Below are 286,169 nucleotides of genomic sequence, written 5' to 3'. Positions count from 1 at the left end.
TTTTTGGGTTAGACACAAATATTAATAGAATGACAATTGGAACATAACAAATATAGCATTACTATGCCAGGCGTCTCTTAGGGGAGCTGGCTAGCTGGCCCCAGCAGAGCTGTCGGAAAAGCATGTGGCAGCATCCATCCCAGCCTCCCAGGCCAAGCACACCCGATGGGAAGGGACGACTTCTCTCCCGACACAGCCTGCACAAAAGCCAAGCAGCAGAGTCTGCTGAAGGTGTGGCTGTGTGGCTCCAGGAGGAGACTCGGAGTAGGGTGACATTTTGAAAGATCAATTGCTCAATTGAAAACAGTTGAAACCATCCTCAATTTCTAGACTAGGCTAAGCTGAGAATCAGCTAGGTACCAAAGATGCTTCGAATCCTCATCGAATCCAGACACCGTGGGGCCAAACGCCACCCTCCCTCCCCACAATGAGAATACCCAACTCAAGATAAAAAGCTCCAGGGAGGAAACTTCTACCTCCCTCCCCTTTCTTTCCGTGTTTGCCTTTCTCAGCTGCTTCTTCCCCCTCTTCTTCCTCTCCCCTTCCTTCTTCCCCTTCCGTCTCCCCAGTATCCACGGTGCCCCCATCCCATTTCCCCATTTCCTTTTCCTGGTGGCCCCTACCTGTTGACCTGAGCCTTCACATCCACACTCACTGAAAAGCATTTCTCCCAACTCAGAAGAAAGACCTGCAAATCTGGGGGGGCGACACCATGAGCACCAGGATACAGCCAAGGGTCGCTTTTCTCAGCCTCCCTGGGGGAGAGGACTCTATCTCTACCCTGTTCAGAAGGCTGCAAGGTACAGTGTGAAGGACACAGGTTCTAAGTCAGAGAGACTCTAGTTTGAATCCCGACTCTCACAGTTACTAGCTGTGTGATCCTGAGCAAGTTACTCCACACCTCTCTGGGCCTCAGCTTCCTTATCTGTAAGACCAGGAATAATGACCCCTATCTCAGAGTGGTTGTAAAGATTCAGAGAGCATCTGGCCCATGACTGGTGACCAATAGAGTGGGTCTATTCCTTTTTCTTCCCTCTCCTCTCCGTAAGTCAGGAGTGTGACTCCCTGGTTATCTGTGGCTTCCTTGGAGAAATAGCCCAGGATACTGTGTCAGGATCCATCCTTACTCCACCTCACTCCCTGCCCAGATCATAGAACATCTTACAGGGTGTTCTGTCTTCAATCAGGCCTCTTCTAGGCCAGGTCAGAAGACCAAAGTTAAGACTCAAGTGGGATCAGACTCCGGGAGTAGCTGCATGAGAAGGGAACAGAATTCTAGGTGGTTCACATAGTAACCAAGGTCTCCCAGGGCCTGTGGACAATTGATTCAATTTCATCTCCCTTTTTTAGCCCTGGAGTACTTGGCCCTAGAGCAGCTGATGCTCGGACAACTGGCCTCAGTCCCCCAGGCCCACAGGATGACCCTGTGCTGGCTGCTGCTGCCCAGAATCTATCCGGAGATTGGCTTGGTCCTCCAATCATGAGAGTCCATCAGGGATCCCCTTCCTGAAAGGACTCTCGCCCCTGGCACCAGGCATGCACACCTCCATGCAGTTAGACCACGGGATATTTTCTAAGGGTCTGCCCTGGTCCCTTTTCCATCGTTCAGAAAATGCAGGGACCATAGAGCCTGCGAAAAATCTACAGCTGTGCATTCAGAAGGTTTTTAGAATAAAAGTGATGACAATGATCAGTAACATTAGAATAACACTTTGAAGTTTCTGCAAAACCTTTATCCATTTAAACGCTGTCAAAGTAAGCTAACTGCTATAACGAATGGCCCCAAAATTTCAGCGCCTTATCACGATGAAAGGATTTCTTGTTCTCGTCACATTTCGATGCAGACAGGCTGAGAAGAGGGGACATGTAGACACTGGGGACCCAGGCTATCTTCATCTTGTGGCATTGCCATCCCCTAGGACAGTGATGGCGAAGCTATGACACGCGTGTCAGAGGTGACACACAAACTCATTTTTTTGGTTGCTTCTTCTTTGTTAAATGGCATTTAAATATATAAAATAAATATCAAAAATATGTCTTTGTTTTACTATGGTTGCAAATATCAAAAAATTTCTATATGTGACACGGCACCAGAGTTAAGTTAGGGTTTTTCAAAATGCTGACACGCCGAGCTCGAAAGGTTCGCCATCACTGCCCTAGGACCTCCAGGTCCTTCCCTTCCAGAGCCCGGACAGGGAAAGATAGAACATGGAAGAGCCTGGGGAGGTTTCTATGGGCCGGGCCTGGAAGTAAGGAACATCAATGCTACCTACAGTCATTGGGCAGAACTCAGCTGCACAGCCCATCTAATTCCAAGGGGGGACCAGATGCCAGGAGGAAAGGACAGGAACTGGTAAACAGCACACTATCTTTGCTACAAAACCATCAGACAAGAATTTTTCCCCCAAAGCATGAAACTAAGGCTCACAATGGCTGACATGCCCAATACCACTGTCAGTAAATAAATAGAAGCAAGACCCGAGCCCAAGCCTTCTAGCTCCAGTCCATTCTTTCTCTCATAAAGAATCTCTCCCTCTTGTGGATGCATGTCACTGAGCACGTTAGAGTCTTAAGGATGAATTGGGGGTTTCCAATTGTTTTTTTGGGTCCCTAAAGCCAATGTCCGCCCGTTATTTCTCTTTGGATCCCCCGTATACAGTGCAATGCCTCCAAGGAGCCCAATAAATCCTCGTTGAATGATTTATTGATGAACTGAGAGACTGGAAGTTGTACCCACCAAAAAGCTGATGCCTCTAAACTTATTAAGGCCAGTGTTCTTAATCTTTTCTTGGTTCCTTCATTTCAAAGTAAAATTTATTTTAAGAAAAAAAATCCCATCTCTCCTGGTGGAACCACAGCGAGAAGGATTTGTCCATCCCTATGTGCATGGGTAGTGGTAAGAGCAAGATCAAGAGGATAGAGATGAAGATGCTGTGTGAAAGACATTGTCAACACTCATGCAAAAACTCTTAAAAGAAACTGAATCAAGAGTGTGCAACTAAGCCTCAGGCTATAGAAAGTCTAAGGGTCATTCAACACACAGGCACCAAGAAACCAGTCTGAGAGTGGAAGCAAGCCAAAAACCAGACAGCAGATCCAGGAAGATCTGGCACCAAGCTGCTAAGTGCCCCTGAAAATTCATCACAGGGAATGAGTGCAGCCATCAACCCTGTGGGTTGACCCCAGGGTGTCCTAAGGGTAGCACAGATAGAGTGGGAGACCAGTTGCGTCTGGGATCACTCACAAACTCTTTTAGCTGGTGCTCCAAAGGAAGCCACTTTCCATGTCTATCCCCTGCCAAACCAGAGAGAGACCCAGGGGCTTTGAGAGTTTGATGACCTGAGGAAGTTCAGAAGGACATAAGCACTATCTGGGCAAACAGGGGACGCACTAGTCCCACGTAATTAATTAATACAAATCTGTTCTGTTTGCAGGAATAAACATCTTCCTCACCAGAGGACTCCACAACACGTTTAGCGAGCACTTTCTTTCTACACAGTAGACACACTGGATAGGACAATGTATTAATGAGCGAGGCTACATTTTGGTAACCAACCCCCAGTGTTCAGTGATTGAAGACACAAGAGGCTGGCTTCTGCCTCGTGTGGCAGCCCAGGGAGGATATGCAGGTCCTCCACCACTGTTCCGGGGCCCAGGCTGCCAGCTTCCAGGGTGGCATCATCATGCCTTTAGGTCTTGTCGGTAGCAAGTGGCAAAGGAGAAAGGAGACACTCTCTGGTCCTGGAGTGGCACCTTCCAGCAAGAGAGATGGCCTCTCCTAACTGCAGAGGCCGCGGGGAGCAGGGAGCCAGCGCCCTCTCCAGACGTCCTCACCCTCAGTCAGCTCCGCTGATTACACGCACAGTTGCCACATTCTGGTGGTGAGGTGCAGGCCAGCTCTCCAAGCTGGTCCCTGGGCTCAGCCCTCCCCCTCACCACAGTTCCCACAGCTCCTGCAAAGGTGGATTCATCACCCACCTTCAAATCACTCCCTTATTCCTTCAGTCAACATATAGTTATTGATTTTGTCTGTATGCCAAGCATGGGGACACGGCGACATATAAGCCACATGTGGTCAGTGGCTCCCTGGAACTCACATTATGTGTGCAGGAAAATAGAGGTCAACTGATTATTAAACATGTGATTTCCTAAAGCAGTAAGAATTTTAAAGGAAATAAAATAGAGCCTTTTTATGAATGAAAGGTAGAGAGCTACTTTGGACAAAGAGGTCAGAGAAACCCTCTGAGACCAAAGAGGAGAGAAGGAGCAGTCACATGGGGTGCAGGGAGGCCTGCACCAGATGGTCAGTCTCAAGGCGTTGGGGCAGGAATGGCCTGAAGACAGGAACACCAGTGTGGCTGGTGCCCCAAAGGATGGGATCAGAGAGGTCTATATGGTGAAAGGCCATTGATCACTCAACACATGTTTATTGCGCACCAACAATGAGCCCAGAGACTGAAGATACCACTGTGAAGACATAAATCCCTGCCCCCATGGAGCTTGCATGCGCTGGGGGACATACAGCCAACACAATGAGTAAACAGCCTCGCATCAGGAAGAGGTGAGAGGTCTGAAGGAGATGATAGGAGAGCAGGGTGATGGGGCTGCTGTTGCAGAAAGGCAAGGCCTCTGCTGAGGAGAGGGGAGACCTGGGGAAGAGAGGAGACAGCCACTCGAGAATCTGAGGGAGCAGCGTACAGAGAGCTTGTGGGGTTGCCTGGCAAAGCACAGGATACCCGGTTACATTTGAAATTCAGATAAGCAAATCCTGCACGGGCATACTTATATGAAAACGTATTCATCGTTTACCCAAAATTAAATGTAACTGGGCACCCAGTACTTTTGCTAAATCTGGCGACCGCAAGAGAGAGCGAACAGAAGGTATGAACTCCCTCAGGAGGGTCATGCTTGGCGAGGTCCAAGCACAGCACTGCGGTTCCTGTGGGACGAGTCGTGGGAGGTGAGGCAGAAGGTGGCGACAGAGGCCAGAGCACAGGGGCCACAGGAGCCGCAGCAAGCATTTTGGACTTTATTCTAAGTGGAATGGAAGACCAGGGAGGATTCTGAGCAGTATGTGCAGGACAGAAACAGAAGGCACAGAGCTGCATCCCCTCTCCAGGAGGGTCAAATGGAGGAGGTCGAATATCAAGCTTATTCGGAGTCCTGCTGTACTACTCCTGCCACCATGGAGCCATAGAGATGGGAAGTAGGGAGTTAGGGGACCACCAGCTCATAGGGGACCACCGTTCCACAGGCAGATACCCTCTCCCACTCCCACATCTCTCATCTTCTCCAGGCCTCCAATCGGAGCGTCCAGAGCTCAGGCTGTCACTACCTCCTCGTCCTCCAGGGAGGAATCTGCATTAGACAAATGCCTCTCTTCCTCTCTGGCCCCGACTGCTCTTCTTTTGAGTTTGGGGTCACGACAGTGGGAGAGAAGGAGTTGGGTTTATTTGGGTCCAGCTCCTACTGTGGATTCTTTCCCCGTCACCAACAGCGCTGTGCCTACAGACTGGGCTCCTGGTGCTCCAGCTGTCGGCTTTTATCAACAGCAAGAGTAAATACAGGCAGATGCTGGCTGTTCCCAGGATGCTTCACAAAGCTTCTCACACTCAGCTTGAAAAAGAACATTTTCTGGGATTGATTCTGTAAGAATCCAGATTCCAGCTGAGAGGGGACAAGGAAAGAGCTGGGGCAAGGGATCCGTCCCTTAAAGATGAGAGGGAAGGAGGTTTCTTTCTGACCTCTTAAGAAGCTCCGGGCCTCAGTTTCCAATAGAGGCATTCAATTCGTTTCAGTGGATGAAGGATCTTCTAGAAAGAGTATTGACTCAGGAATTGGTGTGAGTCATGGATCTGCCTAGAAGGCATTCCCCAGTGATCCGTCTCTGTCTTTGACTCTGTACTATACAGCACCTACTTCAACAGCTTGAATAAAAGCATGCCATTTAAGTTTAAGGATGACTGCAAACAAAGGGGTAGTGTGATATGGGGGGGGGGGGATGCAGAGTCAGTGGGTAACCTTGGGCAACCTGCTTAACCACTCACTCTGAGCTGCAGTTTCTGCATCTGTAAAATAGATAACAAATCCTGCCTCTCTAGATTGTTCTGAAGATTAACTGAGATGCCCTGTGAGAAGCACCTAACCCAATGTCTGGCACAAAGGACACACTCAATAGGTAGTAGTTGTTTCCCTCAGTTTTGTCATCTGTAAAATGGGGACAATAAATGTATAAATGTGATTAGAACCTGAGACCCAATTGACTCTGGGAAGGAAGATAGTTGTTGGATAACTACCATGAACTAGAATAACAGACCAGAATCAAGAAAGTACACATTAATTATTCACAGTGGCCAAGACATGGAAACAACCAAAGTGACTGTCAATAGATGATTGGATAAAGATGTGTACATATATACAATGGAATATCACTCAGTCATAGATGAAATACTGCTGTGTTCAACAACATGGACAGCTCTTGAGAATATCATCCTAAGTGAAATAAGTCAAGAATCATATTATTTTATTCATATGTAGAATATAAAACTGAAAACAACAAACAAAAACTCATAGACACAGACAATAGTATGGTGATTACAAGAGGGTTGGGGGAAGGTGGTAGAGGGTAAAGGAGGCCAAACATATGGTGACAGGAGACTTGACTTTGGGTAATGAATACACAATGCAATATACAGATGTCATGCCAATAAATTCAATAAAATTTTAAAAAGAAAATGCCCATTAATAAGCCATGCAATTAAAAATTAATAACAGCACAGAGAATACAAGCTTGATACCAATTCCAGTGAAAAAGACCCAAGAGTTTTCATTAGCCACGAGCTCAGCTTGAAGCAAGAGTGGGACACATTTACCACGAGGAACTTATGCAATCGTAGATTACATAATAATAATTAGTATATATTAAATATTTGCTATGTCCCAAGTGATACTCCAAGTATTGTACTTTACTCATTTAATGCCCCCAACAACCCTACAAGCTGCTACTTCTTTCACTGGTTTACTGATGACAAAACCGAAGCAGAAAGAAGTAAATTGCCTGGTCACAGAGCTTGTTAACAGCAACAGCCGAGCTGTGAACACTTCAGCCATATCTGGAGCTGCTGGGTCAGTTCTGAGTACCACATCTGATACAGCCACGTTGTCCCTACCCTGATGTCACCCCAGCCTTCAACTCTTCTATGCCAACAGGTCAGGAGGGGGAGGCTAAGGATTCCATGGTTAGAATTAAGCCGCCCACTCAGGCCCAGGCCCTATAGGCCAAGCCATGACATCACGACATCCACAGTGTCCTTCCGGTCATCTCACTGCCCATAGGACAGACATTCTGCCTCACAGAAGGGCCCTGGGTGCCCTATTTGCCCCTGAACTGTCACACCTCCTCCCTCTCTCCTCTCCCACAGCCCATTCAACTGGTTCCCCTGAGTTAAGGCTACCTGCCATTTAAAATAACCGTACAGCCCTGGCCAATGTGTTCTCAGTTAGTTGAGTGTCATCCCATACACTGAAAGACTTCGGTTCAATTCCCAGTCAGGGCACATGCCCAAGTTGTGGGCTCAATCCCCAGTTGGGGTGTGTGTGGAGGCAGCTGATCGATGTTTCTTTCTCTCTCTCTCTCTCTCTCTCTCTCTCTCTCTCTCTCTCTCTCTCCCCCCTCCTCTCCCCTCTCCCTCTCCCTCTCCCTTCTGCTCTCTCTATAATCAATAAAAATGTATTTTTTAAAAATAAAATGAGGGTACAGAAGAATGAGGCAGGCTGGACAGTTCTTTGAAATCTCTTGTCTTCTCTTAAAAGTTCTTGCAAGAGGGAAGGAAGGGGAAGAGGGTGGAGGGGAAACAATAATAAGCAAAAGAACAACTTGTATAGCACTCAGTATGTGCCCGGCGTGGTTTTAAACATTTTAAGAATGCTAACTCATTAAGCCATCACAACAGTCCTATAAAGTTTGTGTTATTAGCATCCCCATCTTACATCACAGAAACCAAGGTTCAGAGAGGCTGTGCTACTTGCCAAGTTCCCACAGCAACAGTTGTCAGAGTCAGGTTTGAATCGAGGAAATATGGTTCCAGAGGTGTGACCTTGACCACTTCACTCTTCTACCTTCCTGGGTAGTAGGAAGGGTGCCAGCCAGGTGCATAGATCATTTAACTTAATTTCACTGTTAAAGGTAGTTACTATTGCTCCTATTTTCAGAGGAGGAAAACAGAGGCTGAAGATAGAGAGGCATCCCCAATGTCAAACTACTGGTAGGGAACTGAGGTAAGACAGTAACACCGTCTGTCAGCTCTCCCAACCACACCTGGTCCTCTGATTAATAGGCACCAGGACTCAGGACCCACCAGAGGATGCTGGGTACCAGCTTAGAGCAGCAGGACCAATTGATTCCATCTGCCATGTCCAGAGGCTATGAGCCAAAGGTATCCTGGCCTGTCTTGGGCTGAGTGGGCTGAAGAGATGGATGGTTGGTCAGATCTCAGGGTCATGGTAGGGTGTCAGTGCCCTGCCAGGAACAATGTCCCCAAGACAGCAGTTCCCTCCCCAACCTGCCACTTCTCCCCCACAAATGCAACCATGCCTGGGCTCGGTGTCACAGTGATAAATTCCAGTCTGATGGCAAAACTCTCGGGCCCCATCCCTGTCTGCCTATTAAGCTGCAAGACCTTTCCCTGGCTCGCCAGAGAAAAGATTGGAGGAAAAGGAAAAAGACTGAGTTTCCAGAACATTAACCTTCCATTGCCACTACTGCCCGCCAATCTCCCTGCTAATCGCTTGAAGGAGAGAAAGCCAACACTTCGGACAGAGCCTGGGGTGGGGGCTGCTCATTGCAGCTCTGCCTGCTCACAGCCCTTGTCCTTTCAGCAGGAAGGGGCCTGGGAAAGTCAACTCATCTTCTTCTGCCTGGGCCCCTACTCACTTCACACAGAGAAAGAAACCTGGCCCCGCCAAAGGGACCATTCTCCCTCCATATTTGGTGACTAAAATATCAACCAGAGTTTATTCAAGAGACAGCAAATATTTAGTGAGCACTTTCCACGTGTCAGACACTCCAACCCTCTGTCTCCAAAGTTTATAATCAGGGGCTTAAGCAATAAGGACCAGGGAAAGGAGGGGTCCTCTGATTTAAGGATGTAAACACTGAAAATCTTTCTCCCAGACCCCAACTCCACCACCTACACCCACAACCTGCAAAGCACATTCTTTGTGCCTCCTTTTCCAGCTGGATGGGACTGGGAAAGAGTTTCATGTATGGAGCAGGCTGACCCAACACAAAGGTTCGATGGAATCCACCCAGCAGTGGAAAGCAGTGAGGTCACACAACTGAACATGCATTTAGGAGACCGGGTCCCAGTGTGAACCTGCACAAGTCACCCAACCTCAGTGATTCTGTTTCATTATCTATAAAATAGGGTTAATAATACCATCAACTTCATAAATTGCTCATCCCATTCAAGTCTCTTTAAATAAGTGCTCACCGTGCTGCCATATACAAGAGCACATTTTAGAAAAGGCTCAACAGAAGGAACGGCCACTTTTACGCATTGCTGATAGAAGTAGAACTTGGTGCACCCTTTTGGGGGTTGGAGAGAGGTTGGCAATATCTTTATTTCTATTGTATTCTAGGTCATTCTTCAGAGAAACTTCCTGATCACCAATTCTCTCTTCATCTGTGTCTAATTTATTAGCACATCCATTGAGTCATTAATTTCAATGATTATACTTTTTTATTTTCTAAAAGTTGTATTTGTTTCTTTTGTACCTTACTAGGTTGTTTTGATAGTATTTTGTTCTATCATTATACTTCCAATATTCTCTTTTAGTTCATATACAAATTAGATACATTTCTTTTATGTTCTATTTGGATATAAGTACAGGTCATTATAGTCTTTGAGGAATTTGTTGGTTTTGTGTGTGTGTTTTATTGATTTTGAGAGAGAGAGAGAGAGAGAGAGAGAGAGAGAGAGAGAGAGAAACATCAATTTGTTGTCCCACTTATTTATGCATTCATTGGTTGATTCTTATATGGGTCCTTACCAAGGCCAGGGATCGAACTCGCAACCTCGGAGTATTGGAACGACACTCCAACCAACTGAGCTATTATTACTGAGTCTCATTCAGGGTAATTTATTTCCTCATGTGTTTGTTGAATTTTGGTTGTGAGATCCATGTCCCTTGAATTTCTCTGTGGTAATTCTCTGAAGCTAAGGTTTAAAGTATATTTTATCAAAAAGGATTTGTTTGTTTTCAAGCACTGGGGGTCTCACCAATCCAGGACACTTCAAATTTTCAAAATGAAGTTTTAGGTAAATTCAGATTTAAGATTAGGAATTCTCCAACAAAATATTTTCCTTTATATTTTTTTCTTCGAGTCCATCAAAAGTCAAGGATGACAAACAAGTATCTTCACCAACTTTCTCTTTACGTTGAAATTTTTTCTACTTCTTCTACTGCGAGTTTTTTCCTTCAGGGATCCCAGTTTTGTGTGAGAATTCAGCCTGCTTGGGCCCTGGGCTCTATCTCCCATCTGTCCTGTACACGGCCCGTACTACCTATTAAGCCCAATTAGGCTCCAAGACAAACACTAGCTCCACAGCTCACTAATTCTTTTTAATTGATGTTTCCTTGTTTTGTTTTCTTGTCTCTAAGAAATTCCCTTTATTTTGTGCCAACTCAACCATGCACTCATGCATTTTATAAAGGGGGCAGGAACATATATGTATTCCATCATTTAGAAGCATACTGTCCCTAGAGGAGTTTCATGGAACATCTAGTTCACTATATTTGATGAAATGATAAGTGTGATATTTATTGGCAAGGGAAAATGTCAACATAAGGGGTGGATATAAAAAATTAGGTTATATAACAGTGTTCTCTCCGGATCATGGGTTGTTGGATGATGCTTGTTTTGCCTTTGTGCTTTTTCCATGTTGTTTTAATTTACTTGCAATGGGAATTTATTACTTTAACAAAAACAGTTTTCTGGACTCTATTCACACTATTATGCAGATATAGAAAACAGTTGTGGCTTTTTTATTTCTCTGTAACATGCTCAGTCTCATCTAGTTACTTACCCTTTACTTTATCTACTGTGCCATGTTGAGGGGACTATAAGGTTGGAGATGCTAAGCCTCATGTTCTTGAGTTCCTTCACATCATGTGAGTATTTCTACAGTGTCCGTGGTTTGGCCCATGGGAGTGGAAAGCAAGGAAACTGCATTCTGACTCTATTGTCCTCCCATCTTCTCGTTCTTCCTCCATTCCCCTCAGGTGAGCAGGGGTGAGCTTCCCAGGCGACTTCCATCACATCACAGTCTGAATTATCTCTACCCTACTGTCTATAAGGAAAGTCTATGATCATAGTATTAGGGAGGTAATAAATTCAGAAATATTTTTCCTTTCTTCATAAAACCTTCCTCTAAACCAGCGGTTCTCAACCTGTGGGTCTCGACCCCTTTGGGGGTCGAACGACCCTTCCACAGGGGTCGCCTAAGACCATCGGAAAACACATATATAATTACATATTGTTTTTGTGATTAATCACTATGCTTTAATTATGTTCAATTTGTAACAATGAAAATACATCCTGCATATCAGATATTTACATGACGACTCATAATAGTAGCAAAATTACAGTTATGAAGTAACAACGAAAATAACTTTATGGTTGGGGGTCACCACAACATGAGGAACTGTATTAAAGGGTCACGGCATTAGGAAGGTTGAGAACCACTGCTCTAAAGGCTCTTTTGTCCTAATGGACTCAAAAACAAGAGGCTGCCTTTGACATTTAAAGCTAAACAATGACCTCTTTGTTCTACGTGGTCCCTGCCCTTCCTGAAACACTGAGCTCTCTGCTCTCCTGGGTGGAAGGCTCCAGGAAAACCAGATTGACAGGATGCGGATATTCTTCCAAATACACTCTGAATACGTTATCTATTCCCTTTAGGCAATTAAAGTATTTCCTCAAGAAATACCATCATTGGCCCTGCTGGCGTGGCTCAGTGGTTGAGCATCTACCTATAAACCAGGAGGTCATAGTCTGATTCCCTGTTAGGCACATGCCTGGGTTGTGGGCTTGATCCCCAGTGTGGGGTGTGCAGGAGGCAGCCGATCAATGATTCTCTCTCATCACTGATGTTTCTATCTCTCTCTCCCTCTCCTTTCCTCTCTGAAATCAAATGTATGTATGTATGTGTGTGTGTGTGTGTGTGTGTATATATATATATATGTATATATATAATTTATATTTATATTTTAATACCATCATTGGGGGAGAGAGGGGCTGGGTGGAAAAGGTGAAGGGATTGAGAAGTACAGACTGGCAATTACAAAACAGTTATGGGGATGTAAAGCACGGTACAGGGAATACAATCAATAACTTTGTAATAACTGTGCATGGTGCCAGGTGGGTACTGGAAATATCAGAGGGAAGACTTTGTCAAGCATATGATTGTCTAACCACTATGCTGTACACCTAAAAATAATGCAAAATAATACTAAATGTAAACGAAAATGTAATTGACATTTTTAAAATTTCTTTTTTAAATACCATCATTGTCATTGACTCATTGTTGAGTTCACCTCCAGTTTGCCTATTAAGAATAGGCCTCATTCTTCCTCCAGGTCTCAGTCCCAAATACTCAATCTTCAATCTTTACAGACAGCTCACTTTAAACCCATTTTTCTAGTATTGAACTTGGCAGTACTTCCAGGGCGTGAGTTTCTGCACATCCCTCATGACAGAGGGAAAGACAGAGTTCTCTCCGACCCATTCCCTCTGCCCATGTCAGGACAGAGCATCACACACGGATGCTGTAAGACATGCAAATGTATCTGAAGTCACTTTGCAAACTGTACAAATATCAAGTGCAATCTCAAGAAAGACACCTTCTCAAACAGCTGAGAAGGGTACTTCTTAACGCTGCCTCTCTAGGTACTTGTCCAAGGGGCCAGGGAGGGTAACATCAGTATTGGGAGGTCGGCTTCTTTAAGTCACTGAAGAAAAAGGATGGAGCAAGAGGGGCACCTGTGCATAGTCATTTTTAGGTGCATTTCATCTGCCTAGACTACCACTGGCTTCAGGCATTAGTGGCTAGAGCAGAATTGGAGGACCCCGTTTAGGAAATGCACCCAGAAATGTCCAAGTCCCAATGTGGAGATGGTGGCGAACCCGAACCCCAGGACCTTCAGGCAGCAGCACACTTTGTGGCCATGGGCAGAGATCCACCAGGCCGCTGTCCAAGTTCATTCTGCTGGGTAGAAGAGGAGTTGATTTATGTCTCCAGCAGGTATGCCAGAGAAAATTCCAATTGATCAAAAATTAAATATTCATAGGACATTATTCATTAAGATTCATCTCACCGAGTGGATGAAATGAGGCAAGGGAAGAAATTAGCTTGCTTGAGAGTGTCAAAGTGATTATGTGATTAAATTGCAATTTATAACTTCTCTTTCAAAAAAAAGCATTACTTCTTGATTTCTCCTCCTCACTGTGCCCCCTTGTTGTCTAGGCCTGAGACAAGGGCACTCGGGGTTCCTCGGATGGGAAGGCGCCAAACAGTGCCCGGGCTCTCTCCCTCCATCCTACCCACACCACCACCACCACCGACTCTAAGAGAGGCCCTTCTACCCGCCTCTGGCCTCTGCTCCTAACACTGAAAGCAGGGCCTGCAAAAGCAAGGGCAACCTCCTCAGAGGAAACCAGACAGATCACAGTGCTGACCGGCTGGGTGGTTTCTAGCCTCAGTCACTGCCTCGCCTTCCCCTGCAAGAAAAGAAGTATACAAAGTGCACTTTCCCGGTAGATCCCTAGTACTCCCTACAGGGCATCCCTGGATGGTCGCTGGGTAAGTCCCCTCTGGCCACCATCCAATCTTCAGAGAAGGGAGATGTCCTTCTTGTAAACTTGGTCCCCCTTCTGGGCTTCATGTGAAGTTATACGAAGCACAGTCCAGGTCAGCTGAGGACTCACAAAGCTCACCCCCAGAGACTCCGTCACTGAAGGTCATCAAGTCATTTCCAAGGTCCTTCAACAAAGTCCCAGGAAAGGAGAACATCAGAGTGTAAGAGCCCAACAGGTTTGGGAGGAGAGAGCAGGTGAACCCTTCGTCAATGCACCTCCTTCACCAACTACCACACTCCCCCTTCTGGTGACTCCCAACAAAGGCTAAGCCTGAATCCAGCGGGAAGCCAGGGACCCTCCAAAGCCCTGTCACTCCTAGGCCAGGCAGCCTCGCTCTCCAGCCCCGAGGACTCCGCAGCCCTGGAGAGAAGGGAGCGCCCGCAAGGAGCAAAAAGCTCCAACGGCAGCACCCCACTTTCATCTGTGTTACATGCAATGCTTCTGTGGGCGATTTCCTATCTAGAAAGGGCTTTGCTGCTAAAAATAATTTTACAGCCAATGAACTAGATGACCTCTTGCCAGCCCCTTTCAGTCCAGAAGCTTCTGATTCTCTGACCTGAGTGGTCTACCAGTAGAAACAAAATGTACTCTGAGCTAGACAAAGGCTCCTCTTACCTCTCACTGCAAGACATGCAATCTGTCTGTCTCTCTAGGACCCAGAGTCTAGCTAAGAGGATGCAGATGGACATGGAGACAGATGGATAACTGTATTTATCTTGCTCTGTCTGTCTCCGTCCATCTTGGCCTCTCGCTGTCTCTATGACTCTGTGTCTCTCCCTTGCTGCTGCCCAGGAAAGATGTAGAGGCCAGGGCCAGCAGCTGAGAAGGGTGGTATTAATTCCAAGCTTGTTTCCAAACACCACGGAGGCCTGCCCAGGTTAATTAGCTGTGCAGGCTTCTCTTCAAGTGAGCGAGACGGCTGGGTTTTACAGCTCTGTCACTGCAGCTGTTTGTTTGGTTTCTGTTTCATTTGGAAATACATTTACCCGACAATAAATAACATCTACTTGGACAGGCAGTGAGTGGGCCCTCCTGGGGTCTGGGGGTCAGAAGGCTTCAAGGCCTGGTCCCCCTATCCCGAGAGACACTTCCAGGCCTTGGGAGAAGCTGGGAGGATGTGGGAGAGGCCAGCGAGAGGGCCAGAGGAAGAGACAGGACCAAGGGCATGGGCAAGGCTGGAAGTGAAGAACAGCAATACCCACCAGTGAGCAGAGCCCACAGCAAGGGGACAGGAGTCTGAGGGTCTCGGGGGAAGGGCACCAAGGAGGAACATGCAGCATAACAGAGCGGAGGCAGAAAGTGTGTTTCCAGGTCCCAGTCCCCGGGCCTATGAGCTATGTGACCTCAGGCAAGTCTCCAGCCTCTGTGTCTAGGAGACAATGCAGGAGACGTACTAGACAAACCATAGAGATTTTATCTGCAGATAAAATTGCACAGGTGGACCATCCGTGAATATGTGGCCAGGACTCTAGGCCTCCCAGGGAAATAACTGAACCTAACCATGACAGAGGAGGGATTTGGTGAGGCACCTCAGCCTTCTGTCCAGAGGGTCTATGCTGATGACTTCAACATGGTCACCAAGTTTGGCCCAAACTTGACCACAAGCTCAGCACGGCTAGTTCAGCTCTTGCACAAGCCCCCACTGGGCAGACTCTGTTCGTACAAAGAAAAGCTGTTATGGGAAGTAATTCACACTGACCTGCAATTACTTACTTATGGCATGAAGGGTGATAGAGGGGGACAGATGACAGAAAGGGACAACTGTATGAAACCAAGTAGGAAGAACAGAATATTGGTAGAAGCTGTGACCTTAGGATTCAGGCTGCCTGTTTATATCACTTTCTGGCTATAAACTTTGGAAAAGCTATTTAACATTTTATCTCCATTTAGTTTTCTGATCTGTTTAATGGGCACAATAATGGCACCGAGCTCCTTGGATTGTGGTGTGAGGACTGAATGAGATGAAGTACTTGATGTAGTTAGGATATCAGTAGATGGCATGTGGCAAGAGTTCAATAAACACTAGCCATGCTTCTAGCACATAGAAACTAGTCAAGACACATAAATAAACATTCATACTCACATGAACTTACTACCAACGGAGAGCCAGAGCACTGAGGGAGTGCACAGTAAGGCAGAATTTTGGTCTGATGGGAGTTAATCAAGAAATCCTTCCAGGAGGAAGATCAACTTCAACAGTTTTGTTTAATATTTTTATTGATTTCAGGGAGGAAGGGAGAAGGAGAGGGAGATAGAAACATCAATTATGAGAATCATTGATTGGCTGTTTCCTACACGCCCTCCCCCCGCCCCCCGCCCTCCACACACACACACTGGGGATAGAGTCCGAAACCTGAGCATGTGCCTTGACTGGTAATCAAACCCGGACTGTGATTCAACACAGTTTCAATGAGAAGAGACAGGATGTTCTTGTATACTGCTGGGTAAATCGTCCTGTGTTTCCCCATTATACTAGAATTAAGGTCTAAAAAGCAGGACAGGAGGTGCCAAGTAACCCCAGAAAGCTCCCAGCAGGCCACCAGCAGATGGAGCCAACCACCTCCACCCAGAGCCAATGGAGGCACCAGAATCATCTTAGTCCGGATAGGAAAGGGTCTGAGAAAGGAAAGGAGACTTGGCAGGCCTGTGGGGCGAGGCTCAGCCTTCCTCTCCCCTGCGGAGAAGAGACCAGTGCTTTCCTGCCCCATGCAGAGAGAAAGAGGGTGGTTGGACCCCACAATGCCTCTCAGGCATGAGCACTGTCAAGAGTCCTTGGGTCCCGGGCGCCTGGGACCACTGTGGGAAAGAAAAGCAGAGAGCTTGATGTTCATGCTCTGAGGTCTAGGATGGCACGAGAATGTAGAGACTGGTACCCACTTCAGGCCAGGAAACTGAAAATCAGGAGGCCCACTGCAGGAGCCCACCCAGCAGGGCCTGAACGACCTGGTGCAGCGTGAGAGGGAAGAAGATGGGAAGGTCTGTGTGGCCCTTGAAGGCCACAGTCATCCCAGCAGGCTCTGCGGCTCCATGCGGAAATGCACAAAAGTCAGCTCACGGCGGGAACCAAAGGCTTGCCCAGCTTGCTGATGAATTAAGAGATAGATACCTAAGCCAGAGAATAGAGTCATTGGGAGCCTGTCCCACTGGTGACGCCACAGGGAGGTGCAGCTGGGGGATGGGCTGAGAAGGGCAGAGGGTGGTACTCAGAGATGAAGAAGGTTGGGGTGGAATCTCTGGCATCTAACAATAGCAGGAAGGGGTAATCTGTCTTTTACTGAGGCCTCTCACTCCTCCATCGCTCCCCCAGCCTCAAACAGAGATGCTGAGGCCTTGAAGAGAAGGGGAAATAAGGTGCCATCAAGCTAGTCGCCACTGCCCCGCCATTGTCCCAAATGGCCATGGCCAAGCTCCGCTTGTGCTGGAGGGCAGGGAGCAAAGCTCTGAATCAAGCTTGCAATGAAAGTTTAAGAATGTAAAACACTGAGTCCTAATTACTGGAACAAGAGTGTTCTAGGAACCGAAAGGAGCTGAACAGTTATGGAACCAGACCAAGATGTCGTTAAGGGAGCTGCCTGCTCCCCTGCAGGAAAGAGATCTGGCGAGACATAGCCGGGGCAGTTACTGGAAGAAATAAAACTGTTTCATGTTTCTACTCTGAGTTGAGACTCCCCAGTAAAGTGGGCTCATTTTACATGCGCACGAGAAATAACCGCGCCTTGGAGACCTGTGTCCCTCTGGTCGGCGCACCCAGAAGAAGGATAATGACTTGCACAGAGCTCCTCTTTCCCATTCAGAGGCTATCTGACCTCCCAGGGGAGAGAGCGACCCTGAGTGAAGGAGGGGAAATCTCTCCTGAGGCTTTTAAGGAGGCACTTAGAAATGAGGAACACGCCACTTTCTTCTTACAGGAATCATCAACGGCAGGCAGCTGAAAGAGAGGGTGCACTGGCAGGCAGCTGAAAGAGAGGGTGCACTGGCAGCCAGCTGAAAGAGAGGGTGCACTGGCAGCCAGCTGAAAGAGAGGGTGCACTGGCAGCCAGCTGAAAGAGAGGGTGCACTGGCAGGCAGCTGAAAGAGAGGGTGCACTGGCAGCCAGCTGAAAGCCTGGCAGGCAGCTGAAAGAGAGGGTGCACTGGCAGCCAGCTGAAAGAGAGGGTGCACTGGCAGGCAGCTGAAAGAGAGGGTGCACTGGCAGCCAGCTGAAAGAGAGGGTGCACTGGCAGCAAGCTGAAAGAGAGGCTGTGATTGGCTTCCTTCTGGCCTTTTCCAGGAAGCATTACCCCAGCTCTACCTCACATCAGCCAGCAGTCACTGCTGGGAGGGCCATCAGCCATGGAGGCCTGTGAGTGTGCCTGAGGTACAGGTCAGGTGACACCACAGGCCAGGACACAGTGGCAGCATCGCCAGGGGCATAGGCAACTGCATAGGGGCTGATCCCCTAGTGCAGTGGTTCTCAACCTTCCTAATGCCGCGACCCTTTAATACAGTTCCTCATGTCGTGGTGACCCCCAACCATAAAATTATTTTCGTTGCTACTTCATAACTGTAATTTTGCTACTGTTATGAATCGTCATGTAAATATCTTGTATGCAGGATGTATTTTCACTGTTACAAATTGAACATAATTAAAGCATAGTGATTAATCACAAAAACAATATGTAATTATATATGTGTTTTCCAATGGTCTTAGGCGACCCCTTTGAAAGGGTTGTTCGACCCCCAAAGGGGTCGCGACCCACAGGTTGAGAACCACTGGTCTAGTGGAAAGTGAGAGGAAACAAAATTTATAAAGAACAGGGTGGAACTGGTCCTTGGAACAGGATGTTCCCTTGGCTAATGTCCATTGCGGGGAAATGGAGGGCCGTTATCAAACGCCTGTACCTGTCAGGCAGTCTTATTTAATCTTCCCACACCCAGTAAGAAGGGCCTTCTCTCCATTTTACAGGTGAGAAAACCAAGTCAGGGCAGTTGGCCTAAGGTACATGCTGCTCGAATTGGCACCTCGGTCTGTCTGGATGGATACAGGGAGGCCTACTGTTTACATTGCCCCTTCCGTAAAGGATTTGCTGCCCCGCTGCTGAGAGTGTTGGTTCTAGTTGCCCCAGCAGTTCCCTCCTGCAGGGACCCATCCCCATCGCTTTTGAGCCACACTCGTGCTTTTCTCAGGGGTGGCCTCCAGCCCGTGGCTGAGCAGATGGAGTCCATGTACCTACCCCTCTTCTCCCAGCATGGAACTCCTCTAACACGCAAGTTTGCCCCAGAGTGCTCCACTGGACTGGCGGAGGCCTTGTCAGGTCGGCGTGGCAGGCTGAGACCTCCTCCAGGCCAGTGCCACTCCCTCCCTTTCCTTTCACAGGTTTCCCTCCCCTTTTGTGCTCTGACCTCCATCTCCACCTCCATCTCCACATCTGGTTCCCAGAGAAGCCACCGGGGCTCCCAGCAGTCTGACTCCAAAACTCCTGCTCCTTCTGACACGTTATCCTCACTCTCATTCAACCTGGAGGGAACATTTTTGCAGCTCGGAGAATGGCTTCTCATTGGTAGCCGTGGCTTCACTCCTTCCAGAGGAAAGGTTGGAGCACTCCCAAACAACTAATTATCCTTGACTACAGGCACTCAATCTCAAAGGCAGCGGCTAACATTCAACCACACGTTGAAGTCTAAAATCCAAGTACAGTCACCCTCACTTTCTCCTTTTCTCCACGTCAATTTCAGCCCTTAAATTGCCATAATACGGATTTCAGATACTGAGTTTTATTATATATTGTGCTTAATGGAAATGCTTTATGATTCCTGCATTTAATTTAAAAAGCAGACGAGCACAAGCAATAAAAGAAATATATAATATATATTTCAATATATAAATCAAAATAAGAAATACGTAATATACAAATTGTACTTCATCAAAATTAAAAACTTTAAAACTGAGAGAATGCTTCTGAATTCATTCTGTGAGGCCAGCATTACCCTAATACCAAAACTAGACAAAGACATTGCAGAAAATAACTACAGAACAATACCTCTATGAACATAGATGTAAAAATCCTCGATATAATATTAGCAAATTGAATCCAACAATATGTAAAAAGAATCATACACCATGAGGATTTATCCCAGGTGTGCAAAGTCAGTTCAACATTTGAACATCAATGTAATCCATCACATCGATGGCTAAAAGAAAAAAAACAAACATGATCATATCAACAGATGCAGCAATCATTAAGGAAATACAAATCAGCCCTAACTGGTTTGGCTCAGTGGATAGAGCGTCGGCCTTGCGGACTCAAGGGTCCCAGGTTCGATCCCGGTCAAGGGCATGTACCTTGGTTGCAGGCACATCCCCAATAGGGGGTGTGCAGGAGGCAGCTGATCGATGTTTCTCTCTCATCAATGTTTCTAACTCTCTATCCCTCTCCCTTCCTCTCTGTAAAAAATCAATAAAATCTATTTTAAAATAAATAAAATAAAAAGAAAATACAAATCAAAACCATAATGATGTGCTACTTCACACACACTAGGGTGGCTAATTAAAAAAAAAAAAAAAAAGGACAATAGCAAGTGTTGGAGGGATGTGGAGAAATTGAAACTTCATGCATTACCACAACAGTATAAAATAGTACAGCCACTTCAGAAAAGAGGTTGGCAAAATTAACATATGACCCAGCACTTCTACTCCTAGGCACATATCCAAGAGAATTGAAAACATATGTCCATACAAACACTCATACACAGATGTTCATAACAGCATTCTTCAAAATAGCCAAAAAGTGGAAATGATCCAAATGTCCACCAAGTTATGAATGGATAAACCAGACGTAGTATATCCATACAATAGAATGGAATAGCATTCAGCCATAAAAAGGATTGAAATACTGACATATGCTACCAAATAGAGAAACCTTGAAAACATTGTGCTAAGTGAAGTTGTCACATACAGAAGACCATATGTTGTATAATTTCGTTTATATTAAATGTCCATAGAAGGCAAATCCATAGAGACAGCAAGTACAGTAGTGATTGCCAAGGGATGGGAGGGAGGAGAAATGGGGTGTGACTGCATCATGGGCATAGGGTTTCTTTTTGAGATGATGAAAACATTCCAGAATTAGTGGTGATTGTTGCATAACTTTGCGATATATTTAAAAACCACTGAAATGTGTACTTTTAAAAGTAAGTTTTATGGTATGTAAATTATATCTCAATGGAAAAAAATAAAATTGCAAAACTTCTAGAAAAAAGTTTTGTGGACTTTGTTAGGCAAAGATTTCTTATGTAAGACATCAAAAGCACAGCCCATAAAAGACAAAAATTGATAAACTGGAGTTCATCAAAATTAAAATTTTGTTCTATGAGAAACACTGCTAAAAGAATGAAATAATAAGCCATACACTTGGAGAAATTCTTGTAAAACACATATATGATGAAGCATTTGTGTCCAGAATATAAAACAAACTCTAAAAACTCAACAATAAGAAAGCAAACAACCAATGTTTTAAATGGGCTAAAGATTTTAACAGATTCTTCAAAAGATAATAGACAAATAAAAAATAAGTACATGAAGAAATGCTCAACATAATTAGTCATTAGGGAAATGCAAATTTAAACTCATAATGAGGAACATTTATATATCTATTGGAATGGCTAAAATTAAAAAGATGGCCATGCAAGTGTTGGCAAGGATATGGAACAACTAAAACTTCCATGGTTCAACCATTTTGGAAAACTGGCAGGTTTTTTTTTTAAGTTAAACATATTCCTACCGTACTCCAAGATATTCACCCAAAAGAAAAGATAGCATGAGTCCATAAAAGACTTGTATAAAAATGTTCATAGCAACTTTATTTGTAATAGCCAAAAAATGAAAACAGTCCACATGGCTGTTATCAGCAGAATGGAGGAACAAAACTGGTATATCCATTCAATGAGTATTACTCAGCAATAATAAGGAATGAACTATTGATACACACATCAAAATGGGTGAACCTCAAAATAAAGATGCTAAGTGAATGCCAGACGAAAAGGAGTACATATAGTATAATTCCATTTATATACAATTTTAGAAAATGCAAACTAACCTACAGCAACAGAAAGGAGATCAGTGGTTGCCTGGGGCAAGGACAGGAGGAGATAAGGGAGGGAGGAGAAGAGGGAGAACAAAGGGGACACAAGGAAACTTCTTTGAGGGGGATGGATAGGTTCACTATCTGGACTGTGGCCATGGTTTCATGGGTATATTGAAAACTTACAAAATTATAAACTTTAAATATGTGCAGTTTATTGCAAGTCAATTAAACTTCAATAAAGCTGGAGAGAGAAAGAACACTTATGAGTGAAGATAGAACTTAGTATTACAATACCTTACAGAGTAGAACAAGTCCCACTTTGATTCCACCCCAAGATTTTTAGTGTTTTGGGATGGAATGATCCCAGAAGGCCCAGGAGGCTGACCCTTCCTCAGATCCTCGGCTCAAACTTGTCCTTTATTTGAACACCCTTCCCTCACCTTTGCACCTGGTGAATGTCATCGCATCCTCCTAGCTCAGCTCAGATCTAAACTATTCCTTTCGCTCTCCTTGTCTTCTCCAGGCAGAGTTAGGGCTCAGCCTGAGCTTGCCCAGCACCTGGGACTCCAGTAGCTAACCCCTTGGCATTCTAGGGTGTCAGATTTGTGGTTTTAATGGTTCCCGAACGATCCTAAAGGTCCACAACTTGCACTGCCTTGTCATTTTACTGAGGCACAGATTTGATTCCAGCCGGCTGTGAAGTCTTACAGAGGAAGAGTGAGATCATGAGGGAGTCAAGCCCCCACCCTCCTCCAGGCCTTCATAGCGCAACCCAGCCTGTCGGCCTGTACTTGATATAAAAACTGTCTTTTCCCTTTACGAAGAACAGACTGCCCAAATGGAAGCTATCAGCCTGTGATGGAAACGATGAGTGAGTGAAACAGTCCAAGAAAGGGACGGTTCTTAGCCAGAAAATAGCTTTGTAAATTACTTTAATCATTTATTAAGAATCTGGAAGTATCACTTAAAAGCCTTAGTTGTGCTTTATAGCACCTTATGGGAATAAGTTATATACTCTGGTGGCATTAACAGGATTGCCAATTTGAAAAGGCTTTGGGCCTTGCCCCTCAATAATGTCAAAAACTCCCAGTAGCTCTAGTGAGTACCCATCTTGTTGCATTATAATTATGTGTGTAGCTGTCTCTCCTCCAGTCTGAGAAGTGCAGTTGTCTAGACTCCGGAGCTAGATTGTCTGGGTGCAAATCTCAACTCACTTCATAGCTGTGTGACCTTGAACAGGTTACTTACTCTCTGCGTGCCTCGATTGCCTCATCTTTAAAATGGCAAGTAAGCCCTGCTGGTGTGGCTCAGTGGTTGAGTGTTGACCTATGAACCAGGAGGTCACAGTTTGATTCCTGGTCAGGGCACATGCCTACGTTGTGGGCTGAATCCCCAGTAGAGGGAGTGCAGGAGGCAGCCAATCAATGATTCTCTCTCATCATTGATGTTTTTCTATCTCTTCCTTCCTCTCTGAAATCAATAAAAAGATATTTTTAAAAATAATAAATAAAAATAAAATGGCAAGTAAAATAGTACCTGCCTAATAGCGTTAATTTAAGTGATTAAATATGGCAATACATAAAAAGCACTTAAATCAGTGTCTAACCCATCAAAGGTGCTTGATAAATGTTAGTAATTAGTTTGAGAGATTTCTCTAGGGCAGAGTTCATGTATTAGGGACTTGATTAAAAATTTCCAGTTCTCCAGGGCTCACATGGTTCTTGGCCCATGGTATGTACTCAGCAAGAGTTCAAAGAATGAGTGAATAAGTTGATGAGTAATGAGTTATGACTCTGCCACTTTGCTCCTAACATTAAAACTGCTTTACTTCCAGTAGCACGAGGGCATCTGGGCTTGGCTGATCTGGTATCCAGATACCACTAATGTGGCCAACGTCCCCACCACTATGACATCCACCACCGCAATCAATTTTACAACAATTGAGAATCACGCTGCCGTGACTGGAAGGGAGCAGGAGACGCAGAGGCGATGATGGAGGGTCATAGCCTGGTCTGTGTTCCCCATCTGGCCATCACGGTGGAGACACGAAGGCTAGAATCAGAATTATCCAAGAGAGATGGAGAACTGCCTTGGGATTCAGCTAGCACCCTTGACCCTTACAGTTATTCTCAACATAGCACCTATTAAAACCTGAAGTGAATCATGTCACTCCTCTGTATATAACCCTCCAATGTCATCTCATCTTACTTGGAACAAAACCCCAAATTCTCACAGTGCCTGCTCCACCCTGTGCTGCCTCTCCCATCTCACCTCCCACCTCGCTCCTCTCTGCACACCACTCCAGCCTTCTCGCTGGATATTGAGTCTTGCAGTTCCTCAAGCACACCCAAGAGACCCTGCTTGGAGTCTTTGCACTCGCTGTTCCCTCTGCCTGGTATGCTTTTCCCCAGCAATTCATGGTTCACTCTATCACTTTACTGAGGTCTCTACTCAAATGCCACCTTATCAGCGAGGTCTTCTCCGTCCACCTAATTAAAATTCCATGAAAGCAGAGACTTTGTCTGTCTTATGCATTGCTCCATCCCCAACACCTCGCCCAGTGCCTGGCACACGTTACTCAGGAATTAATTATTGACTGAGCAGATGAGTGAAACCCCAAGAATCCACCTGCTTTCTGCTTCTGTTTCCCTCCCAGGTCTGGGTCCTCTCCAGGTAGAGACTTCTTCCCAGTAGTCAATTGTCTGTGTCCAAACATGGCTCCCACAGAAGAAGGTGGATACAACTGTATCATTGGAGCTGCTATATGAACTCTGTTGGGGGAACTCAGGGGTCTCTGGCTTGACAAAATGAACTTGCATTTTCCAGTGTTTTCAAGAAAAGGTATAAGGTGTTTAGGAGACAGTGTACTGATTACTGTCACACCTTAAACAACTGAAGTAACAGAGGGGGCACGTGGAATGAAAAGGAAGGAAAATCCTACTGACAACATTATCCCTGGGGGAGGGCTAAGAAGGGACATTTTAACAAGTTCCTTGAGTGATTCTTAAGCAACCAGTGTAAGACGGGTCCTTAGAAAGGCTCTGGAGATTGAATAAAGTATGAGGCCACACATTACAGTGGGAAAGGCATGGGCTATTACAGCCCAATGGGCCTGGGTTCAAATCCTGCCATCACTACTTGTTATCTGTTACCTTCTATTACTTGACCTCTCCGATTCTAAGGTTCCAGCTCTACTTAGAGTAGGTAATTACATCTATCCCATTGGGCTATTGTGATGATTAAATTAAGTGACACTTGTAATACCTGGAACATAGAAGATACTTAATAGATGGCAATTTACTGCTATTATTTTTATGGCCCTGTTTTCTAAGTGTTTACAACCTCCCTACAATGTTCTATGACAAACTGGTATTCTCACTTTCTGCTCTGTGACCTCACAGAGGTGAAGACAGTCAAAGGGCCAGTCTGCAAATAGGAAAATCTTCAGCCCATTCCTCCCCAGAGCTCCTCTTCCCTCCTCTAGTATCGCTCAAGGAATACATTTTTGCCCTTAACTACGCATTAATCATTAATAATAAGTCCTTGCATTTTTGGCATCTTTACTCTACCAAGGCTTTCACATACATTTCAGGACGAAGCTTGAGAAGGGAGAGGTCAAGCAGGAACCATCATCACTCAGAGAGGTCTGGCAGTGTGACCTGTGCGCGGCTAGAATGTGGGTGCACTGGCACTTGCCCACAAACCCTGGGCACTCTCCACCGGGCCACTTTCCCCATCATCCAGACCTCAGGACTCAGCTTGAGGGCAAAGAGGAAAAGGAGGCTGGGAGGATCCATCTCCTCTGGCTTCCTGCCCCTCCTACGAGGCAACAGGGCTCTGGAGTGAAGTTTGGGAAGTGAGAGGGCAGTGGGTCCCTAAGCTTGGCTGTGCTACTCCAAGGACCATCTCATCCCTCAAAGAGCCCTTCCCATCCAAGCCAGAGGGTGGCAGCTGCACAGCGTCTCTGCCTCCCGTTGGACTCTGGATGCCAGCCTTCTGCAACTCCACATCGCCCCCTGCTGGAGGCCGCCTTGTGCAGAGCCTGACTATCCACAGCCTGCACAGGGCTACTACTTTGTGAGTCCCCCACACCCCACTCTGGGGCTGCTTTGGGGGTCACAGCACAAGCTGGAATAGAGAGCAACACCCTTCTTTCTTTCTTTCTTCATCTTACTGTAAATCTTAATCTATATCATATTGGATGATTTTTTTGCTCCCTCTGAACTTCAGTTTCTCCAAGTTGTAACCAGAAGATTCATGCCTGGCTTTCCCTGCCTGCCTCTGGTGAAATGGATGGGATAACAAGACACCCACTCTGCCACATGGAAAGAACGGGGGCTTTGCAGAGGAAACTGCTATAAATTCCAGAACCAGGGGGGTAAAAGCAGCAGCATTCCCAGTAAACAAACGGAGAAACTAAGTCCCAGAGAATCGAAGTAAGCAGCTGCAGGGAACAGACTTGATTTACTCATTTATGCTCTCAGTTCAGATATACTGGTTAAGCCCTACTATGTGCCTGGTCCTGCAGCACGTGTATGAAACCCAGTCCCTTTGCTAGACCACTTGTCATCTTCCTCCCCTCCACCTCCTCCTCACTGTTTCCCTCCTGAATATTTCCCCCGTGCGCTTGCTAACCCTCATTACACTGAAAACAAATTCTACATCCACAACTCCCTCTGGGAACTTTCACTCCATCCTCCTCCTCACTGTCACTAAAACCTGGCCTGACCCCAAGGACACTGGCTCCCTTGCGGCCCTCTGCATGGAGGAGGTTCCCCTCTCACGAGTTCATTTTCCAGCCAGTCAAGGTGCACCTGGGGGTCAGCAGTCTCCCAGCTTTTCACACTATGACTGTCCCACCCTCATTTAAAGCCCTCCTCACACTGCACGGCTCATTGCCCTGTGCCTCTTGTTGCTGTCATTGACTTTGGCCCGAACCAGCCAACAATTTGTCCCCACTGACTGCTACACATTAACTCCCTCCATTGTCCTGATACAAATTGCTGAGGCCAATCCATCTGACACTCCAACCTCTCCTTGTCAGGATTCCTTCAAGTCACCTTCACTCTACTTTCAGCTGCCCTGTGCAAGGCCACAACTGGCCCATTACCTGCATGGCTCCACCTCCCAAAAATTAAACTTCAACATCCCACCTGGACCACAAGTTTCCCAACTTTATCCTGTTCCTCCCACTTCACACTCCTTGACCTGAGCTCCACCATTTAACCCTTTAATTGTCTCACAGTTTATTTTCCTTTCCCCCTCAAGTCCAGACCTCAGTCCTTTGAAACCTTAGCTAGATCTCTGGTCAGTAACTTGAATGATTTTGCACCAGCTCCACAATACCCTTTTCCTTTCACTCACAAGTCCTGAAAACCCTGTCCCAGACTCGGTTCTCCAACTGCCTGCCCTGCTCTTAAGCCTGCACCTCTGAGTCCTGGTAAAGAGAACTGTCTACTCTGGCGCAAATTGGTATTTACCACAGTTCACCAAGGGCGAGTACATATCCGCCTCCCTCTCCCCAAGCCCTTGGCAGGTAGCCTCTCCTCCTACTTCAGGAGGAAATCAAAGCCAAGAACTCACTCAGCTTCTCATCATCCTTCTCTCATGACTATATCCAGATTCCATCGCATCGCTTTCCTCACGGTCTCCAGGCTCAAGGGATGTTCTCTCCCTGTGGGGGACCAGCCTGTCCACCTGGGCCAAGATTCGTGTCTTCAAGGTCCTCCCGCGTCTCTGAAATCCCTATTCCCTTCTTTCATCAGTATATCAGTCAGAATCAACTCGGGGACAGAAACCACGCCCTAATTTGAATGTAAATAAACAATTATTTACAAAACAGGGAATTACTTTCTAAGGGGAAAGAAAGAACTCAATGAAATACACAATTGCCCCATATGAGGAGGAAAGAAATGGGGAAGAGACCCCACTCCCTAAGCCAATATCTAACCCGTGTTGGAAAGGGTGAAGCCTCTAGATAATGGAGAGGCTGACTGAGGTGCTGTGCTAAGCCACCCTCTGGGGTCCCTGGGAAAGCCAACTTCATGGGGGATCTGTGCTGAGCCCACCACACACTGCCCAGGCAGCCATCTGGGGTGTCTAGGGGCATCTCGGAGGAGGTCCTGCCCAGCAAAGTTTGCTGGGTAAACACCTGTAAGGATGGTCCACTGGGAAGCCACACTCTGGTATCCTGGGAGAAGGTGCCCACAGGGAGGGTCCTTGTGCTGCTGGCCAATGTGTGTGGCTGTTGCCAGACGGTGGCTGGCCGCCGCGTGCTGCTGGTACTCGGCTTTGAGGGCTGGCCAGGAAGAGTGCATGGGAACCAGGGGGTGGAAAGCTCTTTCCTCCCAGTGTCCCCTTAGCACCCTCTACTGACAAAGCTTAACGTTGTTCCAGCTGGCAAAAGAAATGTTTACAGTCCCGCTCCATTACCACCAAGCACGCAACAAAGGGTATTTTTGGAGAAGAGAGGCAATAAATTGATAACTAGCTTAACTGGTACCTTCAACTTCCCTTTTTTTTTAAACCAACTCCTTTTTCCCAGCAGATGAATGCAAGTATTACACACACACACACACTTCCAAGCCCTATCTATGCTCCCCACTAGTTATAGCAATACCTTTCTCATTTCTTTTTTATCCAAGCCTCTAACAATGTGGGCCTCACTTACTGTTTCCTCTCTTCCATTTCCCATGACCCCTTTTTTTCTACTTTAACTTGGCTCCAACTACCGCTAGCCACAGATATTTCTATAACCAAGCTCATCAATGAAATACAAAGGATAATTTTTATCTTTATCCTTTTTGTATCTGACATCGAAGCACTTTATACTGATAACAATTACTCTCTCTTTCCTTGGGTTCTGTTACATTCCTTTTAGTAGACTGTATTATTTGCTCAAAATTTTCTTCTCTTCCAGACCTGCCATGGTCCACTCTGAGCTGAGTATTCGTCCCTGTCCCCACTTACTTTGGGCATGGCTATGGGACTTGCATTGATCAATGACATGTGAATTGAATTGAATTGACAATGTGGTCAGTTCCAAAAAGAGACTTTCACCCTAGCTGGTTTGGCTCAGGGGCTAGAGCAGGGGTGGGCAAACTTTTTGACTCGAGGGCCACAATGGGTTCTTAAACTGGACCAGAGGGCCGGAACAAAAGCATGGATGGAGTGTTTGTGTGAACTAATATAAATTCAAAGTAAACATCATTACATAAAAGGGTACGGTCTTTTTTTTTTTTTTAGTTTTATTCATTTCAAACGGGCCGGATCCGGCCCGCGGGCCGTAGTTTGCCCACGGCTGGTAGAGTGTCGGCCAGCAGACTGAAGGGTTCCCGGTTCGATTCTGGTCAAGGTCACATACCAGGGTTGAGGGCTCCATCCCCAGTAGGGGGCATGCAGGAGGCAGCCAATCAATGATTCGCTCTCATATTGATGTTTCTATCTCTCTCTCCCTCTTCCTTCTTCTCTGAAATCAGTAAGAATATATATATATATAAGAATATAAAATATATATATATTTTAATGTTTTTAAACAAAAAGAGACTTTTCTACTGGCCCTCTGGCGCTCCTGCATTCTAGCCCTCAGTCATACGAAGCAAGTTCCCAAGGTAGCCACTTGTCCATCAGCCAAGTCCCAGAATGAGAAACTCAGGGAGCCAACCTGAGCACGGTTCATAGCCTGGAACTGAGCTATGCCACTGAGCGTGTTAGAGAAAACATGGCTGATGCAAAAGGGCTCAAATCCAACTTCCAGGGATACGTATGAAAATGTCTGAGATGAGTAACAGAATATTAGACACTGAAAAACAAAAGATTAGTGAGCCTCAAGACATAACAATAGAAACTATACAAAATGAAACACAAAAAGAAAATGACCAGAGCATTGGTGAGCTGTGAGACAACTAGGACTCTAAAGGAGAAAGGAGTGAGAGAGCTACAAAAATATTTGAAGAAATAATGACCAAAATTTTTCCAAATTTTAGAAAAATTGTAAGTCCACAGAGCAAACCCTAAACACAAGAAATAAGAAAAATCAAGACACATTGCATCAAACCATAAAGTGCTTAGGAGTATATTTGACAACATTTATGTAAAATTCATACATAGAAAACTAGAAGACATTGTTGAGAGGAATTAAAGAATACCTAAATAAATGGATGGGGAGACACAATATTGTTAAGCTGTCAACTCTTCCCAAAATGATTGATAGATTCAACATAATTCCAATAAAAACCCCAGCAGGCTTTATTTTGCAGAAATTGACAAGCTGATTTTAAAATTTATGGGGAAGTTCAAAGGACCTAGAATAATCAAACAGTTTGGAAAAAGAATAACAAAGTGGGAGGACTTATATAACTTGAAGATTTATTATAAGTTTGATAATCAATACAATGTGATATTGCTATAGGATAGGCACATATACACATGTAACTAAACAGACCAGAAATAGACTCAAAGACTGGCCAATAAGACATGACAACATATTCTATCATTAGTCATCAGATAAATGCAAATTAAATCCACAATTAGGTCCTACCACACATCTACCAGAATGACTGGAAATTAAAAATAGTAAAATGCCAAGTAAGGTGAGACTAGAGCATATGGAAGTCTCCTGTATGACAATGAGAGTATAAAATGGCATAACCATTTTGGAAAGAAGTTAAGCAATTTCTCATAAACATGCACTTAACATCTGACCAAGCAATTCCACTGCTAGGTATTTATCAATAAACATGAAAAAAATACATATACAAAAAGACTTGTACACAAGTTTTTATAGCTGCTTCATCCATTTGGTAACCCAAATGTCCATCAACAAATAAGTGGATAAACAACTGTGTTATATTCATACAGTGAAATTTTACCCCAAAATAAAAATGAACACGTTCGCCAGGCCAACATGGATCGGTGGTTGAGCGTCAACCTATGAACCAGGAGGTCACGGTATCGATTCCCAGTCAGGGCACGTGCCCAGGTTGCAGGCTTGATCCCCAGTGTAAGGCGTACAGGAGGCAGCCGATCAATGATTCTCTCTCATCACTGATGTTTTTCTAGCCCTCTTTCCCTCTCCCTCTCCCTCTCTGAAATCAATAAAAATATTTTTAAGGAACACGTTACCAACCCATGCAATAACATTGATGAAGCAAGATGCTAGAGTATATACTGTGCGATTCCATTGATATGAAACTCCAGAATAAATGGAACTATTCTATGGTAATAAACATCAGATCAGCAGTTTCCTGGGGCAGGCAGGGCAGGGGAATATATCTCAGGGAAGGGCACAATAGAACTTTCAATATGATGGAAATGTCCATTCCTTGACTGGAGTGGGGGTTCCATGAATGTATACACTTGTCAAAACTGCACCAGAACTGCCTGCTGGCAGGATCTGATGGTGGCATCTTTCTGGGGATTGTACACTCAAGATGGGCGCACTGGCTGTATGAAAACTATACAATAGGCTGATTTTTAGAAAGGACCTAGAAAAGCAATCTAACTCAATCTATCCCTGTCTCCTGATTCTCCGCCTACAACTCTGGACAAGCCTTCTCAATCTTCTTTAGAACTCTCCACTCTGTTTGCCCTTTGAAACATGGGCATTACCTGACGGCCCAGCCTCAGTGCTCTTCTCCCTCATACAACCTAGTGATTATGCCACTCATTGCTAATGGTATAACTACCATCTATTTGAAGAGCATTCTCCAGTCTGTACTTCTTGCACAGACATTTCCCCAGAGCTCCAGACAAGTATGTATATTCAAAGGCCTCATGAAAAACCTGTATCTCAAGCTCAGCATGTCTAATACTGAAATCAGTTGCTACATATAACCTCACACCTACCTTTTCTACTGGATCCTTTTTTTAAAATATGTTTTTATTGATTTCAAAGAGGGGGGGGGGAGAGAGAGAGAGAGATAGAGAGAGAAATAGAAACATCAATGATAAGAGAGAATCATTGATCGGCTGCCTCCTGCACCCCTCTACTGGGGATCAAGCCCACAACCCAAGCATGTACCCTGGGGTTTGGTATCAGATAAGAGCAGATTCAAGTCCTGCCTGTGCCCTCTCGCAGTCTGGGACCCCTTGGGAGATAACGACCTGCTGCCTTAGGCCTGCTCCCGGGTGGCAGAGGGCAGGCCCAATCCCTAGGTGCAGCCCCTGGTCAGGCTCAGAGCAGGGTCGATTGGGGAGTTGGGGCACCGCCCCCTGTCATGCACAGAGCAGGGCGATCGGGAGGTTGTGATGCCACCCTCAGTCACGCTCAGGGTAGGGCCAATTGGGGGGTTGGGGCACCGTCCCCTGTCACACTCAAGGCAGGGTCGATGGGGAGGTTGCGGTGCCACCCTGTCACGCACAGAGCAGGGCCAATCGGGGTTGGGGCGCTGCCCCCTGTCATGCACAGAGCAGGGCCCATCAGGGGGTTGGGGAGCTCCCCCCTGTCACGCACAGATCAGGGTCGATCAGGGGGTTGGGGAGCTCCCCCCTGTCACACACAGAGCAGGGCCAATCAGGGGGTTGGGGTGCCGCCACTCTCACACTCAGGGCAGGGCCAATGGGGAGGTTATGGCTCTACCCCATCACACAGAGAGTAGGGCCCGTGGGGTGGGGGTGGGGGGGCGCCGCCCCCTGTCACACACGGAGCCACAGGGCGATCAGGGGGTTGGGGAGCTCCCCCCTATCAGGCACAGAGCAGGGCCGATCAGGGGATTGGGGCGCCTTCCCCTGTCAGGAACAGAGCAGGGCTGATAGGGAGGTTGTGGCCCCATCCCGTCACACACAGAGCCGCAGGGCGATCAGGGGGTTTGGGCACTGCCCCCTGTCACGCTGATCCCAGTGCCGGGAGGCCTCGCGGCTCCACTGATCCCAGTGCTGGGAGGCATATTACCGTTTTACTATATAGAATAGAGGCCTGGTGCATGGGTGGGGGCTGGCTGGTTTGCCCTGAAGGGTGTCCTGGATCAGGGTGGGGGTCCCCACTGGGGTGCCTGGCCAGCCTGGGTGAGGGGATGATGGCTGTTTGCAGCTGGTCACACACCCTTTAGGGTGGGGGTCCCCACTGGGGTGCCTGGCCAGTCTGGGTGAGGGTCTGAGGGCTGTTTTCAGTCTGGGACTGAAGCTCCCAGCTGCTCCTTTTTTTCTTTTTTTCTTTTTTTATTTTGGGCCAGCTTTAGCTCTGAGGCTTGGCTCCAGCTCTGAGGCCTCAGCTGCTGAAAGAAGGTATCTGGTTTGTTTACGGTCTATAATCGAAACTCTGTATCAACTCCAGCTCTGAGATCCTGGCTAGCTGAAAGCTGGTTTCTGGGGTTTTGTTTAGCTTTTATATTTGTTACAATGTTCAAACTGCAGGCTCAGAGGCCGGCAAGGCAGGCGGGAAACGTTGCAGTCCTCCGTCACTGAAGCAAGCAAGCCTCATGTTCAGTTTAAGCTGCCTGGCTGCCGGCCGCCATCTTGGCTGGCAGTTAATTTGCATATCTCGCTGATTAGCCAATGGGAAGGGCAGCGGTCGTACGCCAATTACCATGTTTCTCTTTTATTAGATAGGAGATATATATATATATCTCCTATCTAATAAAAGCCTAGGTGGCGTCACGCCCTCATGCGACGTTGTCACAAAATGGCCGCCACAAGATGGCCGGCAGGGGAGGGCAGTTGTGGGTGATCGGGCCAGCAGGGGAGCAGTTAGGCGTCAATGAAGCTGGCAGGGGCCATCAGGCTGGCAGGCAGAAGCAGTTAGGGGCAATCAGGCAGGCAGGCGAACAGTTAGGAGCCAGTGGTCCCAGATTGTGAGAGGGATATCCCAGATTGGAGAGGGTGCAGGTTGGGTTGAGGGACACCCCCCTCCCCCCATGCCCCCCCCCCACGAATTTCATGCACTGGGCCTCTAGTATGTGTGTATGTGTGTGTGTGTGTGTGTGTGTGTGTGTGTATACATCGTGTGGTTCCTACTCTTTGAACTCCACTTTCCCTATCTGTGAAGTCAAAAGACTAATATCCATATCGGAAGATTGTTCTGAGTATTGAAGGAAATGTGACACTGCCTGGCCCAGGGGAAGTGTCACTGAATGTTAGTTCATCCTCTTGTTCCTCCCACACCCTTCCCTTTCCTCCCTTTCTCCTCCCACCTCTACTCACAGGCCTAAGGAGAGGGAGTGGGAATGAGTTGGTACGCGTGCACCTTCTCAGAGGTCAGTCTTCAGTATTTCCAGATAAGGAAAGATGTCCACCCTCCCCCTGCCCTCAAGGTCCCCGCCAGAGCTGTCTGCGATTGGTATTCCGGGCAGATGCAGCCAGCTGCAGAGGTGCTGTTATCTGCCGGGGCATCTGTCTAGGAAACCAGAAAAACTGTTGACAAAGTATATTTTTCCCTCCCCAGGTAGGCAGGAGAAATAATGGAATTCGAACCGGAATGACCATGAGATAAAACTCCTGCCTATGAGGTGTTTATTCCTGACTGTTTTAAGGTAATGAAAAAACACTCCCTGTTGGGGAAGCAAATAGAACCACATGTTTCTGAACCAATCAATGAGCAGACAGCAAATGCACGGGAGCAGGATCAGCACAGGCCGCCTAGCTCCCAGCGCCTCCCCACAGGCAAGGCTCCAGGACAACTGGGCCCCCCAAATCACGCCACCCACAGGAAAGCATGCAGCCTCTCACTGTCAAGCCCCCAGACTTCCAGGGGAGGCAGGAGGGCTCCCCTCTTTTCCTATAACCACAGTCCACGAATTCAACTTGAATTCCATTTCTTTCATGCTGCCCTTATGACACCGTCTCCCCAGGTCTTCCTTCTCTGTTGTCCCTAAAATTAGGATGGTGGCGTGAACTGAGTGGCAGGAAATGTGGGAGAGGGGGTGCACTGGGGAGGCAGAGCTGGGTGGGGGGAGGAAGGTCAGGATGCCGTAGAGATGTTCTATCGGAGTACAGAGCTCAGGAGAGAGGCCTGGGCAGGAGACATGGATTTATTTGGAAGTCATCGAGTTGAGGTGGTAACCGAGCCATCAAATTATGTGGTTCACCCACGAGTGTGTGTAAAGTGGGAGGAGAAAGGAAGGGCCACAAAGAAGAATGGGAAGGAGAGGCAGGAGACTGACCATGGTGTCCGCACAGCCACCAAGAGGAGGAGGAGGAAGCAGAGAACCGTGGCTAAGGTGCAGGAGCACAAGTTAGGGCCCAGACTTATCCACATGGCTTTCCAACAAGATGGCCATTGGAAATCTTAGGAGAGCCGTTGCACAGAACAGGCAGCAGGGAGACTACGAGAGGTCTTGCAGAGCTTGGGGAAGAGTGCGGGGGGAAGGGGGGTCAGCTTCTGGAACAGACCCCCGCTCCCTGCTTTCTTGCTGTGTCTCCCTTCCTACTCCTCCTCACCTGTTCTACCAGTAAATACTACAGGAGAGCAGATGGCAATAGTAGAAATAGTCAAGGAATCTCACCCAGTCCATGCTGCCATTCCCTGTTTTACATTACTAGGCCGGCAGCCATCAGGGCATGACTAGCACCTTCTCTGTTAGCTTCCACACAGGAGCCCATCTGTCTCAAGGGGATTATCTGTGTTCCCGGGAACCACCCAAATGGGTCACTGGCCCCTTTTGGACATTTCCTTATTTCCAAGATCATTTATTTGAATAACCACCAGGCCCAGGCACTGTTGTAGGCATTGAGGATTAAAAAGTGAGTAACAAGACCTTTAGGTGATTCCAATACATCCTCAAATCTGAGAACCTCTCATCTTTAAAACTGTTTAACCCTGCCCGTACCATCTCCACACACAACAGTCTTTTCCTTATAGAGCTTTGGGCAACAAAGGACAAAGAACAGCCACCTTAGAGTTCCTGACAATGACCAGCGCAAGGAAAGTCCAAGCCCTGGACTTTCTAGGCCGAGTTGAGGCAAGGTTAGAGAAGCATGTGAGCTGAACCCTCAAGTGTGTAATAAACACCAACGATTTGTTTCCCAAACACCCATCCCCACTTTTTCTGCTAATGAATGAATGAAATTTCATTTGAGGTGATAGCATTTCTCCACACGTAATCCATAGCTCCAGACAGAGCACATGACCGACACCGAGCCAATCAAAGCAACACATCTGGCCACAGCGGCTGATTCAGGGGGGAGCACCCGGTACAAGCAGAGCCCAGAAGACAGAGGGAGATTTTTCTCGGACTTCGGGGGAAGAGAGAGGTGCTCTTTGCTATTGACTATGACTGGATACAAAGCTGGAGCTACTATGCTCATGGTCAATTGAGAAAGAAAGTGTGTCTACAAACAGAACCAACACAGAAGTAGAGTTGAGAGACAAGGAGAGAGAAACCTGATCCCGGTGACATGTCTAAGAAGCCAGGTCCAGCCCCCTCTGAAGGCAGCCTACTCCTAGACTTTTTCGTGGCAGGAGCCGACAAAAACCCTTTTCACTTTGGCCAGTTTAGATGGAGTTTTCTGTCCCTTATACCTGGAGGAATCCCAATTATGACATAAGAGAGTGGGTTGAATTATTTTCTTTGGAAAGTATGGACAACAAGTTACATAAGGCTACCTCCCCTCAAGAATGAGCTCCCTGAGGTTGGACGGTGTGTTATTTCTGGTGGTCGCAATGATAGGCACTCAGGGATGGTTTCAGAAATAAAGGGAGGACAGGAGGCAGGCAAGAAAGAAAAGGGGATGAGAAATAAGCAGACTCCTCCCAAGGAAGTGGGGAACCTGAGTCGCCTGGTCCCTCCGTTCAGGGCAGATTAGACCCTGCAGGAGCCCGCCGGCCGGAGCCCAGCAGGAGTCAAGGAGCAGGAAATGAGGGCACAGAGTTTCCAGCACCAGCCTACTCCAAAGGGACACTTACCAGAAAATTACCCAGGAATGGAGGTGCAGCCACAACCGGGTCATTACTTCTCCTACAAACATTTCCCCTTTGGTGAGCGACACGGGCCCGTCCAGCCAACTGTGTGGTGCCTCTGCTGGAATAACAGGCCGGGGGGGATGTGTAATTGGCTTTCATCACATTGAAACCGCGCAGCACCGTGAGCCCGAGCTCTGCCTCCGGCTGTAGCACAGAAATTGTTTTCTGCTTAATGCCAGGCCACGTGTGGGAAAGAGAGGGGGGTGGAGAAGACAGAGAAAGAGGACCAGCCTCCGGTCAGCTTCAGCCCTTCTGACAAGGCTGCTGGGCTCAGAGCTTTGCCTGAATAGCCAGCAGGGACAGAAAGGGCATCTGCTTCCAGACTTTGGGGGAAGAAGGCACCTGGGGCAGAAGAGAAAAAGGAAGAGCGATAGAAAGGGGAAGGGTTAGAAGAGAGAGCAAGAGTTCACCTTTAATGAAGTAAGTCAACTTACATATTAAAAAAAACAGTAGCTGACTAATATCTTTTCCCACCTACTTGCCTATATAAACACTTAGAAAAACAACATAACATCAACCAGTTTATTAACTCATCATCTGGTACAGGTTTTTCCATTGTAATTTAATAATTTCAAAGATTAGAATGAAAAGGAACTTGAGACTCATCCAAAGGAACACAGAGTATTATTCCATGGACCTATGACTAATGTCTAATGTGCACTGGGGGGCGGGGGGGGGGGGTAGGAGTTTAAAATGACTCAAATCCTTGGGAACTTTCTGGGTGATTTGGAAACCACCGTTCATCTCATTACTTCCAGGAATTCTCTGTCTGGACTAGACTACACCCCACCTACCTTTCCTTTTTGCCCCTCTGTGAGCTTTGTGTTCCCCATCCTGGCCCACCAACTTCAGGGGAGCAAGCAAGTTCAGCACAGGATGAGGGAGACACAACTCAGGGTCCTCAGGGTGGTCTCCCCAAGGCCTCTAACAGCAATACTGTTGTGCACTTCTCAAGTGCTGCCTGGTTATGCATTTCTCCAAGCAGATTGTCCCCAAGATTCCGTGGACTTTGCCCTTGACTTACACATTGCCATTCTATCTCGGGATCTTATCTTTGGACCTGGAGATCCAAAAAACCTCAGGGCCCTAGTTTGCTGGTCCTGAGGAAGTCCTGCCAGGCAGCCCCAGTCATGGAAAGAACAGTGAGTCACAGAGCCCTGGGTTCAGTCCCACCTCCCGCCCACCAGTTTCATGAGGCAGTGATGGAATGGAAACAGCGTGGGATCAGAGTTGGGAGAACCTAGCTGTCTCAGCTATCCCTTGATTAAACTACCTCAATCTCAGGGAGCTCATCTTGTCGTAGCCATTTTAAAGGTTTGCTGTGAGGATCACAAGAAATGATGTGCTTAGTGTGAAGTAAGCACTAAATAATTCGTTGATATTGCTATTGCTGTTGTTGTTACTGTGTTAGCTTTGGTAAGGCATTTAACCTCTCTGAACTTGTATGGAAAACTGGAAGTAATAAGGATGGTCACAAGGCTTATATATGTAAAGGACTATAAGGATTATATATGTCAAGATGACAAGGATTACACATGTAATATCCATAAAGCACCTGGCACTGTCCCTGATACATAGCAGGCACTGAATGTTAAATTTCTTTCCCTTTCCTTCCCAGGCGTCCCCACAATCCATGATAAGCATTTCCTGGCTCCCTCATGGCCAAGCTAGGCCCAACACTTAGCTAAAACGCAGAAGTATCTGTCCCTGGAAGTGTTTTTTTTCAAACGGCTGCTCCTTGGAGCCGGCCGCTTATGCTGTCTGCCCACACCCATGAAAGAAAACCTGGCAGGTAAGAGGCCTCCGTGGAGATGGCTAGGAGGGAAGCTGACAGATGCAGGACTCCTCGATCAGCACTAGGGGGAGCAAGAAGCTTGGGAACACGATGAGGGCCACGCCCAGAAACCTCAACTCCCGGTGCCCTAAAGGCTCAGATTCAGCAGTTGGGGCTGGAAGAGATCGCTTAAGGAACGCTCAGAAAGGCCTTTGTGGAAACAAATGATGGGAGGAGAGCCCACCTTCAGCATGGTCCCCGCCGAGAGACCTCTCAGGCTTCTAGACTGTGATCCCCTGAGGGAGGAGCCCAGTGGGAGCTCTAGGAGCTGGAAGTAGGAAAGGTCACTTTTCCCAGTCACGCTAAGTCTACGTCTAGCTCACCCAGCATCTTATTAAATCTCAGTGAGTCACAGCCACAAGGAGCTTTAAAGAGCCCCAGGTTTTCAAGCTCCTGTTTAGCTGGAGGGCTGGGACCCAAGCAGGAAAGGGAGCCTGAGCAAGATCTCCCAAGTAGTTTATAGTAATCCCTCCCAGAGTTCTCCAAATATCTTCATGTCCATCGTCTCACTTGTATAGTCACAACCACCTGGGGTTGTAAGCAGAGATTATTATTCCATTTCACAAATGAGGAAACTGAAGTTCAGGTAAGTACCCAGACTCTGCTCTTCCCTATTGTTTTCATTTCTACCCACTATTCCCTCCTCTCTTGCTTTCCCTTATTTTAAAGTGGGTCCAATCTACATACTTAACCCCAGGAAGATTGCTACTCAGCTCCAAGTATTCCATAAATCAAAATTTATATATTTGTTGCAATCCCTATCTTCCTAACCACATCTAGCCTAGTGGAGAGATGATGGAGCACAGTAATTATGAAGGTGCATTTTGGGATCAGATCTGAGTCATTTTTTTTTAATTTTATTTATTTATTTGAGAGAGATTGGTTGGTTGATTTGTTGTTCCAATGCATTCATTGGTTGATTCTTGTATTACTAAAGGGAGAAATAGAATATTGGGGACCAGCTATAATTGTAAGAAATATTAATCATGCTCTGTTAACCATGAGTTTGTTCTGATTAAAGAAGGCACATTCTAACCTGGCTGGGAGTTGCACATGGGACCTAGGAGCTCACCTGGAAATGTGGCCCATGGCCCAGACTCCCCACCTGGGAGCTGCCTATTATCATTGAAAGATTAACAACCTTGTTGCAGAAACCAGAGCTGCCAGCCCTTTGAAGACCTCCATCCCTTTGCAAATCTCCAGCCTGCATTACCTGTAAACTGCCCATTTGTCATACTCTCTTGCCTACTTCCCCATGTAATCTTTGTCCTTCTACCCAATATTATCGGTGTATTGGTTAACAATGTGGATTTTTTTTCAATAGATGGAGTTACACATATGTTGATATATATGCGATTTGATATGTATGCTACTTTATTGTATTGACAACAAGCTTCAAAACTTTATATGACAAATTTTCTGAAGGTGTTAATATCATAGATATTTTTACACTTAAAAATGTTGAATTTCGTGCCAAAAAAAAAGAGCATTTGCAGGAAGTTTTAATTCATTACTTTATTTTGAAGAAAAGTGCTGCTGAATACTTCGGGAAGCTTATGGTGAACATGCTCCATCTCAAGATACTTGTGAACGCTGGTTTAAATGCTTTAAAAGTGATGATTTCAATGGGAAAGACAAAGAACGTCCAGGTCAACCGAAAAAGTTTGAAGACCAACAAATACAAGCATTACTAGATGAAGTTGCATGTCAAACTCAAAAACAACTTGCAGAAAGATTAAATGTTGCTCAGAAAACAATTTCCGATCATTTACAAGCAATGGGAAAGATTCTAAAGGAAGGAAAATGGGTGCCATATCAACTGAACGAAAGACAAATGGAAAACCTAAAAGTCATCAGTAAAATGTTGCTTCAATGGCACGAAAAGAAAGTCTTTTTTGCATCAAATTGTGACTGGTGATGAAAAGTGGATTTATTTTGAGAATCCCAAACGCATAAAATCATGGGTTGATCCAAGTCAACCATCAACATCGACTGCAAGGCCAAATTGCTTTGGAAAGAAGACATTGCTCTGCGTTTGGTGGGATCAGGAAGGTGTGGTGTATTATGAGCTTCTAAAACCAGGTGAAACCGTTAATACCGATCGCTACTGACAAATAATCAATTTTAACCATGCTTTGATTGTAAAACCACCAGAATGGGCCAGAAGACACGGCAAAGTAATTTTGCTTCATGGTAACGCACCATCACACACTTCAAAACCAGTTAAAGACATGTTAAAAGATCTTGCCTGGGAAGTAGTAACCCACCCGCCATATTCACCAGACCTTGCTCCTTCAGATGACCACTTGTTCCGATCTATGGCACACGCACTTTCTGAGCAGCACTTGAAAACGTACGAAGAAGTGGAAAATTGGGTCTCTAAATGGTTTGCCTCAAAACAAGAAAAGTTCTACTGGGACAGAATCCACAAATTACCTGAAAGATGGGGAAAATGTGTAGCTAGTGATGGACATTACTTTGAATAAAGCACTTTTGATGTTTCTCTTGAAATTATCGTGTTTTCTTTGATTACAAAATCCGCATTATTAACCAGTACACCTGGTAAGCAGCTGGCTTATGGTGGGAGGCAGAGCAGATTTGTGTGGATGGCCTGCTGCTCCCCCACACTGCTGACAGTATTGGAATAAATGCTCATATATGATTCAACCCCATCTGCTAATTGGCTCAAGTAGTGACAGGCAGCGCCGACCCATTGTCTGCTTACAGTATGTGCCCTGACTGGGGATCAAACCCACAACCTTGGCATATTGGGATGATGCTCCAACCAAATGAGCTACTTGGCCAGGGTTTTAGTAAATGTTCTATGTTCATTGCTTAAGAGGACAATGGACCTCTTTGTGCCTCTATTTCCTTATCTGTGTAATGAGAATACTCACACCTATTTCCTGGGATTCAAGAGTTAAACCAGATGTACCATAAAGCAATTTTATGGTGACTGGCATATAGTAAAGGCTTGCTAAATGGCTTCTAGCATATATAATTGTCATGTAATCATAGAACTGAAATTATCTTCTGGGATTGGCTCATTATTTTCATGCTACTTACCAGTAAACTCAAATGGAGTGAAGTGAGGATGTACTTTGACAAGGTTTGCGTATGGGTTTGAATGCTTCTCCTCCCAAAACGCAGGTCCACCTGCCATCTCAGAATGTGAACTTGTTTGGAAATAGTAACGAGTCGCAGGTGTAATGAGTTAGGATGAGGCCATACTAGATTAGTGTGAGCTCTAAATCCAATATGACTGTTGTCCATGTAAGGAGAGAAGGCCATACGGAGACATCAAGACCCAGAGGGAAGGAGGCCGCGTGAAGACAGCTAAACGCCACGGAACGCCACGGAACGCCACGGAACGCCACGGAACGCCACAGAACCACCGGAGCTGGGAGAGGGACACGGGTGGATCTTCCCGCAGAGCCCCCGAAGGAACCAGGCTGTCAACACCTTGATTTCAGATTCTAATCTCCAGTCTGAGAGGGAATATCGTTTCTGTTGTTCTAAGTCACCCGCTTGTGGTAATTTGCTAGGGCAGCCCTCGGAAACTAACAGAACTCCAGGTATTTTTAATGCTTTTCCAGTCACTCCATCGTTGCCTCCCCGAGCCAGCAATAAACACTTACGAAACACCTAGGAAGTTCACCTGTCCGGAGAAAAATTGGTACCATCTACATAATCTTCAGCATTCCCTACTAGGTTACTGCCTCACACACAGTAGGCATTTCATAAATCTTTACTGGCAGGTTGACAAAATAACAGACAGAAAAATGGTATGCTGTTATACAAATTTAAGGTACTGTGAACCCACTTTTGACTTCTGTGTATGCCTTTGTACTCTAAATGTATTTATACATTTTTTGTACTGAAGAATCACAAAACTCGGAACTATCAGGGCTGCAGCCCGAGGTCCACAGCCTCCTCATTAACGACCTGCAAAGGTTTTGAATTAGGAGGAAAGTGTTGACACCGAGAAGGAATGTACCTGTCAAAAAGGACTCCTTGTGGTCAACGGGGTCCAAATTCATAACTGAGAGTCCGGCAGCCATTGTTCGCAGAGCCTCTCCCGCACGAAGCCGCAGGCGGACGCCATGCCTTCCGGAATGCGCATTCCCGCCGTCTGCGCGGCCTCAGGAAGGAGTTCCCGAAATAGCATTTCAACCAATGGGCTGAGACGTCTCCGCCCAGTCAGATGTGCCGCTATGTCCTTATTTGTGTTCTTACCTGCCAATCAGAGAGGCTCCATAACAGCCAATCAAAACGTGCCATCTTGTTGTCAGGTGAAACTTTTTACTCCTTATTTGCATAAAAACGGACCAGTCAGAATCAGGCAGGCACTTTTAAAAAGGCAGCCTCACCTGTGTCTCAGACTGTAAATTGCATGAGGGCAGGGCTTCGGCCCCCTCGCATTTTATGCCCCGCCCCACCCCCCAGGCTGCTTCTCCCTGAGAGGCTGCATTGCATTCCCCCTGCCTTTGCTGTTTGCAAACTACCTGAATAAAGACTCCCACCCCACCTCACCCACACCCCAAATTGGGGACTCCTGCTGGCATTGGGTTGGTGGCAGAGACCTTTTGTTGAAAAAAGCAATCTAAATACCCTCCGGATTCTGAATCCTACAAGGCAAAGGGGACCTCTTTCTTACTGGGTCCTCCCACGCTCAGGAATGGTCAGGAGGGAGTCCTGGGAGTCAGGGCAGCTGCCGATTGCTTTACAGGGAGTAAGCGACAGAGCACTAGGCCTGGGAATAGGATGGGTGGTGGTGGGTTAATAGCTACAAAGGGAAGGAGAGAAGGAAGGAGGGGCTGATTCACTAGGACAACTGAGAGTGACTCAGAGGCTGTAGAAAATAGCCTGTTCTCCCACATCTACCTCATTGTCAGGCATGAGGCACTTCCTCATTGCACACCCATAGGCAGGGGGAAAGGGAGGAGGAAGAAATGGGATTTTTCTATTTCATGGGCCTATTCCAGTACCTGAACTCTGTGTTTGTAGCCGTTTCAGATATTTTGTTTCAAGTCAGGTCACTATTAATTGAGCACCTACTATGTGCCGGCCCTTCATCTTGCTTTTCAAATGTCAGTCTCCTGAACACAGGGAATGATGCCTTTCTGTACTTCCTCCTTCATTACCTGAAAGGCACTTGGGCTGCTGTTGAGCTCCTCACTACAACTGCCCTGCTCAAGCCTGCAATCAATAAGGGGAGGCAGGGATCTTTTTTCCCAGCTCTAATGCTGATTTTACAGTCACGGAGGCCCATTCTCTGGAGCTGTCCTGGTGACAGCCACCGTGAGCTGAACAGAATGTGGCACAAGTCTGGCGTTGTTGGAAGTTCTTTCTTTCCTGCTTACTAGCTCTGTTGAAGTATGGTAGCAATCATCTCAGGTAGAAACTGTAGTTTAACTTTAACCCTGCTGTTTGGCTTCTGTACTTATTTGCTTTGTTTAACAATAGAAAAGTTACTTTGATTTTCTGAATTGTATAAATCATCCCATTCGATTAAATGCCTTATGGATTGTAATGTGAATATCCCATGGGTTGTGGTCATACTGGTCTTAGAAAGCACATTTTCCTTTACCTGGGAAGGACAGCACAGTTATCCCAAGGTCAGAGGGCTCCAGTTAACATATCCTTGTTGACTCAGTGTTCCAGAGACCCAAAACTGTAACTTAGATAACATGCCTAGGTTCCTCATTCCAGACCCGAGGGCTCTAGATAATGTTTCTGTCAATTCAGTGACTCCGATACCCAAAACTATAATTAACATGCTGCTTCTGCTTCTGTAAACTGCTTTTTTGCAAACCAGGTTCCTCATTCCAAACCTTGAGATGTAATCAATACCTTTGTGATCTTTGCCTATGGGCCTTGACTTACGAGTTTAATTTGTTCTGTGATGGAGCTTGTAACTCAAATTACTCGTATGTCAAATCATTAAAGTGAATGAGTGAGACGTGATGCTGGGCTGATGTTGTGGCGTTCACTGTGACGTTCGCTGCGCCAACTAGCGGTGGGGTATCTGAAGCTGGCTCATAACCCAAATTTTAGCTCGCAACTCAAAGCAAAAAATCGGCCAAGAGATGGCTCGTGTCTCGAAAAACTCGTTAGTCGGGACACTCGTAAGTCAAGGCCCCACTGTAAGTCTGGCTTTGCCACCATCTTATCACTATGAGATTTGGGAGAGCAAAATGGCCCCTCATAGTCCCGGATTGCAATAAATGTGACTCTTTAATTCGACTTCTTGAGGCGTCCTTCTGTGATTCGCGGGGTACATTACAACACTATGACTTTACTTGTTTTCTCTAAATCTCCAACTTCTCATCTGTAAAATGGGCACAAAGATGTCTATCTTACAAGTTAGGAAATATGTTATATAGTAGTGAAGATTAAATAAGATGACATTATATAAATGTACCTGGCACAGTGATAACATAAAAACTGGTTTACTTCCTCCCAACTTCCCCATGATTGAACAGACTGACCACACCCCTCCAGAATGTAAATTGCATAAGGGCAGGGCTTCATCTGCCTAGAGGACTGTCTGCCTAGGTGAGCACTAGGCTCTAATACTGTCCTGCTTAGTAATTAAGATTAGGAATAATGTATTAAAATTAGTACATTATTTATGCATTATATTCAATAGTATTATAAGTATCTAATGGGATGCATTTTAAAATAATGTGGTTAATCATTTAACTCGTTGAATGAATCTATGAACTGTAAAAGGAATCCAGAAACCTTGACCTCATGTAGGGATGTTTCCTCTCCCCTCTCTGAGCTTTTTGGTCCTGGTAGGACTTGCTGCCACCAGCAAGATCTTCATTTCTGTGTTCACAAGAACGGACAGACATTCTTTGCATCCTCTATATTGTCCTTTGTTCCAGCTTCACTGTAAACGCCATTGCCCATCGTATAAGGGAGCCAGGGACACACACAGAGTCCCCGCACTTGGCAACCATAGCGTGAAAAACCTTGACACACAAATCTGTAATTATTCATTCGACTTCTACCTGGAAGGCAAGCTGGGCTGGGTTTATGCTCTCCTGGGTACCACCAGCGTCCCCACGCCAGGGGCTCCAGGGCTAGCATTCTCTCTCAAATGTAATGTGAAAAGATAAAGGGGGAAGGTGTCGGGTTTTTTGTTTTTTTTTTATCTTTGCTCCCTTGCTTCTAGCACCACACCCACAAGCTCGTCCAAGAAAAAAAAAAGAGCACGAAAGACACGTTACCAGATTTTCAACAACTAATTCTGAAGCAGACACCAAAGCACACTTCCAACGTTAATGGGCCAATCAGGGCACCCGCCATTCCTGAGCTTCCAGGACCAGGAGGGTAAAGCACGAAGCACTCGCCCGGGTCCTGCCCAGGAAACCGCACCGAAGGTGGAAAGTTGCAGGCGCCGGGCGGGAGAGGAGCGAGCCAGCCCGGAGCTCGGGCAGGAGCAGGGCAACGCTTCCTGCCGGAAGTGACGCGACCTCAATCCCAGTTCGTCTCTTCCCAAACAAAAGGGATCTTGGGGCCCCAGGAGGAGCCTCAATGACATTGGAGAAGCCCCGCCTCCAGCTGGCGCGGATTGGTGCAGGGGCTGGAGAGGCGAAGTGGTGATTGGCCCTAGTGAATGCCAGTTCCCGCCTGGCGGCTGAGGGGCGGGGCCTCAGTGGGCTGTGGATGCGAGCGGGTGGCAGAGGCGGCGGCGGCTGGGAGTGGACCCGAAGCGCCGGGAAAGAAAAGGTAGGAGCTGCTAGGGCTGGGGCTTGGCGGAGGTCGGGGGGCCGTGTTCCCGAGAGAAAAGCAAGGGTCGGACCTCCGAGATCCTCCCGCCAGCGTCCCAACTGCCACTCGCGCCCATCCCCGGAGGGGGCGGGGCCGTCTGTCCACCTCCCGGTATTCCCCGAGGAGGCGGCTCCTCATCCTTCGAGGGTCCTCGCAACTATTCATTGTCCCCGTCAATCCCAGCTTCGCAGAAGAGGCTCCCCTCCAGACACCCCTCATTTAAAGGCCCCCTTCGACCAGCGCCTCAACCCTGGGGGGCGGGCGCACAGGTTCCCATTCTCTAGGCTGCCGCCCCCACTCCCATTTTGTACCCCCGGGAGGCCAGACAGCCTTCCCTACACCTGCCCCTGCTCGCTAAAGTGGCACCAGAGCTGGTTTCATCCATAAGGGGGGAAAAAATCAGTGTTTTCCAAAAAAAGAGGGATGGGTCGAAGCAAAAATCACAGACTCGCCCCAGCAGCCAGCTCCATGGAGGAAGCGGCCTTCCCCTCGGTTCTTCCCATCCCCCACGCGCTGACCACCAGCCTCCCTCCCGAAGCCCCCCGGACCCGCTGTTCTCCCGGGGGGTCCAGAGCTCACCCGCTGCGGGACTTTTTTAGACTCTGGAGGAAGGAGAAATAGTAACTCTCCACCCCCACATCCCCTTTGTACCTTCCCTCTTTCTTGAGGGAGAACCCAACTTCTAAGGGTTTTTTAGGTTTGAGTTGCGTTTCATTTTTGCTTTCCAGCCTGTTTCTTCCCTGAAAACTTGGGGGAAACCACCCTGTGTGTTCACAATGAGACGGGTGGGCTGGATCTCTGCAGAGTTGGCCTCGCTGGGGAGGAGCCGGCGTGTATTGTCTGACTGTCAGTGAACAGGACCGTGCTTTCCGAGGGAGCCCTTTTGATAAGGCATCAAGCGCGCTAGGTTAGGGAAGAGTATCTCCCCAGGTCTAGAGCGGGCTGGGTTGCCGCTCAGGGAGACTGCAGTTCACCTTGAAGGTATGGTTCTGTTGAAACAAAAGGCAGGAAGTGTTTGAAGAAATTCAGGTTCAGTCGTCTAGGTTTATGATTAATCTGGTCCCGTGGCCTTTGGTTACTCCTATAGCCCCTCTTTCACGGGGTTTTTTTTTCCCTCCAGGTGAAAAACTGATAAATGATGTTATTGATTGTTTTTACAAATCCAGTATCACCTACCCAAATTTAGAGGATGAAAAGAGCACGTTTTAAGTCTCAGAGATGAGGACACATGAAAACATAGTTAACTCCGGCTATTGTCTTGCGTGTGTAACCCCCACACAGTGTCTCTCTATAGTGTGCTCATAAAGGCTTTGTCAAGATGACCTTCGTTTCAGCAGGTGCAAAATATTGAAGATTTTGGCCTAATGTGAACGCCATTGAATCCCCAGTAATCATCCATTGCTAGCACTTCCATATATTAAAATTTGCCATATTTTTAGGTTGTTTCTTCTGCTTTCATCCCCCAGTCCATCTTACTACTGCTACCTAGAGCTAAAGCTAACAGCAGTGAGATGCAAGGAGCTGGAATCGCAGAGGGTGATTAGAAAGGCTGTCTTTTACCTTCCTGATTAAACTTTCTAAACGTAGACTTCCTGAAGGTAATTACTTTTGAATAGTTAGGTTCCAAGTTTTCAGAGCCACTCTCCGTGATTGTTTCCAGATCGCCAATAAAACGGCACAAAGAAGGAACTGTGGAGGGTCTGTCTCTCCGGCAAACACAAGTGTGCTGCGCTAGGAGGGCCCCCAGCAAGAGCAGCAGGAAAAAAACTAAAGGCAGAACAGGAAATCCCAAAAAGATAGATCTTATTACATGAGCAGAGAACAGAAAATAAACTAAGGTAAGAGACTCAGGAAGCCAAAGTAGTGGTGATTGCCAGGGCCTTAATGAGCAGAGAGGAAAAAGCAAATCATGCAAGACCAGTTTGATACAGGTTTGGGTCTTGGAAATTTTCAACACTTATTTGGTCAGAGTAGATGAAGAAAAGCATTGTATGTCTAATCTATCTCATTAATTTATAAATTCTTGGAGCAGGTAGTAGTGTGTGTGTGTGTGGTCTTTGTATCTCTCACAGTGCCTGGTATATAGTTTGACTTAATGAGTGTGAAACTTAGTTTGAAGCTATCAGCTTAGGGGAGTCTAGAAAGGTCATGTACTGATAAGATATGGCACATCTTGTTAGTATAAACAATCCACTTTTTGTCTTGATTGAACTTTATTTTCCTTATCTGATGTCTTATGAAACTCCAGTATCTTAACTCTCAAATACTGAATTTCCTATTAGAAACTAGCTGCTGGTTAGATATAATTTTGCAGTGATGAAATCTGAACCAGAAATATTAATGTCCTCAGTGCTAGTCTTTTTAGGATTTGATTTCCCTAAGAATCTGACCCCAAAGGAATGAAGGGAATGTAGGGGAACACACTAGGAACTGATGGCTGATTTATATTTAAGAATGGTTTCTGAGTATTTGGTTTCTACAACTTACTGACCTACTTTGGGATTTTTTTAATGGATTTTTAGTTGATCTTATGCTTTTCCGAACTGGCACTAAGTAAGGGAACAGGGACACAAACAATATCGGGGTCCCTGAATGGAGTCATCAGACGGATCATGGTGCCTAACGCGCTCAGTCCTCAGAGGGTTTGTATTTTGGCAGACTGTTTGCAGAGCTACCAGGGAACTAGCAGAACAGGACTGGAATTCTTGCCTTGTCTGAGTGGAACAGAAAGGTGTTCCTAAGGGTTGCCATTGAATGGTGTTGGTGGCATGAGATAAGAAGCAGAGATTTCTTTCCATTGGAAATTGGTCCAGTCTGTTGGGTGACCCTAGGAATGGCTTGTTAGCCTATTTCTAAAGACCATTTTTTTTCTTTTCCTGAATGTTTGCGGCCAACAGCTTCTGTGAGATTTAAGGGCTTTTCAATGGTAATTTTGATTAAAAGTGATTTTTGCCTTTTGAAGACAACTCCCCCGGGGCCCCCAAAGTAAGAAGCAATCATTAGAACAACCAAAAAGTGTGGGAAGAAACCACATGGAGGCGATAGGAGTGGAGGTGGGGGAGGAAACCAGGACAGCAAGGAGGCATGGATGTCAAGAATGCGGTAGATGGTTCCTCCCTGCCAAGTGTTTCCCAACTGCATTTCAGGTACAAAGCCAAAGCTTCCAATATAAATGTGTCCTTTGCTGCTAAAGGAATCCTCTCTGGTTTCTGGAACCACTAAGAACGAAATCCTTAATTGTTACTATCGTTACTGAGTTTAAAGACTATAATCCTTAATTGTTATGGAGTTCAATAGAAACCAGAAAGATAGAGCACAGGATGAGGGGATTTACGACAAAAAAGACTCCTGACCCTGAACCTGAGAGCATCTGCTTAGACTGAGCCTTTGTGGAAAGCAGCTGGGGAAGGCCAAGTGTCTCTGGGCCTGCTCTCCTTAGGAGGTGAGAGCCAGGAGGAGGAGAAGAGGGGACAGGGGAAGAAATGGGGATGAATTTTCTTCTCAACAAGATATAAGAACTATCACCGAACCGGTTTGGCTCAGTGGATAGAGCATCCTCCTGCAGACTCAGGGGTCCCAGGTTCAATTCAGGTCAAAGGCATGTACCTTGGTTGCGGGCACATCCCCACTGGGGGGCGTGCAGGAGGCAGCTGATCGATCTCATCGATGTTTCTGGCTCTCTGTCCTCTCCCTTCTTCTCTGTAAAAAATCAATAAAATATCTATTTTTTAAAAAAAGATATAAGAACTATCTATATTAGCGGTTGCCAACCGGTGGTGCACGGACCACTGGTGGTCTGTGAAGTCCGAAAGATTGGTGACTGCTGATCTATATATATAAAAGACTAATATGCTAAGTGTCCGTCTGACTGGTAGCTATGACGTGCACTGACCACCAAGGGGGCAGGCGCTCAACACAGGAGCTGCCGAGCTGCAGTGACTTGTCTGCAGCAGTTCTCGGGTGATGCACCCAGAAACCAGAGAGGAGGGAGCCCGATTCCTCGTGGAGCTGCGTGATTCCACCTTTGGCTGCGGGTTATGTTGCTGCTGGGGCACTGTCAGCCCGGATCTGGTTACTGCATGCTTGCATTTGCATTCCACACCCTGTGTGACAGCAGTTTTACAGAGTGCCCTATCGCATTCTGGGACCCCTCGGGGGATGTCAAAAAGCCTGTTTCTGCCCAATGCCCTCAGGCCAGGCTGAGGGACACCCACCTGCTGGTGGGACCCCTGCTCACTCCGCAGACACCCTTCCAGCCACGGCTCCACCCCAGGTGCAGCCAGCCGGGGAGGGACCAAAGGAGGTTGGCTCCAGGGCGTGTTCGGCCCGTCTTGCCCAGACCCGCCCCACTAGCCACCTTCTAATTAATTTCCTTGCACCATGTCACTAGTAGGTTATAAAGGAGAGAGAAAAGACAGTAACTGACAAGTTAAGTTGTAGGGAAAAGAGAAGCACTAAGTGGTTTAGTGGTAGGAAGGGGGCCTTCTTGGTTTCTGCTTAGTCCTTTCTGTTGCAGCAGGTCATAGAGGAGTGAGAACAGAACCAGTCTGGTTCTTAACTGGTTTAATATTTGAGGGCACAAAAATGATCTGGTCTGTTTGGACATTGGCTTCTTCCTGTCCCTTCTGTTCTTAAGTGGAAAGCACAGACATTTTCTGAAAAGGTTCTACCCCTAAAGACTTCTCCATTTCTAAACCTTACCCTTCACCACACTGAATCTTAACTTAACACATTCCTCTTGGGGTCTGCCTACTTCTCATTCAGCATGTCTCACACCACAGTCATCATTTCCCCGCTAAAACCAGTTCCTTTTCTAACATCCCTGTTCTTGCTAATGGCATCATCATTCAGTCACCCAGTCTTCAAACCTCAGCTGACCTGGGATCATTTCCCCTCTTGCCTCCTTAAATGGAGCCAGAATCCAGTTCCTGTAAATTCTTTATAAAGTCTCTTGCATCAGTCCTTACTGCCACCGTCTTAATGCTCTCATTTTTGCCTCACGTCTCTCCTGGGGAAGTTTTCTCCCAACTGCCCCTTCTGCTTCCAGTTTGCCTTCAATCCGCTGTGGGCTGCAAGCTTTAACGTTCCTAAAACTGCTTTCGTTATGATAGTCACCTGGTTAAACATGTTGAGTCGAATCTCATTTCCTAAAAGATAAAGTCCAATTTCGATGGCTGTCATCCAAGGTACCTTCCCGTACATTCCTTCCCAGCCCGCATTTTTTGAGTACCCCCTCGAACCAGAGGCTGCTCGGTGCTAAGTGTAATCAAGTTGAATGCGACAGTGTGTGTCACGTGAGACAGAAGGCAGGTATGTAAACAGATGAGTTGATAGAATAGAATGTGACAACTGCTCCTGGGTTATGAATATAGATACATACCTATTATGTATGTGAATATAGATATGGACCTAAGCATTTGACATAATGTAAAAAAATAGCGGTGATATTTTTAGAAAACCCATTTCTCGGCCATTACAAGTTAAAATTGTGACGATTAAAAGCCATAAAAATTCAGTGAAGCAAAGGCGTGCTTTGCACCTATCTGCCAAAGTCACAGAAAGCCAGTCTTTCTCAGCTGTGTGCAGATTCTGCCAGCGGAGCAGTGTCGTGCGTGTTCCCAAGCCTCCTTCCCAGGAACTGGCCAGGCCTTCTCTTTCCTGTAGTTGTTAAATCAGAAGGAGTCCATTTCTTTTTATTTCTAAATTCGACACATGAATGACAGTAAATGAGGACGCATTGGAAAAAGGAAAAACTCATTATCTTTGGAGATGAAGCTCAGTATATGCTCTCCAGGGATGAGAAATGAGAAGACTAACCAGTCACTAACTCATGTAAACCATTTAGTATCCTGTTAGAGTATGAATTGTTATCCCCATTTTATAGACGAAGACCTTAGAGCTCAGAGGTTAAGTGGATCAAGGAACCACGAAGTGGCTGAGCAGGGATGCAAACCGACACCAAAGTCCATGCACTTTCCACCACGACACTGCCTCCCAGGAGGATTATTGTCCCCAAAGAACCTTGGAGCAAAAACAACCGCTAGGTCTGTTGTGGGTAATTTTCAACTGATACCAAATTGTTAACCTTTTTTTAAAATCAGTGACCTGGTTTAGAAGACAAAATTTAAAAAGCAAAACAGCATCATCAGTTATATTTCTGTTAGAGGCTTTTGTGAAGTTTTTTGGCAGTTCAGGGAGAGTCAGGTTAGGGCAGCCGTGGGCAAACTACGGCCCGCGGGCCGGATCCGGCCCGTTTGAAATGAATAAAACTAAAAAAAAAAAAAAGACCGTACCCTTTTATGTAATGATGTTTACTTTGAATTTATATTAGTTCACACAAACACTCCATCCATGCTTTTGTCCCGGCCCTCCGGTCCAGTTTAAGAACCCATTGTGGCCCTCGAGTCAGAAAGTTTGCCCACCCCTGGGCCAGGGGCACAGCCAGAACACAGACACCTTGATTATCCGTGGTTTGCCCTCCATGCCATACACTCTGTTTCTTCCAATTGGGAATCCTGCTGGAGTCAATGATGTCATCCTGCAATAACTTTTGAAGGGTTTTTTATATTCCAGGCTGTCTCTTGAATTGTGGCCCATGAATCATTTTACTGGAAATAAAATTAATCTACATGTTATTGTTCTCTCCTTGTGGTGCTTTACAAATCATCATGGCATTATATCAGAAAAGCAAAATTTTAGGGGAATGATGGACAAATAGATGACATAGACTGATATATTTCAATGAAATCACATGGTAATTTTATTTAAACTAAATGAAGCCAACTGACAAGTATACTTGAAATGGTTGATATTTCTGGTAATTTTCTGATGTTAAAAGACATATCTTTTTTATTTTAATGAAAAAATGTATTAACATAAAAATTACTATTCACTTTCATTAACATACATTCCAGTAGCTTACCTAATGTAGTTCTTCTGGTTTGGTCTTGTCTCAGGTGAGAATACTTGAAAGGGTGTAAACAGATATCCAGGTAGACAGACCTGTTTTTAATAGCGTCGTGCTAAATGTCCTCATTTTGGGGGAAAGATGCTTGAATGTTTGTTTATGGGCATGAGGCCACTTCCTCCTTTTCTTCAATGTACATATAAATCCTGTTGGCAACATAGGACAGTGAAAGAAGCAGATGCACACACATAGCAGGAGAGAGAGACGTCACACCCACACAGAGCTACACCAGAGATGTGCGAGTCTTAAAACAGCTAAACAGTCAAAACCCTGATCTCCATCACGGCGTCCCAGAAAGTGGGTTAGACTACCTCTTAAAAAGACATGAATGTTAACCTAGTTTTACTATTTAACTGTAATCTCCAGGAAAGTAATTTAACTCTGGCCCCGGTTTTCACCTGTGAATAGACAGTGCTGAATTCAGTTCTTTCTGAGGCCCTTCCAGCTTTGTGAATCGCATGTGGGCCCAGGTTTTTCCTCCACGCCCTTCCTGAAGGCTGATAAAATGAGCAGATCAGATGTGAACAGTGGTTACCAAGTAGCAGGGGTTAGTAAGGAAGCCTCTGGAATCAAATTACCGAGGTTCCAATCCCGTTTCCATCCTTTACCAGATGTGAAACGCTAAGCAAGTTAGTTATCCTTCATGCCTTAGGTTTCCCATCTGTAAAATGGGGGTGATGAAGAAGAATTCCTTGGTGAGTTACAGCATCTCTCTCCTAAGGTGGTTGTGAGGATTGAGTTGATACATGTCAAGTACTTAGAACACTGCCTAGAATACGTTAACGTTTATTAGCTCAATAACTGTTTATATTTTTCATTATTACTATTACTGCTTAAATTCTTAGAAAACTGTGCTATAAAACTCTGAGGTGGTGGTGATTAATGTTGATAAGCTCAATTATATCATTAGTAATTCCTATGCTAAGTATAAATCCAGAAAAGCTGGTATCCTAGAATCTGCTTTGAGAGTACAGTACTGTGTATTTGAACAGACTACTGAGAGTATTTTCAATGTTAACCTTACAGAGTATTAGCCTCATCACAGAACTGGTTTCTGGAGGCCTGCTTAACGCTATCTGTAGTGTGGGTGCAAAAAGCAGACTGAGAAGACAGAGTAAGGCCTTCTGAAAAATCTGCTATGGTATTCTCATGGTAGGAGGAAGGGTGGGATCGAGTTGCTCTAGTCGTCTTTAAAAGTTGTAAATGATTAGCATGATGTATTATTAGTTTTCTAGGGCTGCCACAGCCAAGTACCACAGACGGGGTGGCGTAAACAACAGAAATTAATTATCTCACACCTGAGACTAGAAGTCCAGAAGCAACCTGTCAGCACGATTGGTTGCTTCCGAGGTTACTCTCTTTGGCTTGTGGATAGATGTGTTCTTTCTGTCTTCACATGTTCTTTCCTTGTCTCATGTTTGTATCCAAATTTTCTCATAAAGACACCAGTCATATTAGGCCCACCCTAATGACCTCATTTTAACCTAACCAACTCTTTTAAGACCCTGTCTCCCCATGCAGTCACATTCTGAGGTCCTGGGGATTAGGACTGTAACATAGGAATTTGGGGGAGGAAGGACACAGTTCAGCCCATAACGTATGTTATAACATGTAGACACATAAAGACCCAAATAGTCCAGTAATATATTTTACTTTCGACTGAAAGAAGATTAATTTGACACTTGTAGTAAAAGCTTGCATTGCTTAGTATTGTAGAATTCAGTAAAACGCGATTCGCTTTTTTACAGTGGTTTTAGAACCTTTGTAAATAATAATAGCAAAAACAGCTCCTTTAGTAAATGTACAGAAGACCTGCTTTCTTGATCAGAGAATTAATTTTTGATAGTACTTTGACACGTTTTTGTCCCCGGGCTCACCCTAAAATGCCAAAAGTGGAATGAGAGGTACAGTTTGGAATGTTGTCATTCTTTTACCCGCAAATACATAAATAACCCTTCTGAAAAACTGGAAAGCCAGAGGGTGGGGAAACTTACATCTTTTGAGATCGTCAAGAGAGCATGTCAACACCTTCTATCCCCAGATGGTATGTTGTTTTGGATTCATTCTTTAAAATAGCGGTGCATTTTTGTCCATTTTTAGATTCAGTATTTATAAATGTGACAGGTTTTATTTTTTAAAATTTCATATAGCCCTGGCCAGTGTGGCTCAGTTGATGGAGCATCATCCTGTGCACTGAAAATTGCCAGTTAATTCCTGGTGAGAGCACACGCTCAGGTTGTAGGTTTGATCCTGGTTGGGGTGCGTGCAGGAGGTAACGGATCAATGTTTCTTTCTCTCCCTCGCTCCCTCCCTTCCTCCCTCCCTCTTCCTCTCTCAAATCAATAAAAAGAAAAATTTTTAATTCATATATCCTGGATTTCTAAGGAAGCACAGTATCCAGTGGAAAGCTGTCAGAAACACCTGTTTTGTATGTTAGTGTTGGCTCTTTGAATTTTAAGAATTAAATGGCCTCCGACATTTTGGTTTTGTGTCTATGTGTATGAAAGAGTCTTTACTTTTAGTATCTTATCACTGATACTAAAAACTTATTGAATGGCTTGAATATCAGTCAGTTGTAGCTCAAGTATAAATTTCTTAAATTTGATGTCTCAGCATATTAATAAAGAAGTGATTTTTATCCAGTTTTGCATGAGTGATCTGGGTAAAACAACTGATTTGTTTTTATACTAGCCAAGTTGATTCTATTTTTTTTCTTAAGGTATTTCTAAGATTTATTGAAAAATATTATTTTTCCTCTTTCATGTCTCATGTTACCCTCCACTTAGAAATAAATAAAGCCTTTAGTAGTTCCACGTGAAAACATACACACACCCAGATACCAGATAGACAAACATCTTACTTGTACTCCACCCTGCCCTGCCCAGCCCACTGCTTGCATAGCTATAGAAGCTGTTTAGGGTGTTTCTTTTTCTGCCACCCAGTCTCTATGTGGTAAAAAGGCAACAAAGCCTGCTGTCCCATCCAATTAATTCAGAGTTCCAGAGCAAAAGCTGGGACTTCCTCAAGAAAAAGGCACAACCAGAACCAGAATGAGTGGAGCCTTGGTGTCATCCAAAAAGGGGACAGGGTCAGAACCAAGTGAACAGAGCCCAAGCCACAGCATGCTTCCATGGCAAGGTTCCGAGGGCTTTGGGGGGCTTTCTCCATACCCTTACTCTGTGACTGTGGGCACATGAACGTTGGTATAGAAGAGACCTGCTCTCGGTTGTTGGCCCTGACTTGGTGGGAAGTAAGCAGCATGTGAATAGACCAAATGTTTGAAATCACATATTGATAACAAAAATGCTTCATACTTAGCCCATAAATAGGCTAATTTTCCAGAGTATTAAAATAGATATAACTTTATCTTTTTTATTATATATTTACATATATTTTTAATTGGGAAAACTATGAAGCTTAATATAGCTACAGCTAGCTGTGTCCCAGTGTATAATAATGTATCCAGACAACTTGTCCACAAGTGGTCTTTATTTCATATTTATCGACTGGAGCATTCCTTAGACAGAAATATCTGTGGCTAAACTCGAAGGAAAGAGAAAGTTTGGTCTTGGATTCTAATGGAAGGAATGAACTGAGTGAGCATCTGGTTGAAATGATCTTGTCTTTCAAAGTTGCTTAATGGATGATGACAGTGACAAGTAACAGCTCATTTAGAAAAACGAGTACAGAATGAGTCTGTACACTGCAACACAGCATGCCAAAAATCTGGCTCGTATTTCTGATAATGACTGCGGAATTAGAAATGGCCTTTTTCTGAAAATCCAGGGCCACATAATTTATATATTGGGCAGAAATTTGGGATGGGGCTTATTTAGTGGTTTGCCTGTATGATGGCATACTCTTGTTACTGACTGCATAACAAACACACTTCTCTCCTAAATGGAGAGATCCATAATTAAGTTAACGGCTGATTCTTGGTTAAAGACACAAGCATTTATTGCTGCGTTATTCCTCTTTCAACATTGTCCCTATTTGACTGTTACGTTTTGGCAACTCAGATAGGCTTTCAGGCGTGGTGCCTAAAAGTACAAGACCGAAATTATGTTTTATCAAGTAAAATTTTAAACCTGTCGTTTTTTTAAGTCTGCTGGGTCTAATTCACTGTTAGGACAGTAAAACACATTTTGTATATAATTTGACATTTAATATTTGAAAATGCATGGGGAAAAGTAGAAGCTTGGGATGAGTGATCAGCCTTACAAAGTCCAGATGGTGACAGGTTGGTTTATTTGTTTTTTGACTGGGCAGGAGGTGAGGGGATGAGAATTCTCCTCTCACAGATTTGGCAATTTGAAAAATTCGGTTATATTTATTTTTCTTTGTCCATTGTGCCTAAGTCATGGTGCCTCAAGCTTTTGTCCATTCAGGGAAAGAAAGTCACTCTCTTCTAGAGACATGCATAAGTTAGTCCTTGACATGGCAATGGACACCTTAAAGTAGAAAAGGTTCTGAAAGCCCTCCCTTCCCTAATTATAATTGCGTCAGGGAAGTCGGACCCCTGCTGTATCACTCAGCTTCAACGTGAAGAAGTGGCTATTTTCCTCTTTGTTCGAATCAGCCTACAGCTGTCAGGCCTCATCACCCTAATGGCACAGTTGACATTCATGAGATTTAGACACTGTTCAGAGTGTGGTCACATAGGCAATACATTTCTTATTCTCTTGCAGCGTTGGACACTTTCACCATGTTGACGGCATTTTAAATATATTTGTCAATTTTCCCAAATTTTAACTGAAGAAAACTTTCCGAGTTTCTACTTGAGGACTGAAGTGTGACTGCCAATTATCAGGTCAGTATCACCCCATCCTACCCCACCCCCACCCCCATCCTCAGCAATATCCCTGTCATCGAAAACATAAGGCAGTTTTACTAGCTTCCGTTTATATGTCGTGCAAAAATGTATTGCAATATCTTGTGTATTGAGATTATGTTCAAATGAATAGAAAAGCAAAGAACTGCTAATTTTTAATATTTATAAAGAAAGGTTATGCCCTGGCTGGTTTGGCTCAGTGGATAGAGCGTTGGCCTACGGACTGAAGGGTCCGGGTTGGATTCCAGTCAAGGGCACATGCCCAGGTTGTGGGCTCGATCCCCAGTGGGGGGCATGCAGGAGGCAGCCAATCAATGATTCTCTCTCATCATTGATGTCCATCTCTCTCTCTCTCTCTCTCTCTCTCTCTCTCTCTCTCTCTCTCTCTCTTACTTTCTCTCCCTTCCTTCCTCTCTGAAATCAAGAAAAAATATATTTTAAAAAAAATAAAGGTCATTGGAATATACAAAAACAGATCTGTGGGTTTTTGAGTTATTATACAGCCATGGCCCATTTTTTCCTTCTGTGTCATATTTGTATTGTAGTCACTTCATGCAGACACTAAGCTAAATGGGTCGGTACACATCAGCAAGATGTTCCAGATATTAACGTTTGTGTGCACGAGTGATTTACACACGTAGAGATAACAAGCCAGGTGACTCAGCTGGCAGCTTCGTCCTCGCCATTCTTCACTCGGGATGCTGGCGCCTTTTTACAAAGGGCCGAAGAAGGTATTTCTGAGGTCATTGGTCTTGGCTGCCCCTAACTGTGGTAATACTGTTCTCTGAATTGCTTTGGAAAATGAGAGAGGATAGTAGTTATTAATAATTAAACCGTTCTTCGGTTTGTATCAGGAACTTGGCATTGCATTCTACGTTTATTAACACAATCTCCACAGTAACGCTATGAGTTAGATATCATCATCCCCCTTTCACAGATAAGAAAGGTGATCATCTGAAAACTTGCCCAAAGTTACACAACCAGGAAGATGCAGGCTTGGCATCTATCTGATTGCAAAGCCACGTGTTCTTTCCAACATTCCATCTATATTAAGTTTAGCTTTATTAGGTTTATTGCTGTTTTTCAGTTCTTATTTTTAAAATAACTGCTGTGAGCCCTGGCCGGTATGGCTCAATTGGCTGGACACCATCCCATGTACTGAAAGGTTCCCGGATTGATTCCTGGTCAGGGAATATGCCTGGATTGAGGACTTGATTCTCAATAGGGGGTGTGCAGGAGGCAGCCCATTGATGTTATGCTCTCACATCCATGTTTCTCTTTCTCCCTCTCCTTTCTTCCTATTTCTCTCAAAATCAGTAAACTAGTCTTTAAAAAAATAACTGCTTTGAGATCTCTCTCTAACACTGATGTGAGAATTACTTACTAGTTGCTAAAACTCCCTCATTAGAAAGTTAGTCCTTTAAAGGTGAAGCTACATTGAACATATTTTACCATGTGGCGAAAAGATTTGCACAGCATGTCCCAAGACATAGTCTAACAACACAGTACTGAAGTAAGAGTTTTCTCCATGTTTTCCTTCACCTGAAGGCATAGCTCTGGAGGGAATCAATGCGTCTTTTGTGTGCCTCCTAAAGTTTAATGTTCTCTTAAGAGCTGGGAATTACTGGAGGGTGTGTGAACCACTCATGCCATGATTCACTCTACAGAAAACTATAGGAAAGTAGTATTTGCTCTACTTTGGAAGTTATAAAGTGTATTTTACCATAAATGCTGGTCAAAAGACCCTAAAACAACCATCTAATTTCTATGTGTGGTTTGTGAGAAATTAATCTTGTGGAAAAGATAGAATCTGTGCCATGAGATTTCCCATTTAACATATTTCAAAAGATACAATTCCTTGTAGAAATGTGAACTTAAGTGAAATACATTCAGTAGTCTGGCCAATGAAGATGTTTAAAACAATATATATACTTTTTTTTGCCGAAACCGGTTTGGCTCAGTGGATGGAGTGTCGGCCTGCGGACTGAGGGGTCCCAGGTTTGATTCCAGTCAAGGGCATGTGCCTGGGTTGCGGGCACATCTCCCACCGGTGGGAGATGTGCAGGAGGCAGCTAATCGATGTTTTGCTCTCATCGATGTTTCTAACTTTCTATCTCTCTCCCTTCCTCTCTGTAAAAAATCAATAAAATATATATTTTTAAGAAGCCATTTAAAATTACTTTTGCATATTGGTTGCATTTAAGTCTTATTTTGCTATATGAAATATAAATATTGTGATATTCTCTCTGAAAGTAGACAATTTAAAAGAAAAATCTCTCCCATATCCCCAGCGAACATTATCTTTGCTCAAATTTCATTTCAGCCAATTTCAGAGGGATGCCAGCATGTTTCATATGTGGGTTTTGAATCTGGTTATCTAAAGATGGGAAATCTTTTTATGGTATAACAATTTTTGGTGAAATACTATTAATTGTGACACAATTTTACCTGAATTTCTAGTGAACAAAATTAGTGACTAACTCATTCTGAGACCTTCTAGGATACTTGCAAATATGCTTAGAGGAAAAATGATAAAATGTATTTTTGTGAGTAGTGATGAAATCAATAAAGTGAATTTTATTTTCTCAAAGCTTTTTATACTATAATAGTTATACTTCTTGTCTGTCTCAATTTATTTTTCTTTGATCATATCAAGTTAACTCTGTCTTCAGAGATTGTCTGATTGTGTCTCTATTTTAGGCCTTCAGGATGAATCTGGAAAAACTCAGCAAACCTGAACTCCTAACACTGTTCAGTATTCTTGAAGGAGAGCTTGAAGCCAGGGACCTTGTTATAGAAGCTTTAAAGGTATGTTAATAAGGGAAAAAGGAGATGTCATCATGTTTTTCGAAAGTTGTTTCATTGGTTGTAATTTACTTAAGCAGGGTATTTCTATAGCCCTGTTGAAGTCAGAGGCCTGGGTATACTTACTGACACTTGGAGTGGCAGCCACCTGTGTGGTGATGTTTTAGGGACACCAGTGAAGCCTTTCTGTCCCCAAAATAGTTCCTTTAATCTCTCTACCTGATGTCTGGACCTTGAACTTCATTCTTTAGCTCAGTGGTCTTAGCTGTGTTTGAATGCCATCCCCTTGATAACCTGCTGAGACCTGCTTCCTTAAAAAAAATGTATATACAGCTGTGGCCGGGTGGTTTCTCTCTCTCTCTCTCTCTCTCTCTCTCTCTCTCTCTCTCTCTCCTCACTTTCTAAAATCAATTTTAAAAACATACCCTTGGACTTGGGTGAGTTTTTTTTTTTAAAAAAAAGTATATGCACCCCCCCCCCCAAAAAAAATGTATATACACCCATATACCACAATTCAGAATATAATATCTATGAGATCAAGGACCCATGAAGACCATCCATGGATTCTCTAGACCCCAGATTAAAAATTCCTAGTTTTGTTGCAGTATTTGATATCCATTAAAATGAAAAGGGGAAGGGGTGTTAACTGTACTTTCTACCCAGTTTTGTTGTAAATCTAAAACTGCTCTAAAATATATAGTCTAATATTTTTAATTCTTTTTATTTTTACTGATTTCAGAGAGCAGGGAGAAGGAGAGAGAGATAGAAACATCAGTGATGCGAGAGCATCATTGATCAGCTGCCTCCTGCATGCCCCCCACTGGGGATCAAGCCTGCAACCTGGCATGTGCCCTTGACCAGAATTGAACCTGGGACCCTTCAGTCCGCAGGCTGATGTTCTATCCACTGACCAAAACCCGCTAGGGCTATAGTCTAATTTTTTTAAAAAATAGAAGGGGTGGGAAATAACTCCTTTTAAGTGTCATAAATTTTTACACCTTAGTAAGGATGTTTTCCAATCTGTCTTTTTAAAATATATATATTTTTATTGATTTCAGAGAGGAAGGGAGAAGAAGAGAGAGAGAGAGAGAGAGAGAAATATCATTGATGATGATCATGCGCCTCCTGCGCACCCCTCACTGGGGACCAAGCCTGCAATCCGGGCATGTGCTCTGACTAGGAATCAACGCTGACCCACTGAGCCACACAGGGCAGGCCCCAATCTGTCTTGAGATAATATTTGGGGAAGGGGAGACCAGATCTTAGGGTGTCTGTGTGAGTAGTAGGACAATGACACCCCAGAAGGAGGCGGAAACAGCCAAAGAGGAGACGTGAGCGTGCTGAAGAGAGCATAGTCCCTGCCAAGTGTAACTGAGTGTCTAAATATCTAGGAAGATTTTTATAGTTAAAAATTATAGTTAGAGGTTATATTGATGTACATCCTAAAGTTCATTAGGTTTATGAAGTGCTTTACTACATTTTTTTCAAAATACCCTTGCTCTTTATATGAAATATTTTGTTAATATATCATGTGAGTTCAAATGAAACGCCTTTGTTGAAGATTTCCTTACAGCAACAAAGATCATGTTTTCTTTGCCTTTCTAGGGGACTTAGAGAATCAGTGACTTCCTAAGTAACCCACTCATTAGGGTTCATACCAAAGGCTGCATCTTTTCTGTTCCTGAGCTGTCTTTCCTCCCTCCCTGCACTGAAACAGCAAATGTGTTCCTTTACTCGATCTGGGTAGTCTTTTCTGGTATCACTCTGAAATTATAATTGTGATAAAAATGAAATCTAAACCTGTTATTTCTACATGCTGTTAAGTTTCGAGTGACATTAATTTATGTTATTTAAGGCGACTGAAAAAGACTGACATTTCTATTTAATTAAATACGCTTCAGGGCAGTCTTTCACTGAAAACTGTTGCTTGTGTGTCTTCCCTGGAGCTTTACAATGTGTGATAAGTCACTGTCAGGGTTTCATTTCTCCAGAGTGCACGAGGCACTTCCCCTACGATGTGGGGGATGGAGTCTGCCTTACTTTCCTTCCCTGCTTGCTTCAGTCTTGCATGACTTCCCTGTGATTTCTAAATAAAAATCATATGTTTATGCCTTTGACACATGCCCGGTCACATATGTTAAAGTTCCTTGCCTGAGTCTGCCTGTCATGCCAGAGCATAAATGTGTGACCTCAGTCCAGTCATTCCATCTGTCTGGAGCGAAGCTTCCTTGTCTGCAATAAGAGGTCACGGTTCGATTCCCGATTGGGGCACATGCCCGAGTTGCAGGTTCCCATCCCCAATGGGGGGCATGCAGGAGGTAGCCCATCGATGTTTCTCTCGCTCTCTCCCCTCTTCCTCTCTCAAAAATCAATAAAAACATTAAAAATAAAACAAATGATTAATAACTAATATTGATATGTAACACTACAATTCCCATGGCATTGCAAATACTCCAGCAGTGTGGGGTTCTTTTTCCCTTTATAGTCTGTCAGCACATATCATGTTCCGTATCCAAGAAACAGTCAGTGGTTGCTAATCTTTGGATTGGATGTCTCTGGATGCCCTCAACAATGCCCAATTTTTTAATGATGCCCCTGCCAACATATACTACATGTATCATTATTCACTCATTTCTGTCACATTCGCAGACCTTCTCCTTTGACACTGTTGGTGGTTCTCTTCCTTTCCCTGAACACTGTATTCTATTTCCCTTAACCCCGTCCCACTAATACCAGCAGTCCTAACCTGCTTAAACCCAGGACACCTTCCCCTTTCTTACCCCATGTTTATCTGATCAATGAGGAGAAAAGGAAAAGGAGGACTGGGGGAAATCTGAGCTGGTTCCTAACCCTCACTCCCAATGCCTGTTGTTTCTCCCATTTCCTTCCCCTGGTTCTCTGAGACCCCCTATTCTCCTCACCATAGGAGTCATCCACTTAGAACTGGCAGAGTGTCCCTCACTGCCTCGGCCGAGCCAGGAAGAACTTTGTTCATGGTGACCCCCTTTAGAACTCAGAAAACATTTTCAGGAGCAGCAATAGTATAAATAGCAATCAGAGTTTATGAAACTGCACAGTGTAGCAGGGCATTAAATAGAATCTCTGGAGGACCTACTGCTATTCATCCTGGGCCTCCAGGAAGCAGTTGCCCATAAATATCACAGTTGACCTACACGAAAACTTGTGGGCCTCAGCCCCCTCATAACTGGGGTAGGGGTTTGGGGGTGACTGCCTCTAATGCAGTGGTTCTCAACCTTCTGGCCCTTTAAATACAGTTCCTCATGTTGTGGTGACCCCCAACCATAAAATTATTTTCGTTGCTACTTCATAACTGTAATGTTGCTACTGTGATGAATCGGAATGTAAATATCTGAAATGCAGGCTGGTCTTAGGCGACCCCTGTGAAAGGGTCGTTCGACCGCCAAAGGGGTCGTGACCCACAGGTTGAGAACCGCTGCTCTAATGGAAAAACAAAATCAAAGGACGACCTTATTTTCTCTTTGCTTTTCAGCCTTAGAAACCATACAGACCTATGGAGCTTTATATGTCTGTTTTGCTAATCTTTGTGTCCTCAGCACCCAGCATAGTGGCTAGTACATAGATGCTCAATAAATGTCTGTTGAACAGAGGGCTGATTGTGCCATTGTGGTATGTTGCTTTAAAAGATTGCCATAATATTTCAAAGTGAATGTTGTGAATTACTAAATTTTACAGCCTGTTCCTATGTATGCTTTAACATACTTGCCGCCTTCTGGTTTTAATGTGAACAGATGCGTAGGTGCTTGGTGCACATGTTTCCCTAAAATATATTTTTTCTGCAGGGATCCAATTTCAGTTAGTTTAGGCAGCTTCTGACTAAGCTGCCTAAAGCTTGAGAAGCTAGAGCTATAATTAAGGGAGCATTTTGATATGAAATACCATTCAGAGTCAGGCACAAGTGTTGTCTCTAGTCAGGGCATACAGCTCAGGGTAATGAAGTTATCTTCTGGGGCTTAAGCTGTATGGTGCAGCCTCCCCAGGAGTCACACATCTTTAACAGTCTATTGTTAGATAAAGTAAGTAGCAGCTGGGCTCCAAACTGTTTCAGTCCTTTGGAAAAAAAAGCAACTGCCATAACAGATTCCTAAAAGTTAAAAGGAAACCTCATTTTATTTGTGGGATATGTTTGTTTTGTTTGTTTGTTTGTTTGTTTTGATTCTGTATCACATCAGGATTTCCTGCATTATTTCAGTAGCTCTTGCTAAACAGCACACACTTGTTAAACTTCTTGACTAATATGGCAGCTTACTCATTTTATTCCTTTTAGTACATTTTCAACCGAGGATATGTTTTTTGTGGGGTTTTTTGTTTTGTTTTGTTTTTTGTTTTTAATTGATTGAGAGAGAGAAAAACATCGATGTGAGAGAGAAACATCCATCGGTTACCTCCCGTACACCCCCAACCAGGGATCGAACCTGCAACCTATGTATGTATGCTGACTACTAGGAATCAAACCTGCAACTTTTGGTATATGGGACAGTACTCCAACCAGCTGAGCCACCTGGCCAGGGATAGTATTTTTTCTAAACTCTTGTGTAGTGAGTTGAAAAGGTTTTGGGCTGAAACGGTTTTGGCTCAGTGGATAGAGCGTCGGCCTGCGGACTGAAAGGTCCCAGGTTCGATTCCGGTCAAGGGCATGTACCTGGGTTGCGGGCACATCCCCAGTAGGAGATGTGCAGGAGGCAACTGATCGATGTTTCTCTCTCATCAATGTTTCTAACTCTCTATCTCTCTTTCTCTCTGTAAAAAATCAATAAAATATATTTAAAAAAAAAAAAAGAAAAGGTTTTGGTCTGTATCTAAATAGCTATTATGGTTTTTCCTTTTTGTTGAAGTAAAATATCTTATCTTTTTTTTTCTCTTCTTACCTTCAAAATAGATTTTTTTCCTGGACATAAAATCTAATGTCTAACCTTGCATCTCTGAACAAAACCTTATGGTTCACTGTAGCTGCTAAATAAATAGTAGGTCACATTGACAAAGGTTAGGTTTATACAGGAATATGTTATCAAGTTCCCAGAGTGTGAAAGTAGATCCTACCTATAGAGTTGTAATTATTTTTTAACTTTTTAAAATATCGCTATTTTTTAATATATATATATTAGTAATATATATATTATTGATTTCAGAGAGGAGGGGAGAGGGAAAGAGGGATAGAAACATCAATGATGACAGAATTGTTGATCAGCTGCCTCCTACATAACCTCTACTGGGGATCGAGCCCACAACGTGGGTATCAGCCCTTGACTGGAATCAAACCAGGGACCCTTCAGTCCACAGGCCCACGCTCTATCCATTGAGCCAAACCAGCTAGGGCTACAGTTGTAATTATAAGAGCTTTATTCATTTTCCAAATTTTCTGCAAAGCGCCAGGTTGCAACTATACCCTTCTAGAGCCCCCATAGTTATGTTCCTTTTTCTCCCCCAAATACAAAAGCCTCTTCATTCTTCTGTTGCAGCCAAGACACGTTTGGCATAGAACCAGGGAGGCCAATAGAAAATAATGTAATATTCAGCCTCTTCTGTATTTGAAGTATAATTGTTATACAGAGACCATTTATACTGTATTTGGACCTAATTGGACTTTATATAAAGTGATTTTCTGTTTTAGAAGTGATTACATCACAGGAAAACATTCTTTATGAAAGTCTTTCCCTCTGACCACTTTCTTTCCATGAATGAAAACACTATAGAAGTCCCCTCCACGGTGAAAGCAAATCACATTGCTGATGAACTGCCTGTCCCGGGAGGCTGGGCTGGATCACACAGTTTAGCAAGAGTGCTCAGCTCATAATTCCAGGCAGATCTAGGAAATGGCTTCCAAGCTGGTCTGACTCCTCCAGAAGACAAGGGAACCTTGATCAATAGCCATTTAGAAACTTAGAAAGTAGATTTGACTGCTAATAAAAGTTAAATCAAGCCCTAGCCGGTTTGGCTCAGTGGATAGAGCGTCAGCCTGCGGACTCCAGGGTCCCAGGTTCGATTCTGGTCAAGGGCATGTACCTTGGTTGTGGGCACATCCCCAGTGGGGAGTGTGCAGGAGGCAGCTGATCGATGTTTCTCTCTCATTGATGTTTCTAACTCTCTATCCCTCTCCCTTCCTCTCTGTAAAAAATCAATAAAATATATATTTTTTTAAAAAGTTAAATCAAATAGTTCATTTATGAATCTTCCATATTGGGTATATCTGCACATCTTAGATCAGATGCAAAGCCACACTTAACTACGACTAAGTAGAATCTCCCCCATATTTACTAGTATCATGTTATGTTAAAGCATTATTTAAATTGCTTATACAGTAATAAATGTTAAAGTATTACAACTTCCATGTAGAATTAACTTGAGGAGTCTTGAATTCCTTTCCCCTGATGTCTCCATCATAAAACAGGTATAACTTTTAAAGCTTAGAGTAGAGCTTTGTTGTTTTTGGCCAACGGCCATTGCAGAATTCCCCGAGCAAGAAGATTTATAGACAAAAACATGGTAGACAGGACAAAGTTAGAAATATATTTAGAGTATGAGACTGTAATATGTCACTCTGGTTTAACTGTTTTGAGTTTTTTAAGCAGCCAGGGGTTAAAAATTAAAAATCCAAATGTTATATATAGGTCTGTGTTGAAACAACAAATGATTTACAGTCATGTCTTGTTTTATTGTGCTTCGCTTTAGTATTGTGCTTTGCAGATACTAGTAATGCATTTTTTACAAATTGAAGGTTTGGGGCAACTGACGGCTGAGATGATGGTTAGCAATGTTAGCAATAAAGTATTTTTTTTTTAATATATTTTATTGATTTTTTACAGAGAGGAAGGGAGAGAGAGATAGAGAGTTAGAAACATCGATGAGAGAGAAACATCGATCAGCTGCCTCTTGCACATCTCAAACTGGGGATGTGCCCGCAACCCAGGTACATGCCCTTGACCGGAATCGAACCTGGGACCTTTCAGTCCGCCGGCCGACGCTCTATCCACTGAGCCAAACCGGTTTCGGCAATAAAGTATTTTTAATTAAGGTATGTACCTAGTTTTTTAGATATAATGCTATTGCACACTTAGAAGACTATAGTACAGTGTAAACATAACTTTTAAGAAAATTTTTAATATGGTTTTATTGATTTTAGAGAGAAAGGAAGGTTGAGGGAGAGAGAGAGAAACTTGGATCGGCTGCCTCCTGGGAACTGAGCCTGCAACCCGAGCACATGGAATCAAACCAGCAGCCTCTCAGTGCATGGGACAATGCTCAACCACCTGAGCTACACCAGCCAGGGCTGAGCATAACTGTGATCTGCCCTGGGCCACCAAAAAATTCATGTGACTCGCTTTATTGCGAGACTCACTTTACTGCAGTGGTCAGGAACTAAACCTGCAATATTTCTGAGGTATGCCTGTACTTTTGCTGAAAATATTCTTAAAATAATAATCTATAATAATAAAAGCATAATATGTTAATTAGACTGGACGTGCTTTCGGACGTCCTTCCTTCCAGACAAAGCCACAGCGGGGGCCACGGTGGGCAGAGGCCAGGGCCAAGGCCCTTTCGTGCATCGGGCCTCTAGTAATAATTATAAAGTGGCAAAGATATAGAACAAAACAAAAAGTATTAGGTAAGGTCTATAGCTCAACACCACAAACACAGGTTCACTGTAAGCAGAGCTGACATCTGCTGTTGGTCATGGTTTTGTGCCTATTATGGAAACAGATTATTATAAAGGCTGGGCTGAGAGGAAGAAGGTAAAATTGAATTTAGCAAGCAGCATACACTGTCCTATATTAGTAAGCCTGTCAAGAGTGTTTGCATTAAAGAAAATATCAGAATATACTGTGAATGTACTTGAATGGACTCAAAGTGGATGCATTCTTCAGCATTGATAAGCCTGGATCTAACATTATTCTTTGGCCAAAATGATCTCATTTTGATAGTTGATTTTTCAGAAGAGCTTTAAGATTGGGGTAGGTAATTTAGACCTTTGATAAAAATCACATGAATGTAAAAGCTGAAACCGAGAGAAGTTCAGTTTCTGCTTGGATAAAAGAATTGGAGAATTAGGAAGCAAACAATTTTATTTAGGAAATTGAATTATAAGATTTTAGATTTATATTCATAACCTTTACAATGAAATATGGTTTAGAAGGGAATTAATCAGTGGCCATGTTGGGCCATATTTTAATGTGTTTTTTTATAGTTGGAATGGCTGATTTTTTTTTTTAATCCTGTTCTCCCTAAGTCCATACATGAAATCCTAGCTTTTCAAAAAAGAGACATAAAATTAATTACGATGTACTCTCCAAAACCATCGGCTAGAACATTCATTTAAGTGTAGCTGTTGGGAGCATGAGCTTTCAAATCGGGCAGACCTCGGTTTGAGCTCTGCCATTAGTGGCTGTGTGTGAGCTTAGGCCAGTTTCTTACCCTGTAAGCAGCGCCTGTGCATTTGTACGGTCAGCGTGAGGATGAAATGAGAGCAAATGCTCAGCAAGGTGCTCGGACCTCATTCACTTGAGTTATTATTAGAACATAGGTTTAAAGTCCATCCATGTAGGAACAAGGCACATTCCATAAAGCACACTGTCTTCCCTAATACTGTAATATGCTGTCCTTTGTAAGAAAGATGAAGCTTTCAATCTTTGTTAATCGACGGGGCTTGCACGTTAGCTTGTTTTTCTTACAGGAATTGATGGCTTTGGGTTGATCCATCCCCACCCCCGCAACCAAAAGCATGTCTTTAGAGACAGCTGGCAGGGTGAAGGGTGCACTCTGGGGCATGAAACAGATGTTATGTTATATTCCCCTGTTTCTCTCTTTATAATGAAAACAGGAAATACAGGGACAGTGTGGAAGCTTTTTAGAATGGCTTTTTCCCATTGATTTCTTTATTTCTCTGTTTGATTTGGCATATTGTTATATTTTGTTTTTTAAACAGCTTTATTGAGGTATAACTGATATACAATAAGCTGCATATATTTAACGTGTACAGATTGATGTTTTGATATATGTATTCCCCATGAATCTGTTACTGTAATCAAGATGATGAACAAATCCGTCACTCAGCGTAATTATTCTGACATCCATCCTTGTTGTTGTATTAATACTGTAGTTCATTCCGTTCATTGCTGAGTAGTAGTCCAGTATATGGATGTATCACAGTGTGTTTTATCTGTTCATCTATCGATGAACATTTTTATTGCTTCAATTTGAAACTATTAAATATACAGCTGCTAGGGACATTCATATACCAGGCTCTGTATGGACATGTGTTTCATTTCTTATGGATAAAGACCTAGGAGTGAAATGGCTCTACTGTATGGTAGGTGCATGTTTAACTTTTTAAGAAACTGCAAACTGTTTTCCAAAGTGGATATACCCTTTCACATTCCCACTAACATGTACTAGTACAGTGGTTCTCAAACTTCTGGCCCTTTAAATACAGTTCCTCATGTTGTGACCCATTCATAAAATTATTTTCATCGCTACTTCATAACTGTAATGTTGCTACTGTTATGAATCGTAATGTAAATATCTGATATGCAGGCTGGTCTTAGGTGACCCCTGTGAAAGGGTCGTGCGACCACCAAAGGGGTTGCAACCCACAGGTTGAGAATCGCTGTACTAGTATAAGAGTTCCAGTTGCTCCACATCTTCACCAACACTGGGTATAGCCAGTCTTTTCATTTTAGCCTCTCTAATCCTATCTAATAAAAGTCTAAGCGACCGTTACAGTAAAATGATCAGAACAACCAGTCGCAATGATGTGCACTGACCACTAGGGGGCAGATGCTCGACGCAGGAGCTACCCCCTGGTGGTCAGTGTGCTCCCACAGAGGGAACGCCACTCAGCCAGAAGCCGGGTTCACAGCTGGCGAGTGCAGCAGCGGTGGTGGGAGCCTTTCCCGCCTCTGTGGCAGCACTAAGGAGCAGCAAGCCCAGCAGTCAGGAGCAGCGAGCAGGTGGGTGGTAAGAAGCAAGTGGTCCCAGACTATGAGAGGGATGTCCACCTGCTGGCTGAGGGGACCCCGCCCTCCCACCCCCCCCCCCTCCCACCCCCCCCGCCCAGTGCAGGAATTTCATGCCCCAGGCCTCTAGTCTATATATATAAAAGCCTAAACAACTATTTGACTGGTAGCTATAATGCGCACTGACTACCAGGGGCAGATGCTCCGACTGAGCTTAGCTTGCTACTAGGGTCCAGCCGATCGGGACTGGGCAAGACGGGCCGGACACGCCCTGGAGCCCTCCTGCGGATCCCCGGCCCCAATCATGCACTGGTACAAGGGACCCCACTGGTGCATGAACTCGTGCACCAGGCCTCCAGTAGTTATATAATATTTCATTGCAGCTTTAATTTGCAGTTCCCTACTAATGATGCTGAGCATCTTTTCATGTACTTCTTTGCCATCTGTGTTGTTCTTTTTGCTGAAGTGTTTGTTCAAATCTTTTGCCCATTTTTTAAATTGATTTACTTGTTTTCTCATTAAGTTTTAAGCATGTCTTCTATATCTGAGTGCACGTTCTTCATTAGATATATGCCTTTCCTCCCAGTCTGTGGCTTGTCCTTTCATTCTCAACTGTATCTTTTTGAAAAGCATAAGGTTTTCCCTTTAATGAAGTCCAATTTATCAATATTTCTTTTATGGATTTTGCTTTTAGTATCAGGTGTAAGAAATCTTTACCTAAACCAAGGTCAGAAAGGTTTTCTCCTGTTATCTTCTATAATTTTATAGCTTTTACTTTTATACTTCAGTCTATAATCAACTTCCATGAATTTTGTTACATGGTACATGTGGATTAAAATCCTCTTATTTATTTATTTATTTATTTTCTGCATATGGATATCCGATTGTTCTAGCACCATTTGTTGAAAAGACTGTCTTCCTCTATGGAACAGCCTTGGCACCCTTGGCACAATCAGTGTCTCATGTTTGTGGGTTTATTTTTGGAATCACTGTTCTGTTCCATTGATCTGTTTGTCTACCGCAATATCCTAATTACTGTGGCCTTATAGTAAGTCTTAATCAGGTAGTGTTAAGCCTCCAACTTGTGTTGTTTTAAATGTATCAATTTGAGAGAATCATTGATTTGTTGTTCTGCTTATTTATGCATTGATTGGTTGGTTCTTGTGTGTGCCCTGACTGGGGATCAGAACAGCCTGGCCTTGGTGTTTGGGGACAAGCCTCTAATAAACTGAGCTGGCCAGGGCAAGTCGTGTTGTTTTGGTTGTCCGTGGTCCTTGGTGTTTCCATATAAATTTTAGAATCAGCTTGCCAATTGCACGTTGTCTCCCTTTTTGTGTGTTTTTTCTAGAGGCCACTAGAAATAACTTCTGATTAATCCCACATCACAAGGCTAACACATGCAAGAGAGACACAATAGGAGGAAGTCAAAGGAACAGGAATAAGCTGTTTCCCTTTTCTATTTGTTTTAGTTTCGGGCTGAATGAATGCAGTGAAACCCCCCACTGCTGTCATCTTGTGAACCTTCCCCAGCTGCAGAGAGCGTTGTGTGCTCTCAGTAGGTAGCACTTTACAAGCAGAACGCCTCCTTTCTTTCCTCAAAGGCATGTCCCTTACATGAGAAATTTGCTTATTCTTCTGGCACCTTGAACCCCTAAATGTCACCATTTGTAATGTGAAAGGTGAGGTGATAAAACGGTGTATAGCAAGTAACTGATATCAGACAGTTATTGATTTCAGAGAGAAGGAGAGATAGAAGTATCAATGATGAGAACCATTGATCAGCTGCCTCCTGCACCCCCCACACTGGGGATCAAGTTAGAAACCCAGGCATTTGCCCTGACCAGGAATCAAACCGTGACCTTCTGATTCATGGGTCGATGCTCAACCACTGAGCCGCACCAGCTGAGCCACGTGGGTCCTCTTTATTCATTCGACCCCGTCTCCACATAGCCCTGCACCCTCCTCTACCCCACTAACTTCTTACTCCTGCTTACTTAATAAACTTCTCAATGTGAACACTTCTCCTCCTCAGCCAAGCTAAGGACCCTCTTCCCAGGATCTTACATTTGAGCAGCTGGTTTCCTGCCATGTGTCCTTGTAATAGCAGGCTGTGTTTGTAATGGAAGAATCTTGCTTGAAAGACGTTTGAGAGTTCAGACCCACCCCACAATTACACATCTCCTTCCTAGAATCCCCTGAAAGGGGAATGTGCTTTCCCATTTTGTTTAGTGATCTCTTCTGCAATAGTTTAATCTTGGAGTTAGTTTCTGCAGTTACCACACAGTGAGCGGAAGAGCCTGCGCACATCATTCGTGAATGAGGTTTTTCAAGGTCACAGTTACTTCCAGTATCACACACAGTTAGTCTGCAGGCTGGGTCTCTATATATACTTCAGAGCCGGGTTTTGGTTGTGTGCCCTCTCAACCTCATGGTGTTTCCTGTTATTCATTAAACTGCTGATAGTCCCATTTATCTGCCAGAACCCGCCCACTTCCAGGGCTGGCCTTTTCCTTCCTTTTCCTTGTAAGTGTAAGGTCTGAGTCTTAGAAAGTTCTGACCAAACAAACTGTACTTGGTGTTCCTTTAAACATTAATGATATTGTTTAGAAAACATTTAACAAGCAAAGGCAACTTGTTTATTTCTGCTGTTAGGTCTTAAACTTGTCTGGCAAATTGTCAGCTCCTTAAAAGCAGAGGATGTAATCTTACTTTAGTCAAATCTGTGTCCCCAGATCATCGCCTACATCATTTAGCATATTTGGTCCCCAGCAGAGTAAGTGTTCAATGAAAAAATCCAAAGCACGTGCCCTGTGAAGCACCCAAGTCCAGAAAATTCCCCGACTTCAGCAGTGCTATCTAACCCTAATAACACTGATTTTTGTTTGTTTGTTGTGTTTTGTAGATTTGATATTAGGCTGAACTTCTGGTTGGTAGACTTTTATCACATTAATTACTTTAAAATAAAATAATTATACTGATTCCTTGTTACTTTTAGTTTTTACATATTTATTATAGCTTAAGTTAAACTGTTTAAACTCATAGATTCAGGAGTCAGACTTTGGGGTTCTTCATTCTATTCTAGTGTTTTTCAAACTTATTTGACGGGGACACCATGAAAAATTGACTTTATATTGTAACCTAAGGGACACACACATACACACCAACACACACACACCCCTGTATTCTTATGCCAAAAGAAGTCCTTCTCGAAAGGTCTTTTTTCAGTGCTCTGCGATGTTTTCTATTTCATTTTTAACCTACTGATTGAGACGAACTAAATTGAAGTTCATTCCTACAGAGTCCTGGGGGGAATACCTGTCTATGTATTGCTCATTCAGCTAACATATTCAGTTATGTTAACTGAATACCATATACTTAACTATGTACCATTTACTGTTCTCCACTTAACTGACTGGCTTTGTAACCTTGGGAAAGCCACAAGTTAATGTTCAGTCTCTTCTATGACATGCAGACAGAGTGATGCCTACCTCCAGGGAATACTGTAGGTTAGGTCAGGTTAGAGGCATAGCGATCGGGTACTCTGACTGACAGGCAATGCGCGCTCCACTGTCAGTGCCCCCTGTGTTGTTTCTGCTGTTCTTATCATGACTAAAATAACTTTGGTTTGAACTTCCCATGTTTCTGGAAAATAGCTTATATTACATAGAACTTAATTTTCCCATTAGTGCTCACTATGTATTTTTATAGTTTTTAACTAGAGATATAATTTAGATAGAGCATAATGCAGCGGTCGCCAACCAGTGGTCCATGAGGTCCAAAAGATTGGCGACCGCTGGTGTAATGTACAGATCTTAGGTGGTCAGTTTAATAAACTTTGACAAATGCATACATCCATTTGACCTACACCCCTATAAAGACAAACATTCTCATCATACCAAAAAGTAATCCTGTGCCCCTTCCTAGTCAGCCTCCCTAGCCCCAGAGGCAACCACTATTCTGATTTTTTCACCATTTATTAGTTTTGCCTGTTAGGACACAATCACACAGAATGTATTCTTTTATATCTGGCTTTTTGGTTTTGTCTTGTTCGGTATAATAATTTTAAGGTTCATCATTATTGTTTTCAAGTTCATCAGTAACTCATTCCTTTTCATTGCTGAATAGTATTCTATTGTATGAATGCATCACATTTGTTCTATTGATTGATATTTAATTGTTTCCATTGGAGCTAGTATGAGTAAAGCTGCTATGGATAATTGTGTAAAAGTCTTTTTATGAATATATGTTTTCATTTCTTTGGGATAAATACTTAGAGGTGGAATTTCAGAAAGGCATTTTTCTAACTTTATGAGAAACTTCCAGATTAATTTCCAACATAGTTACACCATTTATACTCCCACCAGCACTGTGTGAGTGTTCTAGTTGTTCCATATGCTCTCCAACATTTGATGTTGTCAACCTTTAGATTTTAGCTTTTCTCGTGTCTTATTATTGTTTTAATTTATACCTCCCTGTCACCAGTGAGATGTGCTTTTTTGGCCATTTCTATTTTATCCTTAGGTCTGTGATCCATCCCTGTTTTTTGTGTATGTTTCAAGGCAGGTGTCAACTCTCATTTTAAGAGATATATGATCTCCTGAACAAGAGGGATTAGGATCTAATGTATCACTTAAAATTATACTTAAAATTCTTGATTTATGTTCAGAGCATTCATTTATTCAGGACTAGTTGAATCCCTTCACACATTTTTTCCTCACCTGAAGAAGTTGTAGACTCAGACCAGAAAGTATATATAATTTGTTTTAACCACATGTATAGGAATAGCCCCCAAAAACCTTAACACATTTATTTCCATTTTACCAGAAACTTTCATAGGACTCTGGAATTTGAATGTTGATGCAGCTACATTATGCTGTTTACCCATGTTCTTTTTCTATCAACAAGCAGCTCACCGGCTAGAAGTACCCCCCTGAGGCTATTTGTACTAAACTTCCAAAGAATTTAGTGCACTTGAGTCAAATACTAATAAATGATCATCCCTCCTTATGTAAATAATTGCTTTTATAAATATCTGTGGATGCCAGCTGACTCCAGAAGTAATCTTTGAAGCGCATTCTATCCAGAGTCAGTTTGCTGAATGTATGAATTGCTGTTACCTTAAATGATTATACAAGTAAACCATAGATTTTACTAATAGCATAATAAAATATTGACCTCACAAAAAAGATGAGAGTAAGGAGAGGCTGAGACATCAGGAAAATGACCGAAAAGTAAATATCAACTAAGTGTCTCGGGCTTCAGACATAATGCAGGATACAGGAGGAAGAAAGAGGTGTGACAAGTGCTTTTCAGGTTGCTTACAATTTAGGCAGGAAGGAAAAAAGATAAATGGGAAATGTTCAGTCAATGCAAGAGATAAATACCAATTGACCACATGGACCCAGTTGGTTCGAGTGTCATCCCAATACTCCAAGGTTGCAAATTCGATCCCCGATCAGGGCATATGCAAGAATCAACCAATGAATGCATAAGCGGAACAGCATAAATAAGTGGAACAACAAATCTCTCTCTCTCTCTCTCTCAAAATCAATAAATAATTCTTTAAAATTTTTACTTTTAAAAAAAGTAAGAGGTTAATTTCCTATAATAGTATAGATAGTATTGGGAAGGAGAGAGGAGGTGACTGCTTCATGTGTCTTTTTGAAGTTGGTCATAAAAGCTGAAGTTTTGGAGAGCAAGCATGACAGACGCTCTGGGTATTGTGTGGCTTATGTTAAGCTCTCAGTAGTGGTGTTTCATTCAGCCTGGGACAGTAAAAATAAATGAGTATAGATGACTAGTATGCTTTGTCTGCTGTAGTAATATCCTGTATAATTGAATCTGTCTAACCAGCCGATTATTTTCCTGTTGTCTGAAATTACAGAGCATTATGTTTTCTGACAATGTAGGAATTTCTGTGCAATTAAAGTGTATGTTATTGTTGAAATGAAAATAATGAAATTATAAGAAATTGATTGGTTTCAGCTGTATTACTGAATTCCTCCCCCCAAAAGGCAAATCAAGATCATTTATATATTTTTTATAAAATAGCTGAAATACCATTAAAGTATTAAACCTCAACCTTGACAGTTTTTCCTAAATTTTCACCTGAGATATAAATAGTGGTAGCATGGCCCAGCCAATGTGGCTCAGTGGAAGTCATGGTTCGATTCCCTGTTGGAGCACATGCCCAGGTTGCAGGCTCCATCCCCAGTGTGAGGCGTGCAGGAGGAAGCCAATCAATGATTCTCTCTCATCATTGAAGTTTCTATCTCCTCTCCTTTCCTCTCTGAAATCGATAAAAATATATTTAGATGATAGATAGATAGATAGATAGATAGATAGATAGATAGATAGATAGAAGCATATTGAGTCATTTAAGATTGTTATAAACGACACTGGGACTTCCATCTTGGTGTGTCTGTCTGTCTGTCTCTCACATCACTTGGGCTGTGGAAAGCAGCACATGCGAGGAACCAAGGCCTGTGCCTACAGCCATGTGAGTGAGCTTGGAAATGGACCCACCAGCCCCAGTCCACCTGATGAGGTAGTGCTGGCCAACAGCTTGACTGCAACCTCCTGAGACACAGCCAGAACCACCCAGCCCAGCCCCTCCCAGATTCCTGACCTTCAGAAACTATGAAATAAAAACAGTGTTTACTGTTTAAGCTAAGTTTTGGGGTCATTGTTATGCAGGAATAGATGACCAATACACACCTCCACTAAAGCTCCTCTTTCATTCTTCAAATCTTAACATCTATTTTTTTATTATTGTCATTGTTATTACTTGTGCTATTACTAGTAAACCTGTCATCCATACAATTCGCCTGATTGAGGCATTAAATTGATTGAAAAATACTATATTCTGTCTCCCATTTTCCAATCCAGTGTTTGGTATAATAAATATAGACCTCAAATTCACTGTTCCTATATGAGAATGTATTTAAATGAAGAGTTTTGTGACAAGGAGCCTTTTTAAAATTATTCCGCAGATTCTTTTCATTTATGTGCAAAGCCACCAATTTTGCACAACTTGTAATTACTATGCAAGTGATTACGGAATTACTGTGAAACTGCAAGAGAAAACAGACAGCTTAACAACTGTTCTCAGAAGTCTGAGGCTCACCAAACAGGCTCCTTGTCCATTACTCGTAGCTCAGTGGTGCTTATTAATTATACAGGATAATAACAGTGCGGGCTTTAAAAAGTCATATTTTTAAGGATTAGTTAACTACATACTCAAACCTGAGAGACGGCTTCTCAGCAGATCTAATGTCAAGGCCATGAGCTGTCCCCCGGCTCCTGCTCTCATCCCTCTTCTCCATGGTGTTCTGACAAGGAAAAGGTCACAAAACACGCAGGTTTACAAGGTTTCTTTGCGGGGAGGGGTTGCCCTATGAAAACAGTGTCGGTACCAGTAATCATTCCTTTGATTCCTTTGCCATCGCTAATCAGACAGAAATGGTAACCATGAATAAAAAGGGTGACGGAAAAGTGGAATTTCAACCTCTTAAAGAGTTTTTTCTCCTCTTACTTCCTTTGTCCAAGTATTTTTCTAACCATGGATTTGCCTTAGGACATGAGTAGCTGTAAATCGATACTTTCCTTGAATCCTAGGTTATCAATCTCATCTTTTTATACTTGAAAATAAAGACACAAGTGTTCTTGGTGGAAGGAAAACACTGATGAGTCCCATGTTGTTTGACTGGAACCCTGGCCAATGTGGCTCAGTTAGTTGGAGTGTCGTCCCCTACACTGAAAGGTCGCAGGGCACATACCCAGGCTGTGGGTTCGATCCCCCGTCAGGGACAGTGCAAGAAGCAACTGATAGATGTTTCTCTCTCTCATCAAAATTTCTCTCTCTCTCTCTCTCTCTCCCCCTCCCTCCCTAAAAGCAATTAAAAAATAAAACATTTTTAAAAATGTGTGCCCTTAAAATGTTTTTAAATAAAATGTAACTGAAAATTAGCTTTTTTGTTTTACTCTCACCATAATTTTGAAGTATAATAATAAAATATAAATAGGCAGTTCAGGAATTGGTCTTGTCTCTCTCCATTCTGAATGGACTAGAGCTTATTTTGAAATTTTACTGAAAATTTCCTTTTTTATTTGGAACTGGAAAAAAAATCAGGTCCCTCCCCTGTTTAATTCACATACGCATACGCATACGCACGCGCACGCACACACTGCAGAGCAAAGAAGATGGCTATCAGGATCAAATGGAGTTCCCTTTTCCTACTTCCAGTATACAGATATTATCCAGAGACTCCAATAATGTCATCTTTTTGCCAAGACAGAAGTAAAACCCAGTGCTCCTAACTGCACTGAACACCTGCCACCTGATACCAACACAAATGAGTAGCATAGGCTGTGATTCCTGGGTCTTGAACTTGAACAGTTTAAGGGAAAAGGAAGCATCAGATTTTCAGCACTGAAACATACTTCTGTGTTAAAGAAGCCCATGCTTTATTTTATTTAGGGTTTGTTTTTTGTTTGTTTGTTGTAAGCATAGCTGTTGAACTGTGAATTCCTCTTTCAAATGGGTTCCTATTTGTGGATGGTGGTTATAAGAAAATATAACCCCTGATGAAATAATTTTTTAAATTGATACATGACAGTAATTTTCTTAACTAGATTTCATTTGAAAGCTTACATTATATGGTACTTTGCTGTGGTTTTTCGAGAAAGTTTTCTCAGTGCTATATTAACACTTTTTGTAAAATGTCTTGGGAAACTTTTAATGTCTGGAGTACAGTAATTGCTAATGTCACTCTGTCTGCCGGCACATACTATATGCTGCGCCTACGCAGGACTTCAGTCCTTCCTAGCAGAGAGCAGAGAAGCGGAAGCCTGAGAATATCTTTCCACTCCCTTCCTGATCCTTAGACCTGACTGGACACCAGCCTGCATTCCCTGCTGACCTCTCATCCTCAGAGCTCACCACCCTCTAAGGGGGCGGATGGGGGTGGAAGGTAGCAGCTGAGCAGAGACTAGAAGAGGGGGTGGAATTTGGCAGCAGGTAGAAGGGATTTGTCTGCACCTCTGGTTGTAAGTGCCTCTGCCCTCTTGACCCACCAACTGAGTGAAGTTCTGTATGTAAAAATCACAGATAGTCCTAGATTATAATTCAAGAACATTTTTAGCATGCTTTACCTATCTACAGCCACCTTGATAGGTCTCCAAATATGTAAACTCACAAAATTTCATGCTTAGCATATTTTAGAAATGCAAGTGCTATAACTCAGAAAGAAAAGACCAGATACGCCTGTGGGGAATATAAGCCTCACAAGCAGAAGCCGGGAGTGTGGTGGTTAAGGACACAAACTTCAGAGCCAGGTGCGGGGGTTAAATCCCAGTCTGACCACTTGCTAGATGAGTAACCTGGACCAGGTTACCTGACCTCTCCTAATAGTTTTCTCAGCTGCAAAGTGGAGATGATGTCACTACCTAAGAGGGTTGTAAAGCTTAAATAAGTTAATGTTAATATAAATGCTTAGAACACGTCTAATACGTAGTTTAGCTCTGTAAAAGTATTTGTTCTCGTTAATATCATACTGTGCCCCCATTCTGATGTCATTTCTACATGTAGATGGCTCCATTGGATCTGTAGCCAACAGGTTCTCTTCATACTAACCCGTCACCTTTCATGTATAACTCCTAGCAAATCCCTTTCCTCAGTAATTTTAAAAAGAAAAATGCAATGTTTTCTCTTCCCAGGCACAACACAGAGATACTTTCATTGAAGAACGCTATGGAAAATATAACATCAGCGATCCTTTAATGGCTCTACAGAGAGACTTTGAAACACTGAAGGAGAAAAACGATGGCGAAAAGCAGCCGGTCTGCACAAACCCACTGTCGATTCTCAAGGTGGTGATGAAGCAGTGCAAGAACATGCAGGAGCGGATGCTGTCCCAGCTGGCCGCTGCCGAGAGCAGGCACCGCAAGGTGGGCTCCCGGGGGGCGGGCTGCGCAAGCTCTTGGGGAGACTGTGTAAACAATGCCTGACACTGCGGGTCCGCTGCCAGTTCTCACAGTAATTCAACCGCAGGTTCCCCGGGTCTCAGAAAGCCCCTTAGCTCACCGTGGAGCCAGGACGCAGGCAGGAAAGCCAGGGTGTTGCACATGCTAAGTTTAGGGAGTGTGCCAGGCACATCCACGACAGCATTCCTTCTTGCTAGGGCACTCCAAACACTTGGCATGTTTTTTCAGCTCTCGATCATTCAAACTTTGGCAACAAACTGGGGTGTGACCAAGCTTGTCGCTGAACGGAGCATTCTGTTTGCTTACTTATGTGATAAATAGAAAGATTAACAGGTATTTGGGGAATGAGCAAGCGAAAGAGAATTTACCTTACTATAAGCCATTAAATTATTTTCATTTATTTCCAGTGTTGAGTTTCATTGCATTTTATTTCTCATGAAACCATAAACAGTACCTAGGGTTGTTTACCTTAAAACTGTTCTACCCTAGTAAGAAAGTGTGTGTGCGTGTGCGTGTGTGAGTGTGAGTGTGTGAGTGTGTGTGTGTAGGCCTATAGCCCTAGTTTGGAAGGCAAACCTGTGCTTTCCTCATCTCATTGGAATTCGAGTGCTTATGATTCCCATTCTTGTCATTTACTGCTCAGATGTGGCCTGTAAAACATGCTTGGCTAGAATCTGCATTTTTTTTAACCATTGGTTTAGATTTATACCAACAGGGAGGACATCAGCACAATTAATAGGAAGCAACTTATTCTGAAAAACTGGGTTAGCAGCTGCAGCTTGCTGGACCTTAGCTTACTTTTATGGTTACCTGCATTCGGGAGCCATCTGCTTAAAACACATGACAAATTGCTTAGACTCAGGTCACGCCCATGGGTTTTCTGCCCCTTCAGAGTCCAAATAAAAGGCCAGAGTGGGGGTTCTCAACGATGGATGGGCCTCAGATGGTTCATGGTCCCCCTAAAAATACACAGAATGCCAAAAGCTTATGCCTGCTCATAGAAAATGAAAACTTCCCCATATCCTTCATGGAATTCTCAGTTGTCCAAGACCCGGGAAAGTGTAACCTCTGGTCTGCTGAAATCATCCGAAGACATTTATGCCCCAACTTAAAAGGTGTCGATGGGTCTGAGTTAGTTGCTCTAAAGCAGGGGTGGGGAACATTCGCCCGCATATAAGGCCCAAGAAATCATTTGGTCTGGCCCAGCCAAGGCAACCACAGGCAGAGCTCGAAATTCAATAAATCTAGAAGCTTTTTCATAGCAACATAAAGTTATATTAAGTGAATTATATTAAATCAATGGTATTATAAATATCCAAATGGCCTTAGCAAAAAGAAGTTTCCCTACCTCTGCTTTAAAGTGTGTGTGTGTGTGTGTGTGTGTTGGGAGGGGTGTTTAATGATACATAGTCCTCTAAGAAAACCTCACAGCATCCTTGTTTTGTGTGTGTTGTGTGTGTGTGTGTGTGTGTGTGTGTGTGTGTGTGTGTGTGTGTTGGGAGGGGTGTTTAATGATACATAGTCCTCTAAGAAAACCTCACCGCATCCTTGTTTGGAAGGCAGGCCTTTTCCCACTTCAGACAGGAAGTAACTGACGCTGAATGCCTGGCTGGCTTTCGAGCCCACAGAAGGGGTACTTAGTATAGGGGTGACTTGTGGCTCTGGGTGATTAGGGAAAGGAAGAGGTTAGAAATAATTCCAAATTCCTTAAGACTGTATTTCAGTGTAAGAGTCTTTGAATGTTATCTATTTTAAACCAATTGCCTAACTAATCTTAAGTGTTTTATCAGAGTAGAACACTGACTTTGTTGGACATCATGTAGTACCTAGAGCAGTGGTTCTCAACCTTCCTAATGCCGCGACCCTTTAATACAGTTCCTCATGTTGTGGTGACCCCCAACCATAAAATTATTTTCGTTGCTACTTCATAACTGTAGTTTTGCTACTGTTATGAATCAAAATGTAAATATCTGATATGCAGGATGTATTTTCATTGTTACAAATTGAACATAATTAAAGCATAGTGATTAATCACAAAAACAATATGTAATTATATATGTGTTTTCCGATGGTCTTAGGTGACCCCTGTGAAAGGGTCGTTCGACCCCCAAAGGGGTCATGACCCACAGGTTGAGAGCCGCTGACCTAGAGGCTTCTGATGAGGTGCTTATAGTCCCAGTTTGCCCGAGGGAGTCCATTTTCTGCCCGTCACCTTGGCACGCCCCTTTGACTCTGAGAAGCGCTGTTTGAGCAGTGAATTACATGGTTACTCTGCTTATTATGAAATAGATTCCCTAGTCCACCTCTTCCCAGTCCTGCTCCTCAACATTCAGACTGCCACTTTTTCTAATAACCACTTATTTTGGTAGGTAACTTCCATATTTCTAAATAATATACGGCTCTTTGCTTTATCAGTTTTAGACACTTCCTTACTTCCTTTTATAGATGTGGAGTTCATTATCTTACACCCCACCTCCCTTTTCTCTCCACCCTTACTTACCACCTTCCCCAGACAAACATAACCCCCTTTCCTCACCCCATTCTCCGTCACATCTGCTCTTCCCGAGCCCTGAGCCTGTCCATTCTGTGTCTCAGAGGATAGACCCTGGCTCAGGCCTAGCAGCAGATGCCTGGCTGCCAACATTCTATGTCTCAGAATAAAGGTGAGGCGCAAAGAACTGTTCTGGGAAAGACAGACTCTGAGGCAGGCCCCTTGTTTTCTGTCCGACATCACCCCTCTCCTCTGCAGTCCCCGCCCCCTCCAGGCTCCTCAGGCAAAGCAGCTTCCTCGCCATTCCAAAGCAGTTACCCTCCTCCCGCCTCTCTCTCCCACGTGTCATTCAAATTCCTTGTCTGTGACGTCAGTGTGCTCCTTGGTCGCCCTGACTGGGGCTGACTGTCTGACTCTGGACTGTCTTAGGTGCTTCACTGGATAGGCACTAGTATTCATTGTATTGTAAGTGTGATCCCTTGATATTTAGAAATGACTTTTTTTAATTCTTTAAAGGTGATCTTAGACCTTGAGGAGGAAAGGCAAAGGCACGCCCAGGACACAGCAGAGGGAGATGACGTCACCTACATGCTGGAGAAGGAGAGGGAGAGGCTGACCCAACAGGTAATTCGGTGGAGGGCTTCGCACAGCATCTGCCGGGAATAGCATTTCTCAGAGACGGTTCGGCCAGGTGTAAATTGGTGTTGCTCAAGAAAAAGGGCCTTGTAGACAAACAAGTCTGGGAATGACTGGATTAAACAAAGTTAAGCAGGTTTCTAACTTCAATTTCTCAGACCCCCTAGTATGCCAAAACACACTGAGTCTGCAGGAAAAAGACAGGGTATTCTGTGTTGAGCAAATCTGTGTTTTCTCGATATAGAAATCATATCTTTTCTTGATATAGATCACTGACTGTGAGGCTATTGTTCCCTAGAATGCACTTTGGGGAACACTAATGTCAAACACTGACTTTTTCTGACTTAGGACTCCCAATAGAAACACATTTTATGTGTGATTTTTTTTTTTTTTTTAATCCTTACCGGAGGATATTTTTTTTCCCATTGGTCTTTAGAGAGAGAGTGCAAGGAAGGGAGAAGGGGAAGAGAGAGAGAAATATCAATGTTAAAGAGACCCAGTGACTAGTTCCTCCCGCATGGGCCCCAACTGAGATCGAACCTGCAACCGAAGTACATGCCCTTGGCTGGGAATCAAACCCAAGACACTTTGGTCCATGGGTTGACACTCTAACCATTGAGCAAACTGGCCAGGGCGAAACATTTTACATCACAGCCCAGTTATATACACACAGGCCTGAAACAAAAACATCATGAAATCATACATAATCCTTAAAACACACATGGATATTTTCTCTTCTATTTTATCTTTTAAAAGTTCTGGTTATGACTTACTCAATTGGTTTCCCCATCCATGAATGGGTCTCAACATTTGACATATACTGACTAAAAGGGTTCCTGAACCTTTCCCTTTAAATAGGGTTGGGATAATGATTAAAACAGACTGCATTTGTATAAAAAGTATGATTTAAATGCAACTACTCGTATCTGCATTTAAGCCCAGAAAGAGTTACTGCTGAAGCGTTAGGTTTCTTCTCCAGCGGCTCTCATCACAGCGTCCTTCATGTGCTCTGTCCTCTGTCCTGATCCGCTGAACTCTCCGCACCTGAAACACAATGGTGGCTCAGATTCCCACCAATAACCCTGAGGCTTCCCAAGAACTAGAGGTGCCTCCTAAGTCATCCAAGAGATTAAATTGTGCCCTGACTTCAGAAATATCTGGTCTAAGCCGGCTGGTGTGGCTCAGTGGTTGAGTATCAACTATGAACCAGGAGGTCATGGTTCGATTCTCGATCGGGGCACATCCCCGGGTTGTGGGCTTGATCCCCAGTGGCAGGAGGAGTGCAGGAGGCAGCCAATCAGTGATTTTCACCATTGATGTTTCTATCTCTCCTTCTCCCTCTCTGAAATCCATAAAAATATATTATAAAAAAAGAAATATCTGGCCGAAACCGGTTTGGCTCAGTGGATGGAGCGTCGGCCTGCGGACTGAGAGGTCCCGGGTTCGATTCCGGTCAAGGGCATGTACCTGGGTTGCGGGCACATCCCCAGTGGGAGATGTGCAGGAGGCAGCTGATCGATGTTTCTCTCTCATCGATGTTTCTGACTATCTCTCTCCCTTTCTCTCTGTAAAAAATCAATAAAATATATTAAAAAAAAAAAAAAAAGAAATATCTGACCTAGGCACGTGACATGCGTGTCATCCCGTGTGTAAGAAGAGCTAGCCCGGGCACTCTAGTTTACCTGTTCAGTGTATCTCTGTGTGTTTTTACTCTAATCAAGATGTGTGGTGATCTGTCTTCCTAGTTGGAATTTGAAAAGTCCCAAGTGAAGAAGTTTGAGAAAGAGCAGAAGAAGCTGTCGGGCCAGCTGGAGGAGGAGCGCGCCCGCCACAAGCAGCTCTCGTCCATGCTGGTGCTCGAGTGCAAGAAAGCCAGCAGCAAGGCGGCCGAGGAGGGCCAGCGGGCCGGGGAGCTGAGCCTGCAGCTGGAGAAGGAGAAGGGCCGGGTGGGTGCGCTGGAGGAAGCGCTGGCGGCCGAGCGGAAGCGGGGCCTGCAGACGGAGGCCCGGGTGGAGAAGCAGCTGTCGGAGTTCGACATCGAAAGAGAACAACTGAGAGCAAAGCTGAACCGGGAAGAGAACCGGACCAAAACTCTGAAAGAAGAGATGGAAAGTTTGAAGAAGATCGTAAAGGATCTAGAAGCTTCTCACCAGCATAGTAGCTCTAACGAGCAATCAAAGAAGCCAGTGACCACGTCTAAAGGCACAGTGACCGAGCCTCCCAAGCTAGTGTCTGTATTCTGCCAGACGGAGGGTTTTCAGGCAGAAAGAATCCATGGGAGCAGCGTAGCCAAGACAACAACCACTGGGCTGCCCGGTCCCACCACTCCCAGTTACTGTTATGCAAAAGCCAATGGCCATTTTGAGCCAGAGATGCAAATGACCAAGGAGTCCGTTACAGGCAGCAGTGTGGAAAACCAGACGCCTCCACGAGAGAAGTCTGTGGGCTTGGCCCATGAGAAAGCCGTGGAGAATGGTGGGTGTGCCGGGGGAATTGAGAACCCGGTCCCGGTGCCGAGTCAGCTGCCGTCCAGCAGTAGCTCACTGTCTCCCAGCAGCACTGCGTCCTCCTCCCTCACGTCCTCGCCTTGCTCATCACCAGTGCTAACTAAGCGCCTGTTGGGGTCCTCAGCCAGCAGCCCCGGCTACCAGTCATCCTACCAAGTAGGGATCAACCAGCGGTTCCATGCAGCTCGGCACAAATTCCAGTCCCAAGCAGATCAGGACCAGCAAGCCAGTGGTCTGCAGAGCCCTCCGTCCAGGGACCTGTCCCCCACCCTCATAGACAACTCCGCCGCCAAGCAGCTGGCCCGAAACACGGTCACTCAGGTGCTCTCCAGATTCACCAGCCAACAGGGGCCCATCAAGCCCGTCTCGCCCAACAGCTCTCCCTTTGGCACAGACTACCGAAACCTGGCCAGTGCTGCCAACCCAAGGGGTGACACCAGCCACTCACCTACTCCAGGCAAAGTGTCCAGCCCTCTGAGTCCCCTGTCTCCAGGGATCAAGTCCCCCACCATCCCCAGAGCTGAGAGAGGAAACCCTCCACCCATCCCACCCAAAAAACCTGGCCTCACGCCTTCTCCCTCTGCTACCGCACCCCTGACCAAAACTCATTCCCAGGTGTCCTCTGGGACCACCGCGGAGGACCTGGCGAGCAGCTGCTCTTCCAGTGCTGCCATGGCCAACGGCAAGGACGTTGAGATACTTCTGCCTCCCGGCAGCTAGTCCCTGAGGGGTCTGCACCGTTGACATTCCATCAGATCTTGTCCAAGAGCTTGGAGTCAGACCGCTGAGTCAGATCATGTTATTTATTTTGATAGTAGCTGAAACCATCTGTATAATACATTTAGTGTATTTCACTTTTTTGTATTTTTTTAAGTAGAAACTGAGTAGCTTGGGTTTTTATGATGCACCTCTTTGTACTATAAAACTAGGAGGGCACCTCAAAGACATCCCACGCGCAGCAGTCCCCGTGGTGGTGTGATGGAGGGCGCTGAGTGAGTAGCAGGTGGTGACTTGCTGTCTATTTTAGGACTAGAATCACTCGACACTCATTTTGAATTATGCAGAAGTGGTTCATGCAGATTTTTATTCCAGATGAACATGTTTTAAAAGTGCCTGAAATAAGACTGCCATATGAATGTGATTCTGCAGCAAAAACACGAAACGGCTCGTTTAATTGCAGAAAATTAGATCTTCTGTGAATCCTGAATGTTAAAAACAAGCACTGCTTTTAATCCTCTTTTACTGTTTTTGATACTACAAGCTGCATAAGTAGAGTGGGGATCCTAAGGTGGGTGTGAACTCACCACCAACCAGAGCTTTTTGGAGCCCCTGAGAAGCCCTCCTGCATTAAGTAGTTGGGGTGTTGGTTTTCTTGTACTCTGGAAAAACTAAGTCACTCCCAGTGTCCAGCATACATTCTTGAATAGAATGAAATCACATCTCCATTCAAAAAAATGTCTTCAGGCATCTACTGTTGGTAAGGAACTTCTGATTCCGATTGCTGTTACTTGAATAGGAACTGGTCACTCATTCTGTATAAAAGTTTTGCCACAGAATGAGATCTTTATTCTATAATCAAAAAGCAATAATTTAAAATTCGCTCTTTGTAATATAAATCAAAATCATATAGGTTTTACCAAGCTGTTACTCTTATTCTCCACGCTGCCAGCACTTGGTGTCTGTCTGTGGAACCAATTACCTTTTGCCTAAATGGAAGTATCGCATATCTGTATAGACACACATCCCTTCATGCGTTTGACACATAAATATTGGTGTGATTATATCTTTGGAGTTTGCAATATCGCATAAAGGATGAGTAGAAATGCATGTTAAGATTACCTACCAAAGCAACTAGATGGGTCTGGAACCCAGTCAATCAAAGGAGCAATGGTGTCCACAGGAGGTGGGGAAATTCCACATGAAGTCAGGTCTTCAGATTCATAAAAAGGCAGAGCCAGACCTAGCTGGTTTGGCTCAGTGGATAGAGTGTCCACCTGTGGACTGAAGGGTCGCAGGTTTGATTCCAGTCAAGGGCACATGCCCGGTTGTAGGCTCAATGCCCAGTCAGGGGTGTGTAGGAGGCAGCCCATCAATGATTCTCTCCATCATTGATGTTTCTAACTCTCCTTCTCCTTTCCTCTCTGAAATCAATAAAAATATTTTTTTAAAAGATAGAGCCAAACTAACCCTAGTGGCACAAAACTGAACGGGCCGCGTAAATGAGTGCGGTGGGTCACTCAGGCCCGTGGCGGAAGAGCGGAGCAGTAGGAACCGCAGCACACTGGATGCCCCAGCCCCATTTAAAGGTCCCCACCTGGTCCGTCCAGCAGCTTGTTGCCATGCAAGATGCTGGGCCAGGGTTACCAGCTCCTCAAATTTTATAAAATCCAAATTTTCATGAGAAACATCCTCATTTTAAAATATCAAGAACTGATTCAAAAACCGTTTAAACACTTCTGCAGCTGGGTTTAGCCCACAGCTTCCGAGTTGCAATCCCCTTCTTTCTAGAAACTTAAATTATTTCCATCGTGGCAGGTATGTGAGGACAAAGCCTCCAGACTTTCCAACCTGTAGGCCAGTACAGGAAACAAAGTCCATAGAGTATAATGAACATCTCCCTCTTCCAAACAAGACTGCCCACACCCAGCTCCGACGTGGTTATCTGATTGTGTGTCCACAGGGATGGGCGTCACAGGACATGGTGTCCTCATACATTCTCGCCGACATCTGCCCAGCAGCCCCTGACCTGTCATTTAAGTCTGTTTCCTCTTAATCCAGTGTGAGTTGATGGGCAGGTGATGGAAAGTAATGTGTAACTCGCAGAGGAGCACATCGGTGTCTCCACAGCTTATGGTTTGATGAGGCCAATACTTAACAATTAAAAACAATTAATGCCCCAGAGAGTCTACCAGTGATGAAGGGAGTATCTTAACTTCCCAGAGCGGTCATGCACTGGGCTTCATTCCCCGCATAGCCAAATGATGGTGTTGATGATAAAATAGCTGAACTTTTTAAATTGAGGGGCGACAGTCCCAGAGTATTATTACCTCTCTTGCTTTAAATGGTAATCTTAAAGGTTGCATTGTGCTCTTCCTTTATTTTGGCATAGATATATAGAGAGAGATATTATGGGGAAGTTTATTTCTTAGGAAGTGCACTGAATAATGTATTTCTTTTACAGTGTAATATGGGGGTGGGGGAAATGAAAAAGAAACGTGTATTTTTGCTAGTTGCCTATCTTCTGAGATAAAAAGCACAATACTGCAATGGATCCAATAATCCTGTTAGGTATTATAGATTAGTATTTAAGTTTGCCGTAGATGGTGTGTGCTAAGTAAAAGTTCCATGACTCACAGTTTTGGTATTTAACCCATGTTGCAAAAGCTGTGTTACTGGTCAACAGATGATAATGATGTGTAACCCATAACACAGGCATTAACTAGTCACTAACATTTGTAAAGCAAATGCACCATGCAGAAATCTTCATCCATTTTTATAGCAGACTACATTAAAACAAGTTAAATCATACTGTCTGGGGGAAAATAGTCTTGTTTGTACAAAGTGAAGAATGTTGCCCAACAAGGGGCCTGTTTTGTTCCGGGAAGAAGCAAGTGGTGTAGAGAGAGCATTCGTTCACGGCTTTAAAAAGCCAAATAAAGTCAGTGACCCATCCAGTTAGACCCCAAAAGGAGCTGGAGCATTGGTTTTCTTTAGAACTAGAGTTGGAGGAAGCCTTCCCAGTATCCAGACTGTAATTGTTAAACCATTAGGAGACTCTGAACCTTTTGAGAATCTAAGAAAAGCTAGACTCTATCGCCAGAAAAAATGGATACATACAAATTTGGTTGATGATTTCACAGGATCCAGACCCTGAAACCATCCATGATTCGTGCCCTAACTTCAAAATACTGATCTTGTCCTGCCTCTTCTCACTTTACCAATGACTGATGCACCCCTTGTCTCCTTTGTTAGGAAATGCAAGTTGTAGCCAGACAAAAGCACTTGAAAGTCCCTTGATGTACAAAAGATGTTCAAACAGTGTGGATGTTTACATATCTTAAGTCTCCAGCATTTAAGCCAATTAATGATCATCTCAACAAACACTGGGCATATCTGGTTTCCCATAACAGCCTGTCAGCAATGCTGCCTGGTCAATTTGTTTGTGTGTGTGTGTGTGTGTGATTTATAAAGAGCGATTCTGGTGCTTCGTACTTGAAACAAAATTTCAAATATCTTTTGAAACACTGGATGTGGATTCTTACCCATAGTCAGAGGTAGGCAATGAGCGTTGTCCCATAGGAGTCATTTTAATGTAATTACTATAAAACTACTTGAGAACATTTGAGAACCTATATCCAGCCATCTGCTCGTCCATCAATGGCCAATTCATTGCTAAAAGCAGAGAGAAAGGGCAGTGGTTCTCAGACTTTCTTGTGCTTCAGTATAACCTGGGAGCTGCTAAATATGTGGACTCCTGGGGGTGGGCCTAGGGACCAGCTGATGTGGGTCATCTCCTGAGAAACAGTGCGTCACAGCCCTCACCAGTTCACTCGCAAAAGCTGGTTCTTGCCTTTGACCTAAGGAGACGTCCTAAGCTCCTGAGTCTGGTTTGCCAGAAGGCATGTCAGAGTTAAGAGTGTCTAGTTGGGTTCCCAGCCGTGCTGATGATTTCACACGCCCGTTGCCTTACTAACCTTGACAAGGGTGCTGTGAGGTCACTGAGGACCAGAGATTTGTACAGGCCTTAGTAAGGGACAGGGCAGCCTGGACTTCACCCCCAGGGCTTTGCTCTTTCCACCACCTGTGTTTCGCTGCTCCCAGGCCCTCTGGTGGGGGGAAGGCGAATGGGGGGGGAGGGTCGGATAGGAGGGGGTGGTTCTGACTGTAGACTAAAGTTGGGCTCTAGATAAGTGTCTGGGCAGATTCTTGGAATGGAGCAGGTTTAAACCCTGCAAGACACCACACTCGCCTCCTACTCACCCTACCCATCCCTGCCCCCCCAGGAGTGGATTATCAGACCTAACCAAGAATTCCTCAAGCAACAGATTTTCCTTTAATATTTAAGACAGAAACCAAGGTAGCTATTACGGAAAACAAGTCTTAAAGTGTTTCCTTTAAACAATCTAGTTGGGAGAAGCAAAACATTAACACAGAAACTTAACTGAGACGACTGACTAACAACGGGGTTATTGAAGGTGCCCTGGCAGAAGCACGACGGTGGAATTGAGGTGACACGGAGTACCCCGTGGCTCTGTCCACATCACTGAAGTGGTTGGTTCTGAGAAATTACTGGAAGTGTCCCAACAAGATCGGCCTTATCCCTGGGGAGTCGCCTACTTAATTTGACAAGAGCCCTATTCACTAACAGCACTGTAGACACCAGACCCCCTGGAGGAACGAAGGGCTCGTTTCCCTCGCTGTGGGGATTCTGACAGGGAGCTTCCCTCAGCCTGAGCCCCTTGTGGGAACTGCCTTAACCGAACCATCGTTCTGACCAAGGTCACATCTCCTTCCATGGGCAGTTCATGTCCAAAGACTGGCTGGTGTGGAGTATAAAGACCTGGCCCCTTGTCCCTAATCAAGGGATCTCCGAAGGGTCATCCCAGCTTCAAACCCCCCAGTAGGACGGCTGAGCCACAACTCAACTTTCTCTTCCCTTCTTTTCCTCCCCCGCCCTCCGCGTGGATCCCAAGGGTACTTAGTCCCTGGTAACCTCCTGTGCCTCAGTCTCCATCTCGACTACTCTGTTCCTTTGGTCATGATCAAGTTTAAAGGAGGGTGCACACAGTCTGGGTAAGTTATTTGGTACCAAACTCTCAACAGGTATTTTATTTATGTTACCTCAGTCAATACAAGTCCTAAGAGAGGCTAGTATTCCGACTTGGCCCCTAGAGTAAGAGAGTCTTCCCGGGCGCAGGAAATGGCCGAGGTCCTACAGCAGAGCAGGGCTGCCTCAGTGGCACCGCTGGAACTCAAACCGTCCCACTGACCTTCAAGTCCACTCCGTCCCACTGGCCATACTGTAGCCAAAACTATGGAAAAATATGTCTGGCGAGTCTAGAATGTTAGCTCCTTGTCAGCCAGACCTAAGTAAGAATCCACTCGTTAGCTAGCTTTTGAGACTTTCACCAGAAGCAGGACACTGAGGATGCGGTTCAGTGGGGAGAAAGAAGAGGGCTGGTTGGAGCAAGAAGGAAGTTTAGAGATCCTTCATTCTAGCTCCCACATTACAGATGAGAATGAGCCCAGAAAGGCCAGGTGGCTCGGCCAAGCTGACACGTCTGGCTCGTGGCAGAGCTCTGTCTGACTCCCTTGCTTCCGCTTCGGCGGCCTGCACCTCCCTGAGCTGCCCCGGGACCAGGAATTGCGACCTCAGCCCTGGCTGCTGCCTCAGGCTCTCCTCCCTCTCACCTGATTCTCTCCAACTTCTGGGCACTGATCTTGCTCACCTGAGCTGCCCCAGATTCCGACCTCTGTCCACTGGCCTAGGGCTGTATGCCGACATGTTGCCACAAAAATCCTCTCCTCATACCTCTGAACTGGTTTGACAGCTGAGGCGAGGCTGAGGGGGGATGGTGAAGTGTCTACTCCCAGGCTGTGCCTCCTCTGTCTCACAGCAGCTCTACAAAGTACTTACTCATAAGGCAATCTTTGCTGCTCAGGTGTGGATGGGGAGTCACTAAGCCATGAGCTTCTATCCCGAATCTGACCGGCCACACCTGCCTGTGTGGGAGAGACACTCCCTGTCCTGGCGCACACACGACTCTCCCCAAAGGGCTTTTCATTCTCCAAACACTCGCCCTTCTCCCTTCTCTGTAGTGCCCACCCTCCCACGCCCCTCCTCCCCAGCCCACCCAGCCCAAACCAAAGCCTTTCGGGACTGTTTGGCCTCAGAGCAGACAGGGTGTCCTCGGCGTGATGGGGTGGTTTGGGGTGGTGACCACAGCACACAGGCCCCTTCTTCATCCCCAGTGAGTTTCCCCTCCCCTGAGTCCTGGTGAGTCAACACCAGCGGGCCCCACACAAGGCTCCTATTCAGGGCTCACTTTCCTCCGGCTCTCACTCGGGTCTTGGCATCTCGCTCCCTCTCATTTTCTATGTAGGCCTTATTCTCTCCATGGGAAAGCTCTGCTCCCTGCCCCGTGCCTCCTCTCTCCCCCGTCCCCCTCCCCACGCACACACCCTCATTCCTCAGCCATACCTTCTGGAGTTTGCAGTCCCAGCTGGATACAACGTAAAGGAGGTGGAACAACATCAACTGTGAAACTGTTAAATCCTCATTCACGTCCTTTCCGCCCGCCGTCGTTTGTTGCTGCCGGCTCTGCAGACCCCTGAGCTATGTTGAGGACACCCCCACACTCCCACTTACGTGCCTGCCCATCATTCAGCCAGCATCGTTACTCATGCTACGGGGAAACTTTTAGGGGGAACAAGTTTGGCAGCTGTGACAGCTCAGGGCAGTGCTGGGCAGATGCAGCAGGTGCCCCAGATGAGTGATGGGACCCCCGAGCGCTTAGAAGTTCAGCAGAGCAGGGAGATCTGTGGGTCCAGAGAGGCCGATTTAAATACACAGGGGAGGACACTGACTTGCGTCGATAGGGGTGTGTGTACTCTCTGTACCCGGGACATGGGGATACAAAAGGGGGACAAGCAAGAAAGCAGGTCAGAACAGGAGCTTTGCCATTCTGTGGCCTTGGGCAAGTCAAGCTCTGCTGGCCTCCATTTCAGCCCCAGGAGCAGGAGGATGTGACATGAGTTGCTGCCTTTGGGGAAAGAAAGGCTCAGCGATGAGAGGGCTGCCTGTCTAGGTGAGAAGCTGTGTTCCCTTCTTCCGAAAGCTGAGTTGCTTGCGCCCCCTGGTGTTTCTGTCCCTGTAATTCTCTCTGCACCGTGGTACGGCCACACCACCTCCCACTTCAGAGCAGCTGTTGTGGGCAGAGATGTGTCCCTTCCCCAAAAGTCCCCTCCCCATGTGGAGGCTCTGCCACTCCCCCAATGGCGAAGGATGGAGCAAAGCCACAGTCCGTGCCTCACACATGGATGGGGGTCCAAACCACTGAAAGGGAAACCACAGCAACAATGGAACAGGGTTGTTGTGAGCCTTAAATGAGCAAATAGACTTCAGACTAGTGAGGGCATAAGCGAGCACTCAGCAAGTGATAGCAATTACGTACATGTCACTGACAGACACATAGTAGATGCTCATAACTCTTTGTTAAACGGGTCAGGAGGAGCCTATCAGCATTGACTTCTTTGTTTATTCATTTGCCCATTTAATTATGCTTTTAAGATGTCTTGCTCTTCCTATACTGTCTTTGCTGGAAAACAAAACCAAAACAAGACAAACCTTAACGAGTCAAGTAAGCAAGCAAAAGCCAGCACCCCCTGGGAGGAAAACAGATTTCATTCATTCAGACACCCATACAACAGCTCCTACTAGGTGCCACTCACTGACTAAGGCACTGGGGTAGAGAAATAAATAAGTTACAGCCCTTTAGGGGCTTTAGATGTGGGTGGGAGAGACAAACACAAAACATGGTGTGATGTGTCCAGTGTTGACTATAATAAACATAGGAACACGCTGTGGCATTACAGTCGGGAAAGGTGGAGTCAGGAAGGGTCTCACAGAGGAAGTGACATTTGTCCTGCTCCTGAAGGGGGTAGATCTCCCAGGTGAAGAAGAGCCGAGAGCATTCCAGGTAGTAAGAACAATATACGCCATGCACCGAGCTGCCAGTGGGTCAGGTGAGAAGTCTGGGTTGGCATGTGGGTCTGGAGAAGTAGACGGGGACAGAAAGGGCGTGGTCTGCCCGGGATGACATGGACTCTATCAGGTGGACCACTAGGAGGCATCATGAGCAGAGGCAGATGAACCATGATGTTTAAGCTTCAAGGACCATTCCTGGCACAGCCTCTCCCAACCCTGAAGGGCCCCAGCATGTGTTCATATTTTTTCTGAAGTTTCCTAAAGTAAGATGTCTTAACGGCAATCAGGTAAGACTGCTGGCTCTTTTTACTCTGACTTACCCTAAGTCACACCATGTTGGGTGGCCTTGGAGTGGCAGCCACAGCATGTAGGGAATTCAGCTAAAGGTAAGTTGAATAAGAAACTATTTTTGAGTGAAATATATTTCTGTAGTTTGCAGTCACTCCATGTATAGATGAGCTTTTGCCATTCATCCCAGTGCAGGAATGGCTCCCAGGAATGCCTTTACCTGCCATCATGCTGCCTCACTCTGCACAGTGACATGAAGAAGCAACACTAAGGTTATATTGCTATAAATATATCCGATAGGCACTAAAAGTCTTTTAATTAAAAGGTTTAAAATATATGGAGCCAGAGCTAGCTGGTCCTAGAAGATTGTTCAATAATGTATGTGTAAAATTATAAATGGGCAATTAATTTCTCATCAATGCCCAGTCAAAAGAAAATGTGTCTCTTGTCAGGAAAATATCCAGTAATTCAGTATACACAATTAAAAATGTACCATAAATATGACGATGTAATCAAGGTATATGGTGTCAAAAGAGATGGGTGTTTTTTTTTTTAATTTTAGAGAAGTCTGCCTCTGACCAAGATGACATATCAGGGGCTGGATTATTCTCACACCTAAATCAACTAAACACTGAGCAAAATATATTAAACAACCATTTTCAAGACATTGGCTCTCAGGGAAAAAAGGACAGAGATAGGAAACAAACAGTGTGAGTTCTCTGATTGCCCGGAAGTGAAGAGGAATCAAAGCATAGCCTGGCAACTCCCCAAGTTGAGGGTGAAGCTGGGAGTTGGGAGGGGAGAGGACTGGAGACAAGAGAGCTGTAATGAGACCCCCAGAGATTTTCAGGTGCTTCCTCTGGAGTCTTCAACTGAGTAGTAATCAACATATGCACGTGAGGAAACTGACCCAATGAGAGCACCACTCAAAGGAGTAGAGCAGTGGTTCTCAACCTTGGCTGCACATTAGAATCACCTGGGAATCTTTTTAAAATCCTGATTTCTGGGTCCAGAAATTCCTGGTTAAGTGCCTTACATTCAGAAATTCCTCCGGAATGAGGCCCCGAAATCAGGATTTTAAAAAGATTCCCAGGTGATTCTAATATGCAGCCAAGGTTGAGAACCACTGGAGTAGAGGGAGTAACACTTAGAGCTCACATGGGACTGGGAGTAGTGTCTGTCCTCACTAGGCAGAATGACAAATCTCACAAGTCATGGGAGATTGGGTAGAGTACTCAGAGGGTTTTGTCTCCATGATGGGCCAAAGTTAGCTCTAGACTAAATTCTTCTCTGCTCCCATCAAAAATAAATAAATAAATAAAGCAAGACTCAAGAGGATCACACTTTTTCAAATAGCTACAATCCTAGAACAAAGCTCAAGAATTTGTATAAAAAAACAAAAACATCTGTACCCGAAAAATTAAAATTCACAAAGTCTAGCACACAATCAAAAATTACCAGGCATGCAAAGAAACAGACAAATATAGTCCATAATTAGGAAAATAATCAATCAATATAAATTTAACCCAAAATGACACAATGGTATAATTAGTAAACAGTTCTATTAAAACAGCTATTATAATCATATTCCATATGTTCAGGGAGATAGAGGAAATATTGAATTAACTGCAGCCGTGGGCAAACTACGGCCCGCGGGCCGAATCCGGCCCGTTTGAAATGAATAAAACTAAAAAAAAAAAAAAGACCGTACCCTTTTATGTAATGATGTTTACTTTGAATTTATATTAGTTCACACAAACACTCCATCCATGCTTTTGTTCCGGCCCTCCGGTCCAGTTTAAGAACCCATTGTGGCCCTTGAGTCAAAAAGTTTGCCCACCCCTGAACTAGAGACATGAAGAATATAGAAAAGACCCAAATCAAACTTCTAGAGATGAAAACCACATTATCTCAAATTTTAAAAAACACACAGATTGAATGGTTTTAATAGATTACACACTATGGGAGAAAGTATTATTAAACCTGAAAAAATAGTAATAAAAATTATAATGAAAAATAGGATGTTAAAAAAAAAAGATTTTTTAACAATGAACAGAATATCAAATGACCTATATAAGTTTAATCAGAGTCACTAAAGGAAAATATTTGATCACTGATAGCCAAATTTTCCCTAATTTGAAGAAAATGACAAACCAACAGATACAAAAATGTCAATGAACCCTAAGCACGAGAAACATGAAGGAAACTACACCAAGGAAAATTATAAATTATTTAACGCCAGTGATAAAGAGAAAGCCTTCAAAACAGTCAGATGGAAAAGACCATATTATGTACAGATGAACAAGGATAAGAATAACAGCAGACTTCTCATTGGTGACATTACAATCCTGAAGACATTTGAGTTATAACCTTAGAGTACCAAGGGAAAAGCTGTCAACCTAGAATTTGATACCTTGTGAAAATACCTTTCAAAAGCAAAGGCAAAATAAAGACTTTTCTCAAACATGCACTAGCTGAAAGAACTCATCTCCAGCAGACTTGCAGCACAAGAAATGTGAAAGAAGAAACTTCAGCCAAAAGGATAATGATTCCAGAAAACTGGATCTATACAAAGGAATGAAGAGCACAAAATATGTGGATAAGTATAAAAGGTAATTCTTTTAGTCTTTAAATCTCTTTAAAAGTGCATCCAAATATACTGTGAGATTTATAACATATGAATAAATAAGATGTTTGGCAACAATAACACACAGGCTGAGAAATGGAAGTATACTATAGTAAGACTCTTATTCTATACATGAATCAGTATATTGTATGACCAAATAAGTTAACTATGTCTACTGCAATCTCTAAAGCAAGCAAACCTCCCCCACTCAAAAAAAGTCTCATAAGGCATCAAAAGATATAAAAATGGAATCACGAATAATATTCAATCAAAAACAAAGAAAAAGAAGGAAAAGGGGCGCAAAGAACAGAGGATAGAAAAATAGCAAGAATGTTGATTGAAAACTAACCATCTCAATAATGACTTAAAATGCATAAGATCTAAATAACCCAATTAAAGGCAGAGATTGTCATATTGTATAAAAAAGTAAGACCCAAATATATGCTGCCTACAATAAATCCATTTTACATACAAAGACATCAATAGGGTACTTTGTTATACAATATTCCAACCAAATGCGGGGGGGTACATAATATTTCTGAGTGCACACAGAACACTCACTGTGAGACTCACCATTAAAATTTCTAAATATTACATTTGTAAGGATTTAAATCATACAAAGGATGTCTTCTGACTACAATGGAATTTAATTAGAAGTCAATGACAGAAATGTCTCTGGAGAATCTCCAAATATTTGAAAAATAGCACAGTTTTAAATAACCCATGAGTCAATGAAGAAATAAATCAAAGGGGAAATTAGAAAATATTTTCATATGAATGAAAGCAAAAACACAACTTATCAATATTTATGGAACAAAGATAAAGCAATACTTAGGCAAACACAGGATGAAAACAGGCCATTAAATCTGGCAGTTAGAAGACATTTTGTGATGATACTGAGAACAATTCCAAATATACTTTTGAGTACTAAAACCAGATTATGGCAAATTAAGAAATAAACAGGAGTTAAGAACATTCAGATGGCTGCCTGGCTGGTGTTGCTCAGTGGTTAAGTGTCAACCTATGAACCAGGAGGTCAAGGGTCATTTCCCAGTCAGGGCACATGCCCAGGTTTCGGGCTTGATCCCTAGTGGGGGGCATGCAGGAGGCAGCTGATCAATGATTCTCTCTTATCATTGATGTTTCTCTCTCTCTCTCCCTCTCCCTTCTTCTCTGAAATAAAAATACATTATATATATATATATATGGAATTTTTTTAAAAGAACACTCAGGCCCTAGCCGGTTTGGCTCGGTGGATAGAGCGTCGGCCTGCGGACTGAAAGGCCCCAGGTTCGATTCTGGTCAAGGGCATGTACCTTGGTTGCGGGCACAGCCCCAGTAGGAGGTGTGCAGGAGGCAGCTGATCGAGTTGCTCTTTCATTGATGTTTCTAACTCTCTATCCCTCTCCCTTCCTCTCTGTAAAAAATCAATAAAATATATTAAAAAAAAAAAAAGAACACTCAGATGGAAAAATTTGGATTTCTCCTTAATAGAAAGAAAGTGTAGACTCTATTTTTTTTTAATATATTTTATTGATTTTTTTACAGAGAGGAAGGGAGAGAGATAGAGAGTTAGAAACATCGATGAGAGAGAAACATCGATCAGCTGCCTCCTGCACATCTCCTACTGGGGACGTGCCCGCAACCCAGGTACATGCCCTTGACCGGAATCGAACCTGGGACCCCTCAGTCCGCAAGCCGACGCTCTATCCACTGAGCCAAACCGGTTTCGGCTCTATTTTTAAGAAGTTTAGGTTAGGAAAGGACAAGGGAGGGTAACTAGCTTTGAAAAAGTTTTGAGATGAAGTTTGAAAAAACAGAGTTTATCTTTAGACCAGGAATAACTGGTTAATGGGCTGAGAAATGTAAAAAATTCAGAGACAGGTTGGCTCATTATATGGAAAAAAAGAAAAGCCTGGCCTTGATCCATATACAAAGTACAATCCTGTTGGAATAAAAACAGAAGTATAAAATATAAAACTATAAAGCTAACAAAAAATTTAAGGGAATATTTTTGTAATCCTTGCATGAGGAAAAGACTTCTCAAATAAAACCCCAGAAGCACAAAACCATGGGGCAAAAATTGATAAGTCTGACTATTTAAAGATTTATGGCCAATAAAGAACACAATAGATAAAATTAACAGTTTGTTTTTTAAATCCTCATTGGGGCATGTTTTCTATTGATTTTTTTAGAGAGAGAAGAAGGCAGAGGAAGAGAGAGAAACATTGTTCAGTTGTGCCCCTACCAGGGATGGAACCCACAACCTAGGTATGTGCCCTGACCAGGAATTGAATCTGCAACATTTTGGTGCACAGGATAATCTACTGAGCCACCCAGCTCAGTTGACCACTGGGGGTGCTTTCAGGTCACCCCTGGGTTCGTTGTAATTTTTTTAAAATATATTTTATTGATTATTTACAGAGAGGAAGGGAGAGAGAGAGTTAGAAACATCCATGAGAGAGAAACATGGATCAGCTGCCTCCTGCACACCCCTTACTGGGAATGTGCCCGCAACCAAGGCACATGCCCTTGACCGGAATGGACGACGCTCTATCCACTGAGCCAAACCGGTTAGGGCCGTTGTAATTTTTAATATGGGTAGACGTAACCTACATAAACAAAAGCTCTTTGGGGTCCTTGATAATTTTTACGTGTAAAGGGGTCCTGAGACCAAAAAGTTTGAGAACCCTACCTGAGCCCAGCGCCAGGTGTGGGCGTGGCTTTGCTGCAAGGAGGGGCTGTAGACAGGACCGAAGCACCCGGAGGCCACCTTCCGCGCCCATAGGGACGCACCTCTCTGGGCCACGCTCTGCTAAGGTTTCCTGGGAGTCGGACACGCGCCTCGCCCTGCCATGCCATGCCGTTCCGGAAAACGCCACTGCGGGGCGCACGGCCCACAGAGCGAGTCACCCACCAGCGAGTCGGGACCCGCCGGCATCTGGTCCCGGCCAGACCTGAGCCGGCTGGTCCTCACTCCGGGCTCCGTTGGCTTGTCCTCCTGGGCCACGTCCGCTGCAGGTGTGGTGCCCGCGGAAAAGAGCGCTCCCGCAGCCGGGGCGGGGGGTGAGGGGGGCGCACACCGAGGAGCCGGCCCGTTCCCCAGTCCCCGAGGGCGCCCCGACGTCCCCCACTTGCCTGTCCCTGCGGAAAGCAGCGGGACCGCTCCCTGCTCCGTGCCCTCCCCTCGCTGGCCCGGCCCGCTGCGCCCGGCAGACCCTTTCTTATGCAAGCGCACGACAGAGATAAATGGCTGCAGCTGGAGACCGGGCTAATTGATACAATAAGTTCTGTAATTGCCTCAAAAATAAGGTAATGATTTGGCAGAGGGAATACTTTGATCTTATCAGCCAGGAAAGACCTCTCTCTCCAAATGAAACTTCAGAGAGGGGCTGGAGGCCTCCAACTTGGAGTGTGAAGCGTAGGAACTGCCTCACCCTCCCTCCAATCTCTCCCCCCACCTCCCCGCCACCCCCTTCCCCTGCCTGACACTCCAGGCTTTCCAGGAAGGGATGGAAGGACCCTTTTCCTCTAAGGCCTGGAGAATATGCGCCTATGTGCCATGTGCTGTGTGCAGAAGGGGTGGGTTCTGGGCTGTTCAGAAACGGGGATGGCTGGAGTGATTTCTCCAGCCGATGAGAGGCTGTGGAAAAGGAGATGGGGCGCGGGGGGGGGGGGGGGGGCAGACTGGAATTATGAAAAACCTGATTTGGCTCAGGTCTGATGGGGTTTCTTAGCCAGTAAGGGCTGCTCATGTGGGCTTTTCAGGCAGGAGGGCGGAACAGAGGGAGGAAAACCTTGGTCCCGCCTTCTCCAAGAAGCTGCACACACACACACACACACACACACACTCACACACACTCACACACACACACCCGAGCTCTGCGCTGTGGGTGTCCCTGCCTGGCAGAGGCCCCAGCACAAAGAGGATTAGAGAGATGAGCTAATCTGGTTTGTATCCCAGACACGGCCCCAGAAAGGGACCTTGTCTACCCTGATGTTTAAGGCGTGAAGGAGTGAGGAGTCCTTTGGCGGCGGCTGGCTGACAGTATGAGACGCCTTCCCACTGGGGACCGTAGGATGACAGGTTCCTGACTTCGGGGACACACTTAGGGAGCAGAGGAGCAGGGTGGATGGGCTGTGCTACCAGAAGTCAGAGGGAAAGAGAGGAAGAGGCCCCCACAGAGAGAACTAGACCTGCCTTACCTGTTTCAACAGCGCGGAGGCTGAGGCCAGGAGCTGGGCAGTGAATTAAAGTCATGCAAGCTGTGCATGGCGAGCTGGGGGGGGGGGGGGGGGTCGGTGCGCAGGTTTTCTGATTCCTTTCAGCCTAGTGCTCTTTGCACTGTGTTGCCGGGACTGCAGGGGAAGGTGCAAGACAGGGGGCAAGAGAAAGAGACAGAGACAAAAGGAAACAAAGATACACACCAAGAAAAAGAGAGGAACACACACACACACACACACACACACACTGAGAAAGCCACAGTCAGAAGAGGTGAAGAGAGAGAGATGGGGAGAAGAAAGGACAAATGAGAAAGACAGACAGAGTCATACAGAGGGAGAGGTGGAGCGACAGGTACACACCAAGAGACCGGGAAGTGGCAGAGACTGAGGAGACAGATCCAGACAGGAGGAAAGGCAGGCATAGACAGAGACGAATGAAGACAGAGAGATAGGAATAGACACAGAATGCCAGGAATATGACCCAGAGCGACACAGAGAGGAGACGTGGGGAGACTGAGCGGCAGGGTGAACCGAGGAAGGCAGGGTGGGAGGGAGGCAGATAGTGGAACTGCAGATTTTGGTCCACTAGAAGCACATCTCGCTTCCAGACCATTCTGTTGCCCAGAACAGGTGGTGGGGAGAGAAAGCAAGCTCAGTGCTTAGCTTATATGACACAGGCTGATTGGGAGAGGGGGGCTGGAGGCAAAGTGGGGACCACCACCCCTGGGGGTTAGGCTGGTCAGTGACCACCCAGGATCCCTGCAGCACGCCCACTGGCCTCACACAGAACCGGGCCACCCGCCCAGGATGGCCGTCAGCCCGCCCACCGCCTGGCTCCAGTCTGATTAAGGCCAAAGTGCTAAAAGGCTCCAGACCCCCCAAGCCCCGCCCCACAGCCCCACCCCCCACGCTTCCCCTCCTCCTTCCCCTTCTCCCTCAGCTCCCTCTTTTCCTTTTGCCCAGGCCCCTTGGGGAGCAGTCTACCCCATCTGGTCACTGGCTGGGAGGAAGGGGGTCCCTGCCCTACCAAGCCCCCTTCCACGGTTTGGGACTGGATGCTTCTTCCTTCCAAAGCCCTCTTGGCCTGGCCTCTTTGAGACACGTTCCATGCCTCGCCTGGGAGCTCATAAATACCAAGGAGAGGTCGGTCAGCTATGCACAAAACATAGATCCGCACCCCACCCCTTTAAGAACCCCTGGGTTCTTTGCAAGCTCCCTTCTCTTCCCTAAACACCTGCATGGAGATGCTGAGGAAGGAGAGACAGGGCAGGGGCTGGGCACGGGAAGGGGGAACCCTGTGTGAAACTGGCCCCATTTCAAATGAGACTTGCCTTGGTTTTCAAAGAAATCTCAGGAAAGGCGGCTCAGGGCCCCTTGTGCAAGCAGCAGGCGCAGGAATTCCTTGACTCCCATCCAAACCTCCCCCCAGCCCCTTCTCAGCCTTTCTCTCTGCTCATTACCATCCACACCACCTCCCACCCACTGGGAGAGAAGGTCATCGCCAAGGGGCCCAGGGAAGGGGAGGCCTCCTGGGGAGGGCAGGCCCTGTGGAGTAAGAACTGTTTACCCACATCTGAGCTCCTAGAGCTCACCTCCACTCCCCTCCAAGGGCCAGTAGAAACTCAAAATTGTCCAGTCCCACACAATGGAAGATGAATCTTAAGTCTAAGTGGCCCCATGGGGAGCAGGTATGGTGAGAGGGCGGAGGCTGTGATGCCACCTGGAGGAAGAAGGAAGGCCTGACTCTGAAGCTGGGTGGGCGCCATCCTGCTGGAGACCCGGGGAATCCGGGAGCCTGAATCTCTTCCTGGTCTCTGCTGACAACCACAGCATGAGCGGGAACAGCTAAGCCTAGTGTGCCACCCTCAGATGGCTTTATTGTGCTTGTCAGAAAATTACCTTCACAACCTCAGTGTCATTAAGACAGAGAGATAGGAATGAAGACAGAGAGATAGGAATAGACACAGAATATTCTTACTCCAGTGTCATTTAAATGTCCTGGTCAGTGCTGGGCACACCGCAGGTGCTCCGTAAGTGCCTACACAGTTCCATGCAGGCCCCTCCAGAACAGAATGTGACTCGCAAATCAGAGGCTCCCATTACGATGGCTGGCGGAGTGGGGGTGGGGATGGGAGGGAGGAGCAGGTCAGGCGCTAGCTGAGCCTCTGGCCTTGGCCCTTGCGTGAGGAGCTGAGCTCTCCAGTAGTGTCTAAGACCTTGAGCCTGGAAGTTTATTTTGAGATTTGAAACTCCAAAGTGGCAGATCCCAGAAAACCTCTTCTCTGGCTCCGTATTTGTTCTCTAGTTAAGTGGCTGAGAGTTGCTCTTGCAGTCAGCTGGCTCCTGCAACTGGGGTTCCTCCTGGGGAGTTGAGTTGGGGGCTCGAGGGAAGGGGAAGAAGAGGAAGGAGTGAAGCCCCATCCCGGATTGTCCACTCTGGGGCAGAGGTAGCCTGTGAACCATGGGGAGGAGTCTTGTCCCCTCACCCACTTTCCTCCCTCTTGGAGTTGCTGTTTCGGGGGGCCCCTCAGCTCAGCCACATGCTTTAATAGTTGAGCATCTATGTTGTGCCAAGACACAGTCCCACTTGACTAGGAAAACAGCTGAGGCCAAGGAAAGGGCCTCCTAAGTGAGACTGGGGCCCATGTGGGTGAGTCCACCCAGGGTTAGGGCTGATGTGATCCCCACCCTGCAACCTCAGGCCCATATGTAGAAATAGACACGGGGCCAGAGTCACACCCAGGCCAAAGCACACAGCGGAGTCTGGGAGAGGCTGCTAGAGAGTGCTGACTGCTGCCCAGCATCAAGGTGGCCTTGGCTGGGAGGAGGTGAAAGGGTGGTCCAAGGGAAGGGGTGGGGCCACTCCTCTCACCTGCTCCTCTCAGGAGAGCTCAGCATAAAGTCTGCTGCTTTTTCAAGAAATAAAAGGGGCAACCAGAGCCTCCCAGACTGAGAAAAAGGACAGAAGGGCAGGGGAAGGGCCAGCTGGTTGGTCTCTGTATTCAATCCTTTCCCACTCCCACCCAACTTCCCACCTTCCCCCCAAAGGTGGGCACCTTTTACCCTGCACAGCATGGCCCACCCCTGCTCCCCACCTGAACTCCTCTTCTCCACTCTAGCCTCCTCTGCTCCAGCTGGCTGGCCCCTTCTAGCCCTGCACACCAGCCCATCCCACCTTAGGGTCTGTGCTGGCTGTTTGGGATCCTCCTTCAAGCTTCTGAATGTTACCTTAATGAGACCCACTGGATCACCCTAGTTACAATTCTATTTTTTCCTACTCATGGCTTTCCTACGTACTATACTATGTTTTACTTACGATGTTTCCTGTTTATTGTCTATCTTCTCCCAATAAACAGTAAACTCCATGAGGGCAGAAATTGTTTTGCTTTGTTCACTGATGTGTCCTTGGTGCTGAGCAGTCTGGCACGTGGTAGGAGATAAGTATTTGTTGAATGGATGAATGCACTCTGCCCCTGACACAGCGCGTGAGGGAGAGGAGCAAGAAGTGGGGAGAAGGGATAAAGGTCCCTCTGAGCCCTTCCCCCCAGCTCAGTCTGGGATGTCTGTGGCCAGCTGCGCCCTGTCTGCTCACTCAGGTGTCTCTAACACCCCCAAGAACTGACAGTGAGTTTGGGGTTGAGGGGTGAGCAATTTCCAGCGCGTTGTTTACACCAAGGTTTTATAGTTTAGATAAATCAAGGGGAGAGGCACGAAAGACACCTGGAAATGAGGCGGGAGAAACTGAGGCCTGAAAAGAGGTTGGGGCCAGATCCCAGACGAACTCCCAAAGTTGGAAGACCCTGGGTTTTAAAGGCCACTCTGCCCCCAGAGGCTCTACCTGCCGGCCTGGGAAGTGCGGGGCCAGGCGGGGTGGGAGGTGTGTGTGTGTGTGTGTGTGTGTGTGTGTGTGTGTGTGTGTGTGTAGGGGTGTGTGTGTGTGTGTGTGTGTGTGTGTGTGTGTGTCTAGGTGTAGGGGGGGAGGTGGGGGGGAGGGGTGGAAGGAGGGGGGGCAGGGGATGTGGAGAGGCCCCTTCAGCAGTCCACACCTCCCGCCCCTTCCCGATTTACCACGCCCCCAGGCAGGGTGCGAGGGGTCGGGGGAGGGAGCAGTGAGGAGGAGGAAGGGTTGGGGGGAGGAGGGAAACGGCTCCGGGCTCCCACTCTCTAGGCAGGCCCCCACCCGGCGTCTGTGCGGGGAAAGCCGCCCAGCTGTTTCTGATTCTTTCCCCCTCGCAGCCCCGCCCGAAGGGGCGGGGGCCGGAGCAGCAGGGAAGCCGGGGAGACAAGGCTCTTCTGAGCCCCGCGGTGAAGGGCGTCCGGTCCGCAGGTGTGCCCCCTCCGGTTCGGCTGTCGGTCGCCGGTCCACAGGCCGGAGGGAAGCAACCGGGCCGGGCAGGAGGGCGGAAGCCAAGTCTAAACGTTGTTTGGTGGGGTGCGCTGGGCAGGGGGTCGCAGGAACCGGGCAAGGAGCCCTAGAGAAGAGAAGCCCCTACCTGAAGCCGGCTGCCCACAGCGCCCTGTTGGCACCGCTGAAAAAGGAGTAAAGATTCTCCCGCAACTTGCCGATTCTGCCCATTTCCCAGAAGCGCCAGAACGGAGAGAGGACCCGAGAAACCGAGTGCGTCCTTTCTGCTCAGCGCCAGTGTCCAGGGGGCTAGCGGACAGCGGAAGGGTCTGCAGGCTCCTGCTCCGCTCCCGGCCGTCGCCCCCGTTACTTGGGGGTTGCCGAATGAAGGGCGCTAGGACCCGGTGGCGCGGTGTCGGCAGGGACGGGGCGCTCAGGGCTCAAAGGGGCGCCGAAGCGCCCACAGCGTCCAGCCCGAGCAGGTGGGGGCGCGGAGCGGTGCGCAGCCGGGGCGCCGCAGGCCGCCACACTTAGGGCGCAGCGAAGCGCCCGGGCTACGCGGGCGGAGCCGCCCTGAGAGCCGCGCGTGTCCCCAGCCTCGGCCCCGCCCCGCGCTGTCCAATGAGAGCCCGCGGCCAGAGGGGCTGTCCGCACACTCCACCCGCAGCCCCACTCCACGCCACCGACCCCCTGACATCGCACCCCGCGCCCCGGCTGTGCGCCCCAGTCCCCGAGCTCACTGCGCCCCTCTCTGGAACCCTGCGCCCCGGTCCGGGAATCCTGGTGCCCCTAGGTCCCCAGCCGCCGGCAAGCCTATGGCCCCCCAGGGGGGTGAGTAAGGACAGCCTGAGTACCCCCAGCCGGTGCCGCGTCCACGCCCCTCCGGGCCGCGCGGCAGGAGTCTTGGGGAGCTATGCTGAAGCTGGGTGGTGCGGAGGACGCCGCGCAGCTCCCCCCTCGGCGCGCCCGCGCTCCTGTCCCCGCGCCCGCGCCCAGACCTGCGGCCCCCGACGGCTCCCGGGCTGCGGCCCGCCTAAGCCTTGCCTGCTTGCTGCTGCTGCTGCTGACGCTGCCGGCCCGCGTAGACACGTCCTGGTGGTGAGTGTGACTCTCCGGGTTGGGAGGGTGTGGGAGGGTGAGGCTCTGGGTCGGAGAGACCGGAGGCTGGGAGGAATACACAGCCCCGGCACCCGCAGCTCAGGAGACCAGGTTGTCGGTTCCACCGAGTGAGACGGGACGTCCCGCAGGGCTGTCACTGAAGTTGCGGCGTGGCGGAGGCGGGGGCGGCAGCGGGGAGATGGAGGAGCGCCGCCGAGGAGGTGGGTGCAGAGTATTTGGAGCAAGGACGCCGGTGGTCGAGGCTTTCCAGAACCCCATATGCCGTGTCCATACTTCAGCTCAACCCTTTTAGGGCAAAAGCTACCTTCCGAATTTCGCTCAGCGTGGATTCAAGAAAGCAACCGCCTCTCTGGGGCCTTCGGTGACCGTCCAGCAGGAACCCCTGATCACCCATGGCCGCTGCCCTGGGAGGTGGAGGAAGGGGCTGCGCGCGCGCGGGTGGAGGAGCCTCTCGCTAGGCCACCCCTTCGGTCAGGTCAGCAAGGCTTCGGTGCGGCAGCGGCGGCACCCAGCGCAAGGGTTAGAAATGGAGCCCATTAACTCCCACAATTAAAACAAAACACTGGGCTTGCATCATTTAGGCACTGCCTTCAGGCTCCATTTTAAGGACGTCAGTTCGAACCTTGCTATCTCCTTCCGGGCTTCCCTCTTTTCTTCCCCACATGTCTCTCCCCTCCGAGAACTAGGCGCCTCTGGCCCCCAAATATTGAGACCCTCCCCTTAGATTTCTTGCAGGCCTTACACTCCAGACACTTCACAAGAGGGCAGATGAGCCAAAAGGCATTACAAACCGACTAGATGTCTGTTCTTTCCTGAGTCCCCTGCTCCCAGTCCCTGGATGGCACTCATCTTTCTCCTTCTGGGGGCAGGGCGGGGGGGGGGGGGGGTGGACTGAGAAAAGACTCAGTCTTCTCTTTCCTCTTCACCCCCCACCCCCAAAGTGGTCTCCTGGACTGGCTCCTGGCCCTCTCTACCCATGCAGTGCCCGCCTTCCTGTCTTCACTCTGCCCCCTCCCTAACCTTTCCTCCCTCCCCCGGCCCCCCACCTCAGTGTGGTCTCTTCTCCCCTTCCACCCTGTGGCTTTTCTCCTCAGGACTTGGAATCTTGGCTGGAAGGGTGAGGGGTACTGGCTGAGGGGCCAGCAAGCTTGGGCGGCAGATTCCTATCATTTCAAGATGCGTCTCTCACCACCACCCCCCCACCCCGTTTTCCTGTTTCAGAAAAATCTCTTTTGGATTTTTTTTTTTAAATCTCTGCAGTGTTGTGGAAGGCAAGGAGGGGGGTTCTGGATGGTGAAGGGAGGCCCATATCTTACATCTGGCTTGAAACATTCCTTTAGAAAGGGAAGAAGGGGGATGAGGAGAAAAGCCTTTCGAAGTTCAGAGTGAGCACAAAGCCATCCTTTACCTTCAGGGCTGTTGGCTGGGGACAAGCACCCTCAGCGGCCCAGCAGAGAAAGGATGAAGTGGCCACTGCACATCTTTATCCACCCAGATGGCAGTTTGCTTCTAGGGACTCGAGAGGCCTTCCTTCCAGTTTGGGACACTGTCTTGGGGACCGTGTGGTGTTTAGTGAGGAGGTGTCAAGTCAGTCTGGTAGTGTCAGCGTGCTGGAGGTGGTTCCCAAAGACCCATCTGGAGTTCTTGCTAGTCCCCATTTTGTCCCCGTGGCGACTGTCTCCGCCTTTTCCTTTCTGCCTCTACTACGTGCCCCCCACGTGGTTCATATTAAAGTTTTTGGAAAAAGTCCTGGGTGGGAAGCAGGCGGGTGAAGCAGAGGGATCCAGCAGTCCTTGTGCCGGGAGGGAGGCAGCAGCAGGCCAGGACGGGGGGTGAGTGCAGAGGGTAGTTCCACTCCTGGCCGCACACCTGCAGGTCACAGCTGCAGGGCCCTGGTGCCTGCCTCTGTGGGCATGACTTCTGGGATAAAGTGGAAAGCTGCTTTCTAAAGGCTGGTCAGACCCCCAAGGGGGTTCTCTCTCTCTCCCATAGGGAAACCCCAGCAAGACTGGTACTATGTACAACCCCCAGAGGAGATGCTGTGGGCTGTGTGCATCCCTGTCCCACTCTGGAGCAGTCATAGCTCTCACCAGCAAACAGGCTGCTCTTCCTCACAGCCCTTCCCTTCTTTTCCAACCATTGCTCCCCTCTCCTCCTCTAACTAGAGGAGGAAGAGATGGTCTCTTCAGACTCTATAACAAACAAGGAACAGGCTCCTGGCATGTGCTTCCCTGTTCCATTTTGCACGGGTTGGACATGTCATGGATTCACAAAGGGAGAGGAACAGAGTGGCATCATAACATTAGCAATATTGTTGCCACGTAATGAGCTCTTACTAAGCTCCAGACTCTGGCTAAACACTTTATGAACATCATCTTCAGTCCCCCCAATAATCCAGGTACTGTTATTATCCCCATTTCACATAAGAAGAAAGTGAGGAATAGGAGGGAATGGCATGAAACGCAAGTTCAACCCATTCTGAAGTCAGATCAGCCCACTCCTGGCTAAGCCTCCCTTGGAGTGAAGATGACCTTGGACGTTGGAGTTCACCTAGTTCTCCTGTGACTACCTCTGATGGACAGAGCTAGCTATTATCACTTACTACTCCCAGAACCTCAGTTCCTTCACTTGTTAAATGGAAATCTCTCTCTTTCTCATAGGACTGTTGTATAGAAAAATGTTTCATAAACTGTAAGGTACCATATAAATGATGTTGTATTAAGAGATTAAGGGAAGTTAATAGTTTTATCCCTGTGCTCAAAGCTGTATATGAGCTGGACTGAACCATGTGCACTAGGGACTATAAAAGAAAGAAAAAGAGAAAATAAAAAGAGGCTCCCTGACCTCATTAACAAGACACAAACAAAACATGTGCAAATATGCTGGCAATGTCCACAAGGAGTAACGCTGTAATTGACATGAAGTTTATGACTAGCTCCGGGGAGAAGAAAGTAGGGGCTATATCAGAGCAGTTAGGTTTAGTCAACAAATAGTTATTGAGTATCTACTATGTGCCACACAATGTTCTAGGCACCGGGGATAATGAAGTGAACAAAACAGACACAAATCCCTGCCTTCACGGAGCAGCGCACGCAGATCACCTGGGTGTAGGTAAGGTGCAGCCTCTGACTCAGTCGGCCTGGGCTGGGGCCTGAGGCTCTGCACTTGCAACAGATCCCCAGGTGATGTGAATACTGCTGTTCTGGGGACCACACTTGGAGTAGCAGGGGCTAGCATACAGAGTAGGATATGAGTCACTTTGTCAAAGGGAGGGATGTAAATGGGTCAAAAGCAGGTGAAGAAAACGTTCTGGGGCAGGAAGCTGGGAAGGAAGGGAACTTCTGGTTGGGTAAACAAAGCCAGAGGGTCAGGGGTATCTCACCACTAACAGCCCATGAGCCGGGGATGCCTTCAACATCTCTTTGACCCTAACAGCTGAGTGCTTGGCACATGGTTGGCATTTTGCAGGCATGTGCTGAGAAGGGGATGGGCTGGGGCTCGGGCTCAGTTTTATTGGAGGTCCCCACACCAACTACAAGGGGCTGACCGTGGTCAGCAGGCAAGCGCCTGCTCTGTAGAATCTTGAAGCAGCCACTTGGTGGAGTGAGGGGGGTAGTAGGAGAAACTTATTTATTCTTCCCATCTTAGATACTGAGCAGATGTTCCCACGTTCAGTGAGGATGTTAACAAGAAGGACCAGTGTGGGCTACAGCAGAATGGATTTAAGTCAGACCACAGGAAGGACTTTTGCCAGAGTTTGGCCTGCCTCACTCCAGACTGTCTCATGAGGGCTGGATGACTGGTCTCCCATTCCCATCCAACCCCCCTCTTCCCAAGCCCCAGTAAAAAACAAACAAACACCCATTGCATAGGGCGATACTCCGGGCTGAACTGGGGAAGCAGAATGGTGGTGAGACAGGGACGAGCTCCAACTCCAACCGTCTTGAATCTCCAAACAAAGCACCGCAGCAGTGGGTGTAACTCCGGGCTGTGCGTCAGGCGGCCCTTTCCGGCCTGGCCCAGCCCGGGGTGTTTATTTTGTTTGTTCCTGGAAGCTGTTGCCCTGATGGACAGTGCTGGGGACGCTGATTCCATGGGATTTCTCAGTGTCTGGTCAGCCCTCTCACCCCTCCCCCGGGACAGATGGGCCCCATCAGCCCTGCTGAGTTCCAGAAGAGGCATCAGCCCTCCTTGTGTTTGTTTGAGTTGGTATCACCCGTGGTGATCCAGTCTATGGGTGAGGGCGGAGTGTGTGAACTGGGGAGGGGGGCTCATAGAGCCCAGGGCAGCCCAGCTTTTCCCCTTTACCCATTGGCCACCCGCCCTTCTCCTCACCCACTTCTAGGCCCATTTGGGGGGCTTTCCCAAACCATAGGCTCATTCACAGCCCACACCAAAATCTTTTCTGTTGTAGCGGTAGAAAAGCAGGCCCCCCACCTGTTCAGAAAAGGGGAGAGAAGGCGTCCCTTGATGTGTTAAGACAGGAGAATGGTGAATTCCCAGCAAATCAAGGAAGGTGTTGGAGAGATAGAGAGTGAGGAGTGGGTGAGTGGGTAAGATCTCATTTGGTGGTCTTGTGGGGAGAAAAAGTGATGATACACTCTGGTCTTCTCTCTGGGCTGGTGGTGGAGTCCGGGCTAAGAGTGTTTGAATGAAAAGATTGCCGGGAGAAATCTGAGAATGACTCTACCAACCCACCTATCTTTTAGTAGCCAAATGATCTTCTTTTAATAGTTCATATTGGGCAAATTGGGGACTGGAATATGGGGAGTGTCACCCTCTTGCTTTACCTTGGCCTTTGGCTTCCCACAGCAACAGCCCTCTGCCCATGCAGGACACTCTGCCCTGTTAGTTGGGGAAGAGGATATTGAAAGAATCAAGACACAGAAGCTACAAAAGGCCATTGGCCTGGAGATAAAGAGTATGGGGAAGAGCTGGGAGTGGGGTCTCCTCCCCAGATCTCGGCATTGGGAATGAGGATCTTAGCTGCATGGGTCTGACTAGGGCTATAAACATTACTCAGAGCTGCCCTTGATGTCTCTTCCCACTGGCCCCTCCCTGTCTCCATCCTTCTTCCCCCAAACCATGTCTTCATGGACCAGCCATGCAGGATGTGCCTCTTACATGTGGGAGTAAGAGTGTTATCTCAGACTCTCGTTTTGTTAGTTTATTTTTCCATGAGGCTCTTAATGTTTGTTAAATAAACAGGCAATGGGTTTATGTGACATGCCCACAGCTTTCTGTGTACGTGACACATGCCTGGCCTGCATTCTGGGAGTGTGTGTCACTTTGGCCTTTGGCAGGGGAACTGGTGATGCTGGGAGACCACTCAATTACTCTCTCTGCAACTGTAGAGCTTTCTCCGGAGCTTGTGGGGACCGATTCTATCCATCAGCCTCGGGGAATGTGGGCTGGGAAAGGGGAAGGCACCATTCCAGGGTCTGAATGCCAAGCCTTCCCTTCCTTAATCCTGTCCTGATGCAGAAAAAGGGCCGAATGCTCTGACAGGGCCATCTCCACCTTGCAGGTACATCGGGGCACTGGGGGCCCGAGTGATCTGTGACAATATTCCTGGTCTGGTGAGCCGGCAGCGGCAGCTGTGCCAGCGTTACCCAGACATCATGCGCTCGGTGGGCGAGGGTGCCCGAGAATGGATCCGAGAGTGTCAGCACCAGTTCCGCCACCACCGCTGGAACTGCACCACCCTGGACCGGGACCACACTGTCTTTGGCCGTGTCATGCTCAGAAGTAGGGGCCTCTTCCACCCTGCCCGGCTCTTCCTTCCCTTCCTATGCTTGGGGTGGTGAGTGGGTAGGGAAGGCGTGATCCCCTCTCCCTCTCCTGCACACTTCTTCATCATCCGAGAAACCGTTGTAGGCAGAGCGCAGGATACAGTTGGGAACAGACCCTCATTACTTTAGATATGTAGCCAGGGGTCCTTCTAGGTCCCAGTATTCTGGGATGACGGGACAAAGGAGCGGCATTCCATCTTTCTTCCTCCCTTTCCTGTCCCTCCCCAACCCCCAGCACTGTCAGGCTGAGGACTAAGTTCTTATCACACATTCACTCCCCTCACTCCAATACTCCCAACACTACAGTAATGGGAGCAAAGATAAACAGAAAGGTGATACATAAATATTTGGAGAGTCAGCGGCTTAGCCCCAGCTCAGCAATAAAGCTAAGCAGAGCTGGACAGTAAACTAGGAGAAAGGGAATGAGATGGGAACCCAAAGGTGTCAGAAGGACAAGAGAGATGGGTCATTGATCCGGGAGAGTAGAGAGGGAAAGAAACACGCGCGGAACGTAGCCTGTCACTCCAAATGGGCTGACCCCTGGGCCGGGGTGTCCCCTGTTGGGAACTGTCCAGCAGAGTGGGCCTGAACAGGCATGGATTTTGGACCAAGACAGGCTTAGCTGCACTCAGTGGGAGGGGACGGGTCTCACCCTGCAACTTGGTCATGATGTATATCCAAGGAGTTTGGAAGGAAGCAAGAGCCCAGGTCAGCCCAAGAGGTCAGATGTACAAAAAAGTGGCTGGAAAGTCGTGAAGGCTAGGGGAGGGATCAGGGCCATTTCAGTCAAGAGGGTACAGGGGTTGCTCTAGGAAACGAGATTTCAGTCGTAGTTCTGTGGGCCTCCTTGCTGAGACACTCTCCCTTCCTCCCTCTAGGCAGCCGGGAGGCAGCGTTTGTATATGCCATCTCATCAGCAGGGGTAGTTCATGCAATCACCCGCGCCTGTAGCCAGGGGGAACTGAGTGTGTGCAGCTGTGACCCCTATACCCGTGGCCGACACCATGACCAACGTGGGGACTTTGACTGGGGTGGCTGCAGTGACAACATACACTATGGCGTTCGCTTTGCCAAGGCCTTCGTGGATGCCAAGGAGAAGAGGCTCAAGGATGCCCGGGCCCTCATGAACTTACATAACAACCGCTGTGGTCGCACGGTCAGTATTCATGTCAGCATGTGCCTTCCTCTTTGCGGGGGGCGACCCTATGTATGATCACAGGATAAATGTGAAGGAGGAAGTGCTGACGGCTCTGGGTCACTTCCAAAAGACCCGACCCCTTGGGACAGGAGCAGTAAACACAGGGAGCTTGTGAATACCGCGGTGCAGCCAGGTACACAAGGTCCTCACATAGGAGGAAAGCAGGGGGAGACGGAGAAAAGAAGGGAAGTTAACTCTTTAAGAAGGAAAAAGCTGCCTCCATAACGATTGAGGAGAAGGACTTGTTCACTGGTCTCTGAGCACCTCCTCTGTGTCTGGTCCTTGCGGAAAGTGACATGCCACAGAAGGAGAAGGCATGATACCCTGAACTCCAAAACACATGATGTGCCAGTGTCCTGTAGTCGTAAACAGAGTCCTGTGGCGCTAAAGTTCCAATGGCCTGTCATAAAAAGGAGAGCACTGCTGGTCCAGGAAGGCTTCCTGGAAGGAGAGGTTCTTGCATTTGATCAGGAAGAATGGGTGGGATGAATGGGGTAAGACTGACCAATGGCTGCACTAGCTAGCCGGGACCAGGTCCCACAGCCTGCAGAGCCCTCATGCTTTCAGTCCTCGGGGTGATTAAGGGCCCTGACTGGCTGCCTCTCCTTTCCCTGCCTCCCACCTCCCAGGCTGTACGGCGGTTTCTGAAGCTGGAGTGTAAGTGCCACGGCGTGAGCGGCTCCTGTACTCTGCGCACCTGCTGGCGTGCGCTCTCAGACTTCCGCCGCACAGGTGATTACCTGCGGCGGCGCTATGATGGGGCCGTGCAGGTGACAGCAACCCAGGATGGCGCCAACTTCACAGCAGCCCGCCAAGGCTATCGCCGTGCCACCCGGACCGACCTTGTGTACTTTGACAACTCCCCAGACTACTGTGTCTTGGACAAGGCTGCAGGTGGGTAGAGAAAGCAGATGGGGAGGTGGGGGCATGGAGACCCAGTTCTTAGTGCCAGCACCCCTGGGTAGTCACGGTTTGTTCAGCCTCAGGAGTTAGGGAGGGGAGCTGAGGGAGGAGTTAGTCTCCTCCTGATATGAAAAACCTCATAATGAGACTGGTGATTTATGCCTCGGTCGGCCAGGCCCAGTGCTGCCCCAGCAGAGAGGAGAGGTCGCTCAGCTCCTTCAGGCCTGAGGTCTGTATGGCGTACAGATGTGATAGATACTACTCAGTGAATGTGAACTAAGTCCCCTGTTCTCAGTATCTCAGTACCGCGCAATGCATGGACCACATCGAAGCATAAGATGCAGACCCAAGTCATTGGCTCTTTACAATCTAGCTAAGAAATGAGATATAACAGGTAGACAGATGCAACTGCAAAAGAGAGACAACTGGAGAAAGCAAGAGAAGCTGAGCTGCAAATGTGGAATGTAAGCTGTTTCTTGAGGTGTGGGGACTATCTGGGTGCTAGAGGGGACAGGTGACATTGTCTACACAGAGCAGAATGGTAGTGGTGCACGATCAGTTTCAGGAACAGAGAGCAGATTAATATCCCGAGTGGAGAGCTGGGGTGAAGGAGGTTAAAGGTAGAAGGACACTTGGGATCAGACCATCAGTGGCCTTGGAATGCTTATCGCATGGTTGCCATTGAACTGTCTAAAGCGGGGCTAGGAAGGCAAGGAAAGCGGAGGTTCCTGCCAGGCAAACCACTGGCAGGGAGCAGCAAACACCTGTGCCAGATATTGTGGAGGGCTTGTTGGGGTGCTGGAAAGTGAAATGGTGTTACCCCAAAAGAATGGAAGTCACCTTCTGGGCTCAGGTTTCGGGTTCAGATAGGTTAATCTAGGAACAATGCGCAATGCCACAGAACGGCTCTTCCCTGGGAACTGCCTTGGACTCCCAGGCTCTTCCCTGCAGACCCAACCATCAGACTCAGCTGAGGTGGGGTGGACTCAGAAACCTCGGCTGTCTTTGGTACTGCTTTTCACCCATCACTCTCCTTACTGGGAGTCAAGTGGCTCAGAGCAAAACTGGCATAGACATAGAGCGGGGCTGGGTATATTTCCTGCCCATGTGGTGACTGAGAGGACCACTTCCCAATGCTGAAAATCATTCCAGAATCTCTGCGGTGTAAGCCTATGCATACACCTAAACTGCACATTTGGGGAAGAATCTTTGGAGTTAGGATGAGTCATATGTATGTTGCTTTTTCTCAGAGGCATAAAATTAAGGCTCATAAAACCCAAAGTGGGTTCTGGAATTCAAAGGGTCCAAGTTATCCCAGAGGGTAGAATTCCCTCCAGGGCAGTGCTGTGCAACTGAACTTCTGTGACGATGGAAATGTTCTAGGGCTAATACACTAGCCACTTAGCTACATGTGATGACTATTTTTTTAAAATATATTTTTATTGATTTCAGAGAGGAAGGGAGAGGGAGAGAGAGAGAGAGAGAAACATCAATGATGAGAGAATCATTGATCAGCTGCCTCCTGCATGCCCTACACCGGGGATTGAGTCCACAACCCAAGCATATGCCCTGACCAGGGATTGAACCACGACCTCCTGGTTCATAGGTTGACACTCAACCACTGAGCCACACCAACTGGGCCATGTGATGACTATTTTGAAATACAGCTAGTGTGCCCGAGGAACTAAGTTTTAAAATTTATTTAATTTTAATTCTTTTAACTCTGAATGAGCACATTTGGCTAGTGGCTACTACACCAGATAACTCAGCTCCAGGGGGTAGGGGAGACTTCTGATGCCCAGGAAGAACTTAAGACCCAGCCCTTGCAGTGATGAGAGTAACATGCATAGGAGACCTAGCCAGCCCATGCCCCAAGCAGTGGTCTCTTGACATTTGGATTGTATATTCCTAGCGTATAAAAAACTTGAGCATACACCTCCAATATATGCATATTTACTTATAAACTACATCTATGTTCCACTATACTAATATGTATATTATAAATAATACAGAATCGATATTTTAAATTGATGAAGTAAAAAACAAATATAGAGGTTCTTGTATTTTCTTCTCATATCCCAGTGGAATGTCAGACTGCTGCTATAGAAATGAGTTAACTGATTCCCCTTGTTGAACCCCCAGGCTGGTCAGTTTCCCATCTCTGGGAAAGGGCTAGAGGAGATACGCCTAGGGTCCATCCCATCCAGAATTCTTTGGCTTTATGGTCTGTTGGCAGGGTCTCCTGTGTTAATATCAGTGATATTGAGGTCCTGAGCATCATCTGTGCAGAGGGAAAGCATCTCCCCTACCCTTCGAGAGTCCCCCTGTAGGGTCTTTAGGAATACCTTAGGGGTGTGCTTCCAGCCAGTCATGCCAATCAGTTCACCTCCTCCGTTGAACAGAGATTGTAGATATAACACAACAATCCACTGAGTTAGATGCTATTATTATGCCTATTGTCAGATGAGAAAAACAAAGCCCAGAGAGATTAACTAACTTGTAAATCACAAAGCTAAAAAGTGGCTGAATGGGATTTAAACCTATACACTCTGATACCAGGCCCAGCTTTTAATGGCCATACTATACTACTTCCCTGTATAGTACAACTTAATAAAATATAAACTAAGGACCAAAATACTAACGAATAGTAGCTGGATCAGAGTTGTGGCAAGACTTCTTGGAAAAGATAAATTATAGGCTGTTATTTCTTTTAACTCCTTATTATGGGAAAATTCAAACATAAAAGAGAGGGCCTTCAGCCAGCTTTAACAATGACGAGCATTTTAAGTCTAGGCTTTGAAGGGGGTCTGGAGATGTGTGCTGGCAGGGAGGGCACGGCAGGTGAAGTCAGTGGTCTTGAGGTGGCCTTGCTGGTGGGAGGAAACGAGGCTGGTGTAGAGGGCCATGAGGAGATGATCATTTTGGCTAGTGGGTATATTTTCAGGAAAAGAGATTCTTTATGGTTTCCTCAGGAGGATGTGGGTAAGGGAACCCAAAGCAGCTGAAGTAAGAGATACCTTGATTCATTCATTTTCTCTCTCCACCCCCCCCCCCCCCAATCCAGGTTCCCTAGGCACTGCAGGCCGTGTCTGCAGCAAAACATCTAAAGGGACAGACGGCTGTGAAATCATGTGCTGTGGCCGAGGGTATGACACAACTCGAGTCACCCGTGTCACCCAGTGTGAGTGCAAATTCCACTGGTGCTGCGCCGTGCGGTGCAAGGAGTGCAGAAACACTGTGGACGTCCACACCTGCAAGGCCCCCAAGAAGGCAGAGTGGCTGGACCAGACCTGAACATGTCAATACCTCACTCATCCCTCCACTTCAAACCTCCTGACTCAAAAGCACAAGATTTTTGCATGCACACCTTCCACCACCCTCAACCCTGGGCTGCTACAGCTTCTATTTAAGGACTTGGAGAGTGATCCAGAGGGACTCTGGTGTCCTGGCTGGTTCCTTAGCCCTTGGAAGGAGTTGACAGGGGACGTAAGAAACTGAGCAGCTCCGACTCCCTGCTCTGGAGGCTAGAAGGGAGAGTGGAAGAGGTGTAGGTGTGATATGAGTTGCACTAAAGCATGTGGTCGAGGCTCGTGTCTTCTTTCCCCTGCACTGGCCTACTGACACTTCTGTGTGTACAAGAGGAAAGGTACCCGGAGAGCGCTTCCTTTCGCTCCTACCTGGCTGAGGGTAGATAGGACAGAGATGACACCACTTATCTCTTCCCTAGGTCAGTTTGAGCAGACTGTCTGGTACCCTCCAAAAACCTCTTCGGCTACAACATTCTTTCATTCTTGAGAGTTAGATGAGAGTTAGCCACAGTGGACAAGGTTCCGTTCATATGCTCACGTGTTTCTAAACCGCTGTGTTTTGTTGGGGAAATATTACAGAACTATACAAACATCCATTCTCCTCCCATCTCTCTCTCCTTTTTAGCCTACATCAGACAGCACTACTCCCTGGGCTCACCTGCTGCGTGTTTAAATGAGTGGCAGGCAGTGATAGCCATGCCTAACAGATCACCAGAATACCCTGGAACATCCTGAGAAAGAGTGATTTAGTAAGCCTTGGGACTGTTTTTAAACTTCCCACGCATTGTTCTTATGGTCAGCCACGTTGAAGAAACACCGAGAAAAAGGTATAGGACTTGTGGAGGCGGGAGAGGGCAGCAGTCCTGATCTCGAGGGTCCACAATAGGCCTCCGTGTATCGTAAGCAGATCGAGATCTCCAGCTTTGGCAATTTTTAGGAGAGGATCCTAGCCTTTGACGCGGGTAGTGGGATCCATGACTACGAGGGAAGGAGAGCTGGGGCTTGGAGCCAAAGTGCTGGGCATCTTAGAAGGCAGCCTTCCCCCAGTGACTTTCTCCCCCTCAGCAAGAACTTGTCTTTACGTAGCGACTCTCCACGTCCTGGTGATGATGACTGTTACTCCTTCCATGTGTGGCTTCCGCAGGGGAGTTCCTTCTGTGCTACTACCCGCTCCCTAAATCAGCTTGCGGCAGCTGAGTCTCCAGAGGCAAGCTAGAGGGTAGGAAACGAAGTCTCCAAAACTGTGATGTCCTATTTTTATGTGATTTGAACAGTGGTTATCTCTTCCCGCTGATATCTTAAAGGAGCAGAATACTGTAGAAATTTACAGTTATGACAGACATGGGTTGGAATCACAGCTGTTTTTGATATTTTAAGCAAGAGACTCAAATTCTCTGAGCCTCTACCTTCTCATCTGTAAAATGAGGGTATAACACTATCTCAGATACTGAGCATAATTACAGCTCCAAACTCTAGACAACAGACACTCTCACCAAAGCCGCTATCTGGTCTCGCCCATCATGACTTACTTCAGAGCCTTCACCTAAGGACAGTCAAGTACTGACAGCAGGCTGTGGATTCAGGGGCCTACCCGAGGAATTCTGAGTGTAGCCTCCCCCTCTCCCAAGTTCCTCTCCAACATCCCTTGGGGTCCTCACATGTTTGTGGAACAGCTTCACTCTGCACAGGCAGCAGAAGGAGCCATAGCTCTGGGATAGGAGGGCAGATTTATTTGGATGATAGGACTAATATTTGTGTAACCTGTGGAGACCTGTGTGGGAGAGTTTGGGGTGGTTTTTCTTTTGGCAAGGGGGTTTGCTCCGATTTCACATCCATTAACACAAAACATGAGCTAGTCAGGGCCCTTGTGGTCTGCGGTGAGGGGATGCCTGTGGAGAAATGGGACTGAGTGAGTCAGGCCAGGGGAATGTCTTCCTTGAAGAGTGGAGGCAACAGGATAACTGATGAGCCAATGGTGGGATGAGGGAGGGGGCACGGGAGGGAAGAGAAGAGCTTCTGACATCTTGAGCTGGGATTAAGAGGAGGAAAGCCTCAGTGTAGTGAGAAGGTAAGAGGGTTACAGCCAGTCTGAACTCAATAATAGAGTTGAATGAATTTCTAAAAGGGTGCTGTCTTGTATGCTGGGCTGCTGGGAAGAGCCTCCAGGCCCAGTTAACCCCTGCTCTCACAGAATATCCAGGTGACCACGTAAGTGATAGCATGGACCTTCCATGGGACATCAACCTGAGTTAAATCAACTTGTCTCTATTATCTATCTGTTTTCCGTTCTTAGCCCAGGGAGGGAATGGGCCTCTTCTGACATCTAACACTGCTCTATGCTTTTCTCTGGCATCCAAATTCTGATTCATAAAGACCCACATTCTGCATTTTCTTATAATGGTTAGGCGAAGAGTGAGCTGTCCAGAGAGTGAGAGGTTTGAAAAGTGAGGCGGGTAGGGAGAGAAAAGAGGTCCACGTGAGCCCCACCACAGAGGTTATGTGGCTCCGAGAAGGAATGATGGCCAAGCCATTAATTATGCCTCTTATTCCTTAGCTTGCCTGTGCATTCCGATTGGCTTTAGACAACTGGCGTCTATTCTGTGCTATACAAACAGAAACTAATTCATTTGGAACAAGCAGCAAAATGAGAACTTTATTTGGTGTAGTCAGGGCTCCATGTCATTCTGCCACTACTTACTCCCTCGCTGCCTCCAATCTCCCCTCTTGCAGCCCTCCTATCCAATAACGGTCTGTCCCTCAGACCAGCAGTCTCACAGCCCCTCTCCACTCTTTCCTATTGGTCCTCATTTCTTTTCACTTTTAATAGTTAGGTAAAAGGCAGGCAGAAAGTGCTATTTGGACACAAAGCTAACTTAAAAGAGGTTATCTCTATCCTTTAAGGAGCTTAGAATCTTTCAGGGAAGGCATGTGACTGCAGTGCCCCCGCTGCACGCCTGTAGCCAGTTTCTCTATGGAACAGTAAGGATGCCAGCCTTCACAGTGCCTTGGAGATAAGAGCCAACCTGTATTATTGCCAACCTTGAATGACAGCTCTAATCCATACTCTTCGTCAGAGATGCTGAAAAAATTCAATCAGAGATGTTAGACTATTTAAAAGAATGAAGTCCTGCCTGACCGTGAGGGTCTGTTTGTGAACAGTCCTGTAGGTCTGACTCATGACCGCTCACTGCCTCATTTCTCTTCCTCCCTGTAGCAGAGAGTAATTTCTTCTCCTTTCTCTCACCTCCCTCAGCAAGAACACCAACGGCTAAGTCCCTGCCAAATTCTCAGGCCCACTCCGGACATCGGCTTAATACAAGAGAGATTATTAGGATTTTCCCCCCTCTGATTTTCTGAGGTTTTATTTAAATGCCCTCAGTGGTCACAGGGAGAAGCCCAAGTGAGGACACTGGGGAGAGTATGTTTCTCATCCCTGAGAGGCTCCCGCAACCCAATTACAGCACCAGAGAACAATGTGATGCATTCCTGGGCAGGTCGGTGGGACCCTGGGCGCCTGGGCCTTGTGGAGAGAGGTGCCAGACACAGAGCTCTCCGTAAGCAATCCTGCAGAGCCGCCCCCTGGGTGCAGAGATGAAATACGGGAGAGCTTCACATTACACAGAGACCCCAGCTCACACCTGGTTATTGATGGCCTTGGCGGAGGCCTCTGCCCCCACCCTCCACTTAGGGGCTGCCTGCTACTACGGGGGGCTGGGCATCTTTGAAGCAATGTTGGAAAACAAGAGATGCTTCCTTTTCACGCTTTGCCCTCCCAGTCTGCACACGACCAGGAGGATACACATACATATGAGGTGCACATATACGGGCATACATATACAGATATGAACATACACATAGCTTCTCTCATTCTAGTCATCCTCCCCTTTCCCAGAAGCAAAAAATAAAAAAGCAACTAGATTTCAATCAAATTCTCCAAAACTCATACCAACAGCAGAGGTTCAGCTATAATCAAAGAATATTAAAAAGTTACATTATCAATATGCAGGCAGCTGTTTAGTTTGGGGACCAGTTGTCACCTGGGGATGGGAGGAGAAGGAGGCAGAAAGGGATGGACAATGGACAATTAGCACCCAAGCGAGGGGTCTGAGACGTCTCAGGGCTGGTTCATGCTGGAAATAGTACAGTTCATGCTCTGTGTGCTGTGTATGGTGAGGCAGTCTGACTGCGCATGCCCCATTGTTCTTAACTCTTGTTAGGTTAGAAGCAGGAGAGCTTTGGGATCCAGAGATGATCTCCCAAGAGAGGTATTGGAGAGGAGCAAGCAGTGGCTCTACTAGGCAAATATGTCACAGTTACTGCACTGAACGGAGCTTTCCCAGAAGATATGATTCTCTTTGGGTGGTTGTCAGGTTTCAGGCAATAGCCAGTGGGGTCTCAGTAATATCCTGTCCCTGCCTCCAAAGGGATAGAAAAGAGGGAGCATTTATAAGCACATTTTCCCACTTCCCTTTCATGACTTAGAGGATCTGTAAGCATCTTTGTGGCTATTCCTCATTTACTTAAGATGTTTTAGTCATCCTGGATTTGAGAAAGCAAGGTAAGCATTATCCCCTTGGCCCCCTAACTGAACTATCTTGGCTTCAAATTTGCCTTTGCTCACTTCCATTCTGCCTGAGTCTATGAATGGGGCAGCAGGCCACACAGTTCCCTTTCTTTGACCAAAAGGAACTGAAATCTGGTGACTTTATTTCAATACCACCAGCCCCTATAAGCAGGCCTGACTGAAAAGAAAGGCTAAGCTGAGTGAAGAAAAAAATACAGTTTAATCCACAGCTGTTCTATTTGACATCTTTTTCAAGGTAAGGCTTCCCCAAGAATAAATGTGGTACTCGCCCTGGCCAGTGTGGTTCAGTTCTTTGGGTATCGTCTGGTATACTGAAAGGTTGCTGCTTTGATTCCCAGTCAAGGCACATATCCAGGTTGCGGGCTCAATCCCTGGTGGGAGGCATGCAGGAGGCAACCAATGGCTGTTTCGTGCTCACACAGATGTTTTTCTTTCTCTCCCTCTCCTTTCCTCTCTCTAAGGTAATCAATAAAAAAAAATATTTTAAAACGTGATACTCATAAAAAACATTTTTATATACAAAATGCTTTAGTACATACAGAATTCTCACACCAACCTTGTGAGGTAGAAGTTACATTCACTGTACAGGTACCATTTAGAGAGACTCAGTGATTTCTCCAAGGTCACGTGGATACTGAGTGGCTCAGCCAGAACTCAAACCTAGGGCTTTTGACTTCAAATCCTGTGTGCTCCTCAAAGACTGAGGATGCCTCGGGCTGGAGGCACCAGAGTCCCAGCCCCTCCAGAACAAATGGGTACAAAATATTCTAGGAGGGTACATCTGAGCAGAACTGACAAAAGGAACAGCCTAGGCCTTCTCTAACCTCATCAATGAATCCCCCTTTTGCCATTTCTGCCACATGATCACTAGACTAAGTGCTCCACATTTAATCGTCTCTGGCTCTTAGTTCTTTCTATTCCTTTTTACTTCTTCAGATTAACACTTAAAATTTTGTTTTAGTTTTATCTCGTTCTTTTAAAGTGATACTGAATGTAAAGAAAAGCCACGGGCTTTGGGCTTTTAAAGTATGTGTTAGAATTTCCTTTGAGACTTCACTCTTTTTTAAAATGCTGTCAACCGCTGGGCTAGGAAAGTAAAACAGGGAATGACAGTGCTAAAAAGCCATCCTATCCAGGGCTAGATGCCGCTCATAAAGGTCCTAGTTCAGTGATGGTGAACCTTTTGAGCTCGGCGTGTCAGCATTTTAAAAAACTCTAACTTAACTCTGGTGCCGTGTCACATATAGAAATTTTTGATATTTGCAACCATAGTAAAACAAAGACTTATATTTTTGATATTTATTTTATATATTTAAATGCCATTTAACAAAGAAAAATCAACCAAAAAAATGAGTTCGCCTCTCACCTCTGACACACGTGTCATAGGTTCACCATCACTGTCCTAGGACCTTTGGCTGAGACAGGTAATTTATCTACATGAAGGCAAGGAATATCTACCCTGCAGAGAAACCCCTGAAGATGAGGCAGACAACAAATTTTCACTTGATCAAAAACTTTTGTAGCTAAACCCTCCCTCCCACCCTCATTCAAAATCTGGACTTCTGTTTAAGTCCAACACCATGACACAAAACAGCTCCAAGAGACGATGTGTACAAGGGGAACCCTTTCCTGTTCAACCCCAGAATGCATTTTGTTAGAGACAGCATAAGCCAGCCGTGGGCAAACTACGGCCTGCGGGCCGGATCCGGCCCGTTTGAAATGAATAAAACTAAAAAAAAAAAAAGACCATACCCTTTTATGTAATGATGTTTACTTTGAATTTATATTAGTTCACACAAACACTCCATCCATGCTTTTGTTCCGGCCCTCCGGTCCAGTTTAAGAACCCATTGTGGCCCTCGAGTCAAAAAGTTTGCCCACCCCTGGATAAGCCCTCACATACCCTACCTATCCCACTCCTGCACCCCAACTGTGAAGCAGGAGGGAAAGCTGCAGGAACACAGTGCTCATCAATCACAGACCTGGGATGCTGCAGCTTCTTGCCCTGGCCCCCCCTGGAGCTAGAGGGAGACCACAGGAAAACAGTCTACCTATAGGCAGGATTTCTCCCAGAACAAACCTGACTTTTTGGTACATCGATCTTGGCTCTCACTGCTCTCCCTGCTTTCCACCCCCACTGCCTCCGCATGTGGGCTCAGAAGTCATCATCTAAAGAATTCCATTGCTCACCTCCTGCATAGCAGCACAGCCCCATGAGGCCACACACCAGATGGAGGGGATAAAAGTACGAGGTCATGGCTTCTAGCAAGAGGCTTTTTCTTAAACTAACCCTGACTCCTGGAAGAGAGGCAGAGCAGGAGAGTGTCGGGTGAGCTGCTGCCGACAGCAGCTTCATAGGTTGTGTGTAAAAAGGAAGGAAAGAGCTAACTTGTCTTTCAGTACAAATTTCCCCACTCCCACCTCAGACCTACTCCTGGCTTCACATCTGCTTCCAGAAGGTGTCTGAGTAGAAGACAGAGAATGTCAAACCAAAGGGTTAAATCCTCCCCAACTGTAGGGACCTCTCCAGCAGGCTGCCACACACATGCTGAGGTGGAGGCCAAGCCTGATTCTCCAGGAATGTAGCTATGAGGGAAAGGGAAGGAGAAAGGGTACGGAAAGTGGACTAAAGCTCAGGGGAACCTGAAAAGGTCGTCAGTAGGACTTCAAAATGCTTGTGTATAATAAACAACAAAAATGGGATGGAGGAGGAGCATCAGTCCCAGAATCATCATGCTGCCAGGTGGCAGTGTATTGAAGCAATAATTACAAAGAAACAGTTTAAGTAACCGACTGAGAAGTCTCAGAATACAGGCATCAGGAGAATGATCCTAATCAGGCTTTCTACAAGAGATGGCTTCTGAGTTGGATTTTTAAAAGATACGGTATGGACAGGTTGAGGGCAGTCAGAGACACATTCTAAATAGAAGGAACTGGTTTATGCTGAAACTTAGAAGAATGTGCAAGCAATATATAAGGAATTTCAAGCAAGTACATATTATATACACTGGGGAATACAGAGAAATTAGAATGCTGAGATCAGGACTTAAATAATGTGAGGTGACTGCATGTGCCTAGACTGTCAATGGTTCAGTCCCCTACAGAGACACACAGCATCTTGATCTATGTCAGTAAACACCAGGGCACCTGTGGGAAAGCACAGATGAGTCCATTTGTTACACATACAGAGACTAAAGGAGAGCTACCCTGTAAAGCCCACAAAATGTGAAGTATCATTAACTACAGCCCACTAGCATTTGAGATTCTGGGCTAAATAGATATCAAATATCCTATCCAGAATTGTGATGCATTAATGTAGGTTTACAGGCCCAGAACCTGGCATAAATCAAACCCAACTCTTAAGAAACTGAAATGTAAAAAAGGAATAATTTAATACAGAAAATACACGCTTCTTTCCCTTACTCCCAGCCTTACAACATGACAGGTCTCCTATGCCCTGGGCACACTGGACTTTCGTGGCTGACAAACTCATCTGACTTGACGCCAGTGACCCCGAGGAGGGCTCTGAAAGAACTTCAGGGACTAAAAACCAGTTCCCCAATCAGAGGGAGACAGTTCTCGTGCACTATACAGGCCACTAGAGCAGCAGCCAAAGACAAGGCAAATTCCAATTTCATGACTTTCAATTAGGTCCCTGGCTTTCTGCATTTGTTGAAGATAAAGCAGAGCTATTTATTAGGTGTCTGCAACACTTCCTAACTGAACTTCCCTAACCTCCGAGGACAAAAACCACAAGGGCAACCTGTTCTTTCACAGCCCTTTCCTGGTGCCACTTTCAGAAGCAGAATATTGAGATGTATATTTTATATTTATAAATATTAAATAAGCCAAAGGTGAGTAATAGCCCAAGTTTCTGCTTTACTAACTGGCACAATTTGGTGCTGGAAGGGAGGCAGCCACTTAACAGCAATAGCATTTGTTGGTATCATCTTAGTTTTTTTCCTCCTTTCCTAGGCAGATTATAAAAGGTGATTTCTGAAACCCTTCACAATAGAAAAGCTCAAGGGTTTACATTCAACTGTGACACGACTGAATTCATTAAGAAGCATGTTTCAGGTTGCACTATAATTTCCCTATGTAACATAAACCTATGGAATCTGACATAAGCTGATTGCTCATGCTGGTTATTTTATTTACATTTCTGAATGGAAGGGATTTCAATACTCATAAAATATCTAACTGACTTATTATTTTTCATCTGTTCTCCCCGAGCAGCTATTATAAAATAGGCATAGAGACAGAAGGCTCAACTTGTATGACTGGTTAAGTAAGCAACCAGGGAAAAGTTATTGCTCAAAAGCAATTTTTCAAAAATTCAATAAGGAGCTTGGGGCCAAACAAGAGATATGGTTATTCTCAATGCCATCTGAAAGATAAACGTTAAGTGACTATATTCGTGATCTCTGTCCAACCGAGACCTATGGGAGTAGGTGGTAGCTTCACAGAAACTCAGGGGCCCAGAGTTACTCAAGTCTTCCTCTCTAGACCTAGTACTAAAAGACATGGCCTGGTGTAAATGGGACACAGGTGAATGGGGAGAGTGGGATTCTCCTTACAACCCAGAAATATAAATGTGCTTTTATGACATTCCCCTATGAAAAGGGAGAAATGTCCAAGATGCAGAATTGACCAGCAAAATTCAGCTTGGAAGAGAGGGACAGGAGCCTTATTTTAGTGTCTTAATCCAATAGCCTTTCATTATTTCTTAAAATTAACATGATTTGTGCCTATTTTTAGAACCGGTGACTACTGGACGAATCTTTGACATTAGCAGTGGGCTCTGGGAAATTCTGAGTGGTTCTTTCCCATTCTCTCTCCTCAGGGTCATGTAATTGTAGTCTTAACTTTCGCTAGCCCATCCTGCTCACAACCTCTTCACACTGCTTCATTTTCTAAACCAGGATGGCCCTTGGCCCTCATTAACCTGTCATTATTAACAAAGAGAAGATATAAAAGAGAAAGTTGAAGATGTATGAGTATGAAGGTTTTTGCCTTATGGCAGCTACTGTGTGAATCTGAGGCAAGACCTTTCTTATTTAAATTTTGAATTGTGGAGTGTTTAATTTTTGATAAATTCTAAAATTTAGATAAATATAATGAATACCACAGTTTACAAAAAACATTGTAAAGATGAAAGTCCTCTTAAAAATATATAAAAATAAAGAGACCTCTTTCTATCTCCTCTTATTTGACTGAAAGGAATTCTAACCAAATAAATTCTTTTAAAAGGAAAAGTCTTCATGAGTCTAAATTGACTTTTTGGGTCACTAAATCTTGTGTGAGGCACGTGAAAATAACTCATTGGTCACTTCTACTCAAATGTATAAATATGCAAAGATGAACTAATCTATTGTTGTGGCAGCAGCCTCTGTCTTATACTGACTGATACATCTCCTGCCTACCTCAGACCGCCTACCACTAGACTATGAGTTACTTGTGAACTAGGATTGTATGATGTATTTCGCAAAGGTGCCCAATAATGATCTGTTCATTGAATGAATAAATGAACAAACAAATTCATTAGTATTAACATATAAATATAATGAATTCAAATGTTAGAATAATCGTCACCATATTACAGGATGTTCTAAAACAACAGTTAACATATTTTTCAATGCTGAGGCTCTTGAAAAACTAAAGTTTAAAAACAAATTAAAATAAGCTCTATTGGAGTCCTCCATTCAATAAGCCAATACTGAAAGAAGAATTTTTTCAGGGTATCCAGGATGAACTGCATGTTCTAATGCAGTTTTTGTGTGTTTTTTAAAGGAGGTATTACAATAGCTAAAGTACACAAAGAGCAAATTAATAAGAGAAGTCTACAAAGTTATGGCTTAGTTGAATTAGAGTCCCTGGACTTCCCATAAGAGCTAAATCCCAAAAGGATCAGAGTCAAGTAAATAAAAAATCCAGCTGAATTTTATCAGAGGGCAAAGTTTCAATTCTGAGTACCCCAGCAACGCAGGAGGAATTATGTGTGAGATTAGTAAAGTGCCTTCATCCACACCCCAGCCAGAGAACATTCTTCTATCTCACTGTGACTGCAGGGAAAACAGCAGTGTATTTGCCTGCCAAGAATAGCTGCAGCTATTCTCTAGCTAGGAGCTTACCAAAACGGAGAGATTAAAATTTAATTGTAAAGCTGCTGCTACCTGGGAGTAAAAGCTTGAACTCTGGCTTCAGAAATAAATTGGGACTCCAGCATAATGAGTAGATGAAAACAATAGCTGGAGTGTCACTAATAAAGAGTGTGAGAATATGCTCCCTTCCTAAATTCTTCCCCAAAGGCCTCCTTCTCTGTGTATCATATGGTAATGTGCAAGAGTGCTCAATGGGAACACAGCCCTTTGCTACACTTTGAACAGTACATATACATTTTGTTTCCAGAATGCTTGAAATTATAGGATGAGGTCAGAGGGTGGTTATGTGGTCTGAATTTCCCTGACTATCAGTTCTCTTAATTTTGTTGAGCATCATCTGAAGCCCAAATAATTTATTTTCTTGAAGTCGGCTGTCAAGATGGACCTGAGGAAATCTTAATGTTATTACAGAACTAAGAGAGGTAATTTAATTTCCCCTCAAATTCAGATAGAATGCCATTAACACCCAATCTTTTATTTAGGCCTTCTCAGCATTAAGGAACACACCTAAGTTTACCACCTATTGGTATAACTACTAGCTACTGAAAATTCCCAATTTAGCAAAAAAAGCCCAAGTTATGATATTTTAAACCAAAAGGTTTATTCTGCTCAGTTAACATCCCCCATGATCCTTCCCAAACTAACCCTTTGATTTTGAAAGAAGAGTGATATATATTTCTACTTTATATTAAAACTTTTTTGACCATTTCAGAGAGTTAATCAAACTCTCTCTGAATCATTACAAACCGATGCCTATTGCTGCTTTAGCATTACTGTACATTTTTGACAGGAGGGTGGCATTCTCGGTGTATGTGACATAAATGACCAAACAGTTCTTTAAGTGGCTTGCTAGCAAGAACAAGAATGAAATGAGAAGGAATCAGTTTGAAAGACAGAAAAGCAAATGTGCATTCTTTAAAGTACCCGAGTTCATCAAATGAGCTTATACTATGAAGAGTTCTGTAGGCAGCTTATTTGTCTACTTATGTCTCTGCCTTTGCAGTGAGCATTTTTGCACCCTGAGTGCCTTTCTACTTCCTGACAACCCAGTTAAGCCTCTTCATTTAAAACTCTTCTCCACATTAATCTCCAATAGGAAGACTTACCTCTCTATCAAAACCATTTTGCTATCCCCACTCCACCATTCTGTATCCCCATTACTGTATTTGGTTTAAAAGTTATTCTTTTTTACTTGTTAAGTTGTGAAGTGACATATTATTGAAACAAAGCATATATACCATGACTAAAGGGCTATCTATTGTGTGATTTCAAGCAAATCGCTTAACTTTAATGACTTAGACTTCCCTATAACATTGGAAGATCACAATGTGTCCAGGATGGCTCAGGTAAGAATAAATGAGAATATAAATATACTTCTTTAAGAAAAAGATAATAGCTAACTGAAGTCCAAATTATTCTTGGTTTGGAATTGAAATGCATTAAGTAGTCATACTAATGTAGTTCTTTCGAGTATTAGAAATTTGATTGGTTGGGGAAGGAGCTAAATTCCATTCAAGGAAAAAGTTAAAAACTGTCCTTCAAGGTTATTTTTTTCTGTATCCCATTATTTTCTCCATTTAGAGGACTATGCCAAGTCTCCAAAAAACAAAGATGTTTTCTAAAACAAAAATCAGTAGGTTTCCTAATGTGATTCTAATATCATTAGTGACATGGGCTTGGAATGAGTGATTTACATCATAATCTAAGCACAGCTCTTCTAAAAATGGCTATGCAGTCCATTTGCCCACATGCCAATGATTAAGCAATAAATATATTAGTAGCAGTTACTACAGGATGTCCTACACTTCGGCACTGAGACTTTTACTTCCAGGGGAAAAGATAATTAAATATACTGCCAAATAAATTCAGGGAGAGCTTTTGTGAACATCATACTTAACAGACACATGTTTACAAGGTAAGAGGGTGCTTTCCATAAACTTCAAACCTGAATTAAACCCTGGGGAAGGGATATAGACTTGCATTGAAAAGTTCATTGTCCTATCTTTTATTCTTTTTTTTTTCCTTTGAAAAGAAGAGTTCATATTTAGAAAATTTGGATGAAGAAGAACATGAGTGATTTCACTAATTTCTCACTCTGGTTCTTTTTGAAGAACAATGAGAAGGAAGCATGAGAAATAATACCCTTAGAGAAAATAGAGAACATTTTTTCTCTTGCTACAGATACGTCAGTTAATAAATAAAATCAAAAGTGGAATATACCAGACTGCCCAAATAAAGACTTCAGTGGCACTAACAATAGAACAAAAATTAAGATTCTGACCTGTCACACAGTAGATTCACTTTATTATCAGGATAGTCTTTGGGAAATGCCTCAGATATATTGCTGTGGAAACAGCATGGCTATAGAACAATATTTTACAGGACTATAAGCTTGGTAACAATTAAAGATATTTAAAAAACTGTATCAGTTCTTATGACTTAAAAAAATTTCATAGCTTTGAAAAATAATCAATTTTCAAACAAAGTGAAGAAACTTCTCTTCACTTATTGTCAGTTTAATTTCTGCATGTGGCCCTATGTATTTAATAAAGAAAAATACAACTATCATGTTTTTAATATTAATAAATGAAGGCAGATGGAGAATATAAAAATATTTTTTATATTTCATGTCACTTTTTATGACAATGGAAAATTAAGAACCTTTAAAAATAGTATTTTTTTTCTACTAGTATATATCAACATATAGTTATAATTTTCTATCAACTTCCCTAGTTATGAGGACAATCTTTGTCCTGGAAAAATGATAAAAATAGTGAACAAACCTCAAACATTTTGATCACTATGCAGTAAAAGATATTTTGGCATTTATAACTGCTTATTATCTTTTAAAATGTAATTTTGGGAGAAAAATGTTAATTATTTTTGGGCAGGGGCTGAAGAAATCCCAGTGAGACATTCTGTAGAGAGGTCTTTCGTTAGTGTAACATCTGACCTTCTATATCTTTGGAAATCATGCAACTTGGCTAATGTAGTCCTTAAAAAATTAATCAAGTAGATTGTTAGGCCCGAGTTACAGTGGAGCCAGCCAATTATGAGTTGCTCAGAAATTCATCACTGGCATGTCCAACCACATTTTCCTACATAAAGATTAGTAGAAATATGTAAAGACAGGGTCCATTCCCACCCCAGCACAGTGTTCAGTGAAACAAATTTCAACAATGTTTTCCCTTAGCAGAAACAATTTATTTGGGAATTTTCTTGATTCCTGTCTTTACTCATAACACCGTTTATGTTTTGTTTTGTTTTTGCCAACATTGCAAAGGCTGCCCTATTTAGTTAAAACTAAACCAGGGATTTTTATATGCAAACACACTTCTGAATTAAGAGCACCAAAGTCACATGCCACAAGCCTGAATTCATCACTGTTACTGAAATCCCCAAAGACCAACACTATCTTTTCACTGCTGTATAACGCCCTCCCAAGGCTTACTGAGAAGAAAGCTTGGATGCAATAGAGAAATGAAAGGAGCCAGAGTAGGTGAAGATTGGTTCTCTAAGGAGAGGACAGTGCTGCTCTTGCACAAAGAAGCTCCTTTCAGATAAGCAGAATCAGATTCCAGTCCACTTGTTTGCTGGCTACCCTTACTGTGAACTCTCATATTTAACCCAGCAGGCTTCAAAGCAGGTGAGAAAGTGACCTACCACTTAAAAGCAATTTTTCCTTTTTCAGGAATTCTGGCCTTGGAGAATATCAGCTCTAATATCAGCACATTCCACATCTCCAGGGATTTATGCAATTTTTTCATTGCTGTATGTCTAATGTCAAGTTTTATCTCAGCCAGGAAAAATAAATCAGAAAAAAAAGTCCTAACTCACAGAAAAAGAGACCTTATTCCACATTATTTTATTCTACCATCCAAAAGGAGAAAGGGAGCTAAAATCACGAACCATGCCATTGGTTCCCTTCCATTTATCAAAATCTGATGTGCAATGTGGATTATTAAAAATCATTGTTCCCTAGTGTCTTGCTTTGAAAAAAAGTAATCTTTGTTAACAAATACATTTTAACAAATTCAAACTGAATTTACTCTAGCATGTACGCTAATATAAAAAGATATTAGAAGAGGAAGAGACAATGGTGACAACTAAGGAAATTTACTTAAATTGCTTTGCCTTACTAAACAGAAAAGCAGTATGTTTCACAGAAAAGTCTTCATTCATTTCTACTATATCTGACTTAATTGAAAATCCTAACAAAGGCAGTTTGAAAACTTACCAATAGGTTTTATTCTATGAGACATTTGCCATGGCTAGAAGTTGAAACATTTTTTCCACTTTCTGTGGTCCACATATATACTTATAAGGTACCAGAAGTATATCACTAACAATATTGTTTACAGATTTATACTGTAGGAAATGCATTTTGAGTTTACTATTAGTACATAGCTCCCCCAAATGTGAAAGGGGTAGGGTCTCCTGCTATAGCTGTGCTTTGGTAATGATGATGACAATGACAGCTAACACCTAGTTTTTACTATGGGCAGACATGGTTCTAAACACTTGACATATTTTAAACACATTTAACCCTCACACACAGAAAAGACCCTGTGCGGTAGTACTATTCTCACTTGACAGCGAGGGGGAGAAAAGGTTAAGTAAAAAGTCAACGTTGCATAGCCAATAAGTGTCAGGGTCAGAATCAAAGAAAAGCAGTCTGGTTCCAGAGCCTCTGCTCATAACCACTCAGCAATCCTGCCCCTTCTCTACCTTGAAAAGGTGGTACTAACCAGGTGTTCTAAAATCCTCTTTTGGGGGGTAAAGTCGAGCAGGGCTTCTCATTTTAATATGCATATAGAATGGCCTGGGGATCTTGTTAAAATGCTGATTCAGGCAGTCTGGAGTGGTGCTTGAGATTCTGCAATTCTAACAAGCTCCTGGGTCATCAATGGTGATGCTCCCAGTGCATAGAACAAACTTTATTAAGTGGTGAAGATGTAGCATGTGAGCCTCTTGTTCTCTTTCTGGCTGGCTGGCTATTTAGTCATTTATAGGTTATGTCTATATGCTGGAGACTTTCCATACCACAATCATTTTCCATCTATTCTTAAATGGAACCTGCCCTTAAAACTGCTGCATACTGAATATTGGTTTGCAGGTAATTTCAGTAAATACTTAGCTTTTAGGAACTTAAAACATATATATGAAAACCACAGGGATTGGTTGTAAGAGTTTGCTGTTGGGCACATTTTTAACACTATATATCACCAACTATACAAATACCAGAAGATAGAAAATAAATGCCTATTCGTTGTTCATCAACCAGAATCATTGTGAATTAATATCTTTTGGCCTAAAAAAGGAGCTTCCACTTTAAAATCATAATAATTCATTCTCAGACTCTGCTAGAAGAGTGCTAAGGAGCTTGTGCTATGCAATCTTCAAGGCTCTTCTGGTACATCCGTGATCTCAATAAAGGCAGACACTACCTACTAATACCAATGGACAGAGCTGATGATGAGTACACTCCACATTAATTTTAGCCAGTGCCTCATGGAAGTACACCACTAACATCTGCCACATCTCTACTCCAGACTGTACATCTCCCTCCTTGCTCTAGTTCACCTCCTTCCCACTGCCCCGAGACAAACCCAGTATTGAAGTAGCTCTCCCATTGCTTGCCTATGGTCTCAAATGCGAGCTGCATATTTTTTCCAGTTGCTAAATGGATGGGATTCCCTTTCTAGGCCATTTTTCCCATGCTGGATTAACAGTAAGGTCATTTCAGTTTGAGATGCACTCACTCAATCAGCACCACTGCATACAACAGAGTTATGGTATAATCACTAAGCTTCCTCTTTACACCAAAAGAAAAGAGGATAGTCAGCTTCCAACCCAAATATCTATAATCCCTGAACAACAGAGAAAGTCATTCTTCTTCAAGCTTGACCCCAAATCAAGTGTGGTCTCAGACTCCTAGGCCTACAGCCAGTGGCAACTTAACACATTATACAACTGACCTTCGGGGAAAAGGGAAACCAGTGCTCTTACTACTGGTGCCAGAAGAAAACCAACTAATCTTTAAGGCACAGAACAAAATATTCTTAAGGCAGGAAAAGAAATTGTGAGGAAACAGGGAGTTCGAATGGAGGTATTTAGAGAAAAATATTGAAATCACATTACCAAGTAAGGCCTAGTGTTTCTATGGTTCTCAGTGCTCTTCTATTTGGGAATAAATGAATCGTCATTTTCTTTTTAGGTTTGAACTCTTATTACCTGGTAAAAATGCAAAGATATACAAGAAAGACACATTTTTTTAAAAGGCTTAGAGACTTAACAAGAATTCTCTTTGGTAATTTTACTTTGAGCCAGTGATAGTAATTTATAAGTTTATGTAGAAGAGTAAATAACCATGGGAGACCCTCTGTAGAATCAGTCCTCAAGTACTTCCTGGACCTGCATAAGGAAATGGGGAAGTAGTTCAAAACCAAAGGGTAAAAATAAAAATAAAGGTCTACACATGGTTCTACACTCCAGGGTGCGGAAGGTCAATAAGAACATGCAGATGCTATAACAGGGAGAACCTCTGAGTAAAGAGGCACATCTGTGCCCAGTGTGAATGTCCTAACTGTCCCATATTACTTACTTATTCTCCATCTTAGTTGCACTCTTGAATTGAAAGTTCAGCAAATACTTAGAACTAATAATTTCATTTAAATGGAAAAATCAAATGGCTTGTTTATAAAATAGGAATTTTTTTAAATTCCAAGAAAATACATTTAAAAGAACTGGATTATTCTTTAGCTAGTAACAAGTGCTATGTTTACTACCAAACGTGATCTACAAAGACCAACTTTATAATGTTATGCCATTGTTTTCTTCAAACTTTTAAGCAACAAAAATATAGCTCAAATCACCGAAAACTTGTGTTTGACATATTTATGGCAGCAAGTTTACAAATCAATTCCTGTAATTTACTATAACAAGTATCATCCACCATACAACTGGTTTAGCACAAACACATTAGAGATGGTTTTTTGTGTGTTTTACAAATGCTCTACACAAGTCCTTGAGATCATACTTACAGCTTTAGCAAAAACACCCATGATTTCAGGAAACTGGTGTGTGAGAAGAGCTATCATTGCTGTAGAAGAACACAGTCCTGCTGTGAAATAGATGAAAAAAGGAAGCTCCTTCTTTGGGTAAACAGATACTTGATGAAAGGCTGCAAGGGAGAAAAGGCAGAAGTAGATTTTATTTAAGACTAGAGTGTAAGCCAGTTTTAATATTTTCAAGCAAAATCTATTGTCTAAAACTAAAAAGAAAATTAATTAAAAAAACAAAAAAGAACAAGAAGTCTCTGGCTAAGCAAGGTAGAAAAAAGTTATCCATTATTTATTCCAGTATCCACAGGGTATCCACATAGCCAGAGGACTGTGCTGGCCACTGGGAATAGGATGGCATCGTGGGAAAGAACACTAATTGTAAAGTCATGCTGAGGTGGTTCTGAAAAAGAGCTTTGTCACTTATTAGCTGTGTGACCTTGAATAAGTTGCTAAACCCTCTATTAGTTGCTAAGGAGTTGTTATGATGAACACTGTAAGCCCTTAATAAATGTAAGTTATTATAATTCTTGCTCTTTGGGAACTCAGAGGGGAGTATAGAGATCAAGAGACAGACATGTGGTTGGAGATTTTCCAAAACCATCAGTTATTTATTTCACCCAGTTATTCTATACTAGAGGCCTGGTGCACGAATTCATGCACAGGTGGGGTCCCTCTGCCTGGCTGGCATCGGGCCGGTGGCCAGGGAGGGCTCCAGGGCATGTCTGGCCCTATCTCGCCCAGTCCCCATTGGCTGGACCCCAGCAGCAAGCTAACCTGCTGGTCGGAGCATCTGCCCCCTGGTGGTCAGTGCATGTCATAGTTACCAGTCGGTCAATCACTTGGTCAGACACTTAGCATATTAGGCTTTTATATATATAGATGTGGCATCTCATTGAGCAGTATAAAAATTGAACTAGAATACCAAAGCCCAAGGATTCTGGACATAAGTGAAAACCCATGTCTTATTTTATCACATTCAAACATTTACTCAGGTATTACTTTTCTAATAATTGGGTATTTCATTACCAATAGTATTCAAGTACTTATATTTTATTTGAAATTTGAAAATACTTGTAGAACAATGCTAAGATGAGCCTATGACAATCCTTGGCACACAGTAGGTGCTAAATAAATGTCTGTTGAACTAAAAGCTATTCTGCGACTTCATTAGTCCAGGAAGTTAACTGCTCAGAGCTGGACACAAACCCGAGGAATTCCTAATGTAATATCCTACATAAGTAAGGGATGACTAATTCAGTGCTGAATCAAGGTCAGCTATAAATTTCACTTTTTTAAACATAATGATTCACAAAGCATATTACACCTAAGTTTCCTTCAGTAGACATGATATTTTTAGGTCCTATACTATATTCAGAAAGTATAGACCCAAAACCAAAAAAAATGTCCAGGGCCTTGAGTCATGTTTAAAGTGAAAGCACAACAAATCTGACTTTTAAAAAAAATTATAAACATTAGAAGCTGTGGACAACACTATGCTTTCAGCACCCAAAAAATAGCATTCCCTTATGCCCCATCCCTCAGCCATGAGAGGCCAACCTCTTCCAGCAAACCACGAGAACCAAACCATGGTATTCTCAAAGATGGGAAAAAATACTTACCAATTGGTAAGTATACCAATGGCTACTATAATTGCTATCATTTGAGATACAGCAAAATTAATATTAATTAAACTGTACAGCATTTTATGGTTTACAAACTGCCTTTTCATTTATATTACTTTTATATCTTTTAATGTAAAAGTAATATAAATTACTAAGAAACAGACATTATTCCCACTTTATAAGGTAGGAAACTGTATAGCTTTATTAAGATAACTTCCTAAAATATGAGATTTTTATACTGTAGAAGAAACCTAATTATTTATTTTTTGATTGCTTTCTATAGATTCATTTCAGTCAATGTTTAGCTAATACATCAATATAATGGATGACTAGTACAGAAACACTCCTTTGGAAGTAAGTTCAAATTTCATCACTGGCTTGTAGAGAAAAATTTATCAGGAGGCATAAAAGACAACCAAAGAGCTATGTGAACTAGGGGAATAGTTCAAGTCTGAACTTATGAGGCTCATAGCAAATTCCAGAATGCTGTAAGTCATATCAAGGTTGAAGGAGAATTGAAAACAAAAAATATTAAGTACTCCTGAGTATTAGAACTCCACATTATTAAAAATGTGTTCATTCTACCACAGTCAGAGACAGAAAAAAATACTCTAAGAACACACAATATAATATATCCCTGGAATTTGCATATGAGTCGCACCCTAGAAATAATAAAGTGCTGCCAAGAAGCGAACTGTCTGTTCTTATAGCCTATGGCTCTGACAATACATGATAATAACCCTGGTTTTAGTCATATAATTACTATGTAAAGTTGGCCTTATATCAGGCAACCTTTGTGATGATTTGGGGGACATTATTTTAGGCTAAATGTATTAGCTTAATATAATACACTCTTAAATACTGATGCTCCATAATTAAAAATATGTTTCTTTGCCTTAAATATCTTTGTTCCTGTTAAAATGGAAAAACAGTAATAATTACTACCACCACCATCCTAGGAAAGAAAATTTCTCACCCATGACCTGCTAATTGCTAAAGTCAATGGATTCTTCTCAGTAATTACGTACCTTACTTAATCTCTCAGATACTCCTCCTCACTTGGAAATATTTTCCTCCTTTTAGTTTCTAGGATATCTGCTTCTGGCTCTGGTCCTGTCTCTCCGACCACTCCTTCACACGGAGCCTTCCAGACTCCTTATCAGTCACTCATTCCTGAGACATTTCTGTGCCCTCACGGTTCCACCCCTAGTTTACTTCTCTATAGTTTCCCTTAGTGATCTCGTTTATGCCTAGAAAATTATGACGGTGTAATAAAATATTTCATTTTAACTGAACATGTATATGTGTCTATATAGGTGAGATGTAATACGTGCAACGTACTCAAAGTCTGAATTCATTTACTCCTCCACTCCTATTCCCAACCTGCTCCTCCTGCCATATGAAGGGTTTACCATTCGAGTCTCAAGTCACCTGAGTCAGATTTAGAAATCATCCCTGACCTTGGAGACGTAGGCACCCCCATTCCAGCTTCCTAATAACCTATTCCGTACACACAGCACTCAACTCATTGTTTATCAGTCTTTCTATTAACCTGTGAGCATCTCAGGTGTTCAGAGCAGGCTAAGGAAGAAAAGGTACTAAGAGTTAACATTTCTATTGAGTACTTATAATGATCTTGGCATGTTTATAAGAATAAATTAATAAACATGACTAATTCAAGTAATATTTCTTGAAAATCAATTTTATGGTGATAGTTACAGAGATACATAGAGGGACAATAAAGAGAATCCTGGCTTTCAAGCTTAAGATCTAGAAGGGGGAGATTAAGAAGTACACAAAGTACTTTGATAGTTCAAAGAAAGAAGAGATAACTTATCTATCTCAGAGCATGGAGGAAAATAAAAAACCCTGGAAGAAAAATATCAGCACACCCAACGTCTACAATCTCTCCTAAATTGTCATTTGTCTGTTTGAACTTCTCAGCTCATTAAGTTTGAGGCTTGTGAAACGGCAATTTTCCTCCTTAGACTTCAATTCTAATGGCTCCAGAATTGTAAAAACTGTGGCACAGGTTTAAATCATGTAAGGAAACATGGTACTAGTGTTTACTAACCTTCAGGTTTACTGGTTAAATCATAAAAAGAAAAGTTTAATAGAAATTTATCAGTTCACAGAGAAAAACAGTGAGTGGATGATACGGACTGAGACAAAAAATATAGACTATTCTTTTGAGAGTCCAGCCTCCTGAGAGCAAGAACGAGACAGAAATGCTCTCAGCATTATAACCCTACACAGTTCAGGTTCTTCTCCTAACTTTTCGACTGCTCTTTTTAAAATTGGGAAGTGTAGTCAATCCAACTTCATTTTTCTTTGTAAAGACTGCTTTGCCTCTTCTGGGTCCTTTACTTTTCCCTACAAATGCTGGGATCAGCTTGTCAATTTTTGCAAAATCCCTGCTGGGATTCTGATAAGGATCGTATTAAATCTACAGATCAATTTGGAAGAACTGACATATAAATAATGTCGGGTCTTCCATTCCGTAAGCATGGAATGCCTCTCCATTTACTCAGGTGCTCTTGAGCTTCTCTCAGCAGTGTCTTGCAGTTTCGGCGTACAGATCTTACACATCTTTTGTTAAATTTATTCCTGAGTTGTTTATTCTTTTTTATGCTACTGTGATTAGAACTGATTTGACATTTTATTTTCGGATGTTCGTTACTATATATAAATATGTAATTGAATTCTGTATGCAAACTTGCTGAGCTTGTTTATTAGTTCTAATAGTATTTCCATGGAGTGCTTAGAATTTCCTACATGGAAAATCATGTCATCTGCGAATAAAGACAGTTTCACTTCTTCCTTTCCAACATGAATGCCTTTTATTTCTTTTTCTTGCTTGAAATAAAGTCTAGGGAGGAAAGTTGCAGATCTCCAAATTGATCTATAGGTTTAATATAATCCTTATCAAAATCCCATTAGGGATTTTGCACTGACCAGACCCTCCAGGACAATGGTGAATAGAATGGTGAGAGTATATATCCTTGCCTTGTTTCCTGATCTTAGAGAAAGCATTCATTCAGTCTTCCACCATCAAGTATGGTGTTAGCTGTGGGTTTTTTGTAGATGCTCTTTATCGGATTAAGAAAGTTCCCTTTTATGCCTACTTTGTTCAGAATTTTATTTTATTTTTTTAAAAAGCTGGATTTGTGTCAAATATTTTTTAAAATCTATTGCTCTTTATTCTATTAATGTGGTGCATTAAATTTTCAGATGCCAACCAACCTTGCATTTGTGAGGACAATCCCACTGTCATGGTCATGGAGTGTAATCCTTTTTATATGTTACTGGATTAAATTTGCTAATTTTGGTTGAAGATGTTTATGTCTATATTCATGAAGAATATTGTTCTATAGTTTTCTTTTCTTATAATGTCTTTGTGTGGATTTGGTATCACAAAATGAGTTGGGAAGTGTTCTTTTTTCCTTTATTTTCTGAAAAAGATTTTGTGAAATATTGATATTTCTTAAATGTTTATAACATGCCCTCTCTTTTTAATATATTTAATCTTTGTGTCCTTCACTGCATCTAGCACAGGGTTCTATTCAAAAAATATTTGGGAATGAATTGTATTATGCAAGTACATCCAAGAAATGGCTAAAATAGTATTTAAACAGTATCCTGAAGTTCAACCAGAGGTACTTTGAAAATGGGGTAATACTATGAAAAGCAATCTCACAACTACTTTTTAAAAATCTTTTTTAAAAAGCTATTTATTTATTTATTTATTTGAGAGAGAGGAAAGGAGAGGGAGAGAAACACATCAATCTTGGTTGTCTCCCATATGCACCCCTACCGGGGATTGAACCCACAACTTGGGTATGTGCCCTGACTAGGAATCAAACCAGTGACCTTTCAGTGCATGGGATGATGCTCAACCAACTGAGCCACACCAGCCTGGCCTCACAACTACTTTTAAGTTTAAGAAAACTAGAATATTTACTTACTAGGCAATAGCTCCTTATCAGCAGTCTCTGTGCAGCTGGGATAAGGGTGAAATAGATGGCCTTTCTCTAATGGATATGGAATCATTCTAAAAGCTGAGGAAAAAACAAAACAAAAACATGTTGGCGTTCAATTCAGACTCATTTTCATCTTAATTACCTATCAAAGCTATTTTTAAGACATTTTACAGATTTTTTCACATAACATTTTCTTTTCTTTTTTAGAGACATATTCTGCTTTTCCTAAATGTGGCACCAATATAAGTACATTAAACATCTGTTCTACCAACAAACCAAATTAATATCACTGAGTTCAATCTGAACAACAAATCCTATGGAAACTCAGACAATCTCACTTAAAAAGGCTGCCTGTGAATGCAGTGAATAGTCAGAGAGATCAGGGTAACATTTGGAAAAGAATACTTACTGCCTTCCCATGTACACTGTAACAGATTAAGAGCACCTTCTATTCGCTTCCAGTGCTGAAGATGAAAGAAAGCATAGGCAACTGCTTCACTATCACCCCGTTTCTGAATGTGTTCTGGAGGTAAAATTAGACTTTTCATCTCTAGTAAGTACTAGAAAAATAACACACACACACGTAGACACACCACAGAAAAAAGAAAAAATTATGTTAAATTCAAACATCCACAAAAATGTAAATTCTAATTTTATAAAGTCAGTTTTACTTAAAAACAATCCATTATTAAGCTAGTTGAAATGACATTAAGGTCCTACTGATAAATGTGTATAAAATGCTTTGTAAGCAAATTCCAATGACATTATTCCTACAGGTAAAAATAAGGTGATAAATGGCTTATATATGACCTTGCTAAATATAAAATGGAAACTTCAAATGAAGAAATATTAACTTCAAGTGAAGAGCAAATATTTACTTTTTTCAAATACTAATTAAGTGTAAAAAATAGAAACTACAGTTTGGGCACAAGACTTTGTGGCAACATTTAATTATTTTTTTCTCATTCTCATTTTACAGGTGAAGGAACTTAATTATGAAGAAGTTCAATTGAATTTATATTCACTGAGAGCAAAGCACTTGCTTGTTAGGGAATAATAAAAAAACACTCTATTTTTTGGAACTTCCTAATGCAATGTGAAAGACAGATTTCTTTTTTTTTTTTTTTTTTTTTTGAAAGACAGATTTCTTAAGTTAATAATTACGACCAGACTGTGCTAAATGTTTTATTAGAGGTATAAACAGTGTTTACAGGAATATGGATAGGAGGTATTAATTTTTAAATTTAGTTTTTATAACTGCTTTATTGAGATATAATTTACATACTTTATAATTCATCCATTTAAAATACACAATTCAATGGCATTTAGAATATTCACAGATATGTGCAACCATCACCTCAAAAGGAAACCCTTGTACTCTTTAGTTACTACCTTCAACTCCACCATTCCCGCTAAGCCCTGAGCAACCATGAATCTCCTTTCTGTCTCTATAGATTGTATAGGCAAATCTATACAAACAAAATCACATAATATATGGTCTTTTGTAACTGGTTTCTTTCACTTAGCAGAATGTTTTCAAGGTGTATACATGTTACAGCGTGTATCAGTCCCTCATTCCTTTTTGTGATTGAATAATATTCCATTGTATGCATATAATATGTTAGTTTATCCATTCATCATTTGATGGAGATTTGGCAGCTTTCACCTTTAGGCTATTTGAATAATACTCCCCAAAACATCCACGTACCAGTTTTTATGTGAGCATCTGTTTTTATCTCTCTTGGGTATACACCTAGGAGTGGAATTGCTGGGTCATATGGTAATTCTAGGTTTAGGAGGTATTGATTCTGCTTAAGGGGCTGAAAATAAACCTCTTGATGGAATTTGGGATTGGAGCTGATAATATATAACGTTGGATGGACTGTGGATGGGCGGATTGGGGGTGGGATGAAGAGAAGAACAGGAGGACATAGTCAAAGTACAGGACCAACTGGAGCAAAGGCACTGAGCCAAGAGAACAAGATGCACTGGAGGGATTAGTGAGTATGCTTGTTAAAGAAGTTAGAGCCTGTGAGTTCTTATTCATAGATGAAACTAAATCCCACCTTAAATTCTTGAAAAAAAAGTTTGCCTTAATATTATAATCCATAACAAAAGCAGTATAATCACAGTTATCACACTAATAAACTTTTTATACTAATTACATGAAGATACAAAATTAATCACTTGTACATAAAGTGGTTATTTATATAAATTGGTCAACTGAAAACAAACTCTTTTAGTTAGCTAAATACTTTCTGCAAACACTTTTCCTACTAAAACAGGTTTGAAATCACCTCTTTAGTTTTAAATAACTTGATACTAAGTTATGTGTATAAGGTCCAAACCACATTAACTTCTGTTATAAAATAAAGAGAAACATGCCAGAGGTGTCTCAAAATATATATTCTCACATTTCAAAATCTAAATTCATCAGACTGTTACACAAACTAATGAGAAAAACAACATAAATTAAATAGTTGAATTTGTGAAACTCACTTTGTAAAAGTGCTACAAGCAGGAAGAATCTTAAAAACAAAAAAGTGCAGTTGTTTCAAAATTTAAGCCTTAAGTTATTAATCAATATATATGTATACATAATATTAATATATCTAAATAATTTTCTTATATTGTGTTTCTTATAATGTGTTTTCCAGCACTTACTGAGCTTAATGCCTATCTTTAATGACTCTTACTCCTATATCTCAATACAGCTGAAACTTTAAAGAAAGAATAATTACTCTTAGTCTTGATGTAGCTGGCCCACTCCTCAAAGTGTAAGAATGCAATTTGCTCATCAATTTACTTTAGCAGATGTCACAAGCTATGAGATTATTTACTAATCCAGTTTGGGGACTTAACATTTCCCATTCAGTTTCTTAAAGGAATGCAGCAGAGGTTGTGTCCTGGTCAAGCAAAGCCCATTTGCTGCCTGGTTGGGTTTTCTCCCCTTAGAGCCCTGTGCCTATATTCAAGAGGGTACTATTCTTCCTAATCCTCTCTAATCCTTGCCCATTTTTTTAAAACACAGTAAAAGATCACTCGCACCAGGCAGCTGTGGGAAAATGGACTAAATAGCTGACCTCTGACATGACTGCTTATGCTCTTTGTAAGTGCACAGGGAGCTTCTTCAGTAGGAAGCAAAGAAAATGCGGCAACCACAGTGACGTCTCCATCATAAAAGAGAGTATCTCATTTTCAGAAGAAAATTGCTTAATACTTAAACCAACTTATTTCTATTAAAATTCTGCCTCATTTTACAGATAGAGACAAAATATACCAAATTATTTTCACTGAGTTTTAGAATCCTGAAGTTTGAAACTAACTGTCTTTATAGCCACTTAGCAAGAAAATACTTTTTGAACAGCAACTATAATGTATATTTTCACTGTTTAATAATCTAAGTGACAATTTGGATAGTAATCAAACACATATGGCATGCTTACTAGAAAATGATACTTCAGGAGTTTATATTTTAAAATCTTTGTCATTAAAAAGTCTTCCTTATGCTATCTTATTTTTTTATTATGATGTCTTGCCTACTACCAAATGTCCTTTCCAATTTGACTTTAAAACAAAGCAAACCTTACTTTTCAGTTTCCAATAAGGCACTAAAATAAAACTTCACCCTCAAAATATAAGGAAAATTTCTGGTTCAAGGAAAATATATTTAAAGAAGGAAATTATAGGATTATGACTTATTTTATCTTCTTCACAAACTGCTACTCAGGAATTTCTGCTAAGGGGGAGACATACAGATGAAAAGAAAAGGTATGATTATGGTACTAAAAGAACAGAGAGGAGAGAGCCATTATCTCTGCTTGGGAAAAATGAGAAAGATGCTTTTATAAAGGAGGCCACAGATATGCAGGGTTTTGAAGAATAAGAAACCTGATGATAGAGAAGAGATGGAGCATATGTACAAAGGTAGGGCGATATGATAAGACATGACCAATCCAGGAAGTAGTGATGCTGGAGATAAGGAACAAGGCAGATGTGGCAAGGAGTAAGGCTGGAGATAGACAATGGGCCCAGACTGTGAAGGGCTTCTGTATGCAATATTTAAGGGATTGGTCCTTATCTTATAGGGGGTGATGGGGAACAAGCAGAGCTCTTTAGCAGAGTAAGATCTGCTGTTTAAGTAGATAACTTTGGCAATAACCAGAGTGGAGAGGGGTTGATGGCAGGGAGACCAGTGAGGAATCTGGTTTTTTTGTTGTTGTTGTTAATCCTCACCCAAGGATATGTTTTCCAATGATTTTTAGAAAGAGTGGAAGGGAGGGAGGAGGAGAGAGAAACATTTTTGCGAGTAGTCAGGGAACAAATCTGCAACCCAGGTTCGTGCTCTTGACTGGGAATCAAACCTGCAACTCTTGGGTGTGCAGGCCAATGCTCTACCATTGAGCAACATTGGCCAGGGTGAAGAATCTAAGAGTCTAAGCAAAAGACGGTAAATAGCCCTGACCAGTTTGGCTCAGTGGATAGAGCGTTGGCCTGCAGACTGAAGGGTCCAGGGTTCGATTCTGATCAAGGGCATGTACCTTGGTTGTGGGCACATCCCCAGTAGGGAGTGTGCAGGAGGCAGCTGATCGATTTTTCTCTCTCATTGATGTTTCTAACTCTCTATCCCTCTCCTTTCCTCTCTGTGAAAAAATCAATAAAATATATTTTTTAAAAAGACAGTAAATATCTATAATAATAAAAGCATAACATGCTAATTAGACTTGCATGAATTTCGTGCATCAGGCCTCTAGTATCTATGTATTTAGAAATGCTTAGAAAATATCTGGCAATAAATAAACCAAACAGAAACTGTGGTTACTTAAGAGAAGTAGAATTGGGAAGGAAAAACAGGAGAAATTTTACTTTACAAACTTTTGATTTTTTTTTGTAAAATGTGCTCATTATTTTATAATAATAATAATAATAATAATAATAATAATTTTTTAAAGAATAGGCAGTGAGGGTGCAAGATGGTGACCATGGGGGTGGAGTAGATGGCTAAATCTAAAAGACATTTCAAAGGTTACAATACAAGTTGGTAATTTGGAAAGGGTAGAAGTAAAGTTTAATGAAGAGAAAAGGATAATGAAGTATTAAATTAGAATATTTAACTAAGAAAGGACAGGTAAGATGAAGAAGAGACAAATTTTTAAAAATTCAGTTGCAGACACATTGAAGTATCTGAAATACCTATTAGATATCCAGTTAAAATTTTTCATAACTAGACAGAAATGCAAGTCTATAGATGGGGAAGCCAGAGTTAAAAGATACAGATTTGGAAATTATCAATAAATAAAATAGAGTTGGGGACATAATCCAAGGGTGGTATCTAGTATGTGCTACAGGACCTTACGTATTACCTCCAAATCACCTTATGGTTATATATGGAATAAATCAGAAACTGCTTGGAACAATTTTAACTAGTATTAAACTACGGACAAGGTAATATACTCAAATAACTACTCATGCCTCTTGCTCTTCACTAAAAATATAAAAAATTAAGGCTACCTTGGAAGCTATAAAAAACACATAACGATGTACGGTCTGATGGTTTCTCTTATAACTCTAAAACCATGCCTTTGCTTATACTCAAATTCACTTTAATTTTGAATTGCTTTGATCTTTATAATTTATCTTTAGATTACTTTGTTTCTACTACTTTGTAAATCTTACAACAGCTTTTGACCAAAAGCAATATAATTCTGACCTGAAGTAATGATAATGCTTTATAATCTTCCTTTTAAAAGCAGGTTAAAGAAAAATCTCTCTGAAGGCATCTGAAATTAAGGTACTTTGGCCTTGATCAGTCATGCACACCGAGAACCAATTTATCTCTGCAATTAGTTTTCTCAGTGCACATTCTATGAGATTGGACAGGCAGGCCGAATGCAAAAAGTCCACATGGGTGTGTATTACGGGGGAGACTAGGGACGGTTCCCATAAAGAAAGTAAACAAATTCTCTATGAATAAACTGAAAATAGAATACTACCTAACAGCCTCAGGAGCAAAGGGAAGTGATCTTTTACTGAAAGGAGATGGAAGGGAGGCTAGAGAGGACATTAGCCACAGGAAAACTCCTTTCCACATGGTCCTACAGAGCAGCATCTCAGCGGGTGAGCATTTCACTTCTCAACTCTTTCACCTAGGCCACAGTATGGCCTCCCCGTTTTCTAACTTTGGGTCCTAGACTTCAACACCACTTCCCCATTTCTCCTTTTACTACTGCTATGCCAATCAGAATCTCAATAAGGTGCCTGATTCCCTCTTATCTTTTAAATATGCTGCTATAATATAGGTAGTTTGGCCAATGAAATGTAAGCCTGCTACTAAAGAGGTAGTATCTTCTATGATGAATGGGACAAGTGTCATCCTACAGCAGTGATGGCGAACCTATGACACGCATGTCAGAGGTGACACGCAAACTCATTTTTTTGGTTGATTTTTCTTTGTTAAATGGCATTTAAATATGTAAAATAAATATCAAAAATATAAGTCTTTATTTTACTATGGTTGCAAATATCAAAAAATTTCTATATGTGACACGGCACCAGAGTTAAGTTAGGGTTTTTCAAAATGCTGACACGCCGAGCTCAAAAGGTTCGCCATCACTGTCCTACAGGCTTCAATTTCTGATCAACCAGACACATGGAGTGTGATACTAAGAACAATTACATTGAAGAGTAGCTCACTAACATTCATGGATTTAATGTTTTCAGTTTCAACCATCTGGCTATCTCTAAACATCCATGATTTACAAAGCCAACATTTTGCTAGGGCACAAATTTGAATCACGAGGCTTGTGTACACGTGTGAGTAACTTACCTAATGAATAGCCCTCGCTGGCTCTCCAGCATCCACATCTCAGCAAGTTCCTGACCCAGCCTCATGTTTACATTTCATGGGTGAAATTGCATGATGTGATTGTATTTTTAACTATGGAGATTCACAATGGTTTTAGACCATACTAAGCAAGAACCTCGATGGCCTACTGTAATAAAAATGCTAAAGAATACCTTCTATATTAAAAAACAAATTTTAAAAAATGTACAAAGGACCTGAATAGACATTTATGCAAAAAAGATACACAAATGGACAATAAGCACATTAAAAAAGATGTTCAAGGGGGGGGAGGTGCTAAAAAAAATTTAAATAGTAAAAAAAGAAAAAGATGTTCAACATCATTAATCATTAAAGAAACGCAAACCAAAACCACAATGAGATACCACTTCACACCTCCTAGGATAACTATAATAAAAGGACAGACAATAACAAGTGTTGACACAAATGCACAAAAATTAGAGCCTCCCTCACACATTGCTGGTGGGAAGGTAAAACAGCACAACCAGTTTGGAAAACAGTTTGGCCATCTTTCAAAAAGTTAAACGTATAATTACCATATGATCTGTCAATTCCGCTCCTAGGTATGTATACGAGAGAAGTGAAACCATATGTTCGTGTAAAAACTTGCACCTGAATATTCATAGCAGCATTATTCATAATAGCCAAATAGTGGAACCAACCCAATTGTCCATCAATTGATAAATGGAAAAATAAAATGTGGTATATTCATACAATGGAATATTATTCAGACATAAAAAGAAATGGAGTATTGATACATGGCACGCTATATTGTGCTAAGTGGAAGTCAGACACGGAAGGCCAAATATTGTATGATTCCAAATCCATAGAGACAGAAAGTAGTTTAGTGGTTGCCAATGATTGGAGGAGGGAGGAATTGGGAGTAACTGATAATAGGTTCAGGGTTTCTTTTTGGAGTAGTGAAAATGATCTAGAATTAGATAGTGGCAATAATCATACAACCTTGTGAAGATAGTAAAAACCACTGAAATATGTACTTTAAATAGGTGAGTTTTGTCATATGTGAATTATCTCAATTAAAAGAACACTTTTTATAAAAGTCCTTGATGGTGGGATAATACAGAATATGAGACATTAGAATGACTGAAATAGAATGCTGTGAAATCATTGAAAGATATGAAAGATTTTCTATTGTAAAATAAAAAATCTGACCATTTCTATAGTTGCTTAAAGATAAACAATCCTTTTTTTGTTTGGTGACTAAAAAAGAAAATGTTTGCTGAACCAAAGCCATAGTTAGTTCATGAAGAACAAGTCAAAAACCATGAAAATATACTGTTCTAATTTTTAACTATTACTATTATAGTTACTGTACACTGAAATTCATTCAGTAGATTAAAAAAATCTGTACAGGCAATCAATATTAATGAAATATCTAAAGCAAATTCATAGCCTGAAGAGATTTATGTGATCTTTCTCTATTGCACATCTAATAGTTTCCAGCTTTAACAAATTGCATAGCTCTAGACCTATAGCCTTTCTGTTGTAGTTATGTGGAAAGTTGCCAAAAAATGTTTCCTGCTAAAATAGCTTTATCCTTTGTCATTTTACTGGTAAGATTCATATAACATTTGACAAATTTGCATAATAAATTTGTAAGATTAAAAGATTTAATATATATATTTAAATATCACTGTTTGTTAAGTTAAATAAATTATGACCCACAGTTGAAGTATGAAGATAAAGCCCATAAAGCCTTTATGTTTGCTTGGCTGTAGCTGAGAGTTAGGAATAGAGACCATAAGGGGGGTTGGGGGCGGGGAGAGAACCTTTACATACTTCATCACTTGTAAAATCCTAACAAACACAGACAGCCACAAATTCCAGAGCTCTCCCAGTTCATATAACACTAGTGTTATTTAAGTGGGATATTATCCTGTTTGATAACAGCCTGCTTAAAATGTCTATCCACAAACAATAATGTAAGGTGATACTTAGCTGTATATTTTAATAGAGTTGAACTGTCAACTGGCTGTGACATCAAGTTGGGGGGGAAATAGGTAAATTTCTACCTATAAATAAAAATGATTTTAAATTATATACACATTATATATTTGTATATATGTGTACATATATATTTAACAGTTTTATTGAGGTATATTTCACATATAACAAGATCACCATGTAAGTATAGTATATATAGTTCAATGATTTTTAGTAATTTATACAGTTGTGTAACCATCACCACAAAAAGTTCCCTTGTTCCTGTTTGCAATCAATCCCCACACCCACCGCCAGTCCCAGGGAACCACTGATCTGCTTTTTTGTTTCTACATTTTCACCTGTTCTAGAAATTGCATATAATAGAATCATACAATATGTTGTGTCTGATTTCCTTTATTTGAGGCTCATCTATATTGTTGTATGTATTTATATTTTGTTCCTTTTCAATGCTAAGAAGTGTTCCATTTTATGGATATATCACAATTCATTTATTTATTCACCTGTGTGGATTATTTCAAATTTTTGGATCTTGTGAACAATACTGCTATGAACAATTGCATACAAGTCTTTGTATAAAAATATGTGTTCATTGCTCTTGTGTAGATACCTAGGAATGAAATGATAAGTCATACAGTAAGTACATATGTTTAGCTGCAAAACTGTTTTCCAAAGTAGTCATGCTATTTTACATGTACAGCAGCAATGTATGAAGTTTCTCCACATTCCTGCCAACAGCTAGTATTGCCAGTCTTTGATAATATGGGCATTCTAGTGGGTATCAAGTATATCATACTGTGGTTTTAATTTGTATTTCTCGATGGTCAATAATGCCGAGTATCTTTAATGTGCCTATTAGCTATTCATGTGTTTTCTTCAGTAAAATGACTATTTATATCATTTGCCAAAAATATTTTTTTAAATATATTTTTATTGATTTTCAGAGAAGAAAGGAAAGAGGGAGAGAGAGAAACATCAGCGATGAGAGAGAATCACTGATCGGCTGCCTCCGCATGCCCCCTACTGGGAATTAAGCCTGCAACCCAGGCATGTGCCCTTGATCAGAATTGAACCCAGGAGCCTTCAGTCCACAGGCCAATGCTCTATGCACTGAGCCAAACTGGCTAAGGCCCAGAAAAATTTTTTAATACTGCTTGTATCAGCCAAGGAAATGCTCCAAAACACAATTGAGATCTGTTGCACTGGGGAACTTATTTTCTACCCCCATTATTGACTCCTGGCTTCCATCAGCCAAGCTTACCTTGGCATGGTTTGGATTCAAGAGCTAATTAATTCTGTGCTGGTAGCAAAGAGTTCATATTGAGATGATTTTTAAAAATACTTTTTTATTGATTTCAGAGAGGAAGAGAGGCAGAGAGAAACATCAATGATGAGAGAGAATCATTGATTGGCTGTCTCCTGCATGCCTCACATTGGGGATTGAGCCCGCAACCCGGACGTGGACCCGGAGGGGGAATCAAACCACTGTGACCTCCTAGTTCATAGGTCAACACTCAACCACTGAGCCACGCCAGCTGGGCTTGAGATGATTTTTAATACCCAGCAGATTATTTTTCTTAATGATGTATCTCTTATATTGCATGTTACTTTTGGTATCAGCTTTATTCTTTGCCCAGTATACTGGTATGATAGTTTTGCTGATGTTTCATTGTTTATTGGTAAACATAACTTCATTAAGAGTTTTTGGAAAACGTGTCAAACTCAAATGAATAAGTCTTCTTCATAACCCATTTGGAATTATTCTTAATAAAGTGCTAATATATGTAAAAAATATTTTGAACTAAATTATGCAAAAATATTACATAGTAAGCAGTTAAACTGTGCTTTGAAAGAGGTTTACAGACTTAAATAAAATATATTAGTAACAACAAATGCTGACTATTAATGAATTAAAAATAATAAAATAGGGCCAAAGAAAGTTGAAGGAGGTCATAAAGAGTAGAAATGAATGAGCCAGAAACAAATAGTAGAGAGAAACAACAAAGCCAGAGCTCAGTTCTTCGCTCCTAATAAAATGGATAGATCCCTGGAGAATCTGATCGAGGAAAAAAATAGGTAACTAGTGTTAAGAGTAAAAGTGGATATTATAACTAATCCCACAAATATTAACAAGGTAATAAAAGGGTTTTATGAAAATTCATGCCAATGAATTTAAAAATTTTGATGAGGTAAATTTCTAGAAAAATACAACTCACCAAAACCAACACAAAAAAGAAACAAGAAATTTAAATAGTTATAGAATGGTTGAAGAAACTGAATTTGTAATTAAACTATTAAATTAAATAAATAAAATTTATAATAAAAATCCTTCTCAATCAAGTGGTTTTATCAGCTAATTCTACCAGTTGTTTAAGGCAGAAATAATTTTAATTTTACATGAATTATTCCACAGGATAAAAAGAAGAGGGACCATTCCTTGTTTTATACAGCCAACAACAACAACAACAAAAAGTATAAACCAAAAATATAAGAAAAGAAGGAAATGAACACAACTGAAGTCAGAATAATGGGTAGCGTTAGGTAAGAGCGAAGGAGTAATTTGGAAGGGCAGTCAGGTAGGCTTCTGGGGCCTGGCAGTGTTGTTTCTTAACGTAAGTGGTAGTTTCCACTAATTTGCTTTATAACAAATCAATAAGATGCACATTTCTGTGCATAAACTTTGCTGTATGTGTATTATAATTCATAATAAAAATTTTATTTAAATGTATGGGACCAATATCAGTTAGTAAGAGAATGATATAAATATTTGACGACTCTCATTCTTAGATTTCAGTAGTTTTCTTGACTCTATCTTTACTCACTCTAACAGATTTACAACTTTCATTTCTTGGAGATAATTTTTTAGAGATTAATCTCTTTAATGTTTATTAGCCTCCAAATTCTATCAACATACATTATACTGAAATAAATCATTATAATTCACATTTTCTCATAAATACATCTATTGAATATTCTATACTGCCTAACATGGGACATTGTTTTTAAAACCCAAAATTTAAGTATGGGTGATAGCACACAGAGATTAACCAATAATCTGTATGTCTACAAGGTGCATATTATAAAGACAAATGAGATGGGACCAAATAAACATCAACTCAGCAGTTTTTCTGGGGACTTGTACAATCTATTTCCTATCATTGATCACTTTAATCTATTTGTTTTCAGTCTGTCTGTTCAGCCATAGTTCAAAACCCAGGCATCTGTTTAGATGTAAAAAGCTCTCACAGTAATAGGAAATTTGATTTAATGATCTAAAAAATGAATGATCTTTAAGACCAAGCCATTTTACTTCTTTAAAACTATACTAGAAGGAACAGCTAAGTGAATTTCAAATTCTATTTTGACAGCAATTACAAAGCCTATAGTGAACTACTGTTCCTACTCGCCTTTCTAAACAACTTTTAACATCTCCTTTAAGGTGAATAATAAGCATCAAAATATAGTGGACTAAAATAATTCCAACTCAAATTATGGAGACGAAAAACCAAAACTTTGGTCTGTACACTGTCCTGAGTTTGATAAACTTAAATAAAAGTAATATTTTTATCATAAAGTTTCTCACTTTTGGAACATGAGGATTAAATTCCACAGCTCTATGAATTGCTTCCACAGCATTAATTTCCGCTGTGCTTAAACCTCGTCTGGAGGCTGCTTCTGGAGAGAATCTGTAAGAAAACCACAAAATTAAGAAATGAATATTTAAAAAAATATGGATTTAGATCATAATCTAATCAGAGTTTCTGGTGATGATCAAAGACAAAACCAAATAACTACTAAACATCAAATTAAAGCCTTGGTCCAACATATAATAAAGGCAGCATAAGAAATGGAAACCACCGAAGCTGGTTTGGCTCAGTGGATAGAGCGTCGGCCTGGGGACTGGAAGGTCCCAGGTTTGATTCCGGTCAAGGGCATGCACCTGGGTTGCGGACACATCCCCAGTAAGAGATGTGCAGGAGGCAACTGATCGATGTTTCTAACTCTCTATCTCTCTCCCTTCCTCTCTGTAAAAAATCAATAAAATATATTTTAAAAAAAAAGAAAGAAAGAAATGGAAACCTTCAAATTTAGGTAACGAAAGACTTCAGAATAAGATCATTTAAGGCACACTTTTATTTTGAGAATAAAATATGAAAGGCTACATGGGGATATCCAGAGAATCTCCCAAAACAGAAGTACATTCTTATCAAATTTTCACGAAAAGGAAACAGACTGTGAATACTCCATTTTAATTCATGTAAATAGTAATCTAGAGTAACCAACCTTTTGGTTGGTTTCTGAATATCTTATTTGTGGAATAAAGTGAAATTCGTTAAAGGCAGCCACAAATGCAAGGAATACAGAACAATTCAGAATTATAATCTCAGAACAGATAGTATGAAATTGTTTCCCCTATCACACATCTTATCATTATCATCATAGCTACTGTGTACTATACTAGTATGTACTCTCTGTCTAGCATTGTTTTAGTCATTTAGCACACGTAATCCTCACAGAACCACCCTACAGTACTATTATCCTTATTTTACAGATGAGGAAGAGACTCAAACTGATTAACTTGCCCAAAGATCCACACCTGGTATATGGTAGACTTGAATATGAGCCCAGGTTTACTTCAGCTCTAAAAAAAGTTTACTTTGCTCTTTCTACTACACATAGTCCGAAGTCTCAGAGTCTCCTAAGATCAAGGTTATTCAGAAGGAAGTAGAGAGGAAAGTGAACATTGCTCGAAGTCAGTGGATGGCAAACATAATACTGAGTTCAGCAGTCTTTCTAAATTATTGTGGTTCCCATAACTACTTACTTATCTGAAACAGTCCTTGTCTTCAACAGTGCTGCTGTATAACAGATTGCTGCTGACTTTGGAAGGCTTATATCTGTAATAATAATTTTCAGTTTAGGTAAGAATTACCAAAAATATCTGAAGACAATTTTTAATAAAAGTAATTCATACGACAAATTCAACAGCTATAATATACTAGTAGTACTAGAAGCATGTGGACATGTAAGTTGGAAGACCTGAGTTCGAATCTTGATTCTACTATTTACTAGCTATGCATCCTTGAACCAGCAATTTTTTATTTTAGTGTTGCTGTCACACTTTAATTCAGAAGTCAGTATAAAAGTTTAATACATGTAGCGAATTGCAGTGAGACAGGAGTAGGTTTTGTTTGTCTATAAGCAACTTCTTTAACCTCAGTTTAGAAAAATGGTACTTTTCTGGAAGAAATTAAATTAACTTATGTCTGTGAAAGCCCTCAGCATAATGGTAAAAAGTACTCGACAAATGTTTATAATAATCTGCTTTCAAAATATACTATTCAGGGGGAAAGGCATAGTATAGCTGAAACTACTATGTAAAAACTCTACCTATTCAGAGAGAAAAACTAAGATTCAAAAAACAATAGAAATATTTAAATCCAGGTAATACAACCATGGGTGATTTTAATTTTTTCTTCTCCCCATGATTTTACATTTTCTACATTTTCTTAAATGATAATTTGCTATAAAATAAAAGATTAATTTGGAACTATAATAAAATTAATTATATAAATATTTCCTAAAGAATGCACAAAATAGAAAAATCAATTGTGATACACTTCATAAACAAAACAAAGGATAAAAAATTCATTTGATAAACAATGAAATAAAATAAAACACAAATTCATTTGATGATATCAACAGATGTAGAAAAAGCATTGAAAAGATTCAACATCTATTTATGATAAAAACTCTCAGCAAAGTGGGGATAAAGGGAACATACCTTCAAACATTAAGGCTATATATGAAAACTACAGCTAACATCATAATAACGAAGCATTGGAAGCTTTTTCTTCCTCTAAGATTGAGAATAAGACAAAGATGTCCACTTTCACTACACGTATCTATAATAATAAAAGCATAATATGCTAATTAGACAGGACGGCCGAACGACCTTTCAGACATCCTTCTGGACGACCTTCTGGATGAAGCCGGGGCTGCAAGGGCCAAGGCAAGCCTCTGTGGCTGTGAGGGCTGGGCCCCTTGCACAAATTTCGTGCATCAGGTCTCTAGTTCAACATAATTCAACATAATATTGGAAGTTCTAGTCACAGCAATCAGACAGAAAGAGAAATAAAAAGAAAATTGGAAAGAAAAATGTAAAAATGTCACTATTTGCAAACGACATGATACCCTAAAGATTCCACCAAAAATACATTAAAACTAATAAATGAAGTCAGTAAAATCTGAGAATACAAAATTAATACTCAGAAATATATTGCATTTTTACACACTAGTAACAAACTATCAGAAAGAGAAATTAAGAACACAACCCTAATTATAATTGCATCAAAAAGAATAAAATACTGCCTGGCCGGTATGGCTCAGTGGTTGAGCATTGACCCATAAACCAGGAGGTCATGATTCGATTCCCGGTTAGAGCACATGCCTGGGTTGTAGGCTTGATCCCCAGTGGGGGCATGTAGAAGGCAGCCGATCGATGATGTTTCTCTCTCATCGATGTTTTTAACTTTCTATCCCTTTCCCTTTCTCTTTCTCTAAAAATCAATAAAAACACATTTTTTAAAAAAAACAGAATAAAATACATAGTAATAAATTTAACCAAAGAGATAAAAGATCTCTGCTATTAAAACTATAAGACATTGATGAAAGAAATTGAAGAAGACACAAATAAATGGAAGGATATACCATGCTCATGGATTGGAAGAATTAATATTGTCAAAATCCATATCACCCAAAGCAATCTATGGATTTAATGCAATCCCTATCAAAATACCAATGGCATTTTTCATAGAACTAGAACAAATAATCCTAAAATTTATGTGGAACCGTACAAAAAACACATAGCCAAAGCAATCTTGAGGAAAAAAAAAAAACAGAGTTGGAGGTATTATGCTACCTAAATTCAAATTATATTACAAAGCTATAATAATCAAAACAGTATGGTCTTGGGTGGCACAAAACAGATCAATGGAGCAGAATAGAGAGCCCAGAAGTAAACCCAAGCTTATATGGTCAAATTAATCTATGACAAAGGAGGCAAGAATATACAATGGGGTAAAGACAATAGTATTGGAAAAACTAGGTAGATACATGCAATAAAATGAAACCAGACTACTTTCTTATACCATATACAAAAATAAACTCAAAATTGATTAAAGACCTAAAACCATAAAACTCCTAGAAGGAAACATAGCCAATAAACTCTTTGACAATGGACTTACCAATATTTTTTTAAATATATCTCTGAGGGCAAAGATAATAAAAGCAAAAGTAGACAAATGAGACTACATCAAACTAAAAGGCTTTTGTACCACAAAGGAAACCATCTACAAAACAAAATAGCAAACTAGTGACTGAGAGATCTTTAAAAAAGATACCTCTGATAAAGGATTAATATCCAAAATATATAAAGAACTCATACAACTCAACATCAAAAAAACAATTCGATTAAAAAATGGGAAGAGGGCTTAAGTAGACATTTCTCCAAAGAAGACATACTGATGGCCAACAAACACATGAAAAGATGCTCAACATCACTAATAATCAGCAAAATGCAAATCAAACCACAATGATATATCACTTCACATCTGTCAGAATGGCTATTACCAAAAAGACAACACAGAATACATGTTGGAGAGAAGGTGGAAAAAAAGAAGCCGAGGGACTGTAAACTGATAGAGCCACTATGGAAAACAGTATGGATGTTCCTCAAAAAATTAAAAATAGAACTACAATATGACCCAGCAATCCAACTTCTGGGTATTTATTCAAAGAAATCCAAAACACTAATTCAAAAAGATATGCACCCCTATGTTCACTGCAGCATTATTTACAAGAGCCAAGATATGGAAGCAACCTAAGTGTCCACTAATAGACAAATGGATAAAGATGTCATACAGAGTAATCTACACTAATAAAAGAGAAATATGCAAATTAGTGTCACTCTCCTATACCCACCAGCCAATCAGGATGAGTATGCAAATTAACCCAACAAAGATAGCAATTAATTTGCATACACAGGCGCTAAGTGAAGACTGAAGACGACTGAAGATGGCAGTGGCCATGGAGCTGGAGCGAGCAGGAGGCCTGGGTTGCTCCCAGCGACGGAGGAAGCCAAGCTTCCAGCCCACCCTGGACTCTGCTCAAGGAGTGGCCCTTGGCGACCCAGGCTTCCAGCCAGCCCTCACCTCCGCTTGAGGAGCTGGACAAAAAAAAAAAGGAGGGCCTGGGAGCAGCCAGAGCAGAGAAGCCAAGCCTCACTGCTGCGGCTGGACCAAAGGCCTGGGTTGGGTGCTGGAGGAAAACCAGTGCTGGCAGCCAGGGGAAGGAAGGCCTATTGTGCGAATCTTTGTGCAATGGGCCACTAGTATACAATAAAATATTATTTGGCCATAAAAAAAGAAAGAAATTTTGCCATTTGCTACAACATGGATGGACCTAGAGTACTATCCTAAGTGAAATAAGGCATAGTGAGAAAGACAAATACTATATGATTTCACTTATATGTGAAATCTAAAAAACAAAGTAAATGAACCAACAAAAACACAGAAATAACCAGATAGATACAGAGAACAAACTAATGGTTGCCAGATGGGAGGGGGTTAGGGAAAATGAGAGGAAAAGGTGAAGGGGATTAACAAGTATCAACTGCCAGTTATAAAATTAGTCTTTGAGATGTAAAGTACAGCATAGGAAATATCCATATATATATATATAAAAGCCAAGCGACCAGAACGACAGAATGACGAGTCGCTATGACGTGCACTGTGACGGCCAACCAGCCCAATCGGCCCCAATCAGCAACCCCGCAATCACCTGCAGCCCCTCCCCCTAGCCGGTCCTGCCCCCGATCCCCCCCAACCCAATTGGGGGCGGGGCCAGCCGACCTACCTCCTGCATCCCCTCACCCCCAGTGGCCCCCACCCATGCATGAATTCGTACACCAGGCCTCTAGTAGTCAATAATATTATAATAATTATATATGAAGTCAGATGGGTACTAGGCTTATCTGCTGATTACCTCATAGGTATATAAATGCCTAATCAATGTTATATACCTGAACTTAATTTAATATTGTATGTCAACTAAAATAAAAAATAATGCCTAAAATAATATTATTAGGAGTAAGGCCACAGAATTCCTTTGAAGTTTTCGATTTTATAGATGTTCCGGCAAATGAAGAACTAAAGAACTAAATTGCTTTTAACTTTACAAGTCTAGAATGGTAAAAACTGGGGACTCATAAAAATAACTGAAAACACAGAAGCATATCTAAGTTGTGAGTTTTATTTTAGATTTAATGAATCAGGTCCTATCTGCTGTTTTATATTTGGTTCCTAAGCTTGTTCATCATAAGCATCATAAGCAGGCCATGCATCTGATCAGTTACATATGGAAAGAATTTCTCATAAATTTCTCCATGAGCCCACAGTATTCTGAAGCACTTCGTAAGAATTCCAGATGTTTAAAAGAAATAAACTTCTCTTTCCAAGTGTAACACATTTCAAACCTGCCAAGTCATAAGGATTCCCAAGCTAATGGGTAGGAACTTACAAATGGACAAGTGTGAATAAAACTAGTATGTCCTCTTAGAGTGAAAGATATGATCAGAAGCATTGTGCTAGTTAGGATATATGCAGCTTGGGTTTAAAAGCTGATGACTCACTCAGAATGAGGAGAAACGCTATGCCTTGTAAAATTCTCCCAACTCCATTTGTGTTAAATTTGCACTGTTATAGTATAACTAAAGGCCCGAAATTCATGCATGGGTAGGGTCCCTTGGCCTGGCTGGCGATCAGAGCCGATCTGTAGGGTGAGGGCGATTGGGGGGCCCCTGCTGGCACTTGCCTTGGCCGGCCTGGCGCCACCCACTAGTCGGCCCCGCCCTCCCACCACCACCGCTGCCAGTCGCCTCTACAGGGGGAGGGGACCCCCTCTGGCACATGTCTTGGCTGGCCTGGGGCCTGAGGGCAGCTCCTGCATTGAGTGTCTGCCCCCTGGTGGTCAGTGTACGTCATAGTGACCAGTCGTTCCACCATTCGGTCGATTTGCATATTAGGCTTTTATTATATAGGATAATAAAAATAGGCATTATATTGACTTCTCACTATTAGAAGACTAGTACAAAGAAATGGAATACCTGGATTTAAGTTCAGGCTTGCCACTTCCTGGCTGGGAGACCTTACCCAATTACTTAATCTTCAACTCCAGTTTTCATTTTACTAACTGGAGATAGTAAAAATTCTTGTCCTACCACATCACAAGATTATTATAAATATCAAATAAGATAAATTATGCTTTGTAACTAAAAAGCATTGTAAAATGTTATTCTGAATTACTCCTATACATACATATTACTAAGCAACTTCTGTTAGCCTTCCCTGACGCTCCCAAACAAATGAGGTACCGTCCTTTGTGCACAGCACCTCATGCTTTTCCAATTATCTCAGCTAACACATCATGTTTCAATATAATTACTATTCATCTGTCTGTTCCACTAAACTGTAAATCGTACGTGAGCTAAGTCCATGTCCTTTTGTTCACTACTGTATGCCAAGTGCCTCACTCATAGTAGGTATTCAGCAAACAAATACTGACAGAAGAAAAGTTCCTCCTTACAGGCCTTTGCTTGCAAAATTCCTGATAAGGAAGATTCTTTTTTAAAAATTATTTATCAAATTTATTGGAGTGACATTGGTTAATAAAATTATATAGGTTTAACGTGTACAATTCTATAACACATCACCAGTATATTGTACTACGTGTTTACCACCCAAAGTCAAATCTCCTTCCATCACCATATATTTGACATCCTTTTTCCTTGGCTACCTCCCCCAACTCCTTTTTCCCTCTGGTAACCACCACACTACTGTCTGCATCTACGATTTTTTTGTGTGTGTTTTTTTGTCTTGTTTGTTCATTTGTTACTTTTTTTTTTTTTTTAAATATACTTCATTGATTTTTTACAGAGAGGAAGGGAGAGGGATAGAGAGTTAGAAACATCGATGAGAGAGAAACATCGATCAGCTGCCTCCTGCACACTCCCCACTGGGGATGTGCCTGCAACCAAGGTACATGCCCTTGACCAGAATTGAACCCGGGACCCTTGAGTCCGCAGGCTGATGCTCCATCCACTGAGCCAAACCGGTTAGGGCCATTTGTTACTTTTACTTTTATATCCCACATGAGTAAAATCATATGGTTCTTGAGTTTTTCTTTCTGACATATTTTACTTAGCATGATATTCCCAAAATCTTTGAAAGACTTTTTAAAGAATTTTGTATTAGTTTCAGGTGTATAGCATAATGGTTAGATAATAACCATATACTTTACAAAGTGTTTCCCCCAATATTTCCAGTACCCATTTGGCACCATGCATAGTTATTACAATTGAAATGACATTTCCTATGCTATACTTTGCATCCCCATGACTATTTTGTGAAGTAGCGCCAATTAGTACTTCTTAATCCCTTCACCTTTTTCACTCAGCAACCATCGATCTATATTCTGTATCTATGAGTTCTGTTTCAATTTTGTTTGTTCATTTATTTTGTTCTTTAGATTCCATATATAAGTGAAATCATAATGTATTTGTCTTTACTGACTGACTTCTCTAAACATAGCATTCTAGGTCCATCTGTACTGTCGCAAATGGTAAGATTTCATTCTTTTTTACAGTCGAGTAATCGTTTATTGTATATATGTACCACAGCTTTTTTTATCTACTCATCTATTAAACGGCACTTGAGATGCTTCCAAATCTTGGCTATTGTAAATAACACAGCAATGACCACAGGGAAGCATATATTTTTTCAAATTAGTGTTCTGGTTTCTTTGGATATACATCCAGAAGTGTAATCGCTGGATCATAAGGCAGTTCCATTTTTTAAAAATATATATTTTATTGATTTAGAGAGAGAGAAAGGGAGAGGGATAGAGAGATAGAAACACTGATAAGAGAGAAACATCATCGATCACCTGCCTCCTGTAGGCCCCCCACAGGGGATGAAGCCTGCAACCTGGGCATGTGCCCTGACCAAGAATGGAACCCGTGGTCTCTTGGCTCCTAGCTCCACACTCACCCGCTGAGCTACACCAGCCGGGCAAGGCAGTTCCATTTTTAATTTTTTGAATAGTCTCCATACTGTTTTCCACAGTGGCTGCACCAATCTGCATTCCCACCAACAGTGCATAAGGGTTCCCTTTTCACCACATCTTTTTTTTTTTTTTTAATATATTTCTTTATTGATTTCAGAGAGAAAGGAAGAGGGAGAGAGAGACAGAAACATCAATGATGAGAGAGAATCATTGACTGGCTGCCTCCTGCACACCCCCCACTGGGGATCGAGCCCACAACCCAGGCAAGTGCCCTTGGCTGGAATTGAACCCGGGACCCTTCAGTCCAAAGGCCGATACTCTATCCACTGAGCCAAACCGGCTAGGGCATCCCCATCTTCACTGACAGGTGTGAGATGGTTCTCATTGTGGTTTTAATTTGAATCACTTAGAAGATTCTTAATAGCAACTTGCACCCATGGATTCTAAATATTGACTGGTAAGAATGATAAAAGAAAATCACAGAAATACTAGAATAGAATCATACTTATGATTACATAATTTTAAAAAATTCTTTAACCATGTGATCAACTAAAACAAGTATCACTCACCATCATATTTTGCTAGGACTGCCTGAACATCTGCATAGGCCTGTAATTCTAAAAGTGATTCTAGGAGATTTTCATGGATGTTCCACATGGTAAGAGGAGGAAATTCTTTCATCAACTATATTGTAAAAGAAAAAAATATTAAAATTACAGCAAAGGAACTCAATGGAGTTGAATCAGATTCACTGATATAAAAATTCTTTTGTTTCTTAACAAAACTGTGGAGACTCTATCCTTAAGCAATAATATCTTTTCATAAAAACTATCAATTAAAAAACAATGATTCTACATTAAAATAACTGGCAACTCAAACCACATTTTTAGTTTTTTGAAGAATATGAAGGTCCAGTTATCAAATTCACTTACATCTCTCATTATTTTTACTGCTTCTCTTATTCTTCCTAATTTTCTTGCACACATTGCCAATCTTCTTTTAATATAAGCCAGTACATTGGTATCTCTCCCTATTTAAAAAAAATGACACAGCTATCATTTTTGTATTATGATTTTCTATTTCATTAACATATCCATTAATTTTATTTACTTACTCTGGCAACTTTAATTAAAATTAAATGTGTCAGAATGGAAAAATATTAATGATTATTGTATTTGGGTGATGAACATTAAATGTGGGTTCATTATACTGCTCTATTTGTGTATATGTTTGAAGGTTTTTATATTAAAAGCATAATATGTATATATTGAATTACTTTCACCTCTACCAATAGGTAACCTGAGAATATAGAAAGTAATCTGTGTATACTTGACAAATGCATGTTAATATTAATATAAAAGAAACACATACAATAGGGAGAAGTAACATTACCCTATTATTTTATGTTTCTGCATAAACAATCTATTATTTTAACATTATTTATTGTTTTAACTGAATAAAATTTTTTTTAAAATATATTTTATTGATTTTTTACAGAGAGGAAGGGAGAGGGATAGAGAGTTAGAAACATCGACTAGAGAGAAACATAGATCAGCTGCCTCCTGCATGCCCCCCACTGGGGATGTGCCAACAACCAAGGTACATGTCCTTGACCGGAATTGAACCTGGGACCCTTGAGTCTGCAGGCTGATGCTCTATCCACTGAGCCAAACCAGTTAGGACTGAATAAAGATTTTAAAGACAAAATTCCCATGGCTAGTGCAAACTTTTGCCCAATAGATAGTAACTAATAAACTATAAAACTACTTATAGAAAGAGCAAACTAACAGTTCTATAACTATCTCAACCATATTTGAGATGATACAAGGACAAACAGCCTAACTTTTATAAATGCAGTTTCATTAGTTCCAGACTGCAAGATCATATATTCTCACAGTTGTGTTTTATAACAAGCATTAATGAAACATACTGTATACATCAATATTTAGTTAGAGAGAAAACGTAAACCAAATTTTAATTTCCACAAATAAAAGATTTAGAACTTAACTGCTAGCAGATAATGCATTATGTAAACATATGTCAATTTATGGCCCACTATCTGCCAAAATCATGAAACTAAAACTCTCTGGACACACAAAAAAAGCAGGAAGCAGCAGTACTACGGATTCTAACATCTTTGGTAAAAGTGTCTCAATCATAATTGGGAGAGCATCTCTGTAAGGAGAAAGAAAGGACCTCAGTTGCTATGGCTCATAAGATCTCAAACACAACAGAGAAAAATCAACCACAGAAAGAATCCATGCCAAGTATGGCTGGTTTTTGTGCTAAAGGGGCCACTCCCTGGCACTATATAGAGATACATATAGTCTGAAGAGCAAACCAATTGATGTCCCCCTAAGATTGCTTGGGGTAAGGTAAGGATAAAGGTAATAGCTGCTTGTCATTACTAGAAGGCTCTCGTGGTTCTAAGTTGTGTTCTCCAATGACCAGCCCAATTCTCACATGAAACAAATTACTATTAAGTCTTAGAGCAGCACATCTCTCAATAACAAGAGCAGATCTGTTTCCTTCCACAAGCATTCTCTAGCCAGTATGTACTTTAGTCTTTCTAAAGATATTATGAATAGATTATCACTTAGGAAAAGTAGCTACCTCTAAGTATTAAGTTTATTATTGTTGTTTTGTGTTTTAAACATAAAAGAGCCAATTGCAGGAAGTAAAAAAACAGGTAAAAATTCGTTCTAATTTGCTTACTCAGTTGGGCTTCATGCTGAGGACTTTGGTGCTGACACTGCTGCGATCGCCTATAAATCGTTTCTCCTGCCTTGAGTGCCTGCTTAAATAACTTTTCAACATCAACAATAGTTGTTGCTTCTTCCTCAGCCAGTAGAATATATGCAGAGGCACAGCTATGGAGAAAGCAAGCAAGACAATTTTAAGTAATACAGTAAAGCAAGTATATCTCTTGGGTATGTCCCTTTGTTCTTTGTTATATTTCCCTGCCTTTCCCTACATTTTCCATCTCTTGAAGAATAAAAACAACTTCCATCAATATTTTAATTTATTAGGGGCATACTGGTATAGTCTTAATTGCACATTTTTTCCTTTCCTATCTTTCTTTCCCTCCCTTTACTTTCTTTTACTTCTGTATTCATTCTGATGTTATCCTGTATTTTCCTTTTGTGGAAGAGGGGAGAAAAGAAGATATATAAAGAATTATCTAACAGTTATTCAAGGGACTATGTACGCTAGTGGTCATGCCTGCTCTTAGTCACTATGTACTTTGTAATATCCATCAAATGGATAACGGAGGTATAGGAAAGTGTGATGTTTGACAAGAATATCACATGGCCAATTAGGCACCTTTCCAATTCGACTCGGAAACATATTCCAGGGCTAGACTTTTTTCACTACGTACACTGATATTTCCTCTGTGTGCTGCCCCATCCTCTCTTGGCCTTATCAACAATGGCACTGCAACATCCCTTTCCTCCTACAGTCCTCCTCTCACCTGTCACACCCGTGCTGACTCCAAGTTTCCCTTTTATTCACCCCACCAAAACACAGATTTCTCTTTATAACCTTTAAGTCAAAAGCTGGCTAATAAAATAACTTGTTTGGGGACAAAAAAAAGAGAAACAGAAAGTTTCCTTTCTATTCCCAGAAATAACTAGTTCATTTCTCTTATAGAGACGTCCTAGTTCTGATTATCTAAGCATAGGTTGTCCAGTATTGTGGTCACTGGCCTCATGTAGTTACTGAGCACTTGAAATGTGTCTAGTGCAAACTGAGATGCACACCAGTCAGTGTATGTCAGTGTTAAACGCACACTGAATTTTGAAGACTTAAAAGAATATAAAATACTTCATTAACAATTTATTTTTAATGTTGAATATATTTTAAAACATATTAATATGTTGAATGTAGCTAAATAAAATGTATTATTCAAGTTAACTGCATATATTTTTTTACTTCTTAAATGTGGCTACCAGAAAATTTAATGTTACATATATGATTTGCATTACAATAGGGGAGAAATTATTAATAAAAGTACAAGGTGAGCACGGAACAAAAGTGATGGCAAGATAGCAACAAAAAATTGGAGACAAGTCCTGCCTGGTATGGCTCATTTGGTTGAGCATCATCCCATGCACCAAGAAGTCATGGGTTTGATTCTAGGTCAGGGCACATGCCCAGGTTGTGGGCTTGATCCCCAGTAAGGGGCATGCAGAAGGCAGCCAATTGATCAATCTATTGATGTTTCTCTCTCTCTCCCTCTCCCTTCCTCTCTCTCTAAAATCAATTAAAACATATTTTTAAAAAATCTTTTTCATTGGGGACAAGACAGATCTTTCATTTGGAAAATGCAAATCATACCATTTCAGCATCCTTCAACTAATACCTTAATTTGAAGCATATAATGATTTCACTAATCAACAGAGACTTTTTCATTACATTGGATTAAATTAATCTGTCTATCCTTATGAATTAATTATTTTAGCTTCATAGTAAGTTTTGAAATCAGGAAGTAAGTCCTCTAACTTTATTCTTCTTTTACAAGACTGTTTTGGCTATTTGAGATCTCTTGCAATTCTAAGTGAATTTTATAATCAGCTTGTCCTTTCTGCAAAAAATAGCAACTGACATTTTGATTGAAATTACATTGAATTTGTAGATCAACTGGGGGAGTACTGCCATCTTAACAATATTAAGTCTTCAATCCATGAACATGGGATGTCTTTCCATTTATTTAGGTCTTCTTTAACTTCTTTCAACAATACTTTTTAGTTTTTAGTGTACAAGTCTTCTACCTCCTTGGTTAAACTTATTCTTTTTTTTTTTTTTTAATTGATTTCAGAGAGGAAGGGAGAGGGAGAGAGAGAGAGAGAAACATCAATGATGAGAATCACTGATCGACTGCCCCCCACTGAGGATTGAGGCTGCAACCCTGACATGTGCGCTGACTGGGAATGGAACCATGACCTCCTGGTTTATAGGTCCATTCTCAACCACCGAGCCACATCAGCTGAGCTAAAGGTCTTAAGTATTTTAATATTTCTTATGCTATTGTAAATGGAATTGTTTTCTTATTTTCCTTTTCAGATAGTTCATTGCTAGTGTATAGAAATACAACTTATTTTTATGTGTTGATCTTGTCTCTTGCAACTTTGTTGATGTCATTTATTAGCTCTGATAATTTGTGTGTGTGTGTGTATATATATTCTTTACAATATCCTGCATGTATTATGTCATCTGTGAATAGTGATAGATCGGTATGCTCAATAGTGTACCAAAGGTTTCTTAGGTTCTGTTCATTTTCTTCATTCCTTTATTTTTATTTCTCCTCAGACTAGGTAATCTTAATTGATCTAAATTCAGTTTCCTGATTTTTTCTGCCTGCTCAAATCTGTTGCTGTATTCATATAGAAAAATTTTTATTTTGGTGATATTTTTCAACTCTAGAATTTCTATTTAGTTCCTTTTACTTATTTCTATCTCTTTCTACCTACTTTTTAATGATGAGACATAATTCTCCTATTTTCCTTTAATTCTTTGTACATGGCTTCCTTTACCTTTTTGAGCATGTTTAAAATAGTTGATTTAGACCCGGCTGGTGTGGCTCAGTCAGTTGAGCATTCCCCTATGCACTGTAAAGATGCCAGTCTGATTGTCAGGGCACATACACAAGTTGTGGTTTAATCTCCAGTTAGGATGTATGTGGAAGGCAATCGATTGGTGTTTCTCACATCAATGTTTCTCTCTCTTTCTACGTCTCTCTCTAAAATCAATTAAAAACACATTTTAAAAAATAAAAGTTTATTTAAAGACTCTGTCTAGAAAGTACAAAGTCTGGGCTTCCTCAAGGACAATTTCTATTCATTTCCTTTCTTTTCTGTGTATGGGGCATATTTTGTTTCTTTTGCATGTCTTGTAATTTGTTCTTGAAAACTGGGAATTTTGAATATTATAATCTGGAAACTCTAAAAATCAGATTTCTTCTCCTCCCCAAAGTTTGTTGTTACTGCTTATTGTAGTTGTTTGTTTAGTGACTTTCTGACTTATTTTGTAAAGTTCGTATTCTCTATCATGTGTGGCCAATATGGTTAAGATGGCAGTACTCCTTCAGCTTACTGGGCAGCCAGTAAATTTGGTAAAGATTGCCCTAAACACTTGGAACCAAAAACAAGTCTTTGCAGGTGGCTTTGTGTGTGTTTGTGTGTGTATGTGTTGGGGCACACCTTCAACATTCAATCAGCCAGTTTATAACTCTGCCTTAGCCTTCACTTTCTGTTTGTACAGAAGCTGAGAATTAGACAAACATGGGAGCTTAGGGTCTTCTTAAGCATGTACCTTGGGCAGGTGTGCAGCCTTTGAGATTTTCAGGAATATGTGGTAGCTTTTCAAAATCTCTATTTCCAAAGTATCTCATTCCCCAGCTTTCCTCCAAAGCTTTGATTTGTCTATTTTTTGCCCCAACTTTTATCCCTTGCCCCAGGCAGCAGGAACTAGTGTATTTGCCTTTAAATGTTTTAACAAGTGCCCCTCCCCCCAATGTAGTTGTGTCAGTACGGGTGAGTTCCAAATTATCCTAAAGAAAGGCAAGTCCCTTGGGCTGGTCCTTCAAATAAACAACCACAATTCTTTGAGAACTAGGTCCATTCTACTTCTTCTGGAAGTAGGAACCTATTACCAGGATTTGGACTGTTGTTTCCACGTGTGCCACTGAACTAGGGAGTAGGGGATGGGGCCAGTGTAATTTAAAACATTACAAAGCTCTCTTACAGAAAGTCAACTGTTGTTTTTTTTTAATTTATGAAGCATTCTCCAAGTTGCTATAAAGTTTTGATTCGTTTCCAGAGTTTCAATAAAGTTGATTTACTGCTTTTGGAATTCCCTATACTACCATTTTTCTTCTGCTTTGGGAAGCTCTTCTTAATAAGGATAATATATCTGGGGAGAGAGGGAAGGAGGAGGAACACAGGGGACAATGCTCATTTCACACTATTCAGGAAGTATACCCTGATTAATCCCGACTGGGGCCATATTTTAGTATTAGATTAATACACATTGATCTGTCTCATTTAAATATTAAGTTGACTTCTGATTTTACATTTTGTCTTTTCAAAATATAAAGTTTATACAAAGAGCTATAAAAAATGCTTGTTAACATGAAAAAAATTAAGTTAGAGCTACATTTTACTTATCTTGAATCCCCATCTCATGCCTCCCATCCCATTAGTAACTAAAGTTCGCAGGGCTGAATGAATGCTTTAAATGAATGATTTAAATGAAAAACAAAATTAAAACAAGTAGCATAGTATTTTAGTACTCTTTAATATCAAGTATTATCACCAATTAGATCAGCACTCTCTATTTTAAAAAGTATTTCTATCATAATTTCTATTCAATGCATAGATAAGTTTACTTTCAGAAGCAAAATACATATCGGTGAACATGACAAATTTTGTCTCTAGTATGCAAAAAGAGAAAGGGGATTGCTAATGACTCCAAGTATCTAAGAAACAGACAAAAGGAAACATTAAATCATTTGCCTGGGTTTCCTTCAAAACAAATTTATTTTCCATATATTTCAAACTTACTCATTGTTTAATTCTAAAGCTTGGTAGGCTGCTTTAATTCGAGATAAAGGATTTCTTTCCCTCCATGCCTTCTGCATAACTGTAGGAAAAATATTTCAAAAAGTAGATGAGATGTAAACATAAATAATCTTATGCAAAACATATGAAGAATGAGCTAGGAGAGTAAACAAAGACTTAAATAACATGTTCTTAAATGTAAGAAACAAGAAATTGGGGTGCTAGCTCACATTAACCTTATGAGAATTTATATTAAATTTGGAAGTTTCACATATAATAAAAAGAAATATACTGTTTTTCTGGTCTATTTTAATAACAACACATAGTTGGTCCGACGGTTGTGGGTTATTGTTAAGCTGATTAACATTGTTAAGCTAATAACAACACATAAGGTACTTAATCAAATTAATCATATCATTATACATGAACATTTACATACTATATGCATATAAAAATTGAGTTTGAGTGACATAATCAATATGAAATATTCTAGCTCTTTATCATTTTGAAAAGGTTCTTTGGAACTGCTAGAAATATATAAAACAGTTAAAAATAAAGTCTTTGCCTAATCAATGATTCAATCTAGGAAGAATGTCTGAATTTACATTTTGTATTCAAAGGGGGGGATTAATTTAGAATATAGTGCATTTAAGGAAAATGTCAGTTTCTACAAAGACTCAACAAAAGCCTGAATTAGAATCTCTCTGAAATAACAATATCAGCTATCATTTACAGTACCAAACGAAAGTTTCACACTAAGTAAAGTTTCTTAAAAATTAAACAAATAAAGTAGATTCATGAAACTATCTGGCCTATTTCAAGGTTGATAAGAAAAATAGAGAATCTATAAATGTTGTTTTTGGAATAAAACCCACAACTGTCCAGAAAGAATAATGTGGAAAATGTGTGAGTTTTCCTTTGGAAACAAAATATTAGTCTTGGCTTAGAAAATAAGACAGTATATTCTACTTGAGTAACAAAAATACATTTCTAATATCAAACATGTCACCAGCTAGCTGACAGCTAATGCTTCCTCAACTTGACAAACTGATGCACATCAGCACCCATCTGATAATAACCAGGTAAATAGCATTTTACTGAAACATTAAAATACAACACAAAATTAAATGTAATATTAGATTTGCCATTTTTGATGGTGGGTTCACTTCTATAAGTTACATGATACAAGTCAAATTTTGTGAATCTTTACCAATATTTTATTTTTAAATTTAAAAATGTATTTATTTAGAAGCATTCAGAATGTCAACAAAACAGCTGCAACTTTTTTGCAATTACAGAATGGTATTCAGTTAACAGAACAAGAATTATTTCATATAAATTGCATCAGAGACAACTGATGATGAAAAAATTACCATCCCCATATATAATTCGTGCTGTGCACCAACAAGAACCTGCTTTAAATTTCCATGGCAATTTACACCTCCATACTGTACCAAGCAAGGTTAGTGGCTACCGAGAATATCACCAGGACAGGACTGTCTAAAAACACATTTGGTAGTGTGTTAACTATACAAAAAAAGGACACAAATCTTACACAGCCTTACATTTCAATTTTTTTCTTCAGAAGGAGTGATTTGTGTATGGGAGGCGGGTTAAATGCTTTAAAGACAAGAAAAGAAAACTACGCTAGAACCAACTTATTTAGCATCATCCTCTTCTTCCTCCTCCTCCGCCTCCTCCTCATCTTCGTTTTCTTGCTTTTTTCTTTTTCAGGCTTAACAACTCCCTTTTTTGCCTCATCAGGCTCTTCTCTAGCTCAATATGCAGTGATACCCTTCTTGTAGTTCTCCTTCAGCTTAGCAGCCTTCCTTTCATAAGGCTGCCTGTCCTCTGCAGCAGTGTGATTTCATATCCCCAGCTTCTTTGCAACATCACCAATGATCAGGCCAGGATGCTCTCCTTTGATTTTGGAGCGATACTCAGAACAAACAAGAAAAAGGCTGAAGGAGGCCTCTTGGGTGCATTGGGGTCCTTGAATTTCCTTTTTATTTCCCCTTTAGAAAGGATATATAAGTTTTCATTTCTCTTTCATAAGAGGCCTTGTCCACCTTTGCCATGTCTTCAAACTTTCCTTTCTCTTCAGCCGACATGGTCTTCCACCTCTCTGAGCACTTCTTAGAAAACTCTAAGAAGTTGACTGAAGTACTTGGGCACTTCCTCCTTGTGCTCTTCCTGGCAGGTTTGCACAAAGAAGGCATACGAAGACATTGTCTCTTGGCTTCTTAGATCTCCTTTGCCCATTTTCAAAAAAAATTTTTTTAATTGATTTAGAGAGAGGGAGAGAAAGAGAGAAAGAGAGAGCGAAGAGAAGGAGGGGGAGAGAAAGGAGAGAGGAAGAGAGAGAGAGATGAGAGAGAAACATCAACTGGCTGCCTCCCACATGCACCCCAACTGGGGATCGAACCCGCAACCAGGCTATGTGTCCTGACTAGGAATCGAACCCCTACCTTTTGGTGTACAGGACAATGCTCCAACCAACTGAGCCACACTGGCCAGGAACTGCCCATGTTTAATTACTTTTCCTCAGGGAGCACACAGTCGCCAAGTGCCCGCACCCGCCCTGACACTGTCTCTATGGAGCTCAATATACTGTGATGGCGCTCTTTACCAACATTTTAAATGGTTTGGTATTCTAATATATTAAGAATATATCTCAACTTATTTAACCAATTCTCTTTTGATGGACAATTAGATTACATCCAATTTTTTGCACCAGGCCTCTAGTTTTTTTACTAAACAGAAATATTGTGAAAACACATTTCAATATCTACCTTTGTATACCTGACCAAGAAGTGGAATGGTTGGTTAAAATGTATGCATCTTTTAAAAGATTCTGAATTTATACTCCAAAATTCCTCTCAATAAAATTGCATTAATTTACATTATTTCAGGCAGTGCAGAAGAGTGATTGCTTCCCTACTTCCTTACCAACACTGAATAATATCAGTCTTTATTAATACATGAAAATGATCTCATTTGCATTTACATGTCTTTTATTTCTAGTAAGGTCATCAAATCCAGCTTTAAGCATTTTTTCTTATTCTTTTGTTTTCAACTGCACTATCCAGCCTCTCAATATTATTCTTCACAACCAATGCAGTTCTAAGTCAAAGGGGAAATAAAGTAAAGGAAGAAAAATATGTATTTCCTTCTAAGAAAAGGTTAAGGAATAATTTAAAGCAAAATGCTGATTTAGTATTCACCTGTCCACTTTAAGAGCTCTCAATATGCTTAAAAATAACACAAGCAGTTAGCAATTCAATCAAATTTATTTATTTTCAATTTAAATAATATTCTAACATGCTAATAAACAGAAAAGACACTAGCATTTATCTCAAGATCAGGAATCACAAATATTAATGCCTACAAAGACTAGGCAAAAAACATAAATGAATGAACTAAAAACATATGCACTGTCTAAAGAAGAATCACAGCTCAGGTCTAATTGATTAATGCCAAGTAGAAATGTAGGTCCAAGTATGCCATATTTTCCAAATTTCTAAAGTGTAAATCTGAATTTTAATGTTGTCTCCTAGTTTTTAAATGTTGAAAAAAAAATACCATGAAAATGAATTATCCAAAATCACTATTGGCTGGCCTTGAGGATATGTTTGTTCTCTGTTTTAGATAAATCAACAGGATGAGAACAAAATCTACTAATGTAGTAATTTCTGATGACAATATTCAAGAGAAATTTATCATATCACACATATACACATTTGTCTGAAAAGATCAATATGGAACCAACAGTCCATTTCTGGATTAGCATTCACAGGTAAAGTCTGTCCTTGATTTTGGTCTTTAGCTGGGATTATGTGTACCTCTAGGAGTACATGAGGACCAAAGTGCAAGAACCAAAACAAGATGCATGGTTTTAAGAGAACCAGTTTCTAAAGCCTTAACTTTATATGATTCTTTCCTATAACTAATCTACCTGAAGAATGTTCCTCTGATTGGTCTACGCATCATGCAGGTTTTCCATTCCTACCCAACATCCGCTTTCTCACTCCCCAAAAGATATATTCCTTTCTCCTACTTTGTAAAAGTAAGTCTTACTTCTCACCTATCCTGAATCGTCCCAAGGTGCATTGCTCTACAGTATAAAAATCTTCAGGTGCCAAAGGGACAATTTAAAGTTCAGGTTTGGGAGTAGCCATTTTTAATCAAGGAACCTATAATAGGGTTTCCACCTTTAACTTATTTTTTTAACAGTGAAGCTCATCATTATTCTGGCCCTTGGATACACTGAATTCAAGTATATAGTAGAGTAGGGAGGGAGTGATAATGTTTACCAGTTCCATTTATCAGCATCCCACTCCCCTTACTATCAAAGAATGCATTCTCCTACAGGAAGGTCCCCTCACAATAAGGCCAAGAGGGCATTAGTAAGAAATAATAAAGGCAGTGGAATCTTATTTTGGCCAAGATAAGGTCTAGGCAAAGCTACAAGACTCTGAGACTCTATCTTTCTATCTTATAATCTGAATTCAGAAGAGAGTGGCTATCATGGGATGCATGTTAATATGTTTATCTGAATTGACAAATGAAGTCAGACTTTGTCAGAAAATAAGTCTGATTTGGTTAGTAGGATTGACAATGAAAACTCAGCCAGCCAATTAGGTTATATGGAGGGCATTTTCCAAAGTTAAAAGAGCCAAATACGGAGCTCCAAGGATTTGACAAAAATATAATTAAAGGACACAATACCATTTAGAGCCTTATGGTCAAAGAAAATTAATTTTTTTATTTATACTAAAAATTTATTGTGGAAAACTCATATATGTGATAAAAGACTCTCAAACACAAAATAATCATATTAAAATCATATAAAGCTTGGGATGGATATAAATTCCAGAACAAAAAGGACATATAAAATCTACTACTGTTAAAGGGTATTTCTTCATGTATTTTTCAACAGATAATGGTATGTATCAAGTCATTACATTCTTGAATTACATTCAAATATAGGGTATTCTAGTTTTGTTTTCAAATTTTTATATTTATAATACGTCAAAAACCATATTCTTTGCAATTACTTAACCTTATGATATCAACTTAAAAATATGTGAAGGGAGCCCTGGCCAGGTGGCCCAGTTCATTGAAGCATCATCCCATACAACTAAAGGTTTTAGGTTTCCAGTCAGGGCACATACCTAGGTTTCAGGTTGGATCCCATGCCCTACAGGAGATAACCGATTGACCTGGATGTTTCTTTCTCTGTCTGTCTCTGTCTTATTCTTCCTCTCTCTAAAAACACCCTTTGGTGGATTTTTCTTTTTTTAAGTGAAAAGGGATACATCGTTTTTCAAAATTCTCTTAGGAGGTATGTAAACAAAAATTTTTTTTGGACGACAGCTTTAGTGGACATCCATGGTTGCTACACTTTTGCCATTAATGTAAACATTAAGCATATAAACATAAAGCAATTGCTTTTTCAACTATTTACAATTAAACCCTTTAATGTAAGAATACCGAATATCCTAGGGTTTCCTGCTACCACTCATCCTTAGTATATTTAATCCAGCAAAGAGATATCACAATGAACTCACTTGAATGCTGGAAAATTGGCTATTTTTCAGACCCTACTTATTGGTGATCTTTTTCTGCCTGTCGATGTGATGAGTAATAGTGGCAATGTGGCAGTAGTTTAGTGGTTAAGAGCCAGACTTGAATTTGAAACCTAGCTTTATCATTTAACTAGAGGCCCGATACACAAAATTCATGCAAGAGTAGGCCTTCGTTTCCCCAGCTGCCGGCACTGGCTTCCCTCCGGCACCCAGGCCTTGGGCTTCCATGGCAGCCTCAGCTTCCTCCGGAAGGACGTCCAGTCTAATTAGCATATTATGCTTTTATTATTATAGACTAGAGGCCCGGTGCACAAAAATTTGTGCACTCAGGGGGGAGGGGGAGTCCCTCAGCCTGGCCTGTGCCCTCTCGCAGTCTGGGACCCCTCAGGGGATGACCACGTGCTGGCTTAGGCCCGCTCCCCGGGGGATTGGGCCTAAACTGGCAATCAGACATCCCTCTGGCAGCCGGGCAGCCCTCAGGGGATGTCCACTTGCCAGTGGGGAGCAGGCCTAAACTGCAGTTGGACATCCTTAGCGCTACTGAGGAGGCAGGAGAGGCTCCCATCACCACAGCTGTACTGGCAGCCATCAGCCTGGCTTGTGGCTGAGCAGAGCTCCTCCCATGTGAGTGCCCTGACCACCAGAGGGCAGCTCCTGCATTGAGCATCTGCCCTCTGGTGGTCAGTGTGTGTCATAGTGACCAGTCATTCCCAGTCCTTCTGCTGTTAGGGTCAGTTTTCATATTACCCTTTTACTATATAGGATAGAGGCCTGGTGCACATGTGCGGGCCGGCTGGTTTGCCCTGAAGGGTGTCCCAGATCAGGGTGGGGGTCCTGCTTAGGTGCCTGGCCAGCCTGGATGAGGGGATGATGGCTGTTTGTAGCTGGTCACACACCCTTCAGGATGGGGGTACCCAATGGGGTGCCTGGCCAGTCTGGGTGAGGGGCTGAGGGCCGTTTTCAGGCTGGCAGGTGACTGAAGCTCCCAACCTCTCCTTTTTTTCTTTTCTTTTCTTTTTTTATTCTGGGATTTATTTACCTTCTATGCCTGTCACTGGAACTGAGAGCCGGCTTTAGCTCTGAGGCTCGGCTCCAGCTCTGAGACCTCGGCTGCTGAAAGCAGGTATCTGGGTTTGTTTGGCTTCTATAATTGAAACACTGTTGCACCTCCAGCTCTGAGGCCCGGCTGGCTGAAAGCAGGTTTCTGGGGTTTATTTAGCTTCTATAATTGCAACATTGTTTCTTAGAGTGCAGCTCAGAGCCCAGCAGTGGCAGGCGGGGAACCTTGGCTTCCTCCATCACTGGAACAAGCAAGCCTCCTGTTCGCTTCAGCTGCCTGGCTGCCGGCCGCCATCTTGGTTGGCAGTTAATTTGCATATCGCCCTGATTAGCTGATGGGAAGCGTGTCAGAGGTACAGTTAATTACCATGTTTGTCTATTATTAGCTAGGATAGCTAGATGACTTAGGCATGTTACTTGATTCCCCTTTACCTCTGGTTCTTTTTTTTTAATTGATTTCAGAGAGTAAGGGAGAGGGGGAGAGAGATAGAAACATCAATGATGAGAGAGAATTATTGATTGGCTGACTCTTGCATGACCCCTACTGGGGATCAAGCCTGCAACCGGGCATGTGCCCTTGATTGGAATCGAACTCAAGACCCTTCAGTCCACAGGCCAACACTCTATCCACTGAGCCAAACCAGCTAGGGCTACCACTGGTTCTTTATTTTTAAAATAAGGCTGATAATAGTACCTACCTCATAAGATGATTAGTACATTTATATAAATTTCTTAGAACAATGCTTGGTGCATAATAAGTGCTTTACCAGTGTTAACTATTATTAGTGAAATTGCTGAAGACATCTGTGACACCAACACCACTCATTTATTCATACTTTCATCAGATAATAAATATTAATACAGTATGCCAGGCACTGTGCCAGACGATAGGAATTCAAAGATGATGGAATACAGTACCTGCTTTCCAAAGTTTCATACCCTATTAGGGAGGACAAACATTAAAGCAACACAAGAACATTAAGAAATAATTGTTTGTGGTTGAAAATTGTTTCATTGAGGTTTGAACTAAGCACTGTAGAACTGCAGAGAAGAAAGAAGATCCCAGAGAAGACTTTCTAGAGAATGTGACTTTTAATTTGGAGCCTGAAGGATAGAAAGAAGCAGAAGGATAGATAAGGAGGAAAAGGGCATTCAAATTAGAAAGCTAGCCATACATTTAAGAGTCTCAGTATTTTTTCTATAGAGAAGAGCTTAGAGAGAATTAAACAGACATTTCTATGATCTTCCACCACTTTAAATGCATCTCTAACTTATAACTGGAATAAAATTATGTCCCATTTTTCTCTACATGCCATGCCCTAATGTTTACACTTTGTCTTACTCTTTTCTCCTATGTATAATTGCAGGTGTTAATTTTCCAGACCAAACTCGGTACATTTTTCTCTGCATAAGCAGTTGCTGCATTTTATCTGAAAGATTTTTTAAAGTAATAATAGAAGCAATATTTTAATAAAATAAATTCTTTATAAGAAGGAAAAGTAGTGTAACAGCTTAGTTTACAATCATAATTAGTTTCAATTTAATCTGGCTTTCTTTTCAATAATGCAAACAACTCCAAGCCAAATAACTTTGTATATTATAATAAATAACTATAAAGAGCTTTAAAAATAACCTTCATGACCACTGCTTATCCCATGAACAGAGATGACACATACCTGTGTCTGAAGGACGTAAAAAGTCTGTGTCACAGGTGAAAAAGGTCTGATGGTCCTGAGCTGACAAATTCATGTCATAGTATGTAAGTGGCTCTTTACCAGTCACCCAAGTGAGTCTTCACCAAAACAAAAGAAAATATGTAAATCAAACATGAGAGAGTATTGATTTGCTATAACAGACACTATTTAAAATTCAAACATATGCTGCTAAAAATTCCATTTCAGGATGCTTTAAAAGCTTATTATAATGAATAAAAGAGATAACCTATAAAAACTACTTAGAGTATAACAGAACATAAAAAATGAAAAGGGAAAGGCTAGATTATTCAACAAACACTTTCAAAATTGGATTTGAAGGGATAAGACAATTTGCCTCAGATATATACCTTTTTAAGTATACTTCAGTACATTTTCAGTGAGTTAGAATGATTAAAAGTAAAAGTACAAAGAAAGAAGAAAACACAGGTTGATTTTTACCAGATATCAAGATGGTAAAGGGCTTTCAAAGCATAAAAGCAAAGAGGAACTTTTCTCAGATGTTACTAAACTAGAAATTTAAACTTTCATATTCCTCTGAGACTCACAATAGCACGTTAACAGATTGGCTAATAAATACATTTTAAAATGTGCAATCTCATTAGACATTAACAAACAGCAAATTAAAAGAAATAATTTTTACTTTCACCTATTAAATTGGCAAATATGTATATATTGTTAAGTAGAATATGGACTCACACATACTGCTGGTATCATGTAAATTGGCATTTATATTTCTGGTTCTAGAAATCAATTAGGCAATATCTATCAAGAATCTTAAAAATATTTACACCTACCTAGGGGATGGGTATACTAGTATATTATATTATACCATCCTCTCTACTTTTGTTTATTTTTCAAATTTTCCATAATCAAAATAAGATTAAAGGGAAGGGGAAAAAACTGTTCACACCCCTTGATTCAGTAATCCCAGTGCTACAAATCAACTCTAAGGAAATAATCATATATGTGGTTAAATATTTATATAGAGAGATATCCCTCTAGTGTAAATGTTAACAGTGAAATCTATGACCCAGATAGGCAAGCAGTAGAGAAGGTATGGTAAATACAAGTACTAAAAATCATGTTTTTGAAGAAATTCTGTGGGAATTTCACACATTGTGATGTTGAAGTTTTGATTCTATACATGCATAAAGAAGAGAGACTGGATGGAAATACTAATAGTAATTATTACTTAGTGGTAAAAAGAGGTGATCTTTACTTTCTTTTTCATACATCTCTTTATTTTCTTCCCAATTCCTACAATGAATATATGTACATTTTATAATCTGAAGAAAAAGCACTTTAAAAGCACATTGTAAATATTACTTATATAAGTACTGAAGATGTTGTTATTTAATAGTATGAGTTGCCTTGTTATTTAACGTTTTTAGCTATTCTGCAAGAAATTATCATAAAGAGAAAAAGGAAAAGAAAATTCTTATTCACTTAACAGTTTTGCTATCCATTCTAAAACCATAAAAAATTATTTATTAACAATCTACATTATTCCCAAAATGATTTAAAGCAGTTAAAAATATTGCCGAAACCGGTTTGGCTCAGTGGATAGAGCGTCGGCCTGTGGACTGAAGGGTCCAGGGTTCGGTTCCGGTCAGGGGCATGTGCCTTGGTTGCGGGCATATCCCCAGTGGGAGATGTGCAGGAGGCAGCTGATCGATGTTTCTCTCTCATCGATGTTTCTAACTCTCTGTCTCTCTCTCTCTTCCTCTCTGTAAAAAATCAATAAAATATATTTTAAAAAAAAATATATATATATATAATGTATAATATACTATATAATAAAAGCCTAATATGCTAAGTGTCCGGTCATCTGGTTGGCCATTCAACCAATTAAAGCGTAATATGCTAAGGCCGCTCAACCGCTATGACATGGATTGACCACCAGGGGGCAGACGCTCCAACCAGTAGGTTAGCTTGCTGCTGGGGTCCAGCTGATCAGGACTGAGCAAGACAGGCCGGAAAGTCCTGGAGACCTCCCGCAGTCCCTCCCCAGCCCTAATCATGCACCGGTGGGGTCCCTTGGCCTGGCCTACACCCTCTCACAATCCAGGACCCCTCAGGGGATGTTGGAGAGCCGGTTTTGGCCCAATCCCGCAGGACAGGTCAAGGGACCCCACTGGTGCATGAATTCGTGCACCGGGCCTCTAGTCCAGTGATGGCGAACCTTTTGAACTCGGCGTGCCAGCATTTTGAAAAACCCTAACTTAACTCTTGTGCCATGTCACATAGAGAAATTTTTTGATATTTGCAACCATAGTAAAACAAAGACTTATATTTTTGATATTTATTTTATATATTTAAATGCCATTTAACAAAGAAAAATCAACCAAAAAAATGAGTTCGCGTGTCACCTCTGACACGCGTGTCATAGGTTCACCATCGCTGCTCTAGTTAATAACATAAACCAGAAGTAAATTAAAAACACTAAGTAAAGTAAAAACTAGGATTGGGCCATAAAATGGAATCTGGAATGAGGCTAACACGAAATATATACACTTGCTAAGGGTTAGCTACAATATGACCACACAATTATTATCATTGCAATTTAGACTATTACATTAAGATAAACTACTCATTCAAAGAAGCATACGTGTTCTTGATACTAAGATAAGAAACTTCTCTTTAAAACCTTCATGAAGTAGACACTGTAAAATATATCAAAGAATAGCCTATGCCGAAACCGGTTTGGCTCAGTGGATAGAGCGTCGGCCTGCGGACTGAAAGGTCCCAGGTTCGATTCCGGTCAAGGGCATGTACCTGGGTTGCAGGCACATCCCCAGTAGGAGATGTGCAGGAGGCGGCTGATCGATATTTCTCTCCCATCAATGTTTCTAACTCTCTATCTCTCTCCCTTCCTCTCTGTAAAAAATCAATAAAATATTTTTTTTAAAAAAGAATAGCCTAAAACCTTTTTTAATAAACACAGTGAGAAGTTCAAGGATCTGTCTCTTGCAGAATCCCTTAATACAGGCTAGTGGCATCTCTCATAAAAGCCTAGTTTTCACTTCCCAGGACTGACTGTCCTACACTATCAAGTCCTTAAGCACAGAGATTATTACTTAATCATTTAGTATCCCCATCATTTTACACAGGGCCCATACATAACAGACACATAATGTTTCTTATTCAATGAATTAAATAACATGCCCAGTCTATCTCCAGGTAAAACATAGCCCTTCTCAAAATAAAAGTAAACTGCCCTAACCGGTTTGGCTCAGTGGATAGAGCGTCGGCCTACAGACTGAAGGGTCCCAGGTTCGATTCCGGTCAAGGGCATGTACCTTAGTTGCAGGCACATCCCCAGTAGGGAGTGTGCAGGAGGCAGCTGATGGATGTTTCTCTCTCATGGATGCTTCTAACTCTCTATCCCTCTCCCTTCCTCTCTGTAAAAAGTCAATAAAGTATATTTTTTAAAAATAAATAAATAAATAAAACTATCTTTGATCATAAGTTTCAAAAAATGTTTTCTCATTTAGTGTATAAACCAGGAGAGAAATGGATACAGTAGAGCACATAGAAAATGGCAATATAAAATACAATATGAAAGTACTACACCCTGGACTGTGGCACAAATGAAATTCATATTCACATTCAGATTGATATTTTCTAGTGACTGCTCAAATAAATTTTGAAATCGAGTACATATGCACAGGAATATACTGACATTTGTAATTTTTTCTTAATCTTACAAATTCTTTGAAAATGCTGTCTGCCATAAACCGGGGTCAAATGTATACTTATTATGCATTATGAACACTATTATAATAAGTACTATCAAGATGCTGCCAACTAAACTGCTAATCATTTTATCTTATTAGTATATATCAGTATCTCCAACTAAAAGGGCTATGATATAGTTATAAAAACAAGTGTTTCCATAATACTTTTACTCTAAAACCAATGCTGTAATTATACTAAAAGCAAAATGTATTACCTCCTATATTCTGCTCCTCTGAAAAGGTTTAGAGGGTTTCTCCATACCTTGCATTCTAAAAAACAAAGGAGAAAAGGGAGGAAGCGAGACAATTTAATCAAATGCTGTTAAACCTTAATTCACCAACATTTATTGTATAGTCACTGTATACTAAGTACAGTGCTAGCCACTGATAGCACAAAGATAAGTAAGGCATGGATCACCCTACTGTCACGGAGCATAAAATTAAATCTAGTTATTCCCTTATTTCTGTCTTCACAGCATTTGGTTCATAATTCAATTATAGCACTTACCATATTATAATGTGATTATCTGTTTGGTTTTAAGTTTCTCCCTTTTATTTCCTTTAAATGTTTTATCGATTTTAGAGAGAGGAAGGGAGAGGGAAAGAAACATAGATGTGAGAGAAACATCGATCTGCTGCCTCCAGCATGCCCCCTACTGGGGATGGAGCCAGCCACACAGGAATGTGCCTTGACCAGGAATCGAACTAGGAATTGAACTGCCGACCTCTCGGTACATAGGGAGGATGCTCAGCCAACTGAGCCACACCGGCCAGGGCCCTTTTATTTTTGTAATTGATTTTTGTTTGAGAGAGTGAGAGAGAGGAAGGGAGAAAGAGAGAGAAACATTAATTTGCTATTCAACTTATTTATGCATTTATTGGTTGACTCTTGTATGTGCCCTGACTGTGGGGATTGAACTCACAACCCTGATGTATGGGGATGACATTCTAACCAACTGAGCTACCCAGCCATTATTTGCCTTTTTAATTGTGTTGACTTGAACTCAACCCTGAGAGTGAGGACTTAAATTTTGTGCCCAGGCACCTGACATACTTCACCCTAGTCCCCATACTGCAAAATTGAGCTGATGGTACAAAATCAATGGTGGGTAAAACTGCTAGTACTTTAGCCCGAGTCAAGGCAGTGACACCAAATCATACTGGTCGTCATTGGATTCGTTACTGGCTAGCCCAGTAAAACAAGTCAATACCAAGTATGAGGATTGTCCTCCTGGCCTAATCTCCTTCCTGCTGATTGGACTGTGGATATGATAGGTGGAGCCAGAGTGGCTGTCTTAGACCACAAGGCAAAACTGCATTTGGAGACGGCAGGCTAACAAAATAGGAGTCTGAGTCTCTGATGATTCTCACTCTCTAGATCAATATATACATGGATAGGCAAACTTCTCTCTATTGTTGTGAGTTTCTATCTCCCACAGCTAAACACAATCTTAACTATACAGCTCTAAAGACTAACTATATAGCTCTGAAAACATTAGATAAGTAATCACCTGACACATTCTGTCTGCTGTTTTCACTTTCTCTGCTGTTGGAAAGAGAAGCTGGCTCTGACATGCTTCTTTCTGTTCCTCCCATCAATGGTCGCAAATGGTTTACCGACACTTGCTCAATAAAAGATGTACCATGTTTATGGAAGTACCACCATTCAAATATCTATGACAAACAGAAAACATCTTTCATTTAATACAGAACTAATGAGCAGATATGAGCTCAAATTAAAACATTATCTCAAGATGTTCCTTTAATTCAGCATTTTAAATGTACTCTCCTTCCAAAAAAATAAGCCAAATATAAGATTACCCAATAACATATGCGAGCAAAAGTGAAATACTTCTTTCATAGCTTTGTCATGAAATTTAGACAAGCTTAGGCAAAATGAAAAGAAATACATCTGTAAATAAACCATTAAAAACAATAAAAAGGTTTAATCTATAGATTATGTTAAATTACATTGTCATTTTATTCTATCTGTAGCATAATTGAAAAAAAATAAGTTTGAAACAACTAGCATGATGGATTAGACTAGGCTTAGAATGCCCCCATTTGACTCCCAATTTTGCTATCTATTTATTAGCTTTGTGCCTTGGGCAAGTGACTTAACTGCTAACCTCTCAGAACATCAATGTCCTATCTACTAAATATGGTTAATAAGAATTATAAGTATCCCTTGAGAAATAAAGTACTATTCCAGTATTTGACAGTATTATCAATGTAGGTTAAGGATCAGGTTGATTCCAATTTTGGACCATTTAAAAAATAGAATATTCACTTCTTTATGTTTCCATGGTTTATCACTATTACAAAAAGAGGAACCAAAAGAAGCTCTTTGTGCTGAATTAGCAGAAAGTTTCACATTTGAACACTCCAACTTTCTCAATTCCCTTTGCCTGACTCTTTTGGGTTACAGCTTAAATGACACATCATTGGGGAACTTTTCCTGATTCACAAACAGAAAGCTGTACTCCCATTGGATCTTGTTATTATCCTTTGATAGTAATCGTTTCACTTGTAATAATTAAACAACTGATTTTGTTGCTATCTTTCAAGCACCCAAAGAACACGACCCCTTTAGGAAGGAGTAACACAATCAGCACAGCTAGCTTCCTCATTTCCTTCCTTATTGAAGAATCGCTATTTCAGTGAGGCCTTCCCCAACTTCCCTGTATAAAATGTCAGCCTTCTCCTCTGACACTTCATATGCCTTTTTCTGCTTCATTTTCTCTTTAGCACTTACCACTAATAGTAAGAACATACTATTTGTTTAACTTATTTATCTTTTATTATATATTGCTCTAATATAATAAGTTCCACAAGGATTTTTTCGCGTTTTGTTCATTGCTACAAGCTCAGAAACACTGTGTGAGTGTAGGTACTAAATTTAAAAAATGTCAAATGAATCAATGTCCATAATCACCTGTAGACCACATTTCGTGAGGACAGAAGCTGTGTTTATCTGCTTACCATGGTATCCCCAACATCTAAAAGAGTGCCTAACAAATATTTATAAATATTTGTCAAATGAATCATCAATCAATCAGGGACTTTATAGATTAAAACTGTTCAAATGACTAGTAACTAGTTTCTGACTGTAAAATAACTTTAATACCTTCCTTCTCTTGCTTGTGGACCACCTTCCCTTACAAAGTCAACTGATAGCATATTCTCTACCCTGTAGCAGACAAATGTGCTGGTATTACTTTACTTAAAGAATTAACAAACATATCCACACTACTTAAGAGACTACAATCTCTTTAAAAACTATTTTGCTATGATCTGTGAGACAGAGAGAGAGGTATCAGTTCTTAAACCTTTAAGAATGTTATTTTTTGCTTCAGTAAACAACAGAACAAACATGTTAAAAAGATGCCAAAAGTATGATGTCATTTTGTACACTGAAGCCCAATTACTCCATGGACCAAATGCTGTAACATTTATAGGACAGTGCTAGAAAATCAAGGGGCAGAATTTTTTCTATCATGCCACTAACGTCTTATGCTCGGTGTAGAATGGCTTTTCCTGCTTTCTTTTACTGAGTTAGCAGGCAGTTAATCACCACCAAATATAGCCCCAGATTGGCTTCTTTTACTGAGAAATGGGATGAAACTTCTTTAAAACAACCAAAAGAAATCACAAAGCAGAAGTTATTCATGTGACAGAAAAGACAAGATTTATATTACATCAGTCAGGGACATTAATCATAAAGGCAACAATGACAAAATGTGTCCTTCACTATATGAAGTGTTGGCAGTTTTTTAATTAGTTAATATGTTAGTTGTTTTTATTTACCTTTTGAATCAACTTTTTAACACAAATGAGCAAAATAATTGCTAATACTTACCAAGCATTGTGCCAAGTTCTTTACATGCATTAATTTTCACAACAACTGATTTCAGAAAGAACATCTATTCCCGCTTTAAATAACTAGCTCTGGTTCACACCATCCATACTTGGTAGAGCTAGGATTCTTACTCAGGTTTACCTGACTTCAGAGGTTCTAACCATTACACAGGCTACCTCCGGAACATACCACAGTGTATGTATATATGTAAGTGTGTGTGTATATACACACAAGTTTGGTAAGTCCAGGTGGTGAAAGAAATTATAAACATAACCTTTGCTAATGAAAACTCATCAATTTTGCAAGAGTGATGACAAAATTTAACCTTTACAATGTTTCCTAATTTTAAAACTTTGGTTTAGCCCTAGCCAGTTTGGCTCAGTGGATAGAACATCAGTCTGCGGACTGAACAGTTCCTGGTTCAATTACAAAAGGCTTTGTACCTCAGTTGCAAGCCCGATCCCCAGCCCTTGTTGGGATATGCAGGAGGCAACCAATCGCTGTGTCTCTCTCACAGTGATGTTTCTCTGTCTCTCCCCCTTCCCTCCACTATCTCTAAAAATCAATGAGTAATATCCTCAGGTGAGGAGTAACAAAACAAAACTTTGGTTTAAAAAGATCGTATGTATCCCTGCTGGGTAGCTCAATTGGTTAGAGCATATGCCAAGTTGCGGTTCAATCCTTAGTCAGGGCACATGCAAGAATCAACCAGTGAATGCATAAATAAGTGGAACAACAAATCGATGTTTCTTTCTCTTTTCCTCTCTCTAAAAATCAATCAATAAATAAAATTTAAAAGATAATATATAACATATATATAAATTTCCCCTTATAAATCAGGAGATTAAGACTCAGAATCTAGCCCTAACCGGTTTGGCTCAGTGGAAAGAGCATTGACCTGTAGACTGAAAGGTTCCAGGTTCAATTCCAGTCAAGGGCATGTACCTTGGTTGCGGGCACAATCACAGTAGGAGGTGTGCAGGAGACAGCTGATCGATGTTTCTCTCTCATCAATATTTCTAACTCTCTATCCCCCCCCCACTTCCTCTCTGTAAAAAATCAGTAAGATTATTTTTTTTAAAAAGGCTCAGAATTTATGTGATTTGCCCAGTTATAAGCCAGTAAGTGGCAGAGTCAAGACTTAAAACCACATCTTCTAGTTCTAAAACCAAAGCTTTTTCTATTACATCAGCTGTTTAAAGATCATTTATTTTCTTTATTTTGACTCATACTGTATTGACTAAATGTGCTTAATTATGAATGGACTTTATAAATCAATACATTTTAAGGCTTACTGGCATATTAACCCATAGTTTTCATCCTGAATTCCTCAACAACTTTTTTTAAGTCAAGAGAAAAATCCCTTTCTTGTCTGGCATTTCACTTTAACAAAATGGTCAAGTGTTAGTCCTTATAAAAAAAAGACAAAACCAAAACACTCCAATACAAATGCTGTTATTTCTACTATAGCTGGAGAGCACCACCTAGAGATGAGAAAAAAGTACAGAAAAACTCCTTGGCCATGCACACCATAATACTTCCTAAGATTTGTATGTGTAGCAATGCTTTTCCAAAGTTTCTTCCATTACTAGGGATGGTAACAAAAAGTATAAACTTAAAAAAAAATTTGAATTAAAAATGCAAGCTGGATGAAATAAGACAAGAAAAAGCTGAATTAAAGTTAAATTGACTTCTTTATTGTAGGACTTCTCAGAATAACAACAGCCCAAATTCATTAAATGTTCAATCTGTATGAGCTACCAGTTTGTTACTAACTTTTACACACCTTACCTCATTTAGTCATCATAATCCTATGAAGTAGATACTGTTATTAACCCCCCCCCACATTTACACTCAGAAAACCGGGGGATAGAAAAGTTAATTAACGTGCCCTAAGTCACACCACCAAAGTGAAGGTTAACCTGACTCAAATCCTGCTCTTAAACACTCCAGAGAAGATAACTGGCAGCCTATAGGCTGAATTCAAGACACAGATAAATTTTTAGTTTGTCCAATGCTGCCAACATTAACATATTGTGAGATTTTATATGAAAACTTGTGTATCCAGATTCTCTTGGGATCATTTGGAAAATCTGGTAATAATGGTCCACAAGTCTACATGGCAACAATCAGCTTTAGCCCTTCTTAGAAGTAGCATGCATTGTCCAGTCTACCCAGCCCTCAAAGTAAGAATTCAGTTTTGACACTGTGCCCATTTCACTCATTTTTATTACCAAGATGGGCCCTGTAAGCATTTAAATGCAATTCACCTCTCAAGTCCCTACATAATGTAAGTCTTTTATACACAACTGCATACTGTCAATCTCTAAAAGTGGAGAGGAGATGCAGTGGCTTTTTCAAGATACTGAACACATTTTGAGGATGCTGATCTGCACGTATTTATAATTATTGTAACTGTATAAAGAGTTGTGATCTTTAGATAAATACAAAAGTATGAAGGAAATGGAAACTACTTACAAATATTAGTCCTGATATCAAAGAACATGTCCCTGTAAGTGCCACATAGAATTTGGACGTCAGTGAATTTAAAAATACTGTCACTGCCAAAAGGAAAAAAAAAAATCAAAGTTTAAAAAAAAATGCAAATTCAAAGTACTCAAGTTACAAATATGCAGGTGTCTTTATAAGTGGGGGAACAAAAGTGGATTAATATCTAGTATGACATTCATTTGAGAAAGTTGTAATTTTTTAAAAGCTACTTTAACGTCCCATTGTATGCTACTCTCAAAAAAAAAAACACTTGCTTTTCGGTGGCCAGGAGCTCGGCTGGTGGCCAGGTAGCTGGGCCTGGTGGAGTAGCTGGGCCGGTGGAGTAGCTGGGCTGGGAAAACAGCCCAACGAGAGTAGCAACAAGCCGAGAGCTCCCTCCCTGCACCTGACTCGCTCAAAGTCTCAGCCAGGCTCTTCAAATAAACTGTCTCATAAATACTTTGGATTTTAGACCTAAAAATTGCAAAATACTTAACTAGTCTCATCTAAATGGTGCACCTGGTTAGCACGTAGGAAAATAAATGACACACTTTCCCTGAGTGGAATAACCACCAGTAGGCACTTCATTAACCGGTTACAGAGACCACCGCATTGGCTCCACCAAAGCGGGTAGGAAGGCCCAGTTATTTAGCTTGTTTTTGTGTTCGCTGTATCTGAATGTACATAATAACTATGTTCTAAAAAAAAAAAAAAAACAAAACAAAACTATTTCGGAGCATTATCCCAGCATTCCGTGCCATCTCATGGGACAGAAAGGGGGGCATTTAAGCTGCAGTCGCGACCTAACAGAGCTGCTCCCATCCGTGCCGAGGCCGAGGCCGGGGCTGCAGGAACCTCCGCCCGGGCCACGTGGCGAGCCGTCCGCCGACGTGGCGAGGGCCCACCGCCGTGTGTGGCTCTCTCTCCCTTCACTACCTGCGTTTCTCTAGTTTGTTACCGAAGGTAAAGCCCTAACAACGAACAGACCCAAAAAAATCTCACGAAAACTGTGTGCTGACAGAACTACTTAAAACACGAGGGCGGTTGGCCAGGATCCGGGGCCCTCACACACTCGAGCAGAGGAGCGCTCGTCTTCGTGGGCTCGGCCGGGCACGGCCCGGGGAGCGGCGGGCGGGCGGCTCGCGGGCCCGATTTTCCCGGGACCCTACCAATGGCGGGGGTTGTGTGTCTAAGTCCTGCATCCCGGTCTGCGAGTGCCCCGTCGGTCCCGTCAGGTGGCGGCTCCGCCCCGGGGAGACGCGGCAGCAGGGAGGCGGACCTCGGGTCGGGGAGGAGCCGGTGGCCGCTGCCCGGCGTTGACAGGCGGCGGCGGAGCGGCGGCCCCAGAGAAAAGAAACCCACGGAGTCGCCGCGCGCCGCCGCCTCCTTCCCCGGAGCCCTCCAGGGACCACTGAACCTCTGCCCTTTGGCCTTTGACCCCCCAACACCGCCGGCACACACACCCCCGCCCCAACCCAACCCCCGGGGAAGTCTGGGCCTCTCACCCGCGGCCACATTCTCACACAGCCTCAGCGGGACCCTCAGAGCGTAAAGCAGCCCCAGCCCCACCACGAACCACAGCGAGGCCCACGTCCCCATCAGCCCGGCCCGCAGCCGCTCCCTCCAGCCCGGCGGCGGGCTCGGGCCGGGAGCGGGTGCCTGAGGAGAGGCCGCGGCCGCGGCGGCAACACCCGGCCCGTCGCCGTCCGCCATCTTGGCGCTCCCCGGGCGCCGGCGCTGGGAGGGAAGCCGGGCAGGAAGCCGGGCGCCGGGAATCCTGGGATAGTGGCGGGCCTGAGGCTGGCCGCTGGGAAGGCCGAGCGCCTCGGGGGTCCGGGACCGAGGTTTGGGAGGTGAAGGAGCGTCCCTGGGCGGGGGCTACCTGCTCCTTCCGAGGGCGGCCCGGGACGGATAGCCGCACCTCCTCCGGAGAAACTGGGCTGGGATGTGACCCCGGAGTGAAGTGATTTCGCTTCCATGAGCGTGAGGGTCACCCTTCGCCCCCATTTCCTGGGCTTTGAAAAGCCACCGGCCCAACAAGGACCGAGCAGCACTTAGCCCCGTAGACGGGGAAAACCTAGAGGAGTAGCAAGTGCTGTTTGGTCGGATGGGGCTCGGGCGCCAAGAGCAGTCGAGACCCGCTCCCCGCGTCCCGCAGATGAGAGGGGAAGTGAATGTAACTCAGTGAGGACGGCATTAGACTTAAAGTCACTTCAGGCAAAGGCGACTGACTTCCCGGAGCGGGCGCTCCGAGCCGCGCCCGCCCCGCCCCGGCGCCCGTCACTGCCTGGGTGCCCTCCCGACCGGCGTTTCCGGGCGGGCCCTTCCGCCGGCCCCCGCGGCGATGCCGTCACTCAGCTTCCTTCCCGGCCTGCCTCGCGCCCGGCCGGGCTGGGCCAGAGCAGCCCAAGATGGCCGACTTCGAGGATCGGGTGTCGGATGAGGAGAAGGTAAGGGGCGCGCCTCTCTCTCTCACCTCCTCCCGCGCCAGGGGTGGGGGGCCCGGCCCGGTCGCCGTGGGAAGCCCGGAAGGGCCCCCCGGGGGAAAGAAGCCGCTCAGCCCTGCAGGCGTCCGCCTCCCGCGCTCGGGACGCTTTCCTCCCGAGGGTCTTCCCCCTGGCGCCCCGTGGCCCCAGTTCCCCATTTCTCAACTCTCTTCCTCCCGGGCCTGCGGCACAGCCCGCTGGCCTTGCTGCCAGAAAAGAGACTTTTCCCTTATGGAGTCGTGGCTGCGGACTCTCCTCTGTAATGGAGAGAGGGGACGATGGTGATGTCGCGACCTGTGAAGCAGCACTTGTACCGCCTTGAGCTGTTGGGGCTCAGCCCGTCCCCCCCTCCCCCCCGTTAGCCAGGATTGAGGCTAGTTTAGGGCGAGTCACTTCCTGGTCTGGTGGCCCCTTCACTTCCCTTCCGCCCTTCCTTCCCCTGGAAGTGATTCTGCTGTCACGACTCCTGGACAGAGCGGTCCCTCCGTGGTGCCCGCCTCTCCCCGGTCCCAGGAGCTGGGCTGTTCGCAGTGACCCCCGTGGGAGCCTCCGGACACTGGGCGCCGGGTGTGAGCGCCGTCTTCCCTGCAGACACGCACTGGGCCGCCTGGGTCTCCCCGCGCCCCGCCGGGACTCCATCCCTTGCGTCTTAGAGCCTCTTGATAATAGTTGAAAAACGGTTTTCAGTTTCTTGTTAACCGATTAAGATTCGCCAACGGGTTTTTGTGTGGGTTGCTGTGGTTTTTTTTAAACTCCAGAAAGGTTTTGTAGAGCACGCAAACGTCAGGGTGACGCGTTCAAGCCTGGGCCAAAGCATCGTGCCTCCTCTGATGCTCCCCTGCGATGTCTGATTACAGTGGAGTTTGTCAGTGTGTAATTTGTGTGCTGCTTCCTTCAAAAGTGTCTTAAATACAAGAGCATATTCTTTGCCAGGTGGAATTACTTTTTTTTTTTCTTTTTTCTGACAGCTGCACATCTTTCTTAACAGCTTGTCAGGGTTTTCGGTAACTATGAGATTTTAGGGCCTGCGGAAATTAGAATTATTTCATTAGGTGACCAACTTTATATCTTTTTAACAACTTATTGTGCGTGTGTGTGTGTGTGTGGAGGAGGAAAGGAGAGGGAGAGAGAGAGAAACATCAATGATGAGAGACAATCATTGATCGGCTGCCTCCCGCACGCCCCTTCAGCTGCAGGCTCTATCCACTGAGCCAAACCCGCTAGGGCAGTTGACTCACTTTAGGACAAGAATTACGTCTTTTGTTTCCTATAGTGGCGTGCAAAATGTGCACGCTTGAGTGCTTTGTAAATGTATTTCAGCTCTTCCTCTCTCTCTCTTTTTTTTTTTTCAATAAAAAGATTGGGATGGTGGAGGGGACTATCTATGCTCCAGGAGTCCTCTGTACAGAATGATTTGATACAGTATACCTACATATGGCATGCCATTTTGAAATACTGAGGAATGTGCTAAACACTCACAAGCCATTGAACAGCACTTTAGCGTTAATTTTTCTCGTTCTTGGAAATTCCCATAAACATATAAGTTTGGGGAGGGAGGAAGCATTTTATATGAACTTGTGCTGGAGAGAATACTATAATAAATCCTTTTTCTAAGGCAAACAGTTATGATTCAGATGAAGTTAAATTACAGTGAAAATCATAGGATAACAAAATATTTTTTAGTACAACTGATGAGTCACTTATTTTAAGCAAAAATACTGTTACAACAAAATATTACTAAGTATGTAAATAACAATAAACAGTAAACTTTGAATGAAGTTTATTGTGCCCAAGTAATACTACATTTACCAGTGCTGTCAGGTTTTTGTCTTTGACACTGAGTTAGAATGCCTTTTTTTTTTTTTTTTTAATATATTTTATTGATTTTTTACAGAGAGGAAGGGAGATAGTTAGAAACATCGATGAGAGAGAAACATCGATTAGCCGCCTCCTGCACATCTCCTACTGGGGATGTGCCCACAACCCAGGTACATGCCCTTGACCGGAATTGAACCCGGGACCCCTCAGTCCGCAGGCCAACGCTCTACTGAGCCAAACCGGTTTCGGCTAGAATGCCTTTTTAATTAAATTTGGAAAATATATGTGTATTTCAAAATGCAAATAAAAATATCTTTGAATATTGTCAGTGTTTAATAACATTCATAGTATTGATTTTATAATAATACATCTGACCTCAATAATAGATGAGGTTCCTTTCATCTCCCAGCATACCTGATGTGTTGCTTAATTTTAATAATGACATAGTAAGGAAATCAAAATTAATAAGGTAAATCTGCCAAAAAAGTTGATCAATTTCACGTTCAGTAAACAGTTTTTAAATTAACCACATTGTCTTCATTAGTGTGGATAATAAAGAATAACTGCTATAGTAAGTGTCTCAATAAATCCATATGATTTGAGATTTCTGATATTTTATTAGATTCTTATTCACAGACACAGATGAAATTGATAGTATTTCTCTGTTGTGGATCTATAAGTAAAAAGGAAGGGCTTTGGCTTGTAAGATTTCTTCACTTCTCTTCAGCTCATACCCTACTTGCCCCCTTTTCCAGGCTTCTGCATCCTTTTAACTGAATTCAAGAATCGAGAAAGTATTTTTCTAACAAGACTTGTTGATATGAATATCTTAGCATTCAGAAACATAAGTAACTCTTAAATGAGATTCTTAGCCTATAAAATTTTCACAACCACAGCACTATTACAAACAAATATTTAAAAAGATTTTTAGCCTTAATTTGGATGGGTTCTTCCTTGAAGGAACTCTAAAGTTTCCATTTTTTCTGTTTTTAACGGAGACCTCAACTGCATTTTGATTTGGGGTTGTTTTTTTGTTTTTTAAGGGATATATGTCATGATGCCAGTACAGTTTTTTATTTTTGTTACATTTTCTGAAAGCAGTGAACATAGAGATGAATTTCATGATGATGGTCTCTGATTTCCTTGCAAGTATTTCTATAAAAGCTAGTAAGATCAACCATTTTCATAACTAGCTGCTGAAGTTTTTACCACTTTATAAAGAGGAAGTTGGGTTTTTAACTTCTGCATTGTTACCTGAAATGGTCATGATGAGCTGCCTAAATAAAACAGGAAGTAGAAAGTGTAATAACTTGTAGAAATAAGCGCTTTCAGTCTTATCCTCCGTTTCAGTTTCAGAGAATGAGCTCTACGCTTCTAGCTACTAAGACCCTTCCGTTACTTGGTTCCAAGAGCTTAACAAGACCAAAATGACAAGATACAGTAGTTAGGAAACTTGAAATACGAGATGAGCAACTTGTTTGGGCTCTTTGCATGTCTGTTTCCTTTATTTCATGATTCAGCATTTTTCTTATCCTCAAGATTTTATTGTCACATAATAAAATAAAATATGAAGTTTAGAACTGGATCAGTGGGCTCTTTTTCTTATCTCCTCTCAGTTCAGAATGCTTGCATCTCTTAATAGCCAGCATTCTCTTAGATGCAGTTGGGCTCAACATATTCAGGCCTCACACAATCTCCTTTGTAGTTTTAGCCTTTTTGCGGGAAACCGGCCTAGTCTGCTCACCATAGCCACTCTGCTTCCTGTCACAACGCCGCTGTCCCTGCACATTCAGGGGATCATTGCCCTTCTCATGCTGTGTTACTTTCTGGTGTTGGTGCTTGCCACACTTCTTACAGAAAGTCCTGAAGGTTTTAAGAACATTCACCGTGTTTGCGAGAGCACTAAGGGCACAGAAAGCTGATTCAGCATCTTAAAAAAAATGCAGAGAGAATTTTAAGGCTGAAAAACAGTGCGACTGGCATATTTTTTCCCTTCAGCCTAACTAGTGGAATATTTGTGTACAACCGCAAAAATACCATAACTGAAAAGTGGATCTGTATGCTCTAAGTTTAGACAATGATCCCATCTTTAAGGCACTTTTTGAGGAACAGGTTTATCAAAATTATTTAGGAGAGATGTGGAAAATGTTGTATATGAATGACAAAAGGCCCTATTAGATAGAGCTCATAAAACTACTTACACTTTTAAACTGGATTTCCTTGATTTTGATTACCTCGTTGATTGACCAGATGAGTTATTACCCTTATCAAGTAAACCCTGAAACTTATTTGCAGTGGTCTTTTCTAACAAGTCCTCAATTGGTATTAACACTATTCTTTTCTCTTCCCTTTTTCCAGTTAGCTTTGCTAATGAGTATTCATATAATCTGTTATAAAATCCTTGGACAGGAGCATAAATTTTCAGCAAGTACAAAATCAGATGCCCAATCTTTGGTTAAGTATAGGTATATTATAATTTATTTTAGAACATCTAGCAATTTTATTAGGACTAGCCATAATGCGAAGCAAAGTAGTGTAATATATCAGAAAATTCAAACCCTGTTTGTCTGTTTCAGAAGCCATGCTTTTTTCACTACACTTTATTCCATGTAACAGTGATTGAAAAGAAAAACAGAATAGGAGGCCTTCATTTACTGAATTATAAATGAGATACTGTGATGTAGTGGGAAAGAATGATTCTGAGAATCAGGAGATTTGGCCTCTCTCTCCCTGCTGTGCTTTTAGCCACCAGTGTGATTTTGGAAAAAATCACTAACCTCTATAGGTCTCAGTTTTCCTATAAAATTGGGAGATAAGAGGAATTGGATGAAACCAGCCGAACAGAATTTAATGAACTTTTTCAAACTCTGATTTTAAAAAAATACATTTTAAAATTGAAACATTAAAATGTTCGAGGAGTTTCTGTCATTATCTGCATTTGCACATTTGCCCTAATAACAAAACGGAATTCCTTGGTAACTGAAACCATGTTTTTATCCAATGCCTAGCATAGGACCAGGTAGATAGTGTAGGCCCAACTTATCCGTATGAATGAGACCAATTAGTTACACCTTCATTCATTTTAGTATTTCCCCAACTCATGCTCCTTCATCTCTCTCTTCCCTCCACCCCCAACTGTTTCTGATAATCTCTAGATATTTCTTATGTTCAGGTTGTGTCCACACTCTGGGTGCCTCTTTCGGTATTCATTGTCCTTGAGCATCTGCTGCTATTATTGGTGCCCTGCCTTGTCACTACTGGGAACATTTGACACCCCTCCACCCCCCACCCCCTGGGAGCATTTTTCCTAGTAAATCCTATAAAGCTGCAAAGCATTATGCATACCAAAATGACTATGTGTATATACTTCTAGCCTTGCAAAACCCCAAATAAAAGTATTTCCTTCATCTGCTATAAATCCCCTCCTTTTAGAACCCAGAAAAACACTAGGATCAGATATCATTTGCTCTTTCCTCTCTCCATTGCACAAATCTAAGAGTATAGGTTCTCTCATCTTGAAATAAATAAATATCCTTATATGGATCATCTTCTGAAAATAAGCCTAGATAGGGAAAAGTAGTTGTGATACTGAAGACAATGTGACTGCTTTGGGATTTCTGAACTAGGTGATAATTTTAATATGCACTTACTGTTATTTTCCTTTCTGCCTGCATCAGAACCTCCTGTTAATCTCATCATTTCTGTTCATCCCATTCTTCTCTTTTAATCACACAAGCTCAGAACATTGGCATTATCTTTTTCTTTTTCTTTTTTTTTCTTTTTTTTATTAAATCTTTATTGTTCAGATTATTACATTTGTTCCTCTTTCCCCCCCCCCCCATAACTCCCCTCCTTCCAGTTCCCACCCTACCCTCCGCCCTCACTCCCCACCTACTGTCCTCATACATAGGTGCACGATTTTTGTCCAGTCTCTTCCCGCATCTCCCACACCCCTTTCCCCCCCAAGAATAGTCAGTCCATTCCCTTTCTATGTCCCTGATTCTATTATAATCACCAGTTCATTCTGTTCATCAGATTATTTATTCACTTGATTCTTAGATTCACTTGTTGATAGAAGCATATTTGTTGTTCATAATTTGTATCTTTACCTTTTTCTTCTTCTTCCTCTTCTTAAAGGATACCTTTCAGCATTTCATATAATACTGGTTTGGTGGTGATGAACTCCTTTAGCTTTTCCTTATCTGTGAAGCTCTTTATCTGACCTTCAATTCTGAATGATAGCTTTGCTGGATAAAGTAATCTTGGTTGTAGGTTCTTGGCATTCATCACTTTGAATATTCCTTACCACTCCCTTCTGACCTGCAAAGTTTCTGTTGAGAAATCAGCTGACAGTCGTATGGGTACTCCCTTGTAGGTAACTGAGTTTCTTTCTCTTGCTGCTTTTAAGATTCTCTCTTTGTCTTTTGCTCTTGGCATTTTAATGATGATGTGTCTTGATGGGGTCCTCTTTGGATTCCTTTTGTTTGGGGTTCTCTGCGCTTCCTGGACCTGTAAGTCTATTTCTTTCACCAGGCGGGGGAAGTTCTCTGTCATCATTTCTCCAAATAGGTTTTCAATATCTTGCTCTCTCTCATCTTCTGGCACCCCTACAATTCTGATGTTGGTACGCTTGAAGCTGTCCCAGAGGCTCCTTACACTATCTTCGTATTTTCGGATTCTTTTTTCATTTTGCTTTTCCGGTTGGGTATTCCTTGCTGCTTCGCATTTTAAATCTTTGACTTGATTCTTGCGCTCCTCTGGTCTGCTGTTGGGAGTCTGTATAATATTCTTTATTTCAGTCCATGTATGCTTAATTTCTAGTTGGTTCTTTATCACAACATTGAGGGTCTCATTACATTTCTTGTAGATCTCAATAAATTTATTGGCGGCTTCTAGACAGTTCTTGAGAGACCTTAAAAGTGTGGTTCTGAACTCAATATCCTCCATTGACAATTTTGTCCTGTTTCTTTGTCTCCGCATTTTTTATGCTTTCTTGGTGCACCCCCTAGTGGTCTTTGTGCGCATTGGGGGGATTTGACCTCCGGGCCAACTGGCTGTGAGAATCAGCTGTGTCTGCAGTGGGAAAACTTCTGTCCTCTGAGGAGATGCTAATCTAGCCTTTGCCTGAGGCTATCTGGCAAATGGCTCTTCGCAGGGCTTGGACGGGGCGAGTTGCAGGGAATCAAACAGGGCGGCGGAGGGAGCAGTTATGGCTGCTCTCAGTCCCGTCCCCAGAGGCTCTGCCTCTCAGAGTCCCAGCAACCGCTGCAAACCTCGGAGAGAAAGCTGCCCTCGCGCTCCGACCGATGCCAGACAGTCCTGCTTCTCCCGTTTGAGTCTGGGTCCCCAGAGACTCGCCCAGAACTGGAGCTCAGAGCCTGAGACTCCCTCCCGATTGAAAACGACAACCGCGCCCTCAGCCACCAGCCCGCTCCGCGCGCACCTCCGCACCTTTGTATTTTCCGCACTGCGCCTCCTCTGAGTCTCGGTATGCTGTTCTCTTTCCTTCTAGTTGAAGAATTTCCCCTCAGCCAGCTTTCCTGTGGTTCTGGGTGATGTCCGGATCCGTCTTTTAGTTGTATTTTTGAAGTGGTTGTTCAAGGCAGCAAACTCCGGTGTTTACCTATGCCGCCATCTTGGTTTCTCTTGGCATTATCTTTTTCACTTAGTCTTTCCTCTCATGTTCAATTAGTATTTGAATCCCGTTCATTCTTCTTTTTATTAGATTCTGTTCCTTCATTTTAAAAAAAGTATTTTAGGCATATAGGCACTATAACTACATGCTTCAAATTAAAATGGTAGAAAAAGGCTTAAGTAAAAAGTCCCCTCCCACCTGTTTTCCAACCACCCAGTTCCCCTGAGAGGCAACCAATATACCAATTTCCTTTCTGTCTTTTCAGTTAACAATATATCTAACCTGTCCACATTCCTACTACTATTGTCGGTATTCACATCATCTATACACGGTATTGTGTGTTCACCACCCCAAGTCAAGTCTCCTTCCATCATCATTCCCCCTATGCCTTCCTCTACCTCCCTTCCTCCCCCACCAATTACCACACTGTTGTCAGTGTCCATGAGTTTTTCTCTTTTATGGAAAACTTTTTTTTTTGACCAATAAAAAAGTTGCCATTATTTATAATTATTGATGAAGATTGTAATAATGGAGACTATAAGGTGACTAGGACCTAAAGGTTTAAATAAGGGATATATTTGCCCGGGCTGTGCTCAGTGGTTGAGTGTTCAATTCTTGGTCAGGGCATATGCCCGAGTTGCCGGCTTGATCCCCAGTGTGGGGTGTACAGGAGGCAGCTGATCAATAATTCTCTCTTATCATTGATGTTTCTATCTCTCTCCCTCTCCCATCAATCAAAAAGTGTATTAAAAAAAGTAAACAGCCGAAACCGGTTTGGCTCAGTGGATAGAGCGTCAGCCTGCGGACTGAGAGGTCCCGGGTTCGATTCCGGTCAAGGGCATGTGCCTTGGTTGCGGGCACATCTCCAGTGGGAGGTGTGCAGGAGGCAGCTGATCGATGTTTCTCTCTCATCGATGTTTTTAGCTCTCTATCTCTCTCCCTTCCTCTGTAAAAAATCAATAAAATATATTTTTAAAAAAAAGTAAACAAGGGATATCTATTTATATAAAAGGCTAAGTAATCGACCGTGCGTATTCTGACACGTATTCACACATGTGCCGTGCACTGGCAATTTCAGAATAAACGTTGACTCTTGCATGCGCGATGCATATAAAGCTCTTGCTGGCGCCAATCACACGCAAGTTTTAATTTTATAATACTATATTATATATACTATTTCGACATGTAATTTTTTGCAGTAATGTAATTACTGCATGAATCTTTCTTCTAATTAATCTCCTTTCAATGTGCACAAATCCATGTACCGGGCCACAAGTATTGAAAATGTTATCTGCTAATTCCTTTCCTTTTTATTTGTTACTTTTCATAACTCTCTTTCTGTAAATTTTATTTCTCTAGGTACGCATAGCTGCTAAATTCATCACTCATGCACCCCCAGGGGAATTTAATGAAGTATTCAATGGTGAGTAAAGATTGGTATTTAGTTATTTAAGCCCTCCTTAGCAACATAAGCACTCATTGAGTACTTGTTAACTCTTTTAATCCTTACAATATACTATAGTTATAGCTAAAGAAATCAATATTCAAAGAGGTTAAAATAATACACTCAGTGTCACCCAGCTATAATACTAGTGTCAGAGCATACTGAGGTCTGAGTCAAAAACATGGTATTAACGCGTAAATTGGGATACCTATTTTTATATTTTATATTTTATTTTTACCCTCTCAAGATTCTCATTCATTAGATCTGGGGTGGAATCTGTTATATCAAGTTCTCTCAGGTGATTCTGAGTCACAGCCAGTTTGGGGATCACTATTCTAATACATTTACAACCTTCCATATTATTCAGTCTTTTTTTTTTTTTTTTAATATGTTTTTATTGATTTTAGAGAGAGAGAAAGGGAGAGAGAGAACAGAGAGAAAAACATTGAGTGGTTGCCTCCAGTAAGCACCCCAACCAGGAATCAAACCAGAACCTGGGTATGTGCCCTCACCAGGAATGGAATCAGTGATCCTTTGGTGCAAGGAACGATGCTCAAACAACTGAGCCACACCAGCCAGGGCCTATTCACTGTCTTAACACAGCTTACAGCATGAAAAATGTAGATGAGGCATCTTGAACTTCACAATAAAAGCAATCATCATAATCTCAATTTATCTTAAGGGGACCCTTAAGTAAAATCATAATCTTTGTGCATCTTGGTTCAGTTTAGCAAACATTTATTTTGAAATTCTAGTTTTACATGAGAAGGTTACCTATTTAAGAGGGATTGTGTGATATTCATCTATATCTGACCCAGCATCATAGCACAATCATAATCTCCATTGATAAAATTAATTATGTAGAGAAAGAGTAAGTGGGAGAACATATAAACAGTTACTACAAGGAGTAAATGCAACAGAAAAATGAAGACATTCTGTTATAGACTTATTTGTAGATTTTGAGCACTAACAGCAAAGAGAAACAAATGCAACCTTTCTAGTCTTCCACATTGACTGAATGTAAATTTTCAACAACTGAGCTTTTAGAAAATACTCCTTTGACTTGCCTTTATCTGACTGATTAGTTCAGATAAATTCTTAATAATATTAATGGTCTTCATAATTAGATGTCCTTTGTTTTATTTTTGAGAACTGAATGTACAGTACCATGAAAATAATTGATACCAAATTGGTGTGACTCAGTTGGGCACCCTCCAGTGCACCAAGAGGTTGCTGGTTCAATTCCCTGTCAGGGCACATGCCTGGATAGCTGATCCATGTTTCTATCTCTCTCCCTCTCCTTTTTTCCTCTCTAAAATCAATAAAAACATATTTTACAAAAAAAGAATTGGCAAGCTACCTGTGACCTCAGGACTGGTTTTTATTGGCCTGCTACACATCTGGCCTCTGCCAGTCCTTTCTTTCAGAAGCCCCAAGAGTCAATGGCCTTCAGTTTGTAATTAGTGTTCCCCCTTGGAATTAATTCTTGGTAGTTTCTACTAACAAAAGAAAAGTGATTAGACTCTTAACACAGCTTTTTTAAAAGATTGTAGGCTCCCACGTGAGATTATTCAAAGAAAGATAAGTTCAGCAACTTCACTGCCACTGACTGAATTGTGCCCAGCTTTCTTAATCTGATGTTACAGATAAACTTGCATTTCCTTTTTTTTTTTACTATGTTTTTATTGATTTTAGAAAAGAAGGAAGAGGGAGAGAGACAGACATCAATGATGAGAGAATCACTGGTTGGCTGCCTCCTGCACATCCCTTAGTGGGGATCAAGCCCTCAACTCGGGCATGTGCCCTTGACCAGAATCCAACTCGGGACCCTTCAGTTCCCAGGCCGACGCTCTATCCATTGAGCCAAACCAGCTAGGGCAAACTTGCAATTCTTACTCTGATTTTAAAGGATTCTTTAGATACAAAATTAACAGTCCTTACTTTAACCTTCTGTAAACCATGTTTTTCATTTGCTAAGAAATTCTTTGAGAATTATATGCAAATCTGTGAACATTAGCAGCTATTTGTTTGCATTTTTAGAAACAATATATCCAAAGACTAATCTTTCAAAATCTGATTTTTAAAAAATCAAATTTAGATCCCTGGCCAGGTAGCTCAGTTGGTTACAGTGTCATCCCACCAAGGTTGCGGGTTATCTCTGGTCAGGGCACATAGAAGAAGCAACCAGTGAATATATGAATAAGTGGAACAACAAATCAATGTTTCTCTCTCCTTCCCTTTCTCTCTCTCTCTCAAATCATAAATTAAAAAATTTTAAATCTAATTTAGAAATCCACTAAACTCAAGTTTGTCCTATTGAACATTGTAATTTTAACATCTTTTAACAATTTTTTTTCTTCCTCAGATGTTCGGCTACTGCTTAGTAATGACAATCTCCTCAGGGAAGGGGCAGCACAGTAAGTGTCTTTAAAAATCTGTTTACAGTGTTATTCTAATATTGCATAAACTATGTTAATAGTAAACTGACACCCTGAAAACTTAGCTTAAAGTACTTCAAAATGAAGCAGTTTATTTTAGCAGTTTTAGTTGTTTTATTCTTAGAGAAAACATGTTCCACCAAAATGTTTACTTTCTTTTTTTTTTTTTAAATATATTTTATTGATTTTTACAGAGTGGAAGGGAGAGGGATAGAGAGTTAGAAACATCGATGAGAGAGAAACATCGATCAGCTGCCTCCTGCACACCCCACAGTGGGGATGTGCCCGCAACCAAGGTACATGCCCTTGACTGGAATCGAACCTGGGACCTTTCAGCCCACAGGCTGATACTCTATCCACTGAGCCAAACCAGTCAGGGCTACTTTCTTAAAGCTTATATTATTTTGCTTATTATATTATTTTACTTATTAGTTATTTATTTTGGTGTGATTTTCCCCCATTACAGCAGCGTTAAATGTTGGCTCTTGGGTTTTCTCCTATAGTTGTTTTAGCTCCTGTTGAATTTTTAAAAAACAGTTATAGAAAGATTAGGCTGCAGTTGAAGAATAAAAATGTTTCTCAAATTGCCAAAGAATAGCAGATATTCATAAAGTGAATTTATGGTAAGAATTAACAGTAGAGCCCAGATGATGTGGCTCAGTGGTTGAGTGTCAACCCATGAACCACAGGGTTGCGATTCGATGCCCAGTCAGGGCACGTGCCTTCGTTGCAGGCTCATTCCCCAGTAGGGGGCATGCAGGAGGCGGCCGATCAATGATTCTCTCTCATCATTGATGTTTCTATCTCTCTCTTCTCTCTGAAATCAATAAAAAATAAATAAAAGAATTAATCATAGAATAATAGCACGGTTATTCTACCCAGTCATTGACTTCTTATCACTTGTCAGGCTAATCTTTACAAAAAGCATTTTTATTTTGTCTTTGTTTTAAAAAAGTTACAGTGGTAGCCTTAGATGGTTTGGCTCAGTGGATAGAGCATCAGCCTACAGACTGAAGGGTCCCAGGTTCAAGTTCAGTCAAGGGCACATGCCCTGGTTGCGGGCTGGACCCCCAGAAGGGAGCATGCAGGAAGCATCCGATCAATGAGTTTCTCTCATCATTGATGTTTCTATCTCTCTCTCCCTCTCCCTCCCTCTCTGAAATCAATAAAAATATCTGTTTTTTAAAAATGTTATAGTGGTATAGGTTTGCTTGTTTTGTTTTTGTTGTGTCTTCAGTTCTAAACACTGTCTAGCGAAAGGCCCCTGGTTATCTGGCTTTATCACTACTCTCCTTTACTCTTCAGTATATTTTATTTAATTTACTCTCTATCCAACTGGTCCAGAGTTCCTTTGTAAAGAGGAAAACATAATTGGATATGTCTGGGAAAGGGTGAGGTGGGGAGATGGGATAAGGACTTTGATGCAGAACATCAAATAATTATGAGTGCATTTGGTATGAAATATAATTGGTTTAGATATTAGCTATAGAAAGCTGTTAAGCTGCTGCCTGGGAAACAGTCATCTTCTGCCCTGTCCATACTGCTTTTTGGAACTCATTTTGGGACCAGATTCTACAAACCTAAAATTTGCACACCATCACTATAATTATCATTATGAAAGATATCCTAATAATGCATTGATTTAGACACACACTAAAGAGACATTCTAATTTCCCTTAAGTGCATAGATTCTGCCATAGAAAAAAAACATTAATGGCTGGCTAGTTCAACCAGTTTACCCTGTGCCCTTTCATTGAAAAAATCTCATCTATGTTTTGTCAACATTTGGTTATTCCATCTGAATGCTTCTAATAGTGAATTAGCTATTTCACAAGGCAAGTTCTTCAGTCTTCCTGCCTTATTGGTCTTAGTTTTATCCTTGAGAGCTACCCAAACTTAAATCTTCTCTGTACTTGGTAAGGGGGATTGGGAGTGGGATGTCAAGATCCAAGGGTGAGTACATTCTAAGCCTGTTGTCCATTTCCAGTTAGGAGTGACAGTAGAATTTGGTGTGAGTTCCGATGCTTCAATAGTTTTAATTACACTGACAATAAAGCTTTGTATTTATTAATATTCTGGTTCTTATGGACTCTAGATTCCTGGAAAACCTCTTCCTAAAGAGAATGTCTTATGCTCAAATACTTGATTTTCCATACAAATGAAGTGTTCAGTTTTATTTCCAATAATGAGGTACTTTGGTCCCTTGGTCCTAGTCCTCATAGGTAGCACTCAGTAAGTGTTGTCCCAGTAATTATCATCCTCATCATTGCCTTCTATGTAAAATGAAGAAGGCTTATTAAACAACCTAGGAGTTACCCTCTTTCCTGGATTTCCACCAGAATCATTCTCTGATAATTCCGAACACTTCTGCACTAAGTAGGGTTTTGTAGACCATGTTAAAGAGGAGGTTTTATTCTGAGAGAGATGGGAAATTATTAGTGTTTTAAGCAGAGAATAACATGATGACTCTTACATTTTAGGATAATCACTGGCTGCTATGTAGGGGTGGGCAAAGATTGAAGTAAAATGAGTGCTTAGAAGACCGAGTGGTTCAGAGATAAATGGTGGTGGTTTGGACTAGAGAAGCAATTTTTAACCAGTGTGCTACAAGAATTTTTAAAACATTCAACTCGTGACCATTTATTAGGGGGCACTGACTTCTTTTCCCTTAGATTGTCAAATTTTAATAAATGACAGTAGCCTACACAACAATGGCTATTTGGTGTGAATACCCTGTCTTGAACCATAAATATATAGGTCATATAATGTAGTTGCATCTTATTGGTCACCTTGCATAATAAGGTTGTAACTGATTAGTTAATTCTTGGTACCAGAAATCGTTATACACAAATACAGGCACCTAATTTTTTAAAAGTCACTTTGGAGCAAAAAAGGTAGGTAGTTAGTGTGTGTGTGAATCAAAATTATACTTAGAGTGACAGTGGTAGAATTGGTGGGAAGGAGTAAGACTTAATATGTACTCAAGGTAGAACTACTAGATTTACTGATGGGTTAGATGTGAAGTATGAGAGAAAGAAGAATCAAGGATGATCTGATGGTAACAGATTGTAGTGTTGATATTTGTAATCTACAGTCTAGGACATACCCTAGAATGAAGTACTTATTTATTCCCTATTAAGCTTTTTTAAAAAAAATAATAAATAGGAATACTTAATTTATATTTCATTCTAAAGAGCCAGTGTATTTAGGACTTATTTTGCTACATGGCGATATGGTATTATAAGGAAATGATTCATTAAAAGACACAACAATAGCTTAGGATGAGAAGATTGATGATTAGCCTTAAATATTTGATGTTCAAATATTTGTTACTTTGGTTTCTCTTGAAAAGTCTAGGACAGATTCTATGCTTTGCTTAAAAGAAGTGATCTGGCAGATGTTTTAGCGGGTTAAAATTGGGCTGGAGAGATGTTTAATTCTTCTCTTGGCAAGTGAATTGTGTGAGAGGACTGATACTTCATAAGCATATAAGTGTATTATGTTTTTTTATACTGAAGTTTATTTCCATCTTTCTTTTGCCTTATCTTTTACTTTAGCTTACTTTGTAAGATGTACTAGGAAGCAATTGAAAATGCAGATTTAAGCAAAAGATGAAAACATGAATAATAAAAAATATGAAAAATAAAAAAAAGAAAATGCAAAGTTTCATAAATCTAGCACTGAAGAAATAAACAATATGAGGCATGTACTATGAATCTTTATTCTATCCCTTTTTTTTCTTTTTTTCTTTTTTTATAACCTCTACTCAGCCTTAGGTTGTCCTCTGAGACTTGACTGATGCTCAGCTCTCACCTCACTCTCCCCATGTCAGATACATTCCAGTACATTTAATTTTTTGGTATTTTTAAAAAATATTTTTATTGATTTTTAGAGGAAGAGGAAGGGAGAGAGAGAAAAACATCCATGTAAGAGTGGAGCATCAATCGTCTGCCTCCTGCACACCCTCTATTGGGGATTGAGCCTGAAACCTGGGCATGTACCCTGACGGAATCAAACCGGCCACCTTTCGATGCACAGGAGGATGCCCAACCAACTGAGCCACACTGGCCAGGGTGCCTTCCAGAACATTTAATTATGGTCTCTCCTACGTCAGAGCGCAGAACAAGAAAAACAAGATTTCCAAAATAGTGCCTCAATTGAAGATACTTTTTGAGTTACTGAAAGCTCCTATCTAAATGATTAAACTGTTGATAATTCACTATAATCAGATAGCTTAAAATTTAGGAACCATCCAAATGTGAGCTGTGTTGGAGTTTAGGAGTGGAGAGGAAAAGGGAATTTCAGAGCTTAGTGCACTTCTGAGATGCTGTGGAGAGGAGTTCCTCCGGAAAGCTGGAAGACATTACAGTATCACCAGTTGCCTAGAGATAAAGGGAAAAAGACCAGGGAGTGTTTCACCTTCTCTTTTGCTATTATGTGAAGTACGTTGTGTGTTTATATATAATTCTTTCTTTTTTATTTTATTTTTCACTTTTGAAAAACAGTGCATTTGCCCAGTATAACATGGATCAGTTCACACCTGTGAAGATAGAAGGATATGAAGATCAGGTAAAAATTATTTCTATTTCATAGGCTATGCCTGAAAGATAATAGAAATCCTGTAAACCAAAGTAGATATAAAAATGGCTAATTTTGTCAACATTTCCATGTAAGTAATCACCAACTTAAAAATGTAGTCAAAAGAAGATCAGATCCTTAGCCATAACAGAAAAAAAAAAAAGGTATTACTTGGACAATTAAAGAAAGATGTATGGTTTATTAGATATCACAGCATATAACAAAGAATCAACCACAGTGGGTCAACTAGATGGAGATCTTATTTTTGTTACGTAGGAGTTTGGAGGTAATAGGGCTGATATGGCAGCCCTGTGGTGTCATCAGAAACCCAAATTGCTTCTAGCTCTATTCTGCCATTCTTGGGTATGGTTTGCATTATGCTCTCAAGATAGCTGCTCCATTTCTGGGCAGTGAATCTGTGTTCCAGGAAGGAAAGAGGAGTTAGGTTTGAAAGGTGCTATTGGTCATTCCAGAAGCCCCTTCCAATCATATGTTTTTGCCAGAATGCATATCATTCCTAGCTGGGAATTGTCATTTTTTAATTGAATACATTACCTTCTTGAAAACCTTTGAGGCTCTGTTAAGGAAAAAGGAGAAAGTGGATATTAGATAGGAAACTAATGAGAGTCTTCTGCCACACAGTTCATATAAACTCACACATTTTGATCAGAAAAATAAATGGAAAACAATAGATTTAAGTGTCATGTTTCTGGATAAGAAATATAAATAATATGGGAAGCTTATCTGAGTAGAAATATCCTATATCATAAAAGGCTAATATGCAAATCAAACGAATTAGTCGCTATGAGACACACTGACCACCAAGGGGCAGACACTCAATGCAGGAGCTGCCCCCCTGGTGGTCAGTGCGCCAGAAGCCAGGCTCACAGCTGGCGAGTGCAATAGCACTGGCGGGACCCTCTCCCGCCTCCACAGCAGCATTAAGATTGTCCGACAGACAGCTTAGGGCTGCTCCCCCCTAAGCTGTCAGTCGGACATCTCCCAAGGGCTCCCAGACTGCGAGAGGGTGCGGGCTGGGCTGAGGGCACCCCCCAAGTGCACGAATGTCATGCACCAGGCCTATAGAAAATGATATGAGAACATTTGTTTTTCAAATAGATTTTATACAATTCTTGTGAAAATTATTATTGACCATACAGCAGTATTCTGATCAAGAACAACAGTGAAGGGAGACTGCTAGCAAACATAAAGACAAGCAATGGGTGGAGAAACCTTAAACCTAAGTATCATAAACAGAAGGAAAAGAAAACAGTTCCTAAAATGTATAAGATTAATCTAACTGATTTTCAGTGCCAACTATATATCTAGATTATTTCTTGGGTTTAAAATTTATCTGTTTTTTTGAAAGAAAAAAAAAATAATGTAACGGCAAGCCCATCCCTCTGGGTATCTCTTAGTGTGTCATGCCAGAGCAAACTGACCTTGAACCATTGCCTGGCCCCTACTCCTGGGCTGTAGTAGGAAATGGAAAGTGAATCATAACTTGAGTAATAACAAAACATTAGAAAAATTTGTAAAAGAAAGTGGCTTCTGCATAATAAGTTTTACAAATAAGATTTTAAAAGGAGGTAATCTGCATTTCAAATATCTGTAATAATAAAAGCGTAATATGTAAATTAGACCAGACAGCCGAACAACCTTCCGGACAACCTTCCAGACGAAGCCAGGGCTGCGAGGGCTGAGCTCCTTGCACAAATTTTGTGCATCGGGCCTCTAGTAATAGATAAAAAAAAAGATTATTCAGATACCTAAGGATGATGTCAAGAGTTCATTGAATAAATAAGGAACAGACATGAACCAACTGCACCCAGTAGGGGAATATAAAGCAAACTTGGGAAAGTGTTAGATTGCCTAGTAATAGAAATTAAAGAAGTGCAGATTAAAATTTTAATGTGATATATTTACCTTTTAGTTACAAAAGTTGCAACATTAAGAAGAAGCTTTATGAGGGTTAGACTAAAGAATAAAATTGTTTGATGGAAATATTGGTAAGGAAGAAATCTGACTAAATGAAAAGTTAACTGTCTTCTTCAGAAATTTTATTTGCTTTGTAAAATGTGTCAACAACTGTCTTTTTTTTACAAAAGTTACTCATGATTGTAATTATTCTTTGGAAGGTCTTAATTACAGAACACGGTGACTTGGGTAACAGCAGATTTTTAGATCCCAGAAACAAAATTTCCTTTAAGTTTGATCACTTACGGAAAGAAGCAAGTGACCCCCAGCCAGAGGAAGTAGATGGAGGTCTGAAGTCTTGGAGAGAATCCTGTGACAGCGCTTTAAGGGCCTATGTGAAAGACCATTATTCCAGTGGCTTCTGTACTGTTAAGTATCTGCCTGTTTCATTATGAGAGTATTTAATTGCTATCCTTTACCCATTCTTTGAGGGCGTTGGCCAGCCAAACATCACTTCTTTCTTCTTAGGTACAGTCTCCTGCATTTTATTCCCTGAATAATGTTTGAAAGGGGTATGAATGGAAAATTTTATATGGAAAATTATTTTCTTAAATCCCAATTGCATAAAAATTTTAAATCTCAGTCAATGTATCCTATTTCACATTTTGTCAGAAATTACCTCACTCCCACCAAGAAAAAAGGCCCTAGCTGGTTTGGCTCAGTGGATAGAGCCTGCAAACTGAAGGGTCCCTGGTTGCAGGCTTGATCCCTAGTAGGGGGCATGCAGGAGGCAGCCAATCAGTGATTCTCTCTCATCGATGTTTCTCTCTCTCTCCCTCTTCCCCTCTCCCTTCCTATCTGAAATCAATTAAAAAAATTTTTTTTTAAGTCATCAAAGGTCTTTAGCTTAGACGTGTTTCTAACTATGAGCTAGACATCTTCTATCTAAATTTCCCAATTTGTTAATGGTACCACCCACCATCTTTCTAGTTACCCAAGCATGCAAGTACTTACTTGCTTTCGCCCTTCACTTGCAGTATATTGCTAGACCTTTGATTGTGCTTCTGCATCTTGCTGTCCATTGATACTACTCTAACTTACTACCTAGATTAATTCTGTGGCCTCCTGATTAATATTGGTTATTTAGTTCTGGAGGCGATATAACAAACAAAGATATAACAAACCCTAGTTTCTTACCTGAACATTACTCATTTTTATTCCCAGTCTCTACTTAGGAGACCATCATCTGTCTTATAAGGTCCAGCCTAACTGGCACCCCTTGTATCTGAAACCAGTATTTCTCTCTGTATTCCTGTACCTCTGTCTCATTAGAACTTAGTATGTTCTGCTTAGTGTTCATATCCCATGAATTCTTTTGAATTTTCAGCTCATCCTCTCTGATTCTTTATCTCCCCAAAAGATTTAGCGATTTAGCACACTGCTTTTATACAGCATTTGTTGTTTAGATCAAATGTGTTTTCAGAGTCTAACTTTTTTTTTTTAACAATAGGTTTATGCTAAAACTATAGATGGGCAACAGACCATTATTGCGTGTATTGAAAGCCACCAGTTTCAGCCTAAAAATTTCTGGTAAGAAAGTAGATGTTCTATTTGTATCTCATTTATATTGGAAAGGAACCAAACCAGATTAATAAAGTGCCCAGTTACAAGTCTGAGTTTGCCCTGGCTGGGAAGATCAGTTGATTGAGCATTGTCCCAACATGCTAAGGTTTCAGGTTCGATCCTTGGTCAGGGCACATATAAGAATCAACCAGTGAATGCATAAGTTAAATAACAAATTGATGTTTCCCTTTCTCTCTCTCTAAAAAAAAAAAAAAAACAATAAAGAAAAAAATAAAGAAGTCTGAGTTTTACTTGGATTTGGTTAACAATACTTTGGTTAATTGCATAACACAGCAGCTCATCCATCTGTTTGTGGAAGAGGCACTCATAAACAGATTAGCATGGTTTTTTACTCCAATATAAAAAATGAAAGTAAAAAGAACTTTGAAAAGACTTATGATTAGGCCACTTGTATGCAAACATATTTGATTTGTTAAACTAGAAATGATTTGTTTCCTTTTTTCTCTTTCCCAAATTATCTGCCTCAGTGAGAAATGACCTTTTACGTACGCTTATTGCTAATTCTATAGTGATGTGTGTGTGTGTCTTTTAATAGGAATGGTCGTTGGAGATCAGAATGGAAGTTCACCATCACACCACCTACAGCCCAGGTGGTTGGAGTACTTAAGATTCAGGTGAGATTCCCAACATGTTAATAGACCACATATTAAAATGTCACATCTTCCACAGAAACATTCAAGTTGGAATTTGTTCTGTTATGAAAAATAAGAAACAACTATATGTAGCTGCAAAGGGAGACCAATGGTAGTGAATAGAAATAGAAGCTTCCTTCCTGGGGAAGTAAACAGAGAGCTATTCTAGCTTGATAAAGGATAGTCATGTGGAATGTACTGCTTGCTTGTTATTTTCTTCTTTCAAAGATAATCTAAGACCTTCCCAGAAATTATCAAAAAATAGTTCTAGGAAATAGAAAAATAAGTAATTATTAAGAAATGACTATATAGCAGCTACTGTAACTTATGGTCTTTCATGTATATTGTCTCATTTAAGTATTTACATATACATAAAACTTAGCTCTTCGGTTTGAAGAAAGCTAAATGAATGGGTTATTTTGTTTTATTTATTTTACAATAGTGACAAGATTTTAAAATCAAGTAAAACAGGAATTTTTATAAAGATTGCATGAGAAAATATAAGGAATAAGTAAAATGTATTGCATAATGCCTAACACATAGTAATGACTTAATAAATAATGCTAAGGTACTGCAGATTATTGCTCCTTTCTTTTCCTTTTCTGCTTTATCTCTGAAAACATTTCCTTTTATTCAATTATCTCCTGATAGTGTGGACTAGATAAAGGAAACAGGCATTACCTGGACTATTGTTCTGGAATTATGCCCCCAATTTTAGTTCCCTTCCCTTTATTTTGTTCATAACACAAGTATAATCTTTCTAAAACAATCCCTTTCCCTGGGTCCCCATCACTCATAATAGGAGAAAGTCTGAATTCTTAACATGGTTTCTAAGGCTGTTTGCTCTTCACAGTCTATCTCCAGCTTACTTCGTAGCAATGTCTCACAATGCCACACTCCCCTCCTCCACACATCCTTATCTGCAGTCAGTTCTTTGTTCTTCCCTCAAGGAAACCAGTTGTGCTCCATTCTCTTGTCCTTTTTTATCCCCTTGCTAGATACCCTTCTCTACCTTGTCCACTTAGATGACAACTCCTGTTTCCAAGACCCTGTGCAAATGCACTTAACAAAGGAAATTCTCATCTTATTCTGTATGACCAGTTTATAGCCATGTTAAGATGACTGAACCTATCTTGTAAGTTGCCAAGATTTCCTGAGCCTTATGTCATTGATTGATTAGTCTGTCTCTTGTGTATTCCTCTTTTTTTGCTAATTGCTTTCATAATTACAGCACCCACTTTACCTTATATCCTTACAACTGCTTTTGTCTTTCTTATTTTTGTAGCCTAATTTACCAATATTTGTTTTTCAATCCTGTCTTTACCCCTCAAACTTCTCCTGCACTTGGTCAAATCTGCTTATCAATATTGATGATACTGTATATGGAAAGATGCATAAGGAATTAGAATCCATTAAAATTCCTTGGTTTTCACAGAGAAAAACTAATGTTTAATGATTTTATTTTAATACTGTTAAGCATGGAATCATTCAAGTTCTTTGCATCACAATGCCTAGTGTGGTGCCTGAAATGCATTAAAACATAATAAGTGTTTGTTGAACTTAATAATCAGTTTTCCCTGCAAAGGAAAGAGAGAATTCTTAAATTTGAGTGTTCTGTGCATTTTAACCACCATAGTAAATTACCATTGGTAATAATAATTATTCATTCAGAGTTGGTAAGATTGGGAACGGCTTAAGGCATGGATATGTGCCCTAAGCAACAGGTTTCTATATGAACTACACATAAACTTGCTCACAACATTGTTTCACACAGGTACACTATTATGAAGATGGCAATGTTCAGTTGGTTAGTCATAAAGATGTACAGGACTCAGTAACTGTTTCGGTGAGTGTGAAGAATTTAATGTCTGTCTCATTTGTGTCTTGTTTCTCTTTTAAAAATTAGTGTTGATCCTGAGGGCTGATTCTGCTGTTAGAAATTCAGTTTGTTTTCAGTGCTTTGATTTTGGCAGCTTATAAGAGTATATAACCAACCAACTATATTAGTTCAAAGTCTTTGACTCAGAATAGTGGCCTTAGAGAATTGAGACTTCCGTCTTTCTCTTTCTCAGTTGTGAGATTTGCTCAAGGACAGCAATATCTTCAGTCAGTAACAACCAGGAGGAAAAAAAGATTGCCAAACTAAATCCTATTGGGCTGCATTCATATCTTTAGAGAAACAACATTTTTAGGAATATTCCATCAAAAAGTATTCTGTGTTCTGTACCTGGAAAGAAGGGATATTCTCACTACTTCTTTATATTCCTAAAAGTTACTGAGCACTCTCATGTAGCTTTTGTTTATGTGTTTTATATCTATCAGTATTTACCTTATTAGAAATAAAAAACTGTATGGTGCCAGATGAATACTAGAATTATTGGGATGATCACTTTGTAAGGCATATAAATGTCCAATCACTATGTTGTGCACCTGAAACTAATATAATATTGTGTCAACTGTAATTGAAAATATTTTTAAAGAAAAAAATTTCAAATGCAAAAAAAAGTTAAAACTGAGAAATATTAAAGTTTTATTAATTAAAAATTGCAGTAACAAGCCCATTAGTATTTAACCTAAATAACATTTTCGTGGAAAACAACTATGTTTTTCAAACCAAAAATAATTAATGAAAAAAATGACATTTTCACAAATCATTCAATGTCTGGCTTACTAAAAACTAAATCCTCATGTGCTTCACACATGCCATTGGCCTCAGAGTGATCAGATCATCACACACATGTAGCGTCTATGAAACTATACTGAATATACATGAGAGTAAGAGTAAAAAAGGCAAGTAGCTTTCTCTTAGTATTATTATAAAACTAGAGGCCCAGTGAACAAAATTCATGCACTGGTAGGGTCCCTAGCAGCTGCCAGCTGCTGGCCGGGTACTCCCTTCCCCCAGCCGCCTGCCCCTACCCCCCACCCTTGCTGCTGGTCGCTGGTCGCCCTGCGATTCATATCTGCGGGGCATCGGGTCCCCACTCAGCTCCCTCAGCACCTGGGAGCCCGGTGTCAGTGGGATGATCAAATCAGTAGGATGATGGGCCCTGCCTGGCGACCAGTGGCTTGCACCAGCCTTGGCTTGGCATTGCCCACTCACCCACTCCGCTATCCCGCCCCAGTCCTGCTCTCATTGGGGCCCATCGGGGCCTGCAGCGCTTCCACTGCCACCCGCTGCCAGTGCCACGTCGCCAACGCCCGCTATGTTCTGTGCCGCTCCCTGGTGGTCAGTGCACTTATAGCAGTCAAACTCCCGGCAGAACTCCTGGCTGAGGGGACAATTTGCATATTACACTTTTATTATATAGGAATGAAAATAGTTTTGACTATTTGAAAGAATCTCGGGACTGCTGCTCTGCATTAAATCTTACCCTCCTGCCTTTAATTCTGTTGTACTTAATGGTGAAAGGAAGAGAGATTCAGTTCATTTTATACCTGAATCGTGTAAAGCAAAATGTGATCGGTTAGGTTAGCATCATAAATAGTAAATAGAGGAATATATGAGCTTAACTTATATGACCAATATATCTGAGGGCATTGTTAATATCATCTTAAAGCAGAAATATTTTCAAGGCATAAAAATCTACAGATACCACCCTAACCGGTTTGGCTCAGTAGAGAGAGAGTTGGCCCTTGACTTGAAGGTTCTCAGGTTTGATTCCGGTCAAGGGCACATACCTAGGTTGCAGGCTTGATCCCCAACCCCAGTCAGTACACATGCAGGAGGCAACCAATTGGTCTCTCTCTCTCTCTCTCTCTTTCTTTTCCCCTCCTTTCTACTCTCTAAAAATCAGTGGAGAAAATATCCTCGGGTGAGGATTAACAAAAATGAAAAACTATGAAGACATCATGATGGTGCCTTATGGGCATACTGTGATAGATTGGAAAGAGCATGGCCTTTTTTGGGCAAAGGCCTGGATTCAGATCCCATCATTGTCATTCAAAAGCTGTATGATTTTGGTCAGGTCACTTAAGAGGATTCTGTTTTCTGCAAAATGGAAGTGATGATAACAGATCTTCACAGGGTTGTTGAAGAGAATCAAAGAAGATAATGTGCATGGGAACACTTGATAAACTATAAATTGTGCAAATGTTAGTTAAGATAGACTTCTCGCTATCTCTTTATTCACTGCTTTCACATTTTTAAAAGTTCATATTTTTCTTTCCTCCTCTCTTCACTAGAGTGAAGCACAAACTGCCAAGGAGTTTATTAAAATCATAGAACATGCAGAAAATGAGTATCAGGTAAGAAGATTTAGAACTAACTTTTCTAGACGTACTACCTTCTTATTTTGCTGTTAGCATATTTTGTTAGACTTCTCTTTGTCCTTGTAACATAAAAATGTGTTGTTCGGTGTTACTAAGTATGGAGAATTTGCAGGCCTTACAACTTGGCATTGTACTTACAATCAAGGTTTTGATATGGAAAGGGACTGTAGCCCTAGTTTAATAAATAATATAGGTGGGCTTCTTAATGCACTTCACAGATTGGAGAGGAGTTCAGTAGAAATAATATGTCCTGTCTGTTCTTCCTAGGGGATTCAAGAATGTCCTTGACCTCATTTATTTTACTTTCTGTTCAAGTAACTTGGCTTTAATTATCCATTGCAGACGGCAATTAGTGAAAACTATCAAACAATGTCAGACACCACATTCAAGGCCTTGCGCCGGCAGCTGCCAGTTACCCGCACCAAAATCGACTGGAACAAGATACTCAGCTACAAGATTGGCAAAGAAATGCAGAATGCTTAAAGGCTTAATCTAAGATTCTTCAGTACATGGAAAGAAAGGTTTCAATGTATGGTCATATGATAAATAAGTGATTTATAAACAAGAGTGATATTTTGCTAGGGCTTTCAAAGTTAACAGGTTTTCTAGCCTCATGGAATACTGTTGAACCTATAGCATTGTCTTGATACTTTTATGTTCTCTGACTTGTAATCTTCTGTTTTCACTATATCTACTTGTAAATTTTTTTTTTTTAATTCTGCCACATTTAATGATGGAGAGAAAGGTCTATCCTGGAGTCATTTTACTGTTTAGAAAATTTTCCTAGTCATAAAGCCCTGTTTCTGATATAGACAGGTAATATGTTCTCTGCTTTTCTACCCCTGTCCTTCAAAGCACACCTGGTACTTCCATGGTTTATACTGATCATCAACAGCTAAAGAGGCTGTGCTACCAACTGTAGGCGAATGGAAGACACATCCATCCTCTCCCTCAACTGCCTTGATCATCTCTTAGCGCATTGTGTAACTATAGTTTTCAAAAGTTTGGATTGGGGCTTTTCATGTCCTTTTGTTGGGCACAGGAAGTTTTCTGGAAATTCCATTATAGCCAGCTTCTCCCGGGAAGTTGTTTTTAAATCCAAAGACTTGAACCACATTCCCTGCACATGAACGTGTTTGCTTTTTTCCCTTCCTTATTGTCTCCTTCCCATCTAGTACTATTGTAGTTGTAGATATCTGCATTTTTAGCAGAGTTTTACCCATTATTGTTTTTTTAATATTCCAGAACTGCTGACATACGAGGGATGTAGTAGAGTATCAGAGTTGAAAAATGAAGATGAAGAAATAATAGGTATCTGTGCTTTAATACATGTGGCAGGATTGTACTATAGGCAAACAAATCAAACAGCTCTGTAAATCACAAACAAAACCTAAAAATGAACCAAAGTGAAAAGGATAACTTCCCGGCAGTATCTTTCTACTGTAGCCTGTTATTTAAGGGAATACTAGTGATTTGTTCTAAATAGGATGTAAAACTTGTTCTACATGACTTTTCCTCAGTCCTGCCTGCCAAGAACTTAAATGTAACTGTGATATAGCAACCCTTCTAGGTTTATTGGCAGGTATATGTGTGATCTCAGAATACACAGGTGACATAGATATGATATGACAACTGAAACGGTGGACTCATTTACATTGTTTACACTTCTATGACCAGGCCTTAAGGGAAGGTCAGTTTTTTAAAAACCAAGTAGTGTCTTCCTACCTATCTGCATATACATGTCAAAAAAGAAGGGTGTTTGTGCTTCAGCTTTGTTTTTGCTCAGTAATACAGTCAAGCAAGAATTTGTTTCCAAGTGACCTATTGAGCTGTGTAAGCATATTTGTTTATTTCAAATAAAATATATTTGTATTATTTGTCATTCATACTATCCATCCATACCATACCATCCTCTGTATCAGATAGTCCAATAGAAATATACCTGTTTTGTTCTTAAATGGTCTAAGTCTCCTTTTTGATCCGTCCCTTCAGCCTTAGTTCTCAGGGTAACATGTGGAAGTGTATTTGAAGAAAGCGTTCAAGGGTCTGAAATTGGTTCCGACCTTCAACTATTCTAGTTATAGTGAATAGACAAAGACTTGCAAAGAATAGGTGTGTGTTTGGAGCAATGTCTCTATGGATCATACTGCTCTTCTCTCAGAGACTACCAGTGGTTCAAAGGTTTTGTTTTGGATTTTCAATTTCTGTCAAATAGGAAAATCTAGTTGTGTTCTACCTATCACTCAGGAAGTAGGGCCCCAGTATGGTTGTAGTCACATTAAACAGGACATAGAAATGAAAGAATCCCTGTGCCTCTAACTTAGGTAATATTTTCACTTTGACTTAACTTGAAGTACTGCTTTTCTTCCATGCAAGTGTCACTTAGCTACAGGTATGTGGGAAAGGCTTTTATCCTGGTCTCCAACAGAGAACAGAGGAGCTTCGGTACTTCACCCTCCACCTGAGGCCAGTTCAAATCCTCCTCCACCCCGCCCCCTGCCCTTTTTGAGGGACATTTAACTGTACTACACTCTGTACTCATAGTGCAAACAGATTCAAACATTCTGGCCTTTGCCTTTAACTTATTAACTTAGCCATGGGTTTCCTTAGCCTCTATAGACTTTTTTAAGAACTTAATCTCTTGCCCTAACTGGTTTGGCTCAGTGGATAGAGTGTCGGCCTGGGACTGAAGGGTCCCAGGTTCGATTCCGGTCAAGGGCATGTACCTTGGTTGCGGGCACATCCCAGTAGGGGGTGTGCAGGAGGCAGCTGATCAATGTTTCTCTCTCATCGATGTTTCTAGCTCTCTATCCCTCTCCCTTCCTCTGTGTAAAAAATCAATAAAATATATTAAAAAAAAAAAAAAGAACTTATCTCTTGACCATTAAAGCTCTTGGTTACTTGTATAATTGGGAGGAAGTCAACCCTCCTTGCCAAGTCCTACTGAGATGTGACTTCCTAAACCTCCTTCAACAGAATATGTGCTTTGAATTATGTCTATTTTATCACACGCTGTTGAATTCAACCTGTGATATCCAAGCTGGATAAAACAGTTTTCTATGAGGACTCACTCCTATATTTGGATTTGAAATTACACTGCTGATGACTTTTATTTGAGCCTGTGTAGCTGTGCTGTAAGTTGCCTGGTTCCAGTATTGTTCTCTATTTTATAATCTAGAACTTTGATGCTGGACTCATCTAGGTTCATGAGGTACTTGGCAAACCTTGACACATTCTCTCCAAACTCGCAAATGACACATACCTGAATGCCAATTTCTGATTTTATAATTTTATATAGAACTACCAAGCTACCTACTATGTGGGAAATCAAAAAAAGAAAGGAAGATTGGTAAATACAGAATAAAACTGGGTGGTCCAGCCCTAACTGGTTTGGCTCAGTGGATAGAGTGTCAGCCTGTGGACTAAAGGGTCCCGAGTTTGATGAGTTTGATTCCGGTCAAGGGCACATGCCCTGGTTGTGGGCTAGATTCCAAGTAGGGGGCGTGCAGGAGGCAGCCGATCAATGATTCTCCTCATTGATGTTTCTTCCTTCCTCTCTGAAATCAATAAAGATATTTTTTAAAAAACTAGATGGTCCTTTAAAATAAATTGAACTAAAATTGTCCCTTGAACAGACAGGCTATACATAAAAACACGGGATCTAAGCCACCTGAAGGAAGAAATCAATCTCACACTTCTCAAATCCAGTGTCTCAAAAAGCATTCTGTTATGCCCAGCCTGGTGTGGCTTTGTCCCATGCACCAAGAGGTCACTGGTCCAATTCCCCTGGTAGGGCACATGCTCAGGTTGTAGGCTTGATCCACATGCAGGAGGCAGCCGGTCAATGTTTCTCTCCCTATCCCTTCCAGGCTCTGAAATCAATAAATATACTTCTTTTTTTAAAGCATCTGTTTTGTATATGAATGTACAGTTGACTGGGTAACTCATAGTAGTTATGTTCTATAAAGTTACCAGTGAACAATGAATTCGCAAATACTGAAAAATTGCTCTTCAGAGGAATAAAAAGTTAGGTTCCTGTGAGCTTCTGGTCATATTTCTTTAAACTGGTCAGTACATAATCTTATTCTGTAAGTGTTTCTATTTAAATCAGCTTATTTGACATACATTGTTTATTCATTCATGTTGAACTCATGGCCAGCAGCACTTATAATTCATGCCTGGAGTGTATATAAAGGAATTTTCTTTGTAAGGCACATCACAGCCTTGTGCTTTGAAATGCTACACAGGCCAGAACCGGTTTGGCTCCGTGGGTAGAGCGTCGGCCTGCGGACTTAAGGGTCCCGGGTTCGATTCCGGTCAAGGGCATGTACCTTGGATGTGGGCACATCCCCAGTGGGGGGCGTGCAGGAGGCAGCTGATTGATGTTTCTCTCTCATTGATGTTTCTGGCTCTCTATCACTCTCCTTTCCTCTCTGTAAAAAATCAATAAAATATATTAAAAAAAAAAAGAGAGAGAGATAGAGACACCATTTAAAAAAAAAAAAAAAAATCCTACACAGCAAGCACTTAAGTACTATGCAGGCTTGGGGGCCATTTTAAGCAATGAAATCAACAAAAAGGACAAAAATGTGATCACAAAATTGATCACGAAAAGGACATTTGTTTATAATATGAGCTAAAACAAGAAAGGACAGCTGGTAACCACTCTGGGCGGGCAACTTGGCCCCCTCCCCCGAGGACTGGCCCTGAATGACTGCTAAAAGTCCTGCAAGTATTGATTTCAAGGTTACAAATAAGTTTTAGTGAGTAGGTGAATTTGTGAGTACAGAATTCGCAAGTAATGAGGATCAATTTGTATTTGCCACAGCCTCTCCTTTGATCTACGGTAGACTGACTCATTTCAGCATTTCAGGTTAAGGGCTGTTTCTTGTTGCCTTGGAGAGTACAGTCTAGTTTGTATACATAAAGTTAGAAAACATTCATATGCTGAATGGTAGCCATGGCCTGTGTCTCAGTGGTTAGAGCATCAGCCCACGCACCAAAGGGTGTCAGGTTCGATTCCCTGTTAAGGGTAGTACCTGGGTTGCAGGTTCTATCCCCAGCCCCTGTCAGGGACCGTGCCAGAGGCAAACAATCGATATGTCTCTTTCACATGATCTCTCTCCCCCATTCCTCCTTTGCACTCTCTCTTAAAAAAAAAAAAAAATCAATGGAAAAAAATATCCTTGGGTGAGGATTAACAATTGTAGAACCCATGCTAACTCTGGAGTAATGAGAAAATACAAAGCTTTCAATCTTGCAAGTAGTTATCTTGTGAAGTTATATGTCTATTCCAGTAACATCATCAGGCAACGTTAACTTTCAGATGGCCTTCGCTGCTATTTGGGACCCATACTAAAATCAACCTTATTGCTTTAAAGTCAGCTTCTTACAAGTGCAGAAGAATTTGGGGAAGGCTTCAAGAGAGTGAAATGAGACCTGAGCTAGATGTGAACGGTGGAAAGGAAGACCATTCTAGACATCTAGCCAACAAGTTTGAAAATAGTTACAACTGCGTGTGAAGTGTGTTTTTTCCAGATGAAACTGGTTTAGAAAGGTTTCATTATGAGCAAAGCTACATAACATGACAGTACTGTACTGTCGCTATTTGTGTATGTTTTGAGGACATCCAGGAAATAGGCCTAACCAGAGACAGGGAGGAGATTATGTAACCAAGAATAATGAGGACACCATCCATCTGCTCATCAAAATGCAGTCAGACATTGGATTTGAGTAAGGTAAGTGGTAGGTCTTTGAAATGAGTAACAAAGCATTTCGGAGGAGTCACTTCATTATTCTGAGGACCCGTCAGATAACGGGAGAAAATGGCACAAAATCCTTTTGGCTACTTTCCCAGTTTTTTCCTCTACGTTGAATAATCAATTGTTTAAAGCAACCTTTGCCCCGTCCCTCTAGCTTTGGTTCCCACTGACTTTGCATTTCCTGTTGCTAAAGCCTGTTGTCCTGGCTTTAGTTGGCTGTTGGCCTGGGGAAAGGTACAGGGATAGCCCAGCTGGAGCTCCACCTGGGGTCTGGACCTTGCTCACACCAGGTTAGCCTGAGAGTGTGACCTCCTACGGGGACTGACTTTGGAGAGCGACAGTACCTCTGAAATGTCTTTGTATGACTTGGATGATCCTGGCTCCATTCTAGGATGTGTTTATGTGATGCCAGAAGATGCAGAGGCTTGTGTTCTGTTTCTTGTGGTAGCCCCGAACCCTTTCGTTGGTCTTAAGTCGTTTTCTGAAGCATGCTGGTCTTTTACTTCTCTTCCTGGTGCTGATGCTGTGGCTATAAACTATTTATTGCCTAACGTAGTCTCTTGCACTCAAAAAGTGATTTTGATGATTGGGGCAACCCTTATATGTAACAGTCACAAAGAGCAATCCAAACTGGAGTGTAATTAGTTGTCCAAAAATATGGCTCGAGGTGTAGCAGGATCACCGGCCTTCCCACCTAGCGAAGCCTGTGTAGCAGAGAAAAGCAGTGACTTGTCCTGGCGGAGCCCCTTGTCCCTCCCTCCCACGCGTACACACCTTTATCTCAGAGACACTTGGTCCTTTCCCTCCAACTCCTCCGGCTCTGACGCCTTCCTCCCGGAGTCTGAAAGCCCGAGAAGGGAAAGTGGGGGAGGGGGGCGTGCCGCGCTTCCGTGCTGGTATGTGTCCCGGGCTGTCTGGGGGAGGTGCTGGGGGAGCTGCCCCAGCCCAGCTGCAGCCGACCCAGGTCACAGCCCTTGCCCTTTGCTCTCGGCTTCCCACTGAATCCGCGGGTTCCCGGGGCTGGGCGTGGGAGTGGCCCCAGCTCGGGCTCTGAAGTCCTCCCGGACCGGTCGGGGGCCCCAGGCGGTAGCCGCGTTCCTCGTCTGGCTGGGAGCCAGGGGAGGGAGCCGGGGCCAGGGGAGGGCCCTGAGGGAGGGGCAGGCTCCTTAGGAAAGAGTTAATGGGGCGGGGGGAGGGGAGAGGACGGAGCCCGGAGGGAAGCTCAGGTAGGAGAGGGAGCGAGAAGGCTAGCCTGGTGGGGACAGGGGGGCCCTGCAGGATCAAGAGTCAGAGTTAGGGTGCTTCCCCCCGCTGCACCCTCTTCTAGGGCAGCCAACTTCCTGCTGCTGCGCCGGCGACTTTCAGTTTCATTTCCCCGGACCCTCTTACTGAGCCGCCGTCGCCGCCGCCGCCTCCGCCGCGATGCCCAAGTTCAGCTGCCGGAAGCTCCGGGAAACCGGCCAAGCCTTCGAGAATTTCCTGCTCGCGGAGGGGCTGGACAAGGAGACAGATCGCGAGTGCCTGCGGACCATCTATAACCAAAAGTTCAAGCCCAGGTACGGGCCGGCCCGCTCCCTGGCCCCGAATCGCGGGCCCACTTCGCCGCCACGACCCCCGCGCCGGGCCGCCCTGCCCGCCCGAGCCGGGGGGACGCAGCTCCGGCGGCGGCTCGGCGGGTCCTGGGGCGGCGCGGACATCCCCTCCCGCGCGGTGCCCACGCCCCGCCCGCCCCGCCCGGCGGACCCCTGCGCCCACGTCCCGCGAAGAGCCTCCCGCGCATCCCTCGCCCCCGGCGGCCCGGCCCGGGGCGGGGTCGTGCGGGCACCCGCGGCTCCTGGGGGCGAGGGGACAGCGCTGGGCGGGGGAGGGGCGCGTGGGGTGGGGGTCTGGGCGTCGCGCACGCGCGGGGAAGCAGCCTCCTGGTGGTGGCGGCGAGCCCCGGCGCGGGCTGCATGGCACCCCCGCCCCCTGGTTGAGGGGCTGCTTCAGGGTCCCCTATGTCTCCCTACACCCCTACCCCTACCCCCCAAAGCTGGTGTAGGAGGGAGAACCTCAGGGGGTTCGGAAGGAGAAAAGGCACCAACTACATACGTGCCGAACCTCCGTGAGCACCTGTGGCTTCTCCATGGAGACCCAGGCCAGGCCAGTCCCCAGGCGGCCCCTTCCATCCTGTGGCTGAAGGCTGTTTGGTCGCCTTTCCTGATGCCATCCAAGTGGAAATCAAAGAGACTTCACTCTGTCCAACCGTAGAATTGTGCTGCAAAAACACCTCTATCAATAGGGTGCAGAAAACCAAGAAACAATTTAACAGGGATAAGTGTAAAGACTTCTACAACTGAATAAGGGGTTAGGCTTAATAACAGACCTGAAAAAGACTGGGTTTTAGCAGAGGGAAGGCCAGTATGGCTGCAGAAAGAGTGAAAGAAGTGTGGGATTGTGTTATTAGAAATATGTATTAGGGGGAGGGGTAGTGACTCCATATTGACCAGATTATATCTGGAATATTGGTTTCAGTATCGGGTGATACCTTTTTTATTGATTGATTTTTGAGAGAGGAAGGGAGAAAGAGACATCGAGTTGTTCCACTGATTTATGCATTCATTGGTTGATTCTTGTATGTGCCCTGACGGGGATCGAGCCCACAACCTTGGCGTATGAGTGTCACATTTTTAAGAGGGACATTTACAGGCTTGAGCAACATCTGAAGAAGCAGCAAAGATGAGACCTGTTTGTGCCCCCTCGCTACACTGGGCACCTTGGGTAATATAAGGATGGAAAAATGTATGATCCCAGGGGAGACATAGAAGCTGTGATAGGCACACGGTATACAAGAGAATTCAGTAGAGAAAGTGGCATTGACCCTGGCTTGGAAGGATAGAGTTTTAGTATTTGGAGGAGGAGGAGGAAGAGTAAAGTTCTCAGTTGATTCATAGTCAATTGTGAGACCCAGTCAAAAGAAACCCAAAAATATTTGCCTTGATGGGAGGAACAATTGACCTTGAATATTTTAAAGACTTTCACGGTGGAAAGAATTACACTTCTGTCCCTAAGGGGGAATTAGGTTCACTCGACATGCCCCCCTCATGCTCCCTACTCCAGGTGGAGAGTTGGATTCTAATTAGTACTGTCAAGTCCAGGCTGGAATGCTGTGACATCAACCCTCAACCTCCCAGTGGGAATTCAGTGCTTCTTCCCGGGGGCTCTCATAACTCCTTCACACCCTGGTTATAGCAGGATTACACTTCGCCTTCTTTAGAGCTGGTAGGGGCAGTCTTCCCCCACCAGAGTGTCAGATCCTCTGAAGACACGGACAGGTTTTTCATCCTATTTGCACCTCCCGGCAGTCCCCCCCCTTAGAGCCTTGTATGTAGTAGAAGCTCATTAAATGCTTGTGGAACCTAACTGAATTAGTATAGTTGATCTACAAGACAATAGACTGTAGGAGAGGTATAGCTCCTGTGACCCCTGTCCCCTCCAACCCCTCACTGTCAGGAATTCTAGGGAGATTCCTACACTGTTAGGAATTGGCCCTTTCCAACAGGGTTATTTTAGGATGTTACAACATGCTCTGCTCCCAATTCTTTCTTTTTCCCATCTCTTTATTCAGTTAGGAAACCTACTTAAGGAGACTCTGCACTGTGCCTGTGCCTTCGTTCCTGATTCTAAAGAGTGTATTCCAGCCCTGCCGGTGTTACTCAGTGGTTGAGCATTGGCCTATGAACCAGGAGGTCACGGTTCGAATCCCAGTCAGGGCACAAGCCCAGGTCGTGGGCTTGATCCCCAATGGGGGGCATGCAGGAGGCAGCTGATCTAAGATGCTCATCATTGGTGTTTCAATCTCTCTCCCTTTCCCTTCCTCTCTGAAGTCAATCAAAATATATTTTTAAAAATAATAAATAGTGTATTTGTCATAGTAATAGTGATGATAGGAAATAAGTAGAGAGTGTTACAATGTTATAGCAATAGAAAATAATTAAAGAGTGTTATAGGAAATGTAGAAAAATTATTTTTTTGTGAAATATTAAAGAGCATGGAATGAGCACTCTGGCCAAGCCCCAGCTGCACCGTATAGATAAGACCATAGCTGAATGCTGCCCTTAGGAATGACAGACACCTTCTGAGTGACACTGTGACAGGTAACCGGCTTGTGCTCTGAACGGGAGACTTTGGTCCTTCTTCTACCGTCCGGCGTGGAGCAAGGCAGCGTGGAGCGTGGGTCAAGAGAGGACGATCGATATCTGAAATCAGGGACCCGTTTCTAACCCTGTTCTGACCCACAGCAGTCCAGGTGGCTGTCAGTAACATCCATCATCACACAAGTGTTCATCAGAGTACAAGCTGGTTCTCTCCTGTCATTATCACTATTACTATGACAGTATTCTAGTGAGGAGTGGCAGATGTGTAGACCAGGCAATACAGCTGGAGTTCAAATCTGGTGGCATAGATTTTGAACAACAATCCAGTCAAGAACGAAAATCCCACCGAGTGCATCTTAAAGATTTAATTGGCTTTATTGAACAATTCCTGAATCAGGCCGCATCCCTGTAAAGACAAAAGCCCTCCAAGAAGCGGTACAAACTGGAAGGTTTCATGGGCAGGAACTGGGCCGGGCAAGAAAGTTATTAGCAAAAGAAAAGAAAGGATGTTTCTGGCTGGAACACCTTTGGGGGGTGGGGCCGGAGGGCTGGCGGCAGGGGTCTTATCAGGCCTCTTACCTCACCAGTGTTGATCAGGAAATTCCAGGCCGGTTTGAGGTCACATTCCTGGTATTGGCTGAAACTGCCCTCAGGTCTTGGTGTGTTGTCCTGGGGGCAGGCAGCTCTCCTTGGCCTGTTGTTTCTTCCTCTTTAACATCTCTCCGTTTTCCTACCTGAAGTATGTGAAAAATGCCTTTCTCTCAGGGTTGCGTGAGACCAAAATGAGCGAGCGATGGTTGGTAAGGCCTTCATCCTGTGTGGCATATTGCTGGGGCTTTGGGAGTTGTGGCTGTCATTTTAGAACGGAGTAGGGCCTGGTGCCCCGAAAAGTTTCTCACCTCGGGCAGGAGGCTCATTATTTTATCAACAAATATTGGCCGGATGCCTCCTGAGAGCAAGGTGCTATCTGCGTGAGTCACCATGAATACACAGAAGGAACCTAACTGTCTAAGGAAGGGGGCGGTGATTAAACATAATTATTTAATGACTGTTGTGATGAGTGCTTGTAAGGAAAAGTCTAGTTATGCATTGAGAGTGTATACCTTACAGGCCTGACCTAGTCTAGGAATTTGAGGTTTCTGGGATAAAGTGATGTTTGAATGGAATCTTGAGAGATAAGCAGGAGTTAGCAGATGGGGGGGGGGGGGGCAGGGAAGAGCATTCCAGACAGAGGGAGTAACCCCTTCAAAGTCTTGGGGTGACTTGAGGCCAGAGGGAGGCAGAGTCTGGATGGAATAGGACCTTGTGGACCCGCCGAGAGACATTGTGGGGTTGGTTTGTTTTCTTTTAAATCTTAACAGAAATAGGGAAAGCACAAAGTTTCAAAGTAGGAGACCGACGGAATCAGGGTTTTAGGAAGATCACTGGGGCTCCTGGCGTGGAGAATGGCTTGGCACTTGGATCTCTGTCCACAGTAAAAAAAAAAAAGCATTTTACTTCAGGGCCTGATAAACCCTGCTTCAGGGAACAATACGTGTCCTTGAAACAATACCTAGCCTCACTCCCTGCCCTCCGCTGCTTTTAATTCTACTCTGTTTCCATTTTATAAAAACCCTGGTCTTGACCCACCAATGAGAGTTGCAACCCCGAGTTTGAAAAACATGGAATGAGATGTCCCTTGAAGATGGCTTCCAACTCTGATACTATGTTCTGAAATACTCCTCTTCTTTCCTGAACTGAGTCTAAAAAGAATAGTTAATTGTTCATTCAACAAACAGCAGGGGCCAAAGGCAGTCATGAAGGATGGATTGTCCACCCTTAGGGTGAGAGCCTGTCCCTTATTTTCTTCTCTAAAATAGAATGCCAATAGTTGCTACCCCAAAGGGTTATTGTGAGGACTAAAGGAGATCATGGCATAGGTGCTCAGAACAGCACAGTGAGTTCTCAGTGTTTTTTCTATTGTTGATGTTATTGTGTTCGCATCATCATCGTTATGTGGAGGACTTAGCTGTACCATCTGAAAACATGAGACTTAATCCTGTAGACGGTGGCGTTATAAATTGGAGGGCCCGATCTGATTTCTGTTCATGAGGATAGTTCTTGCCTATTTAGGAGGTGAACTAGGAGAGGGTGTGAAGGAGGAACCAGCTCCCAGAGCTTGGGAAAACGATACCCTCAGGCAGTTCACAGAAGAAATGTAAATGACTGTTCAACAGAGGGCAAGGTCCTCCAACTATATAATCATCAGGGGAAAATGCAAATTTAAAAAAGACACCATTTTTTGCTCATCAGTGTCAACGGAGAAAGGCAGTTTTGCACCTAATGTTATATATTACAATCCAAAGAGAAGCAGCAAGTGGGTTACATGAAATCCATTGGTGACAGATTAGGGAGGTGGGAGAAAGCAAAGCAGGGGAAACCTCTGGGATTAGATAAACAGTAAAATGATAGACACTTACATCTCTTACATAGGTGGGGACAGGACAGCCAACAATTAACGTGATAACAGGATAGTTAGCAGTCAAGGATTAAGGTGATAACCGTAACAGTGAGCAGGTTTATGGTCTCTCCCAGTGTGGTCTGGGAAAAGGGCGTTATCCTGACATTCCAAAGGTCTGTTGTCATTGGTGGGCCCCCTCAAGGTAAAGATTGACTTTTGTCAGGGAAGAATCTAGTCTAGGACATGACGACCCTGCCATAAACTACTTTTAGTTAAAAGTTTTCATTTCAGCCGAAACCGGTTTGGCTCAGTGGATAGAGCGTCGGCCTGTGGACTGAAAGGTCCCAGGTTCGATTCCAGTCAAGGGCATGTACCTGGGTTGCAGACACATCCCCAGTAGGAGATGTGCAGGAGGCAGCTGATCGATGTTTCTCTCTCATCGATGTTTCTAGCTCTCTATCTCTCTCCCTTCCTCTCTGTAAAAAATCAATAAAATATATATTTTTTTAAAAAAAGTTTTCATTTCAGATCATCTTTTGTGGTTACTTTAGGTCTGCGTTTACAAGGCCGCCCCACTGGGGACCGAGCCCACAACCCCGGCATATGCCCTTGACTGGAATCGAGCCCGGGACCCTTCAGTCCTCGGGCTGACACTCTATCCACTGAGTCAAACCGGCCAGGGCTCATTTATCTCGTTATGCATGCAAGCTAGTTCGTGATACCAACCAGGGTATTTTTTTGGTGGTGGTTTTATTTTTTTTTTTTTAAGGGGTCATGTTACACACATTTTCTTACTCAACAGCACATCCTGGAAATAACGCCTAATTGTCTGGTGGACACCTCTAATGCATCGTTGGGGGTTTGCCCACCATTTTATTTTTTTATTCATTTCAAAGTAAGTTACAGACATCAGTTCACTTCAGCACGGACTATAAGTTCCAAAATTGTTTATGATTTTTTTTTTAAATATATATATTTTATTGATTTTTTACAGAGAGGAAGGGAGAGAGATAGAGAGCCAGAAACATCGATGAGAGAGAAACATCGATCAGCTGCCTCCTGCACATCTCCCACTGGGGATGTGCCCGCAACCCAGGTACATGCCCCCAACCGGAATCGAACCTGGGACCCCTCAGTGATTTTTTTTTTTTTTTTTTAGTAAAATTTACATGCAATGAAACGGACAGATTTAGGTAAACCATTCTATGAGTTTTAACAAATGCATATACCTGTGTACAACCCCCTGTCAAGATATAGGACATGACATCACTCCAGAAAGTTTCCTTATCTCCTCACACCCACCCGGAAGCCACCGCTGCTCTGATGAGTTTTGAGGTAATATGCCTGTTCTAGAACTTCACTTAATGGATACACATACTAGTACTCTTTTACAGATTCAACCACCTGGTGTGTATCCATCGGGTGTTGTTTTTATTTGTTTGTTTGTTTTTGTATCACAGAGTAATGTTCCTTGTGTGAATACAAATCACAGTTTATCCATTCTCTTGTTCATGGACATTGCTTTCAGTTTAGGGCTATATTTTGAATAAAACTGCTATGAACATTCTTGTACAGATTGTTTTGTAGACTTATATTTTCACTTCCCTTTTTCTAAGGGGTAGAATTGCTGGGTCAGAGGGTAGGTAATATTCGACACTTTGGTTTGTTTGAAATCTTGGGCACATTGCTTAACCTCTTTCTTTTAAAAACTTTTTTTATTGGTTTTTAGAGAGAGAGAGATACATCCATGTGTTGTTCCCCTTAGTTACGCATTCATTGGTTGTTGTTTTTTTATGTGCCCTGACCAGGATCTGAACCCACAACCTTGGTGCATCAGGACAATGCTCTAACTAGCTGACTACCCGGCCAGGCTGGTTAACGCGTTAAGCGCCCAGTCAGTCACCGGTGACTGACACTATACTTTCCGTCCGGAAAACAAAACAGGCTGGGCGCTTAATGTGTTAACCTCTTTTTTTGGTTATGACAGCGAAGTCTTAAGGGCTGGTCTTCGTTGTTTTGTTGTGACCTTTTCTGAGGGGAAGTTGCCCAGCCTTCCCTAGTTCCTGCCCATTTCCTGAACCTGCTGCTCACAACTTCCCAGCAATTTTAATAAAGCTCTTATCACTTAAATCCGCCTTCATTTATTCTGTTGCCTACGACTCCATCTGAAAGTAGTGTGACCATTAAATATAATAATAATTTTTAAATATAAAAAGTAAAAGTAATGTGGCCATGTCTTCATATATTTAATTCCCTTTTGTTGCTTTTTCTTCTTTTATAGAGCTTGTCCGAGTTTAGACGGTCTGTATCGCCTGGCACCTCACATCCCAGGCCACTGCACATGGTGCTGAGTGCCAGCCAGCAGTTTAATGTTTGCATTGGCATCTGTTTCATGTATAAAATAACAGTCTGGAATGATTTAAATTTTTTTTAAACATTGTAAAAATTGGTTTTGAGCCTAACCGGTTTGGCTCAGTGGATAGAGCGTCGGCCTGCAGACTGAAAGGTCCCAGGTTCGATTCCAGTCAAGGGCATGTACCTTGGTTGTGGGCACATCCCCAGTGGGAGGTGTGCAGGAAGGGGCTGATCGATGTTTCTCTCTCATCAATGTTTCTAACTCTCTATTCCTCTCCCTTCTTCCCTGTAAAAAAATCAATAAAATATGTATTTTTTTAAAAAATTGATTTTGAGAGAGAGAGAGAAAAAAACATTGATGTGAGAGTGAAACATATATCAGCGGCTTCCTGCACACCTGCTATGGGGGATCAAGACGAACCGGAACCCGTGCAAGTGCCCTAACCAGGAATTAAACCAGCAGCCGTGTGATGCCCAACCAACTAAGCCACATCCTCCCAACAAGTACTTGTCGAATAAGTTACCAGTCCTAGGTCCACATTAGGTGTTAGAGTTGTATTGTTTTTTTTAATGTAGTTCACAGCATAGTACAATAATCTATACTTTTCATTGAAAAATCAGAAAATTACGGTGTGTGTTTAGTTTTACATGAAACTTCCAGACCCTTTCCAACACGATTGCATCGTTTATATTCCAACTCACAATGCATGCGTGTTCTGTTATTCCCGTGTTCTTGTCAACATGTAGTATTGTCAGCCTTTTAAGTTATAGACACTTGAGTGTGTGGTGCATTCTTCTTTCTTTTTTAAAAAAAATATATTTTATTGATTTTTCACAGAGAGGAAGGGAGAGGGACAGAGAGTTAGAAACATCGATGAGAGAGAAGCATCAATCAGCTGCCTCCTGCACACCCCCCACTGGGGATGTGCCCGCAACCAAGGCACATGCCCTTGGCCCGAATCGAACCCGGGACCCTCCAGTCCCCAGGCCGACGCTCTATCCAGTGAGCCAAACCAGCCAGGGCTGGTGCATTCTTCTTAATGGCTGCACAATATTGCAGGAAGTGGGTGTTTATAGTTTATTCAGCCATCTCCCTATTGGTGGGCATGTGTTTTGTTTCCAGTTCTTGGCCATTGTGGATGACTCTGCAGTAAGCATCCTTGTGCATATGTCCTTATACACTGGTACTTCTCTTTCCAGGGGATACATTCCTAGGAATGGGATTCCTGAGTTACAGGATACTTACATTTCTAGTGTTAGGAGATAGTGCCAGATTGTTTTTCCAGAGATTGTAATACTTCACCTCTCTATCAGCTGTGTATGACAGTTCACTTTTCCATATATACTGACAGCAATACATGTGATGACTAGTTTTCCACTTTTGTCAGTCTAATGGAAATAAAATTGTCTCTCTCTCTCTTTTTTATTGATTTCAGAAAGGAAGGGAGAGAGATAGAAGCATCCATGATGAGAGAGAATCATTTATTGTCTGCCTCCTGCATGCCCCCTACTGGGGATCGAGCCCAGAGTCAAACTGACCTCCTAATTCAGTGGTTCTCAACCTGTGGGTCGCGACCCCTTTGGGGGTTGAACAACCCTTTCACAGGGGTCACCTAAGACCATCAGAAAACACACATATACTTACATATTGTTTTTGTAATTAATCACTATGCTTTAATTATGTTCAATTTGTAACCATGAAATTGGGGGTCACCACAACATGAGGAACTGTATTAAAGGGTCACGGCATTAGGAAGGTTGAGAACCACTGTTAATTCATCGTTCGACGCTCAACCATTGATCCACACCGGCTGAGTAAATGGTATCTCATTTTTACTTTAATTTGCATCTCTACTTTTGAAGCATATTTTATACTTTTTTGGTCATCTGGATTTATTCTTTAAGGTTGAATATTCAACTTTCCTGTTGTTTATCTTTTTTTCCCCTAGAAATCTAGGTGACTAGATATATAATACAAGAATTGGGGCTTTTTTTCCAACCAGTATGTACTAAGTTTGTGATTAAAAAACAAACATTTTTTTTATGATTGCCACCTTAGACCAGGCAGGGATGGGTGACTTTGGGTAGTAGTATCAGACATGGGGAATAATTTGAGAAGTGTTGTGATGGTAGCACCCACAGTAGAGGTTGTAAAACTTGCAAAGTTGAGTTCCTCCTGCCCCTGTGCCCACACAGAAGTTTCCAGAAATAGGCGATTTCACATAAAAATTTTGATTTGGGCCTCTCTCAAAAGCCAGATCTGGCCATCATGGGCCTGCCTCCCCTGCTGGCAACATCTTTCTGGAGATGAGGGCCGTTCCTCCTTACACTAATGATTCAACAATGGCGCTGTACAGGTGCCTGGGGCTGAGGGCAGCAGAGATAGTTACCTTTGGAGCCTGGCTTCTGTCTGCATTTCAGTTTGTGTTTAGTCCATGGAACTGAATGACTCACTGACCAAGGAGTCCTGGTGAAAGTTTATGGTGACCTCCTGATTTCGGTCCCTTTATGACTCTGCAGTGTTGGAGGCTGATACCTGATTTTAAGACTTCTTCCTGATACTCCTCCTTCCGGGGGTGGGGGTAGGGGAAAGGTTCCTTCTCTGTTTCCTCTTCCTCCCTGGGTTGTCCTGGCCCCCACTGTTCTCAGAGGACTCACACCACCTGGGGAGATCCTAAACACTGTGATTGTAACTGCAACCTGGGGGCACCCTAATGTTAGGCTCTCCTTTGACTTTGGCCTGAATCTCCGGAGCCACCTGCCACTGGAATCTCAAACTGAGCATGTCCAAATCCAAATGTCACGGTCAGTCCCTCCAGCATCCTTCTCCTCCTGTCCTTGCCTTCTTCTCAGGAAACCCCCTAAAGCCACCCCACTGATTTCGGCATTGTCCTAGCCTCCATTCCCCTTCCAGACAATCACCAAATCCTCCTCACCTTACCTTCTCCGCATTTTCAGATCTGGCCCCTTTTCTCTCCTTACCACTGCCTTGTTCCTGCCCTGGTCATCTTTCAGTTGGACTGTTGCAATGGCCTTCTTCTAACTGGTCTTCTGCCTACAGTCTTGCCTCCAGCAAATCTACCCTCCAACCCTGATGCCAGAGTGATGTGGAATGCACATCTGGTCTTGCCACTCCCCTGCTTAAAACCCACCATCCCGGGGCTTCTGTAACCACAGTGTAGCCTCTGATTCGGGCTGAAAGTAAGTTGCTGCTGTTTCTGCTCCTGCTGCTAACCGTTAGTTACCATTATCACTACTAATACGGATACTAATACGAGTAGCTAGCATTTACTGAGCGCATTTTCTATTGTGTTTTCAAATGATGCCTTATCTTCTTAACCCAAGTCAGAGCTGATTCAAAGTTTTCTGCACCATGACATTCTCATTTATTTGGGGTGAAGGAAAAGGGCAGAGTTACAGGCAGGGGGCACCAGGGAAACGTCTGTGACTGTAAATTCTCTCACGATGCGCTAGTGGGTGAGCATGCCGATTCAGCCTTAAGAGTTAAACAGGGATCACCGTGGTTCTTATGAGCGAGGATTTGCTTTCATTCCCTAGAAGGCATCGAGGGAGGGTGGTGAGCTGTCCAGATCTTGAATATGCCCAGGAAGTATGTCACATGTGGGGATGCCCTCTGGCTCCTGGGTGCCAGTAAAGGAGGACTGCTGGCCTTCGGGGTCAAGGTCAGGCCTGCAGAACTATGTGTGACCTGGTCCCTGCCCACCTCTGCTGCCTCCTGCCACTCCCTCCCTTGCACTTTTCACCCTAGTACAACCAGACTGTGTGTGATACTAATCATAGCGCACCTTATACCTTACCGAGGTCTCCTTATGTGCCAAGCACTGGGTTCAGTGGTTCACTGCCGTGTCCTTCTCGGGTAACCCTCACAGCCCTGCCAGGTAAGTCTGTCGTTGTCCCCATTTTATAGAGGAGGAAAGTGAGGCTCTGAGACTCAGGTGAAGTAACCTGAAGGAAGGCGGCTAGTGGCAAGCCCCTCCGCCCTTGCTCTCGCCTACTCCTCCACCTAGTACACACTTGGCACGCACCCTTGCACCTGACGCAAGCTCCTGACACAGGCTCCTGGGGAGACCTTCGTGAACACCCATGTCTGCCCCCAGGCTGGGCTCAGTGCTGCCCTGAAAGCCCCTCGCTGCCCCCAGGCGGTGGGCTGGGATCGAGGCGAGCCTGGGGCTCTTGCTGCTCTGAGCCCCAGCGGCTAGTGTCTGGCACATAGCAGGTCTCTGTAAGCGTTGGTTGTGTTGACTAAACCGAATTTCAGGCACAGAACGTTGAGTTCTTGCTCCTCTGACCAGTTTTCCCTGTCTTCACCTTCTCCAGGCACAGAGCCAGCTATGTGATCTCTGGACAAGGACCCTTTCTCTTCCTGCTTGGGTTCTACCTGCGCGCTTTGACTTCGGGTGCAAAAGTGCTGTCTGATCAGCCGCCTTGCCCGCCCCCACCGGACACCCGTTCTGTCTCTCTGACCCCTCTCACTCCCGCCTCAGGCTGGACCCCAGGCCCACCCTCGGAATCCACTCCTTGGCTTCCCCTTAGCCTTTGTTCTTCCCGCGGGGCTGGCTGTATCTTTTTTGGTCCCCAGGAGTTTTCCTCCCAGAAAACCTTCGTTTCTTTCTTCCTCCTGGTCCTCAAAATCAACAGCCACAATGGGACTTTCCTCCTCGGAACGCACGTACACACCTGCTGTTTAAAACTGTCAGAGTTTGTCCCGGAGAGTCCCGTTGCCTTTCCTTAAAACATGGAGAAGTCCTACGATCCCCAGCCTGAGTCTGTCCCTGTCCCGGCCCTGTCCTGCAGCAGAGTGATCCTCAGACACCCTCCCCAGCACGCTCCCTGCATCCCACTGGCCCTGCCCTCCCTCACCTCCCAGTCTCCTCTGCTTCCGGCAGCTTTGGGAAACCTGCCCCTGGCTTCTCCTCCATGCTGTATGGGATGAAGAGTGCCAATCTGGCCTATGTCACCAAGAAGCGGGTCAGGTTCTTCAAACTGGACCGTTGGACCGACGCGTCCGATACCAGCACATATCACCACAAGTCACTGTTTGCCAAGATCTTCCATGACAGGTGTGTGTGTGTGTGTGTGTGTGTGTGTGTGTGTGTGTGTGTGTGTGTAAGCGGGTGGGGCTTGGGGGAAGCTGTCTGGCTGAGAAAGTGTGAGTTGCCTCCCTTTGGGGTAAGGCTGTGCTTTAAGAAGTGGGGGTAAGGGTAGGAAAGGAGCTAATTGGTCGGGGGGGGGGGGGGGGAGTGGTTGTCCAGGACAGCTGCCACTCCCTGAGGGCAACATCCAACCAGGCCCCTCCCACCCCAGCCCCTCCTTGACTCCTACTCTCCCCAGGGCTGAGTATCTTCAAGGGAAACATGGGGTGGACGTGGAAGTCCAGGGGCCCCATGAGACCCAGGATGGGCAGCTCCTGATCCGCCTGGATTTGAACCGCAAGGAGATGCTGACCCTGAGGCTTCAGAATGGAGGAACCCAGCCCGTCACCCTCACCCACGTCTTTCCACTCTCCCGGACCCCCCAGTTTAAATTCTACAAAGGGGACCAAAAGCTGCCCTGTTCACTGGGCCCCGGTGAGTGGGTTTCCAAAGGAATGAGCCTCGGGTGGGCAGGGGCGGGCCCAAGGGAGGGCTGGTGCTTAGGAACCACGCTGGTGCTGTCCTGTGGCTCCTGCCTGGGGATGGGGCCCTGTGGGGCAGTTTCCAGGGCCCGGTTGCTGGTGGGGGACCCCTCTCCCACCACCCCCCCGACTCACTCAGCCCGCTCCCCCAGGTGAGTGCTATGAGCTCCTCGTCCACTGTCAGACCAGCTTCGTGGGCTACTTCCCGGCCACGGTGATCTGGGAGCTGCTGGGCCCCGAGGAGCCGGGCTCAGAAGGAGCTGGCACTTTCTACATTGCCCGCTTCCTGGCTGCCGTCGCCCACAGTCCCCTGGCCGCACAGCTGAAGCCCACGGCGCCCTTCAAGCGGGCCCGGATCACTGGAAACCCTCTCGTGACCACCCGGGTTGAGGAAGGACAGAGACCTGACCGGTAACTTCTCCCTCCAACCCAGTCCAGGCTGGGGGTGCCCCGATGCGACAGTGTGGGCCCCCTTTCCTCACTGTGAGTTCTGAACTCCTTCAAGGAGAAAGCTGCCGATATGCGGACAGTGTGAAAAAATGTTAAGGCTTTTCCACTCCGTGGTGGGTTATTAGGCAGCCCCCATACACACATCTCCCTCCTTTTTTAACAGCTTTATTGAGGCAATTCATATGCCCTTCAGTTTGCCCGTTTAAAATGTACGAGTCAGTGGTTCTTTGAATATTCACACACATGTGCAGCCATCACCACAATCTATTTTAAATATATTTTATTGATTTTTTTTTACAGAGAGGGATAAAGAGTTAGAAACATCGATGAGAGAGAAACATCGATCAGCTGCCTCCTGCACATCCCCCACTGGGGATGTGCCTGCAACCAAGGTACATGCCCTTGACCGGAATCGAACCTGGGACCCTTCGGTCTGCAGGCTGACACTCTATCCACTGAGCCAAACCAGTTAGGGTGCCACAATCTATTTTAGAATGTTTCCTTATCCCCAAAAGGAACCTGTCCTCTTCAGCTCTCACCCCACTTCTCCCCGTTCCCTCCCGGTCCTGAGGATCCTCTCATCTGCTTCCCGTCTCTATAAATTTCCCTTTTCTCAACATTTATTGTGAATGGAATAATAGAATTAGACGTGGCTGGATGTTCACACAATACTGTTCACCGAAAAAGAAAACTATAGACCATTGTGCTCTTTTTGTTAAAAATATATGTGTATTATGCAAATTAACAAAGAGAGAAGTGTGGACAGCTGCATACCAAAAAGCTAACATTGGTTATGCCTGGATGGTGAGAATGCTGTTTACTTATTTTTTTATTACCTATTTTCTGATGAATATGTATTGTTATGTACATGTATATGTATTACGTATATATATTTAAATTTTTTAAAATATGTTTTTATTGATTTCAGAGAGGAAGGGAAAGGGAGAGAAAGAATCATTGATTGGCTGCCTCTTACACGCCCCCTACTGGGGATCAAGCCTGCAACCCAGGCATGTGCCCTGACCAGTAAATGAACTGTGGTGACCTCCTGGTTCATGGGTTGACCCTCAACCACTGAGCAACACCGGCGGAGCTTACATGCTTACGTACGTGTGTGTGTGTGTGTGTGTGTGTGTGTGTGTGTATTTTTTAATATATTTTATTGATTTTTTACAGAGAGGAAGGGAGAGGGATAGAGAGTTAGAAACGTCATGAGAGAGAAGCATCAATCAGCTGCCTCCTGCACACCCCCTATTGGGGATGTGCCCGCAACCCAGGTACATGCCCTTGACCGGAATCGAACCTGGGACCCTTCAGTCTGCAGGCCGACGCTCTATCCACTGAGCCAAACCGGTCAGGGGTACATGTATATTTTTAAGTTTTCAAGTATCGTGCATTTTCGAGAACTGAGAATGAATGGTCCAGCCTTGGGGTGAGCAGCCTCGTGACGTAGTGAGTTAGGCTTCCTTGGGCGAAGGCTGCTGACCCCTTTCCGCAGTGGTACTGTGTAGGGCTCCTGCACCCCCAGGGAGCGGTGCGCTCGCCTCTCTGAAGTGAGGGGCCTGTGTTTGCGACAGCTTCTCTTCCCCCGTTCCTCCAGTGCAAAGGGCTATGACCTGGAGCTAAGTTTGGTGCTGGGGACATACCAACCGCCCTCCTGCCTGCGGCGTCTGCTCCCCACCCTTCTTCAGGGAAGAAGTATCTTCACTGCCCCAAAGGAGATTGCTGAGATCAAGTAAGCACCAGTCCTCTGCACCCTCACGCTCTCTGAGTCTGTTCCCCGCTGGCTTCTTCCCACCCACGCGCCGCAGCCACCCTACCCCGCAGCCTCCCCGGCTCCATTCATGCCTCCCCTTCCTCAGCACGCACTGCGCATGCGCAGGGCACGGTTCCAGGTGGATCGGTCACGTGAGGGCCGTGCCTATATGAGTCGGGGGAGAAGTGAGCATTGATCTTAACATTTCTTCAAAAGACCGTTTATCTTCTAACTTAATGGGGTGATGAATGCTCTGAAGAGCTAACGTAAAGCTCAGCCAGAGCTCAAGCAGGACAAGGGAGGGGATGGGTTGTGCCGCTTTGCAGAGGGCGGTCAGTCCCCACCTTTTGGAGAGGGTGACATTGGAGCAGGGAGTGACGCGTGAACGAGGTGAGGGTAGAGGTCATAAGAGGAGTATGTTCCAGGCCCAGGGCTCCAGTGCCCACTCAAGGCGGGGCGGGGGGGGGCGGCGCGGGGGGGGGGGGGGGGGCAGGGGCGGCAGGGAATAAGAGCCAGGGTTCCCTTCTTCAGGGTCCTTCTAGTTTCTCGGATTCCTGATGCTTTCATAGTCCCAGAGCTGCAGATGGGAGAGGGTAGATGCTCCTGGGCATGGGGGCTACCTGACCCATCCTCCTCCTGCCCCCCCCAACCCCCCACACCGTCACTGCTAGGGCCCAGCTAGAGACATCCCTGAAGTGCAGAAACTACCAGAGGAAATTCCAGCTACTGCTGCACCTGGAAGAGCTGCAGATGGAGCATGACATCCGGCACTATGACCTGGAGTCGGTGCCCATGAACTTGGACTCCGTCTCCCAGAACCCCAAGCTGCTCATGTTGGAGGTTGGGGCTTGGATTGGGGGCGGGGATGGGGGCTCGGCCCACTGGCTGTGGGCAGAATGCTGCTCCTGCCGGCTGGGCAAGACAAGAGGAAGGATGAAAATGTTTCTGGCCCCCTCCCCCCCCCTCCCGAGGGCTCAGCAGGGGGCAGCGTGGGCATCCTGTGCCCAGAAAGAGGGTCAGAGCAGGGCAGCGGGGAGCTATGATATAGCTGCCATCAGCTATGTGGCCTTCACTCTCTAGGCCTGCATTCTCTTATCTGAAAAACACAGAGCGGACCAGGTAGTTCTTGGCGCTCTTTCCAGCTCTCAGATGTTGAATGTGCCCACAGAAGCCCAGAGTTCTGTGAGAACAGGTTCTTCACACACGTGCTGAGGAAGGGCCCCTGGTGAGAAGCGGGGGTTAAGGATGATCAGCGAGATTCCTGCAGGAACTGAGTTGTAAATGAGATTTTAGAGGCAGAGTAGGAACTGAGCCAGCTAAGGGGGCAACTGGACAGGCTGGGGATCTGGCTCCCAAGTCCTGAGACCTGCATGGGAGGCTGTCCAGCATCCCTGTGCTTAGCATCTCTGAGCAGCTTGGACAGACTTGGCTCTTCCCTGGTCCCCTGACTCTGCACTTGTTGGTTGGAGGAGAAAGAGGCAAAGTCCCCTGAGTCTTGGGGTGGAAGGGGGCTCTTTGGTGAGCCTCCCTGAGATAGAATCTTACTTGTTTTCACACCCCATAGGTTCCTGGGGTGGCCGAGAGCCGCCCCTCAGTGCTCCGGGGAGACCACCTGTTTGCCGTTTTGTGCTCTGAGGCTCAGCAGAAGGACCCCATCACCTACAAGGGCTTTGTGCACAGGGTGGAGTTGGACTGTGTCAAGCTGAGCTTTTCCCCGAGGTGGGTGTTGGGGGAACCCTGAGCTGCCTGAAGGGTCTACAGACATCTCTCAGGCCAGCTTCTCCCTGAGATGAGTGGGATCCCAGGGATCAGACAGGAGGAATTTTCTTCAGGGGGACCCAGAAGTGCCTCAGCAAACTCCCTCCCCTGCAGGGATTGCATAGAGGTCTTGGGAAGTGGGGGTGGAGTCGGGGTAGAGGGAGAGTCTGGCCTTGAATTGCCCACCCTCCTAACTGGCAGTCTTCCCCGCCTCTCTGCCTTCCCAAAGCCTCCTGGACCGCTTTGTGGATGGGCTGACCTTCAAGGTGAGCTTCACCTTCAACCGCCAGCCCCTGCGGGTGCAGCATCGTGCCTTGGAGCTGACGGGGCGCCACCTGCTGTGGCCCACACTCTTTCCTGAGGCCTCCCGTGGGATCCCGCGGCTGCCCTCAGATGTGACGTTCAAGTGAGACTGTGGGCTGGGTCTCTGGGCCTGGAGAATGGAGTCCAGGGTGCCTCTAGGACACTGGATAACTTCATGTTCCTGACCCTCTGCCAGGCTGTATGACCGGAGTCTGGAGTCAAACCCAGAGCAGTTCCAGGCCATGAAGCATATTGTTATGGGCACCACCCGTCCAGCCCCCTACATCATCTTTGGGCCTCCAGGCACTGGCAAGACTGTCACCTTGGTGGAAGCCATCAAGCAGGTGGGGCCTGAGCAAAGACCTGGGGTCTACACCTGGACTCCCCCAGGCCCATGCAGTTGCCTCCGGATTCTGGTTCCTTCCAGCTTCCTGAACGCCCTTATGCGGGCGGGCATCACGGGTCAGTGTGGCTGTTGAGATGGTGGTGTAGGTTGTGCACTGCACGACTCTCAGAGTCACCATTCCCATGTCCGTCATCACATACTTGTCTAGTTACTGCACGTTTTCCAGCATTTGACGTGCTGTTTGGACTAGCAAGGAGGCTGGGGGTCAGAGCTTGCCTTTTGTGTCACTACCTCCCTCAGCTTTGGGAGGCAGATGTCACAGAGCGCCGCCTGCATCACTGTCAGGACTGAGTCTTACGCCTACTCCCCCCCCCCCCACACACACACACACAAACCCCCCAGACCTGGCAGCTGCTTCCCACACTGCGCATCCCCATCCCCCCAGGTGGTGAAACACTTGCCCAACGCCCACGTCCTGGCCTGCGCTCCGTCCAACTCGGGGGCTGACCTCCTCTGTCAGCGGCTCCGCACCCACCTGCCCAGCTCCATCTACCGGCTCCTGGCCCCCAGCAGGGACATCCGCATGGTGCCCGAGGACATCAAGGTACCTGGGGGAGTGCAGGAAGCCACAGGATGAAGCGTGCAGGGAGGCTCTCAGGGTAGACACTGAGGCCAGGAAACTAGGTGACCTGGATTCCCACCCTCGCTGTGGGGCCTCGCCTGGGCCAGGACCCCGAGCTGGCCTTCCGTTTCCCTGTGTGTGAAATGAGAGGTGAATAAGATTGAGGGTGAGAGCGGGGAGCGCCATGCCGATGCCCTCTCCCTTCACACAGCCCTGCTGCAACTGGGACGCAACTAAGGGGGAGTTCGTGTTTCCTGCTAAGAAGAAGCTGCAGGAATATCGAGTCTTAATCACCACCCTCATCACTGCCAGCAGGTGGGAAGTGTGTATGTGTATCTCTTTTTTTAAAAAAAAAAAATTTATTGAGGAAGGGAGAGGGAGAGGGAGAAAAAGATAGAAATGTCAATGACGAGAGAGAATCATAGATCGGTTGGCTCCTGCACGCCCCCAACTGGGGATCGAGCCCGCAACCCGGGCATGTGCCCAGACCGGGAATCAAACCGTGACCTCCTGATTCATGAGTCAATGCTCAACCACTGAGCCACACCGGCCGGGTATATGTGTGTCTCCTGATAGTGTATATGAGTAAAGAGGTCGCAGGCTAGGGAGTGGAGGGAGGGGCCAGCTTGGTGAGGTTTGGCGGTCGGGTCCCTGGGTCTGACCCCGGCTTGGCCTGACACCTCCCAGATTGGTTTCGGCCCAGTTTCCCATTGATCATTTCACACACATCTTCATCGATGAGGCTGGCCACTGCATGGAGCCCGAGAGTCTGGTGGCCATAGCAGGTAAGGGGCTCAGGGTGGGCTGCGGCTGTGCCACCCTACGTGGGGCTGGGGAGGTCCCACCACTTACCTTTCTCCCTGCGCGACCTTGCCTCCCAGGGCTGATGGAAGTCAAGGAATCGGGCGATCCAGGAGCACAGCTGGTGCTGGCAGGAGACCCTCGGCAGCTGGGGCCTGTGCTGCGCTCCCCGCTGGCCCAGAAGCACGGGCTGGGGTACTCCCTGCTGGAGCGGCTGCTTACCTACAACGCCTTGTACAAGAAGGGCCCCGACGGCTATAACCCCCAGTTCATCACCAAGCTGCTGCGCAACTACAGGTACCGCACCCTCCCTCCTCCCGCGATCCCACGCCTTCACGCCCTCTGCAGCCCCGCTGGAGGCTCCGTCCGCAGGCCTGTTGCTCAGAGGCTGTGTGGCAGAGAGGCTGTAAGCCAGGTCGCGGTCTCTCTGGGCCCGGCCGTGCTACTCCGTGGCTGTGTAGCCATACAAGCAGCTTTGCTCTGGAACAGTTTGCTTACCTGCACATTAAGGGATGGTCAGTGGTTCCCAGACACTCGGATGTATCTGGTGCGGGTCCCAGATGAAGTTTCCAGGCAATGCAAGGAGAAATTAGAAAAATAGGAACCATGTAGTTTTTTATTAACCTCGTTGGTATTTAGATTAAAGAGCCACCCTTCCTTTCACCAATAAGTTCATACATCTGAAATGCTCAGACGAGCTCCCAAGTCCTTAGTGCCTTAGAGGAGCCCACTAAGAATTAAATAAACGTTAGCTATTGTGTATTGGTTTTCTTTTAAAAAAATATATTTTATTGAGTTTTTACAGAGAGGAAGGAAGAGGGATAGAGAGTTAGAAACATCGATGAGAGAGAAACATCGATCAGCTGCCTCCTGCACACCCCCCACTGGGGATGTACCCGCAACCAGGGTACATGCCCTTGACCGGAATCGAACCTGGGACTCTTCTAACCACAGGCGGACGCTCTATCCACTGAGCCAAACCAGTTAGGGCTATTGTGTATCTCTTATGTTTGGGGATTTAACACATTATCTCATCAGAGACCGGTGATAGTAGATGATACTTGTGTGTGTGTTGTCCTTCCTCCTCAAAATTGAAACCTGAGAATGGGTTTCTGATATCTTGTTTTCTTCTTTTAAATTTGGCTGGTCTTTGAAACCCCTGGACCGAATCCTCTCTGGAACCACATGTGGTTCTATTTTCTGTGGTTGACGGTCCGAGCAGCAGACGTTTTAGGTGAAGGAGCCTGCCATCCAGTGGACAGAAGGCAGGAGGATAATGTGTGAGAGCCCAGAGCAGGTAGAGCGGGCGAGGCGGAAGTAATCCGTTCCCGGTCTTGCTCTCCCTCCGGCCTCCGGCCTTCCAGGTCTCACCCCACCATCCTGGACATTCCTAACCAACTCTATTATGAGCGGGAGCTACAACCCTGTGCCAACCTTGTGGACCGGGAACGCTTCTGCCAGTGGGAGGGCCTGCCTCGCAAGGTGAGGGGCTCCCGCCCCGTTCCCTCCTGTTGAAGGTGCAGGGGAGGAAGTGGCTCTGAGTGGAAGCCAAGGGTCTGTCCCTTCGAACCCTTGGCCTGGGGGCCTGGGAGCCCACAGTGCCTGGAAGGGTTTGGGGTGAGAGGGAAGGGAAGGGGGGCAGGGAGGCCCGGCTAAGGGTTTCCCCTGACTGTGTCCAGGGCTTTCCCATCATCTTTCACGGTGTGATGGGCAAGGATGAGCGTGAGGGCAACAGCCCCTCCTTCTTCAACCCCGAAGAGGCTGCCACGGTGACTTCGTACCTGAAGCAGCTGCTGATCTCCTCCTCCAAGAAGGGCAAAGGCCGCCTGAGCCCCCGAAATGTGGGCGTCATCTCTCCATACCGGAAGCAGGTTAGGCCCTCAATTCCCATTGAGGGTGACACACACACACACACACACACACACACACACACACACACACCCTGGTACCTCATTCCTAGGCAGACCACTAGGTGGAGGTTCCGGAGCTCAGGCCTCTGCTCGCCCCGTATCTGGGAAGCTCAGAGGTCAGCGGCCCCTCCCTGTGTGCCTTCCAGCTGCCCCTCCCTGTGTGCCTCCCAGCTCCCTGGCCTCCTGCCTGACTCCCTCTTGCACTGGGGTGATGGGGTGAGAGAAAGGCCCTTGTCCCCATCTTCCAGGTGGAAAAAATCCGTAATTGCATCACCAGGCTGGACAAGCAGCTCCGGGGACTGGATGACATCAAGGACTTGAAGGTGATACTGACCACTGTTCCACATTTGCTCTCTGTCTGCCTTCTGTACCCCTCTCCTCCCCGGTCCCAAAGAGCCTCGGGCTCCTGCCCTGCCGCTCCAGGCTGCCCCTGCCTGTCCCACCCTGACTAGGATTCTCCCCAAGCGCTCACTTCTGAATATCCGCTCGGGGTGCGACCAGGATGCCTGCATGTTTCGCAAACAGCCCACACCATTTTTATGATTAGGCTGGCTGGAGGCCTCTGCTCGAAGAATAAAGTCCAGATTCCCCGGCCTGCCTGACCCGTCATGTGACTGTCCCGCTGCCCTCTCCTCCCTCTGGGACAGTAGCTTCACCCTCTCTCAGGCCACGTTTCTCAACACTGGCTGCAGATAAGAATCACCTGGAGAGCTTTGGCACTGCCTGTGCCAGCGCCCCACCCAGCCAATTAGCACAGCGATCTGGGGGCAGAGCCAGGGCATCGGGATGGCTTCCAGCTCCTCAGGTGATCTTGTATGCAGCCAGGGTTGGAACCAGCGCTTTAAGATTTGGAGTCCTTGCCCTGGCCAGTGTGGCTCGGTTGGTTGGGCATCATCCCAGGAGGTCATCAGTTCCATTCTTGGTCAGGGCACAAGCCTGGGTTGCTGGCTCTATCCCCAGTAGGAAGTATGCAGGAGGCAGCCCATCCAGGTTTCTATCTTCTCTCCCTCTTCCTTCTTCTCTCCCTCAAATCAATAAAAAACATATTTCAAAAAGTATTTAGAGGCCTCTCTCTTAGAACTTCTGATTCAGGAGGTCTGGGTTGTATTTTTTTTTAATATATTTTATTGATTTTTTTACAGAGAGGAAGGGAGAGGGATAGAGAGTTAGAAACATCAATGAGAGAGAAACATCTATCAGCTGCCTCCTGCACACACACCCCCCCCCCCCACACACACACACCCCTTGGGGATATGCCCGCAACCAAGGCACATGACCTTGACTGGAATCGAACCCGGGACCCTTTGGTCCACAGGCCAACGCTCTAGCCACTGAGCCAAACCAGTCAGGGCATGGGTTGTATTTTTTTAACAAGTACTTAGTGATTATCTTCAGGAAAGTTTGAAAAACACTTCTGAGTTACCATGTTTTCTTTTTCTTTGTTTTAATCCTCATCCAAGGATCTTTCTTCCCATTGATTTTTAGAGCGAGTGGAAGGGGGCGGGGAGAGAAACATCGATGTGAGAGAGACACATCGATTGGTTGTCTCCTACATGCACCCCGAGTGGGGCCAGGGGTCGAACCTGCAGTCCTCTGGTGTGAGGACCAACGCTCTAACCACGGAGCCACACGGACCAGGGCCCAAGTTTTCTGTACTTAGAACTCTCTCCAGCCCCCATCCCTGTGACGAGCAGCTTCCAGGGCATCCGGTCCTTCCTCCTGCCCCGTTAGAGCACTCGCTCTCTCCCCTGTGACAGCTGCTGCGTGACTTCTCCACACCTGCCCTGGAGCTCCAGCTCCATGAGGCAGGGCTGGGCCTCTGTGGCCCTGGTCTCAGGCCGCCCTTCCCTCTAGGTGGGCTCCGTGGAGGAGTTCCAAGGCCAAGAGCGCAGCGTCATCATCATCTCCACGGTGCGGAGCAGCCAGAGCTTTGTGCAGCTGGATCTGGACTTTAACCTGGGTTTCCTCAAGAACCCCAAGGTCTGAGGGCCGGCGGGGGGGCCGGAATTCTTCCTTCTTCAGGGCCCTTGCCTCCGGTGACGCCAACACTTCTCCCTTCCAGAGGTTCAACGTGGCTGTGACCCGGGCCAAGGCTCTGCTCATCGTGGTGGGCAACCCGCTGCTCCTGGGCCATGACTCCGACTGGAAGGCGTGAGCATCCCCAAGCCCCCCACCCCATAGCGCAGCTGTCTCTTTACAACTACCTCCTTGTGGCTCCGTTCATCGCAGACCTGTCCACCTCGCAGCACCCCCATTTCAGTTACCTGCCACTCGGAGGTTAAGCATCTTGTCCAAAGGCCCCGGCTGGTGCCCCGCAGCCAGGCACGCTTGTGTGAGTGTCCCTGTCCTCCCCGTCCCCCCCCCAGATTCCTGGACTTCTGTAGAGACCATGGAGGCTATACCGGGTGCCCCTTCCCTGACCAAGTGGACCCGCAGCACGAACAGGACTTACTCAAAGGTCTGAGCAAGCTCAGCATCTCTACCTCAGGTATGGCTGGGCCGGGGCAGGCCGGGTCCTGGCTAGTGCTGGTTGGGGTGGAGGTAAGGAAGACAGCTCGCCTCCTTTCTCTCCAGGGCCCGAAAGTCACGACTACCTCTCCCAGGATCTGGAGGGTGAAGCCGACCTGCCCCTGCAAGTGGAGCCCGAGTGGAGAAACGAGCACTGAAGAGATGCAGCCGGCCTTCAGCCTTTGCATACCAACTAGGCCTTAACCGCCCCTCACCCTGCCCCTCACCCAAACCCAGCCGAACTGCCCCTCCAAGGGACAGGAAGGCTGGGGGAGGGAGTTTACAACCCAAGCCCTTCCCCCCCGCTCCCCGGCAGGGAAGAAAGATACAAGCTGCTAACAATGTGGGGTAAGGGGGGGGAAGAAAAACTGAAAATTAAATTTTGTTCTATGCAAACGCATCCATGTCTTCTTGGCCTGGTCCCTGCTTCCAAAAGCCCCAAGCTGACCCCACAGAAGAGGGGACACTACCCAAGGCCATACCACCTCCCCCTAGAGACCAACCCAGCCCCCACGACCAGGGGAGGAAACCCAGGGGGAGGTGGCAGGGAAGCCACCCACAGCTTCTAAGTTTAGCCTCCGCTCCAGACCACTCCCCTCACCCGCCCCCAAGGCCCAGAGCCAGGCATGACCTCATCCTTTGCTCCTAGACTCCACCCTGCCTGCCAGAGTCCTGCCTTTGCAAACAGGGGCCGGCCTGGTTAGCAACTAGAAAAAGAGGAGGAGAGACGGGACTACAGGCTCAAGGCCAACACAGAGACCAGAAGAGAAAGACAGGAAGCTGCTCATATACATGTTGAAGCCTGTGGCCCTTTTATTCATGCCCCCCAGCAGGTATAGCCAGAAAAGGGCCCCTGCCCAAAGCAGAAATACCAGGGCCCAGGACTCTGGGTTACATCCTCCAAACCCCCTTCCCCAGACATGTGAGCCAGGAGTGTATAAAGTGCTGGTGTGATGATCCCCCGGGGAAGGCCAAAGGGACCCAGGGCCCCACCCTACACCCGGGCAGCCGAACTCTGCTCCAGGAGGGCGGGGCACAGCCCTTGGCTCCCAGAGTGCCTGGAGGGAGGCGGGGGCCGCCACTGCCACTGCCACTGCCACTGCCACCACCACTGGGGCTGGGGCCTTGGGAGACCCGATGCAGTCCTGGGCTGGAGGGAACTGGAAAAGGGAGCCTTCAGCACGGAGCCCTAAGAGGATGGGGCTTGGGGGTGTTCCTGCGCCCCTGTGAAGGGACTCGAGGTGGGGATGGAGGAGAGGCCTGTGTGTGGGGGGGAGGGGGGGGGTCTCAGAGAATGGGGCAGCCCCTCCGGCGCTTATTCTTGCGGACCTGGAGGCCAGCCCGAGTGGCCATCTCGAACACCTCCCGCACCCCCTCCTTGGTCTTGGCTGAGCACTCGAGGTAGCCAAAGGCACTGATCCTGTTCGCCATGTCCCGGCCTTCCTCAGATCGCACAGGCTCCTGGAGGATGGAAGGTGAGAAGTCAAGGGAAGCTGGTGGCCAGGTGCATCTCACTGCACACCCTTAAGTACAGTAACTAGAAGAAACATCTCCAGCCCTAACCCGCACAGCACCTAAGCCTGGGCACCCTGCCGCCGCAGGACCAGCGACCCAAGACTCACGTTTATGTTAAAATCCTCTCCATCGCCCTAGACCAGTGGTCGGCAAACTGCGGCCCCTTGAGTGTGGCTCTTCCACAAAATACCACGTGCGGGCACGCACGTACAGTGCGATTGAAACTTTGTGGCCACACTCAAGGGGCCAAAGAGCCGCATGTGGCTCGCGAGCCGCAGTTTGCCGACCACTGGCCTAGACCCACGCTGCAGCCTTCTGTTACCTGAATAGGCATCTAGCCCCTCCAAACGGACCTCCCTGCCTCCATGCTCACTTTCTTACAACCTTCGCCGTGTGGCTGCCAGAGTAACGTTCTGAACACAGACCTGATCACACCTGTCCCGTTTGAAACCTCAGGGTAGTCCAGCGGTTCTCAACCTGTGGGGGTCGAACGACCCTTTCACAGGGGTCGCCTAAGACCATCGGAAAACACATATATAATTACAGATGGTTTTTGTGATGAATCGCTATGCTTTAATTATGTTCAATTTGTAAGAATGAAATTGGGAGTCACCACAACATGAGGAACTGTATTAAAGGGTCGCGGCATTAGGAAGGTTGAGAACCACTGGGGTAGTCCATGCTCCTTATTCTGGGGTAAATAAATGAATCCTGGCTAGCGATCCACTTACCAGGTCCCCTGATGAGCCAGCTCCCTCCTCTGGGCCTTTCTTTCAGCCACTTATAATGGATTTTCTTATTCATCTTAACAGCCCCAACCACAGACGAATAAACCAAAATGCCAAGTGGCCTTGGACAAGTCACTTCATTCTCCGATGGCTACCCCTCTGGTTCTCCCTCACCAGGGTGGGAGGCGGGTGCCACCACCCCTCTAACAGGGCAGTCCCCTGGAAAGAAGGCTCCCTTCGGCCCCAGCCTGGCCGCCCACCCACCTGCTTCATCTTGGCCAGCTCCCTCCGGGTGTGCTCGTCTTGCCGTAGGTCCTTCTTGTTGCCCACGAGGATGATGGGCACGTTGGGGCAGAAATGCTTCACCTCCGGAGTCCACTTCTCAGGAATGTTTTCTGCACAGACAAGACCCAACAGGTGCCGGTGCCTCCACTTAGACGAGAAAGCCCCCCTCCCTGAAGCCCCCGGTCTCCCCACAGCAGAGTCTTAGAGGGTGTTCAGCATGACAGTCCCTTTTACAGCTCAAAACCTCTCCCCTGAGCCCTCCTAAGGGCCAGAGTTCCCACGGTGAAGGAAGCCAACAGCCCCCTGCACCTCTCCCCACAGCCTCCGCCGCCTAGGATGGCGGAAATCAGCCAAGGCAAGAGCGACCTCGGGTTGGTCGGTTCCGAAGGGTTCTGGCCCCCCCTCCAGGCCCTCACCCAGGCTGTCCGGGCTGTCGATGGAGAAGCACATGAGGATGACATCAGTGTCTGGGTAGGAGAGCGGCCGGAGGCGATCATAGTCTTCCTGCCCAGCTGTGTCCCAGAGGGCCAGCTCCACCTGACACACAGGGCCGGTGAGTAGCCAGCCCGAGGGCCCTAGCCACGCCCCCACCCTGCCACCGAGGGGTCCTCGCGGAAGCCACCGGTCCTGGAGGCTCCATGAACATCCACTGAGCACCTGCTCCGTGCCAGGAACAGTGCCGATCCCTGTCACCCACCACCAATTAGGTGAGTTTTTAAAAAATCCTGAGACATCAGCGCTTCATCTTTGTGCTGCTTATGAATTGCCACTGTGAGGGTCAGTTTTACTGAATCCTCACAACCACCCTTTGAAGGAAGCCTTATCATTCCCCCCGTTTTGCAGTTGGGGGAGCATGAAGCTCAGAGGCGAAGGGTCCCTGTGTAGAGAACCGGGAGGTGCGTCTAGATTTCCTGGCTGCACTTGCACTTCCTGACTGTCATTGGCGCCAGCAGGGAGAGTGCAGCTCGGCCCTGGTGGTGAAGAAGGACATGCTGGGTGCAGTGTTGGGCGGGGTCCCCGGTGCCGTGGGAAGGGGCTCTCCTTCACCTGCTTGCCGTCCACCTCGATGTCTGCGATGTAGTTCTCGAAGACGGTGGGGACGTAGACCTCTGGGAACTGGTCCTTGCTGAAGACGATGAGGAGGCAGGTCTTCCCGCAGGCCCCATCGCCCACAATCACCAGCTTCTTTCGGATCGCAGCCATGGCTGGGGCTGGCAGGGGAGAGGGGAGAGGCCTCATAAGTCCAAAAGCATTTCTCTGGGCCCCCCAAGACCTCCCGGAAGCTGAAACATCCAGCAAAAGGAGGGCAAGGGGCTTGCGCAGGCATGTTCTTGCTAAAAACCAACTGCTCGGGCAACTGGGCTCAAAATTCCTTATCTCGAAGTAGGGGACAGGTCTCCCCTCATGGGTCAGAACACAGAAGTGGGAGGTGGAAAACCCAGCCACGTGGGAGCCAGACAACATGAGTTCTGACCGGATCCACTCACCCACTGGGGTCCTGAACACCTAGAGGGGGTGCTCAGGGACATTGCCAAAGAGCCAGACTTCACTTGTTACCGGGACGCTGATACCATCTAGAACACACTGTCCCTGACCCAGCACAAGTCATGCCCACCCGGTCACAGATCGAGCAGTTCCTCTCCAAGGCCACGGGCGACCAGGTGGTAGGTGGGTAAGGGAAACTGGGGGGGCATTTTGACAAAAGTCACCTCCCTCGGTCCCCAGAAGCCTAGGAGGGAAATGGAGAGCTTGCTATTTCGACAAATTAGGAAAGTGAGGCTCAAACACGCATTCAGCGGTCACGACAGGGATGGCACTCTAAGCAGGGCTGTGTGACTCCATCGAGTCTACGTATCATCCCCGAGGTGGGAAGGAGCAGAGGGAGGGAAACCCAGACGGAGGGCAGTGGCAGCAGCCAGCAGGCTTCCCTGGCCCACCCCAGCCCGGTTCCCAAAGCCCGTCACACAAAGGCGGCTCAGTCCCCACGGTGCCCACAGCCCACACTCGGGCAGCCTGCCGTCCTCCCCCCTCCCTCCTGGGCCTGGCAGCCACACTGGGTCACTCAGCCTCAGGCAGGGGACAATGACCACACTGTAGGGAGCCACACATCCACCGCAGCAGAGCGGCTGAGAATAATCCACCAGGGAGTCACCTCCACCCACTCCGCGGAACAGCCCCTTCCTCCCCTCTGTCCAGCCAGTTCACCCAAGGCCCTGCCCACCCCTCCCTGTGACTCAGGGCGAGGAGTCAGCTTCCTGGGGTTTCCATGCTCCCCCCCCCCCCCCCACGCCCCAGCACACACCAGTGAGCATCTGCACAGTTCATCACACCTTCCCAGCTTCCCTGCCCCTGAGCTGAGCCTCACTTCCTGCCCCCCAGGGGAGAGGAGCTGACCTCCAGCGGGCTGAACTTCCCAGGCGGCAGGCCTAGAGGAAGAGAGAGTCCGGACTGTTGGGGCTGCTGCTGGGAGGAGCTCCCCCAAACGGAGACAAATGAGGGCCAGTCCCAGCAGCAAACAGGCAGGGAGTCGTCAAGAAAGAAGGAGATGGTAACCTGATCTCTGCCCAAAACCTAGCTTTTTCTCTTTGTCCCACATCCTGTCAAACTGGGCTGAACTCCTTTTCTCCCCACACACCACCACCTCACAGCCCTGCCTTGGTCTGCCTCGTAGGAAGCGAATATTCCAGCCCAAAGTTATTCCAGCCCAAGGCTTATCTCGGACAGCGGGGTCCTGGTGGCCTCCCTCCCCTACACACACAAGCTGGGATGAGGGAAGCAGATATGAGTCAGAGAGCATTTATAGTTGAGTACACAGCCACACTCTCCCCGCCTGGAAGGGGGCTCTCCCTGACACCCCAAAAGCAGGCAAGAGGGCCTTCCCCATGCCAGCAGATCTCCTCCAAAAATGGAAACCATCCTTCAAAAAGGTGACCAGCTCCCAGGTGACCAACTCCCCCCGGCCCCCTGCCCCGAGCTCCCTCGGTCTGCTGTGTGGGAACAGGCTGGGGTAGTAGCCCGGACACGGAAGGAGGGCGATCACCAGTGGTCAGGCTTCGGCGTGCCAGTGCCCTCCCCCAGCAGGGCAGTTTGGGTGGCACGGGCGGTGGGGCCAGGGCATACGTTAAGTGGCCTGGAGCCTTTCCCTCGAAGCTCCGGCTGGCCCAGGTCAGGACTCTAAGGACTAAGGCCAAGAGGGCAAGGACAACAGCTCCCCAAGAGAAGCAGCCCCCGAGAAACTGCCGCACAGACCCTAGGAGGGGCCACGGAACCGCCAGGAATGGAGCCTGGAACTCCTGGGGCCTCCCCTGAGACAAGGCAGACCCCCACCCCGTCCTCATTCTCTCCGTTTCCAGATGACCCGGCCCGCCGTCCCCGCCGGCCACCCTGAGGTCCAGGGCAGGAATCCGATAGCTCCTCCTCAACTTTAAAACCAGAGCTCGGCCTCGGGTCTCCCAGCCCAGACCAAGTTGGGAAGCGGGAGGGGGAGGGAGAGGGTTGGAAGAAAGGAGATCCTTACACACTCACACACACACACACACACACTCACACGCGCACACGCACAAAGGAGCTGGATCCCTCCTGCTCCCCCAGCCTCCCGCCCGGCGGCTCCAGGAACCGTCTAGGGCGGTGTCCAGACCCCGCAGAGCAGTGGCAGCCCCCGCAGATCACACCCCGCCCCTCTTCCCGCCATGGCCCGGCCCCGCCTGGGGAAAATCCCACTTCCACCGGCCTCGGCCCGGACCCGCACCCCACCCCACGCAGGTCCTCCCCGGCCGCCGGGTCTGAGCTGGGCCTCCCTCGCGGAGACCCAAGTTGACCGCTCGCCCGGTGGGGCAGGTTCCGAGAAGCCGGGACGGGAAGGGAAAGGACTCGGGCTCGGACCCCAGGAGGGAGGGGCCCGGCGGGGCAGGTCCCGGGGCCCTGGCTGCACCCGGGGAGGGCCGAGCCGGCCGGACCCCCGCACACCCAGACGCCGCGTCCTCCGGGCGGGAAGGCGGCGGGCGCTCGGGCCCAGGCCCCCTCCCCAGCCGGCGCCCCGAGCTCCGGCCCAGCGGATGGGGGTGCGGTGCTCTCCCCGGACGCCCGCACCCCCGGCCCCCGGCCCCCGGTACCTTCCGCTCGGCCGCCTTCTGCTGCGCGGCCGGTGCCGGAGGCAGAGACTGACCCGCTGGCCCCGCCCCGCCCTCCTCTGCGCCGCGTCGGGGAGGGGCGGGCCGGCCGGGGAGGAGCGGGTCCGGGCTCCGCCTGTCCCGGGCCGGGCCGGGGGCCACCGTGGCCCGGGGCGGAGGCGATGCCGGGGCCGGGAGCAGTGGGCGGCGGGCGGGGCGGCCCCTCTCCCGGGGGCCCTCGGCTCCGCTCCCAGCCCAGCCCCCAGGGGCGGCCCGGCGTCGGGGAAGTTGCGAGGCGCTCGGGGTGGGGTCGGGAGACGGCCGCTGCTGCCCTCCCGTGGCCGCCCAGCCACCCGCGCCCGCACCACCTGGGACCCCGCGGAGGCGGGACTCGGGGGGCGGCCTCCTGGAGTAGGGCATGCGGAGAGGCCCCCCCCCTCTGCTCCTAGGCGCTTGGCGGAGTCTGTACAGCTCAGGGTCCCCCCACCCCACCCCCAGCCTTGAGAACTTTGCAGAATCTTTGTGACCCGGGCCACCGGTCCTCTTCACGAGTTCCGTCCTTCCCCCTCGCCTGGACTTTGCATGAGTCCAATTTCGACCTCCGCACCCACCAAAGGCGCTCCAGGAAACCCGGCTCCCCCGCTGGGAGTTCAGATCCCACCCGGAGAGTATGATCTCTGTGCCGCCAGGGACACAGGAAAGCTTTGGGTATTTATTTACTGCACAGTGTGTGTCCTACCCTGTCAGGTGGCTGAGGAGGCGGATGGAGGGTGAGGGCATTTCATTAGCTTGTGCTGGGTACACTCCATAGCTCCGCCCTCCTACTACGCACCTTATAGATCTTCGGGTTAAGTACACACACGCCCTTTTGCCTGTAAGAAACCCAGGCTCCGAGAAGCCGAGCGGCTTGCCTCGGTTTTTGCTATTTCTGTGTGATTCAGCAAGAATTCAGACATTGGGTCTGTTCGGCTCCAAATCAGGTGCTTTCTCCATGCTGGCCCCATGCTCCTCCAACCTGTCCCTTCCCACCCTGTGGGGCACCATAGGTTTCACCAGATACTGGCTGAGAGAATGAATGAATGTTAGAAGCCACAGAGACTTTTAAGATCTGAAGTGCACCCCACACTTAATAAATAAAGAAGCCGAGGTCCGAGCACTTTGGTCCACAGGCCTTGAGTGTGGCCTTAGAGATATGTGCTCAGTTTAGATCAATCGCTGCCTTCAGAGAACTTACAGGCTAGCCCGGCCTGCACGGCTTAGTGGTTGAACGTGGACCTGTGAACCAGGAGATCATGGTTTGATTCCCGGTTAGGGCACATGCCTGGGTTGCAGGCTCCATCCCTGATATAGGGCATGCAGGGGGCAGCCAATCAATAATGCTCTCTCATCATTGATGTTTCTAGCTCTCTCTCTCTCTCCTTCTCCATTCCTCTCTGAAATCAATAAAAATATTTTTTTTTTAAAAAAAGAACTTACAGTCTAAGTTCAGAATACAGACAACTTAAAGATAACTAACAGTTATTGAACCCTTACTGCATGGGCCTGGCTCTATAGACATGAACAGCCTTATGAGGTAGTACTGTTATCTCCATTTTACTGAGAAGCAACTGAGGTTACTGAGCTAGTGCTGGTCTGGCGCCAGAACCGAAACAGCAGGGCCCTAGAACTCTGGCTCTTAGCTGCTGCTTCAGACCAACTCCTAATACGGACAGCAATCCAAGGAGGCAGTCACTGTAGTCGGGCATGCAGGGGCTGTGGGACACCCAGCCCTGAAGGACAGGTGAAGTGTTCAAGGTGATGTGTAGATTTTAAATGGTTAGAGCGACCACAGGCCCATAGTCACGGAAAGGAAACCCCAAGAGGGTGGTGGTGGGGAGAGGTGAGGCTAGAGGAGGAAACAGTGGCCAGATCATGAAGGTCCTTGTATGCCACCACACTCAAGAACTGAGTGTTCTTCTAAATAGCAGGAAGGAGCCACTGAGATGTTCTCTCAAGGGAACCGCCAACTCAGATTCACTCTGCAGAAAGGACACTCTGTCTGTTACGTCCCGGGGATCTTAGGGGAAACAGGAGAGTGGCCTGGAGGCAGAGATAGGAGACGCGTTAGGAAGCTAATGCAGTAAAGAACTAAGGTAGTGACATCAGGGGTAGAAACAAGTGGAGAAATATGAAATGTTTTTAAAATAGATAATCAAAAATAGTGGTTAGCTTGATGAGGAAGAGACGGGAGCCATGGTGACCAATTCCAAGACCAACTTCCAACTGGAGCTGTTGAGATGACGTACCAGAAGGCACGTGTTTGTGGAGAAAGTGGTGAGTTCAGTCTGAGGCATGTTGAGTGGCAGTGCTTGAGGGATGCCTCGATGTTCCCTAGATGACGGAGACATGAGGGTCTAAAGCTCAGGAGAGGTCTGGGCTGGAAATACTGACTTGGATGACACCAGCAGATGGATGAGGCCACAGAAAGGATGAGAGTGCATGGAGTGGGAAGAGCAAAGGGCAGAAGACAGAAACTGGGAACACTACATTTTAGTGTCAGTAGGGGTAGAAATAAGTGGGCAAAGAGGAAATATTTGTACACCAGGACTGTTCTGGTATACTTTCTACCACCCCAAGGAACTTTCTGTTACCTTTCGATCTCTATTCAAAGAAATAAAGACACATATTTATCCATCTGGTTTATTTGCCAGTAACTGTAATTTTGGATCTAATGGACACCCCTTCTTCAGTTAAATTGCCACTAAAGAAGGTCAGGGGGAGGGACAAGTTCAGAATTCGGGTTGGGAGAGGATTAAGCATGGAGAGGCTGGGATGGTGGTGGGACGGTCAGGGGCTGAACCCCTCAGGAGTAACTGCCTGGCCCCCCCAGGGGGATGATGAAGACAGAGATGTCATCCCCGGAACCCAGCTTGTTGTTGGGGAGACGCCAGCCACGGTCCCGGGGGGTGCCCCGGGCCCCTAGGACCAGAGCTTGGGCCAGAGCTGTGTACCTGCCAGGAGCACACGTGCACAGTCATGTACCAACATGTCCATGGGAAGACAGATACACAGGCCCTCATTGCTTCCCTTTGCCCCTTCCTTCCCCACTGTCACCCCTCACTGCCCAGGCAGCCCCTACCTGCTGGGGTCATTGGGTTCATAGGTCGACAGCACCCTGTCCACAGTGGCAGCTACCTCACAGTCACTGGTGACATCCCACAGACCATCCGTCCCCAGCACGAGCACATCGTCGGGGCAGTGCTCATACTGTGTCAGGTCATACACTCGTACCTGGTGGGGAAGAGGGTGGGGAGGGAGCCTGGGGGTAAAGGGAACTGGGGCGAAAGCCAGCCGGAGCCCCAGAAGAGGGAAGGTGAGGTGAAGGAGGCGCCCCTACGACTCACCTCTGGGAAGCAGGAAAGGAAGGGCTTGATGGGCAGGCTGGAACTGCAGACCTTGAGGTTGTGGTCGCCTAAGCCCCGGGTCACCCCAATGGTGGCCATCACTCGAGCCTGAGTAAAAGGAGGCAGGGGTGCTGCCAAAACCGTCTCCCAGACTCTGAAATGGGGCCCCTCCCACCCCTGCCCTCAGAGAGAACCTCCACCGCCCTAGACAACTCGTGGTGGGTTTTCCAGCCCTCTCCCACCTCTACCGTGGAGTTTACCTTTTTGCCCTCCCCACAGACCAGAGGAAACCTGAGATCCTCCAGCTCGATCTTTTTGTAGGCCCTGGGGAGGGGGGAGTAGAGGAGGCATCACCCAGGCATCAAAGCCCCTCTCCCCTAGGAGCCACGCTCCTCACACAAACCCCTAAGAAGGGCCACATCCCCCCAGCTCCCAGCCTGGCCCAGCCTCCAGCTTCCACCATGCTATTGGCCAGGGACTGATTGCGTTGCCATGGGAACTGGCCCAGCTCTGAGGGAAGTGTTACCAGCCGGTCATGTTCTGGTCCCGGTACAGCATCCTCTGGCCCAGCTCCTTGGACTGAACTCTGCGGGGGAACTCGAGGTGGGTGAATTCACCACCCAGCAGCTCTGGTTTCAGGAAGCCCTGGGGTCGGGAGTGGCCAGACAGAGCAGAGGGCCAGAGGTTTTAGGCTTACTGCAAGGCCTGGTGTCTACATGATCTTAATTACGGCAGACCCTTAAGTGGAGTTTACTAGAGCCACACACTGTCTGATATGAGCAGGTATGAACTCATTTACTGCTCACTGCAACCCTTAAGGCAGGAACTACTGATACAAGTCAAGGGGATTGTCCAAAGTCACTCAATTAGCAAAGCACTGGAACCAGGACTCAATCCCAGCTCCAAGGCCAGGACTTAAAGCTCTAAACCATATTGCCTCTCAGGGCCCTCCCCACCCCTGCCTCCACTTCCTTCCTCAGCTGGGGCCACTGTGGGAGCACGGATCAGCCCACGCTCCTTCCTGCTAGTCCTCCACCAGCCACCAGCTCGGCTCTGCACTCCTCTGTAAGGGGCTGTCTGTGTGGTGGGGGAGGGGGAGTCCTCAGGATGTCGGGTACAAACAGGCCCAAGACTCAACAAAGAATGGGAGTCAGGAGCTCAGTTCACACTTACCAGCAGCTGAAGACGCTGGCGCTCCGTTTCCGGGGTGAATTCCCGAGACATTGGAATGATTTCACCATTCCGGACAATGATGGCTCTGCCCAGAGAAAGGAAAGGTTGGGGCTCGGCTCTCTTCGGCCCCCTTGTGGAGAATTCCAGAAAGACCAGGCCTTCCCTATAGTGACCCTTAGGATTTAGCATTCACACCCTTATCTTTCTTCCCCACAGTGGCTCTTTCAGGCCCTTCCTTCTGTCTGTGATCCCTCCTGATCTCCTCCAGTCTTTGATTTTTAACACCCGCCACCTCACTCTCTTCTGTTCCCCCACCCCAAAGAGTGTGGCCCCCATACCTGCTGTCACCTGCATTGGCCACGTACACCTTGCCCAGCAAGTAGACCACAACCAGAGCACAGCAGCCCCCCTCCACATGGTGGCCATGCCGCTCCTGGGCCAACTGCTCATCCTGTCATGTGAGGAAGAGTCAAAGGGGGAGGATGAAGAAGAGCTTCCAGGCATGCAGCCACCCCCTCCATCCAAAGGAAACCAGCCCAGCCAAGCTGCCCTGGAGGAGAGGAGGGAAGACATGGGTGTAATGCCCCCTCCTCCTTCCCCTCTGACCCAAGGATCAGGCTTGCAAAGGTACTGTAGGTTCTCAGGGTCACCCCCCTCAGGCCACCTGACTCCCACACAGAATTGACCAGAGTATCTATCTGCCTAGCAGACCCTTGGCCCTGGCCACCCACTCACCATGAGCTGGAAGGCATTCTCAATGGCCCCCACTACCAGGCTCTCGTGGGTCACTTCCTTCTGTGAAGGCCAGCAGGACTGAGGACCCACCAAGTGAGAGGGATCCGAGGAACCCGGGGTCCCCGGGGTGGATGAGAGGCAGAGGGGAGGTGGCGAGGGGTCCTGGAGTATCTCCACGAGGTCCTTTAGCTGCTCCCGAATGTGGCGATGCAGGAGCCTGGAGGCCATTTCAGCAGCTCCGCCCCCTGCATGCCCATCAAACAGACCCCAGTAGTAGAAGCAGAGTCCCTGCTGGAGGAAAAGTAGAGATGAGTGATGGGTGGGTGTGTTTTATGCAGGGAGATGAGCAAGCCCCTGCTCTGGGCATCCACGCACACATTAGAGAGGAGGTCGGAGCTTGGTAATAAAGGAAAATTAGATTTACTCACCCATTGACCAAGGGCCTAGATTGTATCAGAAAGTCAAGCATCAAAAAAGCCAAACTCAGAGGATGCTCACGTATTTATGGATGTGTTAATTAATTACCAATGCAAAAATAAGCATTGGTGATTAATTAAATCACCCATAAGTGCGCCTGCATCTACATTTTAAGTGGAAAACTACATTCATACTGACGTGGTAGAATCTATGCCAGATAAAGACTCTGGGCCAGAAGACAGAAAGCTAGGGAGGTAAGAGGTAGGTCTTGGCATGTTTCCGGTTTAAAAGCAGATGCCTAGAATCTCTGGGCAGAGGTGTCACCCTGTCTCCCTCCAGAGGCTAGGAAGTGGAGGGGTGGGGGGGTTGGGGGCTTACCTGGCTTGGGCTAGGCTCCCTAGGTGCCCCTGACACACTCCTCCGACCTTCCACATACACCACCTCACAGCAAGCCTGGTCCTCATTGTGCCGGCTCTTGCCAGCGTTGATGACCCTGCCAGGCCAGAGTGACCACATCAGGCTGGACAACAGACTGGGTCCTGGAATAACCCCCACCTTAGACATACACACTCTCTCTGGCCTGCTGGCCAAGCTGAGAAAGGTCAAGGCCACCTGGGATCCAGGCCAGAGTGAGGAGGAGAAGGGAGGCAGGGCGAGGCACAGGGAATTCTGTCTGGGTGTCGGGCCCCACCACCTCACAGAAAGGCCAGCAGCAGCACCTGTCTGCCTCAGGTCCCCATCCCTGGCTAAGTGGGCATTCCTAAGGGTGCTGGGGGGTGGGAGGCGCCTGTTGGGAGCATGAGGTTTTACTTCCCTGCCTGTCAAGACCCTACCTCCCACCTGAAACCCAATCAATTCTGCTAGTGCCTGGTCCACAGCAGCCCACCCTCATGGGCACACCCTCCCGTATCCTAAAACCACCAGTGAAAGTTTCGGCTGCTCTGGCGAGGAGGAAGTGCTGCAGCCCAGATCCGGAAAGAGGAATTGAAATAGGGCCGGGGTGGAAGCCCACCTGGCCTTCGCCGGAGTCCCCTAACCATCAACTCTTCCAAAATAGGAAGCTAAGGAGCTGGCGGGGCGGCCACGGGCCCACCTGCCACTCCCTGGGCGAGATCAGCACCCTCATCGCCCTCAGTGCTCCAGCACAAGCATGAAATGGACACATCCCCCGGGAGCCAGCGGGCCGCTCCCACCGGGGGCCCCCTCCTCGCCAGGCCAGCGCGATCCACCCTCGGAGGGGCGTTCAAAGGGGACTCTCCGCTTCCCCCGGCGGCCCCCCGCGCCTGCCCCAGGGGAAGCCACGGCCGCCAGGTGTCGCGGGCTATTTCTGGGTGTGGAGGGGGAGGGGAACGAGAAGAGGGACAGGGAACTGGGGCGCGGGGGTCGGGGAGTCCGGGAGCGGGTCTTCGCAGCCGCCATCTGTTAAAAGAGGCTTCCGCTACTTGAAACCTGTCCTCCCTTAGTCATTAAAGTCTGGGCCGGACTGAGGACGGGCCAATTCATCCTTCGTGGGGTCCTCCACCTCCGGGCTCCAGCAGGGAACCAGGTACCGGAGGCGGCGCGGAGAGGGTAGCCAACCACCCGGGAGGTCCCGAGGAAGGCTGCACCGGCTGGAGAAAGGGCTGGGAGAGGTGCGGCCCGCAGCCCGGGGGACAGCGAGGGGTCTGGGGAAAGGGGGCTGCTGGCACCGAGCGTGGCGTGGCGGGGTGGGGAGGGGCGCACCCCAGCTCCCGGGATGCCGAGGTGAGGAGGGGGTGGGGTGGGACTCCCATCCTAATTAGGGTGCCCCCAGGGACGCTCACTCGGCGTAGCCCGTGCTCCAGGGCAGGCGACGGCCGGTGTCCGGGGGACTTTGCACAGCCCGGCCGGCGTGGTCGTCGGCGCGACGCAGCCCCCCCGGGCTCAGCTGCAGAAAGGTCGGTCGGGAGAAGCTCGCTCGAGCCTCCGCTGTCTTTGGGGGCGCCGCGCTCCCGCTCCCCGCCTTCGCCGGGGGGCTCCTGGGCGCTTCTGCAGGGGCGGCGGGCAGCAGCGAGGTCGCTTCGGGCTGGTCCGGAGACTTGGGGCCCGGGGGCGGGGCGCCCCCCGAGCTCACCAGGTGCGCCACGGCGGAGCGCACCCGGCTTAGCATGCTGCCGCCCGGCCCCGCCCTCGGCCGTGGCCCCGCCCCATGGGGCTCGCGGGGGCGGCGCTCGTTCCCGGAACCGCCTCACCCGCTCCCCGCGCTGCCCTCCGGGTTCCGCCTGCGCCCCGCCTCCGTGGCTTTGGGGAAGGACCCGGCCGCAGTGGCGAGGAGGGGACTGGGAGAGGCCGCCCGGTCTCAGCCGCGCTCTGGAGCCGACCCCGGCCGGAACCCCCCCATTGTGACGGCAGCGGGGTGTCTCCTAGCCCGCGGCGCCGCGGGCCGGCCTGCCCGGAGTGTGGCGGGCGGGGCTGGTGAACTCGGAGCGCAGCCAGCCGCTCCGGGGACCACGGGGTGTGAAGCCCTTGGTGTGACAGCGCCTCTGATCGGGGCTGCGGGCGTGAGGGCGAGCGAGCGGGTGCGGGGTGTGCTGCGGGGGTGGTGAGCACGGAGGCTGGAGCCCTCCGTCCTGCACCGAGGAGCTGCAAGTTCCCGGGCTCCGCGAGGACCACCTGGATCTGGGCGCGTGGTGGCCACTCCCACTCCGCTGCCTTTTTCAGGGACCCCTGGCCGCGGCAGTAATGATGGCAACAATAATTACCATATTGAGGACTCACTACTTAGCAGTCCTCTAAAAGTACTTTCCATATACTAGGCCATTGATACCACACACCAACCCTTCAAAATGGGTTTTATTTTATTTTTTAATTTTACTGATGACGCTCCTGTCATTTTTACATGACTTGCCCCAAGAGGTCACACAGCCAATGAAAGATTCACACTCGTGTCAGCCCCGGGACGCCCAAACGATTCTGTCTTAAGAACCAAGCTGGTTTGCGGGGATCAGCAAGCAAGGGTCAAGAGGGAGGTGAGCCCTAACCGGTTTGGCTCAGTGGATGGAGCATCAGCCTGCGGACTCAAGGGTCCCAGGTTCTATTCCAGTCAAGGGCATGTACCTGGGTTTCGGGCATATCCCCAGTAGGGAGTATGCAGGAGGCCGCTGATCGATGTTTCTCTCTCATCGATGTTTCTGGCTCTCTATCCCTCTCCCTTCCTCTCTGTAAAAAAAAAAATCAAAAAAAAATCAATAAAATATATATTAAAAAAAAATAGAGGGAGGTGAATGGTTATCGGGAAGAGGGGAGGTGTTCCTCCTCTTAAGGCAGTGGCTGAGAGCGGTCCGGGGATGTTGAACAAGTTCTGTACCTGCCATCAGGGGGAGACAGAGGCCAGGCTAACCTTCCTGCCTGGGAAGCGGGACAGTGGTATCCGGCAGTTGATCACTAGGCCTCCAGGGACACATACCACCCCGCCCATGGTCCAAATGGAGACAAGGCCCTTGTGGCCCCACTGCAAGTCAGGGGTAGCCCTCAGGGGCCACTAGCACCCAGGTCACAGTTGGGACTCCACCTCCAGGCTTTGTGGGAAGTGTGCTTCCTGACCACAATCCTCTCTGTTCAGGGGCTAAACTGTGCCCCCCAGAAGAGTAGCTTTCAAATAAAAATCTCATCATTGGTCATTCAGGTTTTTAGACTTTCTGTAATCATGCCTGCACTCAGTCCAGAGAGAGCCAAAGAAAAAGAAGTCACAAGAAGAAGAAGAAGAAGAAGAAGAAGAAGAAGAAGAAGAAGAAGAAGAAAAAAATCAGTCTTTAGGCACAGAGAGTGGCGCAGGCAGCGATGTGGATAAAGAACATGCTACCGCTATTGGGCATTTCCTTCCTGTTTGAGGAAAAAGTGGAACCAACGCTCAGATCAACGGCATAAGCAGCAAGCCAAAGGCTGAAGAAAAAAATATAACAGCCTGGCTATTTTTATTATTCAGTGTTTCTGGGGCAGTTTGCTTACCACTTCTCTGTGTCACCCAGCTCCCCAATCCCTGTGCTTTGCAGCACCCAGCAGGGTGTGGCTGCAAGTGGGCCACAGAGCCAGGGCCCAGGGAGCCCTAGTTCCAGCACCAGATGGTCAGCAGGGATGTCAACAGCTCTCCTGGGCTCCAGAACAGCCTGCTGACCATAGCCAAGTCCTCAGCTCTCTACTCCCTGAATCTCTCACTTCCTGGTCTTGGCATCATCAGCCTCGTCCTCCTCAGACTGCCCCAGAACCTGGTGAGAAGGCCATCACCTCTACTCCTCCCTGAGGCAGCAGAGAGTGAGAAGGAAAAGGAGAGTGTGTGTGTGTGTGTGGGGGGGGGGGGGGGGGGGTGGAGGGGTGAAGAAGCAGACTCGTGAGATATTCTCTTCAGCTAAGAAATGAGACTCAGTGTCAGGCCTCAGCTAGGGCAGGGGCTGGGCATCCTTAAGGCCCCTTTACCCAGGCTACATGCAGTGGCTCGGAGTTCAAAATTGAGCTTTTCCCCCTTGCCTTTCCCCTCTCCATTTCCCTGACCCCAAAGCCCTCCTAACCTAAGAGGGTTGTCCCTTCTCCTAAGAGACAAAAATCACAGACTCCCAGCTTCTCCCATTTGTCTACCTCCAAAATCTTACCCTGCAGAGATTAGAACATTGCAATGATGTCGCAATTTTTATGATGAAGAAACTGGGTCTCAAGAGTTTGGTTCCCGAGTTGGCGTTCACATCCCTCATTCTGTGCAATGGTGAGAATGTTCTCTACCTTTTGTGCCCAATACAGGAGTCCCTAGCTACAAGTGGCTATTGAGCACTCGAAATGTGGTGACTGCCCATGAGAATCTCAATTTTTAAATTTTATTTGATTTCTATTTCTATTTAAATAGAGTTTTATTGACTTCAGAGAGGAAGGGAGAGAGAGAAACATCAATGATGAGAATCATAGATTGGCTGCCTCCTGCACACCCCCTTACTGGAGATTGAGCCTGCAACCTGGGCAGGTGCTCTGACCCGGAATCCAACCGGTTCATACGTGGAGGCTCAATCACTGAGCCACACCAGCTGCGCTGATTTCTATTTACATTTTAAAACTACATAACAGTTAGTGGCCACAGTATTAGACAATACAGTCACAGAATCTTCAGGGCTCTAAAGCCCCGAGGGTCTGCGCAATCACACTCCGCGCCCCCACCCCGGGAAGCCGCAATCCCTGGGATTTTGGAGGAACCGCTCTGAGTGACCCCAGCCTGCAGAGGGTTGCTCACCCTGATCCAACCACTGAAATGGGAGATCCTCTCGTCCCTCGTCCTGCCAGGGCCGCCAGGGGCCGCTGCGCCCGCCGCCCGCCGGACCCGGCGCTGTGCGCGGCGATCCGCGCTGCCCCGGAGGAGGCGGCGGCCCCCGGCGCGGAGGACGCGGCGCGGCGACTGCACGCTCCCGGGCCTGCGGGCCGGAACCTCGGAGGGACCCTGGCTGAGCTCCCCCGAGCTGGCCGAGCGGGCCGAGCTCCCCCAGTGCGCAGAGAGGGGCCGACATGGCGGTGCTGCCAGTTGGGTCGGAGCCCGGCCGCCTTGGGGACGCAGCCACTTGGTGAGGGTCACAGGGCTCCGGACCAGACAGCACCCGAGCCGGCCGCTGGCACCGCCGTGGGACAGGTAGGCGGGTCCCAGGGACGGGGCTCGGAATTTGGCGGACTGAGTGGGCGCGGGGACCGGGAGGAGGGGGAGGTAGGGGAAGGTTAAAGGTCTGTGGTTCCCATCGTCAACCCCCTGCTGGCACGCTGGCCGCTAACTCTGCCTCGCCATAGCCTGGCTGGGGAGCGGGGGCGGGGGGCGGGTTGGGAAACTGAGGCAGGAGTGTGGAAGCCCGAGAGCAAATCCCAGAAGCGGCTTTCTCCAGCTCTCTCTGAAGGAGAGAACAGAATGCTGGGACACCCAGCCTAAATGCCATCCCCCCCCCCCCACACACACACACAAACACGCACACGTCTTTTGGGTCTTGGGGTTCATGGGAGAGAGAGGACAGTTGGGTTGGCGAGTGTGGCAGCTCAGAGAGAAATGGGATGCGGACTCCCTGGGAGAAGAGGAAGCTGCATTTGTAATGATGAAAGGGAAGGTTCTTGATGGGGCCGGGATAGGAGGTGCGCCCTCAGAGGAGAGGTCCCTCTAGAAGGTGGGGCGCCCTCTGCCCACAGAGCACCCGTTCCCCAGGGTCTCAGCACCACCGCGCCCTCTGCCCCATGGGTCTTCTCTGGGCTCTCACTCTGGGGACCCAGGACACAGAGGTGTGCGTTCTTCCCGGCCGCATCCTCCTGCCTGCCTCTGTCCACCTCCCTTTGGAGGCTGGGGGAGGCGAGGTCTTAGGAAGAAACGGAGAAGCTGTTGGGGCTGGAGCCTCTGAGGCTCAGAGAGCTGGAGGACCCCGTCTCGCCCCCTGGAACGGGAATGGGAGTGAGGGTGTCAGAGCTGAGCCATCTCCGGTGAGTCCAGGAAGCAGGTGTGAGGGGGTCGGAGGTGGAAGCAAAGAGGAGTCGGGACCTTGGGGTCTGTCCCATGTGCCCCTTTGAGCAGCATCCTATTGGATTCTGCTCCCTCCCAAGGCCAGACAGGTGACAGCATTGGTTCTTAGACGCCTCCTACCATCAGCCCAGCTTCCCCCCTGGACAGAGAAACTCCTTCAGCTACTCTTCTGAGGCTCAGCACCCTACATGTTCCCACAGCCTGCAAGGGCCCCTGCAAATTCCCAGGGCACAGGGGAGACTGGCATCTTGGGTCTGCTTCAGTGCTCAGCCCACCCCCTTTCACCCTCAGAAAGGGCCAGTGGCTCCCTCGGTCCCTTGCAGCCCCTGAAGCATCTTTCCTACTCGTCCAGGTAGAGTGAGCCTGAGGCCAGTGGATGAACAGACAGAAGCTGAAAGTGCCCAATAAAGGTGAGTTAGGAGGTCATTGAAGGTGGGGGATGGGGTGTAGGGAGACCCAGCACCCTACCAAGGGAGCAGCCAGGTCCTGGCATTGGGTTTGGCCTCTGTTGTTCCCGGCTCTGTGCTTCTGCTTCCCTGGGATTCTCTCCATTTCTAGCCCATCTTCTGGGGTGGATTTGGGAGGCCCGAACCATTGAGGATGGAGGAGGAGAAGGAAAGGGGAGGGGAGCAGAAGCAAGGGGGTGCAGTGGGAATGGGGCAGGCTTCTGGGCTCCCCGGCTGTGCCACCCACACGCTGCCTGGCCTTGGGCAGGTCATTTGACTTCTATTAACCTCCGTTTCATTTCTTCCTTTTTAAATTTAAATTTGTTTAAGTTGAATTGCTAGGTTCAAAACCCAACATGTAACAGGGACAGGGACAAAAATAAGTCTCTCTCTACCTTTCTATCTCCCAGCCAACTAGTTCCCCTTCTTGGTGACAACCAATGTTATCAGGTTGTTTTGAACGTTTTCAGAGCTAGCTTATGCCTATTTGAACCACACATATACTCCCTCCCTTTTACACATTTTGTACACACCGTCCTGCACTTTGCTCCCCCGCCCCCGCTTAATGGTGGATTATCGTTAGAGATCTTTGCCTGCCTGGCACATAAAGTGTTTACCCATTCTTTCTCACAGCTGCCTGGACGGGACTGCATTTGTACAATGCTCCCCGAACCATTTAGCCAGTCCTTGATTGATGACTGTTTAGTGTGTATCTGGGCTTCTTGAGTATCAGTTTGCTCATCTGTAAAATAGGTACAAGTAATTCGACTTTGTAGGACAGCTGTGGAGGATTCAAGACCCTGTTTGGGACGTGCCTGGGTCAAGTGCTCCAAAACTGGGAGTCAGCATTATTGTTCCTCCCATGTCACAGCCCTCCCTGGGACCCTGTCTGGTTCACCCTTCAAGACCCCTCCTAACTGTCACCCCCACAAAGTGTTCCAGCAGGACAGTCTCCCTTGCTGCTCCCTTTTCCGCTAGGAAAGCACTCCCTACTTTCTACAGTGAGTTTGTGCCAGGCTGGGCGATGCCTGGGGACGAGGTGTGCACCCTACCCACCTCCTAGTGCACATGTGAGAGGCGCTGGGGCTGGGGTTGCTTGTGCCTGGAGTCGGAGCAAGGTGTGCGCTTCTCTCTGCAGGATGCGTGAGGGGGCCGCGCGGAACTGGAGCACGGGCGGCTGGCTGCTTGCACTCTGCCTGGTCTGGCTGTGGACCCTCCTGGCCTCGGCTTCCTTGCAGCCTCCAACTCCCACAGGTTTGGGGGAGGTGGTGGGACTGGGGAGAGGTTTCCCAGGATACTGGAGAGCTGGACACCACCCCACCCCGTTCTACAGCAGGCAGATCTCCTCTGAGGCTGAGTAAAGCCCACAGATTCTAGGGGTTATGGCTCCTCCTCTGTTCTTCACCCAAGAAACCGCCCCTCCCCCCCCCCTTCTGCTGTCCTGCCCGGAAAACGTAGGCAGCGCCATTCTCACCTTCCCCTTCAGGCCAGAAGGTGTTCTGCAGGGAGAGAGGCCCCCCGGTGGGGGCTTAAGTCTAGCCTCCTGGCCTAATTCTGTGGTTTTCCTTCTGGGATGGTAAAGCCTGTGTAAGCAGATGATCCTTCCCACGCATTGTAAGCCCCAGGCCCTTGCCCTCCTGCAGGAAGCCGGGAGGTGTGGGTTGGCGTGGGACTTCATCTTCTGCCCAAGGCCATGAGTGGGATGAGTGTGGCCTCACTAGGGAAGCAGGAAGGACAGGAGCACGGAGGCAGCAGGGAGGTTTCCTCCATTTCCCCCTCCCCTGAGCTGGGAGGAGGGGGTGGAGGAGTGCCCAGGTGTGGGTGGGGAGAGCAGGGTCACAGGCCTGAGCTGGCCCCCTGATCCTCTGCTGGTCCCTCCAGTCCCCGTGAAGCAGGGCACCTGCGAGGTGACGGCCTCTCACCGCTGCTGCAACCGGAACCGCATCGAGGAGCGCTCCCAGACCGTCAAGTGCTCCTGCTCCTCCGGCCAGGTGGCTGGCACCACGCGGGCAAAGCCCTCCTGCGTGGACGGTGAGTGGGAGGCCGGACTGGCGGGAGGGCCTGATGGGAGAGATAAGAAGGTCTGTCTTTTCGGCCTCGCCATCTGCTGGGGATACAATTTCCTACTCATCTCAGGGTTTCCATGTCAGCTCTCAGATGATGGGGCAACCTCCGGGGGTGGGCAGACGTGACCATCCCATTTCATAGATGAGAAACCTCCCTCCGGCTGGCACCCACTGCCTGGCACCCACTGCCTGGCACACACAGACGCGCCCCCTCACATGGATCCTCTCACCTCCTGTTAGACTCGTCGCCTCACGCTCACTCCTGCATTCCTGGCCTCCTTCCCAGGCCTCCTCCACATGGACCTCTGCCCCCTCTCACATGGGCACGTGGGAGTCCCCCGTCTGCACAGCCCTTCACTCCTGGCCTATTCCCTTCCCCAGGCCCCACCCATGCTCATTTTCTCACACTCCAGTGGCAGCACTATAAACATGCCCACCTGCTTGTGCACGCCTGCTGTGTGGACCCCTCTGAACGGCTCGCACACTTGCTCACATACACCAAGGGGCGTGTTGGGACTGAGCCTCTCTGCTAATGGTCTGGTGGCTCAGCCTGAGGGTTTTTCTTCGACACGCGCCCCCTGCCTTCTCCCCACACTGTCTTTGGTGAGATGCTGGGGTCAGTGGGTTGAGGTTGACACGGTTGTGTGCCCGGGCCTTTCTGGGCAGCCCGAGTAGGGGAAAGACAGGAAACTGCAGGGCTCAAGCCAGGGGTGTGTGCAGGTGGGCACGTCATCCCACACAGACCCTCCCCCGCCCTCACCACACGCTGTACTTCCAGAGAGCTTAGCGCTGCCCCCATTGCTCTGCTCCCACAGCCTCCATCGTCCTGCAGAGGTGGTGGTGCCAGATGGAGCCCTGCCTGCCCGGGGAGGAGTGCAAGGTGCTGCCGGACCTGTCGGGGTGGAGCTGTAGCCGGGGACACAAGGTCAAAACCACCAAGGTACCCACCCGTGGATGCTTCACCCCCTCCTGCTCCCCTTCCACCTGGGACGGAAAAGGGGGCGCAGGAGCCCTGGGAGATGTCGGTGTCCTAAGGAGGGACCTGCAAACCATGTGGGCACAGCCCCAGACAGTCCCCCAAGTAGGTCTGTCTTGACTCTGGGGTCTGGAGCCAGGGCCCCTGTCCTTCTGAGCAAACTTCCTGATGCGTCATCTGCCTTGGTTGCCTCCTCTGCCTGGAGCGAGTTTGCCACCTGGAAAACGGCAGGTCCGCAGGAACAAAGCAGAGAGTTGAGGCAGTTATCTAGATAATTCTGAGGGGACGTTGCTGTAGCCACTCTGCCCGGCCACCCCTGCCGCAGACCCCGCCGCACACTCCCAGGATTCCCAGCTCCCCATGGCTCACACCTGCCTTCCTCTAGCCCAGCGGTTCTCAACCTGTGGGTCGCGACCCCTTTGGCGGTCGAACGACCCTTTCACAGGGGTCGCCTAAGACCATCTGCATATCAGATATTTACATGACGATTCATCACAGTAGCAACATGACAGTTATGAAGTAGCAACGAAAATAATTTTATGGTTGGGGTCACAACATGAGGAATTGTATTTAAAGGGCCAGAAGGTTGAGAACCACTGCTAGCCTAATTGCCTTTCGGGGCTGTGACCCGGGAGAATTCATGGTTCACAGAGCAAGCGGTAATGAAGATGTTATCAGACTCGTGAGCAAGTCCATGTGGGTCACGGTTAACCAGTCCGTAGCTCTGTCATCGCCATTTGTACAAATGATGGTACCATGGGGCAAGCCAGAACTCTGCTTCTGCCTTCCCTGGTCACTTCCACACACAGCAAACAAACAAACAAACAAACACACACACAGGAGGGAAGGCTACCTTCAGGGTTCCGAATGAGCAACATTTTCAGAGCACAGAACAGGGGGAGCTACAGCCTCCATATAAAGAAGAGCTTCCTGCCGAAACCGCTTTGGCTCAGTGGATAGAGCGTCGGCCTGCGGACTGAGAGGTCCCAGGTTCGATTCCGGTCAAGGGCATGTACCTGGGTTGCGGGCACATCCCCAGTGGGAGATGTGCAGGAGGCAGCTGATCGATGTTTCTCTCTCATCGATATTTCTAACTCTCTATCTCTCTCCCTTCCTCTCTGTAAAAAATCAATAAAATATATTAAAAAAAAAAAGAAGAGCTTCCTATCTGCAGGCAGGCAAGGAGACAGCCATTCTGAGAATATTCAAGACCAGAAGAGAGGGAGGCCTCCCCACAGAGCTGGTAACATTGTCACTTTATCTTTTTTTAAATCCTCACCCAAGGATATGTTTTTTTTAATTGATTTTAGAGAGAGAAGAAGGAAGAGAGAGAGAAAAAAAACATCGATGTGAGAAAGAAGCCTCGATCGGTTGCCTCCCATCCACATCTTCCCTGGGGATGGAACCCACCAGCTGGGTCTGTGCCCTGACTGGGAATTGACCTCTCAACCTTTTTTGGTGTGTGGGACAATGCTCCAACCAACGAAGCCACCAGGCCCAGCCTGTCACTTCCTAAGGTTGGGTTTGTAGGGCTGCAGATCTCTGTGCCTGCAATTTCGGTAACTAATCGGAAGCACCCTGTGTGGTGAGAGGAGCCTGACTTATGTTTGCACGGGCCACCCTGCCACGCTTTCCCAGGCTGGGAAGGGGCGGCAGCAATGACCCGCATGACCTGCATGATCCTGGGAGTGTCCGTTCCCTTCCCTAACCTTCTACCCTCACTTGCTCTCTAGGTGACACGGTAGTTCTTGGGGTCATGGCCTCGGCAGAACAGCTTGACTGAGCCGTGGACGGAAGCGTGGTATCCAGTTATCAGCCGGCAAGTCTGGAGGTTCGCTTACCTGGACACAGGCCCCAGGTCAAAGGCAGCATCCCCTTTCCCAGGGGTGTTTCAGTTGAGCTGCTCAGCGGATATGGACAGACCTCCAGCCACAGACCTAGTGTTGTGCTGGGCTCTCCTGGGGGATACAGCAGAAGGTCACGATACAATACCTGCCCTCAAGGAGCGTCCAGTCAAGTCGGAGAATTGACAAAAGACGCTTTAGATCATAAGCATGTGGTACCAGACTGTGGCTTCTGGGCCATAGGCTGTGGGCATGTTGGGGGTGTGGGGCTGAGACTCCCACAGCTCTGCAGCCACTCCCCGGTCACCGGGCACAAAGACAAGAGGTCACATTGACCACCCTTCTCTCCCTCACATGGGTCCAAATCCCCAGTGAACTGCTAACGTGTTGAAGGAAGACATGTGTCCCTCTGCAGACTGGCTGCACAGCCTTTGCCTGGGACTGGCTTGACTTGCAGAAGGGACGCAGAGATGAAGCCAAACTTTCCAGCGGAGCTTCTGCAGACGTGGGGCCCGGTTTGGGCTGTTCGTTGTTGGGCTAGGGATGGACCGGACCTTCAAATCACCGCCACCCAAACACCTCGAGTTTTTGCTTGTTTGAGCAGGTGAGGAAACAGTCCCAGAGAGGTGAAGTGACTTGCCCAAGGTCTCACAGCTTGGGCCTCCAACTCTGACTACTGACCTTTTCACTTGGCCTGGATGTGGGATTGCCATCGGCCTTCCATGTTGCTTTTTTTTTTTTTTTTCAGAGAGTAAGGGAGAGAGAGAAACATCAATGATGGGAGAGAATCATTGATCAGCTGCCTCCTGCACATCTACTGGGGATTGAGCCCACAGCCAGGCATGTGTCCTTTACGGGAATTGAACCTGGGACCATTCAGCCCTCAGGTCGACGCTCTATCCACTGAGCCAAGCCGGCTAGGGCCCATGTTGCTTTCATCTCTGGAAGAGGAACCTTCAAACACCTGGCTGGACAGCAGCAACATTTCTCTTGGGAGATTCTACAGCAGGAATTTTTTTTACCAAGGTCACTGCTCTCCTCCCTGAAATGATCCGGATTGCTGACACACCTGGATGTGGGGGCACTGGATCTCCACTCTGCCCTCGGGCCCCATGACAGCCCAGAGTCACCGAGCCCAGTTACAGCTGCGGCACTGAGCTGGCAGCCCTGCTGCCCACTCTGACCCATCTCTTCCAGAATCCTTAGGCTGTACCTCTCGGGCGCTAAGAGAGGGTCTGGGTGGGGTCCAGGCTGGTCAGCCCTTCAAAGGTCCTGCTGGGCTGGGTGGAACCTCTGCCCAGGGTTCCCAGGTAGACACACAGGCTTCAGGGACTGAGAGCCAGGCGACTTGGGTAGCTCATAGTAAGAGAATTCCAGCCTCAGTGACTGCTGGGCTCAGCTGGGATGGCTGGGATGCAGAGTGTGGGGGGCCTGGAGAGGAGGGGTGTCAGTACCAGCGGAGAGGGGTGGACAGTGCTGAATTCTGACCCTCAGGCGATGGGTTGGGCTTGAGGCTCAGTCCCTGCCTACTTCCCTCCCTCCCTCCCACCCACCTTGTGCAGTAGGACTAAGACTGGGATGAACAATGATACCAGCTTCTCACTAGACTGTAAATATCAGAATTCTGACGACTGAAGCGACTGAAGCTCTGCACACAGTCGTCCCGGGGCGAGGTGGTCAGGGTAGGTCAAAGGTCATCACCTTCAAGGCTGGGGAGTGGATCAGGGTTAGCAAACTTTCTGGAAAGGCCCAGGTGATAACTATTTTAGGCTTCACAGGCCACAAAAAGTCTCTTCGGTATATTTTCCTTTGCTGTTTCTCTAGTTTATTTGTTTTGTTTTTTAAAAAAGAACTTTTTAAAATGTAAAAACTATTCTTAGCTTGAGTGCTGTGCAGAACCAGGCCCCAAGCTGTTTTTGGAAGGTTGCCAGCCCCAGTGGACCTGTGCAGGCGGCCAGCTCTCATCTCCGCAGCCTAGGTCTTCTGCCCAGCATCCTGGCCTGCCTCCGGTGCAGCCGCAACCTGAGCAGCAGGTCTGGGTCGGGTTTTGTTTTCCTTCTAATGCTCCCTGAGAGGTCGGGGAGTGAATTATTTAGGCTACAAATGAGACAGCTTTAGCAGAGTCAGACAGGAAGAGCCTGCCCTCCCGGAGGCCAGGGTATGGGCTTCTCCACGCCCCACCCCTGAGACTGTGCCTGGGCGGGAGGGAGCGGGCTCCGGCCCTGTGCCCATCTGCTATGCCCACAAGCTGCTGGGCTTTGAGCTAACGGGAAGCCCCATCCCAGTCCTTCTGCATCTCCACCCGCCCCCCACCCCCCGCCCCAGGCCTCCTGCAAATGACACAGGTTTCATTAATGTGGGGTAGGGACTGGCGGGGGGGAGAGGGGGGGTGGCGTTGAACTTCACTGGTGACATTTACCAAAGTCATGAACTCAGTGAACATTGTAATTTGCTGATTAAAATTTTAATGCTTGTCTTAAGGTCAGAAAACACCAGAGAATGTCAAACACTGGATGCAGAGAAGTTGACAGAAATAGGAGAGTTGGGGAGTGGCAAGCCAGGGCTGCTGTAGCTGAGGGGAGTGGTCAGGCTGCCTGGGGATGGGACACGTGCTCCTGAGGGAGCTGAGTGGGGACACCCCCAGCCTGTTCCAGGTGTGGGGAGGTAGGAAGAGCTTGGACTTCAGAGGGAGGCTGGCCTGGGCTAGCATCTCGCAGTGTGACCTGGGGCACAAGGACCCTGCCTGGTACAGAATTAGTGTCATGGATTGAGAGCAAAGTGTGTAACCTCTTCCTGCGCAGCAGGCACGCAGGAAGCAGCTATTGCTGTGGCGTATCTGTGATTGGTGGGCTGAGTGGGGGCACAGACCTGTATGTGAGGGTTTGGAGCAGAATCTGTGTCGTGGCTGAGGGGTGGGGAAGTGCCTAGGGTGGGAGGGTGAGCGTGGGGCGCGCGGCTGTGTATTGCTGGAGCTATGAGCGTCTGGGAGGCCATGACCTCTCTGTAGGTGAGGTTGTCCGCAGGCTCCATCCTTCTTGTAGAGGCCTCCAGACAAGCACGGGAGGAAACCAGAGGGGCCTCCGCCAGGGTCGTCTGGGACGGGGCACCCCTTCCTCTGCAGTAGCAGTAGCTTGCAGGCCCTGACTCCGTATTCCAGACATTGCTTCCGTGCCTTCTGTCCCTGGTGACTCGTTAAAAGACTTCAAAGGAGAAACTTCAGACTGGAGACCTCGCTTGCCATCCACATTTTTTAACATTGAAGATATAACCGTACAGAACATGTCTGTGAATGGTAATTAGCCCCTTGAGAGGCAGAACAAAGAGGAGAGAAGAGAGAGACAGTGAGCGGGAGAGGGCCATTGAAATGCTGCCTGGATAGCAAGGGGAAGGGCGCTACGCCGGGAATTCTGCAAAATAACCTCAAGGATACACAGGCCTCATGAAGGTGATAAAGTAAAAAGGACAGGACCTGATCCCAGAGAGGAATAAGTAGGGAGAGAGAGGGAGCTGGTGTGGGAATTTTCCTTCTCGGAGGCAAATGAAGTGGCTGGGCTGCCCCCTGCACAGGGTCAGCAGAGACCAAGATGGGGTACAATAGGCACCGGAAGTATGGGGTGTGGCCCGAGTCTGGTGGTGCAGGCTCCCACCCCTAATCTTTCTTCCTTGCAAGCACTAACCCCAGCCACTTACATCTGAATTCCTATTTTAATAAGAAGCACAAAAATGCATCTTTATTCAGCACCAGGTATATTTGTAAATACTGCCTTATTTCATTCTAACAAGATCCATATGAAGTAAATACTTAGGAAATATCTCCGCTTTATAGATAAGGAGATTGGACGTCAAAAGTCATATCCGGATCTATCTCCTGACAGTGGATCAAGCTGCTTCTATGCCTTGGGTATTGCAAGTTTAGTTTGTTGTTTTTGAATGATTTCAATTTTCCTTTCCCTCCTGATCACCATGTAAATACATGCTTACTGAAGGGCATTTTAAATATACAGTTACAGAGAAGAATATAAAAATAATGTCTAATTTGTAGTGATCTCTCTTTATATTTTCTTCATGGCTTTGATAATTATTGTAGCTAATGAGATGCCCTCTTAGGAATTCTTTCAACTCTAAGAAACAGATAGCGTGGCTACCAACACGGAGAAAAGAGGTGGTTAAAAAATAGGTTTATTTTTCTTGTCTATCAGGATCTCTGGAAGTAGGCCGGTGCCTCTGTTAATTTAGGTCCAGCAATGGATTGACACCTTGAAATGCTCTTAGCTTTTGCCTCATGGTTACAAAATGGCCGCTGCAGCTCCGGAAATCACAGCCAGGTTCCAGGCAGTGAGAAGAGAACACGCTTTCCCAGAGGCTCCTGCCAGACTTTGGTTTGCAACCCCTGGGCCATAACTGAGTCACAAAGCAACTCGTACCTTTAAGGGAGGCTAGGAAAAAAAAAAAAAAGTGCTTCTCCACACTCTCTAATTGAAGTGGATTCGGGCCCCAGAGAAGAACTAAAACGCAAGCCTCTTTTCCAGGGTGGGGCATTCATGCTTCCTTTGGTTTCAGAGGCTTGGATGAGGCAGAAAGATACAGCTTCGGCCCTGTGAAACAGCCCTCTGAAATTTGCACACCAACCCTCTTCCGGGAGGAGAGCCATTAGATTCACGCGAGCCTCGCTCTGGACACCCCCATCGGCAGGGCCTCCTTAATGGCATGCACACCGGGTGCATCCTGTTCCAGACCTGTGGGTCCCAGGGCTGCCCTGCGACTCGAGGCTTTGCCTCACTCTCCCTCCACCTTGCCCGGGTTTGATGCTGCCTCCTCCCTGGTCCTGAAGGGCACTAGGAAGTCACACCTGCCCGTCACATGCGTTGTCTGTCCAGTGCTAGGCTTCCCTTCTCCTGGGATTGCCATTGCCTGAGTGCTGCTTCCCCTCCACTCCCAGCCTCCTGCTTTGGGGAGAGCTGCCCGGCTCCTGCAGAACCACACGGGCCCAGCCAGATGTGACTGGTCCAGAGGCCAGCATCCCCTGCCTGTCATACACTGGAATTGGCTCATGATGGACAAGTAATAGCTGATGTTTACTGAGCACTGTTCTAAGCATTTTAGTGATATTGACTTCATCCTTCCCCCAATCGGATGGATTATACACTGTTACGAGTCTAAGTTGCAGATGAAGTTTCAGCGACATGTTCAAGTTTACTCAGCCAGAAAGCAGCAGAACCAGGATTCAAACCAAGGTAATCTGGGGTCCCCTCCGCACCCCCTCCTCTTATCAAGTTTCAAACAGGCACAAAGGCAGGCAGAAGAGCATAATGAATAATGAATTCCCACACACTCATCACCTAGATTTAATAGCTGTTAACATTTTGCCACAATTGCTGCACCTTTTTTTTTTTTTTTTTTTTTTTGGTAAAATCTCGAATAGATAAGGACTTTAAAAAATAACATTGCCAGCCCTAGCTGGTTTGGCTCAGTGGATGGAGCTTCAGCCTGCGGACTGAAGGGTCCGGGCTTGATTCTGGCCAAGGGCACATGCCCAGGTTGCAGGCTCCATCCCCAGTGGGGGGTGTGCAGGAGGCAGCCGATCAATGATTCTCTCTCATCACTGATGTTTCTATCTCTCTCTCCCTCTCCCTTCTCTCTGAAATCAGTAAAGAAATCTATTTTAAAAAAATAACATTGCCAGTAGCATAATCGCACTCAACTAAATTAACAGTAATTTCTCCATAGCGTCCACTGCTCAGTCCATGTTCAATTTGTTCTGATTGTATAAAACATGTCTTTTTACAGTTCTCTTACGCAAATGAGGATCCCAAGTTTACATATTGCATTTGGTTGATACATCTCCTAAGCCTCTTTTAATCGGTAACATCCCCCTTCCTTTTCTTTTCTTTCTTTTTTTTTTTTTCTCAAAAAGCCATGAATTTGTGGAAGCAGCACCGTCGTTTGGCGTGCTGGAGCTGACTGCATTCTGCCGGCGTGGCTAATGTGGCTAACGTGTGACTCTACTGTAAACCAGCACTTGGAGCTGGAGTGGTGACTCCTGTAGAGGCGCTGCTGGTGCTTCTCTGTTGCCCTGGGCGTTCATGTCTGCGTGCCAGCATTGGCATCCCGCTGCCCGAGGACTTTACTTGCACCGTGAAGCGCACGTACCTGGGCTCTGGGCGAGTCGGGAATGCAGGAGAATTGATGTCCACAGAGGCAGCCCTCAGCCAGCGGGCCAGGAGCTGGTGGGGAAAGGCCCAGCCTCCTCCTGCTTCCGTTGGGGTGACTGACATTTATCCTCCCCTGCCCATGTTCTCCAGGGAGGTGCAGTTGTGTTGCCACAGTGCACCCGTCTGGCTCTCCCGTCCCCTACTGGCATTTTCTGGGGTCACCTCCCAAATAAAGCACCTCCCACAGGAGTCCCAGTCTCAGGATCTGCTTCTAGGGTTACGCAAATCGAGACAGATGCTGCTTCACGCTGTTTTGAATGAACACCTCAGATGCACTCGCTGTGTTCCAGGCACAGTGCCAGGTGCTGGCAATACAGAGAACACCTCGCTGGGTGCCTGCCCTCAAGGCGCTCACAGTCACATGGAAAAGCATGGTCTAGAATAGTTAGAATCCAGCGGGTTCGGCGCTCACGTGTTCACCTCCACTTTACACTTCTCATCTCCATTTCACAAACTGAAGGGGCGGTTTGCCAAGCCCGGTAAGTGACATGACCAGGACACCCATTCAGGCCTGTGTGACTCTGCATAGCACATTTTTTCTCTCCTCTGGCTGGTCAGACGTTCCTGTCCATCTTGTCTCCTGGTGCTGAAGTCTTCTCCATTGCTGATGTTGCCGACTTAGTCATGAGCTCATTCTGTCTCACCTGGACCATTGAAATGTCCTCCTAACTGGCCTCCTGGCTTTGCTGCCTCCAATGCGGCTTCGATGCTGCCCAAGCGATCTTGGGAAGCGAGAAGCAGGCCACGCGTTCCCGCCCAGCGGGATGAGAGCCACGCTGCTCGGCCAAGACGTTGAGACTTTTCATGGCCTGACCCTGGCCTACCGTTCTGGCCTCATCATTGAAGGCACATCCCACCTCCAAACTTCAGTGAGTCCAGGGCCACTGAATCCCTTCAGATCCCCAAACTGACATCGGACAAGTTTCTGAACCACACTGGGCCTCACTCGTTAAGAGGGAGATAGCACTAAAACTACCTCACAGAGCCCTTGTGAGCATTCAGCGAAAGATTGTATACGTTGTAAAGCCCCTAGAATCCTGCCTGGCATGTTCGCACACCCAACAAATGTTGTTGACTTTAACGTTGTTAATGTTGGGATGCCTTCGTCCCCCTTTGCTTCCCAAGCTCTACTTCAAGACATCGCCAGTAGAATAGGCTATGGCCTCCGTGTGTCCCCACTTCCCCACTGTGCAGAGATTGACAACATTCCGTTCACTCCTCAGTTAACCTGTCTGTCTCCCCCCTGAACCATAAGGCCCTGATTACAAAGACTGTGTCTCACTGATCTTGTTTCCTAGAACTGAGCACAGTGCCTGGTTCCTGGTGCCTAGTTATCGTCTGGCAGGTGGATGAATGAATGAATGAATGAATGAATGGCCAAGGGAACCACTGTCACTCCCCTGACCCTGGCCTGGGATCCTCCCACTGCTCCTGGGTATGTGTGCCTCTCACTCCTGGGAAAGAGGTTGCTAATCTCGTCATCCCTGCTCCCCAACAGGCCCCCGCCCCCCGCCCGCCAGCCCCCCCCCCCCCCCCCCCGCCAGCCCCAACATCTGGCTCTGCCTGACGAAGGGCAGGATTACTGATGCCTCTCATACAGCAGGGACAGTGAAAGCCCCACCCACAGCTGTTTGGGTTTTATCAGAGGCTTTGGTGAGCCACGCCTGGTGAGGGTATTTCCAGATGGGATATTCAGAAGGGCAGCAGCCTACCCACGGGTTTGTTGAGCCTCCTCTGTCTCTTTATTTATTTCCAGGCATGAAGGCAGCAGATGGGAGCCAGTGGAGGGAGCCAGCATGACAAAGGGGTCCAAGGATGCATTCTTTCCTCTCAGAGCAGATTATTCGTGTCTGGGAAAGGCGGAGCCGAGCTGCACTGCAGGGCTGCAGGCAGTGAAGGACTTCGTGTGAATAACGAATAATCACACTAATAGGACCAGAGCCTTCCAAGCTCAGTTGCCTGTTCTCTCCAACTCGGCTGCGTGGGGGCTATTGCTGGGTGCTCCCTGCCTCCCCCGTCTGAGGCCCACCTGGCTTCCTTATTATGACTCTGATCCTAGGGATTGGCCTAAGGTTTGTCTCTGTGGAAAGACAATGGCTTGGAGTCAGGGTGGGACCTTAGTGTGGGTCCTGGCACCCCCATGATCTGCTGTGACTTTGAGCAAGTCATCACTCTTTTCTAGGCCTCAATTTCCTAATTTATACATCGGGACCCACAGTCTCAGCCCTGTGCCCCTCCTGTGGCTGCTGTGAGGGGGAATGTGATTGTGAAAATTACCTGTTTACTGGTCTGATCCTCCCACTCCATGCTCCACGAATCAGCTGCCTCCCGCACACCCCACCCTGGGACCAAGCCTGCCACCCGGGCATGTGTGCTGACCGGGAATCGAACCGTGAACTCCTGGTTCATAGGCCGAAGCTCAACCATTGAGCCATGCTGGTCAGGCATCGTTATCTTATTTAATCTTATACCAATTGCTGAGGAGAACAGGTGAAGTGGGAAAATCGAGATCCCGCCTGGGGGAGGGACGGTCCCAGGTAGACACCATGGGAAACAGCTCCAGCACCCATTTCTCTGGTTCCTCTGCACTCCTAATTCTTCGTGTGCTGTTCCCTTTATTAACTGCTACTTCACCTCGGGTGCAGTGGCAGCTCCTCCAGGCACCCTTTCCTGGCTCTCTAACCCGGGTTAGGAGTCTCCGTCCATCCTCTCTGCATCGTGAGTTTGCTTCTCTTACAGCACAGACCTGGGGTGATGGTGGAGGGTGTGTGGCGGGGGGGGGGGGGGGGGGGCGGTGCTGTCCCTCTGGGCTGGAAGCTCCCAGGGCAGGGCCATCTCTACGTTTGTGTACCCAGCACACCGCGTTGGAAATGTCTGATGAAGGAACGGAGAGTGGTTAAGTGGTTTGTTTGAGGTCACTCAACTAGGATAATAAACCTAAAAGCCAACATTTTCAAAAGGCTGAATAAGTGCACTATGAACCCAGGTTTTCGCTAAGTATTTTCACGGTCTCATACCAGGTCCTGATCAAATTGCTACGCTCTCTCCATTGCCCTCCCGGGAGTGCCTGTCCCCCATGGAGCCAGTTACCGCTGTGGGCAGTGGAAGAGGAGGTGTATGTCGGGGAGGGGGGCTCGGTGCTGCCCTACCCTGTGGTCATTTGCCCAGGGCTGCTCCTGGGGCCTCCCACTCTCTGGTGCTTCCTGTTTGCCAGGCACGCAGATGTTGCAAGTGGCAGCCTTGGGTATGTGGAGATGAATGGCCTGGGCTTGTGGGCCAGGCCTGGGCAGGATCCATCAGGATGGGGTTCAGCCCAGCTCAGTGTCATTTGAGCTTCATCCTCACCTTCTGTGAAAGAGAGGTGACAGCCCACCTTCCCAGCTGGGCTGTGGGGAGGGTGGAGGAGAGGAAGGCCTGCGGCACCACTTGGCACAGCAGAGGGGATGGTGAAGATTGACAGTCATGGCTAGTGACAAGTCCTGCTCTCCTGTATGTAAGGAGAGGTTTAAAAATCCGGTGCGGAAAGAAACACTGGGCAGGTGACTCCTAGGGAGGATGGCTTTAGACTTGTATCTTGATTACATTTCTGAGTCACCCCATTACTGGCCAGTTCACACCCAACCCACGCCCTGAACTCTGGGAGGAAAAATCACTTTCATCTCCGTTAGAACCTTCGGTTCAATTATGACTCCCCTGTGGGCAGGAACTGCGGGGAAGAGAGGAGAGAATGAAGGGTGCTCATGCTTTGGCAGGAGGGAAGGGCAGGGCAGGATGTGGTAGGGACCAGACGAAACTCTGCCCCGGTGGATGCCGATCATTGAATGAATGGCCTGTGTGATTCCCACGCCACCACCTTTGAAGATCTAGAAGTTTCCGAGAGTGGGAAGGGGAAAGGAGAATGAAGGCAAGGGCTAAGGCACACAGGCCTGTGTTGATTCTGCTCCTTCCCCGTCACTGGCCAAGGCTGCTGGCAGTACATTCAGCGAATCTATTTGACGCTAATCTTGTTGGAAGAACTTACTGTAATTGTTCACTGCGGGAGATCATCAGATTTGTGTAAATTCCGTAATGGTCTGCAAAGGCTTCATATATCTTGACAGATACACTGCTTGTGCTCTGTTCTTGAGAGAGAAGAGGAGAGTGCGGGCTGGAGGGGACCAGTGGTTTTAAGGTCCCAAGAGGTGCACAGACCTGCTTTCTTCGCTGGACTCCCACTCACAGACCCTCGTTCCCCTTCTCCTGGTGGCCTGGCTCCAAAGCTGCTAGGGATCCCCTGGGTTGGGAGGTAGGAATCTCTTAAGGATGGGGGGGTAGCTACTCCCCACTTCCCCAAATCTAATTGTCCAATAATTCCTGACCCAATAAGCCAGAGGTTCTCAACCTGTGGGTCGCAACCCCTTTGGGGGTCAAACGACCCTTTCACAGGGGTCGCCTAAGACTATCAGAAAACACATATATAATTACATATTGTTTTTGTGATTAATCGCTATGCTTTAATTATGTTCAATTTGTAACAATGAAATTGGGAGTCACCACAACATGAGGAACTATATTGAAGGGTCATGGCATTAGGAAGGTTGAGAACCACTGCAATAAGCCAATAGCATTACCTTTCAAAATCTTTGTAGTCCCTGTAGCAACCAACTTGGTTCTTACCAGTATGTTTGTAATTTTCAATTACTAATAGAATTATTTCCTGCTTACATTTTAAAGTCAAAGAAATACTTATTCTATGCAATTTCTTGTGCCTAGAAAATGTGCCATGAATAACAACCATAATAAGTAAGCATAATACACAGAAACAGCAGGGTTTTTTATTTATTTGTTTATAATAATAGGAACTGGATTCTTGGAGCAAATGGTGGGAGGTCACAGGTAAAAGGCAGAATGCTATGATCTGGGCAACAGGGCAGTTTGTCGCATGATGAGTTCTGGAGGGCATGCCTTTATACTTTATTCATGCTGACATGCAACCACCAATCTCCTTTCCCCAAACAAACAAGAGACAGATCCAACTCCAATCTAACCCAAGCCTAAACAAGCCTATCATTTCATCATAAAATACAATCTATGTGGCCCACCATCAGGCTCTGTGGATTTGGGCATGTGTGTGGTTAAGGATCTAAGAAGACAGGGGAGGAGATGGGTCCTCAAGAGGACGGGCTCTGAGACTGGAGGCTGGTCATGAGCTCAGGGGAGGACAGCTAAGGTCAGAGAGGTGGAGCAGATGGAAACCCAAGAGTCACTTCAAAGAGAAGAGCCATCCAACTCGATGTCAGATCACGTATGGGGTGGGGGAGGGGAGGGCTGAGGCATGATAACGTACAAACTGTAGAAGTGTTAGCTTGGGGGCTAGAAAATGGTGGTATGATGAGGAGAAATGGAACCGTTGAGGAAGAGGGACATTTAGTTGGATGAGAAGATACATTCAGTGGTAGTGACCTTGGGGCAACTAACTGGAATGTCCTGCATTAGTGGTAGGCATCAGACTGGACTGAGCAATCATGGCAGAAGACAGAGACTTAAGGATTATTCACATCAGGAACATTTAGGGAGCCCCTGCGCGTGCCAGGAATTCAGGCAACTGCCAGGTGTAGGGGTGCCTGGGACCACAGTCAGAAGGATGGCCCAGATCTGTGTTTCAGTCCCACTTTGTGCGTGACCTTGGGAAAGTCATTTCATGTTTTCCCATCTTAAGAAAGGGAATGAATGTATCTGGCACATAATTCTCAGTAATAAAGGGCCCTGGCTGGTATGGCTTGGTTGGTTGTTTGGAGCGTAGTCCCACACAACAAAAGGTGGCCAGTTCGATTCCTGGTCAGGGCACATGCCGGGTTGTGGGCTCGATCCCCAGCAACAGATCAATGATTCTCTCATCATTGATGTTCCTATCTCTCTCCCCCTCTCTGAAATCAATAACAATATTTTTTTTAAAAAGAGAAGTTTTGACAAACCAGAGGGAGGTTGGATGACACCACTAGACCACACCTTCCATCCACGCAAGATTTATTTCCTGAGGCAAAAGTACCCAAAGCCTCCTACCTTGTTCCTTGAAGCTAATGTCCCTGGGGCTGACACCGAAGCAAGATGTATTAATACCCATGATGGGTGATCAGCCTTCAATAAGTAATGCTGGTTGTTCTAATGTACCTGGCATGAAATATTCAGAGCTATCAATGTGTTTCCATTTAAATAGTCACCAGGGCTTCCGTCCAAATCAGTGGTGAGCTTACGCTCTCTCATCTTTTCTTGCACAGATCAGATGTGAAGGCGGAGAGTTCCAGGAAAAGGCATCAGTGGCTGACCCTGGGCAGAAAGAAGGCGGGGAGCCAGGCCCAGGCGGTGCAGGAGGATATGATCGGGAAGTGGCCAGGGTCCGCACTTGGGCCAGGACTCCTGCCCTGGCCTGGCACTGGCTACACTGAAGGACTCAACTGGTCATGGGGAGCCAGGTCGGAGCATTATAGGATGTCTTCCCCGGCCCCTGGCTGTAAGCATTTAAAATGCATCCACTCTCTCTCGAGGCTTTATAGGAACCTGGGAGAGTGGGGGACTCGGGATGGCCAGGTAGAGTGGGAGTCAAATTCCCAGGCAGTGGGACCTCCACAGGAAACGTTGGCTGGTGGAGATTTGAGAAGGCCACGCTCAGATAGCCTGTGGACAGGGAGGTGGTTGACAGGTCTGTAAATCACGTCTGCTCAGGAGCTGTGGTCCTGACTGGCAGGTGGTGAGCTGGGGAGAATCTGAAGGGTGAGCTGACAGTAGCGAGTCATTCTGGAGCTAGTGGGGCGGCCATGCTTCCCGCGTCTTCTGTTTTTCTGACGCCGGCTCCCTAAGGGAAGGCTGGAGAACCACAGTCACGCTGTGATGTGGGAGACTGGTGAGCACTCTGCCTTCCTGAGTTAAACATTCACTTGCATCTGAGTGACGACCAGGAGGGGAGCCTGCTGTCCCCAGGAGGCTTCCCTCCAGGAAGGAGGGGGGGGGGTGGGTGGGAGTTGGGGGGCTGGCAGGACTCCACAAGCCACAGCTCTGTCCAGTCCCAGCAAAATCGCGACTTGAGCCCTAACCGGTTTGGCTCAGTGGATAGAGCTTCCGCCTGTGGACTGAAGGGTCTCAGGTTCAAGTCCGGTCAAGGGCATGTACCTTGGCTGCGGGCATATCCCCAATAGGCGGGTGTGCAGCAGGCAGCTGATCGATGTTTCTAACTCTCTATCCCTCTCCCTTCCTCTCTGTAGAAAATCAATAAAATATATTTTTTTAAAAAATCGCGACTTGAGGCCACTCGTGCTCTGCTCTTCCAGGTCACACTCACCTCCCTTTCACCAGAATGCGGCTCTCAAAGAAACAAAAATAAGTATTTACGCCCGGTCAGCGCGGCTCAGTGGTTGAGCATGGACCTATGAACCAGGAGGTCATGGTTCGATTCCCGGTCAAGGGCACATGCCCAGGTTGCAGGCTCCATCCCCAGTGTGGGGCTTGCAGGAGGCAGCCGATCCATGATTCTCTCTCATATTGATATTTCTCTCTCTCTCTCTTGCTCCCCCTTCCTCTCTGAAATCAATAAAAACATATATACACATATATTAAAAAATAATTATAATAATAAATAATAAATAAATAAATGAGCCCTGGTCGGTGGCTCAGGCAGTTGCAGCGTCATGGGTGTGCAAGGGTCTCTGCCCGCGGGTGGGAGCATGCGCACAGCCGGTGGGCCCCGGCCCTCCGCGCGCACCTCCGCCCGGTCCCTCCTCCGGGCCCACTACCCGCCGCTGGGCCGCCTCCCTCCCCGGCGCCCAAGGCGTCTGCTCACCCGGAGGCCTGGGGTCCGCTCGTGCCGCCGCCCACCGGACCTGTTCGCGCGACCCTGGCGTCGAGCGTGTGCGTGGCGCGGCGGAGCTCCCTCCCGCGCCCACGCCGCGCCCACGCCGCGCCGCTCTCCCGCCTCTGCCCCACCCCCGGGTCGGAGCGTGCGCGCGGCGGGTGGGGTCACCTGCGCCGCGGCCCCTTCCCCTGGAAGCGCGCCCCCTCGCGGGCAGCTCCCGCACGGCCGCGCGCCCCGCCACGTGCGCCCCCGCAGCCTGTGAGGCTTCTGCCGGAGCAAAGGGGACAGCCGCCGAGGACGAGGACGAGGACGAGGACGGAGGCGGCGCCCGGGGCCTGACTCAGGTGCGGGGCGCGGGGAGGAGCGGGGCGCGGGGAGGAGCGGGGCGCGGGGAGGAGCGGGGCGCGGGGAGGAGCGGGGCGCGGGGAGGAGCGGGGCGCGGGGAGGAGCGGGGCGGCGGCTGGACGTGGAGGGCGGGGCCGGGTTTGAATGGACGCGGGCGCACCGGGGGCGGGACGAGGTGCTGTGGCCTCGCTCTGGGGTCCAGTGACCTCAGGGAAGAGCTCAGACCCTCAGGGCCACTGTCCTGTTGCAGAACCGGCCTCATAGGCGCTTTGGGGAGCGGGCCTGGTCCTCGCCGAATGGGGCGGGTTGCAGACAAGTCGGGGAAGGAGCAAGTCAGAGGTGGCAAGACTGGTCTGAAGGGCTGGGGTCGGGGGGCGGTTGGAAACACGGAGAAAGGGGAC

At 45.1% G+C, this 286,169-nt stretch overlaps 8 protein-coding genes and 1 long non-coding RNA gene across 29 annotated transcripts; 5 read left to right on the top strand and 4 right to left on the bottom strand.

The window, feature by feature from the left end:
- The first annotated feature begins 46,334 nt into the window (after positions 1 to 46,334).
- CTTNBP2NL (CTTNBP2 N-terminal like) lies at positions 46,335 to 90,804 on the top strand. Of its 4 annotated transcripts, XM_036342988.1 has the most exons (7): positions 46,428 to 46,451; positions 52,378 to 52,537; positions 58,149 to 58,270; positions 60,992 to 61,099; positions 80,803 to 81,033; positions 84,077 to 84,184; positions 85,942 to 90,804. In XM_036342988.1, exons 4-7 carry the CDS (start codon positions 61,001 to 61,003, stop codon positions 87,421 to 87,423), a joined length of 1,920 nt encoding a protein of 639 aa, XP_036198881.1. In that variant the 5' UTR covers positions 46,428 to 46,451; positions 52,378 to 52,537; positions 58,149 to 58,270; positions 60,992 to 61,000; the 3' UTR covers positions 87,424 to 90,804. The 4 variants fall into 4 exon arrangements, with proteins under 4 accessions (XP_036198880.1, XP_036198882.1, XP_036198879.1 ...); XM_036342987.1 differs by lacking the exon at positions 52,378 to 52,537 and having other exon boundaries at positions 46,335 to 46,451; XM_036342989.1 differs by lacking the exons at positions 52,378 to 52,537; positions 60,992 to 61,099 and having other exon boundaries at positions 46,335 to 46,451.
- ST7L (suppression of tumorigenicity 7 like) lies at positions 78,325 to 191,314 on the bottom strand. 9 transcript variants are annotated; one of them, XR_004973248.1, is made up of 16 exons: positions 191,156 to 191,282; positions 189,568 to 189,650; positions 184,742 to 184,904; positions 183,446 to 183,500; positions 179,455 to 179,570; positions 171,135 to 171,213; positions 166,288 to 166,442; positions 164,505 to 164,602; positions 164,142 to 164,256; positions 156,275 to 156,347; positions 155,033 to 155,135; positions 143,035 to 143,185; positions 142,611 to 142,703; positions 137,003 to 137,142; positions 81,880 to 82,028; positions 78,325 to 78,416 (listed from the first exon to the last, which is right to left on the bottom strand). XR_004973248.1 is itself a non-coding variant. In XM_036342990.1 (15 exons), exons 1-15 carry the CDS (start codon positions 191,290 to 191,292, stop codon positions 85,145 to 85,147), a joined length of 1,728 nt encoding a protein of 575 aa, XP_036198883.1. In that variant the 5' UTR covers positions 191,293 to 191,313; the 3' UTR covers positions 85,130 to 85,144. The 9 variants fall into 9 exon arrangements, 4 of the variants coding, with proteins under 4 accessions (XP_036198883.1, XP_036198885.1, XP_036198886.1 ...); XR_004973249.1 differs by lacking the exon at positions 191,156 to 191,282 and adding an exon at positions 190,749 to 190,769; XR_004973245.1 differs by having other exon boundaries at positions 78,339 to 78,416; positions 191,085 to 191,313.
- On the top strand, positions 106,702 to 125,072 carry WNT2B (Wnt family member 2B). Its single transcript, XM_036342995.1, has 5 exons — positions 106,702 to 107,991; positions 113,540 to 113,760; positions 114,683 to 114,960; positions 115,632 to 115,896; positions 118,970 to 125,072. Exons 1-5 carry the CDS (start codon positions 107,807 to 107,809, stop codon positions 119,197 to 119,199), a joined length of 1,179 nt encoding a protein of 392 aa, XP_036198888.1. The 5' UTR covers positions 106,702 to 107,806; the 3' UTR covers positions 119,200 to 125,072.
- A 570-nt stretch (positions 191,315 to 191,884) lies between the features above and the next one.
- Positions 191,885 to 218,401, top strand: CAPZA1 (capping actin protein of muscle Z-line subunit alpha 1). Of its 3 annotated transcripts, none has more exons than XR_004973250.1 (11): positions 191,885 to 192,029; positions 200,878 to 200,941; positions 203,328 to 203,379; positions 207,906 to 207,969; positions 210,117 to 210,323; positions 211,406 to 211,485; positions 212,075 to 212,153; positions 213,946 to 214,017; positions 216,357 to 216,419; positions 216,786 to 217,426; positions 217,689 to 218,401. XR_004973250.1 is itself a non-coding variant. In XM_036342997.1 (11 exons), the coding sequence occupies exons 4-11, from the start codon at positions 207,098 to 207,100 to the stop codon at positions 216,924 to 216,926; spliced, it is 711 nt and encodes a 236-aa protein (XP_036198890.1). In that variant the 5' UTR covers positions 192,004 to 192,029; positions 200,878 to 200,941; positions 203,328 to 203,379; positions 206,958 to 207,097; the 3' UTR covers positions 216,927 to 218,401. The 3 variants fall into 3 exon arrangements, 2 of the variants coding, with proteins under 2 accessions (XP_036198889.1, XP_036198890.1); XM_036342997.1 differs by adding an exon at positions 206,958 to 207,102 and having other exon boundaries at positions 192,004 to 192,029; positions 216,786 to 218,401; XM_036342996.1 differs by having other exon boundaries at positions 216,786 to 218,401.
- A 4,999-nt stretch (positions 218,402 to 223,400) lies between these two features.
- MOV10 (Mov10 RISC complex RNA helicase) lies at positions 223,401 to 247,621 on the top strand. Of its 3 annotated transcripts, none has more exons than XM_036343015.1 (20): positions 223,401 to 223,761; positions 236,044 to 236,217; positions 236,489 to 236,724; positions 236,924 to 237,182; positions 238,822 to 238,956; positions 239,649 to 239,817; positions 240,542 to 240,696; positions 240,965 to 241,141; positions 241,235 to 241,382; positions 241,830 to 241,988; positions 242,218 to 242,321; positions 242,694 to 242,791; positions 242,888 to 243,104; positions 244,172 to 244,289; positions 244,487 to 244,678; positions 244,966 to 245,040; positions 246,572 to 246,697; positions 246,780 to 246,868; positions 247,084 to 247,205; positions 247,292 to 247,621. In XM_036343015.1, exons 1-20 carry the CDS (start codon positions 223,628 to 223,630, stop codon positions 247,381 to 247,383), a joined length of 2,979 nt encoding a protein of 992 aa, XP_036198908.1. In that variant the 5' UTR covers positions 223,401 to 223,627; the 3' UTR covers positions 247,384 to 247,621. The 3 variants fall into 3 exon arrangements, with proteins under 3 accessions (XP_036198908.1, XP_036198907.1, XP_036198909.1); XM_036343014.1 differs by having other exon boundaries at positions 236,462 to 236,724; XM_036343016.1 differs by lacking the exon at positions 223,401 to 223,761 and having other exon boundaries at positions 236,079 to 236,217; positions 236,592 to 236,724.
- A 393-nt stretch (positions 247,622 to 248,014) lies between these two features.
- Positions 248,015 to 254,017, bottom strand: RHOC (ras homolog family member C). Its single transcript, XM_036343024.1, has 5 exons — positions 253,866 to 254,017; positions 250,801 to 250,964; positions 250,170 to 250,290; positions 249,733 to 249,863; positions 248,015 to 248,686 (listed from the first exon to the last, which is right to left on the bottom strand). The coding sequence occupies exons 2-5, from the start codon at positions 250,954 to 250,956 to the stop codon at positions 248,513 to 248,515; spliced, it is 582 nt and encodes a 193-aa protein (XP_036198917.1). The 5' UTR covers positions 250,957 to 250,964; positions 253,866 to 254,017; the 3' UTR covers positions 248,015 to 248,512.
- A 1,728-nt stretch (positions 254,018 to 255,745) lies between these two features.
- On the bottom strand, positions 255,746 to 261,740 carry PPM1J (protein phosphatase, Mg2+/Mn2+ dependent 1J). 6 transcript variants are annotated; one of them, XM_036343018.1, is made up of 10 exons: positions 261,373 to 261,740; positions 259,949 to 260,063; positions 259,154 to 259,441; positions 258,757 to 258,869; positions 258,419 to 258,503; positions 257,772 to 257,890; positions 257,506 to 257,569; positions 257,246 to 257,353; positions 256,981 to 257,132; positions 255,765 to 256,232 (listed from the first exon to the last, which is right to left on the bottom strand). In XM_036343018.1, exons 1-10 carry the CDS (start codon positions 261,696 to 261,698, stop codon positions 256,067 to 256,069), a joined length of 1,536 nt encoding a protein of 511 aa, XP_036198911.1. In that variant the 5' UTR covers positions 261,699 to 261,740; the 3' UTR covers positions 255,765 to 256,066. The 6 variants fall into 6 exon arrangements, with proteins under 6 accessions (XP_036198915.1, XP_036198911.1, XP_036198910.1 ...); XM_036343017.1 differs by having other exon boundaries at positions 256,040 to 256,232; positions 259,154 to 259,444; positions 261,373 to 261,739; XM_036343019.1 differs by lacking the exon at positions 255,765 to 256,232 and adding an exon at positions 256,528 to 256,852 and having other exon boundaries at positions 259,154 to 259,444; positions 261,373 to 261,738.
- Positions 261,741 to 264,866: 3,126 nt separating this feature from the next.
- Positions 264,867 to 272,207, top strand: TAFA3 (TAFA chemokine like family member 3). The gene is made up of 6 exons (XM_036344681.1): positions 264,867 to 265,190; positions 266,407 to 266,464; positions 267,639 to 267,754; positions 268,382 to 268,531; positions 269,382 to 269,506; positions 271,276 to 272,207. The coding sequence occupies exons 3-6, from the start codon at positions 267,640 to 267,642 to the stop codon at positions 271,285 to 271,287; spliced, it is 402 nt and encodes a 133-aa protein (XP_036200574.1). The 5' UTR covers positions 264,867 to 265,190; positions 266,407 to 266,464; position 267,639; the 3' UTR covers positions 271,288 to 272,207.
- A 10,185-nt stretch (positions 272,208 to 282,392) lies between these two features.
- LOC118673780 lies at positions 282,393 to 285,751 on the bottom strand. The gene is made up of 2 exons (XR_004973470.1): positions 285,412 to 285,751; positions 282,393 to 284,441 (listed from the first exon to the last, which is right to left on the bottom strand). It is a non-coding gene; the product is annotated as an uncharacterized LOC118673780 (long non-coding RNA).
- Positions 285,752 to 286,169: the final 418 nt, after the last annotated feature.

Source organism: Myotis myotis, unplaced genomic scaffold (genome assembly GCF_014108235.1).
Source record: "Myotis myotis isolate mMyoMyo1 unplaced genomic scaffold, mMyoMyo1.p scaffold_m19_p_18, whole genome shotgun sequence".
In the NCBI taxonomy this organism is placed as follows: Eukaryota; Metazoa; Chordata; class Mammalia; order Chiroptera; family Vespertilionidae; genus Myotis; species Myotis myotis.
This window is presented reverse-complemented; position numbering and strand designations above follow the sequence as displayed.

Bases quoted from the DNA above. Each gene is read 5' to 3' on its own strand.
- CTTNBP2NL (XM_036342986.1), top strand. From the start codon at position 46,389: ATGCGAGCGGGTGGCAGAGGCGGCGGCGGCTGGGAGTGGACCCGAAGC. The intron at 46,452-60,991 runs GTAGGAGCTGCT...TCTCTATTTTAG, and splicing joins GAAGCGCCGGGAAAGAAAAG to GCCTTCAGGATGAATCTGGA. The intron at 84,185-85,941 runs GTAATTCGGTGG...CTGTCTTCCTAG, and splicing joins GGGAGAGGCTGACCCAACAG to TTGGAATTTGAAAAGTCCCA.
- CAPZA1 (XM_036342996.1), top strand. From the start codon at position 191,991: ATGGCCGACTTCGAGGATCGGGTGTCGGATGAGGAGAAG. The intron at 192,030-200,877 runs GTAAGGGGCGCG...TTATTTCTCTAG, and splicing joins GGGTGTCGGATGAGGAGAAG to GTACGCATAGCTGCTAAATT. The intron at 211,486-212,074 runs GTAAGAAAGTAG...GTCTTTTAATAG, and splicing joins TTTCAGCCTAAAAATTTCTG to GAATGGTCGTTGGAGATCAG.
- MOV10 (XM_036343014.1), top strand. From the start codon at position 223,628: ATGCCCAAGTTCAGCTGCCGGAAGCTCCGGGAAACCGGCCAAGCCTTC. The intron at 242,322-242,693 runs GTGGGAAGTGTG...GACACCTCCCAG, and splicing joins ACCCTCATCACTGCCAGCAG to ATTGGTTTCGGCCCAGTTTC. The intron at 242,792-242,887 runs GTAAGGGGCTCA...CTTGCCTCCCAG, and splicing joins GAGTCTGGTGGCCATAGCAG to GGCTGATGGAAGTCAAGGAA.
- TAFA3 (XM_036344681.1), top strand. From the start codon at position 267,640: ATGCGTGAGGGGGCCGCGCGGAACTGGAGCACGGGCGGCTGGCTGCTT. The intron at 267,755-268,381 runs GTTTGGGGGAGG...TGGTCCCTCCAG, and splicing joins GCAGCCTCCAACTCCCACAG to TCCCCGTGAAGCAGGGCACC. The intron at 268,532-269,381 runs GTGAGTGGGAGG...CTGCTCCCACAG, and splicing joins AAAGCCCTCCTGCGTGGACG to CCTCCATCGTCCTGCAGAGG.
- ST7L (XM_036342990.1), bottom strand. From the start codon at position 191,292: ATGGCGGACGGCGACGGGCCGGGTGTTGCCGCCGCGGCCGCGGCCTCT. The intron at 183,501-184,741 runs GTGATTACTTAT...TTTGTTTTTTAG, and splicing joins CAGCAGACAGAATGTGTCAG to AATGCAAGGTATGGAGAAAC. The intron at 179,571-183,445 runs GTAATACATTTT...GTTTTGGTGAAG, and splicing joins AGAGGAGCAGAATATAGGAG to ACTCACTTGGGTGACTGGTA.
- PPM1J (XM_036343017.1), bottom strand. From the start codon at position 261,698: ATGCTAAGCCGGGTGCGCTCCGCCGTGGCGCACCTGGTGAGCTCGGGG. The intron at 258,870-259,153 runs GTGAGTGGGTGG...CTCACATGACAG, and splicing joins AGAATGCCTTCCAGCTCATG to GATGAGCAGTTGGCCCAGGA. The intron at 258,504-258,756 runs GTATGGGGGCCA...TTCTCTGGGCAG, and splicing joins GCCAATGCAGGTGACAGCAG to AGCCATCATTGTCCGGAATG.
- RHOC (XM_036343024.1), bottom strand. From the start codon at position 250,956: ATGGCTGCGATCCGAAAGAAGCTGGTGATTGTGGGCGATGGGGCCTGC. The intron at 249,864-250,169 runs GTGAGGGCCTGG...TTGTCTGTGCAG, and splicing joins CGACAGCCCGGACAGCCTGG to AAAACATTCCTGAGAAGTGG. The intron at 248,687-249,732 runs GTGGGTGGGCGG...TCCATCCTCCAG, and splicing joins AGCTGGCCAAGATGAAGCAG to GAGCCTGTGCGATCTGAGGA.
- WNT2B (XM_036342995.1), top strand. From the start codon at position 107,807: ATGCTGAAGCTGGGTGGTGCGGAGGACGCCGCGCAGCTCCCCCCTCGG. The intron at 113,761-114,682 runs GTAGGGGCCTCT...TCCTCCCTCTAG, and splicing joins TGGCCGTGTCATGCTCAGAA to GCAGCCGGGAGGCAGCGTTT. The intron at 114,961-115,631 runs GTCAGTATTCAT...CCCACCTCCCAG, and splicing joins ACAACCGCTGTGGTCGCACG to GCTGTACGGCGGTTTCTGAA.